The sequence below is a fragment of the Podarcis melisellensis genome (genome assembly GCF_964234715.1).
Source record: "Podarcis melisellensis genome assembly, chromosome: 13".
NCBI lineage: Eukaryota > Metazoa > Chordata > Lepidosauria > Squamata > Lacertidae > Podarcis > Podarcis melisellensis.
The window spans coordinates 29388665-29661946 of record NC_138545.1 but is presented as its reverse complement, the minus strand read 5'-3'; the positions used below and the strand labels follow the sequence as shown (position 1 = coordinate 29661946).

Below are 273282 nucleotides of genomic sequence, written 5' to 3'. Positions count from 1 at the left end.
GATAAACCACAACCTCTAAGTGCTAAACTGCCCCAGGTCAAGGCTGGAAAGCCTCTGTATGTCATCAGAGTAAGGTAAGTCATTGGCAGCCATAAGAATTGTGAAAAACACCTTGGCTGGGATCTCTGACATTAGAATCAATTAGCCAATAAGAGAAAGGTAAAGAGTGCATCAAGAGGCAGAGATCAGAATGGTTTAGTGAGTGCATGTTTATCAACACTCAGTACCTGTTGTATTGATAGCCCATTAGTAAATCAATAAATCACATAATGTGTTGTTGGGTGAGCATGAGGTAATGCTGTCTGAGGTTCCTGCAAGTCAAAGCTACGTGGTACCTAAGACTGGTGAAATTATTTTGGCATCTGAGGCAGAAAACCTCACAAACACCTTTCCCTCTCCCCAACAGTAAAAATACAACAATATTGTGAACAACTCACACTTTACGTGTTTGTTTTTAAAAATATATATACTCAGCTCTGCCTAATGGTAGAGCTGGGGCCTTTTGGCTTTGAAGATATGCTTACAAGTGTGTGTACACTGGACAATGCCTGTTGAAACCTCAAGATCCAGATTGAATGGTTAAATGCCATTTCCAAAGATTGGAGCTGGGCCTTCAGCGTCCTGAAAAGCTCCTACCACTAGCAAGACCAGAATCAAATATGCAAAAAGAAGAGAAATTATGCAAATCTGCATATATTTTTTACAAGGTCCCATATTTCAGCTGAATTTTAATCTTTCAACACAAAGTTCAAACAGACCACTTGGAGGCAGGTAACCAGCACAAGCTGCTACTGTTTAAATAAAGCCTTAAAAACAAACTTGAAACTACCCTAATCAATACTACCAGAAAGAGTAAAAACAATGTTTTAAGCAAAATCAAGTACAGAAAGTTGGAAGCCAACATCATTTTATACTCACCTAATTACTGCACAGCTATTTTTGGTGCTCCTCTCTTTTTTGCCACCTCAAGATCTGTAGAAGTATCTTTTGTAAAACTGTTGAAAAAAGACAAAAGTGAAGTTTTAAAAAATAATTAAAGTTTTGGGAGAAATTGTTTTGACACTTTTCATCACTTGTGTTTCTGCAATTGTTTCGACGACATGCGGCTGGCCAACCACATCCCCCCCCCCCATGTGCTGCAGCCATGGAAACTAAACGTCTGTTTCAGTTTTTAGCCAAAAGTGTTCCATACAAGCTGAACTAAATCAAAAGCCCTTGAACGGCAGAGCACACTCTGCAATGTTTTGTCAGATAAAAATACACTTTGAACAATGTATACTGCTAATGCTGCACAGACTGTACATATGTGCTTGATATTGTGTTCACATGAACAAAAGCAAACTCTTCTTAGGCATTCTGATTATGGGTAGGGTTGCCATATTTCAAAAAGTAAAAACCAGAACTGAAACACCAAGATCCAGGACAAAGCACCGCCTTCGGCAAATTCTCCCCTGGAAGTCAATTCCACCCTTGAAATCCCAATAATGACCAGGAAAATCCAGACACATGGTAGCCCTAATTATGGGTTATATGCAAGAAGGTATCTATTTTCTCACAAATGGTGGATGAGGTGGCACTTCAGGTGGGGGCCTACATTACTGTTTCTCCATATCCAACTGAGAGAGAGAGTATCTTTTTCATATATAAATGCCAAGGATAATTGTTCTATCCTAGTGTGAGGACTGGAGTCAGACACAGGTCAGCAATAAAAGCAGCAGACCTCTGTTGTTGGTGAAGTTAACGCTTTATTCAAGGAAACATACAACTCAGCCTAGTGGTATCAGCAAGCCTTCCCAGTAAGCCTTGCCCCTATGGAGCAGTTGCCAGGACTAATCCCTGACTTCCACCCTCTCTAAGGCTCCTTCTCTCCTGGATGTTTCCCAAGCAGTTTAAAACCGTGTCTGTGCACCTCTGGTCTCTGTTACACTAGTCTCATTACTCAGCAAGTTATTGGAGACCAGGCAGGAGGAGAGCCTGTTGCAGCAGGAGACTCCCTGGGTTATTCAACAGCATATTGACCCACCTCGTCTGCTTCAGCCTCAGAGTCTGAACTGCTCCCTGTCACCAGCTCTTCTTGCTCACTAAACCCTGCTGCCCCTTCAGCATCCAACTCCTTCTCCCAATCTTCTCACTCTGACCTCTCCTCAGTGTCCCACCACCAATCCCCGGGCTCTGAGCCTTCCTCCTCTGGGTTTTCCCTTGTGGGTTACTCAGCTTGTGCCTCCCACCACTCCTCTTCAGTCAGCCAGCCCCTGACACCTAGGTTTATCCCTGTTATTCCCAATTTCCATCTACAGCAGGGGTAGTAAAGATGATATCCTCCAGATATTGTTGGGCTACAACTTTCTTCTTTGGAGGAAGGGTTGGATAGCAATTTAAAAATTAATAATTCATTCCTGACCTTTGGCTATGCTGGCTGCGTCTGATGGGAGTTGGAGTTCAACAATATCTGGAGGGCGCCATCTTGGTTACTGAAGAATGGAATTTTGCTGAAGAATGCAATATTTTTATTATATACTGGTGCAATAAGGTACATGAAACTATAAATACATATGCATTGATGAGAATACTTGGAGACTATATTTTTTACTTAATTTTTTACAAATTAAGAATTAAATAAGTTAGAATTTAGTGAAAAGAATCAGATGTTGTAAATATCTTTCCACTTGTCACTACATCTGTTTGTTAATGCAACATGTATTTTTATTCTCTTTCTCTCTCTTCACTTGTTTGCTGTGACTTAGAACACTAATTTGTAGTATTATGACTGCAAAATACTGTACGTACATGCTTAATAAATAATAATAATAATACTTATTATTATTATTTCTCTAAACACTCAACGTGCTGGAAATAAATAAACAAAGCTCGTTTTAAACTCTAGTAAATGTATGCTAATCTACTTGAATTGCTGCACCCACCTCATCAGATCACCCAAAGTAGCTATTCTTATGAAAAGCTTTGTTCAGATGGATTGTTCTATTTTTATTTATCTATTTTGGGGGTGGGTGGGTAGGTTGGTGGGTGCAGAAATGTCCTGCCTTCTGATCCCAGATGAGTCAGGGGCCAACTATTGTACCCAAAGGAAACGCACCATTTACAGTACCTACTACAAGGGTAGACAACATAGCACCCACCAGACACTGAACGGCAACTCCATCATCCCTGCCCATTGGCCACACTGGTTGGGGCTGATGGGAACTAAATTCCAGAAATATCTGGAGGGCACATACAGTGGCTCTTCCTGCTCTAGTGTTTCCCAGACTGAGCTTTGACACTGGAAAAAGGTTTTGAGGCTGAGCCTCTCTCTATGCCATGATAACAAAACGAGTGCAGCCCTTTTTGTGGTCAGATACTATTAAGACACAGGGATGGGACGGTGCTTGAGGAATCTGCAGTCTCAGTTGCTGTCTATCAAGAGGCAGTGTTTAGGCAGGAGTGATTTCTCATGGGCGTGAGGAGCAACAGGGTTTACATCAGTTAATTTAAGACTGTCCATAGCCCAAGCATTGGCTGCCGGCCTCTTAAAATCTCCCTCTGCATGGCTGAGCAGGAGAAAGCATCCATGCAGATGAAAAGAGCTGCCAGTGGAGGGAGGGAAGGAGGGAGAGAGAGAGAGAGGGAGAGGCAGGAATGGTGTCACACACACACACAAAAACATAGGTGACAGACAAGCAAATGGCCTTGAATTACCAGTGTGTGTGTGTGCGCACGCACGCACGCACGCACGCGCACACACACACACACAGAAGACGGCTGGAAGACGTCAGAACAGGACTCCCAGGTAAGATTCTCTAGGAGAGGAGATAGTTCAATTGTTATAAACTGAATGACAAAGCTACCACTAGCTGAGCAGAAATTTGAACCAAGCACCAATATTCCATCTTGGGCAATGTATCTGCTACATGTCTTAGCAGCCTCCAGCACAGTCCTGTGTGAGACACTAAGGGTCTTAAGTGCGGCTGCCAGATTATTCAGTCCCGAGTAGCCCAAAATCAAGTGCACAGGGCAATTGTGATATCACAGCTAGCAGTGTTGAAGTAGATAGGTCAGGAAAGGATCTAGCCTCCAATGCTTCAAGAAGATGTTGAACTTTATTGCACTTCACATCCTTTCACTTCTAAACTCCCTATAACTCATCTCCTGACCCTCTTTTTTAAAATTATTATTTGCTTCCACAAGCTGGCCAGAGAGAGACAAGTACCTCTGAACATGGGCAGAGTGACATACTATACCTAAGAACACAACTCCCCAGTGTGGCAGGCCTCAAATCTGCCTAGGGTCAAAAGGACAGGGAATTTCAAACCTACCACCATCACCACCACCACCACCACTCCTCTGTGTTTTAAAAATTAAATATTGAGCAAAGAAGAAGCCTGCCTTTTTCCTCAGCTCTGGGAGGCAGAGAGTTAAAAGCCCCCACCACTCCAGATCCGCCTCATGGGTGTCTGACAGCAGGTGACCTTCCCTTGAACAGCTGAGCTTCAGTCTGCAGCTCCAGAATCCTACAAGCCAGCAAATTAGGGACAAAGCAAAAGGCGAGATTCATAAATAACATCTCGCTTCTCTTTTAAGACATTGGTTTTAGTCCCCTTTTATTGTTTTTTTGCATGCCTGCTGTACATTAAACCCTATTGTTTTTAAGCATCATTTTTTGGACATAGAAAATGAGCTTTCCTTGAGGCTTTCGTTTAATGAATAGCTAGAAATGCTTCTGCCATGGCCATTAATAGCAAGATGATGTTTGATCAATAACTTCTGAGGGTTTGTGGCCACTTGTCCCATCCCACCTGTTCTGCTGGCTGGTGGAAGGATGCTTAGAGAAGCGGTGTGGCAGAATTTAGTCACCGAAAGGGAGGTTTGCTGAGGATTGTAGGCAATCCTGGATTATTATTGGGGCGGGGGGAGGCTCCAAGCATATACTGTTCGCTTTTGAGCAGCTGGTGCTGTTTCAGTTGTGTAGGTGCTAACACACTTAGCTGCTCTCTCATACTCAGTTTGAAAATGTGTAAACTGATATTACTGTATTCTCCTCACAGGGAAACTGAACATGTAGAACAGTAGCAACAACCCTGCCCTTCTCCCCAATAAAAGGAAACCTGCCAGATGGGCGGGGTATAAATAATAAATTATTATTAAATTATTATAAAAGCTTTATAATATATGGGTACTGATAAACAACACAAAAATTCATTTAATGTATTTACTGAATAATTTCAGACCATAGAAATCTACCTTTTGCTAAATTATACCAGTGCTGGATTAAATCCTGTGGAGGCCCCTAGGCAGTTGAAATCTCGCAAATTATCTCTGAATACGGTTTTTTATTTGATCTTTCATATATAAGGCTTGGGATCTGCATGCAAAGTAGATGCTCTGTCATTGAACCTGGGCCCTTCCCTGGGGTATTTCAAGGTACTGCTGCTTTGACTTTGTGTTGAAACTACTCCCCTTCTGCTTCACTGAAAGCAGTATAAAAATATGAGGTGAGGAAACCTCTTTTGTCCTTTTTTCTTGGAGGGGGAGGGAAGAGGAATATAACAAGAATGTAAACTTGATAAAACTCTTCACGGATTTAAGAGTGTTGTGAAAACGCAGATAGGAACTGCCTCTTCTGGCTTTTTGCTCAGTTATGTCCGCTGGAGCTTCGTTTCGAACAAGTGGAAGGGCTGAGGGGTGGAGAGGAATCCTCTCTGAGGTGGGAACAGAATGTGTGTTGACATGTAGAGATGGAGGATGGGGCCGACATCAGCTCCTGCCGCCTTTATGTGTGTTGCCATGTTAAAGCCGGTTGCCTGGCAACCGGTTCTCAGGGTAAAATTTGGGAAGTGACTGCGGGAAGAAAACAAGATCTTGCCATTGCTCTTGCTTCACTCAATTGTGTTTAAAAAGAAAAAGGAAAAGAAAAACTCCCATCTTGCATTCACACCGCAACTGGCGTGGGTCGCCACTGCTGCAAATGAAAATTTAGACTTCGGGAAGCATATAGTTTTTAATGTTGTCCCCTGGGGCTGTAGAGAATCAGCTCGAGACGCTGTCGCCCACACCACCCTGCTTCACCCAGTTATTGGAAGTGTATGTGGGGGAAAAGGGGAGAGAGTGGGGTCCCAGGAGTCAGTCACGACACCCATTTTGGTGGCCTCCTCCATCTCTGCCATTCACTACCTCCCCCGTCTCTCAGATGCCCTGTTTCAAACCAACTCCAAATAAACGCACAGCCGAACCTGCTTTTGGTCTCTGGCACAGCAGAATACTGTATGTTTTCACGGTGGTGCAACAGGAGTTCCAGTTCCCAAAGAGCAACGTTGCCATCATCAAGCTAGAACAGGGGAAAACACTACAAGAGCGCAACCAGGCCCAAAATCACCAGCTTAACCTATTAGCACAAACAGCAAGGCCCCTACCCTTTTGGAGCCAGATTCCACTTCCAGACTTTTTTGGGGGACTGGGCTCTCTATGGAGGTGTAGGGAGTTGCTAGGCAACACATATAGGCCTCAGCTCACCCACCCAGAATCCCCTTCAAGTTCTAAGATGGAGGCTGAGAACTCTTGTCTGTACCTGCATAGAGGTTCTCTCAATGCAAATCCAAAAAAAGGGGGCCCAGAGCTCTTAGTAAGCTCTGACTCAGATTATGCCCTTACAGCAGGGACAGTTATGGATGTACTGCAACAGGTCTGCAAAGAATGTCATGGACTGCAGTTACAGGGGGCTGTTACCAAGACTCACCCTTAGTAGGGCAGAAACTAGATGTCACAAGGAAAACACCCAGTTCCCTATCACATGCTTCTCTCCCAATGCTAATGGTGGAACAAGACACTTAACAAGGGAGAAATGGTGTCAAATGACCAGAATAAAGCAAACATGGCTGTGTGTTTAGGTGGGTGGGTGTTTTTTTAGGGGGGTGGGGGGAGATCTTCAGGTCAGGTGTATGCACAAGACAAAATATACAACAGCATCCTGTTCTCACTGAGGCCAGTCAGATACTGCTCTGGTCAGACCTCACCTGGAGTACTGTGTCCAGTTCTGGGCACCACAGTTCAAGAAGGACACTGACAAACTGGAACGTCTCCAGAGGAGGGCAACCAAAATGGTCAAAGGCCTGGAAACGATGCCTTATGAGGAACGTCTAAGGCAGTGTTTCCCAACCTTGGGCCTCCAGCTGTTTTTGAACTACAATTCCCATCATCCCTGACCACTGGTCTTGCTAGCTAGGGATGATGGGAGTTGTAGGCCAAAAACATCTGGAGGTCCAAGGTTGGGAAACACTGGTCTAAGGGAGCTGGGCATGTTTAGCCTGGAGAAGAGGAGGTTAAGGGGTGATATGATAGCCATGTTCAAATATATAAAAGGATGTCACATAGAGGAGGGAGAAAGGTTGTTTTCTGCTGCTCCAGAGAAGCGGACACGGAGCAATGGATCCAAACTACAAGAAAGAAGATTCCACCTAAACATTAGGAAGAACTTCCTGACAGTAAGAGCTGTTTGACAGTGGAATTTGCTGCCAAGGAGTGTGGTGGAGTCTCCTCCTTTGGAGGTCTTTAAGCAGAGGCTTGACAACCATATGTCAGGAGTGCTCTGATGGTGTTTCCTGCTTGGCAGGGGGTTGGACTCGATGGCCCTTGTGGTCTCTTCCAACTCTATGATTCTATGATTCTATACCTATTGGAAGCCCACAAGCAACTGGAATTCAGAAGCATTCCTCCTCTGACAGTGAAATTAAATATTTTGCAGACAGAGTAATATTTTAATAATACTTTCAGTCATCAACCCCACACAGATGTGGAAAACGTTTTGAATCTCTAAGTACCCTCTCTGCAAGGCCTGGTTTTGTTTACACACTGGAGAGGGTTAAAGTTATTTCCCAGTACTCAAAAATATATTCTTCATAATAGCACTTATATCATCACATCGAGCATTTCACAATGCTTCCAATATATTATCTTTGTAAACCTAACAATGACCCTATAAAGAAGGGTAGTATTATCCTCTCAGTATTGACAATTTGGTAGCAGGCGTTGAGGATGAGAGATAATGGCTTGCCTCACGAGTTCATGGCTAATGTGGGATTTGAATCAGAAATCTCCTGGTTCACAGCTCACACACTCTTTAGCTAAGTTGCACGCTTCAGGACTGACCATGGGCACTGGGAAAAACAGTTCTCGGGGCTAAATGCAGGCTCAGATTAAGCCACACCTAACTGGCCTCCAAGATCTGCCTATCTATTAGGACTATATGAGCCATACACAATTACAGCAGGCCATCCCATGGGCGCCACCCTATAATCTCTTGTCCAGATGGCTTGGCACAAAAAGAGATGAAACCACATGGCTGGGCAGCAGCAAAAAGTGCTTTGGAGTGGGGAGGACGCCTGGGGGAGCCAGCATCTTGCAGAGCCCTGCTTGCGACAATCTACCTTTTGTTCTCATTGCGCCTCCGCAGCCAAATTCCCTTGGCCTTTCGAGAGCCAGATGGGGCAGCGCTGGGAAGATTGGCTGGGCAGGTCTGTGTTTACTTATTAACAATAATTAACATCATTGCAATAGGCTGGATTTGCCTGGATTCGGAATTTGGCCCCATCCGGACCCTTCACTTCCAATAACCAAATAGGCAGGACCTGTGGGTTCAGGAGGCAAAGGAAAACAAGCACATATTAAGGGCAACTCACTTCGTATTTCTCATGCAGCTTCCTCAATAAGCTTCACAGTCTTGCAGAACAGAAGGGAAGATGACAAAGAAACCCATGCAATTTTCCTAATGGGAAGATTTCAAAGAGATGACCGCTTATTGGGATCTCTCAGGAAGGAGCAGAAGCAGTCAATAGTCGTGATATTAACATATTGTGGACCACAGTATCACATGCTACCAAAGGATCTGATTGACAGAGTAGACTGTCCAGTCAACTTTTTGTGTGTACAGGATCAACCAAAGCAATAACCATTCTAGAAAGTGGAGGAGCGTGGGCTCAGAAACACCCCCATTTTGCCCAGGAAGATCCAAATCTGAAAAGCAATAATGTGTTCTAATACCTTTTTAAGGTTGTTGGGTATATGTACAATTATTATTATTAGTAGTAGTAGTACTACCCCACCCATCTGGTTTGCCCCAGCCACTCTGGGCAGCTTCCAGTATATATAAAAACACAGTAAAACATTAAACCTTAAAAAGCTTCCCTCTACAGAGCTACCTTCAGATGGCTCCTAAAATATATATAATTACTCTTCTGCTTGACATCTGATGGGAGGGCATTCCACAGGGTGGGTGCCACTACTGAGAAGGCCCTCTGCCTGGTTCCCTGTATCTTCACTTATTGCAGTGTGTGAACCATCAGAAGGCCCTTGGTGCTGGATCTGTGTCCCGGCTGAACAATGTGGGTGGAGAATGCTGGCAGAAGGATAACAAAAGATAGAGCCAATCTTACCTCTCTTCGGAGCGAATTTCACAAAATGGGAGCAGCCACAGAAAAGGCTCTCTGCTGCATCACCACCAACCATGCTTCTCATATTGCTGGGACCCAGACAGGTTTGTATAGAGAGAAGAGCTTTTTCAGGTAACCACACACACACAGGTCATAAACAGGACTTTGAATTGTGCCCAAAAATCAGATAAGTACCCAGTGAAGTTGTTTCAGCAAGGGAGTTTCCTGTAACCAACCCCAGTCAGTCATCTGACTGCAGCACCCTAGACCAACTGAAGCTTCTGAATACTTTTCAAAGGCAGCCCTGTGTAGAGCATGGAGCTAAGGTGTGCATCCCTGTGGCCAGATCAGATATTAGAAGGAACAGACACAAGCTAGTTCCGGAGCCATAATTGTGCAAGTGAACTCCAGGCCATCACCAAAACCTGGGCATCCAGGTTCAGGGCAGAATTCAGGAGCACACCCAAACTGAGTCATTAAGGGTAATGTAATCCCATCCAACAGTGGCTGAAGTCCTATTTTCTCATCCACCTTCCAACTGACCAGAAGCACCTTTGTCTTGTCCTACTTGTTCACCCTCATCCAGCCCATTACTGCAATCAATTACTGATTTAGAACAGTGGTAGCTTTTTAAGGGTTTTGATGGAAAGGAAAGACAGAGTTGTGTATCATCAGCATACTGATGGCATTGTATACCAAAACTCCAGACGACCTCTCTCAGAAGTTCCATGTATGTTTTAAATAGCAAGGGGGACAAGATGGAACCCTAAAGGACCCCATTGGCCCCAGGAGTATCCCACAGCACCACCTTCTGAACTTGCTCTTCCAGGGAGGATTGGAGCTGCTGTAAAACTGTGTCTCCAAGTCCCAACCTAGACAGGTGGTGCAGAAGGATACCATGGTATGAAAAGTCACTAAGTGGTTCAGCAGAACGAACTGGGACACAAACGCTCTGTCCATTTTGCAACGTAGATCATCCATGAAGGCAACCAAAGCAGTCTCCATTACACACAATATTCTTTGAATGTAATACTGAAGGAACTTTTACAAGGTACAGTTCCATTCTACTCAATGCTCTGTCTCCGACACTCCAGAAGAAGGAAAGGGGAAGTATATAGGCAAGGGTTGTGGGGCAAGAGACTACTAAGATGTAGGAATCTGGTAGGTTTGACATATTTCCTCCCCTGGCAGGACATGTCATGTGCTGGTTGACAGCACACAAGCAGAAACTTAGCAATTTCTTCCTTCCCCATCACATTTTCTGCATTAACCAAGGCTGGTCTTGTTGAATTTCTGCCTACCACCCAGTCTTTTAAGACGAGGAGTTCTGTCTGGAAAATTGTGGCAAATCTACATACAGGAGGAGATGAGAAGATACACTTCTCGAAATAGGTGTTGCAAGAAATGCATAATACATTTTCCAACTCTGTCTTGACCCCAGTTAGCAACATTAAGGAAAATGGCAAAATTTCTCCCCTCTCTGGATTTGGGGGACAGATGGAAGGGAGGGTCTAGGGAGATACTATCCTGTCCTTGACTGTGGTGGTAAGAAAAGGACCAAGTCTTCAAGAAATAAATAACTCTTGTATTCATGCCTGCAGATTGTAAGCAGTTGGGACCTAAGTGACAGCTTGGCAGGCAGATGGTACAAAGGAGGATGGGAAGGGTTCCCAGTCCCGCTCTAGTCTAGTGGGAACCAGATTTGTAAGAACCTCCCTCTCTGTCTTGTACCCAAGAGAAGAGAAATATTACACTTACACATAGCTATCGATCTCACTCTGTGTGTGGCAGGGAAAAGGAGTCAAGCCTCGGGTGCTTGGGCAGAAGACGAAACTGGCCTGGCTGACCCTATAAATGCCCCTCAACCCCAATATAAAAACAACAACATGCATTTTGAAGTGCAATCACACTCTTCATTTAGTGACAATAGTATCCAGTGATAATAAAAACCCCAGTACAGAAATAACCTCTAAAAACCAACAACTATATATGAAAAACCACACAATCTACATAATTTTTAAATATTAACTCTTTCTGTTGTCATGACATTTAATTTGTGCAGATCTTTCCAATTCTTTAAAAATTGATTTTACCCTTACAACATTATGGTGATGCATTCAAGGTCACTTATTCCCGCTTTGTAAATGAAGAGGGTGACTTGACCAAAGCCACACAATGACCCGTGCCTAAGCTTGAGAATGTGGGCTTCCAGAGAGATTGCGACTGCTGCCCTCCTCCTGCTGCTGTGCCACAATCAGCTAAACCACGAGTCATCTGAACCTGGGTTCATGGTTTATCTTGCTTTTGACAAACCACAAGCTGTAACCATGGTTTCTTGGGTTTACATAATGTCACTTTCTACTCAGTATCAGAAACTAAAGGAAGGATGTTCCCATGGATCAAAGTTGGAATTTATCCTCCCCTAAATTGTTAGTTGAAGATAGAAGTGCCTGGCGTGCTCTGGTCCATGGGGTCACGAAGAGTCGGACACGACTAAATGACTAAACAACAACAACAAAATTGTTAGTTAGTAGGCCGACTTCTTGGGGTGCCCCAGATCAAATACTTCTGGAAATTGACAAATACTTGACAGTGTTTAATTGTCCCTTGTGTGATTCTAAGGATCAGGTCCTTCTGGAAGTCACTACCTCCAAGGTTGAATCATTGCATCCTATCCAGCGTTAAGAGTTGTTTAGTGGTGACGGAAGAACAGCTTTAACTGCACATGCTCAGACACATTGTGCTATTGTTTCACAAGTTGTTGGCTCAGACCTTAAGCCTTTTAGATATTTTGACTTCAGAGGGCGCCAGGTAACAGAAAATTAATATAAACCCATTGTCCTTTCCCATGAGAGAGGAGGCAATTCCAAAACCCCACTTATTCGTAAATATCTATCAAACCCTAAGATTGCAGCAACATTTTTTTAGCTCTTGTCAATTATCTACCTTGCAAGACAGATTCAGGCCCACTGGATACATAATACTTGACCATATTTAAATGTAATGTCTAAAAACTCTAAACCATGGTTAAGGATTTATTGCATACTAGGAGGAGAGCTCATGGTTTGTGTGTGTGCAATTACAGCTTGCATCAACCACACTTAAATATTACTTTTGTATGAAGCAAACCCTGCTGGTGAAAGCAATTGCCTAGACCCCCCCCCCCAGCCTATCAGCTTGTACAATGACAAGCAGGGGAGAGGAGGAAGAATTAAAAGGACCCTTTTCAGACCTAGTGCATATTGAATAGACTTACTGAACAAGTACCCCGAGAGTTCTCTTTCCTCTCCCATTTCATTTTATTTCTATTTTATTAGAAAGGCATTTTCAGCTCTTCTTCTGCCAGCTTCGGCAGCCGGGTGCCACGTGTGAAACCTTGGCGACGTCGTTGCCAAACAGACCATGCGTGGGAGTGACAAATTACATGGCATTTGGAGAAGAGCAATTCTTCTCCCGACCCTCCCCCCACCACAAACACTCAAACACACAGAGTGCCTGTGTGTCTCTGCTTGTGAATGAATATTAACCCATGTCCATACCAGAACCTCATATGCTCCGATTCCCATTTGCCAGGGATCGCCCTGACTTCGTGCTAGAATAGCGTTAGTTTGAATTACTGGAGACGTTATTAGGTTTGTCAAATACCGTATTTTTCGCTCTATAAGACACACCAGACCACAAGACGCACCTAATTTTTGGAGGAGGAAAACAAGAAAAAAAATATTCTGAATCTCAGAAGCCAGAACAGCAAGAGGGATCGCTGCGCAGTGAAAGCAGCAATCCCTCTTGCTGTTCTGGCTTCTGGGATAGCTGCGCAGCCTGCATTCACTCCATAAGATGCACACACATTTCCCCATACTTTTTAGGAGGGGAAAAGTGAGTCTTATAGAGCAAAAAATACGGTATATAAATGTTAAATCTTTCAGCTGCCATGTTGCTTTTGGATGGGGGGGTAGAGACAGTGGATGGCAGATCTCTGGGTAATTTCCAGTAGACTAGGAAGGATTTCTGGCTCCTAATTATTTAACTAATGGAAACAACAAAATGACTACCCACAGGCCACTCCTGAAATTATGCTGCTCAAGTCAAGAAAGCAGTGTGTGTGTGTGTGTGTGTGTGTGTGTGTGTGTGTGTGTTTTGACGGACTGTGAGCTTTGCACCGTTCTGGTTCTCAAACACACATTTATGGGCTTAGCATTGTCTTGGTGTGTGGCTTTTGCACCAGGCTTCAATTGGTGGTTCTCAGGATTTGAAGCCAAAGTAGATGCTGCAAGCCTGAAGACTGGCCAATTCTGTTTTAGGGCACCTACATGCAAACGCTCATGCACAAATACTATGATATATTACAGTTTGCTATTTTACATACACCATGACGTTCATGGCGGTAACAAATTATAGGGGTAATTAGGCAACCCTAGTAGATCTTTTAAGTAAACAGAAGTGTCTCTGTGCTTTTAAATCACATATTATTGCAGAATAAATGAATATAGCGCACGCAGGTGGAGAAGAGCCCGCAGCAGTGTTTAATGGTGAGGGTGAGAGCGCACACACATGTGCTCAAACAGCAATCCTTAGGTGTGAGAATATGGGTGTTAAAAGTACATATTTGCATCTGTGAAATGCTGGAAGGTACGATAAAATGGGGAGGGGGCTGAGGGAGAAAAGAAAATTATGGGCCTTCTAGGTAGGTGCTAGACTTAAGGAATAAAAGAAGAGGTACTGAGATTCAAACCTGCGTAAGATGCCAAACGCTATGACAGGGCAACCCTGCCTCCACATCTGGACAAGTGGAGGGTTACATCAGTTTTCCAGTGTTAGAGGAATGCTACCCTGCATATGCTCAGGGACACTATTACACAGTGACATAGATTGGCTGGCTGCAGAGGAGTGGTGGGAGGCACTAGCTGGAGAACCCCCCCCCCCCAAGTGAACCACCAGGGGAGAAGTGAGAAGACTGCGGCAAGGTGGTGTCAGAAGCTGGAGGGGCAACAGGGTTTAGTGAGCAGGAAGAGTCGGTGGCAGAGTGCAGTTCAGACTCCAGGGCTGGAGAGGAAGGGGTCAAGAGGTGGCTGAAGAATCCAGGGAGCCTTCCCCTCCTGCTGCAGCCAGGTCCCTTCCCCTCTAGTCTCCAAGAGCACGCAGAGAAATGAAAAGAGCAGAATAGAGATTAGTTGTGCAAATACAGTTTGAGACTGTGTGGGGAAAACACTGGAGAGGAAGGGTGGGAAGGCAGGGACACTCAGTCCTTGCAAATGTGTCATGGGCAAGACCTACCAGGAAGGGTTGCTGAGACCACTAGACCTGAGCTGTGTTTTGGTTTACTTGAAAAAGTTGTTAACTTCACTGGCACCAGTGACTTATTACTTTAGAGCTGAACCGCATCTGACTCCAAGCCTGACAATGTACTGTAGCTCAAGTTCAGCCCTGATCAGCATAGCCCTCCTATTGTTGATGGACTCCTATTCCCCACTACTGGCCATTGCTGGCTGGGGCTGATGTGTAATGGAACCCACCAACATGTGGGTAGCTACAAGCTTCTAGCTCCTGCACTAGATGAATCTCCTATGAGCTTCCATAAGACTCAAAAGTGAATAGGAAGGGGACCCTAGAGTCGAGGAGAAGTTTGGCAAAGCCCCTGGTGAGTTTCATTCCCTGTTTTTTGGAGTGGCCAAGGCAGAATAAACTTGGAAGCTGTGCCTTATAGCCAGGCTGAAGGGCCCTACAAAAATCTCACAAGGGTAGGCTTCATGTGTGGGCAGGGCTGGGTATATATAAGATGGAATTCCTGTATGAAAGCTATGTCTTGGGGCAAGGAACCAACCCAGCCCTGGTGGCTGGGTCTAAGCCACTTGCCAGGCTAGGAGGAAATGCCAGCGTGGTAACTGGGCTGCTGTTCTGAGGTCCGTTTGGTGCACAGCTGCCAAGAGTTAAAAGGCGGGGGAGGCATTTAAGCATAGAGATCTGGGCAAGCATCACAAGGCAGCGAGGGAAGAGGCAACACCCACGTCTCTCCCTCCGAATCCATTGCATGTGGTGCAGGGACACTTCGAATGCTTCATGCAGATTGAGGCTCCACCAAAAAAACAAAACAAAACAAAACAAAAAAACCTGGAGCAGCCTCAGAAACTCCCAAAGGTGTGATTGTTTCTTAGCCAAATAGCATATTTCCCTATGAGCAGCAAGAGGTGCTTGGGCAGGGTAAACTTCTTATGTGTATCTAACTAGGTCAATTAGGATTCCTAGTGCCCCTGCCCAGTCATTGCTACAGACTTCAGTAACTGCATTTATTCCTTGCCCTCATGGTGGGGCCAGGTTGTATAGGGATACCCCCATTTTGTAGGGTGCAGACTGCAGCATTAATATTGCCCATATATTATGAGATAAAGATCTAAACAGATGGATTCATGAACTCCACCCTAAATGAAAAGGGGACATTTGTGCCACGTGTAATTTACAGGGTGTCTTTTAAAAGAGGCCCTGTGAAACATATGTACTCTGTATCCATGGGGCCTCTTTTAAAGGACTCACCCTGTATATACTACTCTTCAAAGGCAATATTAGATCTGCTCGACAAATTGGCAACTGAGGCAGAAGGATGGGCTTTCTGCAGGTATGGCCCTAGTCTAGATAGTGCTGGCCTGCATCTCCCACCATCTCTCGACATTGTAAGGCTGGGGCTGATGAGGGTTGTGTGTCCCACAACATCTGGAGAATTCCCCATCCTGGCATTAGAAAACTTGTATAGGAGGGGAGGTTAACCTTGTATACCAGAGACCTAATCATGATTTGTGCACCTGGCTCTCAGGTTTTGAAGGACCACATGCTAACAAGCCCATAAACACAAAAGGATTTTGTGTGAATTATACTGCTCCCTGCTGGCTTGGTGACTTAGTGCAAAATGCCTTGGTGGCTTTATAGTGTGCATATTCACTACATCTCTTAGCACGTGGATGGGCCACGTCAATAGACTGTAATGTGCCAATTCGACTGTTTTATTTATTTTGGGAGGTGGATGAGCAGAGGTTTTTGAGAGCACAGAGTAGAGCACTGGACTTACTGTGAAGTTCCTTTTCTCCAGTGAATGGAGGGTGTCTTCCTCCAATGGGGCGCTGCTCCCACTTGCTCCAATAGGCAGGGCTGTGCAAATTCGACTTGACTTCAACCATCCTGTGGGGCACAGAGGCATCCCCAGTTTTGGGATGTAACACAGAAACAAGCAATGACCTTGGAAATCCTCAAACTCTCCCCACTAGCAACCTTGAACAGCAGAAGTAACAGGCAAGAGAAAAGACAGAGAACAGGTTCCCAGATCCAAATAGCATAGGTCTGAAACTCTGAGAGCTGGAGACACCCCCTTGCCTCAAGTCTTCCTGGTAGCAATAAATGAAACCTTCAGGTTAAGCAGGGTATCTATCTGCTGTAAAAAAGGAACTTAGAATGTTGAACTTACATTTCCCTACAGTGGAGGAGGATATCCTCATATGGTATGTTTTAAACCTGTATCCATCCTTCTTTGAAACTATCTCCCAAGGTGAGCTACATGACTGAAGCACTAAAGGCAGCTTTAGAAGAAGCAAAGGCACAGCTCATCGCAATGCATAACACCAGTGCTGATGGCTTCCCTGCAAATGTCTAGTAGTGGATTATTGCTACTGAACGCAGCTGAGGTAGCAGCGCTCCTGGTGAACTTCCCTGTCCCCCCAACACAGCAGAAGCAGGTGCTTCTTAAAACAGATAAATGCAGATTCTGATCCACCTCAGCAATGTATATCTAGAAACTTTCTTCCCCACAAAGAGTGTCCTTCTAAAGAGTTGAAAGCACATCCATCTTAGTGGCCTGGCTCAGAGGTTGTCAATTTATTTGGACTAGTGGGCATTTTGATTTTCGAAAAGGCTCGGTGGGTGCCAGTCACACCCCACCGTGGAGTGGTGCCTTGGCATAATAATACAGTCATAGCTGTTTCCTTCCACACCCATTCCAGACACCCTAATGTGTGCTGTGGAAGCCACTTCTGTCCTGCTGGTCCTGATTGTGGAGATCACATAATATTGTTTATTAAGGAAATATGGACTCTCAAGGGAGGAAATGGTCTGTAATTTTACTAGCATCATAATAAAACCTTAACTGGTGAATTGTATCCCATAATTATGAATTTGGGCAAGAAACAAGGCACATCAGTGAGAAAATGAACAAGGGTTGACCATGTTACAGATACTAAAAATTAAAAGACATTTCAACAATAATTTCAATATATCTATTTTTAATGGTTGACATCTGTTTCATGCCTGTCAGAAGGTCATGTCACTGCCTCAGTTTTGCAAGATCCTATAAATGTGCTAGGTGTTTTTTGGATGAAGTTTTCAGCTGGAGGCAGAAGCTAGACTACCTTTCTGGAGATCATGCTGTCAAGGAGGACAGTGTGAGGGACCCTTCTTATTATTTTGAACTATTCCAGAAGTAAACCTATGGTTGTCCATCCCCATTCCCACATCCTTCCTCCTAATCCTCAGCCCCCCTCTTATCCCTATCACTCCGAATCCTGGATCTCCCTTCGCTTTCATGATGCTCCCTTCGCTTTCATGATGTGCATATATTGATAAATCATGTAAGGCATGTGTATGCTTAAGAAAAATATCAACTACGTAGTCGAGTTGTGCATGTTGTAGCAAATGCATGTGAGTTGAAGGTTGCTTTATTAAACAGTGGAATTCCACATACATTTACCCAAAAGTAAGTCTATCTTCAGTGGGGCTTACGCTCAAGAAACAGATTGCATCCTTGGACATCTTACAGTATATAATGGCTTCTATTTAGCTCTGAGTTAAATATGTACTTTTCTAAGTATCATATATGCAATCTGAGGTGGGGAAGAGGCAGCATGAACTTCACAGGCCATAACCTGGTTTCCATAATTAAGAGATAATTAGCACAGTATGGAAATTAGATTGCCTTGATCCCTACCTGACAGGGGAGAAGGGGATGGTAGTGGGGCTGCACCTAAGGGTCTGACGCTACTTGACCTCCACTTACCTCTTCCTTGCCTGGATGCTCCATAATCCCCCAGACAGGGTGGCTGTGTGTCTGTCTGCTTGTGATGACAGCCCTGTTTTGCTGAGGCACACCATCCTTCAGGCATCTCTCCCTGGGCTTGGCCTTGAGACAGCTGCACTGCTGAAAAACTTTGTTCCCTGGGCTCTAGTTTCCATATAGGTTCCTGCTTGCCCCTTTTGGAGGGTTCCGGTAAAACGTCTACTGAGAATGCCAGGATGGAAAACGTAATAGCGGCAGTAGTTTGTGGTCTGTTTAAATGGACTCAGCAACTTTTTAAAACCACCTTTCTTTCCACCCTACCTCTCCAAATGGGAAATGAAGGAGGAAGAGAACAGAAATAGAAAATTTTAAAACTTCAGAGGGGCTCTCCCTTGGAGCTAGGCTGGGCTAGAACTAGAGAAGGCTCTCACGTGCTAGCAGCTGTTAAGTCTGATTTCCATGGGGTGAGTGGAAGCAGCAACCCTTTCAAAGATATCCCATCCCCTCCACTGTAATGACTGTGTTCCTAAATGCTGAACACTCCATTTTTTTTATACAAGACAGCAAGGATCTCTCCTTGAGCTTTAGAGAATAGTGTGCAGATAGGCAAGTAGCCCAAGGAGCAGAAGGCTCAGAAAGCAGTTAGGTGGGTCTTTCAAATAGTAAGAGAAAAGCTTCCAAGTCCAGCACATCACAAAGCTATACACAACTCTTCCCCAAAGTAATCTTCACTTAACCATACCTAAAATCTCTATTTCCTCTTTGCCAACCCTGGCTGTTGCCGGATTCTTAGAAGAGCTGAACTTTGGAAGCTGAATTACAACAAACAGAGTACGTGAATATATATTTTCATTTATTCAGTTTCAGGTCATACGGTGGTGTATGGAAATCTGGTTTTAAAATACACAAAGTAAAAGACAACAACCAAGTTAAGTTGCCACCACAGGATCATAGGAAGTTGTTTTATGCAGAATCAAGACCACTGATCCACCTAACTCAGCACTGTCTATACTGATTGGCAGGGTCTGAGGCTGTGTACGTTCCCAGGCCCCTACCTAGAGATGTCGGGGATTGAATCTGAAATCTCCTAAATGCAAAGCAGATGCTCTGCCACTGAGCTGTGGCCTCTCCCCCCCCCCCAATGTGTTGTTACTGCCATCCAATAGCTACAAAACAATTTGCAAAAAACAAAAACAAAACAAAAAACAAAAACAAAAAAAAGAATGCCGGGAACAGGAACAGAACAAATTTATTAACAAAAAATAGCTATCACAGTGTCATTAGGTCTAATATTTCAAAACCGATATGTTAAACGGATACATTTCAAACCTTAAGGCAGAGGAAAAGCAAATACACTTAGAACATACAGGGATTTTCCTTCAAATGCCAGCTGTACTTGTTGAAAATTAAATTAGAAGGGTTATCAAATTAAAAGGAAACACAGACCCTGATATTTCAAGTAGGAAGCTACACATGCATGAAAAAGCAGACCGGCTGGGGATGGCTCATTGTGCCAGGGTCCAGCTAGTGCTGGGCATCTTGCTCCAGCACAAGTGGCTACGGGCTGACCACTTAAGCTTTGTCCTCCTAGTGCAGTTTTGCAAGTGAATTAGAAATATGTAGGAAGTGCAGGGCGTTTGGTGAAAGCCATGCAGCCCAGCAGGCAAAATCTAAGCTGCAAAGTGCGGGCAAACAGGGTGAAAGCCTGCAGGCCGTCACTTCAAGAGCTCCAAAGGAGGTTCATTGTTGTTTCAGGAGGCATATGAAGGCCTCTTGCAGCTTCTGAAGGACATATGAGGTTGGGTCAAATAATGGTGTTTACAGGCTACCAACCACACATATAGACCTGGTTACCCTTGCCCACCTGGGGGTGAATTGTTATCCTGGCACTGTGGGGGTCAGAACAGCTCACGATTAAATGATCGGCAGACAAATGCTCACTAGGGCTCATTCTAAATTAAAGTCTTTCTCCTAAAAAAATAATAAAAGTGGCAACAGAAAAGACAACTTCTGCTTTCAGACAAGGCAACCCTTTTCCAGATTCCTCTATAATTTTAATCCAAGAAAATAACAAGAGTTTGCACAACTATTATGACTTATTTTTAAAATCATATTATTGGAAAAAGTCAGCCAAGGAGAAGATAAGCCACACAACTCAAGTAACGTTAACAAGACCAATTAAACAGAGTAGAAACAAAGTAAGCCAGGTTCTTCAAATTAACGTTAAGAAAGAGTTGGGTTGTTTTAGTTTTGACACCTAAAAACATTCAAACGAAGAAGGGAAAAGAATGTGGAGAACGGTTTTGCTCTCAGTGAGCAGAGAAATCTTACATCCAACAATGTTTGTACAGTCTCTTTGTCCCAAGATGAGAGAGAGAGAGACTGTAAAGATATGTGGTTTCGCTGATGCCCTCCTGGTGGGCAATCTGGCCCCTGATCAAGATACTGGCATGGTATGGCACAGCAGAAGGGTCTGCATCCATGTACATCACCTATTACCAATGGAAAGGAGAGGAGAAGCTCACACAAAGGAGCCATCTTCTGCCTGCCACAGGTGCCAGCTCTGGTACTCTACTGAAACCAGCAAAGTGCACCATCCTTAAGTGTTGTTCCTTTCTTTGGATTTCTCATTTCTGCTGTCCTAGACAGAAACAAGAGGGGAAAAGAAAGCAGAGACCTGGCATTAACATGGCTTAGGAACTGGCATTGCCATGCCTGAACAATTCTACCCCAGGCCGAGAAAGAGCATTAACCCCACCCTTATGCCCGTTCCATCTGTCTCTAGTTTGCCCTTTTATACCATGAGATTGCTTCTTTCATACAGAAGCTAAAACCATTGATTGGGTTCTAAACTATGGTTAGTGCAGGCCATGGTTTACTGTGGTATCAATGTCCTGATCACTCCCCAGAACATCTCCTTCTGCCCAGAACAGTTCCATTTCCAATGGCCACCCACAAGTCTTCTCACTATTTACACAAACTTGTGGTTTGTTGTACCTTATAATGACATGACTTTTTACCGACATACTAGGAGATTAAAATCACTTGGGAGTGGCTAGAAGGTCAGTCAGGATCAACTGTCAGATTTCTGGTTGATTCTATGATTCTTTGGCTTTTTTACTCCCAATTGTTTCACAATACCAATTATATTGCAGAAATGAAGAAAGCAGAGAGGGATACCAAGAGTGCATTATTGTGTCGAGGGACTGTAAACTCTGTTAAGTTTTGGTATTCAGAACAAATTCCTGAGTTCAGAATTATTCTAAGTGTATGTCTTGTGCATCAGGCTCCAATTTGCGGGTCTCATGTTCTACTAAAGAACTAAGTAAACTGGGCAAGCCTGAAATCTGCCCAGTCCTGAACTAGATAGCCAAGGGGATTCTCTTTAGAATAGTTATTTAAAGGAAAACACTCACTGTCAAAAGTTCCCCTTCGGGGGTCATTCATTCAGGAAGATTATCCTGAGAATAAGCAGCTTTAGGATGTGTATGATTTGAATTAGCCATATTCCCTTGCTGACACTCTTTTCACTGTTCTCACTGTGCCTGACCTGAGCAGATTGCGGGTGGTGCAGCTGACAAGGTGGAATGCTCTTCAATATGAAAAAAAAAATATTCCTCCCAAACTAGAATGATCAGGGGAAAGGGGGTGCTGCTCATGCTTTCCCTTGGCATACTAGTTGTTTATATGAAGAATGGTTTTGTATAAAAACGCATTGCACCATGTGAACCCCATCCACAGTCTGAAGGGGTCCCACCCAGTCACAGGCTTATTTTGCTCAAGGGAGAGTGAGGCCTGTACAGTTAACTTCACCAGCCAGAAGTTAACTGGCTACTGTTAACACACACATTTTCCTCAACATTTTCAAAAGTGGGAGGTCCATCACTTGGCTTTTGATAAACACGGGGTCTGTGGTACTTAGCTAATTGGGAACCATTACTCTAGATCAGCATTTCCTAAAAGAGCAAGGGACACAATGTTCTCCCGCTTGGTACTTTTTTTGATGTACAGTACTAGACACTTGCACTTTTTTCCAGCATAGTTTTTGTGGTGGAGGAGTGATAAACAGCCTTTTCACGGACCCAGAAACAAAGAGGCAACCAAAAGGGGTCATTTTAAATCAATTAAATAATGGTGCATTTTCCCCCCACCCCTTATCACACAAAAAATGCAACCAGCTTTATTGTGAAGTAATTTCTCATACAGTAAAGCTGCCATTAAAAAGGTGGAATTTTTAGCTTGGGTTTATCAGCGGGAATGTTCATTTTTGTTAAACAGGGTCCCAATGACACCTTGATCTTAACATCTAAGCTCACCTTCAATAGCGTTTAGAAATGTTAACTGGAGCCCTGTTTACAACCTGCAACGAGAATCTAGAGTTTGCAACATATCAGAATAACACAGAAGCAGAGATCCCCCACTTTCACAAACCACTCTTGTGGATCAAGGAGGGACTTATGAATGGTGAACTCCCTCTCTAGGGATCACAAATGATCACACAGAGTGAATCAGGGGAGGGTAAGTGATACCTCAGGAGGTGGCGGCTTGATAGTGACAGGCTGCGAAGTTCTTCGGGGTGGTGAAGGTTTGGGCTGCACTTGCTGCTGGACTGTGTTATAATAGGTGACCCCTCCATACACCTGAGACTGGGCCTACAAACCAAGATAAAAGGAAACCATTGGGTTGGTCTAAAGCAGACTTCCTCAACCTCGGCCCTCCAGATGTTTTTGGCCTACAACTCCCATGATCCCTAGCTAGCAGGACCAGTGGTCAGGGATGGTGGGAACTGCAGTCTCAAAACATCTGGAGGGCCGAGGTTGAGGAAGCCTGGTCTAAAGTGTTTGATAATATTACATATTATATTGTTATAACATCCACAGTATTGTTTATACATCATAGCTGCACACACTCACACTAATTTAAATACAAAGTACGCACACATCAATCAATCAATCAATCAATCAATCAATCACAGAAACACATCTGAAAGTGTTAAAAAGAAACACTGTTTGTCCAATTATAGGAAGCCAATATTTAAGGGAAAAAGGAACAGAAAAAGAAGCCACCCCTTTCATCCAAACTTAATCTCTGGGCAGGGTACAGTAAATAAACAAAAACCACAGTATCAACCAACTATAAAACAAGTTGCCTAGTGAGCTTCACGACTGAGATGGGATCTGAACCCTGATCTCCCAGGTCCTAGTCCGACACTTAACCACCACACCATGCTGGCTTCCTAGAGTACTTCTGCTATGGGGCAGCTCTACAAATTAAGCAGGTAAATAAATATGGAGAAAGCCAATCGTCACTTAGAGAAGGATCTTCTCCTTGAAGCTTGAATTCGTTTTATTCTGGATTGTTTTATTTGATGTGTTGTAAACCACTTTTGAGATTTTTTTTCTTTAAAATATAAAGCAGTATAGAAATGAAACAAACAAACAAACAATCAAATAAATAACATACTCACTGCAAAGAAAGTTGCCTAGACATTTCTGCTATGGCGACTGTAATCTAGGTTTAAGGTGCCATTTGACGATTAGCTTATATATCTGAGTTTCTAACACTGGGTGGGGGTTATTCGGCTTTTTTTTGGGGGGGAGGGTTGTTCTTGTTATTATGTATTATGTATCTTGTATGCCTGTGTTGTGAACCACGCTCAGATCTACTGATGAAGAGCAGTATATAAATTTAATAGATAAATAGGTAAGTTATAAATGCCCAGACTTTTAGGCCAATGCCAAAGGAAACACGGAATGGCAACGTCATGTTCCGTGGCTTGTAAGACCTGTTTGGTCTTGCCTCCACAGCATGAAATCTGTTCTATCAAAGATACTTTCGCATTTGCTCAGCTTGGATTAGCTGCCTCTGACAATGCAATTACTAGCAAGAGGAATACCCAGAAGTACCCAGTGTGCATCTGCTACAACAGTGAGCAGCAGTCAGTGTACCACATGCTGCATACACTTCTCGCTTTGCCTGAGCCCTAATGACAGGACAAAAGCCTGCTCAGATAGGAGGGGAGCCTGTGCCCAGTGATGCTTTGTTTCTCTGCCACCTGCCGCTTTGGATCTCGGTGTTTAAAGACTTAAAGCCCAGACGAGAACAAACTTACTTGAGCATTGGAATACAGATGGGGAGGTGGTGGCGGCGGAAGTGGTCCTGGAGGGTAGGGGTAACTGGGATTGCCAAAATTCATCACTCCAGGGGGAGGGGAGAAGTAGGTCGGTGCTAGCAGTTGTTGCGGTGGGGGAGGCGGCGGCTGCTGTCCCGGCGACATGGAGACAGGAGGAGGATATAAACCAGGGTTGGCCAAAGGTGCTGGTGTCTGGTGTGGATGTAACCCTGGAAGAGAAAGAAGAGAAGAAGAGTCAGACAGTTGCTTCTGAAATCAAAAACGCAACAGGGAAAGGGTGCTGAAGCGGATTACAATCTGCTCCATTAAGTGAAACGTTTTGCTGGAAGGATTCATGTGCCCATCCGATGGAACGAGCAAGTCCTCTGCAGCATCTCTGTGCAATGCCCCTGCGCTGTGCTTGTGAGGATTGATCCTGGAGGGTAAAATCCCTGTGATTTGCAGATGGTCAGAAAATCCCTCCTTTTAAATCCAATTAAGCTCAAATGTTCTCTCCTTCATTTTGTTTTTCCTACCCAGAAGGAAATGGCAGCCGTGGGAAGAGAAAAAGGAAGGATTCAAATAATTATGCCAGCCGTGAGAAGAGGCTTGCTGAAGAAACCTTCTCTCTTGCCTAAGACAGGATATGAAGTGGGCAAGGCTTCCCCCACAGCAGCAAGAAATAAAAAAAAGGCATCGTCTCCAGAATCTGATGGGAACAAGTACCTGATTCAGAATGCCCTCCTCTTCCAAAAAATGAATTAGTAATCTTCTAATATAACTTCTTAGCTCTTTTGAGTATAGATATGGCTGTAACAAATCTGTGGCAAATCTGTATGCTATTAAAACACGAAGAGGCAGGTCTGTTTTTTGGACCCCTGATAATGGCAGGAGGGGAGGTGCCAGACCATCCCTGGAGGATCCATCCCCCACTCCCAATACGCAGCAGCTCATTATGACCCAAGAGTTCTGGGTGGGGTGTGACTTAAAAAAATTACTGGGCTGACATGAATGATTTTGGGGCTATGGAGGGGGAGTGGCTGGCATGGAACTTTTCTTTTATCTGTTGGTTAGTGGGTAGGAGCATTGTTTTGTTCGTTGTCAAGTGTGCTGCCAATATTTTCTATCACAGGGGACTTTCTGTTTCTTTTCACAGGGGTTTTCTGTTTCTTTCCCCAATACAGTATGTTGTATGGAAAAAAATAATATTATACATTCCTCCCCCCCTCCCCCCCCACCATGGCATAATGTGTTTATGTATTTCTTTCCCAATGTAAATCACTTGAAGACGCTTTGACGCTTTGGGTGACAACTAATAAGTTTATGACATCTGCCCACCTGCCCCCCATCGTATCTGCACAGAAGGATCAGCAAAACAATCTCTCCATCCCATCACTGCATTAGTTAAACCTAATTTAGATTTTTGTCTTCTGACACACATCTGCAATAGGGTTTCAAATGCAGCAGAATGGCACAGATGGAATCCAAAGCTTCAGCGTGGTGCCAATTTTTTTCACAGAACAGAGAAGGCTTTGTACCAAGGATACCATTTGGTACTATAAAGCAACGAGCGAGGGCAAGAGAAGGGGGAAACAGTTTTGATCCAATATTCTAGGTTTTAGGCTTAAGGTAACAATCAGCCCTATATGATTGCCCCATTATCTTTTCTCTCTATTTCTGTCTCACAGAGCTCACACAGGCTTGCGTTGGGAGAGAAATGCCTGGACAGGAGGAGATGCGAGAAGCAATTCCCTACCTGGATGGGAGAGATGCATTTCTGGCTGAACAATCACCCCTTGGGGAGGCAGCGGGGCAGGATTCTCGCTGTGAGTGTAGATCGGTCCCTGGAACTGTACTGTAATGATAAACCATCAAATATGACCTTTATTCCATGCACACTGGTAGCTTAACAGTAAACACACTGGGATCCCAGTAAAAAGAAGCCAGTTTCCATGAGGGCTGGGAGAAGAACATGTGAAATCATGCAAAGAACTGTTTAGCCACATCAGCTTTTAGAGATGGTTCAGGGGTGAATAAGGAGGTGCTCCTTATTAATGGAAGTGGTGTCTGCACAAAAGTAAAATGGAAATTTCCTCTTTGTTTGGACTGGGGAGACTCAGCTTCACATTCCCCTCATCCAGGAATTTAAAAAGTGCTTTGTTATTTTCATGCTGTTTAATTAGTAATTCATATTTCCGTGTTATTCTGGTACAAATTAATCCACTTTTACTTGAGGGAGCACTTACAACACTGTAGATGGAAGGCTGAATAAATCATCTGTAGCCCACTCGAGTTTCATAGTAGTACAAAACACAGGCAACCCAGAGATTTCTAAGCAGCATCATGCACTCACGTGTGTCATAGTAGTGCCCTTCCATTATGCTTATGTGCACAGGCGGAGCAGGCTCTGGGACAGGCCTCTGACGCTGCGATGAGTAACGCTTTGCACGGCCTGCCTGAACACCCTGAAAAAGCACAAGAGTAGTCACAGTTCATATAAGAATGTCACAATGAAACACCCTGCTCCTGCCCATGCAAATTGGGACGCTCCCATTTTTAAGGCCTGTTCAGAACTTATCTCTCCTTAAAGAGTAACTTCTTCAGAATCCTGAGAATCAAAGCTCACTTTAGGCTTCTAGTCCTCAGAGTTAAATGAAAAGCAGCAGCTAAGCGGGTACTTTACCACTTACATCTTACTCTGCCAATTCCTAGAGGTACTGGGTGGTGCTCAACACCTTTCCTGCTTTTGGCCCTTTCCCTTTATGGCAACAGCCTATCCCCCATTTCTCTGTAAAAAATATCCAATCAGTTCAAATTCAACCCACTACAAGGGCTCAGCCAGAGTCAAGTTATGTAACTTCCCCCAGATGCTGCAGAGATAGATGCAGATCTCTACAGGGAATTCTAGGGCCTCAGCCTATCCTCTGGTAGCCAGTCAGACCCACCACTTGAAAAGCAGGAAAAAGACACAGGACTTTACCATCTCCTCCATCCTGTTGAACTGAGGGGGTGGGGCTGCTCCAATGTGCATCTGGTTAGGAATACCTATTGGGAAGGAAGTAAAAGGAAAAACAGCAACAAGGCTGATTACTACTTTACACTTAACATTAGAAAGAAACCAGGAAGAGGCAGCAGGTTAAGGAGGATCCTGAGGAAAGGTGAAAATGAGAACAGATACTACTTGCTAAGATTCAGAGAGAGCAGGAATATGCGCATGCAACTTTTTGTCTCTAATACTGTAGGTCAGGAAGCAACATCAGCTGGGTATATTCCATGTACCTAAAGATTTCACTCACAACACCGGTACTGTCACATCCTGCAAACCTCAGCTTCTTTTATAACAGAGAATAAGCCTTCATGACAGAAAACAAGTTTTAAAAATATGTAACAGTACCTGCAGATAGTCTTCCTGTCTTGCAATCTATTCCCCTAGCTTATTCTCCCACACCTCACTCTGAAGTCAAGGAGGGCCCTTTCGCTCCTCCAAGCAGAATTCACAGGAGATGTGTTAAGACTTGAGATAAGTCTGTTCATAATCACTGCAGATAATTACAAAACTTGTATGTTTCTGTAAACCAACACTGCACTTTATTGGTTCCAGTCTGATATTATTTGCTGCAAGTGTTTTGATAGCATTTGTGGTTATCTACAGTTTATTGCACTGTTTAGAATCCTTATAATACAAGTGCGATAGGAATGAACATTAAAGAGAGATTCAGCTGCCATGCCTGAGTAGAGTAAGATCATGCCTGTGCTAGTCAGTTTTGAGGAAGTGTGCATGGAGCAGCTGTGGCTGCTCTTGTGTATAGGCAACCTGCTCAGGTAATCTGTTTTACTCTGAGCATTCCAAGGTACATTAAATAAGAAAAAGGAGTGCTGGAAGGCACTCAAATGAAATCTGGCATGATAATATTTGGATAGACAGAAGCATGTCTAGACCTATTCAAAATCTGCCCTACAGAAACCCACGAATCCCCACAAAGAATGACCAAATTCTGCAGATAAAGTAAATATTTCTATTTCCAAGGACAAGCTCTTGTGCATGCTCTCTCATCTCCTGACTCTTTGATGAATTCATGAACTAAATATTACATCTGAAGTGGCATTAAGTGACATGAAAATTATATTTGTGTAAGTTGGTATACAAGTCAGAAAGTGGCAAGTACCCACGTGTGAGCAGGGCTGGTTGCCATGTTTTCCAATGGGTGCAGGAAGGAGAGGAGAGGGAAGAGGGAGAGAGAAAAACGTGGTAAAGGGAAAGTCCAAAGAGCACAAAATTTCAGCATGTGTAAGGTCACCTATGACTCAGTAGGGCCGCAGATCTAGAAGACTTCATGGCTTGACTGCATTGCAAAGCGGAATAACCAATGCAGTCAGCTCCTAAGACTCTAACCTTTTGTACTAATAATGAAAAATATTTATTTGATACCAAATAATGCCAGAGGAAATGTTCAGATGTGCAATAAGGTCCAGAAGGAAATGGAAGTTCAGGTGCCGTTTTTTATAAAAGAAGGGATGGCCAAGTGGCAGGCCTATATGTCTCTTCAAATGAACTGTATCTGGTCCCTCGTAACCATACTACAAATCTTTGAATGAAGTAGATTTGGGGCTATGTTACAGAACACAAGGGCTCATAACAGGATGTCCACATTGGTAGATGGCACCAACTGCTGCAGAACCTACCACCTCTGCCTCAACGAGAAGTTTATTTTCTTACACTTATATCCCACTTTTCTTCTGCCATGGAACCCAAGGTGGTGTACATGCATTTCCCAGCTGGTCACCCCTTTGAGCACTGGTCAGAGACCTACTTAGTTCCAACCAACCTCATATGCTATCACAGCGGACCCTGGGTTGAGTTGGCTGAGCCTACAGTGGGTACTTTCCTACTTAGGCCAACATCCTGTGAACCCCAGCTTTTCTTCTTTTCTATTCAACAGTGCATTAAAGAGCACTTCACATACAACGTAGCTGTACAGAGTCCCTATGGCTGCTCATATACTTCTCTCCTCATCAAGACAATGCAGAGTCTGATGGAAAACTATCTCTGTGTGTTTAAAAGCAAACTTTGCAGCCTTCATAGTTAAAAAAAGTTGAATTTTGAAAGCGTAGGCAGTGTTCAGCAACTGCAAGCAGTGTTCAGCAACTGGAGGAGGTTTGACATACGAAGTCCTCACCAGGCCGAACCCTACAGAACTGTGAAACTGCTTTTTCTTCTTTATCTTAATGTGATTTCTCAGAATAACTGAAGGATATTATTTCCAGGACAAATCAGCACAGAAAGAGGAGCTTTCGCAGAACAGTCATGGAACTCCTGCATCCTCTCGGACCTTCAGTTTAGGCAAATATTTAGTGGCTAAAAATGAACAATTGGGATTTAAGTTATGTTTGAAATTTTTTAATGATGTTGGGACTTCTGCCAGTGAGTGGGTATGTCCCAATGTCACAGAGATGCAATAAGAGCTCTTGGTTATTGCTGATCTCTGATCCTAAAAGACTCTGCTTACCATAGATTGAGCTGCTCAGATCCTAAAGAAAAGCATCTAGACAAATAGGGGTGGACAGAAACAACTTGGACTTAGGAAAACAAGAGCCAGGGCCTTAGAAAGGCAGCAAACTAAGGGAAGCAAGGAAGGTGAACATAAGTAGAAAGTGAAGACTGGGGCTTAAGAAGGCGAGGTTTAGGAGGAGGACAAAGGAAAATGTCGAGGCAGGACAGGGAAGAAAACAAAATTCTAGGAAATAAAGAGAACAGCAAAGGAACCACATAGCAGTTTGAAATAACCACATACATATTTGGCTAGAGTGATGTTTTAACTGTTTTATGATGACTCAGAACTTAGATTTACTGTTCTTTCTAAACTGCTCTGTGGGGGTGGATTATAAACATATCAAGTAAATAAAGCTAGTCCCCCTCTGCTTCAGTTCATCAGCCAGCCACTTACCCTGAGGTTGTATGAACTGGGGCTGCCCTGGGCTCCAGTTCTGTTCTGTTATATTTAACTGGGTTATGTCTTGCTCGAGCCCATCTAGGCTGGCTTCAACAGGCACCTCCCAGTTACCAGTCTTTGCTGGCGAAGGGGATGGTATAACCTCAGTAGTTTTCAGCGGTGCAGGAGTCAACCCCAATGGAAGCGGGACTTCCTCGGCCAACTTCCCCGTCTCGCCTGCTTTGGTCCGAGTCCTCCTTGCCCGGGAGTAGGACTTCTTCTCCACTGGCCTATCTGGTGGTGGCTGCAGAACATCTGCAGGAGCTGCTGGGCTTTCCGAAACCACTTCTTCCTTTTTAACAGGGCTGTTGCGAATGTGTGGAATCTCTACTTCAGGAGAAGGCTCTCGTGGTGGGAGGGGCTCCAAACGTCTGGAACGGTAATTGCTCTCATGCTTTGACTGCTCACTGAAGCGAGGCGCGTGCTGGCTGTTCACATCCACAGCCCGGTAGCATGGACGGGTCTCTTTGTAGCCACCGGGTCTTGGGAAAGTCCTCGGTGGGGGCATCCGTCCTGTCCCTGCCGGGTTCCTATTGATGAATGTCCTGGGCGGCACAGGAGTACTTTCTAGGCTCTGGTGCCGTGGTGGCTTACTAGGCCGTTCATTGGCCCAATCTGGCTCTCTCTGTGGTGGACTCCCAAATCTGAATGGAGATAAGATGCTACAGGTCAGAAGCACATTCCTCAAGCTATTCAGGGCACAGAACTGAGTTCCACATCATTAATGTTCCTGCACCACCACACCATCCCCCCCCCCCGGTCCGGTACTATAATACAACAAGTACATACACTTGTCTTTGTTACCTCACCTTGGTTTGCGCACTCTCCTGGGCTTGATGTCATCAGGGTTGTGTGTTGAGCGGATATCATACCCATAAAGAGCAATCAGCTCCTGCCTTGTTTTCGGTGCCTGCTCGTCTTCCCGGAACTTGTCATGCTCCCACCGTCCCTCATCTTTCCACAGCTTGCGCTGGCGGCCCTTAGGCCTTGCGTGACAAGAGGGAAAGAATCAGTGAGGCTTTAATGTTTATATTTATAGAAAGCGGCTCTATCCCTTCTTTCTAGCAACGCAGGACCTCAGAAGGGGTCCAAAACCATAGATTTTAAAATGTACTGCAACAGATGTTGAGATCTAATTTATGTTCCTATTCCTACTTTTGTTGCCAGGTTTGAAATTGAATTATCTTTGTATTATTGTATTGGCTTGTTGGAGAATGCATTTGTTATGGTCTTTGGTAGGAACAAGAAAATGTACTGATCTTAATACAGTGGAATACAAATAAAAACTAAAACCAGAATTGTATAAACACACCAAGTTTAGGGAGAAAACTCAAATCAAGCAAAAATCTGACAAAATAGAACGGTCTTCATTTAGCTAAAATGCCACTAAAATAAAATAGTCAACTGGGCATCAAGGGAGGGAATATCAAAACCAGGGTACCCCAACCAATAAAGTCTGTCCCAGGAGAAACATGGGACTCAGAAGAAACAGTCAAATGACTATGTAAAGCAAATAATGCTTCCTGAGGGTCTATGCACCAGTAGATGGCTGCTCAAAGCCATTCAAGGTTCTTTTAACCGCAACATTAAGAAAAGGTCCCACATTGGCGATAGCACATAGTTTTTTTAAAAAAAAGTTTTCTGTATTAGCTTGTATTATTTTCTCTGTGAGCAGTCATTCTTTCAACTTTCTAACCCTTCCTGACCAAGAGCACCCCTTGCTCTGCAAACCCACCTCGCTTCACTCGCTGCCCACATCACCTACCGGACTTCCTCTTCCTGAGTTTGCCCACGAAGGTCATGCTCAAAGAAAAGACCTTTGCGAGGTATGTATGCAGGGTTCTTCCGGTCCTCGTCATCATCCAGGTGCTTAGGAAGCTTTTTGCCAACCTTGTTCTCAATTGGTTCAGTGCTTTCCTACAAGAAAAAGGAAAGCAAGCGCCTCTTGGTCTTCTGCCTACACAGAAACCCAACAAAGTGTTCCAGAACCCATCCTCTTCATCCAATGTTTTGGTCAAATGTTATCACAGAAGATAAAACTGATAACATATATAGAACAGCTGTCTGAGAATAAAGATAGTATTCTCCATAAGACAACTCTCCAAAAACCATGCAAGTACTCCGGAATAAAGGAAAAGAAACCTATATTACCTAACTGATAAAGCAAAACCAGTAAATAAGAAAATGTTCTTCAAAGTGCTGAGTGGGATTCAACTAACAAGCCCTGCTGGCCGAAGCCTGTGGTTTCCACTAGCACAGCATGACTTCCTCCCCTCCCTGTGCTGCAGATTAGGCAAGCAGAAGGGCCTGCATGGACAGCAATCCGCTTAGCATGATGCTGAGAAGTGTGGACAAGTGCATTTATGGTGAAGGAGACTCAACATCTGGAGTATACACCTATACACTTAGAGAGAGACTTTTCAACAGCACTTTTTCTTTGTGTATGAATATTAAGAGAGAATTGTTGCAAGATACTGTTCCCTTAATGGCAAGAAAAGTAAGAATTGTAAGTTGAGCTGCTGAAAATGTGAGAGAAGATTTCTATCATTTGCAATGAAATTGTTTGCCAGCTGAAAAATGTTGGGAAAAGATATATATATATAAAATGGAGAAATTTTCAGGATATAAAGTACAACTAGATCCGCTGCTATTTCTCCTAAGTGATGTCACTATTGGAATACTGAAAAAAGAAAGAAAAAAGAAAAAGGACAATGTCCAATGTTAGCTATATTCAGAACAGACCTAATGAAGACTTTAGTTAAGTCATTTGTTTCAATGGGTCTACTCCAGGTATGATTCAGTCAGGTATCATTATGTATGTACTGATTTGTTATACGTTAGAAATATCAGCTGTACAGAACACTGGATGATTATGACAACACCAATGGCTAGAGACTGTGTAGAAAGAATGTAGGAACGTGTTCTAGTGGTGAAAATAACTAACTGCATTTGTGTAAGTGGGAAAAAGCAGTTTAAAATTTGATGCCTTTATTGATTTCCCTAACACTAGCCTATTACACAAAAATGCAGGAAGCTTCTTTTAGAACGTTATGAAACTAAGTATTTATTTCTTGAAAAGTAAATACAAAGGCACCTTTCCGTTTAAATGGTTAGTACCTATACTCAGCATTTAGTAAGACTTACCTGGCCATCCCCACTCTGCCTCTCGCCTGCCACAGTGCCTTTCGATTCTGGTTTTTCATCCCCTTTGTCTGATTTTCTTGTCAGCTCATTAGTTTCATTACTCTCCCGCTTCAGGTCCACTTTGGATGTCTCCTCCTCACTGTATTCCCCCTCCTCAGCCTGAAACAAACATCCAATGTGATTCAATTGGTGCAGGTGCCTAGCAATTTAAAGAATTTTTCTTTTTTACAAAAAATATTTTCCTCCAGGACACTGTTTAGTCTGAAGAGGCTTATAGGCTTATACAAACTGTTTTGCTCTGCAAGTCAATCTATTAGTAAACACAATCTATGGTTTAATTTGAAGAGTTCTCACAGCACTCCTTCTCTGCTCCTGCTAAAGTGGCAGGAAACAAGCCAAATTCCATCTTGTTGTGATGTCTGAACCTGGGCTTGTGGCTTGTTTAAAAAGAAATGAACCACGAGCAAGAACAAATGTTGGCTTACTGCTCGTAGTTTGGGAGAAACAAACCACAAACCCAAGTTCAGTTGCCATGACAAAGCCAGACTTTGGCTTGTTTCCAGCAGTTCAGGAATAAGGGAGGAGCACAATAAGAACTTTTCAGTTCTGTGTTCCTCACGCTCACACAAAACCAGTTTGTTTATAACTATGGTTTTATGTAAGTGAACCACCATTTGGAACCTGATGGCTTCCCCAACACCAGCAGAAGATAAACAGGCATCCAAAGCACGTGCTTCTAGGTCTAATACCCCCAAGGTAAGCTTTGAATACAGAGGATAGATAACATGTAATAAATTTCAAAATGTAGAAGTTGGACTGCTTTTCCATGGCAAAGGAGATAAAAATTACACATTCCAATTCATCCAAGGGTCCAGATTCCTGAAGGTTCCTTTTCTAAATAAAAGTTCATTGGCATGTTAATACTGTACACCAGAAAAATGGCAACAGACATATTTGAAATTGCCAGTAAAAATGTAACTCACCTCTGAGTCGTCAGCACTTTCATAGTCAGAAAGAACAGCTAAATATAAAGAAGAGTTGTTTGCGGTTAGACAAACCCTTTAAAATTTGTTATGTGGACGACCAAATTTCTCATCTTCCCATACCTTTCTCTTCTTATATACTCTCTCAATCCATTGACAAAGTCATCATCCACACAACTTAACAGACACAACACTTGTTTAATCTTTGATGCACACACTCATTTTTTCTTTTCTTTTCACATTCCATTCACCAACAAGACATAGTGCTTCTCAATCTAAAACACTATAAATACACTGGTCATGCTTCTCTGCCCTCTTGGTAAAAAGCTCTGGTTCACATTCAAGCCATTTCTCATAACTACTGCAACCATCTCCTCTGTAGCATTCCAATGTCACTTCATCCCTCTTGCCTAAATTCAGAATTCTGCACCAAAATTATTCAACACTTACATGACATGTAAGCCTTTCTTTAATCCCTACAATGTTGTCTCAACTGTTCTTGCTGTTACCTTGAAAGTCCACTATGGCCTTGCCCCACCTCATCCCTCTGCCGCCACCACCACATCCTCCTACCTATGTTCTTAGCTCCTCAAAATCCACCACCCTCAATCATCTGTTGGCCTTATGCTTCCGTAAAATATTCACTTTTTTGCTTTGCTGCTTCTTATGTTTCCAGCTTCTTCTGAACACTTACATAACGCTGAAATTCCCCATCTTCAAATCCCTCCTCAAAACTCACCTTTCCGTTGAAGCTTCTAGGACAGTGCATTAAGTCCTCACATCCTAATGAAGTGCATATATATATATGGCTCCTTCACACTGCCACAGAGCCTGTGTCCAGTGAACCAGGGGAAGTTTCACTGTCCACTCATGTTCACAAAGTGATGGTGGATATGGGAACCCTTGAGCTGTTCTTTAATAAGGCAGCTCTGGCCACATTCTATAAGCTTGGTGTGTAGAGGAAATGGAATGCCCTCCTCAGTCAATAACAAATGTCATAGATTACAAATACAGAAAACCATTTTATCAAGTGGTAAATGTGGGGAAGTCTTACCACTTGATAAGATATCCAAGCCATTAGAATGTATGGCAGAGAAAACATCACACTGTGTTTTCATTAATACAAACAGCCAAACAAAACTCTGGTAGAAAACCTTACCACCCATTCATCTATGATGAGGTCCATTTCTAACAAAAGATGTCTGAATTTACCTATAGGCCAAAGTACCATAAGCATAAGGGCTTGTGTCTGGAACATCTTCCTTGTAGAATTACAACTTGATTTTTTTTTTTTTAGAAAAGAAAATGTATATGCTGCTTGGTTGTTTTAAAAAATGCTATTACAATAAGCATTAATTCTAAGAATATTCCCTGACCAAATCTGCACTACGCCTCACCATTCACAATCACTCAAACTAAAAGGAAGAGCATCGCTTACCATCTCCTTCTATGCCGTCTTCACTTTCCTGTTTTAAGAGAAAGAAATATTACCAGAGTAATGAGTGTAGATTCAGAAGAAAAACAGCATAACCCTCAATAAGAACACAAATGAAAATGCTTATTGCAATACACATATGTTAAGAAATCTAGGTGATGAGGGAACACAAAACTGAATAGTTTAATGAAACTGCAACATTCTCTATCATATAAGCAAACAGCAGCAACAATAATGTTCAGTTATTTTACGTGGGTCTTGCCAGGTGGGGGGATGTAGCTAGTAGCCAAGATCCAGTACACTTAAATAAATTACATTTATGCAGCCTCAGAAAATTTTGTTTCTCTTAGCCCAATTCTATTTTTCTTTTTGCTTTAATCCACCTCTTTTCCTTTTATTGCTTGTGTTAACAAAAACAGCTACATAGGGTTCTTTAGGATGTATTTTCTTCAGATGTTGTCTGGAAAAAAATAGTGCTTTACACACCAAATCTCTAAAGGAGTCACTTATTTGGTGAGATTTGGCTATGGGAATGTGATTTTCTCATTTAAAGGGGGACTCGCTTCTTATGGATGTACTGCACGGTCTCAAAACACACTGACTGAAGGAGGGCTCAGTTTAGCAACAAGCCGGAACCCTGCCTACCAACTGATCTCATAAATAAAAAATTGGGTTTGTGTCTCAACTGGACAGGCAAGAGAAATAGCTCTTCCGCTGCAGCTTATGCATGCAGATGATGCACCTGCTGAGAAGAAGAGCAGGGCATTTTCCAGAGGCAGAAAGGTGCCCTTTCCCTACTCTGCTGGGAAAAGAATTGCCTGCTGTGAGTACACCTTTAGAAAGCAAGGACAAGCCTACAGTGGTACCTTGGTTCTCAAACCTAATCCGTTCCGGTAGTCCATTTCGACTCCTGAAACTGTTCGAAAACCAAGGCGCGGCTTCTGATTGGTTGCAGGACCTTCCTGCGCTCAAGTGGAAGTCGCTTCAGATGTTCGGCTTCTGAAAACATTTGCAAACTGGAACACTTACTTCCGGGTTTGCGGCATTTGGGAGCTGATTTGTTTGACAACTAAGCCGTTCAAGAACCAAGGTACCACTGTATTACAGACAACTGACTGTCAACAACTTCCTTTGCAAAGAGAAAGAGCCCCAAGGAAGGGCTGTTAATGTGGGGAACATGTTGGGACCTACAATTTCTGCTTACTAAGCCTACTTCCTTTACTCATTCATGTTTTCAAGCTTGATCATGTTACATGATGCTACCCTCTTTCGATTGTTTTTTATTTCTTGTGTCTCCCCGCACAACCATTTAGGCCTTCTTACAGAGGTGGTCTGCTTCAAACTTTGAAAGCCATACCTTCAAAAGAACAAGGGAGTCAGGAAAGCAAACGAAAAACATGGCAGCTGCTAAATGCTACCCAGAAGGATGTGCAATTCCCACCCAACCACAGTAGATGTGTCCCAACTGGCAATCTAAACCAGGTATTCCAAGCTTGGAATTACTGTACAACATTTTAGCACACTGGATACATACTATTTCATTGCACTATGACAACAAGACTGCAGCTGCTAGTTGTTGATTCCACCTTAATTCAGGGGAAAACAGAATCAGAACTGAGAACCAATCTGGTATTTCAGTACGAACAAAATAAATTAGTCCAAGACCTGGTGGATCAAACAAGCAGCCAATGCAATAAAACCAAGTGCATGCCATCTGTAAATCCTAATCTGGCCATCCAGCAAAGGGTGTGTCTTAATTCCTAAAAGCTCTCTTTCAAATGCTGTCTGCTTCAAACTCTTCAGTTTTATCTCCACTTGGACACCATCACTAACCCCACAATTACTTTGCAAACGGACCAATAACCTTAGCAGCTTCAATCACCATATTGCTGTTTCTATAGCTTTCAAAACATCACAGCAAAGTTTGCTTATCAAAACTATTGGAGCTTGTTAGCTAAAAACCTCAAATGTCACACTTAACATTAATGTTACTCCAAGAAACAAAAGTGGTTGATGACACCCTGGTCTTTGAAAAGGCTAGCGGGGGAGAAGAGGTTCTAAAAATACTCAGGTTCTAAAAATATGACTACAGACCGAGGGAATACAGTGTACATTTTCATCTCATAGACACAACTAACAGTTTTAAGTTCCCAGATGGAAAACCACAAAGATAACCGGGACTGAGGCTTGACTGATAAGCACATCCTTTGGCCTCCAAATTCTTGAATCCTGGCCAAAGATACCCAAGAACTAGCTTGCTGAGGAAAAATCCGAAAATATGTGCTCGAAAAGACTTTTGTAACTAAGGGTGGCATTAAAAAAAATCTTTACATAACAATTTAAAAAAACAACCCCGAAACGGAGAACGAGATCCTAAGGCTTTCCCCAAAACCCCATCGTTTGAGCGTATGATAACCGGATACAAGCTACGGCTACTCAACGGCAAGCGTTGAGATTTTTTAAAAAACCAACCACCAAGGACCGCTCTGTGCATTCGCAGGTACACTGCCGTTTCTGCTTTAATGTCGCCGGTAGTTCCGGGGTGGAGGCCCGCGGTGAAAGCGGGCCCCGACAAGAGCCGGGTGCAGCCAGAGGAGAAAGTCCAAGCAGCTTCTACCGCCCCCGCCCTCTTTTTCCTCTTCCCCAGCAGGCTCCCTTCCACACTCACACACTCCGAGTCGGCCGGACTGCCTCCCACCGTCACCGGCGCCTCCGCGCTCACGGCGTCTACAGCAGCGCCGCCGCCGCCGCCGCCCCCTCCCGCCACAGCCAAGCCAGAGCGGTGGGCGCCCCGCGGGGAAGGGGCCGCGCTGCCGGGCGGCGAGTCGGACTCCTCGTCCTCGCTGCTGTCCTGCGAGGCGCGCTGCCTCCGACGGTCCGCCATCTTAACAGTAGCCGAGAAAGAAATAAGAAGCGAAACGTTTATGAGGGGGAAGTAGGCGGCGGCAGCAGCGGCGCAAAGGGAATGACGGGAAAGCGAGGAGGGGAGGCGCGAGGCCGCGGAAGGACTGCGGCTCCCGACATGCAGAGCGACATGCTCGCGCTGCTCTGCGCTTCCCCCCCTCCCACCCGAGCTACCCAGGCTCCTTTGCGGTCGAAGCGGCGGCGGGAAAGGAACCAAAAAAAAAAAAAAAAAAAAGAGAGGAAGGGGTTTTAAGAGGGGAAGAAAATTCGCGCCCAATCAAGGGGCCGCGGTAGGCGACGTCACCAGCAGGCGGCTCTCCAGTGGCGGGCGGAGAGGACAGCCCAGCAATAGCATCACGTGCTCCATGCCCTCGCGGGCTGCTGCATTAAAAAAAAAAGAGGGGGGTCGTAATCCGCCAGAAACGGCGCTTCTTCTGCCATTACGTTTTCCCATTGCGACGGTGACGTCATCCCTTTCTCCCTGCAGTGGTAAAGCGGTTGTGGCAAGGCGTTGTACAGGGGACCTAGGGGAATAAAGCGACGAGTCTATAGCAGGGTGGGGTGGGGAGGGGAATGATGCAAGACCAGTTAAGGCAAGGATAGGGTGGGCTCGGAAAGAAGGTGCAAGACCTAGAAACAAGCTTCGAAACAATCCGCAGTGTTTTGCTTTTTTTTTTTGTACTTCAGAAAAAATAAAATCTTCACCACCTGGCACATTGTGTAGCAACTGCCCTGATGAAAGGTTCTGGAGAACGCGAAAGCCTGTCACACTTACTTGCCCTAATAAAATATAACCGCCAACTACGGATTCTGGCGTTCTGCCCCCCCCCCCCATTACAAGGCTAACTAAACTAGCCATAACAGCAATGGAAGCTCAGCCCCCTCCATATCCTCCACCAATACTAGCACTGCCCTAGGTAAACAGCAAAAGGGGCAAACAGGTCAGTATTTGCACAAGTAGGGGGAGACAATTCTGACATTTGACAATGACAACATACGAAAATCGACCTAAGAATATTGAAGCTATGCATCCATTAATGTCATCCATTTTGAGGGTAGACAAAGTACTGTATCTACAAGAGGTTTTGCTTTTAAAATGATTTCCTCAGAGAGGCTAGCTTAAAGCCAACTGGTGTTTTCTGGCACCAGATTTGTTGTTGGGTTTTTTTACAGGCCTTTTAATCTTTGTTTTCACTTTTGTTATGTTTGATTTGATTTTAATTGTTTCCATGCTTTGTTAGCCACCTTGGGAGCAGTTGTGCTGATGGGTGGGGTAGCAATTGCCCAAATAAAAACAAACATTACATTCTCCAAGGAACTGCATCTGATCTCAAAAAATAATACTTCCAACGAATACTTCAGAAAAGAGCACACCCATCATATAAAGCAGTTTAGGGCATTCCCATTGACATATACCAAAAAAAAGCTGCACTTTTCCCATTTTGGGAAATTACTGTCCTCATAAGTGTTAAAATGTGCTGGACATATTATATTATATTATTGTTATTAAAATGTGTCAGTTGCTTTATAATGCCCAGGGCAACCCAAAGCTACTTAAAACAGTATAGTAAGAATACATCACCACCCCCAGGAGCTACTTTTGTATATACTTTGACACTATATGAGAGTGTGACAGGCCTACTGCTATGCCTTGCATTTGATGCCCTTTCACCCCACTGTTGAACCATCTTTCTACCCAATACCTGCCAGGTTAGGATACAGTCTGCATACACCTAACAGCGAACTGTACGTCTGAAGTTGGTTTACAGCAAATCAAATTGCTCCAACTAGCTCATGGACGTGCAAGTTCTTTTTCTATCAAGGGTCACCTAGTCAAGCATCCTGTTTTCACAGCGGCCAACCCAAGGGAAAGCTGAGCATACAGCACTCTTCCCAACTGTCCTTCCTAAACAACTGACATTCAGTTTCTCCTACGGTGGAGGCAGAACATAGCCTTATCATCCATTAAGTTGTCTAATCCTCGTTAAAAGCCATCACTGCATCTTCTGGTCACAAATTCCACAGTACTCTCTTTTCTTTTCTGAATCATCCACCATTCAACTTCACTGGATGGCTCTAGTATTATGAGGAAGAAAAATTTCCTTGACACCACACATCATGTTATACATCTCTCTCATATATTCCCTTACTCACCTTTTTTTTCCTATACTAAAAGCCCAAAATGCTGTAACTTTTTCCTCACAGGGGAGTTGCTCCATCTCCTTGATCATTTGGGTCATCATTTTCTGAATATTCTCCAGCTCTACAATATCCATTTTGAGGCGAGGCAACCAGAACTGTACCCAGTTATTCCAAGTGAGATCTTACAAGAGATTTGTATAACAGCATTACAGCATTGGCATGTTTTATCTCTAATCCCTTTCTCAATAATACAGAATTCACCTTTTTCACAGCAGCTGCACACTGGACTGAGCTGGCACTGACCAAGAAAGGGCTGAAGTCTCATACACACTCACTTGGGAGTATGTCTTACTGCAGTCAGTGAGATGTATTTCCAAGTAAATGTGCATAAGACTGGGCTATAAGGCATGTATTTCCCTTTCTGCTTCTAGTATATAACAGAATATGACCATAAAGGCAGATTCTGACGCTCAAAAGTTTTACCCAATCCATTAAACAATGCATAATGCATGACAAAAGCATCAATATTCTTTCCATTTTATTGTAAAAAAAAATGATTTGTTTCAATTTTGTTTAAACATACAAGCAGAATTTCTCTTAATACTCCCTGTTAACACTGTTAAACCTAAATGAACTGAAGCAAAAAGTTTTTAAAAAACAAAAACCCCAAACATTAACAGCCACAAATTTGGTATTTACAAACTTTTTTTCCTTTATAAGATATTTACAAGACAACTGATTTTACATATTTAAAATGGTATCAAAAAGGATGCATTTGCAGACAACCACATGTCAAAGGGCAGAAAACAAAGGAAGGGATTACAGACACTTTTTTTTTTGAACTACCATAAGCTTGGTTAAAAGTAATGTTTTGTCCTAAACCAAGTATCAGATCTAATTTGCAAGGGCAAATACAAATTTCACAGTGCTGTATCCCCTATAGGGAAGGCTATTCCCTCCACTCCCAACTAACATCCACTGCAAATGCTTTGTACAACCCCTACCTACTTCCACACACCTACCCATCCTCTTAGATCTAAATTGCATGTGTTATTATATAAGTGGGATTCTTCTTGTAAACCAGCACACTATTGACTAGGGAACATTTTGCTGCTGTATTTCAGAAACACACACTGTGGCACTTCTGATAATAGATGTTTTATGGGCTAAGCAAAAGCAGTTATCCCCTCCCCCAATGGGATATAGACCTAAGACACAATCTTGCAAACTGCTTGTGCTTACTTGAGAGCAGAAAGTAGGCCCAAGTGTTGGCAGGATCAAGTCTGAAATCAGTGCCTTCAAGAAGCCTATACTTGAGGCTTTGTTTTTTGTTTTTTTTACATCCAGGCTTGTAACTGCAGGGGGCAAAAAAGAAATAAAAATAAGGATGCATGCTGGCATGCTAAAAGAGAGCAAAAGATTCAAATACAGCCTTATTTAAAATAAAATTAGGCAAGCATTGTGCGCTACCTCAACTACACAGATTACTTGGCAAAAGACAGGATCTGTTTTTCTCATTTTGAAGTTTAAGCCACACTCATTACCTCTTTAACTATGTTCACATTGAGCGTGCTACTCTGGGGGGGGTATCCTTCTGAATTCCCAGGGAACGTAACCTAGAAGTGGAACAGCAACTACTAGAAGTATTTGAAAGATGTGATAGAAAAACAAATGTGTTAGATAAGCATTTACCCTTCAATGATGTCCTTAGTGTGCAAAAGCATTGGACATCATCCTGCACTGGGATCTGCAACAAGCAATGAAACTGAGACCCAGAGCTTTATTTCTATTTATACAGAAGTTTCATTCAATGTAAAGAAGTAAAAGGTAGCTTCACTCCTCGTCTAAGCATGTGCGCATATGCACACACACCCAGGCAACTTCCTGCAATTGCATGGATCAGGCAGATGAGAATGTGGAATTATAAAGGAATTCCCTGTTCTCTGGAGAGGATGAATGTTTCATCTTCACGAGCTGGAATCTTACTTAAAAGATGCTAAACAAGCTTCAAAGAGACACAAGGGTTCAGCTGTTACTTTGATTTAACTCAATGTAAACAAATGGGAGTTGCTGTAGTGAAGAATACAGGCACAACCACTTCTCTAGCAGACTTTATAACCTTCCCTAAGATACATATAAACTTATGTTGCAATGAACTTCAGGCAGGGGGAGGAAGCCATCGTTTTCAAGAGGTATTGGGGGGGGATTAATCACTTTATGTATGGCAAGAGGATAAAATCCTTTTGCCTCTCTCATTGCTGCCCTTCCCTCCAGTAGCAGTTGCTTTGCCGGATCTGGGGATGGAAGTACATGGTGGTTGCTAAGCAACAAAGTCCTTCCATCATATACCAGGTATGAGGCAAAGTCTGGGATTTTTGGTGAAGCTGGGGTGGACTATTTTTGAGATGCCATTTGTGCCGCTTGGCAGTGCCATGGGTCAGTATCTACTCAATTCTCCATGCCTCATTTATTAGCAAATCTGGCAGCACTGCCACTGAGAATTTCCAATAAGAAACTAGAATTGTGCAAAATTTTGTTTCTTTTATATATAAAAATAGCCTACAATTTAGCCACACTGTATATAACAGAAGAAAACTAAGAAATAAAGAGCCTGCTGGTAAAACAAACCAGGAAAAGTCTGGAGACAATCTGACATTGCACTGTCAACCCTGGTTTATACCTAACTGTTCCAACAGAACTAACAGTGTGACATAGTTGTCAAGGTATGGAGCCCTTTACTATCAGTAATAAAATGTCAAGTTTTAATAACCTGCTGTCCTGTAATCAGAAGCAGAAGGCATGAACAAGGGTTGTTTATACCCATTGAAAATATATTAACTAGCCATATCATAACAGTAGAACATGAAAAACCAAACGAGGTGGGAGGAAATATGTAGAACCATATGCGGAGCCTTTTTAGAACAGCAATTACAAGCACCAGGACAAGAAGAAACATCAATGTTTGTCCAATATATCTTAATGGGTAACGTGTCTCCCACCCACACAAATGTTCAAGGTCGTTAACCAGCAGGCTAAATATTTCAAAAGGCTTTATTAGTTTGTAAAAGCAGGGGTGGGCTTTGCATGCGCGAGAACTTACAAATGAGAAGAGTTTCATTGCATTTTTTTAATGCTTGTCCACCTTTCAGTTTTTAAATGGCTGTTAATTATCCAATAGAGATAAACTGAAGTGCATTGTAAGCTGCCAACCTTGCTGTCCCAACACAAGCCTCCAGTAATTTCTGCCAGACAAAGGAAAAAATGGAAAACCAGTGAAGAAGTTCAGGGGGTGGGGGAAGAAAATAAAACTATATGTGAGCATAAAAATTATTTATAGTAAACAAGAATATACATCACGGGGAAAGAGTGACATGAAAGAACATATAGGTTCTCTGCCATTTGCTGCAAATAGTACAAGCCTACCATCAAGGCAGAGTTTTCTCCTAGTTGGACATGCCTATTTTCTGCATGTCCGGTGAGGAGTCTGTTTCTTCTGCATCTCCAGCCGGCAACGGCTTCGCTCATCCAGCCACGGCAGTTCAAAATTCCTGTTGAACAAAGTGGCCCATGGAAAACAGTTAATTATGGTGAACGGAAAGATCTGGCAGCTCAAGTTTCTAGTCCTATGTGAGGAGCTGGCAATAAGCACGTCAGTCATTTATAGACACACTGGAAATAAGTGTAAGCCACGGAGTAGCCAATCTGCACATATTTTGCATAGTATTTTAAATAATATAGAAGACTGAACAACAGTTCCTGAAATCTGTTCTTCATGTGTAGCATTCTTTTAAAATTATTACTACTAAAAGTGTCAAGAAGTGAAAAAGCCTTGAGTTGAACTTGCGAATGGAATTAGAAAAGCAGGACAAATGAAAAAATACCATGAAAATGAGTTTCTATCAGCCATCCGGTGAAATAACTGTCACATTTTATCAACGTATTTTCAGTACCTGACTTCTGCAGTCTTAAGGGATAGAATATTACAAAGCCATGGTTCTAAAGATTACAGCAAGAGTGCACAGAACAAAGAAGTATGACCAGTAAAATCATTTTTAGCCTAAAGGCTGGTAAGACCCAGCAAAAAAATTAAGAGTAGAAGTGCTAAAGAGGCATACCCACACCATTTTGTGCTCTTCCCCCTTTTAGATGTAGCAGCCATTTTGTGTGATGCCACGCCCTGGCAGCCATTTTGTGACTGGCACCCTGGATGAGTTTCTGGGTCTGAAAATAGGTAACCCTGCTGGAGTGTGTTTAACATGTTTCATGAATACCATAAACCTCATAATATGCAGATTGCAAATCATAGTCTTTTTAGTGCTCACTCTGTTGCAAAACTGTAAAATCACTGTTGTAATCACTGTGAAATCAGTTTGTCTATAAATAGCGAAACACTCTATCACGTAAGGCAGAAACAAGATCACCCCCTCAAACAAGAAGCCCACAATTTAAGTCCACCCATTTCCATAAAATATTTTCTCATTTAATGTAAGCATATGGGTATACTTACTGTGGGTTTAATTTTGGTAACGGTCGGCCAAATGCTACAACAGGCAAGTAAGGGGTGATCAGCAAGCTTTCAACTAGGATGAAAAGAGAAGAGAAGGTAATAGCCTATTGAATTGCAATAGCCACTCACATTTTGGATTTCTACTTTTACAACAGGGTTCTGCCAATCCTTCTCAATCAAGCTTTTGCAGGTGGGAGAAAAGGACACCTGCAATACCATATTTAAAGCCACTCACCATCATCTGACTCTGGGAAAAATGAGGTAACTTCAGGCTCAGATTCCTGAATTCCTTTCTTTTTATACATTCTGAGTTGTAGTCGCTGCAAAATTCTTTGCTCCCGGATACGCTGAATATCCCACCTAGGAAAGGGAGAAGAGAAAGGAGAAAAACAAGGTGTTTTAAACTTGTACTTGAAGACATTTTGATTATGGATAGCAGCAAACTATCTTCCACTATTCTAATCTTTTTTTCTTTTTCTTTTTTAAAGCAAACTGGCAGAATATCCTATGGCCTGGAGTTCCATAGGCTAACTACAACTAGTGTGGAAAGGTGCTGTGTGCTCAAACTGACTGCCTACACATTTCAATGACTTATGTCAATTCCTTGTATTTAGAACATTTTATTCTGCTCTTTGGCCAAAAAAAGGGGGCTTCCAGAGCAGTTTACATACTATCAAAAACAAGACAGTCCCTACCCATAGGCTGACAGTCTAAAAAACACAACACACAAGAGAAAAGGAACAGGGAGGGGAGAGGAAAATCAAAATCAACAATCAGGCACCAATTTCTAAGCAGCTGTTCCTGTATTAGCCAGCTGGCACAGTTCAAGGGCAGGTGTCTGATGCAGCTAGGCCTCCAGCAAGCTGATGAAAAGAACACTGCTTCCTATCTCTCCCACTAAGGCAGTCGGATGGAATAGCCGCCCCCAGATGACAGCTGAGGGGGGAGAAGGCCAAACAGCGCTATTACAACAAGAGAACCAACAAATCTCTTATTGCACACCCCTTCCACGACATAACTGTTATCTCCCACCCCAAAGCCCTCAAAATGCAGTGTAAAGACTACAAGTGAAACCAGGCGATTCAGATACTGTAATGGGCTGATTTTATTGTACATTTTAACTATGCATGTTTATTTAATTGTGGATGCTCTGAGGAAATTGTTTTGTTGTGTTTATATCTTTTGTAATTGGTTTTATACTTGCAAACTACTTAGAAATTAACCTTGGAAATTAAGCACTAAATAAACTAGTTAATGATATTCTCTCTCACCTTTTCCTCCTCTTCTCATCCAATTCCAACTTTGCATGCCGTTTGGAGAAGACGTTGTCATCCAAATTCTGTGAAGGGTTTAATAAATGGAAAAATTAACACACACACAAAGAGAGAAAGCGCACACATTAACATTATCTGCTGTGCCTTTTCAGGGAAACTGATTCTCAATCAGCTGTTGAAGGTCCTCTTTCTTTTCATTTCCTGGATGAAAGCATTTAAACCAGCCGTGATACTGGTTGCTTCACCATGGTGAAAAGACCTATTTGCCAGTTTTTCTTCCCCAGCATACAAGCTAAATGCAATACCCATGCTGCCTTGTGGCAAAACCCCTGCAAATTACAAAAAGTTGGATATGTCAGCTAATTTCAAAAATGCCTTTTCTCCTAGTTGTAGGGTTGGGAGACAAGGGGATAGTGTCTGGTGAGAGCTGAAACAGCTGGTCAGCTTCAGGAGATGCTCATGGGTGGCTGGTAACACTATTTATTCACCAACATACCTCTAAAAGTTCTGAAGTATTCAGGTCTCTCAGAGGCTCTACCATGTGGTCCCTCCAGGATGGAACTAGAAAGGGAGGAGAAATGTGAAAACAGCTGATTTTAAAGAAATGTTTCTGTGGAGAGATGAACATCTGTAACAACATGAACCTCACTGCTACGAAGTTAAACAGAGTTTAGCATCAGCTAGCTTTCGTTTAGCCTCACCAATTAATTCCACAGAAGTTACTAACCCATACAATATCACACATTGCTATGTTAGTCATCGTGTTAGTATATCTGTGGCCTGAAAGAACAGAATTAGCTCTCCTCAAGTCTACAAAAGCTTCCTAGAGCTGGTTATTTGCCACAAGTGACAGGACAAGCAACTATTTCAAGAGCTTGCTTTCATCTGCTCTCTTAAACCAACACCATATCTTCCACCAAACTTGCAAAGTTGAATGGCAGCTCTCAGGAAGTCTTTCAGACTAGCATCCTGAAGGAAGCCTACTTTCAAGGCTGCACTTCTGACCGTTCATCAAAGCCACTTGAGCCTATGGCTGAGTAAAAACACAGGTCTCCCATGCCTAGTTTACTGAAACAAGCTCTTTAATTGGAGTTTAAAACAACCCTAGCTCTACTTGGAGGATCGCTGAGAAGCTTTTAAGCGCTGCTGAAGGATGTTGTGCAGGAGAGATGGCTTTAAAAATAATTTAGATTCATGAAGGACACTGATAACCAAGAATGAAGCCTATATTATACTTGAGGTTACTGGAGGCATGTAATACGGGCACTATTTTCATAATACCTGGCTGGTAAGTTTCTCAGTAGCAACAGGCTGGCGGCAGTTGGAGACAAGTTGCTGGACTAGGTGGACTTTTGAACCAAACTAGCAGAACAATTCTTATGATTTTAGGAACTTATCTTAATAAAGGTTGGTCCTATAAGAAGCATTCTCCAAATCCCTCTCTACTGCAAGACAGCAATAACAGGTCAAACATGCAACTCTGAGGCATAAGGAGGTGTGGAAAGCTAGTTAGACCTTGAGGCTCTTCTTATTTATTTTATTCTGCAGAAGCCACTTGGATTTTAGTAAGCAGCAGCTGAGAAGAAGAATGTGTTTCTGCAATCTGCTGTGAGGGGAAAAAATATATTTCAACCTTCTGAAGGAAATGGCTTCACAGCTTCTCTGAGAAATGTACCTTGTTTGATGTAACATAAAAATACAAGAAAAGCAGAACAGCAAGATAGCTCGGTTCAGCCCAGGCTCAAGCTGGTAAAACAGGGGGAACTGGCATCAGAAAACTGACCTCAGACCAGGAGGTCTTGCAAGTCTTTGGTTTTATTCTGTAAGCTGCCCAAGGCTGGGGAAACCCAGCCAGATGGTAGGATATAAGTAATAAAAAAATATTATTTATTGTCATTCTTATTGTTGTTGTGAGGAACTGGGAATCTTTATAGCTAGGGTTCAGGAGCTTCAAGAAGAGTCATACTCCATCACCCCAGACAAGAATCATGGTGAATAGGAAGTAAGGTGCAGGAAAGTTTGTTTTCCCTGTTTGAAAGTGCACTGCCTGGTACAAGAGTTTATAAAAAAGCTGGCCGCTTGCTGAGAAAAATGAAGAAAACAAAGCCTCAGGTGTGAGACCTTGCCTTTTGTAATATCTGCAAAATACATGTTGACCAGGACCCCACTCAAAAGAGTTTGATAAAAATGGGCAATTTTCCTGGGCAAAGAAAGTCCGACAACAAATGAATTCCAGAATGTGATCTGAAAGCACATAAAGCCTCCATTTTGCTAAACCTAAGCAGCATGTGGGCCTGGTCAGCGTCTGGATGACCACATGGACACCACCTTGGGTTCTACAATTGAAGGTGGGATGTGAATCTAAGAAGAAATTAAATATTGCGCAACCGTCGGAGATGGAGGAGACTGCTTGGGGTAGCCTATTCTTTTCTGTTAAGAGTTATCTTGCTCAGAGAAACTCATCCACCAAAGAAAATGCTAGAGCAAAATGGCTACTCTGGAAGAAAGTGAGTAGAGAAACACAGCCTGTGCATTTATCCTTTTGCCACAGACGTTCTTCACAATCACTTCATGTCACGTGAGGAAGAAGAGTTGTATGTTTAAGAAGTGACTGAATAAAGACTATCATCAAGCATATTTGCCTTTTTTCTTTCCTCCATCTAAATATCAGAAGTAGCAAACCATATGGAGAGCTGATTATGGAAAAAATCTGCAATTTGCTGAGGAGAATGTAACACATCAGGAAATTATCTAACAATTACTGCATGCACACCCAACATACATACACCAGCCCAAGGTCAAAAGATTCTTGCCATCTGCTACTCTGGTGGTAGGGAAGTGCAGGGGCGAAGGATTAAGTCCCTTCTCTTGAAATGGGGACGTGCCCAGTAAGATACTATTCTGGAGTCATTTCACCCACTGTTCCAGGCTAACTAGTGAGAGCCTGTTATAGCCCTCATGGTTAGACAGCAGCAAGTTTAAAGCCTCAGACACCAAATAAGGTTTTTCAGTTGGCTGCACTATAAAGGTAAACCAACTTAACTGCCATGGCTTCCCTCTAGGAAACCTGGGAACTGCAACTGTCTTAGGAGTTTAGAGGCTTCTAACTACAGAAATTCCAGCACTTTCACAAATATGGACTCTCCAAAGCACTCCCTTTTCTTTTGATCCTCTACTGCCCTGCTCCCCTGCAAGGTTTTTCTGGCCCATGACCTTGTCAACCACATGCCTCTCCTTGCCAGATAGGGTGAAAGAAACCAGTTACGCAACTTACACAAACAAATATATAAAAGCCTATAAATAAACAGATGCAAGTCAACATTCACTGCACATTGGATTCCAAGTGCCAAACTCAGGATAGAGATGGAGGTCTTATTTTATTGATGCAGCGTCTACACACAGGGTTGGGTAGCTTGCTGTCCTTCTGTACTTGCAGGATTTTGACGGGAACAAGGAAGAATCTGAAAACTAGGAAAGGTGTTGAGATGGTAGAGCTTGTGCACCTGGGTCTTGGCAGATCACTTATGACTAAATACCTGTTCTTTATGGCCTCCCGTCACATAGGCAACGCTCATTACTTACCTATTCCTCTTCCACCACCAGCACTGCTCTTCATAAAAAGTGTACAAACCTCTAATTTATATTGAAGCTTATAAGTAATGATATTTCAAGGAAATACAAGAACATTTGCATAACTGATTCAGAGCGCAGAACTTAAGTTCTCTGTTTCAATGCAAAAATAAAGACACTTGGCTGACTCCTGCCCTCTACTAGACATATAGCATTTACTTTAGAATGTGACTTTTTAGTAAAAATGGCATTAAACAGACATTGTGTGGCTTCTTAGCATACCATTAGTGCATAAACATGGCAATTCATCTTCTAAATTCATTAAACATTTTGATTGCAATCCAGAAGACTAGCAAATACCCCCATAAGAAAACTATAAATGCAAGTCTATTTGCCTTTGCCCATTTGATGATGTAACTTTACAGGCCCAATCTTTAGATCCAACCTGTAAAGTGATGCCATTTTTTTGCATTTCAGTCATATGCATAACTGTCCTTTCTTTCATCGTTCTCTCATTTCTACTCCCCCACCCTTTTTTATGGTGATTACTGCTAGTTGTAGACTAGGCAAGCAGATTTAAAAACTGAACAGCAGTTTTCATCATAGACTCTGGCTGCGGCAGCAGCAAGAACTACCACAAAATCAGCAGGTTTATATGTGGACCTTTAACTGTGTATAAAAGGGCTCCTTTGAAACATAGCCCAAAATGTATATAAGCCATGCAATAGAAACAAAGACAGAATGAGGTCCAAATTATTATTTTGGAGCACTCCAGCCATACCAGATATCTTGGGTCACTCCAGCAACTGCATATCTCCTGGCCCAGAACCATCTTGTGTCAGTTTATCTAGTCTTCATCAGACAACAAGTTGACTGATACACTTCCTATCATTTCTACACAGACCGCTCCCCATTACAGAAGACATGAAACGGAGCAGCTTGCTGGCAAAATCAGGTGGTTACAGCATTCACTATGAGCACAGGTAAGCCACAAATTTCATGGTTTTCCAGAAATGTCACCACAGGTCATTAGACAGGGTGGTTGATCTTCTTCACACATTGCCCACACCTGTTCTAGATCGATGTGGGCTTCAAAAGCTTCTGTACTCCAACCAGAGGTTCAGAACCTAAAACAGCATCACTCAGAAATGGAGTGCCACAACCTGGCTATCTTCGAGGGTTCAAAAGACTCTTAAACAAAACCCCAAATGAATGAGTTCCACGCCCCCTCCAACCCACATCAGGCCAACCACCACAAAGGCACAAGCAAGCCTCTTACTTGCTACAATCTCCTCCTTCTTGGGAGAAGTCTCTCGCAATGGTGAAGGAGGTGGCTGGTGCCACCGGCATAAGTACATTTCAGTGGTGGAAAGGTACGGCAAGTCTTCTGTTTCACTGGAGGAACCCTTGTCTTTTGAATGGCACCCGGATCCTCTCAAAGGGGCCAATGATTTCAGTGGAGTGTCCGCTAATGACCGGGTTTTCTCAGGAGTCTCCTGACTTCGCAGCTCACGTCTGCTAATTGATTCAGTTAATGAACTGCTGGGTTCCTCTTTCAATGGGGAAGCCTTTGGCGTTTTACACTTGACTTTTGAGAATTCGGCCACCAGCTTCTTCACTGGAGTTTTCCTCTCGGCACTTCCAAATGCAGACTTCCTGCAAAAATAAGAGGGGACAGGTTTAGCAAAGAAAATACTGAAAATGTTGCAGAGGAACCACCAGCTCCTATTGACAACCAGTTTAGCATACAGAAATCATTTCAAATATGTTTATACTGTTTAATTTATAAACCCACTCTTCATCATACCGATTTCGGGGGGGGGGGGTTGCAACAAAATACCAACATAAATACAAAGTATGTCAGGCATGGAGTATCAATGATTCCCAATGTCTCTGCTTTATTTTTATTTTATTTTATTTTATTTAAAAAAAAGATTGAGAAATGGACTCAAGACAAGCTTCCAAGCTGTATCACAGAGCAAATTATGCATGTCCATCAAGGCACCACCGCTTGGGATCATGACAAATGGGGTGAGTGCTATTCTATGATTTCTGCCAGGCTGCAGATATGATGGCATCACACTAAAGAATTGCATAAACAAGAAACAGAGATTGCAAGCCAACAGCCAGTACTATTCTGCCTATATGGAAAACCACTAAGAAAAATGCTACTTAAGAGATAGTGGTAACTGAGAGCATTATGTGTTACAAATGTTAATAGGTTTGAAACCTGGTTTAATTATTGAAGCTTCCCCCAGCTAACACTGGAAATTGTACTTTTGCAGGATGTTGAAACTTCTGTTAAACATCCTTAGCCTCTTCACAGAATTACAGTGCCTAAAATTCTGTGAGTGAGAACCACTTGAACAGGATTGAAGCTAGTCTAAAATCTAGGCTCAATTGGCACAAGTGGAAATACAGATGTATATAAGTACAGAAGCAGTGAATGCAATTATGTCAGTGATGGCCTTTTATTATCTCAGTGGTGGCATTTTAGGTGAAGCGGGCTACGGTGTGCGCACACTGGTAATCTAGGAAAACATACAGCAACAGCAACTCTGATTTACCGTTTGTGACCCTTCCCATTCCTCCCATATGGAAAATGTTTCAAAGGCAGTGGTTGTGACGTCTCCAGAAGTTCTGGTGGTTGGCATTCTATGGGCAACTTCTCTGGTACTTCAGACTCAACCTTCTCCTCTGTCTCGTACCCTTGAAGTATCTTGTGTTTCTCGCGCTCATTGTCCTTCTTCACCAGCTGCATCCTCCTTTCCATACGCTCAATTCGAGCAAAGAGCTGAGAATGCAACAGTGCAATATGGATGTTAAAGGTAGCAGTCCATCAGCTGAACATATTTCCGATCACTAAACCTCCCCCTTACTTTAGCATATGATGGGAACAAACTGATCGGGACAGTTCTATGCAAGTTCCAGTATTTGTTTAATCTTGCAATGCTTACCATTGAGTGCTGATCTTTAATTCCTAACACAACAGTCTTGGAACCTATTTGGACATGTTTATTGCCCATGATACTGTTTTCTAAAGTGGGGGTTGCCAAACACATCCATCCCTTTTTCAATTAAAGACAACTGAGGGTACTCTGTTTTACTGACAGATATGCAGAACTGTTGCATGGCAATTCTATACCTCTTTGTTAGGCTGCATCTGTTGACCACAGGGAAAATAGCTACTTCCTCATTATGACAGAACTCTATGGTAGCTGCTTCCACTACACGGACAAAGAGGATTTACACTGGGAACACAGAACACCAGAAAATTTTGAGGTACCCACTCCAGATCACTTAAAGGACGAGTTGGAGGTGAAATGAGTGCTCCTGTAAAGGTGAGGGTGACAGTAGAGTCTTTTTTAAAATCTCCACTTGCTGGTATGTATTGTTGTTTTACTACAGTCTTTGAGTTTTCTAATGTATTTTATTTTATCAAGTTTGTTTTTATGTATGTATGCCACCCTGGATTCTCTTTAAGAGGAAAGGTGGGGCAATAATGAAATAAATCTGAATTGTCCTTGCAAGTACAGTTTACGTTATTTCCCTTTGTTAACATGAACACAACCTGCACACACATTCTACCTTGAGAAATATGCACATGTTGGGATATTAATAGTTTCAGAGCTGTGGAGCAGCAGTCTCTCCAAGTATATTTTAGACTCCCATAGGTATAGTGTGCCACTTGCCTATGCTATACAGTATGCATATCCTTGAGAACCACACTTCCTTGCTAAAAATACAAAATAATGTTTACTACTTCTTCCTAGCTCACATTCATTAAACTGGGAGCAGATCATGTCCTCATGGTTCTCAAGCCACTTACTATGAACAAATCTCAAAGGGTTGCAATTAACATATATCTCAAGCTCTGAAGCCAACAAGGATTGGATAATTCCTAAAGCAGTTGCACAAAAATATGGCAGAATGCTGTTATTCATGATAGGAGCATTGCTTCAAGCAGCATTGCTGCTTGAAGACTTTGATACAAACTCAGCTCAGCCATGGATTCAGCATTAAGCTTTTGGTAAGTCACCCTCCTTAGCCTCAGCTCCCTATCTGAGGAGGGCTACAAAGTACATCCTCTTCAGCTCTTTCTATCATAGCCCCACTTCTCAGTTTTCCTTTGTACCCTTTCCGGTACACAGACATCCACATCATTTAATTCTCTGTACAGTACCACTTAGCTCAGCGTCAACACTATGTACAACTTTTGTAGTAAGAGTTATGTGAGGGTAGCTTTGTACTAGGATTTTGTTTTTTGTTTAAATGTAAATGGAAAGAACACATCAAAAACCCACAATGAATTCTTAACAGGAGCACCGAGTGATTCAGAGTCTCTCAATTTTAAAGTAAGACTTATAAAAGCCTCCATGTTAGATATTAATGCTGCACATAGCATATAAGAAACTAAAATCACTCTGGATGGTAAAAAGCAAAGAGCATTCATAAAGTTTGTACATGTGAAACCAAAATACTGAACTGACACTCTTAGGGGTTCTGGCATTACTCCTGAAGAGGGAAGGGGGGGCTGGTAGGGGTGAGGGAGAGAACCACTGCAGGTACTTTGTAAATCTGCAGTCAGCAGATACAACAACCGACCCAAGCAGTTTTGGTATCAGCTTGACTCACAAGCTTTGCATTTATCTGTTTTGTGTGTGTTCTAGCTCTTCAGAGTGTTTGTTATGTGAGGGCTTGATTTCTTTTTTTAAGCCTTTGCAGGAGCATGCAAAGTACTCTGTCTGCCATCATCACATTCTTTGACGGCAAGAAGGCAGCCAGCACCTCCATATTGGTTAACTTAGCACAGGCCTGATGGGAGATGGGGTGTTTTTTTAACGCTATCTGTGTTGGATCACATCTTTCTGTTACAGACAGTAAAACTGCCGCCACTTCCTGCAACCAGAAACGCTACACACATACATTTTATACGCAGACTCTGACGATCATGCCTAAAAAGTGGGGGGGGGGTACTTTCCTTCACAATAATGGTTGCAGCAGCAGCTGCAGGAACCAGGAAGAGGGGGCTATTTTTAGGCTGCAGACGTGCCATGCATACAGGCCAGGATTACAAGACCTTTGTGGCAATGTGAGGATGGGGAAAGAAAACACACTAAACAGCTTCTGGGACTACAGTTTAGAAATGAACATTATGCCCTAAACTGCTTTTGCTACAGATAGCTGACATAAAAAAGCCACTCAACTAACCTTCATTTGCAGCTGATCCAGAGGGTCTCCCCCAATCTTCAAACTATGTCTCATTCAGCTCTTATGGCATAGACAGATAAGGGGGCTATACAGCATCGCCTCCCCTCATGCTCGCATTGAATATCCCCTCCCTTACAGATGTGATCTCTACATGAGCAACACTCTCCGTAAGAGCAGCTCTTGTTGCAAGGGTCAAGGACTCTCAACGGTAGGGTTTGGCACAACCTTGCCAGATATGGGATACCCTGGCTAGGGGGGCACAATGGCAGGGCAAGGGTGGAAAGAAGCACCTTGCAGGAGCACAACACAATAAACATTTTGCAGTAATCATAATAAAAAAGTGGGTTGGTGCTTCTGTGAAAGAAGACGGGGTTGACAACATTTTTAGATGAACCGAGATGGGATGCTAAACCCAAACCTGAAATATTCCTTTAAAAACACACCAGTTAGAGACCTCCCCCCACCTTACTGTCCACATGGTACACACTGCAGCTGATTGTTTTGCTTAAGCTGCTTTCCTCTTCCCCCAAATATGGCAGCCACAGCGCCAAGCTAGGGCCCCTTTAAATTAACCCCATTTGTAGCACACAGCACATGTCTGATGCTTTGAGTTAACCCTGCTGTTGCCACAGCACTCTTCCAGTCTTGGGGCCCCATGAGCCACACACTCTCTAGTCTAACCTGATTAACTCATTGAAAACTGCAACATTCCCAAATCTACTCCCACCTTGTGCCAGTGCTCTTAACTCCACCTGTAAGCTAACCAAGCTACCAAGCAGACCTTACAGCTTAACCCCTAGGTTGTCAACCCCTTCCTGGTTCTTGACTCTCATGGTGCCAAGACCTTAGTACTTTGGCTGCTGCACACTACTTTTTAGTACCATTGAAGGGCCTTCAACTGTCCTTGAATATTAACTCTAAAGAGTTAATCACACCTTCTATTGGCCTTCCAGTACAATAGTTCTACTATTGGCCTATAGACATTTACACCCCACACTTTAAGTGTGTACTAAACCTTTGTTTGGTTTCCACCTTTAACCCCTACCATTTTAGACCCGGTTCCAATAGCATTGGAAAATCATTTGATTTCTTGCACCCATTAACCCTCAACATGCAAGCACCCAGTCACTTCAGGATCATTCCTTTCCACATTAACCCTTACATGGGCCACGTTTCACTAGGCCCACTTCTGGAGAGAAATGATCAGTGAGGAGTGTTGCTGCACAGGGACTGGACTGCAGGGCCTTTTGATCACCTCCAGGTAATTAAGCCTAACTCCTCGTTGTTATTTTTCTTGATTCATCTCCTACTGAACGTATCTACTGTACTGCACACATCTACATGAAATCCTTCTCAGATCAGGTTTCAAAGTCATACACACACCGATTTCTCCTGAAACTGCTAGCGACAGTTAAGCCTACCCCATCACAATCACTCCCACTGAACACCTGCATCCCTTCGATTAGCCCCCATATGCCTCTGCGAAATTTGCATTGACCCCTCCCACAGTTAACAACACTCTTAACCATGCATGCGCTCCCCATTAACCCTTAGAAAACCAGCGAACACCCAACCCATCGCTTACCTATTAACCCCTGCAGCGCCACATCGTTCGTCAGGTCCCTGCTGCCTCCCGCGCTCCCTCCAACCTGATGAACGTTAACCCCTTCTGTCCCGGCCCCCAACTCACTGTGTCCTTCTCGGCCTTGAGTTCCTCGATCTCCTTTTCCTTGGCCTGCAACTGTTGCTGCTGCTGCTCGATAAGGTCCAGTTGGAGAAGCAGGATCTGCTTGAGGCAGGCCGTCTGGCAGGAGGCACCCCCGCCGGCCCCCATGGGGCTCTTCCAAAGGCTGCTTCCCCCACCGCCGCTCCCGGTGCTGCTGCAGCCGCTGCTTTTCCACTTGCCGCCGGGCTCGGAAGAGGCCGGAGATCCTCCCGCCGCCGCCGCCGCCGGCACCGCTGTTGGGGCTGGAGGAGGCTGTCCAGGCTCGGCCGTGGCGGAAACCGGCGGCGGCGGTGGTAGCGGCGGCGGCGTAGGAGAGGGAGAAAGTGACGCCGGAGCCCCTCCAGGCCCGGCGTGAGGGCCGCCGCCGCCTCGCTTGCAGTCCTTGGCGGCGGCGCTGGTGGCGGCGGCAGCAGCAGCGGTGTGTCCGGGCAGCACCGCCTGGTACTTGGAGGGGCGGGAGCTGCCGGCGGCATCGCCCACGCCCGCCTGCCGAGTGCTGCCGACCGGGCACGGCGAGGGGACCAGGCCACCCCAGCAGCAGCCCCCGCCGCCTTCCTGCTGCTGTTGCCCCGGGGCCGCGGCCGCCGCAGCCGCCGGAACGATGGCCCGGCCCTTGGGGCCCGCCGCTGCTGCCGCCGCTGGGGCCGGCACGGGGATCTGGTTCTGCGGGGGAGGCGGAGGCTGGCGGAGATGAGGCGGCGGCGGCTCCTCCTCTTCCTCCGGGCCAGGCTCCAGCAAGCCCGGCCCCGTCGTCGTCGTTGCTGCCGCCGCGGTGGCTTTGTACACGGTGGATCTCATAGCGACGAGGGGCGCCTTCAGGCTCCGGGTTCTGCCGCGGCGGCGGCGGCGGCGCCTCCTCCCTCCTCTTCTTCCTCCCCTCTCCGGCCCGGATCCCCCACCTGGACCCCTCGGGGGGCGCCGCCGTCGCCCGCCCCACCGAGACCCATCGCCCCCTTTTCTTGCTGCACCACTTTCCCCCGGCCGGTCTCACTGACTCACCGACCCTTCTCCTCTCGCTGCCGAAGCTGCTGCAAGGATCATCTCGGTTCTTCTCTTCTCCTCCCCAAGTCCCAAAACTCTGGGGTGGGGGGAGCGGGAAACTGGGCGCCACTCCCTGCTGCACAGGGAAAGGGAGAAACGGGGCCCTCTCTCCTCCACCTTGCTAACAGGTTCAGTTACTGAATCCCCCGCCGCCGGTGTCGTGGGGGTGCGGAAAAGCCACCCCCCCAACAAAGGGCCCTTGGGTGCAAAGCCACCGATGAGTTAATCTGCAAGTGACAGGGGTGCTTCGGGGGTCCCCGGCAATGATTTTGTGGAGTAACAGCTCCTCGCTCTCCCTGGATAAAACAAGGGACACGTGGACGGGCTCTGCTTCAGATCCTTCCGATGGACTCTATTAGGATTATTGGACAGACTGGCAACCTTTGGCCGGCGGGGGGAGGGGGGTTCCCCTCAAACAAGACATTCATGGGGGGATTCTATCCCCCACACGCGAAGTCTCCCAGCAATAATTATAAAACCAAGGGGGTGGCTTCTCTATGGCCTGTCTAACCCAGCTCTCAACTATGCAGCCCCCAAAGAGGACTAGCCCCCCCCCTATGCGCGCTCTCTATCCACTAGCTCACTCCCGAAAAGGCTTCCTAATCCTCTGTGACAAGAGTTGAGGGGAGCCCCAAAACAAGCCGGTGAGTGCTGCGTCTCCGCCAGCGCTCAGTACATCCTGGGGCTTTTCCTATACAGAAGCTGGGAGCCAACTGGGTTTCCTCCGAAACCTCTCTGCTTGTGTTTTCCTCAGTACCCTCTGGGGCAAGAGAGAGGAGGGTCCCCTCTTTAGCGGATATGGGGAGGGAGAGCTCTGGGCTCCCTCCACCCCAAACCCTGGCTGCAGGGGGCTAAAATCAATGGGGACGGATAGGATTATGGGGACGGCGCCCCCCTCTGACTTGATTGGAACTTCCCTCGGCGCTAAATCAGAGAAGAGGGATAGCATACAGTGGCGGGTGGAAGGTTCCTTTCAGAAGGCGGGTGGGGGTGGCGGGCGCGTGCTTTGGCTCCCCCGCGCTTCTATCTAGGGAGTCTTTCCTCGCGTCCCTCCAAATTATGGTGGCGGCGGCGGTGGGAGGGGGGAATGTGGGGCCTCGGAGCTCACAAGGGGAGGCGGCGGGAATTCTAGGCCTTCCCCCCGCCCTTCCGCCTCCTCCCGTCAGGCCTGAATCTTGAGTCTCGTCACACTTTGGTATGGCGACGGGGCTCGGTAGAGGGAGGGAGAGGGACCTCTCGGCGCAAAAACCCGCCGCTCCGGTTCTGGCTCAATCGGTTACCTTTAAACGGCCGCCATGGCCTGGGCCGCCTCCCGTCAAGTGCGCATGCGCCAACCGCCATCGGGAGAGGATGGAAGGCGAGGGAGAGGCGCCTCGGGAGGGGGAGGGGCGAGTTGCCCGCCTGCGAGGAAGGGCGCGTGAAGTGGAGGAGGCGGGCGGGGGGGGGGCACGGAGTTTAAAAAAAAGGGACATTTTCAGCATAAAAAAATAAAAATAAAACACCCGTACACCAATTCATCTGTAGGCGCTCTTAGAAAATAGTATATGTTGATTGGTGAGAAGGCAAGCAGGGAACACTGGGTAATTCGCGCTCAAAACACACTGAAACCTCAGTTAACCTTATGTAAAGTGTTTGCAGTAAAGGCTATGTTATGAATTATTACTAAATATGCAATATCACGAAACGTAAACAAGAGTCTTGAGACACCTTTAGACTAGCAAATTCAATATTGGTCTCCATTCGTTGGCTTAGACTGGCACATCCAACACATTAAAAGCACCTATTACTTTCCCCAACAAATCATGGGCACTGCACTTTGTTAAGTGTGCTGGGAGTTGTAGCACTGTGAGGAAGAAACTATAATACCCAGGATTCTTTGGAGGAAGCCATGGGTTAATGCATGACTGTGTGGATTTTGTTTGGTTTTGTTTTCACTTGAAAAAATGTGCCAGGGAGAGAGGAGCTGGCAAGAGCAAGGGGGCAATTGCAGTAGTTCAGAGCAGGGGGAGGTATGGTATGGGAGGTGGGGCAAGCTGGGTAAGGGGCACATGGCACAGGCAATTGGTGGTGTGCCAGCCCTTCCTCCTTCAACCTGGGGAATGGTGGTTGTCCTGTCAGCCAGCCCTTGGGTCTGCACATGGCTGTTGCTGAATGCCAGGTCAGCTTGGAATACAATCTCCCTCATCCATGACTGGATTGTGGGTGAGGAAGCCAATGTGGTCTGTATCACTGAGGCGTGTGGGTGAGCAGGGTGAAGTTTCTCTCAGCCAGCTGTGACCACATGGGTACTCAGGGCAGCAACAGGGCAGACTTGAGGGGCAAGGAGGGTTCTCTGTGTGCCTAGTATTGGACAATCGGGATAGATTAGGGATTCTGCTGGTTTCCCACCCACCTTGCTGCCCAGCAGTCTCCCCGCCTGGACCTTGTTTTCTTGACTGGGCAGTTAGAGGGTAATCTGAAATTGGGGGATATTGACACCAGTCCACTGTCATGGTCAAATCACTTCCTGTTGAGATTTAGGCTTTCAGCACTTTCCCCTCTCTGCAGAGGCAGGGAACCTACTAGGATGGTCCGCCCTCGGAGGCTGATGGATCTACTGAGTTTCCAGACAGCTCAGAGGGATTTCTTGGCACTCCTGTCAAAGCCCAGGCTGACCTCTGGAACAACCGTTGCTCTTGAGCGCCATCTCCTGCTTTGTGGAGTTCATTTGGCTCCCTGGTATACTCCAGAGCTTGTTCTTTTGCAACGAGTCTGGTCTGTTTATTTTACGTAGAGTGAAGAAGGGCATTTCTGGCAGCTGATTGCATTGAACAGGTGAACTGACCCCCTGATGTTTGTGGATGACATAATTAGGTCCTGTAATAAGTGTAGCCAGAGTAGGAACAGGGACAAAAAGAATATTAACAGTTTATCATTCTGTTAAGTAACGAAGTCGTAAATGAATCCCCTAAAATTATTCAAATTATATCCTCAGTTATAAATCCAGGCCCCAGTGTTTAACTGGCTGCTAGATTGGATGCACGATGTAACTCAACATTAAAGCTGTCCAAAGACTCTGAATGAGCTGTAGGTGTTCCATTTTCTACATGGGGGCTGGTCAACTAATACCAGTTTCCAAATAATTCTTCCATTATGAGGTTTAAATATCATCATTACCGTATATCAGTATTGAGATAGCTGGAAGCAATAGAAAACTACAAAAGGGTTATATCAGCTGTCTCAGCTTAGGCCACAGGGCATCACAATGGTTACTCCTCTCTCCCCTCTAAAAAACACACCCTTACCAAGTGACGACACAAATCTACACCATAAACTTAAAAGGTAAAGGGACCCCTGACCATTAGGTCCAGTCGTGACCGACTCTGGGGTTGCGGCGCTCATCTTGCTTTATTGGCCAAGGGAGCCAGCGTACAGCTTCTAGGTCATGTGTCCAGCATGACAAAGCCGCTTCTGGCAAATCAGAGCAGCGCATGGAAACACCGTAAGGTCACCCTGTCGCGGGGATTCGAACTGCCGACCTTCTGATTGGCAAGTCCTAGGCTCTGTGGTTTAACCCACAGCGCCACCGCGTCCCACACCATAAACTTACAACCCTCTTAAACCACTTTGATAGTCATGGCTTCTCCTGGAAAATTCTAGGAACTGTTGTTTGTTAGGGTTGCTGGAAATTGTAGCTCTGTGGGGAGTCTCCTAACAACTCTCAGCATCCAGTTCCCAGAATTCTTTGGGGGAAGCCATGACTATTAAAAATGATATAAGAGTGCTTTAAATATATGGTGTGACCCTTTTTAAGAGCTAAGTGCTAGCTGAGACTCCAGCCTGCCTTACACTATCCAACTTTCCCACAAATGCCTCTCAGCTATCACTTAGCTCTGCAGTACACCTAGCCAACCTGTTTTTTAAAATAAATTAAATTAAAGCCACCTCATCTCTGCAAGGTGGAAAGACAAAGAGGTGGGGACACAGGTGGATTTAGGGGAGCATGACCGGTTCAATTGCGCTGGGCGTGGAGCCTCAGGGGCACAACAGGGGACATCACAACTATGATTTAGAATGGAGTGCGAGAGGCAGGAGGCACTGAATTTTGGTGTAGCATATGACACCACTGAAATTTGAGACCCCAAGGTCTGCCACTGGTGGGGCACAGAGAGCTTTTTGGTGCCACAGAGCAATTTTCTAATGGATTTTTTGTTTTGTTTTGTTTTGTTTTGTTATCCAACACAGTGGTTAATCAAAGATCCAGCTCCCCAAAAGTCTGGTAGTAATACTCCTGTAGCAGAAAGGTCAGGTTTTCTTTTTAATACAGCTGTTTTGTGTAAGAGCAGTTGTGAACAAAAAGTTGTTTTTAAAATTAAAATACAGTGCCGTTATTATTATTATACCTCACCTTTTTCCTTGAAGGAGACTCAAGGGGGCTTACAGATAAAATAAGAACAGCTAGAAAGGAGGGGAACAAAAATTTTATTAAAATTAAACACACACATATATGCGACCCCCCATTTACGTGGGGGTTACATTCCAAGGCACCACATGAATCAGTGAAATCACATATATTTGAAGCGCTATTGAAAAAGCCTGCAAACACTCTGTTCCACCTCTGCCCCATTTTTGGGTCACTTCTGGGTTCAGCATGATGCACATGCGCAGAGTCACATGCATATTGAAATTGTGCAAATGGGGGGGAGGGTTGCCTGTATAGTCAAGAACCAGCAACAAAAACCAGGCTTTATCTTTTCCTTTGTGCTGGTGGGAACAAAATGGAAGCAGGTGGTCTGGTGACAGACAGAACCCAGTGAAATGTCCTCACAAAATTAAAGAAACGACCACCACCCACACATTGGACGTCTGTACGTGCACAGCAACATGCAATTTTATATTGGAGTTTCTTCCCATATCAGATTATGCACTGATTGGTAAAATCTGAATTTAGGCTGGGGAAAATGTAGGCTGCCACTTAGATGAGGAGGATGTCATGTGAACTAAACAGAGAGAGAGAGAAAGAGAGAAATACAATCAGTTTCAAACCCAGCTTTAACTCCACTGTGACCTAGGAGCATGGTGATGTGATAGTTTTGCTTCCATTTTCAGGGTACATACAGAAGGTAGCTTTGGGGAACTCTTGCTCGGACCCATGGCACTTGTGTTATCAGGTCCTACTGAGGCATTCACTGACCACTGTCCTCACCCACCCAGACTGTTTCTGACTACAATGCACTTGACACATGATACTCTGACTACTTAATAAGCCAGGAAGGGCAAGGGTCAAGCGTACAGCTGGTTGACCTCACACTTCCAAGAATCCTGTCCTCTTTCACACACTATTTAGGGTTTAGGAGCAGGTGACAACAATAAGTGTAAAATTTTGCTATGTTTGAGGGTGGCAGAACTGCCTCTGCCCACCTGTTCTGAAGATTCCGTTAATGTTAAAAGATTCCAAACCATTGTCAGATTCGTCTTCCCTTCTATCTCAAGGCATGAAGGCCCACAAACCACCCTGAAGTGTAGCTACAATTCCAGTTTAACTGTAATGGCTTCCCCTCCAAAGAAATGTTGGGAACTGACATCTTGTGGTACCAAGGGTGTTTGCCAGGAGAGCTACTAGTGCAAGCAGGAAGATTTTACAACTTGTAGAACACAAGATATGAGACAAAACGCGCAGGCACATTTGCCGATTTGTTTTGTGAGAAACTTACCTCTTTCTGTCTTTCAGGGTTTTCAACCAACAAATGAAGGCATAGCAATGACTGATGTTTAGGAAAGCAGATCTAGCCAATCAGATGAAGAGACAACTAGAATGAAAAACCCACTGTCTTTAGAAGGAACTTACGGGTTCTTTTTTTTTTAGTCCTTTTTTTCCTTTCTTGTCTTCCTTGGTGGAGTAATAATAGCTGCCCAGCAGAAAACAATTCAGGTAGCCAGGATTTAGTGTAGCTGTGTACTGGACAAAAGGTACCCAAAAACAAAAGGTAGCAATAAAGATGGAAATACATAATATTTCTAACACAGGTCTTATTTCTTAACCACCCCCCCCCCCAAAAAAGTCCCACTGCCTCCCAGCTGGTAAACATTTTTTAAAAATATATTCATTGCCCATGCAGATAACTCTTACACCCATATTGCAAAGAACAGGACTGGATGATGGTGATGTATTGAATTTATATACAGTACCGCCCTATACCTGGGGGTCTCAGGGCACTTCACAGAATAAAAGCAAGATATAAAACCACAAAATACCTAATAAAAAGAAAAACAGCAACTCAATACCCCCCACACAAAAAACACACACATTTTAAAAGGCCTAGGATGTAAATTGGATTAACCAAATTCCAGGTTAAAAAGGAACGTTTTTGCCTGGTACCTAAAGGTATATAATGAGGGTGCCAGGCGAACTTCCCTGGGGAGAGCATTCCACAGACGGAGCCACTGCAGAAAAAAAAGACCCCGTTCTCATGTTGCCACCCTCCAAACCTCTCGAGAAAAGGGGCACACAAAGGAGGGCCTCAGAAGATGATCTCAGGGTCCGGGTAGGTTCACATGGAAAGAGCTGAGAGAGAATAGGTTATGCCCACCCTACAGAGTAACCTAGAACAAACCCAAGACTGTATTGCAGTGTTGTCTATGCCTCGTGTACATATTGAAATGGTAAGGGAGCTGTGAAGTTGATGGCAGCAGCAGTGCAATTCATTAAAACCTAGAGACAGCCAAGAAAAGAATGGAGGGCTTCATTTGTGGGTGGAAGGCCAGCATCTAGTGCCAGCTCCATGCACAAATTGAGCCTTACCAGCTGAGAAACAATGGAGCAGGTAGCTTCTGAAAGGTCAGGTCCATCAAGGTCTTACCACGGCTCAGTCACCAAATCTACCAGAAACGGTTGACCAGTTATCCAGTGCGGTTTATACTCCTTTGTCCAGTTATTTGGAAAACTAACTTTGCCCACTGCCCCAGGGGGGAAATTCCTGTGTTCACCCATGTATGAAGGCTGAAAAGTCTATGTGAAACCCCCAGCTCTCTCCTACAGCTCCAGCTCCCAGCATTCCTTGGGTTAAATCTATAACAAAGAAGCCTTTTTAAATCTTAACCTTTTCTAACCTCAAACCTGGTTGGGTCCTCTGCCTTCCCTCACCCATTTACTTCAACCTAGGTTTGTCAAAGTGCAAGTAGATGAATAGGTACCGTTCCAGCGGGAAAGTAAATGGTGTTTCCTTGTGCTGCTCTGGTTTCGCCAGAAGCAGCTTAGTCATGCTGGCCACGTGACCCGGAAAAACTGTCTGCAGACAAACGCCGGCTCTCTCGCCAAGTAAAGCAAGATGAGCGCTGCAATACCAGAGTCGTTGGCGACTGGACTTAATTGTCAGAGGTCCTTTACCTTTTTTTTGGGGGGGGGGGTTGTTGTAGTATATTAGGTGACACTATTGAAGTCCCATCCCAGCCTTCTCCCTACCTCCCTAGCGTTGTCAAGTACACAACCCTGGAGACAAAAAGGAATCTTGGAGCACCTTAAAGTCAAACCTTATCTTTTTGTGGCATAAGGCGGGACAGCACAGTTGGTAGAGCGTAAGACTCTTAATCTCAGGGTCATGGGTTCGAGTCCTGCATTGTGCAAAAGATTCCTGTATTGAAAGGGGTTGGATTAGATGTCCCTCGTGGTCCCTTCGAGCTCTACTATTCTGTGAGCCTAAGGTCCCATGGAATGCTCAGCCCAGAAAAGCTTACGCCACAATGAATCTGTTGGGCTTTAGGATGCCTTTTGTGCTTTGCTGTGAAAGTCCTTTGGAATTTGCACAATGAGACGACAAGGAACTCTGTTCTACAGTAATTATTTGTTCACAGGACATTCACAATTTTCAAAACACTTTTATGGCTTTTACATTTTCAGTGGTACCTTGGGTTACAGACGCTTCAGGTTACAGACTCCGCTAACCCAGAAATAAGAGTTATTTCTCGGGTTAAGATCTTTGCTTTAGGATGAGAACAGAAAGCGCACAGCGGCAGGCCCCATTAGCTAAAGTGGTACCTCAGGTTAAGAACGGTTTCAGGATAAGAACGGACCTCCAAAACAAATTAAGTTCTTAACCCAAGATACCACTGTATTTGCCAGTTTACAGCATCATCACAGCATGCCTCACAGACATTACAACCTCTGGCCACTAGGTGGCTCCTGGAGTCAGCTTGGTGCAGCTGCGGTCGCTCTCCCCTTGCATGCCTGTATGCACCTATGTCACCTCCATTTTTGTCCCAAGGTGAGCTGTGCATCAGACACTGCTGCAACCCTGCTGCGCTGTTGTCCATGCAATGTGTTTGACTTGGTACCCTCACCACCATTTTTATTTGTTAGGAAATAATGGTTCATCAATTCAATGGAGGGACGCGGGTGGCCCTGCGGTCTAAACCACAGAGCCTAGGGCTTGCAGATCAGAAGGTTGGCAGTTCGAATCCCTGCGATGGGAGGAGCTCCCGTTGCTCGGTCCCTGCTCCTGCCAACCTAGCAGTTCGAAAGCACGTCAAAGTGCAAGTAGATAAATAGGTACCGCTCCGGCGGGAAGGTAAATGGCGTTTCTGTGCGCTGCTCTGGTTCGCCAGAAGCGGCTTAGTCATGCTGGCCACATGACCCGGAAGCGGTCTGAGGACAAACGCTGGCTCCCTTGGCCTATAGAGCAAGATGAGCATGCAACCCCAGAGTCATCCGCGACTGGACCAACGGTCAGGGGTACCTTTACCTTTACCTAATTCAATGGAAAAAGACTCAGTAGCAGAAGCAGAACTCTTCTCTAATAATAGCAATACTTAAGGTAGCCCTGCACTGCATCAATGCTACCAGGTGTCACTTCAGATGCTGTTAGACCACAACTCCTATCATCCTTGGTCATTGGCCATGTTGGTTTGGGGCATATGGGGCTTGGAATCTAGCAGCATCTTCTGGCCACAGGTCAGCTGCTGCCCCGGACTTACTTTACAGGTTCTGTTTTATAATTTGTTATTACCCTCAACTCCACTGCATGCAACAGAGCCGAAATCTTAAATGAATCAGTTTCTGTACTGACCACCAATTAAATGCTAAGTAATTGCGTGAGGGTTAAACCACAGAGCCTAGGACTTGCCAATCAGAAGGTTGGCGGTTCGAATCCCCGTTGTTCAGTCCCTGCTCCTGCCAACCTAGCAGTTCGAAAGCACATCAAAGTGCAAGTAGATTAATAGGTACTGCTCCAGCGGGAAGGTAAACAGCGTTTCCGTACGCTGCTCTGGTTCACCAGAAGCAGCTTAGTCATGCTGGCCACATGACCCGGAAGCTGTACGCCGGCTCCCTCGGCCAATAAAGCGAGATGAGCGCCGCAACCCCAGAGTCGGCCACGACTGGACCTAATGGTCAGGGGTCCCTTTACCTTTTAATTGCGTGAGTAGCGGTAGTGCAACATAATGTAAATGGCAATGGTAGAAAAATGACCAGAAACCAAATATTAATTTGATTTCTCAGCCATCAATGGAAGCAACTTTATATATATTCCTTCCATCCAGTGAATTAATTTCAGATTGGACTAAATCCACCTAAAAACATTGGTTCACTTGACAAATTTAAGCCCCTTCCCCTAAATTGCAGGTAATGCATGAGCTGGTTAAGGTATGCAGGAACTTATGATTGTTCTTCACTCCCTCTTTCAAACAGTTATACCCAATTCTGCTCCAGCCCTATGGAAACTACTCTGCTTCTTATTTGTCCGCACACCGATATTATTCCCCCTTTGGCACAATTAAGAGACTTTATATTTGGATCTGTTACACCTGACCCATATCATATAGCATACAGCATAAGCCCTTCTGATGCCTGGGGCATTTCCAAGCAGAATTCCAGAAATAAATGCTTATGCAAACACAAAATGACCTTCACTTAAAGTACACTTTTGCTCATAAAGCTGAATATTTTAGATTAATGAGCAATGATGACATCTGAGTTCTGGTGGCTATTAGCTGTTGGACATTTCATCTACAGTGGTACCTCGGGTTAAGAACTTAATTCGTTCTGGAGGTCCGTTCTTAACCTGAAACTGTTCTTAACCTGAGGTACCACTTTAGCTAATGGGGCTTCCCGCTGCCACTGCACGATTTCTCATCCTGAAGCAAAGTTCTTAACCCGAGGTACTATTTCTGGGTTAGAGGAGTCTGTAACCTGAAGCGTCTGTAACCTGAGGTACCACTGTACTTGGAAGAGGGCTGAAGGGAACAGCTTGGTGGTTTTGATTGTAGCCAATGAGAAAAGGGGATCTGATTTTCCCCCCCAGTAGTTTGCAAGAGGATATGCTTTGCTTTGGGGAAATCGATGCTGCTTTAAAGACTTGCCCTTTCTGTCTGGGTGTCTGCCCACTCCCCTCTGCTCAACATGTGCATTTGTAGATGAGCATAAACATATCTCACAGAGAATGAGCCCTGTAAAGGGCTGCCTGTGGAGTTTCCTATCTCTTGGGGAAAGGGAAAGCACGAGAAAATAATTTTAGTTTTCGAAGGCTTCTCCAGGTCAAAGGAATTAACCTTCATCAGAATAGGCTGCCTTCTGCATTCCGAGCATAGAGTTCCACTGGAATGCCGGAACTGACATGTGGGAATTCTCTGACATATATTAGCCCCAGAGGGCATTTTTCCCTCTATCGCTTGTGTGAATGAACACTGAAGTGGTTTTTATTAATCTTGTTATTTCCTGTGTGGTTTTCCTGTGTGCAGTGATTCTGTAACAACTTGTCTGCTCCAACTTCGTACAGCATGCACAGTTGTCTTCTTGGGTCCAGAAAATAAGACAAGACAGATAAAGGTTACATAGCAATAGGACAGGCTTCTGCTAAGCCTGGGGACATGTAGCCTTTTCAGATGCACTTGGTTGGGCTTGTGGATGTCAAAAGCTGACAGCGGCCCAATCGGACTCTGCAAAAGATAATGGTATTGCCAGCCACTTGTGCACTTCTATACTGCTGATTGCCAAGAATAAAAGTTTGCAAATTTGCTTGCCAGAAGCCACTGGTTGCAAAATCAACGACATAAAAAGCCATCCCGGCTAAATCAGAACCGGGGTTGGAATGATGTGACTCAGGCCCCTATATTTGACACAGGCTAAAACAGTCCACAGATGACCTTGGAAATCTGGTGATGGGCTGAACATTGATTCTTGGTATAACAGAGTATGGTCAATAGCATTGGCTGAGAAACTAACATGCCAGGTAGGAGTGGCAAAGGGCAAACACAATCCATACTCCTTTTATAACATATGGCAGATGTTTATTTGAATACATAAATGGTTCAGATTGTGGCTGGAATCCACCCAGCACTCAAGGGAAAATGTGACGTGATCTCTCAGAGTAATCAAATTAAACTTTAACACATGGCATGATAAAAGTCTGTACAGTAATTTTATCGGGACAAGTTACTTGTTGTTTACTGTTGTAACAATTGTTTTCTTAAAGAATTATCTTCTGAACCATGAAAATAAATAACTGTATTATTATTATTAAAAACAGTTCACAGATATAGGGTTAAAATACTATGCTCAGAAACGGAAACCTCCCCCTCCAAAAAAACTGACTGAATCTGCAAAGCCCTGCTCTGTGACTTGAAAGCTTACACCTTGCCTTTTTATCTCTTTGCTCCAAATGAACATTTCACTTTACATGTTCTGTGTACGGCAAGGAACAACGCCCGCCTTCTTCTCCCCCCCCGTGCATTTTGTTGCTTCTTTCACGGAGAAAGGGCGTTGAAATCCGCTGCAGATGTAAATACACCCCACACTTGGCTTTGCTGCAGTTTCCTCTGCATTGAGGACTCCCCCTCCCCAAACTCCCACCTCCCCTTCCCCTTTAATATCTGCTAAGGGATTAGTGACATATTCGCAAAACCCAAACAAGCAGATCTCTTGGTCTAGGGTGGCTGTTTTTGTCCCTCCTCCTCCTCCTCACACTATGGTTCATTGAGCCTGCCCTTCTTCTGTTTTAAAAAAAGAAATCCCTCCTCGCTCTCTCAGCCTGCAAAATAAAACATGCCTTGCTTTGTAACAGGAATTTCCTGTAGCCAGAAAACTACACACACACACACACCCCGCACGGCTCAGATCCTGCTCATACACGTGTCGTGTCTCCTCCCTCCCGGGCTCTGCACATGTCACTGCAGCAGAGCTGTCTAGTGAAGAAGTTGTTGTGGCTAAAAATGGAATGCGCCTCACATGGGCGGCACACGTGACCGAGAGAGGCAAGGCTTTCTAAACAAACAGCCCTTCTCAGATGGATATGGCTTTTGAAAACACAAGGAGCAGAAGAGAGTAACTCACATGGGATGGTGGGAGAAAGGCAGGCCTCCCGCTGGCTGGAGACAACACCCTGGAAAGGCACATGGCAGGTGGCTTTGCCAGGCAGGGTGGACCCTGTTTGACTTTGCCCTGATCCAATAAAGCAGACTCTGAAAATAAAAACAACACAGATATTGAAAACAATGGCCCGATCTGCCTCCTTAAAGGGAAAGCTAAACTAAAAGGGATCAAAACAACTGGTCTCGAGTGAACCAACCGGCCTGTAATTTTCAAGCTTTGAAGATTTCATGGGAACACCCCTCAAATGAGGGGTGTTCCATGTCCCACTGGGTGTACCCCTCCTCCTATGCGCTCTGGGGTCTTGCTGTAGCCAATTGGGGCACTCAAAAGTGCTTTGCCCAAAGCTCTCTGTTTTGTACCGTTCGAAAGAACTGGAGAAGCTTAAGACTTGAACTCAGTAGCTCCTGAGCAGAGGAGGGTTCAGCCAGGCTTTGTGCTGTGTTGCCAGCATGTTCCCTATCAGAAATTGTGTGATGGTGAAGGAGATTCCCTTCCCCGCGGACCCCTCAAGTCAACTTTTGACAGGGTGCGGTGGGATTGCACACCTAGCAGTCACCACCATGACACCAGGTAATTGACGAGTGGGGCTCCCAGACCCACCCGTAAAAGTGGACCCATGATGGGGTGTAAGGCAAAGATCTGGACTGCCAGGCCAAAAATATTCCCCACCCCTGCACTAGGGAGATGCTCACAAAGTGAGAGAACGTGTATATGGACATGCTATTCATGGTGTGGCTGAACGGGCCAGTGCCACCCGCAACTCGTCTATTCCTAGCTGGCTCTGTCTGGCTTTATTTTCCCACGGCTTCTGTCAACTCCACCTCCCTTGACTCCTTGGCTTCTGCTTATTGCTTCATCTACCACCTTTCCTAAGGCTTCTGTGGCCACTGTCTCTTTCCTTGGCCCCTGCATCATCACCTTTTCCTATGCTCCCAACCCGGTCTTGAAACAGCTCCCATAACCATCGGTTCCCTTCTTCTGGCTGGTACACTTCCTTTCCTAAGTCTCCTGCCTTTCGTAATACAGTCGCATTTCACTTTCTGGGCGAACCGGGGCACCGTCCCAAGGTGTATTTTGGGTGTTTTTTTAAAATGGAGCTTGTAAAACTCTTCTCCTAATGTTAAGTGTTGCTGGGCAGGTGTCTCTCTTACAACCACAGACTGGCCGTTTGCTCTTGGGTGGTTACACTGAAGTCCAGTCATTCGTTTGCCATTTAGTGTTAAATCTAGGAACTTGATCCGGCCATTAGGCTGCATCCCTGTCTTTCCCACTGCACCCTGTGGGAGCCAGTGTAACAGGTGGGTGGCGCTACCTTGCCTGTCAGTCATTTGACATCACTATGATACCAGGTCATAGTTTTGGCTGTGTGGGTGTTCAGGTGCTATGCAATTAAATTAAGTCATGGCATGATGATTCTGGTTTTTGTTGAACTGTGGACAATGCCGGTCATATTATGTGACAGCAGCCTCAGGCAGCAAGCGGGCTTTTGGTGCCATTAAGGGAGATGGATGTGAGTGACAGTCTAGACCCACAAAGCACAATCTGGCAGGGAGTCCAACTGAAATGAATGGGAATTGCACAACAGCATAATGTTGTTGGATTTTGCACCTCTGGCCCCAAGATGTCTTGGGGTGGCCTTAGCGTCAGACAGCCCCTTCTAGCATGAGACGTGAGGAGGCAGAAATAAGGTGATGGAAGTGTAGTAGTTACCACTGGAGTTTGACCATAAGGATGTACAATGAGTCCTCCTGGATGAGTCCCATCTACAGCAGTTTAACATCCTGTTCTCATGGTGCCTGGTATGTTTGGAACTGCCTTCCAGGAACCCAGCATGTTATCACCTCTGTTCCTTCCTTTAAACCTCTCATTTAAGCCCAGCTTTTTCAGGAAACATTTGGCTAGTTTTCATCCCTTGCTGTTAACTCAAGATTGTACTGAAGACTATTGAAGCACGTGCAACCAAAACAACTGCATATTGCTTTCCTCTTTACTCCTGCCTCTTCTGTTTCCCTTGTGTGCTGAAATTTTAGAATGTAAGCTCCTTGGAGCAGGGACCTGCCCTCTTGTACTGAGAGTTATTTATAAATTAAATGAATAGAGAGTTGCCAACTGACCAGGGGAAAATGCCTGAGCTGCTCTTGTGCACTTAGCAATAGTTTGGTGTGCAGCAAAAATCATGGCAAACTCATTAATGGCATGGGGATAAACACCACTGCCAGCTAACATCTGTGTACCAAGCCGCTGTTGAAGACGCAGCTATGGCAGCTGGTTGAGAAGCTGGCATCCTAGAGATGTTGAACTAAACATAGCCTTCCCAAACCTGGTGCCTTCCTGACGTTTTGGACTACAAATATTGGCCACGCTGCCTACGGCCAACAGGAGTTGTAGTCCAAAACAAGTGCAGGGCACTGGGTTGGGGAAGGCTGAACTAAAATATACTGGTGAATCATCTACTCAACCCAGTTCCATTGCCAATTACTCATAGGTTATTAATCAACTGCCAAGCAAGTTCCTTCAAGCCAGCATGCCTGTGGGCAAGGAAACCACGAGCCGCAGTGCACCCTGATAACTGTGTCCAAACATTTTGCTACACGTGCAGGTTATCTTAATTACCCAAGTGAGAGCAGCAGGCTGTGGCACGAATCGGTCAGGGTCAAAAAGACAAATTGCCCTAATGCAGCTGCTGGCACGTGAGATGACCTTGGTTTTGGTATAAACTTCCTTGGGGATTACGTATTTTTTTAAAAAAAACAAAAACCAAAACCCCAAACAACATCAAAGGACTTCACTGTAAAATAGCTGAAATGTGGAATGCTGCCCAAGTTAGGTGAATTCTAGGTTAGGAGGAACAGCTAGCAAAACTCACGCCGACCTACAAAGCTCGCCTCTCTCAAAAACTTCTGCAGTGCCTCTGTGCCAAAAAAAGAAAAAGAAAACCAGGCAAAGGGGGTGAGCGAACGCCTAGACACCTTGATTGGTGTTTTGTATTCTGCAGCTGTTCTGTGCCTACGTGTGACTGTATTTGCAAACCAATCTGACTGCACCAAAAAATAGCATGGGGGTGGACGGTGGGGGGAGCAAATCCCTTGGCTTTCTCCGGAAAGAAGGGTAATAAATCTCTCTGCAGGGAAAACTGCAGTGCTGTGCATAGGCCATATATATATATATATATATATATATATATATATATATATGCATGCTGTTGGAATATAACCTTGTTGTTTTATTTAAGGAGACTGCCCTACATTCCAGGCTACCTCAGTTTCACAAACACCTACAATAATACCACACCACACCACACCCCATACAGTTCTACCTTCCAACCAAGTGCCGGAAAACTTGTGTACAAGCATGCACAACCACCCACCACTACCTTGGCCCTGAAGAACCTCACAGAAGGGTCACAACGGCCTCCACATAAACCCCGCTTTCTCCCGAACTCCCATTTAAGAGGAACAAATATTCCTGAACTCCACAGTCTCCAAAACCTCTCCAGTACCCTATGGGAGGCTCCTTTTTCTCTAGCTCCCAATTTCAGTGTGCTCTTTAATGCACCACCGCCACACTTCCTCTCAGCTGCATTCAGCCAACTCACCAGTATGGAGTAATGACACCTCTCTCTCTTTTTTGCTGCCCACGGCAGCCATTTTGTGCTGGCACCCACCACAATATAAGAGTACCGGCACTTCCATTTTTTACTATAAAATGACCACCTGACCCCCCCTCCCCAGTCTAGTTTAACTCTCCCCCCCAAAAAAAAACACACCACAAAGCAGTTTACAAAGTTCACAGAACTCAGCAAACGAAGCATTTCAAATTAATTTCAGGAGATTCCCTGACTTAAACATTGGCACACACAAATATCCCTCTCCTTTTAGAACAGGGTTGGGAAGTTTCCTGGCAGTGTAAGGACTCCCATTATCCATGACCATTGGCTATGGAATACAGGAAATTGCCTTATACAGAGGCCACAGTCACACCATAAAATTTAATGCACTATGACGCCGCTTTAAACGGTCATGTCTTATCCAAAGGATTCTGGGAGCTGTGGTTTGTTAAAGCTGCTGAGAGATGCTAGAGTACCTCTACTCCTCTCAGCAAGGAACAATTTCCAGAGTGGTTTAACAATCGATCCCTCTTCAAAGCAAACTATTGACAAATGTAGTAGCAATCATCATCTGAGGCCCTTCTTGGGACATTTTTCCATATGTGGTGGGATTGTAAAATTGTAAAGAAATATTGGGAAATGATTTGTAATGAAATGAAGAAGATGTTTAAAACAACTTTTGTTTAAAAAAAACTAGAAGCTTTCCTACTAGGTATTACCGGAGTGGATTTACTAAGATCACCAAAGAACTTATTTATGTATGCAACTACAGCCGCACAAATATTATTAGAACAACATTGGAAAGAAGAAGGTGTCCCAGCTAAAGAAGACTGGCAAGTTAAATTAATGGAATATGCTGAAATGGCAAAATTGACAATGAAACCAAGAGGAAGAGATGATTACGAATTTAAGGAAGACTGAAAGGAGTTTATTGAAGGGTTTTAATACTACTTGTAATTTAATTTTGAATGGGTAAGTAATACAATGGTTTATAACTTTACAACGGACATGCAGTACGTTGATAAACAATGGAACCAAGGAAGGGGCTAGGGGGAAGTCAATTTATTTTGATTTGATATTGTTACTGGTTTTTGGTTTTTGTTTTGGAAAATTAATAAAATGTTATTTAAAAAAATCAGAGGCCTTCTCCGTAAGAGGCCCGGAGGGTGGCAACATGAGAATGGGCCTTTTCAATGGTGGCACCCCACTTGTGGAATGTTCTCCCCAGGAAGAACATCCCCTGGCACCACCAATCTTTAGGCATCAAGCGAAAATGTTCCTCTTTCTCAGGCCTTTGGCTAACTGAAAAATCTATGGCCTTTTAAACTGTGTGTTCTTGTTTGGTTGCTATGTTATGTCTTTTTGTGGTTTTGTATTGTAAACTGCCCTATGATCCTCAGATGAAGGGCGGTATAGAAATTAAATGACTAGATAAGATGTTTTTCTATTCTACAATGACTGGCAGTGATTCTCCAGGGTTTCAAAGCAAGGGTCTCCCCAAGCCCTACCTGCACATGCCATTGATTGAACTTGGGATCGTCTGCATTCTTTACCACTGAACTGCAGCCATTCCCCACACTGGCTAGAACGGATGTCCGGAAATATCTGGAAGGCCCCAGTTTCCCAATTCCAGCTTTAGCACAGAAGTGTATCTCCTGCTCTGAAAGTCCATAAAAAGAGATCATTTCCCCTTTGCTCCATATTGCACCGTGGGAGAATCACCCCTAGAGAAAGTTCCACAGATCTGAGCTCTTGCAGAATCTCTCCTCCCCCAGGTTATTCCTGGCTCAATGTGCAAACAGTGGCACGGGAAGTAGATGTGTGTTGCAAACCAGTGGGAAAGTGACTGTGCAAAACTCAGCGGCTAAATGACGCAACGACGTCAGTCTGTCCCACTTAAGTCGGTGAGATTTCAGAGTGGTTCACTTTGGCCGGATCATTACCTAATTTAATCCTATGGCCAAACCAGGAACTGAAGTTTGGCCCATGGCTTGGACTTTAGAGGCTGACTTTTCAAATTCATAATTGATGGCCACATTCACACCATACATTTGGAACACAATTATACCACTTTAAATAAGTCATGGCTTCCTCCAAGGAATCCTGGGAACTGCAAGTTTGTTTAGGGTGGTGCTGCAACTCCTAGAGTTCCCTATGAATAGTGATTGACTGTTAACACTAATCATTGTTAATTGTAGCTCTGTGTAGTTAATCGGGAACACCTAACACCCTTAACAAACTACAGCTCCCAGAATTATTTGGGGGAAGCTATGGACATAGCAAGGATTTTTGTGGGGGGGGGCAGGAATTTTGTTAGGAGGGCAGAACCCACGTGATTGGTTAGTTATTTCTATTGTTTTACTTGATCTGGGGGGCAGCTGGCCCCCTGCCCCCCCTTACACCCATGGAGGAAGCCATGACCATTTAAAGCAGTATAATGCTTTAAATGTGTGGTGTGAATGTTACCTTAGATTTGATCATACAATTTAAACTTATGCTTGGCTTCCAAAATAATCATTAAACTGAAACTGAATTTAAAACTATGAAAATATATTAACATCCTACACAGGTTCTTCAGAACCATCTGAACATTTTTTTACAAAGGTAAAGGTAAGGTAAAGGTACCCCTGCCCGTACGGGCCCGTCTTGCCAGACTCTGGGGTTGTGCGCCCATCTCACTCAAGAGGCCAGGGGCCAGCGCTGTCCGGAGACACTTCCGGGTCACGTGGCCAGCGTGACATCGCTGCTCTGGCGAGCCAGAGCTGCACACGGAAACGCCGTTTACCTTCCCGCTAGAAAGCGGTCCCTATTTATCTACTTGCACCCGAGGGTGCTTTCGAACTGCTAGGTTGGCAGGCGCTGGGACCGAGCAGCGGGAGCGCACCCCGCCGCAGGGATTCGAACCGCTGACCTTTCGATCGGCAAGTCCTAGGCGCTGAGGCTTTAACCCACAGCGCCACCTGCGTCCCTTTTTTTTTTTTTACAAAACCAACATGCAAAAAACCGTAAAACACTGAAGAAAGCCTTACAATAAACACACAAAAAAGCAAGGCACCCCATGTTTGCAAATGATTAAAATCACATTCAAGAATCTGATGATAATCTTCTGATTCAAAGGAAACAGGTTCTATTTTATCATTCCAAAATGTCTTAAAGGGCTTCTATTCCTATTCTAATTTACTCACCTTTCCTTGCATTGTAAATAGCAGGTCCCATTTCTGATCAGTCCCTTCTGTGGGTCAGTTAATAACATCCCCCAATCAACTACCGGTATTTGGGTTTTTTAAAAAACACACACACACACAATCCAACAAGGCCAAGCCACTTGACAAACCATCTAGTTGGGCCCCTATCTCCCTTCCCTTTGCAGGGGTAGCCCTACAAAGCAGTTCTAACACTTACTGTAGGCCATGGCTCATATGATTGCTCCTCCGTTCAAAACAAAGGAAAATCTTTGCATACAGTATAGGGAACTTGCATATCAGGGTACGGGGCGCCCAATATTCAAGCGTGAGAACCACACACAGAGAAACGCCACCAGAAGCGCCACTGCTAGCAACATGGGTTACTTGCATACACACTGTACCTCCAAAGCACCTGCTTCCCCCACAAGAATTCTGGGTGTCAATAGTTTTGTTAAGGGTAACTGGGAATTGCAGCTCTGTGAGGGGAAAACTAGGATTGTTTTGCGGTAAAAAAAGAAAAAGGTGCTCTGAATGTCCCTTTGAGGTATAGTGCAGACCAGGTGTGCATTGAATAAAGATGGGGGGGGGGACAAACAAGCCCGCTTAATCGATCACAAGGCATGGGGTGTACACACCATTTGAACTGCAATGCCTGTTAATTGGGGTGTATGTTTTATTGTATGGGAGCAGGCTTTATAGGGGGGGGGCAGAACTGTGACACAATTGGTCAGTGAGTTAAGCATTTTTATTATTTACTTGATTTAGGCAGGGGCAGCTGCACACCCCCCCCCCCGGCCGGATTTAAGTTTGATGAGGCCCTAAGCTACTGAAGGTAATGGGGCCCTTTATGTGTCCAGCTGTCCTATGTCAACAACGAATTGTCACTGTTTTTTGTGTTGAATATATGCTATATAGTAATTTATGGACCTAATAGGTATCTAAAGCCATTCACATCTAACAAATAGGAGCCTACACAACACTGTTGCTGCATGGAGGTTTTATTTTATTTGCTTTTTATCTTATATTTTGCAAATGTACATCTATGGTGTTTTTTCCTTTAAATTTTTGGGGGCCCCCAAGAGCCCTAAGCTACAGCTTGTTTAGTTTATAGGTAAATCCGGTACTGCCCTCCAGCCCCCCCCCCGGCTATGCCCACAGCTGGACCCCATCAAATATTTTGTTCTGAGGGGGAGCGAAAAGACCATGGCCCCTAGGAGTTGGTTTATGCACCAACTACTGGTGCTGAAGAAACTGAAATTGACCAATTCTATGAAGACTTACAACACCTTATAGAAGTGACACCAAAGAAGGATGTTCTTCTCATCATAGGGGATTGGAATGCTAAAGTAGGGAGTCAAGAGATAAAAGGAACAACTGGCAAGTTTGGCCTTGGAGATCAAAACGAAGCAGGGCAAAGGCTAATAGAGTTCTGTCAAGAGAACAAGCTGGTCATCACAAACACGCTTTTCCAACAACACAAGAGACGACTCTACACATGGACATCACCAGATGGGCAGCATCGAAATCAGATTGATTATATTCTCTGCAGCCAAAGATGGAGAAGCTCTATACAGTCAGCAAAAACAAGACCTGGAGCTGACTGTGGCTCAGATCATCAGCTTCTTATAGCAAAATTCAAGCTTAAACTGAAGAAAGTAGGAAAAATCACTGGGCCGGTAAGATACAATCTAAGTCAAATCCCTTATGAATACACAGTGGAAGTGAGGAACAGGTTTAAGGATTTAGATTTGGTGGACAGAGTGCCTGAAGAACTATGGATGGAGGCTCGTAACATTATACAGGAGGCAGCAACGAAAACCATCCCAATGAAAAGGAAATGCAAGAAAGCAAAGTGGCTGTCCAATGAGGCCTTACAAATAGCGGGGGAGAGAAGGCAAGCAAAATGTGAGGGAGATGGTGAAAGATACAGGAAATTGAATGCAGATTTCCAAAGAATAGCAAGGAGAGACAAGAAGACCTTCTTAAACGAGCAATGCAAAGAAATAGAGGAAAGCAATAGAATGGGAAGAACCAGAGATCTGTTCAAGAAAATTGGAGATATGAAAGGAACATTTCGTACAAAGATTTCCATAATAAAGGACAAAAGTGGAAAGGACCTAACAGAAGCAGAAGACATCAAGAAGAGGTGGCAAGAATACACAGAGGAATTATACCAGAAAGAAATGGATGTCCCGTATACCCCAGGTAGTGTGGTTGCTGACCTTGAGCCAGACATCCTGGGGAGTGAAGTCAAATGGGCCTTAGAAAGCACTGCAAATAACAAGGCCAGTGGAAGTGACGGTATTCCAGCTGAACTATTTAAAATTTTAAAAGATGATGCTGTTAAGGTGCTACACTCAATATGCCAGCAAGTTTGGAAAACTCAGCAGTGGCCAGAAGATTGGAGAAGATCAGTCTACATCCCAATCCCAAAGAAGGGCAGTGCCAAAGAATGCTCCAACTACCGTACAATTGCACTCATTTCACACGCTGGCAAGGTTATGCTTAAAATTCTACAAGGAAGGCTCAAGCAGTATGTGGACCGAGAACTCCCAGAAGTGCAAGCTGGATTTAGAAGAGGCAGAGGAACCAGAGACCAAATTGCAAACATGCGCTGGATTATGGAGAAAGCTAGAGAGTTCCAGAAAGACATCTACTTCTGCTTCATTGACTATGCAAAAGCCTTTGACTGTGTCGACCACGGCAAACTATGGCAAGTTCTTAAAGAAATGGGAGTGCCAGATCACCTCATCTGTCTCCTGAGAAATCTCTATGTGGGACAAGAAGCTACAGTTAGAACTGGATATGGAACAACTGATTGGTTCAAAATTGGGAAAGGAGTACGACAAGGCTGTATTTTGTCTCCCTGCTTATTTAACTTATATGCAGAATTCATCATGCGAAAGGCTGGGCTGGATGAATCCCTAGCCGGAATTAAGATTGCCGGAAGAAATATCAACAACCTCAGATATGCAGATGACACAACCTTGATGGCAGAAAGTGAGGAGGAATTAAAGAACCTTTTAATGAGGGTGAAAGAGGAGAGCGCAAAATATGGTCTGAAGCTCAACATCAAAAAAACGAAGATCATGGCCACTGGTCCCATCACCTCCTGGCAAATAGAAGGGGAAGAAATGGAGGTAGTGAGAGATTTTACTTTCTTGGGCTCAATGATCACTGCAGATGGTGACAGCAGCCACGAAATTAAAAGACGCCTGCTTCTTGGGAGAAGGGCAATGACAGGCCTAGACAGCATCTTGAGAAGTAGAGACATCACCTTGCCAACAAAGGTTCGTATAGTTAAAGCTATGGTTTTCCCAGTAGTGATGTATGGAAGTGAGAGCTGGACCATAAAGAAGGCTGATCGCCGAAGAATTGATGCTTTTGAATTATGGTGCTGGAGGAGACTCTTGAGAGTCCCATGGACTGCAAGAAGATCAAACCTCTCCATACTGAAGGAAATCAACCCTGAGTGCTCACTGGAAGGACAGATTGTGAAGCTGAGGCTCCAGTACTTTGGCCACCTCATGAGAAGAGAAGACTCCCTGGAGAAGACCCTGATGTTGGGAAAGATGGAGGGCACAAGGAGAAGGGGGCGACAGAGGACGAGATGGTTGGATAGTGTTTTCGAGGCTACCAGCATGAGTTTGACCAAACTGCGGGAGGCAGTAGAGGACAGAGGTGCCTGGCGTTCTCTGGTCCATGGGGTCACGAAGAGTCGGACACGACTAAACGACTAAACAACAACAACATGGTGCATACACACAGCCCAAGCCAACCAGAAAACAACAGCTAGCCCTCTGGAAGAGGGGTAGAGGCGGGTTTACTCGGGGATGCGTTTGTTTGCTTTGCTTTCGTTCCACTGATATAGCCCACATTTTCCCCCAATAGCTCCAGGCGGAGGAGCGCGCAAGCTTCCCCCTCGCCTCCCTTCTACCCTCCCCAGCAACCCTGGGGAGCAAGTCAGGCGCAGAGGCTGTGACTTGTGGCCAAGGTCACCCAGGCAGCGTCCCCGCCTGCCTGTTGCCCTCGAGTTCAGGTCAGGCCACCCTCTGGTCTCTCTCTCTCTCGGTGCTGCCCTGGCCTTCATTGCCTTCCCTCCCTCCTTCCCAGGCGAGCGCGGCGGAGCTCTTCTGGCATCCCGCCCGCCTTGTTTATGCAAGCAGCGGCCGCAGGCGGGAAAGCAGCGCGGCTTCTTCGCACGCGGCTGAGCCGGCTCCTCGGCCCGCTCCTGCTGCGGTTGGAGCGCCGGGCTTGGCCGGGTTTCACGCGGGGCAGCTGTGAGCTGCAGACGCCGCCTGCCTGGAGCCCAGCCCCGGGGAAGGAGGGCGAGCGAGGGAGGAGCGCCGTGTCTCCCTCCTTTACTCTCTCCTTCCCCGCCGCCTCCCTCCGCGCTCTGCAATCGGGAAGCAGAACTGACTCCGGGAGGGACCGGCGGCGCCCAGGTTCCCCGGTTCCCCCCGCCACGTATGCGGCGGCGGTGATCGTGGGGATCGGGGCTTCCCCCGGGCAAAAGGAGCTCACTTTGGCAGCGACCGTCCCTCGATTCCCCGGCGAGGCTTCCCAAACCACCCGCAACTTTTTTTGTGTGCTGCATTGGCACGCGCAAGAGGCTCCTTTCACACGAGTAGCCAAGCCCACTAGATCGCATGGGGGGTGGAGAGAAAGCGTTGGGGGGCAGAGACAACCCGTGTCCAGAAAACTTCGTATACATCAGCCTCCCAAAATACCCGGTGGAAGGTTAAATTATTTGAAGGGGCAGCCTTAAAATTATTTGAAGGGGCAGCTTTAGGAGCGGACCGTGTGCGAGATGCAATAGTTACTCGCAGTAGACGCGGACACTGCGGTTGGGGGTGGGATCTTGCTCCGGATTTTGACTACTGCATTGCAGAGGGCGGGGGGAGTTGGTAAGGATTTTGGCACTGCACTGCGAGAAGCACGTTATTGCTTTAATTTCGGAGCAGTACTTGATCATGAAAAAAATAAATTAAAAAAGCTTTGCTCTAGTTTGGGGCAGTATATCATAGAAACACGTCGATTACTATTTCTTCCTCTAACAGTCACTGCATTGCAGAAATTTCTGCAAGAGGTATGCGTATGATTTCTGCGCTTTGCTAGGAAGCATTGTGGAAAGCAAAGGTTCAGCTTTAACTTCGTAATGTAGAGTAACTGGGTTTTGGTTTTAGATTAGGGGATTTAAAAAAAATGCTGCAGGATGTTGCATTCTTTAAATTGAGGTAATGGTATATACTTCGTCAGCATGTTACATTTGTGGATGGGGCATCACGTTGTAAAAGCTAGTGCTGCAGTTCAGATACTATCTTGCTAGAAACATTAGCTTCTTTGGGGGCACTATATTGCAGAAAAAAATAAAACAAGTGTTTGCTGTTGACTTGTGACTGAGTCACTGTGCTTTGAATTTAACTATGTTCAAAATTGTTTTATGTTTTACTAAGTGAAAGTGCAAGTCATACTTCGATCCACTGCATAAAATAAAATTCTAGCATTCCAGTAAATAAATGTGGTGGTAAAAAATAGAAAAAGTTGTTAGTAGCCTTTCCTCCACAATGCCTGCTATTCTGTAGTTCTAAAGAAAAACATTTTAGTAATATTTTGGTTATTTTTCAATTGAATATGCCAAGCTATAACACCTACTTATGTGCTCGCAAGTCCAAGGAATATGCAGTTTGGGCCTCACATGGTCTTGCAAGTGGCGTCCAACATCCTTCACTCACAGAAAGAATTCTTACTTCAGACAGGGAATTTATTCTTGCAAGCTACTTTCCATGATAATAGCCACTCAGGGTGAAATATGGACACCACTATAAAGCCATGAACGTGAAGAGTACACTGATTTTTATTTGGTAAAGAAAACAAAGTATCACTGGATTAAGGATATGGGTCATACTTTTCTACCCTTCCAAAAGATGTACGTACTCTGCCAGGATATCATCAGAAAGAGGAAAATAAGGTAGAAAATAACTTGTCAATTTGCAGTGCTCAATTAACCTTGCACCTTTTCCCTTGAAGTAAAAAAATTATAATCTACACATTTTAAGCATTTCCCTGAACGAAGGAACCCCGCCAACGACAAACAACGTTATGTATTTTCCAAGACAGTATTTTCTCTGTATATTATTTCCAAAAGTCTGCTTTAAATCCTACCCCACTACCCCTTCCACTGCTGAGGAACCTTATTGTCCCAGGACTTGCTTAACCAGCGGTGAAATTAGATACTTCCTCCTGTTACTGCAACCCTGTGGTTAGTCCATGCATCCATAGAAACTTGCTGGCTTCGCCCTTCTCTCCTCCCAGACCCATTTGTCTTAGTTAAGAGGGTGAGACTTGGCCCTAAGTGACCTGGTCCCAAGTCAATGACTCACTGTGTGGCCTTCACCAAGGTGCACTTCTGAACTGCAACAATCTATTCTGTGAAATGCAAAAGCCTCACAGAGTGACTACAAAATAAAGATTAAATAATAATAATAATGACTCCAAATTTGTTGAAAAGTTTGCTGTGGAGGTTTTGTTTTGTTTTTGCTCGCTTATATTTCTGACTGCTTCACCCAAATAATTTTGACTAATGTTACTTTTAAATTTACAGTACATCAGTAAAACCAGGAGAGGAAAAAGCTGAAAACTCAAATTATCCTGGACCAATTCCAACACCTGGTACCCAAAACTAGGCCAAACAGGAAGGTCTGAGGGTGCTGAGGGTCAAACTTTGGTCAGCCTCCACTGGGAAGTTTTCTGTAGATGTGCTACTGAGAACCCCTCTGTCTATTGCCAGGAGGCCTTGGTCAGCAGTACATTTTGCCAAAGAGCCAATGGAGAGAGGGAATGGGAAGCGAAACCCATCCACAGACTCCAAATTGGTCTGTTGACATTTCTACGGCTTCTGCTACATCTGTTACTTTACAGCACCTCTTGCCTCGTGGCAAGGGGCGGTTCAGATGGCAATAGTTTGACCCATCATTTGTTTCGTTTATGACATACCCTTCCTATAAGTGTCTCATGGAGGATCATTTTCCCCATTGTATCTGCATAACCTTGCAGGTGGGTTATTAGACTGAGAGTGACTGACCCAAGGTTACCTGCTTAGCTTTGTTGCCGAGCTGACATGTGAACACAAGTTATCACCAGGCCACACCCCACGCTATTGTGTTGTGCTTGGAATATGACTGCTGGTGCTCGTGTCAAGTGTTCCTGATGACAACTCCCAATTTTTGGGTTCCTAAATGCTGCAACAGCCTGTAACCGATCCGCTAGTTGCTGTTTTTGTTTTATTTGCAATCAAAGAGGTGTTAAAATGTTTTGTCGCTATATAGGAAGTCACGCAAGTGTTTGTACAAAGTCCTTTATGGCCAAGATTGAAGCACTCTGGTCTGCCCAATTCATAGCTCAAAATAGTCCTGGAAAACATTTATGTACTGGGGGGGGGGATCCATGAACCTTTGATCTTAATATCCCTTTGGAGCCTCAGACTCTAAGAAAGCATTGCACATTCCTGTGTATGAATTCTGGACTAAGAGATGCAACACATCATTCCACCAACTGGATTCACAGCATTCCATCCATTCCTACAAAAGCAGAGTAAAGTGGGGAGTCCCCCTACACACACTAGTTTCTTCAGGATCCTAGATGCAATGCAAAATTAGATATGGAGTTTTGCCTTCCTGACGATGCTTCAGAGCCTATTTAAATCCTCTCTGTTAACTAGGTGCTACATGAAGGGCTCAGGGTGACAGCAGGAGGAAAGCAGGTTGTTCCAGATTAGGCAGTTTCCTCCCCCCACTGAGGCCATCCCAGTGCACTAGGGTTGGCTTCACTTGCTAGACTTGTCATGTGCTTGAGCCCAGGCCATGTGCCACTGAAGCCACAGATATGTGTATTTTTCCGTGTCTGGGAACTGCTTGGCTCCCCCGCCCCCCAGAATGCCATTTGTAACATCCAGCCTCATAAAGGGGTTTGGGAGAATTCAAAAGCTTGCTTTCTATTTTGTGACATTTTGGTTGGGCCTAATAAAGGTTTGCCTCACCATAGCTTTTGGAGGTTGCTTTTTTTTTACTGGTCAACCAATTCAGGTGGTCCATTGCTGGAGGGCTTATAGAATCATAGAAGTGTAGAGTTGGAAGTGTCCACAAGGGTCATCTAGTCCAACCCCCTGCAATGCAGGAATCTTCTGCCCAATGTGGGGCTCGAACCCTGAGATTAAGAGTCTTGTGCTCTACCCACTGAGTTATCCCTCTAAAGACAGCTATCCCTCTTCTGCACATCCAAGTACAGCAGTCTACCTGCAAGGTGTTTGCTGGATTAAGACACAAAACACTCAGATCTGAGTGCATTCTTCCATTAAATGGATGCACTAAATTCTAGCCAGCTGCAGAAGATCTCTCCCTTATTCATCACTGCATTCAATCTAATTAATCTAATCCACTTTCCTAATCCCACTGCTCATGTAAACCAAAGGGTTGCACACTCTTTTAGTGCTGTAATATAGTCCAAGATACGCACCTCATGAAAACAATCACAGAAACCATCTTGGGGGGAAAGCACTTTTTGAAGCTGGTGGGCAAGGAATTCTTTACATTTTCCTTGTCTACCACCTTTCTGCTGTAATTACTTCACAAACCTCTCTCCTACCCACATCTAGAGATGGGATTGCATTTACAGAGGCATGTGGAAATAAACTGGGGGGCAACTATATTTTCCTTTTCATAATTAGAAAGGAAACCAATGGAATTTTAAGACGCTTTCACAACATCACTGACTATGGAACTCACTACAACAATATGTACTGATAGCCAATAGTTTTGCTTGGGGTTTTTTTAATAGCATTAGAAAATGTACAGAATGCACACAGCATCAGCAGCTATTTTAATCACGGCAAGCACATCCCTCATTTTGCCAAGAGGGTGTCCCCAGAGTATAACCAACTGGAAGCTAATGGCTCAACCCATTATTGCCCTTGTTTCCTGTGCTCTACATGGCAAATTGCTCTGACTCAGCAAGATTGTGTTCACATGACTAAGGATTTTCAATGATTCAGCAAATGCCGGTTTACAACCATTCCGGTCTGGTGTGAACTGACAAATCAGCACCCACACCTTAATTGTTTATTTGTTCAGCATTGCTTGTTTATTTAGCAATTCCTATACCACATTTTTTGCTGCCAGAGCTGTCCTTCAAGATCCGTAAGCTTGATAATGTTTATGGGATTCCTCAACAGTTTGGGGGCTTTAGAAACAGACCAGCTGTGATCTTATGGAACACGGAAAGAAAGATAAAGAATAGTTGAAGCAACTTACTATATTGAGTCAACCCATTTAAAAGTGAAGCAGTATGTCAAACTATGTATACGATATTTCTCCTTCTGGCCTTAGTCTGTATCTGGAGGTCTGAAATCTTGCAGCTTCTATAGCTAGTCAGAGCCAGTTCAGACATGCAGAATCTGAGCTGGTTCAGCTGTCTATGTGAAACCAAGGTCAATTTACAGGAAGAACTTTAACATATGTCCCAAGCTGTGTATGCAGGCACAACCTCCCACTGACTACTTGCACAATTGTGGAAACATACGGTATTTTTCAGCTGCTGCAGTTACGGGAATCATCTGCATGAAGCACACCTACCTGCATTTATTTATAAATACACCTAAAAGCCTTAATTTCAATGTGTGACTCCATTGAGAAAGAAAGTATTGGATTATATCCAACATAACTTATCTATACTTGGCACTGGGATCCAATTCAGTCTGGATTCAATGCATTCTTATTTTTTGTATGAGAGTTCTCTGTTATGGTCCATTCACACATACGAGCCATTGCATGACAAACATGAATGTGTGTATCTTTCAGGCACCAAAGTCACTCACTGAGGAGATATTGGCATAGCCATAGAATAATAGCCTCTGACTAGCAGACTATTTTGAACATCTGAATCAGTCCAAAGTAGTTGTTTAATATGGATGATTTTGTATACTCAAAAAAGGTGATTGGATTATGCGTTATTTCCGCTGGCCCAGTTTCCAAAACTAGAACAACCATGATGTTGGTCCTATAGCTTTATTAATACTTTTGACAATCAAATTGCAGATCTCTATTTTCCAGGGCGTCCCTGATTTAGAGAAGCCGTCCCGGTTTCTGATTTGACCCCAGAATGTCCCATTTTTCCTTAGGATGTCGCTATTTTCACTGGAGAAATGTTGGAGGGTATGGAGCTATCCGACCCCCGAGCCATCTGAGGGCAATCCTGTATAGGGAAGTTTTTTAATGTTTAATGTTTTATTATGTTTTTATATACAGTGGTACCTCGGGTTACATATGCTTCAGGTTACATATGCTTCAAGTTACAGACTCCGCTAACCCAGAAATATTACCTCGGGTTAAGAACTTTACCTCAGGATGAGAAATCGCGCATCGGCAGCGGGAGGCCCCATTAGCTAAAGTGGTGCTTCAGGTTAAGAACAGTTTCAGGTTAAGAACGGACCTTCGGAACGAATTAAGTACTTCACCCGAGGTACCACTGTATGTTGGAAGCTGCCCAGAGCAGCTGGGGCAACCTAGTAAGATATGTGAGGTATAAACAGTAAAATTATCGTTATGGAATGGGACGTCCTATTTTCATCGGATAAATGTTGGAGGGTATGGAGTCCCACATAAAAAGGAACATTTTGCCTCTCTGTTCCACTGAAGCTACATTTGGCAAACTCTTTAATCCTGAGTATTTGGATTTGTGCTGGTATAACCCCGTTTGATTCAACTTAGGCTGGCTCCCCCCACCAAAAATATTCATACCAGCATATGTATTTACATTACTGAGCTTCTGCAACATCCCAGCCCAGCAATTTAAGGCAGGTAGCATATTGGTAGAAATACTACACGCCACAAAGGAGCAAAATAAAAAAATTAAAAAATGCACATACACAAACACTACAAGGCCTTTAACAATCCTCCAAGACCACAGCAAATAGTTTAACAAGGTGGGGGGGGGGAGACTTTTGCCTATGCCCCCAATCCAATTCTGAAACAAAAAAAACCCCTGTCAGTCTCTCCTTCCAGATTCTTCTGTCAGCTCTCCAAACTGAGCAAATAACAATTTCCTGTTCAACCTCACCCACATACTCCCGAGTAGGCCTCAACTCATGCCCAGAGAGAAGGATGTTTCAGGTCACAAAACATATCCACAGCTATCCCCTTAAAGTGTATTTATATCACTTCAACAGTTGTGGCTTCCCTCCTCACAGAGGTACAATTCCCAGCACCCTAAACAGATACTGTTGTTGTAAGCAGTGTTCAGGCGGAAACCGGCAAATTAAAATAAATTTTAAAATGTTGAGGGAAATCCAGACATATGGCAAGCTATATTGACAGTGTTGTTCTTGCCGAGTTTCCTAAAAAATAGTTCAAAATAGCTTAAAACCCCCCTGCTTTTTTGCAGTTGGTTTTTTTTTTTGGGGGGGGGCTCAACAACTTCTTTATCACTTTTTGAAATATGCCACCCATAGGAAATAGGTCACTGGCTGAGGCAGCATCAAGTTTGGGCTTCAGCCTAGACCTGTGGGAATTCTCCATGGGAAGGGGTTTCCCTAAGTGCATGAGAAGTTTAAGTAACAATCACTTGATTAATTTGTGCCTGTCATATTGCCAGAATGTTCTTGCAATTATATAGTTATGACACCATAATCAATGCTAATAGTGTGTCACCTGTGTCTTGATATGTATAAACGTGCTAATAATTGTGCTGAGCTTAGTAAGTGTGAGATCTCTGGTCTTAATTTATAGGTTCTGTTGTAAACAAAATCTGTCCTTCTGCCCTTATGGGGTATGCAAGAGCCTGTATAGAGTCCTTAAGTAGGTTGCCTATCGTAGGAGAAAATAACAGAGGCCAACCAGAGAATATTGAGAAGCAAAGCAGCTAGTAAGCCTGATCTTTATTAAAGCTGTTGCAACAGGGTGCTCCCCTCAAACACAGGAGGACAGAGGAGGACCCAGAACAAATATGTGCCCACCCTTATACAGTGGTACCTCGGGTTACATACACTTCAGGTTACAGGTTACTCCGCTAACCCGGAAGTAGTACCTTGGGTGAAGAACTTTTACCTCAGGATGAGAACAGAAATCATGCCCTGGCGGCACAGTGGCAGCAGGAGGCCCCATTAACTAAAGTGGTGCTTTAGGTTAAGAACAGTTTCAGGTTAAGAACGGACCTCTGGAACGAATTAACTACTTAACCCGAGGTACCACTGTATCTTGTACAGGCAACTCCCCATGTACGTGCATGCAGTCACGCATCACTGCGAACCCAGAAGTGGCACAAAAAGAGGCAAAAACAGCGCTAAAAGAGCACAGGAATGGCAAAAATGGGGAATCGCCTGTATTTTTATGCTGTGACATCTACAAATGTAATAACTAAATAAATATATGCAAACAATATTCGAACTGCGCTATATAAATCTCACGAGGATGTGAATTGTGTTGCCTTCCGCAAGTCACACTTTTCCTGGCAGGTGGCATTTGAAACACCCCTTAGGATATGGATATCTAGTTTAACTGGTTTGTGTCTAAAGGAATCCGGAGCATGAAGAAATCAGAAAGCCGCCAGCTTCCTCAGCCTGAGATGTCATGCCATGGCCTTAGCTGTATCCACAGCAGGCGGAGCTTAGCATGCTAACCACAATCAGTTACTTGTTCTCCAGCCGCTGGCTTCTCTTACTCAGCAACTGCCCCAGACTGTCCCACCGAGGTGAGCAACATCTCTCCAGGAAGAGCCGTCCACACTACGTGACCTAAATATGAGTCGCAGCAGCCCAGCCTACTGTGTGTTGCTACAGACGGCACATGGAAAATAATGCAACTATTGGAAAAGACATGTGCAACTTCATGATCACAGGCCAGAGGTTACAAAAAGCCGTACTGTCTCCCTCAGAGTGACAAAAAAAAAAGAAAGAAAAAAGGTTAAGGGCAGGGAATAGAAATAATAGATATAAAAGCCTTTGCTGAAATATCACATTTGATCTAAATTTCAAGCTTTTTTAAATTTGTTGTGGACAAATTTAACGATATTTGGAATTCATTTTTATAAATGCCCTGTTAGGTCAAGGTCTGGTTAGCTACAATAACAATTCCACCCCCCTTTTTGTAATGTACTGTACACAGTATCTTGTTTTCTGTCTTGTTATATACATGGTACTATTTATAGATTTTTTCTTATTTGTGTGTGTGTCTTATCTTACTCTGTGCACTTGTAATTTTGTACTTTTCATTTTTCAATAAAGAATATAAATCAAGAAAGCTTCTGATCTCTCTTAAGTCCTGGCACATTCAGACAATGTCATTTATTTTCTATGATTATTATTATTTTAGATTTATTACTCGTTCTTCACCATGAGGTCCCAGGGCAGGCTAACAACAATTTCTGAAGTACAAGGTCCAGATGTTGTTGTTGTGCAATTCCCCTCACCTTTGGCTATGCTGGCTGGAGCTGATGAGAGGTGGAGTCTGACAACATCTGGAGGGCCACAGGTTCCCCATCTCTGCTGTGAACAAACAACCCCCTGATACTGAGTGAATCTTGCCTTCAGGCAAGGGAAGGCAGTCGCTTCAAGCAGTCAATAAGGGAGAAAAAACAGTTCTCCTGCACAAGCTCATGCCCAGTAACAGCAGTGCCAACTTGGTGGGCCCTTCCTCAGGGAAGGAGGCGTGAGTGAAGATCTACACCAGGAACAAAGGGAGCAGGAGACCATCAGCACCTCCTATTTGCTAAGAGGCTGCTGTAGAAGTGGCATTGTGGGCGGTAGGGAGCTGCCATCAGCATGGTGCTGATAACATCAAGGTTGCGGGTTCGATTCCCATAAGGGACAGGTGCATATTCCTGCATTGTAAGGAGTTGTACTAACTGTAGATGATCCTCAGGGTCCCATCCAACTCTGTGATTCAAGATCTGGCCTCCAAGGAGTCTGTGGCGGCGGCAGCAGCAGCGAGCAATGGATTCCTTGGAGGTTGAATCTGCTGCCCCTATGGATTCTGCCACCTGAGGCAGTTGCCTCACCGTGCCTCATGGGTGGGAAGGGGGAGATACCCTTGAGCCCTGTGGGTGCCACCACATCTAGGAATGTCTAATCATGGTGGCATGCAAAATGAGATTCTTCCGGATGTAGTCTCAGCCAAACTCAATTGAATTAAAAGCAGCAACAGGTAGCCTGGGAACTGCTGAAGAGGAAACAGCTGGACGAATCCCAAGTACATGTGATGCAGCCTGTCTGCCTTGATATTAATACCCATGAAAAGCTGCCTTTTTTGTTTGCTTTAAGAAAAGGCGAGTTTATCTGGTACAACTCATAATCACTTGGCTTGGGACTCACAACCCATTACCTTATTTTCTATTCTTTATGTACCTGAACTGTCAGTACAATATAGCGGTTAAAGCGCCTTATTAACCCTAGCTAAGAGCATTACCAAACATTTATCACAGATTCTATACAATGGCTGGTTGGTTTGTTTTTTTAAAAACCTACCAGCTTGAAAACTTAGATACGTTCTCTATATTGGAGAGAATAATGAGTTCCAAAGTGGGGGGGGACGGGGGGGGAGAGAGAGTTTGGAAGGAATTGAGGGATAATTATTGGCTTCCCTTGAAGGGAATCCACTCTTATTTTGAAAAACACTGAATCTTTCTTTTCCCCACCCCCGCCTCTTTCCCGTTCCTGCACGACCCTTTGCCAAGCTCTAAATTGGCAGCCAGCTGTGGCTCAAAAGGAACTAGGTTCTTTCCAAACATCACGTTAAAGCATCACGTTTTTCAGGGATATTCCCCCACCCCTTCCTCTGTGTGTGTTTTAAGCCTCAACCTCTTTTGATCTCTCAGGGAAAGCTGAGAGACAGAGAGAGAAGTCACTCCTTAGGAATGCAGCAGACACAGAGAGATACCCGCACGCACGCGCATAAAGCGGGGGGAGGGGGGAGGCACGACTCTGTCCATGCGAACTACAACTCCCGGCAACCCTTGCGCTCTACTAGCGAAGAAGCCGAGCGCAATGTGCCTGCTGTGGCGGCTGCTGCAGCAGCAAAAAGTGTGTCACTGGGGCACGAGGCTCTCCCTAGGAGTCACATGGTGGATGCTCCAGTGCCGCGTGCTGGCATCTGCGCAGCCGCAGGCAGAGAGGGAGACCAGGGAGTGAGTGAACCCTGGCAGAGTAGAATTTTGCAGGCAAAGGGAGAGGCAGCAGCAGAGTGGAGCTCCCGGGCTGCTGCGAGGTATCCCACAGACTCAGCCGCTCTCGCGCTCTTTCGACTTTTGCACTGCGGCTCTCAGTGCAAATATAATCTTTTAAAGGCAATTTTTAAAAGGGCACATTCCCACCAGCGTTCAGTGCAAGCTGACTGGGTTCCCAGCCGCTTTTGCAGCATAACTTTGGGGGGACCAGAAGAAGTCCGAGGAGGGGAAAGGGGCAGCCTCTCGCTCCCCCTCGCTCCTTCCTCGCCTACGGAATCTCGGCTCGCTTCTTCGCTCGACATGAATGACGGCTGTCAACTGAACAGGATGGCCACTTTGGATACGAACAACAACGCCCCAGGTAAGCCTCTCGCGGCTGGCTTCTTGAGGCTGACCCTGTCTTGAGGGAACGGGTCATGCAATGCTATTCTCCCTCCTAAAACTTGCCCCATAGCCTCCCCTTCGCGGTGACCTCCCGTCGCAGAGGTCTGGCGCTTCAGCCTCTTTCGCGTGCACCTGCAGTGAAGGGAGCAGTCCTCCTGCTACCCAGCGCTCCTGCAGCTATTCGTGGGGCGTCTGCTGGAGTTGGGGTGGTGGCGGCGGCGGCATTGAGTTCCCAAGCAGCGTATCTCCCCACCCTAAATACCGCAATTGCTGATACAGAGATACGAAGTGTGCAAACAACCTTCGAGTCTCATACTGTATGTAGCATTCAGGATCCTACCTGAATGCACCCCCCAAATCACAAGGAAGAGAGGTGCTGGGTTTTGGAATTGGGAGGAACAAGAGTGCCCCTATTACCTGCCCCCGTTCTTTTAGCCCATCAGACTTCTCTATTTCACCCCCCCAACCCAATTAGGAAAGTTTGATTTCTCATCATTCTGCTGTAGTTTCCTCCTGGGGGAGGGTGGATCGGTGACAAGGGGAGCAAGGGAAAGGAGTTATAGGTGTCAGTTTCAGGGAAAGAGGTCAACCTTCCTTCTCCTTGTGGGGGGAGGGAGCAGAGTCAAATGTCTTGCCTGGGCTACCAGTAGCGGCAGGCGACGCCCTACCTTGTCCTTTGGGGGGGGTGGGATTAGAGCAGTTGTAGGAGAGAGGATCGGGGCTGCCTTGCTTCCACTGTGAGCATCACATACCTTGTGTTTTCTTGGGAGGAAGCCTCGGAAGGGGAAGGGATGCCCGGAGATCTCCTTCTGATATTGCCCCCCCTCCAAATTGATGATCCCTTATTGGTTATAGGGATTTCTCTTCCCCCCCCCCCACCCCCACTGTTTTGGAATCACACTACTAGCACCCGCACCCCGCTTCGGAATCCCACCCTTCCTGGGATTCCCCCTTCAAGCTTTCCCATTCATCCTCTCACGTGTCCCCTTACCCGGCTCAGCCACGTGCAACGTTTGTTTTCCCTATCGGCCCCGCCCCCGGTCGCCTCCCATTGGCTGAGCTCGCCCCATTAGCTCATTAGATACGCCTCCCCTGGAGCTACGTCACCATCCGGGAAGCTCGAACGTTCCGAGTTCGCCGTAGAGGGCGCGGCTGAAGGATGGACCATCCCTTGCCAGGGAGGGGAAATGGGAACCAATGGGCGGGCAGGGGGCAGGGCAAAGCGTGATGGGTGAATCCGGGATAGAAGCGGGCAACGTGCAAGTGGGACACGTGGAGGTGAACTGGCCGACTTGCCAGTCTTCCGATCTCGCCTCCTAGTTATTCAGCCCTCGGGAGGTAACCCTCATGGGTCTTTTGGGAGTGCGAAAGTCTTGGACGGGCAACTTAAGGGAGCATGAGAACCGAGTGGGCGAATCACTCACGTTCACCAGTCTTTGCGTCCTGGCGTGTCTTCTTTGGCTGGAAAAATCAGGCTTCTCTTACTGTTTTGACGCCCATCTGCCAGATCACTTTGCTACTGCTTGCTCAGTGGCAGCAAAGCTTGCAGCCTTGCACCCGGCCAATTAAAGCGTAAAGTTTTCTCAGGAAAAAGAAAAAGGAAATCGTGTAAGGTCACGTGTTCCTTAGTGCATGTGCAGATTGCCTTCCATTTGTGCCCCAAACAGTTTGCCTCAGTGCATATACAGAGTGCCTTTCTTTTGTGGTGGAAAGTAGGCAATATTTATTGGTGCACATGTGTTTTCACAGCATTGGATAGAAAATAGGGAAGTAACAAAAATACCAAAACCCCACCTTTATGTTCTCTGACTAGTGTTTAAATGCTGGAAATGAATGTTCTAGTTACAGAGGAGTCATTCCAGCCTGAAGAGGAATAGTGGGGGACCCAAAAGCTTCCAGTATTTTAAAGTCTGGGTGGCACAAATATTTTTTCCCCTGTGGTCTTTGCTTTGGTGTATACTACATTTGTATTTCTGTTAGATGTAGATACTGATTAAGTATTAACAATGGAACTATATTATAAAATGCACCTTGGGCGGTTTAAGTGAATGGTATTTGTCTAATCCAATAATAAGGTCTTAAGGTTCCCTTAAAGGAGAAAGTGTTTAGGAATGAGAAAAGGCTTTCCGCATTTGCTGTGGGTTAGCAGTGGGATAATTCCTTTTTAAAGATCTGGTGGTTGGGGTTTCAACACTTTCAAGTGGGGTAGGATTTGTGGGGTCGGGAGTTGCCTATGTTAGAAGATGGGAAAGTCTCCCAGAGCCATGTGGCTTGATTGCCATTCTGCCCAGTTCTAAGCATATTTACTCAGAAATAAGTCCCAGTGAGTTCAGTGTGTCATTCCCCCCAAATAAGACCTCATAGAATAGCAACCCCCATTGCGTGGGTTTTAAGGGTATTTTTTTTTTTAAGATCTAGGGGCTTGGTTTTTTCCATCTCTTGTATGTACACCTACCATGTTAGTTGTGATTCCATTGCTGGGTTAGTAAGTTAGTGGGCCCAAGGTGGTTCAGGGATCTGGGTGATGGAAATCCCTTTCCCTTTGATTGACCTTGTTGGTTTTGAGCTCAGCCGCCCTAAATTTTATTTTTGGTGGTGCTTGCATATGGACCTTCAGTGATACTTTTGCTGCAGGTTTCCCCCTGCCTCCCTTTTGCATCAGGTGTCCTCCCCTTTGGGGTGAGCAAACAGGTAGCATGTGGCCTTGTGTCAAGGACCACGTGTGCTTACTTAGTGATGCCACATGTGTCTCCAGCCACTCCTGGCTCCTTGCCTCGAGAAGACTGACAAGACACATTGCAAACGGACGAGATACGCCTTTCCCTTTTTTTCACGCCCATCTGGAAGATTGCCAACTTGGTCCGCACATAACTTCCACCCCCACTGTGCCTTCTAGCAAGTTCTATTTATCCTCCCTGACCCACTTGGGGCAGTCATCTCCCTGACGCAACCTGCATTTAATAGCCGCACGGAAGCTAGGGACTCCAAGCCGGGAGGGAAGAAGGCGGCAAGATTTGCATACCTTCCTCCTTCGCAGGATTCCCTGCGCCACCCTTCCCATCCTGAATTGCTCGATTTGGAAACTCTGCTTCTCGCCTTTTAAATAAGGAAAGTGAAGTAATCTAGGAGAGGCTACTAGTAAGGAAGAAAAACAACCACCATCATCAGCATTGAGGAAGAGATTACTAACAAGGTCATGCTCAAAACCCAGACAGGATGATCACTGCTTCTCTAGCAAGCCAGATGTTGGGCTGGCTCTTGGGCCTCTGCACCCCAAGTTCAAATCAAGGTGCCTGCTTGAAATATCCCTACCCTTATTTGCCCTTGATGATTCTCCTGGTTAAGTGTTTGTTCTGCAGAGGAAAGGACAGCCTGCTTTTAATAAGCTGCCAAACTGTTGCACAGTATTTGAGATATATTGGGAGATGTATGAACGGCACGTGATTAGAATAGGCACCAAAGTGAGTGGAGTTGCTTCTGGCACATCTGTTGGCGCTTTGTCACTGAGCTCCAGCTTTGCCCTAATTTTGGCAGGATTGCAAAGTTCTCCTGTGTGCAGAAGAGCAAGGCGGTCATCACAAGTGTTTGACCTGAGCAGCTTGCCCTGGACCCTTAGCGAAAAGTGGTAGAAGGGGATCTGTGGTCCCACAGGACAAGAGCTCCATCCAAAGCATGGCTGCTAAATTTTAATTTTAATCAATTGCTTATCCTTTGTTCACTTCTTGTGTGTGTGTGTGTGTACTGTTTGGATTGCTGGCAGAAATTGACTTGGATCATTATCCAGCTCTATTTCCTATCCCTGACAAGGGGGAAAGGGAGAAACTCCATTTACAGCTTTATTTGTCCTGATTCCTTTTAATGTCTGCTAAGCAACCAGTCCCAGGTGTTTGGGCCACACGCAAGGAAGGTCATTAGCTGATGGTAACCAGTCAACAAGATAAAGGCTCCCTGCTTGTTGTTAAAGGCCTGCCTGGGCACTGAACGTGTCTTCCACACGTGACCTTGTTTATAATCCCTCTGGCACGGATGGCTTTGTTTTTACTTTGCTTGAGGCTTTTCCTACAGCACTTTGGCCACTGGCATGTAGCCCAGCTACAAAGCCTGGAGCAGTGGTAGTTCTTCTGTAGAAAAAAACAAAAACCCAAGCCATCTCCAGGCTGGAGTATTCGGCCCTTCCCAGCTTACCCACCTCCCCCCAGCTTCCAGGGTGGGGTGTATGATGGCTTTTTTGGCTTCCACCCAATTTTCAACAATTTCTTGGCCGCACGCCTTCTCCCTCCCTCTCCACTCGCTGCATCACTCACTTGGTGTTTTTTCCTTTTGCAGCTCTGAGATTTAGGTCAACAACTGAAAGCTGGGAGAGAGAGAGAGAGAGAGCTGGATTGCAAGGGAAGAATTTTGGCAAGACCAGCTCAGAGCTTGAAACTGGCCAGTAATGTGGGGTTGGACTTTGCAAACCTTTTATCAGGTGTGTGCTGGGAAGAGTCAGCTCCCACATACCGGGGCAGCTTTGTTCTCGCTCTCTGTCGTGTTTTGCTCACAAGTAGGTTTACTTTCACCCCTAACCTATCACTCCTCTAGTGTTCCAGGGTTTCCCCTCTCCCATCTTGTGCCTTTGAGAACTCACATGTTCACAGTAAATTACCACTTCCTTCTTGTCCATGGTTGGAGACAGCACCCCTTTGCATATAAGGGCACAATGTGGAGAGCAAATGGGGTCTCTCTCGGGAGTACTTGCTAGGAAATAGAGCGCAGGACTAGAAACACCTTCGTTTGATCCAGCAATGCAGTTAGGAGGTTTTCTTATGGAATATCACCTAGTACATTTGACTCGGGGAAGGGTAGTTGTGGTACTGTTCCTGCAAAAAAAAAGTTTTTTAAAAAAAGAAATCCTATATTTGGAACAGGAAATGAATTTTAGCTCAAATGTGCTGGATATGTATGTTTGTTGTGCTATCTCTGCTTCATGGAGCTTGGCTCACTAGCCTGAGTAGTTGCTCTCTGAAGCAATACTTACATCACATTTGCTCTCTGTTAGCATTATGGGAGAAAACTTTTCTCCTCTCTACCCTCCTTCTAATTTTATAACCCTCTGCCATCTCCCACTTTAGTAGTCCTTTTTACAAAGCTTAAAATAAAAGGCCCCCAAATGCCCAAACCTTTCTTCAGCTGCTCTGGGCCCCATTTCTTTGCGCTCTCCCCAGCCTTCTGATTCCTGCCTCTTCTCTCCCTGCTTCCCTTCTGCCTTTGCAATGGTCTTGTTTTTCTCTTAGAGCGCAAGCCTGCAGGTGGGCTCTGTTCTTTTTAATGCAGTTACAACTTCTAGTGCTTTGCAGCCCTTAAAAAAACAATACTTTCCTAGCTTTGCCATAGTCTTCTTTCTTTTCGGAGACAACCAGAACTGTAGAAAGCATCCAACTACTCCAGACTACCTTTTTTCCAACGCTGTCCGGCTCTAGGGATTCACAGTTTCAAAACACAACAGACCTAACTTGGTTACAACATAGGAAGGTTCTCAGAGGCTCTCTCTCTCTCTCGTTCTACTTTGCCCCGGTTGAAACCTGCTGCCTTTCTTGGCTACCGAAACATCTGCTTGCCTTTGCAAATGCCTCTTTAGGGTGCAGCTGTGTGGTCGGGATATCATCCGCCACAGTGAGGTCCAGATACTTGCTCTTCTTTGAAGGAAACTCGAGGTTTCCAACATGATGTCTTCAAGTTGCGCAACACAATCAATCAGTTGGGGCAGCTGGACACCGATGGCTGTAGTGAGGTGGGATTCTCAACCCTCTTCCTTTTTTTAACCCTCTACAGGTGGCGTCATCAGCTACATTGGCTCCAACGGGTCTTCTCCAAGCCGCACCAGCCCCGTCTCTCTGTGTGGCAGCGACAGCTCCAACGGCAGCTGCCAGCTGTCCTCGCAACCCAACTTTCCCAGCTACTTCCCACCTTCGCCCACCGGGTCTCTGGTGCAAGACTCGGGGCGCCTGTATGGGACCAGCTCCACTGGGCTCCGGGATGATGCTTCCCCTTCCTCCTCCTCCTCCTCTTCGTCGTCATCATCCTCTTCCTACAGCTCTGGAGGCTCCCCTGTGGGGCTGCAAGTGGCCATGGATGACGGGAGGCGCATCTCCCCTGCCAAAAGCACCAGCAGCAGCATCACAAGTGAGTGCGGATGCGAAGTTGGGCACGGGTGGGAAGCCCTGGGGTGTTTGCGGGTCCAGCCAACTATGCCAGCAGATTTAGTCCAAGCCCAAACTCCAGGCCCACCTTCCCCGGGTCAGTTTGGCCCTTTCTGCCAGCCACAATTCCTCCTGGGTTCTTCAAAGGCTGCACTGTAGGCCTCTAGGGTTCCCCCCCCCAAAGAGTTGGTTGGGGAGTAGCAACCAAGCAGCCAAAAAAATCCAGCCTTTGTGTATGGAGTCTCACAGCCCCTCTTCCTCTTTTCTCCTTCCAGAGCTGAATGGGATGGTCCTCTTGTGTAAAGTCTGCGGAGATGTGGCGTCTGGGTTCCATTACGGTGTCCATGCTTGCGAAGGCTGCAAGGTGAGCATCTCTCTCTGGCCTTTTTATTTGGCTGACGAAAGCTGGAAGGGGTTGGATCGAGGCCCACCGCCGAGATATTTTGCAGCTCCACACAGGAAAAACCCTCATTTTCCCATGCTGGTACGGGGCAGTGGAGCTTAAGCGAGATGTGGGAGACGGGGATTTAAGCCCTGCAACACAGCCTTGTGCTGGGAGAGCAAGCCAGCTCAGGTGGTTGCACCACCGCCTTGACCAGTAGGGACTACAGCAGCATGCAGCCACTGGCCTGCAAAGACTGTGCCTCCGCTGCTTGAGCTAGCACCCCTTAGGACTATGTCTGTTCAGGCCTCAGAACGCTCCTCAGGTTCAGAAGGGAATGGAAGTGGGTTGCATTGGCCTCTGGGAACATAGGAAGCTGCCTTATACAGAGTCACAGTGATTGGTCCATCTATCCAGTATTGTCTACACAGACTGGCAGCAGCTCTCCAGGGTTAGCCTTACCTGGAGATGCCAGGGCTTGAGATTGGGGCTTTCTGCATGCTGGGGCCCTTCCTCTGTGGTTGGCAGGTGTTTACCATGCCTCTGGGCTGGCCAGGTGGGCCTAATATAACTAAAACTGGGAGCCCGGCCTTCTCTGCCCTTGCCTGCTCAGTGGATGAGCAGTCGCCTTCTGCTGGTTCTGCTTCCAGTTCAAGTCTTCAGCCTCCAGCTCACAGCCTCAAGGGAACTGGGCTGAAAAGCAGCCGCTCTCGGTTTGGGTTTGGGTACAGCTGCTCGCTCGTTAGGCCTAAGTGCTAATTTGCTCTCCCTCCCTCTTTGTCAGGGTTTCTTCCGGCGCAGCATTCAGCAAAACATCCAATACAAAAAGTGCCTAAAGAACGAAACCTGCAACATTGTCCGCATCAACCGGAATCGTTGCCAGCAGTGCCGCTTCAAGAAGTGTCTGGGAGTTGGCATGTCTCGCGATGGTGAGTTCCCTGCCATGCCAGGGTTGGAGATTTGACTTTTTATTTACCCCTTGCAGGCTTTGTTTCTTTAGGATTCTGCTTTGTGGAATAATAACAATAATAATTTATTATATTTATATGATGCCCATCTGATTGGGTTTCTCCGGCCACTCTGGGTGGCTCCCAACACACAATTAAACATCAACTGTTAAAAATTTCCCTGTACAGGGCCGCCTTCGGATGTCTTCTAAAAGTCAGATAGTTGTATATTTCCTTGACATCTGGTGGGAGGGCGTTCCACACGGCGGGCGCCACTACCAAGAAGGCCCTCTGCCTGGTTCCCTTTAGTTTCACTTCTTGCAGGGAGGGAACCACCAGAAGGCCCTTGGCGCTGGACCTCAGTGTCCGGGTCGAACGATGGGGGTGGAAAAACTCCTTCAAGTATACTGGGCTGAGGCCATATAGGGGTTTTTAAAGGTCAGCACCAACACTTTGAATTGTGCTCGGAAACGTGATATCCTCAGGTGCCGTACTGACCCTTGACACACACCCCGTTTTTCTTCCCCTACAGCTGTCCGTTTCGGCCGCATCCCCAAGCGCGAGAAACAACGCATGCTGGCGGAGATGCAGAGCGCTATGAACAACATGGCTAATAACCAGCTCAGTGCACAGTGCCAGCCCGAGGGCTTGTCGACGGGGCACCAGCAGCCCGCCAGCCCCCTTCTGTGCCACCAGCCGCAGCTGGCGCCACGATCCCCACAGCAGCACGCGGCCTCGCCTCCCCAGCCGTCTCCTTGCTTCGCCCAGTTCTCCCAGCAGCTGACGCCGCCCCGCTCCCCGAGCCCCGGTGAAGTCATGGAAGACGTCATCTCGCAGGTGTCCAAGGCCCACAAGGAGATTTTTGTTTATGCCCACGACAAACTGGCCGCAGGGCCCCTGGCTCCCGCGGGGAGCGAGAACTCTCTGAGTTGGGAGAGCAACTGGCTGTCCAGTGGCTACCACGGCAACGGGCCCTGCCACCAAAACGACAACTGGAACTCTGGCTCTGCCCCAAGCAACACATGCCACCAGAACAACATCAACGGCCATCGGTTTTGCCCCTCCGGCTACCCCTCTGGGGAGACAGATCCCTCAGTCGGCCAAGGCTGCCCCCAGCAAGGCGAGCCCAGAGATATCCTCTTGGTGAGTGTCACATCCTCCTCACGGCACCCAAGGTGCTCTCTCATTTGCCAGCCAAGGCTTATCCAGTTCAGCTTCCAGCTGCCTTTTCTCTAGCTATTATATAGCCAGCTTGTTTTAATATCCGAGAAGGAAAACCCCTGGCTTTTGCCTGAGGTAAATCAGATGAGATTTGAACCGGGAGCTTCACTAGTCGTAGCCACTGTATTGCTACGATTTTGGATATTCACCACCACCATCTCAGCCATTTGGATATATTTTAACCAGTGCTATTTTTCTAGGAAAAGGGGTGCTGGAACTTGCCACGAACACCTTCCTTATAAGGACCATGGCTCCCACCTGAAAGGTGCCGGAACCAAGTTCTGGAGAGTTCCGGCTGATGAAAGCCCTGATTTTAACCTGCCACCTGAGTCACAGTTGGGTTGGGCCTGTGCTACTTGCGTTATTCAGGGATAGGTGGCTCCTTGTACATATTTTGTATCTCTTACATTCTTTGGCTCACAAAATGAGCTTTTTCTCAGCCACGTTCCATCATGTATATATTGGAGCTTTCAGTGAAAAGCAATCAATATTTCTTAATAATATGTTCAACATTTCACTGTAGCTTCATTTATGGTTATGCATGTGAAAATTCAGTCTATTAACGAAGGAATATCAGTTAGGAAGTATTCAGCAGCCAGGCGTAGGGAACCTGTGGCACCTCCAGATGTTGTTGAACTCCAACTCCCATCAGCTCCAGCTAGCATGGCCAATAGCCCAGGATTGTGGGGGTTGTAGTCCCAACAGGATCTGGAGGGCCACAGGTCTTCTGTTCCTGCCTTAAAGCAAAGACTTAGCCTACAAGATTTGCTTAGCTCAGGTAGTGTTGAATTCAATCCTGACTTGAAAAGTCAATCTGGTGGCGTTCTCTTTTAGTCTGTTTTCAATGGGTGGGATGTTAACTACTGCAGTTAGATTATGGAGTTTCATGTATGAAACTTAACTCCTACGTATTGTCAGGCTAGAAGTCAGTATTAGCTCAGTCTGTCTGGTTATTCTGCAAAGGAACACCTCATTCCTTATGGCTGGGGGTAGTGGCATCAAATGCACAAGAGCAGCAAAAGAAGGAAGTTTAGAAGCTTCTATTCCACCTGTTAACCTGGACTAAAACTCCCTGGGGCTAATGGGACTTATATTACAAAGCATTGGAAGGCAACAGATTGGCAAAGGGTCCTCAATTCTCAGTGATTATGTGGGCTTGCAACTGGTTCCATTGATTCTGATTCCAGCCCTCTACTCTTCATCTAACATGTCTCATTTTTTCCGCATCCCAACAGGCGTGTCCTATGAATTGTCATCCACATGGTCGCAGTGGCCGTACAGGCCAGGAGATTTGGGAAGATTTCTCCATGAGCTTCACACCTGCTGTACGAGAGGTTGTGGAATTTGCAAAGCACATCCCTGGTTTCCGGGAGCTCACGCAGCATGACCAGGTCTCCTTACTCAAAGCTGGCACATTTGAGGTAGGATTATCTCTATCCACTACTTCAGACCCTTGCTAGTTAACAGTTACCGATTTTATGTATGTAGCAAAGGCTGATAAAAGTGGGAGAATAATATTTATCCATTAAATATTGGTTAATTCTGCAGACTGGTGAAAATAATGGGGAGACATGATTGTTTTAAAATCCTGCAACTCAAATCTACACCCTTATTTATCCATATATAATAATGAGAATGCATGAAGTACATTATTTGCTGGCGTCATTTTGAAACATAAAGACATTAGGAGTAATTAAAGGGGTGTAATCTGCTTTTGGGAGGCTGGATCCCAGACATACTCAAAAACCCCAAAGGGAAGAAGTGAAAATCTTTCTGAGAACTTGTCAGTTTGTTTTGGTTCTTAAGAAGAAAAATAACAACCTTGCAGTTGAACCTAACTAAGTTCTCTCAGAGGAAGTCCCACTTCTTTCAAAGCTAGTGTGCATTGTTACTCGGAAGAATACAGATGGCATTTGACTGTGTTGCGTGGGCACAGATGTGTTCTAACAGGTCTCTCCTACCATTTCCTCAGGTGCTGATGGTTCGGTTTGCATCCCTCTTCAACGTTAAGGAACAGACAGTGACATTCATGAGTCGCACCAAGTACAGCCTTGAGGAGCTGTGGGGGATGGGGATGGGCGACCTGCTGACATCCATGTTCGAGTTCAGCGAGAAGCTTGGAGCCTTGGGACTCTCTGAAGAAGAGCTTGGCCTCTTCACGGCTGTGGTGCTGATCTCTGCAGGTGGGTGTCCTTGAGCATGAGCAGGCGGGAATCGCAGTCATGGATCACAAGCTTCCTTGTCCTTACCTTTCCTTGAAGCTCTCCAGTCACACCCATCCATTGTGTTTTTCTGTCCTTGTTTCACCTGTGTCCTAAGGTCTTCAAGCCTCCTACTCTACCATCCTTGGCTACCCAGGCACACACCTACACAATTCAACACCTTTCCCCCTTTCTGCTCCTTATGCCTGGCACCTTCTCCCAGAATATCCACAGTAGTCTCCCTTGCTCTCCCTGCTTCCTCCTTTGGAAATCTTCCTTTCCTTGAAGCCTTCATCTTACTGCTTTAGTCTGAACCTCCACCCTTGAAACACCAACACCCTGCAACCACAGCAAACCCCTAAATTAACTACATATCTTCATATTTCTCCTCTGACACCTTTGCCTCAGCTCCTCGTTTCCCCATTGTTCAAACTTGGGAGTATAAACTCCTTGAAGTGGGGATCTGTCTCTTTTTCCTCATGTTACCTTGCAAAATGCTATGAACAGTGGTGGTGCTTTAAGAGAGAACGATTCTTAATAAAAATAATTCAGAGCTCCAAGGAGATTGGGATCTTTTACATGTCAGGTTTTGGCACCACTGCTCCTTGGGCTCCAGGCAATCTGTGACCTTGTGGGAGGCTGAAAACGTAGTTTGATAGATCAGAGACCTGAAAACCAGGCAGGTGTGTCTGTTGTGCTGGGCACGCTGCTCTTTACATGTTACTGACTGCCTGTTCCTCTCTTGTGCAGATCGTTCAGGCATTGAGAACCCAGGATCAGTGGAGCAGCTGCAGGAGATGCTTATCCGTGCCCTGAGAGCCCTCGTCCTCAAAAACCACCCCCAGGAAACGTCACGTTTCACCAAGCTGCTGCTGAAGCTTCCCGACCTGCGCACCCTCAACAACATGCACTCTGAGAAGCTGCTCTCCTTCCGCATTGATGCTCAGTAGAAGACAGGGAGGACCTTGCACATAACTACTGGACCACCCTCTTGTCTTGACCTCCCTGCGTTGTTGCACTAACCAGACTGCTCTCTCTGGGCCTGGACCCAGCAAACTATATTTATACCGGCATAGGAGCTGCTGTCCCCACCTGCTCAGAAGCAAGCGGCTCAAGCCGCCTTTTGTAAATATCTCTCTGTATATTGGAGTTGTGTGAATAGAACCGGCATTCTTCCCTGCTGTGGCACTGGCCACACGGGAATAATATATTGAAAACCAAAATGGCCTGGATCCACGTTCTTCCCGAGTTCGCCTTGTGTGTCTGCCCCCGCTCTTCTCCTGAATCGGGAGGGAAGGTTTGGTGGAGGTTTGGGGTTAACCAGTTGCCGCGGCTAGAGAGAGGCGACGATTGGAGCTCTATACACAAGGGAGACATTGGCTGGCCACCGCAAGCCAGAAGTGAATTGTGGTGCTTAAAATGGTGGCTGTCCTGTCTCACTTATTTTGCCAGGGGTTAAGTATGGCAAGATGGCGGTTTAAGGGAAAACCATATGTTTCCATTGGTGTGGCACCCACATATTTTGTCCTACTCCTACCTCTGGTCAAACCAGTTTTTGAAACACTACAGCCTCCCAGCTGAAAGGCCTTGTTACCAGGTGAAAAAGAGGAAGACCATCTACATTACATGCAACTTTCACACCCTCTTTCAAATCTTTTTGTTTTAAATCCCCTGAAACCTGCCAATCTACCTTCAGCCTGGTTTTTCAATAATGTGAAGCACTTACACATGTCATCAGTATGGAACCCATCTTCCCACCCCCCACCCCTAAAATGTGTTGATGCTATTTTGCTTTGGTGAGGGTGGTGGTTTTTTGTTTAGCAAAAAAGGGGTTTCTACTGACCTTTTAGGTGTGGGGGCTTTAATGACTAAAATGGTGAATTGGGAGGGGAGGGGGGAAAGCCTTGAGAACAAAGGCTCCCACGATTTTTACCTGCAAAACAGAAATATCAAGCAAGCTCCACATTCTTCTGTGTTTTGATAGTTAAAGAATAATTATTTTGCCCATCGCTACTCACCATAAATGAGACACCAAAAACCAGTTGGGGCTGTGAGGGTTGGTTTTTTTTGTCTTTTTTTTTAAGGGTAGGTTTGTTTGTTTTTTTAATCATATATTTATTACATAAATATATAGTAAAATAGACCAGCGACAATTACCATAAAAATATCTTTCTTTAAAATCCTGACCAAAAACACAAAAAAGGGTTTGTTTGTTTTCCCCGCCCCAGACTTTTCAGGGTTTTTTTTTCTTTTTTCCAAAATCGCACGTCACAGACAAATCGTGATTGTCGTATTTTTTTTTTTTTTTACATCAGCAGCTTCCTGCTACCCAGACACAAAAAAAAGAAGAAAGGGGAAGGGAGAGGGAATAAAGATGAGGTGGAGGGAGACACAATTTTCCCCACCAGGTTTTCCCCTCCCTCGGACTCCCCCAACCCAACACCCCTTCTGAAACACACTGAAAACCCCATGTCCCAAACGTACATTCACTAATAACTCCCTGCTCACAGTTTCTTTCCCTGCTCTGGACTGTGAGGGGGAAAAACCACAATGCATAGTATATGAGGGGGTGCCCCCTTTAATGGAAACTCACTTCCTCTCCTCCCTAAACCTTCTTGTCTGAATCTGTCATTGCAACTCCTGGAGTTAATATCCTTGCAGAACCAATGAGAATCCGGTGGGGCAGGGGGAGGCGCAGAAAAGATCTGTAGGGTACCATCGGCAGGAACTATATGAGGTATGTACTTGACAAAAGGAATACTGAGAAGTGGTACAGGAAAAGTCTTGTCTCTCCTCCTCCCCCCTTGAATAGGCCTCTGGTGTGGGGGAAACTGGCTCCTAACCCCACAAATTGTCACAGTCGTCAAGTGCCTGGGAGGCAGAGGACATGATGGTGGGGTGTTACTCCCCTGGAGGAGCAAAACCTCCTGCTACAAAGGCCTTGAGCTTCTCAAGACAGGTTGGACATCCATCAGCAGAGATGCAGCCTGGCAGCCGCGCTGTTTGCTGCTTTCCCCCTGGCAAGATAGGAAAGGACTGGCGTGATGGTATATGAGTGGCACCTGAGGGGGACTGGGTGTTATGAGATGGGATGAACCCTGAGTTCTCTTCCTCCAAGAGTTGGGTTGAGGCACAAGCGCCATCTTGCCCCGGCAGCCATTACGAGATGTTTCGTGATGCCCTCTGTAGGGAGTTTTGGTGCACCGCAGAAACTTCAGAGAACTCCCATTTTGATGGGGGTGCCTTGCATATATCCCTGGTACAAACTCAAAATGTGCAGATTCCACCCATCCCCTTTTAAACCTAAGTATGCAAAAGCTATCTACTTCCCTTTCAGAGGCATTTTTTGAGGGGGAAGGGAGGGGGGTCACCGATGTCAGCGACACTGGTTGTTCTTATGGAGGGACGTTTGCCTCGCCCAGAGATTGGCCTCAATAGCTAGAGCCAAGGAGATGCCCAGGGTGGAAAGATTTTCTTTGGCTACCATGCCACTGCCTCAAGACCTGAGTAACCCCCCTGAAGGAGTCTTGGTGTACCTGCCCCCTTTTTTCTCTTTTCTGGGGAACGGCTGGATGAGTTGGCTGGCTTAACTGTGTGTGTGGATAGAGTCCGCAGACAAAGTTTGAACTGGGGTCAAGTGACCGTGAGAGTTGTAGCTCTAGGGATAATCTGAGTTTGATCATTCGCATGCAGATCTCCCCCTCTCTTGCCACTGGCAAACAAATGATGAGCTTATATATATATATATATAAACTAGGTCTTAGGTCAGCATTTCCCAAACTTTGGTCTCCAGCTGTTTTTGGACTACAACTCCCATCACCCCTTAGCTAGCAAGACGAGTGGTTGGGGATGATGGGAATTGTAGTCCCCAAACAGTAGGAGACCCAGGTTTGGGAAACCTGTCTTTCATCTCTCTCTGCCACAAAACATGGTGTTAAATCACTCACTCTTCTTTAAATGTTCAAGGGATTGAGACAGGGCATTCTTAAAGGAAAAGACCGATGGGACAGGGCAAGTTTGCCAAGTTACTCAAAGCGATGAAGGTAGTCAAACAGGTCACCCAAATGAGTTCAAGCTGCCGAGCAGGTAAAACCCAACTACAGTAGGGTTACGGCACCAGGGGCTATGCAGAAGTCACAAACGTCTGCTTCCACCAGGAGCAGTGCCTCTCAGAGCCTCAAAGGGGTAGAGATCCCCATCAGCAGAAGAGGAGAATGAATGAAGGAGAGTCCACTGGGCTAAAAGATGGATGGCTGTTATCTCTTCCCCCTACCCAAACCAAAATTATTATTTTTTGGGGGGGGGGTTTACGGGCAGCAGTTTGTGCATGTGTGTTGCGTGGCACGAGATCGTGCAAAGTGCACAGGGGGGGGGTTAACGCTTTGTATGCATAGGGAATCTGCGCATGTTTAGTAACACACGATTAATAGAACTATATTTATATATATATATATGTATATGTGTATATATATATATATACATACACACACACACACATTATAGGTGCAATCGAGCACATGTGCACACACACCCCCAACATAGACATTTGCACCAGGATTCTGCTCCAAGACAGAACGGATGTCGACCATTATTTTCTCAGGGCTCTAAAATCCACACACACCCCGCCCCCGGTGTGGAGTTTCCCAGTTCCTGCAGCTGGATATGCGCAGTGAGTGTTGGAGAGATCAAAATATTACTTTGCAAGGAAACTTCATTATTTGGTATAAGGCAATGAAGAATTAATACCCTGCCCCCTTCTCCCTTCCTGATAATCAGGGGTGTCTTTAGCTGCTTTTGCAGGCTTGTTGACACGAGAGCAAACAGGCTCCCCGTCACGCCTCCATAGACATAGAGATCTTTGCCTAGACGGGCTATATATATAAAATATTTACAAGATTTACAGGATACAGACCAGACTATACACAGCTTGATGTATGAAAGTGCGCCCCTGCTGGCTGGTAAAGGAATAGCATTAAGGCCTCCAGAAAGAAGGGGGATGAGGGGCAGGAGGGGCTGACGGGGTCAAGATGGGATAGAGCTGGAATGGTGAATAGCAAGTGCTTCAGCCCCTCTGACAAGGTGGTAAACAAGTGAGATCAGATGGGAGAGGTGAGGGGGAAACGACAGGAGTGTTTTAAGAAGAAGTACAGAGGTTGTTTTGGTGCTCACACAGGATAGGAAGCAAGCCTTAGGCAAAAAACATACAAACCAGACAACCAGGGACTTGAACACAGAAGCAACTCGCAGTCACCTTTTGAGCACCCTGGAAAACAGATCTCGCTGCCTGTCACAATTGTTCCAAACATACCATCGGAAAAGACACTCACAAACCCCTGAATGCACACACACACTTGGCTGCAGTCAACCCACATGGCAGGAATATGGGATCCAAGGGATGAGGGCACACAGTCCAGGGGCAGAAATCACAGATGGGCAACAGAAAGGAGAAATGTGCAAGAGGTATACTTGAATGTGTGCAAACACACACACACACACACACACACACAAGTTGCATACACACACCACTCCCAAGCTTGGGCATTTATTTACATGCACACACCTCTCAAGTACATGTTCAGATATCTGGCCCACTGCATACAAATGAACACATCTGGGCTCACACAACACACACAGCCATATCCTGCCCTCATGTACTTGGGACACACGTACACACAGGCATGCCACACAAGAGTCAGGGTAATAAAGCTCCCACATGAATAAACAATGCGGATTTGTGCCAATGGATGGCCCTCATATGGCATTCAAAGCTTGCTCAAGACTCAAGGCGATCTCTGCAGAGCCCCTTGGCACCTGAATGCCCATTCTGCTGCCCTGCCTGGTGAAGTGCTGGTGGCAGCAGGGAAGGAAGCCTTTGGTCTCCTCTGGAGCACTTCCAGAGGGTGCACAACAGATACGAACTTGCACGGAAGCCATCTTTGTTGATCGCAGCCCCCCGCCCCATAGAAGGGGGTCACGGGCTGCCTCCTACCAGACCCTAAGGGGAAGCTTACACACACACACACACACACACACACAGAGGAAGTGGTGGGTAGAGGGACTTTTCTTCCAAATGGAGGAGGTAGATTGGTGAGTAAATTGATGAAAGAGCATCTACTTGTCACTTGCTTTTCTGTATACTTGGGTGATTTAGGTTTGACCACACAGGATGAACCAGGGATCCAAAAAATGTTGATTTGTTACCCTTTCAAGATTGATAACGGAGCAGCAAAACAGCAGAGAGTGCCAAGTCTTCCAATGCATGATTTTGGCTGGAATTTCCGCCTGCGTGCAAAAGGTAAAGCAGAAGGGACGTTAACCTCCAGAGTCACAAAACTGAAGGCTGGAGCTGGGAGCATGGCTAGCAAAATGGCAGTTCTGATGCCCAAAACAAGTTCTGAGCGCACTGTGCATGTGTGTGTGTGTGTCCTCACATGGAAACAGTAGTGTTGCTGCTGCATGTAGGGTGGAACAGATGCAATGGACGAGAGGGCATCTGTTACGTTTAATAGCTGCACTGAAGAGTTCTGCTTTGTTTTGGTGGGGTGGGAAAAGCTGTGGCTAAAATTTCCTTTCCTACCCCAGGTCTTTTTGCATGTGGTCACTGTAGCTGCATACTGAAGAGAAACCTAAGAGCACTTGTGACTCTCAAAATACTGCAGATCATTTTTGCAAACAACAGCAACAACACTCCTAGCAGAAGCCCTGTGTTTGTCTGTTCGTTTTTGTGTGTGTGCTTTAAGCAAACACAACGGCAGCAGTAAAGCTCCCATTTCCAATATGATGAATTGTGGGGAAATGTTTGCAAATGTTACACACTCCTGTTTCCTCTCTAGATGCTGCAAGAGTTATGGCTGGTGGCAAATTTATCAGAGAGTTTAAGGTGGCTTTAGAAGAGGGATCATTGTTTGGAGTGTCTGCTGGCTTGGGATTGTGGGAGTTACGGTGCAAACCATTTTTGAGGGCATTTGGTTGGGCCACTTGGAAAAGAACAGTCTGAAACATACATGGGGCTACAACCCGAGAAACTGAATTCATTCACTTGCACTTCAGTTGATTAGTCTACCCATTGCACTGATTTTTTTGGGGGGGGGGGCTGGAAATGTGGAAAAATAAGAGGAATAGGCTGAAGAGAAATAACTGAGGGAAGGAACTGTTCTCTCTGTCCTCAGGTCAGTGGTAGCATAAGGGGTTTCCCTGCTTTTGAGTGCAAGGGCTAGAACACTACATGAAGCTCTTTAAATTTCCAAAATGTTGCTCTACACAGGTGCAGATGATCCCATATGTGTGATTGCACAAAGACCATGGGAGCAATTATTTCTGGAGCAAGAGGTTTTTAGGGATACGGCATAAATGTCAACAGCAGACCCCATATTGGAATATATATTCCTACCCAAGTGAGAGAGAAAAAGGGAATGCCTACTAACAGCTTCCTATTTGCAAATTTTATCAGTACTTGTATTGATCATGTTTTAACAATAATAGTAATTCTGCTGCCCAATTAACCAGGCATATCTTTATAGTTGTTTAAAAATTACACACACTTCTGTCTCAGGTTAAATGTTAAAAAGTTTTCCACTACAGCCAACATTGGAACAAAGTTTTTGTGTGTGTGTGTGTGTGCGCACACACACACACAAAATCTCCCATGAACCATGTTCATTTCTCGTTAATCCCCAGCCCAAGGAGCGTTTCACACATGCACGATGTTGACTTGATGCCGAGTGTGTCAGCTCACTCAGGAAAAAGCATCATTCACAAGGGGACATGAATATTCTACTAGGTGGTAACCAATTCACAAAAACAAGCCATCGCTTGATGTCATAGTCATCAGCTGATGAGGATGCATGAGGCCCAAGAAAAGACATATTTTTTCAACAGACTGGGAGACACGGCTTCTGGCCATGGTGCTAGAATGGTTTTGAAATGGGACAGGAGTGGGTGGGAGTACTAACCCACCTTTATCAGAATATGTTACAGATAACTTCATGAAAGCTGCAGCTTTCTTAGCATGTTCTGTCCTTTATCAGGAATGTAAGATCAGGGCCTGGGCTGCCAGCCAATCATCGGAATCTCTGAAGATACTGAAAAATACCTCCCGGTTGGGGGCTCCATCTGCTACCTTCCCCCATTTCAAAGGAGATGGAAATCCATTCAATATTCCATTCGAAGGCCATTCAATGGGCTAGGGAGATGAGGTTCCAAACCAAACATTTTGAGACATGTGCGAAAATAATCTGTTGCGCTCCTTAGGCTCTGGGTTTGAAATACTGACCATTACAGTAATACAGACTTCTTTTAATTTTTGAAGGAAAAGAAAATCAAGTTTGAGTTGGGGAAGGGCTGCAGATCAGTGGCAGATCTCCATGTCAAACATATGAAGGTTCATCTCCCCATGTTTCCAACAGAAGGATCTCTGGTAGCGAAGACTCCTGCCTGAAGCTTTGAAGAGCCGCTAGTTGCCAGAGTAGATGTGACTAAGCAAGAGGAAACGTCGTGTTTTGTTTTTTTCTGGAGGATGCGTAGTAAAACGGAAGGAGGAGGCAGGAGGGTGCGAGTGAGGAAGCATCACCAGTGGAGCACTGGGTGCAATTGATGGAATGATGGGCCCCCGGTTTACGAAGCGAGATCCAGTTCAATGGAAACGGCTGTTGCAGTTCATTCATGACCAGGCAGCAGAGCTTTTCTTGCCATCCCATTCATCCTTTTCTGCTGGTAGAGAATTCTGACGGAGCGAGAAAAAGAGTACAGCTCCATGCAGAACTGTGTCGTCATGGGCTGGGGGATCAGAAGATGCACAGGGAGGAAGGATGCAAAAAGAGCGGGGAGCGGAGAGTCCAGAGTGTTCTAATTCTGCCCCTCTGAAGGATTTCTTGCATAGCAGGAAAACAGCAGATTAGGGAGTAACCATTCATGGAATTCTTGAAAGGATGCAATATCAAGGGGGAGAGGAAGCTGGGTATAGAGATTCGTGGGTGTGCATGGTTGCATGCGTGTTTTGCGCAGTCTTTAAAAACCTGCCAAAGACGCACGCTGGTGGCTTCTGGTTGGAACTCAGCCAAATGTTCTCTTATGGAGGAAGGCTGATTGCTCAGGAGCAGAGCTTATGCCTTGCAGGAAGGAGGTCCAACCCCTGTCGCCTCCAGCAATAGGACCATGGGTCTTCCCCTCCCCCTTCTTTGGCAAGGAAATGGAGTGGGAATTTGATGGCCATCTGGCCCACGCCCTTGCTGTTGCTGCTCCAGTCATAGTCTGATGCGTGGGGGGGGGGGACCAAACTGCTAGGAGACTCTTCACAGATCTGCATTGCGTTTCACTAGATACAAAATCTGGGTAAGACCTCTCTTGATGCCTTGGGAAGGCTGCCGTTAGTAAGGGTAGGCAAGCCTGGATTAGATGGAGCAATGGGCTGACTTTGTATAAGGCAGATTCCTATGTTCATATGATGGATTCTTGGTTCCTTGTTCAGGAGCTCCAGAAATACTGTGACTTCCTGTGAAGCCTTTGAGAGAGGATCAGAGCCCAGTAGATCAATCCTATGTGTGTTTACTAAGCAGAAAGTCCAGGCGGTTTCAGTGGGACTTAATCCTGGGTAAATTGCATAGGACTGCAGCTTTAATTGCATAAAGGTTTTGGGACAGACAGACAGACAGACAGACAGACAGACAGGCGCGCACACACATACCTACAAACACACGCAGAGCGTTCTTAAGCTCATTGCAAGGTACAGATATCAATGCAAGAAGGGAAGTGTTTTAAGTGCGAAAAGACCTCTGTAATGCTTGCTTATAATAGGCTTGCAGGATTGGTTGTCTGGGGGGTCACAACAGGTTTTAAAAATTAGTGGAGCGGAAATCGGGGAGGAGCAGAATTACTGGGTCTGCAGCAAGAAGGGGCAGAGTTAAGTTATTCATGTGCGCTGGCTGCTTCTCAGTGTCTTTTGTGGACAGGCAAGACTGAGCATGAAGGAATCTAAGCTTCTATTTATAGGGCTGTTCTGTGTATGTGCACACACGGGGGACAGGAAGTTTTATGTCGCAATTTAAGTACAAGGAGAAAACGGCTGGCTAAAAAGTCGACTAACCAGGTTGTGGAGTCCCTCGTCTTTGGATACTTTTCTAATTATTATTGCATGGGCATTAGGCTTTGTGGGTGGTTCAGGCAAGACTGTCCTAGTCTCTGTGAGGGACTAGGAGATGTTTTGACTCCCAAGAAGCCGACCACCAGAGGGCCCCCACCCCGCATTTCCACAGATTAACTCACATCTTCCGGCAACTGCACGCCCCCAAGATAAACAATTTCAATAGACACAGCTGCAATTCCCCTGGGGAGAGAGTTGATGGGAATACAACTAGGACTGTGTTTACTCTGCGCTTTAAAAACAAATGGACGTCTAAATCCCACATCGAGAATAGCTGGGTGCTGTGCTAAGAAAAGCCGAATAATTGAGCAAAACTGCATTATGTGTGCTTATTTTGCATAATGTATTCTGCTTCTGCAATGGAGCCCCTCCTCACGAGAAATTCCACTTAGCCCCACTCTGAGATATTTCGCCAGGTTTTCCAAGCTTATCTTTGCAGCCGTCATCGGCTAGGAATTGGCTTTCTTTCTGAGAACTGGGACTCCTGATGACCTGTGTCCTATGCCAAGTCCCTATGTCTGTATGGACCAGTCGCAGCCCTCTAAGATCACCAGCCATGCTGTGGCGGCAACCTGGAACTCTAAGCTCTATTCAATACCATCGGCTCAGCAGCAACGCGCCCCCCCCCCGTCCCCCAAACATATCCCACATCTTTATAGGTGATTAAAACAAAACAAAACAAAACAAAAGGACTACTTTTTTTTCTTCCAACCCCAATTTCGTTTGCGTGATTTTTTCTTTTCTTTTTTTCTTTTATGTGAACAGACCCGTACAAAGATTTTATCTTCTTAATTAAAAAAAAAATTATACATACTTATATATATATTTTTTTCTGTATATTAGCTTAAACTGGAGCTGTGTTTCTCCATGCGCCGGCCCCTGAACCTTCAAAATGGTACATCTGACATGCACCCAACCCATCGCGTTAAAAAACGTTCCCCACGGCGTCTTGAATGAGGTAAGAGGTAAGGGTTTTGTTTTTTTCCAACGGAAACCAAGTGACAGAGGAGAGAAAGAAAAGGAAGGGGAGAGTGGGGGGGGGGGAAACAAAGAAAAAGATTATCACTCCCCCGCTCCCCTAATATTACAGTTGCAAAAAAAAAAGGGGGGGGGAGAAAGAGAGAGGGAGGATTGGCTGACAGATTACAAAGAGATGGATGTATCACAGAATATGTGGCTCAGGCAAGAGTTCTGACCCATTAACAGCATTAAGTGCCAAAATAAGGGGATCACAGTCTGGTTTGCATTAAGGGCAGAAAACAAACAGGAAGAAGAAAGCGGGAAGCTGGTAGTATATTTTTTCCCTCCTTTTAAAAAACAACAACACTTCTCCCAATCTGTAGAGCAACTGGGATCAGCAACTGGAAGTTCCAGGGCTGAATCCGGCCCCCGAAGCTCCAACTGCTGCCCCCTTGCCCCCTGCCAACCCAGAGGCAGGAGAGCTGTGTGAAAGGCCCCGGGGGTGGGGGGTGGGGTGGCTATGGCAATGGGAACTGACTGGCAAGTCTGCTTTGAGGAGTGGGAGGGAAGCCTGGCCCTATTACTGCCACGCTCCATCCTCCCTCCTCAAAGTGATGCTCCTTTAGGACTACCTGCTGCCCAGGTCTTCAGAGAACCTGCCCGTTTGCCGAACAACCAGAAATAAACAGAGCAGTAGAAAGCTAAAATGAAGAAGGAGGAGGAGGAGGAAGAAAGAAGGGTCAAAATGGCAGACGGAGGCAAGACCCAGACCGGAAACCTGAGGCGTTCCTTTTTTGCGTTCCTCACGCCAGCTTGGCCAATTTGTTTTTTCCAAAATGCACCCAGGTTTCCAGCTGGGCTTCCTCCCACCTGGTTGTTGCCTCCTGAGGTGAAGGGGGCCTGGTTCTGCCCATGGCATGAAGGGTCAGCTGGCACGACCACCCTGGGTGGTTACGAGGTATAAGCGCACCAGAAGATGGGGTGACCCAACGCCCTCTGAAAGGGGGGGAAAAACTAGATTGGATCAGGCAGTGCTATCCCCATGTCCCTGCCCCGGAGAAGCCAGTTCGAAAGGCCTTTCCCCACAGCCCTGCCACCCTTCCCTGGGCATGAATTCACCTGTGCTACAACAGCCCTGAAGGTTGAAGAGTGTATGGGGCGTAGAACGCTATGGGGCGGGGGAAATCTTTAAGTGGCGGGCCAAAAAACCCAAACACTTGGCACCTTCCCCCGTTCGGTTAGGAACCCTCCAGATCTGTTAATGCTAGCAGAGTGGCCTGTAGGTGTCTGGGTGGCGGAAGGAACGCTGCTACCTCTGCAGGGATACCGTCCTTTCTCCTGTATTGATAAGTGCCATTTGCAAAACAAAACAAAACAAAACACCCCCCAAAAAACGAAGACGAATAAAGAGAAAGGGGGGGAAAGGACTCAACCCTTACTTGGCTCTCTCGGAGGGCTGAGGAGCCGGGCTCCCGGGCTCGCCGCTTCCCCAGAGAGCAGAGCGCATAAGGGAGGGCAGCAAGGTTATTATAGTGCAGCAAGAAGTGTACCGCCATGCGGCGCGGGAAAGCGTGTGCAAAAGAAGGAGCAAGGGCCCTTCCGAAGCCCGGTGGGAACGTTGCATGCGGACTTTCAGCTTGGGGAGGGGCAGTGTAAGACTGGGCGGGGCCACGTTAGACCAGCCCACCTTGCCCAACATGGAGGTAGATTGGCTGAAGCCTAGGGCGGGGGGGGGGGGGGTGAGTTTCAGGGGCAGGGAGGAAGGCAGAGGTGTGTCCTGGACCCCCCCTCAGCACTGGAACGCAAAGCAGGCACCTCTTCGGTTCAGCCCTGCAGTGCGATTCGAAGCAAAATATAATAGATCTCTTATTCAATCACCTGTTTTTCCCACTAGGGGGAGGAGTGGAGAGGGGGATCCTTTGCCTATTTCCAAAGTGCATTTGTCCTTCCCGTGCGGACCTTAAGCCTCAATTTGGGGTTCCTTTCTTGTCTTTCCTTAATCGCCTGTGTTTTGCCAAACCACCTGCAGCAATGTCCCCTCCCCACCCGACCTCCAATAATTTAATAGGATTTCTCTCTGTCTCTCTCTCTCTCTCTCTCTCTCGGCTCCTTTTCTTAACTTTTTTTTAAAAAAAATCTTTTATTTCTTTTACCAAAAAAGTGCATTTTATATTTTAGCCTCCTGGGGAGGGTAACTAAATGCTAAGAGTTCTAAAAGAAAAAAAAGAAGAAGAAAAAGAATATAACAACCAAACACACTCTGACGTTTCCTGGGACTGTTATGTGCAAAAGAAACATATATATATTTATATATATTGGTAATCAAGTCCGTTTAAACGAGAGAGGTTTGATCAGGGCAAAAGAAGAGGTGTTGACTCGTTCCAGTGCTGTCAGGGGTGGGGGAACGGCTACTGAATAAGGAGAGGGCAAAGAGGTGGGGGGGGGGCTTGGGGGGAGTAAAATATGGATTAATTTCCTTAACATTGTGTCAAAAATTTTAAGACAGATGTCTCACCCTGGAAAGACAGCTTTGGGAGAAAAGGGTATTGGAGGAAGAAAGATAAATGGGGGGGTGAGTGAGAAACATATTGCCCACTTATTTTTTTGTGTTTGTCTGCCTAGACAAAAAAAAAAAAAGTATTGGCTGCTGCACAAGTCTACCATATAACGAAGGTTCTTTTGTTGTTGTATAGTTTCGACCTTTTTTTGGTGGCCCGACCCCCATCCACGATGCCTTGCCTCCCCTTCCATGTGATTCACTGACGCTGACGTGCAATATTTAGAAAAAACAAAACAAAACAAAAAAGAAAAATGAAAACAACAAAACAGAACCAAAAAAACAAAGAAAATCTGTTGTGTCCGAGGTGATGAGGTTGGGGGTGGGGGCCCCGCGGCCCAGAAGTCCAGACATCGCCCCAGTCCCAAACTGCCCCATCTCCCCAATTCTCCCACGCCACCCTGTCTGCCCCCCTTCCGCCCCTTAGACTTCCTGATCCTCGAAGACCTCGAGGAAGAGCGGGGGAAAGAGCTCCGTGGGGCATTCCACCTTCATGTGCAGGAAGCGGCTTGCGTGGCAAGCTCCAATCATGCGCAGGTCGGTCACCTTCATGAGGAGCTTGGGCCAGAAGTGGGGAATGTTGTGTTTGCGATAGTTGATGTAGTGTTCAAATGCCAGCAGGTATGTCTCTTGGCATTTCTCAATCTTGTCGACGCAGATCAGCCCGCTGCGGTCTGCAAAGGGGGGAACAGAGGGGGCGTGAGAAGGGTGCCCGCGGCGCCAGGCCTAGGCCCTGCCTAGCCCAACCTCCCACTTCCCTGCAGTGGCTCCCGAGATGTTGATGGCAAGCAGCACACAAGCAGAGCATGAGCCCAGCAGCCTCCTCCCACTTGGGATCCCCAGTGCCTGGGATTCAGAGTGCATACATGCCTCTGACAGCTATGTCGGCTTGTCCTCCATGAATGTCACCCCCTGGCTAAAGATGTTTGAGCTGCTGGCTGTCATGCCACCTTAGGGTCAATGAGCTCCAGAATTTTACTGCGCACTGTGTGCTTGCTTTTGTTGGGCCCGAATCTTCCAGCATTCGGCTTGATGGCCCTGAGCTGGAAATTTCCATCCTGGCTCTGGATTCCAGTGTGGCTGCTTACAGGCAACTCAACAGCCAGTTCCTCCAGCCAAATCTCAGGTTAGGAATGCAAGTCCAAGGAAGCCAACCGGGTGCCTTTGTTTCTCAGTTTGATCCTTTTACTTGGTTTTGTACGCCTTGTGGTATTTTAGGCACTGTGACTTGCAGTTACCGTATTTTTCCCTCTATAAGATGCACCAGACCACAAAACACACCTAGTTTTTGAAGGAGGAAAACAAGAAAAAAAATATTCTGAATCTCAGAAGCCAGAACAGCAAGAGGGATTGCTGCACAGTGAAAGCAGCAATCCCTCTTGCTGTTCTGGCTTCTGTGATAGCTGCGCAGCCTGCATTCGCTCCATAAGATGCACACACATTTTCCCTTACTTTTTAGGAGGGAAAAAGTGAGTCTTATAGAGCAAAAAATATGGTATTCTTATTGATCATAGTTTGTAGTTACAAACTGCAATGGTCAAGAGTGAATTTCTGTTTAATTATTATTTGCCGATGTTTCGAGAGTTAATTTTACTGTTCTAATAGATCACTGAGTATTACTTTATGATTCGATATAAGTTGTTCCATTTTAAAGTTATGTTTTATTATGATTTTGTGGTATTGGATCAGATCATTATAAGGTATGCGTTCTCTGTTGTATATTTTGTTGCTGCAAACCGCCTTGTATATAATAATATAAAAGGCAGTATACAAATTACCATACTTTTCCATGTACAGTGGTACTTCGGGTTACATTTGCATCAGGTTACAGACTCCGCTAACCCAGAAATAGTGCTTCAGGTTAAGAACTTTGCTTCAGGATGAGAAGAGAAATCGTGCTCTGGCGGCACGGTGGCAGCAGGAGGCCCCATTAGCTAAAGTGGTGCTTCAGGTTAAGAACAGTTTCAGGTTAAGAACGGACCTCCGGAACAAATTAAGTACTTAACCCGAGGTACCACTGTATAAGACTAGGGTTTTTTTTTACTTTAAAATAAGGTTAAAAATCTGATGGCATTGTATACACGGGTAGTGCATATGCCCATTTTCTAAATGTGGGGTCCCCAAAAGTAGGGGGCATCTTATACAAGGGGGCGTCTTATACATGGAAAAATACAGTAAAAGTGAAAGGAGACTGTCCGACCAACTGCAACCCTACATTCAAGCTGGCCGCTCAGTGCACCCCACCTGCAGTGATCCTGAACCCACCTTCTTAACACCCACTGGCTCCAAGACCAGTTTAATTGACCTCAGAGGTGGCTGAATTATGCTCCTCCTGGCACACCCGTTGAGTGGTTATCATATTCTCTACTATATCACCCCTTTTCTTGTCCCTCCATGCCTGCGCTGACCTGCCCAATACCCAAATATACCCCACTCAAAATGCATATGCCCTGCAGTAGCGGCTCAGGCATCTATGTCCATAAAGGTAAAGGTAAAGGGACCCCTGAGCATTAGGTTCAGTTTCGGACGACTCTGGGGTTGCGGTGCTCATCTCGCTTTATTGGCCGAGGGAGCCGGCGTACAGCTTCTGGGTCATGTGGCCAGCATGACTAAGCTGCTTCTGGCGAACCAGAGCAGCGCATGGAAACACAGTTTACCTTCCCGCCAGAGCGGTACCTATTTATCTACTTGCACTTTGACGTGCTTTCGAACTGCTAGGTTGGCAGGAGCTGGGACCGAGCAACAGGAGCTCACCCCGTCGCGGGGATTCAAACCGCCAACCTTCTGATCGGCAAGTCCTAGGCTCTGTGGTTTAACCCACAGCGCCACCTGCGTCCCTTTTATCTCTGTTCATAGGTGGGCCCAATTCTATGCCTTTTAAGGGAAGGGCTCAGACTGTGGCAGAGGATGTGTTCTGCATGCAAAAAGGCCTTGGGGTTTCACCCCCAGCATTTCTAGGCAGTCGCCTGTCCAAAACCCTGCCTAGCTGCTGCGAGTCAACACAGACAAGAAGTGGGGAACCCTCCTGGGGCAGAAACCCAGATTCCTACTGGACCAACCTTCTAGTCAAGCAGCAGATCAAGGCAAAAAGGAGGTTTTGGCAAAGCAGGCATGCTCACCACTTCATATCCATACATGCAACATACACAGGCGCCTGCAGATTTTCACTCTCCCCCCTCCCACAGCCAGCAGTTAGTCTTGGGGTGGGGGTGGGGGAAGCATTTCGACTTTTTCCCAAGCCTCATTGCCAGATCTTCATGGAGACAGCCGCTGCAGAAGGGAAGATTAACCCTTCCTCCCCCTTCTGCTCTCACACAAACAGCACCACATGCTGTAATTAGGCTTGGAGGAAACCTACTATTGGAGCAGACAGTAAGGGTTTCCCCCAAGTTTAACAGCAGCAGGGGGCGGGTTCAGTGGGTCACATGGCACAAGGAAGGCGTTAACCCTTCTCCCTCCAGCTGCAACCAGCTCCAATCCTCCCAAGCCCAGTGTAGCAATTCGGCTAAAAAACCCCCAAACTCTTCAATTGGAGTGGTTGAATGGGCTTCTTAAAAAGCCAAAATTCTATATTTTTGGCAGTGCTGCAGCATACGTGGAGGATTCATTCTTCTCACCCCAGCTGTGATCCTATCCAACAAACCTGCCAAAATTAGGCTTGAGAAAAGCCTCTGATTGGCTCCAAGAAAAGGCTCCCACCCCAGCCTGATGGCTGAGAGTGAGCAGATTGGGGGTGCTATGGGCCAGATGGGGTGGCCGCGTATATCCCGAATCCTGTACCTGAGGACATGAGCAGCACAGCCTGGAGCAGCGCCACTTCGGTGTCGTCCAGGTTGAAGGCAGAGAGGGACTTGCCCAGATCAAAGATGGCGTCCGACACCACGCCCAGGCCGCCGTTCTTCAGCTGCTCCCGCTTGACAGCCATCTCGCCGCTTAGCGTCAGCGTCTCGCTCTCGGGGTCATAGCGTACAGCCGCCCGCAGCGACATGATCTCCATGCAGCAGCCCTTCAGAAGGATGATCTGGTCCTCACAAGGCAGCTGTGGGCAGGGAGAGGCATGGCGGTCAGTGGCAGCCGGCTTACTAGGGCTGTGCTTCACAGAGAAGAGGGCCCTTTGCACTCCTTGCTCCAGACTCCATGGAGTTAGTATGTTTCCACTGCCCCCAACAAAGGAGCAAAGCGAGGAGGGTTTATGAGGAGACAAGGAAAGGTGCACTAAGGAGAGATCATAGAAGGAGAAAGGCCAGAGTCTGGGCATGAATCAAAGCAGGGTGAGGAGCAGCGGGAAATCAGGAATCACTTGGGAGAGGGTAAGAACTTGGCAGTTCTCTTCAAAAGCCATTTGTTTGAAGGAAGAAGAGTCTTGTGACACCTTAGTACACTTCCTGTGTGTCAGGGAACTGCCATCGCAACTAGCGGAGGAGGCGAGGCTCCATAGCGATGCTGGAGAGGGGCCAAGCAAGGAGAGAGGCAGGTCTCCGGCTGGGGAAGATAATCAGCGCTACACCAGGGATAGAGGGGGGCCGATGGGGGAAGCAGAGAGGAGGCTCCAGGACTCTTCGCAGGAGACCAGCAAGGAGAGCACAGATCCTCCGCTGCCCAAACCCACCCTGCGCAGAAGACTTCCGCGCAGGGAAAGTAGGCAGCGACTTGGCATCAAAGAGCTTCTTTGCTGGAAGAGGTTCAAGAAACGCCCACTGACGGATTCTGCTAGCAACTGAACAGCCATGAAGTGAAGGGCTGTCCAGCCAGGAAAGGTTTAACCAGGCCACTTAGCCAGGAGTGGCGGCAACTTACGCACGAGCAACCCCATATAACCATTACACTGTGGCACAAGTTTTTGTGGACTACGGTCCATATCATCAGCTGCACAAAGAAGTATTCCAAGTTACAGGTTTATTATATGCATGGTTTGGGTGGGTGGGAATTGGAATGTACACAGCTATCCTGAAATGTTTCTTGAAACGAACTCCTACCTCTGAGAATCATTTTGCAGCCATTAGTCGCCCAATACATTACAGCTTCACAGCCATTTTTCCCTTTTAGGGTTTTTACCTTCGTTAAGTGATCCCAGCTAACCAGGAATCACATAGTGGCCACAATGGCATCATGATGCTACACAACCAATCTGGTTTTTCTAGATGCCCGGCTTACATTACAGAGACCAAATCAAGCTATTTTAGAGTACCTAGACTGGTCACTTAGGAGATCCTAGCTAATCAGGAAGCCCATTCCAAGTCAATGCATTCCGAACCAACGCTCTTCCTTTTCATTTTGATTCATGAAAGGTTGCTGAAAGAACAGAGCACCTTCTGACACTGACAGAGGTGGTCATGAAAATTGTCTGTCACTTTTGGTTTGGGCCTACCCGTCATCAGCACCTCAGCCTGACTGGACAAATCAGTAACAAGCTTGCTTGCACCCCATCATACCTCTCTATCTGCCCCTTAATATTTCCTTCTGGTGGCAAACCATGGAGATTATTATGGTGGGAGGAAGCAAGAAGCTAGCTCCACACCTGTGGCTTTCCCCTTACTAATCAGTGTAATGGGAAGACCTGTGATCTCTGCATGTTCAAGAGATTATCACCAAACTCCTTTCTCCCCAACCCTCTGATGGAATCTACCCACCCACCTCGCTTACCTCTGAAAACATGGGCAGTTTTTTGGCAAAATCCACCACACGGGTGATGGCGGGGGTGATGATCTTCGTAAACTCGCTGAACGCCTCCAAGTCCACTTTGTCCCCATCGGGCATGGAGGCCATAGGTGACTGACCGATATCTTCGGGCTGTGAGTGGGGCGAGAAGAGAGGCAGAATCATGACTCTGCAGAACAAAAGTTTGGGGCGAATCCACCTTCCAGTCTCAAAAACCACCAGAATCCAATTCTACTTTTGCAACAGGAAGAACTACGCGTTCTGAATCTTCTGTTGATGAGTGCTGCACGTGCAGCTTGCCGGGAACTAATGGGAAAAACACATTGAAACACGGCCTTCTTTTTAAGGCACATGGTACCATTAGGCAATTCCCTCTTGTTGAACTGTCTGTTCTGGTTCTGAAGGACGCACAACCCTGGCAACATAAAACTTTGCACGGTAGACTTGAGCATATCAACAACATGGCACCCACAGGGTCCCCTGCCCTGCTGAAATTAGATTTGAAAGAAGCATTCTATTGCATCCTCTAGAACAGGCTGTAGTAGCGTGTGCTAGATTAAGCTAGTGCCCAGATCTGTCAGTCAACACGAAAAAGCTCACTGCTGTATCTCACACCAAAACCCACAGTTTCCCACCAAGTTGCTGCTTCATTTTCCAAGTGAATAACCTTGAGGTCTCTCACTGAGTCAGTGCACATTTCATGTTGGGGCTCTGTCAACAGTGCTGACAAGATCTGGAGCAAGCCACAGCCTCATGTGTTCAAGGTAGGGAAGCTCCAGGATTTCATCCAGCTCTCATTTTTAAGTGATTCACACTTCCAGGATGAGGAGGAGGATCAGAATGAAGCGATTTTTAAGGTTTCCGTGCTTCCCTAGATTTTGCAATGCAGTTATTGGCTCAAAAGAAGTACCAAAACGCACCCAGAAATGATTATTTTGCAGCGAAACGCATACAAGCTGTGTGTTTTGTGAAATGTGCATTCAAAAGTGAATTATAATATGGCTTTGTTTTCATTAATTTTTACGGGAAAGGAAGTTGCAAAAGGTTCAACAATTTCTAGTTTAAGCCAATCTCAAACTACTTTCCGGCATTGTTAAAGTTCAGTTTGGCTTCTCCTGCTTTGCAATCTGTTGTCTCTCTGCTGGGGGATGGGGGGACAGAGAAGAACTCCTCAAGTGGAAAATGGGGGTCTACGCTGGACAAAGACAAATTGTGTTCTGTCCCCATGAATATTTTCCTGATTTACCCTAGTCCATGCAAGTACAGTCATACCCATACCCATACTTTTGGGTTTCGGCGGTCACACATGCGCAGAAGACCAAACCGCAACCTGTGCGTGTGCAGATGCGCCGCTGCGGGTTGTGAACATGCATCCTGCACGGATCACGTTCGCAACCCGAGCGTTCACTGTAAACGAAAAACACGCTCCACTTACTTGTATGGAGCGAGGGGGTAAAGAATGCAGTTGGGGAGGAGACAGAATTGCTCCTGAACCTTAAGCACCCGTTGTCACAAGGGCCTGCAAGCGTCTTCCCCTTGAAGGATTCCTCCAATTATCCTCTAGGTCCTGGGACACCTGAAGTTCTGCTGCCCCTGCTGAGTGCCCTGTGCGCACCCCCTTTCTGGAGCAAGGCACCCCTTCTGTTTTTAATGCAGGACATTAATCCTCCTTAAGGACATGCTAGAGCCTGTGACCCAGCCGTGTGGGAGATGGGGAAACCTTTATGGTGTGTGGGTTTTTTTTAACCAGTAAAAATGGTGCAATAGAACCCACCACACTTCTCTCCTGTTCTTCCTTTGCAAAACTTAAACGAGGTTTGCAGTTTGTTTCCCCTATTCCTTAGGAGAATACCCAAAACTGCACCTGTGTTGCTTTCAGACCATTGCCCAGCCTGAATTTCAAAACTGTAGCTTAATTTAGAAATGTGTTTGTCTGTCATTGCAAAGCTTAGGAGTGTGTGTGTTTGTGTGTGTGTGTGTGTGTGTTAATATTTTTATTGGTTTTCATTATAACAAGCATCTTATAACAATAAACGTTAAGAAATAAAAAATAAAAATTTGAACAACTGTACCGTTTTGCATAATGTTTCTACATTCAATTCAGTATCAAAATACTGTATGGGATTTTTCCAATTCCCTGACTTCCCTCTACCCTTGTGTGCGTTTGGTGGTGGGGAGAAGAAGGACTACGAGAGAGAAATGTTTCTCCAAGAGCCACCCTGCCTGCTGGCCTCTGATTTCCTTTCTCCCCCTCCCCTCAAGCCCCACTTCCCTTGACCTCTATGTCCTGACCTGCCCTGGCACTAGCTGACTGTGGCCAGAAGAGGGCACCCCACACCAGCAATCTCTACTCGTGTGAGGCAAGGGGGAAGGGAGGGGGCTGGGTTGGGGGGTTTCCGGCCCATCTGCCCTTGGAGGGAGCTGAGAGGTCACAGCTGTGTCCCTTTGCTCAATCACTTTAACCCTTCAAAGGTCCCTCTGTAGGGCCTGAATCATTTGCTAAAGCTGTGGGAGGAGGAGAAACCTTTATTTAATTAAAACTATTGAGATCTTGGATTTTATCGCCATATGTTTTGACTTCCGAGCTTACTACCAGTGCTAAGTCTAAGCATGGGTTACAATCTCACCACATAAAAAAAGGTCAAATTTAATGCATACGGCAGTCTGGAAAAGGAAACCAATACGTTTCGTTCAGAGTGGGCACCACCAATGTTAAGCAGTTTTAAATCCAATCAATTTCAATTAGAGGGTTTAGCACATGCCTACATATATCCTCCTGAAATAGAAGGGGCTTCAAAACTGTTTATTGGAAATTTGGCTGGAGTGTGCACCACTGTGTATGGTTTTATACTACAGATATACAGTCGTACCTCGGAAGTCGAACAGAATCAGTTCCGGAAGTCCGTCCAACTTCTGAAACATGCGACTTCCAAAGTGCGGCTTCTGATTGGCTGCAGGAAGCTTCTGCAGCCAAGTGGAAGCTGCAGAAGCCCTATTGGTCATTTGGCTTCCTAGAGAACGTTTGAAAACCAGAACACTCACTTCCGGTTTTCGATCATTCGAGAGCCGAAATGTTAGACTCCCAAGGCGTTTGGGAGCCGAGGTATGACTGTATATCTGCACACATATTTGTGTGTGTGTGTGTGTGTGTGTGTGTGTGTGTGTGCGCATTTGTTTCCACAGGATTAGGAAGACATGCAGGAGAAGTGGCCCGTATGCATGGCTAGCTCCCTAGGTAGTAACCATGCTACTTCCTGTTCTCTACAGAACCTAGCTTACGCATGGTAGAATAAGAACAAAACCCAAAATAAAGGAAAGTGTTAAGCAAAGCTACGTGGACTTTGCATGCACACACAGACACGTAACCCAGCCCTGATGCAAAACAAGATATACCTGTTGTTATCTGCTCATTTGGCACCCTCTATTCTGCCAGATTTTCACAATGTCTGTGAGCTAGCACGCAAAGGTTGGGGGAAAGATATGGACGCTCAGAAACCGGGGAAGAAGAGCCAGGAAATGTTAATCCAAAAAGAAAGCAAGGAATAAGAAGAAGAGATTGTGTGGGATCCTGCACCAGATCAATTCTGACAAATACATGCAACCCCTGGTTAAGGCTCTGCCTGTCGCACCCGCCTCCGCCATTTACCAGGAATTTCCGCTTCTGCTTCCAGTGGCTGCCTTGGGCGTTGGTGCTGCGGTGCGCCTCCGTGGCGATGTGGATCAGCTCCCACTCCTCCGTGGTTGGCTCCGGCCTGTGCTGAAGGGATTTCATCATCTCTTCCTTGCGCCGCCTCTCCCGGTTCTCTTCAATCAGCTTCCGCTTGGCTACCCTCTTGGAGTCATCCAGCACCACTAGGGGGCGCGAAGAATGGAGAGGCATGAGTGGGCAGTGGGGCCTCACACACAGCCAATCAGAACTCTGTGTGGCGCCCGTCGCATCCAGCAGCCCACTAACCAATGCGCTGAATGGCCTCACAAGAAGCCATTTGATTGGCCGGCTCCTGTGACAGCCTACGGAATTCTGAGGCCGCTTACTCCGGCCCGTGGGGTTCTCATGCCGCAACAATGGCCCCAATTACATTGGGATTAATAGATGGTCCCACACAACTCTATGTTGGAACAAGCAGCATGCCCCCTCCCTGCCCCCACATCCTTGGCTACATTTATTTCCGTGATGGGATCCCCGGTTGCAACCGCTCCCTCCCTCGTCTTCCCCAACCCTCGCATCCCTCCATAGCGGGCGCAACGCCCTTACAGTCCATGGCCATGCCAACGGCAATGCACTTCTTGAATCGGCAAAGCTGGCACTGGTTGCGGGTGATCTTGTCGATGACGCAGGAGGCATCGTACTTGCAGGAGTATGTCGGGTGCAGATTCTTCTGGATGGTCCGCCGGAAAAAGCCCTGCAGAGGGGAAGAGCGGAATCAGAACCAGGCAGTCCTGAGAAGGAAGGAGCGTCTTCCGTTTTCCAAGCCACCCACTCGGGTCTTGTTTTCTAACCAACGGGGTACAGCCCTATTGGCACTTCCAACGGGACTCCTGCCCATTATAACCACCAACGCCAAGCGTATTAGGGCTTGCATCTTAGAAATACAAGTCCATCAGGCAAATGGGTGATTTTCTATTGCGGAAGTTGAGGTGGTGCGCTCCCATGTTCTAATCTAATCTGTGGTTCTAATCTACAAGTCCTGGGGCTGCCCCAAAGGCCTCCCATTCATCAACATGGGGCACAACTGACAAGGATGTTCTCCACCCCCTATTGTGCTCTCATACTGCTCCCATTCATTTCTGTCTAGGTGTATGTTGGAGAACGTCTCAGCAGGTTGTGCCTCATAGGTTGGATCTGCTAGCTCTCTCTCTATACAGTGGTACCTCCGGTTAAGTACTTAATTTGTTCTCGAGGTCCGTTCTTAACCTGAAACTGTTCTTAACCTGAGGTACCACTTTAGCTAATGGGGCCTCCTGCTGCCGCCGGAACACAATTTCTGTTCTCATCCTGAAGCAAAGTTCTTAACCTGAGGTACTATTTCTGGGTTAGCGGAGTCTGTAACCTGAAGCGTATGTAACCTGAAGCGTATGTAACCTGAGGTACCACTGTACAACCTTTAACGGCGACTCAAAGCTGCCACTAGTTTTTCAACTTCCTTCAAAGCCAGGAGCACCCCATCTTGCACTCCGCCCTGCACCCAGGGCTGGCAATCTGCAGTAGTCAGTAGATTCTGGGGTAAGAATCAGGGGCAGCTCAAATCTCTGTCGTTTGAATGTTCCGCTTTAGGAACAGAGAGGTCTTGAGTTATCTCTGCCTGCTTTTACTGCACATGCCTGCCTTTCCTTTTCTCTTTTTGTTAAGTTTTGTTGTCCTCTCTTTCTTTCCTCTCTCTCAAAGAAGAATGTGTGTGCGGGAGGGGGCAGGGGAACTGCTTCTGGCAAGAGACCCACTTTAGGTCAGGGCACAGCAGTTTGTTGGTCACGTTCCATCAATTGGAAACTATTGCACTCAACTGTTTCCAAGCTATTTCCTGTCTGCCTGAGTTCAATAGTGGAAGTGAGCTGGGGAGAAAGGATTTAAAGCAGCCGAGTTGAGGGGGAGGTTTTAACCCCGCCCTCCAATGAACACTCATTTGCACACTGGGAAACCCAGACAGACGGGTGGGGTATAAATAATAGAATTTATTATTATTATTATTATTATTATTATTATTATTATTATTATTACAACATATAGGCATGTGGGAGTGATTTATTCATTTGCTAAACACACACTTACCGTACTCAAGTTTGGTCCTAAAATGTGTCCTCCCTCATTAGGGGCCCAGCATGACTGGTTATATTAATGCCAGACTCTTCTACCCTGCCACTAGGGCCCTTTTAAGACCCCCCCTCCCAGTGCCCAGTGACCTTAGATCACCCAGGAAGGCTCACCATGTGCCGAGAACATGAGAGGAGGGGGGCACTGGAATGAGGGGTGCCTCTTTGCAAACAGTACCCAGTGCCTAACTAAGTCATAATCAGCACCACAAAACTGACGTTAATACAGTGCAATAAAACAAATCTCTTGCCTGGGAAAACCACATGTTGCGCTGGGAAATCTCAAGATCAGCACTCATAAGTAATGCCTGGAAGTCAATACTACAGAAGAAACAGTACTCTCCCCGCTCTCTCTCTCTCTCTTTTTGGCACAACCTCCTTCAATTTCTCAGCGTGGATTCTATTTTCCCGTTCTCTTTGCTGTTTCCCTTCCTCCATATGTTGCTCCTTTTCTCACAAGTTCTTTTGCCAACTGGAGTTGACACTCCCACAAGGTACATACAGCAAAGCGGACACCTCAGTTCATAGGTTTTAGACACCATTAAGGGCAGCTGAGCGAGACGTGCACGTATTTCATTAAATTAAGCTACACTCGTAACCTGGATTTCTTCCAACGAGCTCAAGCTAGCAAGCATGACTCTCCCCTACATAGACACATATGTTGTCTTCTCACCAACCAATGGTGAGGTGGGTCAGGCTGAGAGGGTATGACTGATCCAACGTCACCCATTGGGCACTGTGGATTGGGAAGAGGGGGAGACATTGAGCCGGTGTCTTCACAGACCTAGCACAGCACGCTAACCACTACACCACACTGGCTTTACACAGGATCTGACCCTTGAGGCACACAATCCACTAGAAAGTTCTGCTGTACAAAAAACAAAATAAATGGCAGCATTCTTGCCCACCGCAATGAGGCTTGCACAAAAGGATGCCATGGTGAGTTGCATTTATGGAATGTGGGGTGCCATTTGAATTTTCCCAAAACTGCTGGGTTGTTCTTAACCAGGCCCCTTAGGCTCATTCTCCCATCTCCCTGCCTTTGATTAATCTGAGCACTCTGCCTGCAGCAACAACCCTCTCTGTTCTGTCAAGGTCCTCTCCTCCAGGAAAGTCCTTCCTGATCCACTCCTCAGGCACATCTCACCTGTCCCTCAAGGGCCTTTTAATTCTACTCTACCCCATCCCCACTTATTTTGTGAATCCATGCTCTCTACTTCCAAATCTTCTGGTTTTGTCCACCTAATACAGTGGTACCTCAGAAGTCGAACGGAATCTGTTCCGGAAGTCTGTTCGACTTCCAAAACATTCAGAAACCAAGGCACAGCTTCTGATTGGCTGCAGAAAGCTCCTGCAGCCAATCGGAAGTCGCATCAGACATTCGCGTTCCAAAGAACGTTTGCAAACCAGAACACTCACTTCCGGGTTTGCGGCATTCGGGAGCCAAAACATTTGATTCGCAAAGCGTTCAGGATCCAAGGTACGACTGTACTGACTTGCAGACACTTTGGGCAGAAAAGTTTATCACGACTGTGTCCTATGCAGCCCCAAGCATGCTAGTGACATACGGTCATTACTGTGGTGTGGTGGCAGCTAGGTAGTTGGCCCTAGACCAAGGAGATGTGGGTTCAAACACCTACACATCTATAAAATGCACAGGGCCAAAATCATTACCTGCCAGCCTAACCTGGTGAAGAGAAAGCTGGGAAACCCCACACAGGCCCCACTCCAAGTCCCTTGGAGAAAGAGCACAACAGAGGCGGTGAAAAGAATCCTGGGGGAGGGTGATGGCAGTGGGGGAGGCTGACAGATCAGTAAGGTAAATGTGGAACAGAAGAAGAGTCAACAAATTAAGAAATGCAACCAGAGACCACGGAAAATATTAATTTGTCTAGCTCCCATCACTGTAAAAATCTGGCTTTATCCATTCCACACTGCAGTTTGCCAAGACATATCAATTCCTATCCTTCTATATATCTCAGTGAAGCTTGGCCCAGAAATTCTGAGCGACTGCTGCTCACACATTTGGCTCAAACCTTCCACACCCTTCCCCTGCCTCACTTAGCACCAGGCTCACCCACAGCCTTCCTCTGGCCCCTGCTGCGAAAAGGACCAAAATGCTTCCCAAAAAACCCAAGTCCTGGGCAGTGCCATCCTTGGCAGCTGCCTGGGGTCATGCAGAGGCACCAAGTCAAAGGAGAGAATTCACCCTCTAGTCTAGTGAGCCGCTCGGGCCAGATGGCCTTCCCATGTTTCCATTACCTTGCAGCCTTCACAGGTAATACATCGGTAGTGGTACCCCGTGGCTTTGTCTCCACATACAACGCACTGCTCATCTTTGTCCAAGTAGCTAGGGATGTACCCTGGAGGAGAAAACAAGAATGGAGAGATCAGAGCTGGAAGGGGGAATACAGAACTGGGACACACCAGACTTCAATGGGCCTGCCCACCCTTACTCTCTTTCACTGGTCATCATTACCTGCTGGCTAGACCCATATCACCTCTGAAACACAAAGGGGCCGTATCACAATTTTATATCTTTAAAAGCAACACACTTTACTAGCCACTCGCAGCTCTCAAAGTCGCCTCCTTTTTAGAAACACAAGCAACACAACCAAGCTGCACAAAACCACAAGGTTAAGACACTACAAGCCCTTCCAGATGGGTGTTGTGTTGCCGGTGCAACGTGGTTTTGGCACAGTAACACTGCTTTAGTGGCAAATTTAATCTGCTTTATTAATGGTCCTGTGATGCTTCCCCCATGCTACCACATTACAGTAGTACTTTGGTTCTCAAATGCCTTGGTACTCAAAACAACTTGGAACCCAAGCACTGCAAACCCAGAAGTAAGTGTTCCGGTTTGCGAACTTTTTTCAGAAGTAGAACATGCTCCGTTTTGAGTGCCACACTTCTGTTTTGAGTGTTATGCTGAGGTCTGTCTGTTTTTGCTATCTATTTTGCATTTTTTGTGGCTCTTTCGTTTTTGTGAATGTGTGGAACCCAGTTCAGCTACTGATTGATTGATTGATTGATTGTGTGACTGCTTTCATTGCTTCCATTTTATGGATCAATAGTCTCATTAGATAGTAAATTCATGTCAAATTGCTGTTTTAGGGGTAGTTTTTAAAAGTCTGGAATGGATTAATCCATTTTGCATGACTTTCTATGGGAAAGCATGCCTCGGTTTTGGAACGCTTTGGTTTTGGAACCGACTTCCGGAACGGATTAAATATGAGAACCAAGGTACCACTGTATTGCTGTCTGGGGGTCTCTCTCTCCATTCCATCTGTGAAGTGTGAAGGTGCTGGACTGGTGTCTGGAAATGGTGAAGGGCTGGGTGGGGGCTAATAAAGATGGAGATGCTGTGAGCGGATGGCTTCTATATCCGGGAATTAGGTGCATGACCTATCCTGGGAGGCATGGCTTTCCCCCTGAAGGAACAGGTTCATAGTCTGGGATCACTCCTGGATTCCAACTTGTCATTGGAGCCACTTAGGCAAGGGGAGCTTATGCCCAGCTTAGGCTGGTTGACCAGCTGCAGCCATTCCTGGGCCTGGGTCAGCCTGGCTTTCAGTGATCCATGCTGTAGTGACCTCCCAGTTAGACCACTGTGAAGAGGGAGGGAAGCACAGGCGGAGTGAATGAGGATCAGAGAGCAGGGACAGAGCTGGAGAGTGAGAAAGCTGGTGTCTGTATATGTGGAGCATATATGAAGCAAGGAAGGCCAGAGAGAGGCTTTGCTGGTGAGCCCCATTTCATGTTTCAGTAGTCAGGGATCATTCCTGAAGCCCTTACAACTTCCTCTCAAACCCTTTCTGACTAGGTCTTCTGGAAAGGGCATTCTGGAAATCTGAGCATATGCTCAGAGCTACTCTTCTCTTTATGAATGCTAACTTGTACCAGGTCAACCTGGTTTCAAATCTACCGGCAGCCACATCAAGCTCACTGGGCGAAACTTGGGCCGTTTGCTTTGACTTTCCTACAATGAAGGGTTGTTATGAACATAAAGTGGGACAGCACCACATATGACTTTCATGGAGGGGGGGGGGTAGCAGGATACAAGTATTTGCCCCAACTTTAATTTCTAAGCTGCCTCATATCTGACTTGGCTTTGCTTCGCTGGCAAAACATGAAGACTGCAGTCCTCCTTTGCGGCCCACCCCTCACAGCACAGGCACCCCAAGGCCTGAATGGCTCTCAAGATCCCCTCTGACCCCACATTCCAGGAGGGAGGGGGCAATGGCAAGGCCTGTCCTTGTCTGTTCCCCCCCACTTCCAGGCTTCGTTAGTCTTTCTGAAAGGCTATTTAAAGTACCGCTAACGAGGGCGTCTTTCATGCAGAAAACACAACAGCCATGTACGTCCACAAAAAGGCTCTTTATCTCTGGGCTTGTGGGGGGTTGTTGAAGGGGAAGGAAGCAGCCTGCGACCCCCCCTTCCAATTATCTCCTGCCACCCCCACCCCCAACTCACGTAACCTTGCTTACCCTCCAGGGCCTCATCAGCCCTGATAATGAAGGTGCCCCCTCTGCCCCCTTCCAGGAAAAGGAGCTGTGTTCTCTCGTTCACCCCCTGCCCTCACAATGTCCTATTGTCTAGGGTTGTGGCAAGGGTCACCTCCATGTGACCCTAGGATGACCCAGCCATGACGGAAAAGGGGACGTGCCCCCCTTGCGGCACTGGTATGCCCGTGTGGAGGGGGATAAAGCCTAGGTCTCAGCTGCCTTAAAGCAGTGGCATGTTGCTTAGATATTTGCAGCATCCGAGACTGGATGGAAGGAGCGAGAGATCCAAATAAATAAATAAACGAAACATGCAAAATTCAGGCCACCTTCTCGGCCTGCTTGGCCCACAATCCCTTACCCCTCCCCAAAGCCTCTTTTGCCTGCACATTCCCATTTCCTGCCAACAAATGCTCACGTTCAACTTGGCCCTTCTGTTTCGTTGGCCTTTTCCGATTTATAGAATTGATGGCCGATTTATAGAATTTATAAAGAATTATATGATGTGTGTGTGTGAGAGTGAGTGCCAAGAGCATCTGGGAGCAAACATGAAAGATGTGATTTTCTTTAAAATCTCCCATTGCACATGCTTGGGGGTTCTGATGTATGTATATCAGTATATAAACGACACATGCATGTTACGGATGTGCCACATGTTCACTGTGAGAAACACCAGTGATTGTGTTGGGTGAGTGGAGTTTGGAGCTTTCTCTCAAAAGATAAACAGGATAAGAGTTGGCCGAGGGCCAATTCTGACGCGACGTTTTCCATACAGCCACATATACTTGTGCACTTTTGTGCACACACGACAAATTTACACATGGTTTCCCTACGCCAGTATAAATCCCTACTGGGGAAAGTATCATGCCGCAAATTGGCCCTTGTAGTTTAGGAGCTAGAAGGTCCCTCAAACCCTGTGTGATTTTCCAGATGGAGGCAATGGGATGAGGATGTGAGAGAAGAAAGACAAGGTCTTAAACTCATCTGGAATACAGCTGTTAGCAACATGAAAGCATGATGGCTTTTGGTGCCGGGAGGTTGGGGGCAGGAGGGAAGACGAGAAGCCCTCCCCTCTCCTTTGCCAGCAAGACAGCTAGCATCTGGGTAGGAAGAGAAAGCTCCGAGTTCTGCTGTGACGCTTTCCCCCCTCCCCAAGAGACCACACAATTTGCAGCCATGTTAGACTGATTCCCATTTCCACGTTTGAGACTGAAAAATCAGCTTCCATGAGACGAAAAACGGACTGTGAAAAGGTATCCCATTTACACAGCCACCGAACGGGGAATCCTCTTTAGCGTGGCATATTAATGGACTTCCCACAGGCATGTTACGATCTAATGTGTGCCATAGAAGATAAACTAGTATGCATGGCCCATGCAAATGGCACACTGCATGCCATATGTGACTGCCACCCACAACACACATTACATTGTGTATTTGATTTGAGGAGGAGGATTTTTATTTTACCATGAGTTCCTGTGTCCTTCATGGGTCACAAAGGTATCGTCTTCCCTTGGAACAGAAGGCATGGACCCAGCCCTTTGCAATGACTCTTCTAAGGAAAGGGATGTCTTTGCCCTTTAGACCAGGCTGGGAGGACCAGCACAAAACCAACCTCCCAACCCACAAACAGCAAAAGGAAAATAGTAATGCCGGACGTACTGCAAACAGTGAAGGTTCCATTGGAAGAGACCTATTCAAGACGGGAGAGGACAGAATAGGGAAATGGGGAAGCTGAACATAGGATCCAAACCACAGGGTCCACCCTGACTGGCAGTAGCTTTTCAGGGGTTCAGGCAGGAGTCAATCCCAGCCTTCCTTGGAGATCACAGAAGCTGAACCCGGTGAATCTTTGGCAGCCAGTGGGTGTGCTCTGGCACTGAACTAGGACACTTCCACAATGATAGCAGCGAACCAGCAGGGAATCACACACAGCAAGCGGTTAGAAAAGCTGGATCTGCACAGGATGTGTCAGGCCTAACGAGCACAATGACTCTTCTTTGGTAGGTCTTGCCCCTATGAAGCATTTGTGGAGACTGAAGGCCCCTGACTTTCCACAGCTGCCCAAGTCCCCTCCTCTCCAGGGTTTCCCCCCTTGGACCTGCTACGTAAAATCTCAAACCTAGTATCTCTCTCCCTCCCTCCCTCGAAGCATCTTGCTCCTTTCGTTGTAAAATGAGCTACTGCATGTCTTCTAAATGGAGATCTTTATCCTAGTTGGTATCTGCATGGGATGTGAACTGAATTTACACATGTGCTATTGTTGCTGTGTGTGTGTGCACGTGCATGCATGTGCGCGCTCTACATATAAAATTGTTATTGCTCTTATTAAATTTATATACCGCCCTTCATCAAGGGACTACAGGGCAGTCTACAACATAAAAAACAAAATATGAGAAAAGGTTTTTATTTATTTAAAATGGTTGTTATATGTGCAATTGTTTTTATTCATGTAACCACTTAATAAACCTCTTAAATTATATTGTACGCAGCTTCGGAATGCCTCATGGGAAGCGATTCATAAATGTGGCAGTAATAATATTAATAATTAGAATAGCAACAGTAGCAATAATAATAGCAATACGACCACTACTACTGTATTTTGGGGGAGAAACCTCAGGTATTATTAAAGTGAGAGCTTTGAAGAACTGATGGTTTTAATGGGAGATGGGAATCAAAATGATTTGATTTGGAACGTGTTTCTGTGTGGGGAGAGGGTGGCTGACTTGAGCGGGTGGCAGACCAATGGGGAGTGTTTTATCCTAAGAAGCAAATATCCGGCTGAGTACTCTCATTCACAAACCCGCACATCACTGCGCCTTTGCCCCATGACCCATTGTGGCCTCACCTCTTGCACCCCCCAGCCCTTTAGTGGTTTATCTTCCGGCTGCAGACTCTGCCGTTTGAGAACCGATATCCTGAGCTGCCCCGTGACCTCCTTCTCTGGGCCAGTGGAAAACATCAAAAGGACTTCAATGGGTTCAAGGACAGAGTTGGATAAATTTCGGGAGGATATCCTGTTATTTATATTCTGGAGTCTGGGGGCATCGCTTGTTTGCATCAATGAAGTCTCCCCACCCCTCCTGCCTGCATTTCTCCTTTCCCCTTTAATATGTATTTTTTTTCTGGGGCATCAAGAGAAGGTTTTGCTACAACTTTCTAGAGAGAAACCATCGTGTGGCACTAAAAGTCACATACCACTAAAAATATTTCTGAGGAATCTTGAGGGACAGATTGCTGTAGCATGAAGGCTTAAATAGTAGTTTGATTGGAGGCAGGGGTGCCGGAAAGAGACTAATCTTGTCAGCTCAAACTGCCTCAGATACATATCTACGTATTCCCTGGCTCTGAAGTATGTGGCTTGGCTCACTTGCTCGAGTCATTTGGGAGGCATTTGGCTTCGCAAGACTGTGGCTGTGGAAGGCCTGGTCTCCGCTTGCTGCAGCCCACTTTGTTCTTGATTATTCTTGATTAAGCAGAGCGATCAGGGATGCAAGTGAGCTGCTGGTGGGAGCTGGACAAATAGCTACGATTCTGCAGATTTAAACAGCCTGAAAAGGGTGGCTTACCTGACATACTGCTTTTCACCGAACATTGGCTGCTTTTTCTTTTACGTTTCCCATCCGGCCACCTGCGGAGAAGAAAGAAGGGGAGAGGACATTTAAAACAAAACAGAACTGTGGATTCATCAGGGGAAGGGCAACCTGCACCTGCCACAGCCTTATTGCTTTTTATCCGAATCTGCAGCCCTTAAAAAGCTTTCCCAAGGGCCACACACAAGCTTTACCCTCTCGCTTCATACAGCTCCAGTTCCATCATCCCACACCTCTTAAAGAACCCAGGAGGCGTGGAGAGCAGTACAAGTGGTCTCACTTTATGTTATCTGAGAGCAGCAGAAGTGATAAGCGGGTTGGGAAGAAGGTTCACCATGCACACAAACACATACGCACACACATATGCAGATGTGGAGACATAGCTAGCCCCTTCTTGACCTGAGATTCCCATGCTCTCCTTTGCCTCGGCCTTTAGAGCACGCTCACCCCAGAGCCGGCATGACTTTGCAGCAGGAGGTCAAAAGAGAGAAGCCAAACCACCACCAGCAACTCAGCCCACCAGTGTTTGGAACTCCCATTGTTCTAGGCACATGTTGCAATAGAGAATTTCATTAGCGCAAGCAGTTTCTGAGCTCTGGGCGCACTACTGCGCCTAAGATTTCAGGTCAAAACTGCAGAGTTGAAGGAAAAGAGGACCTTTTTCCGCCTCCCCACTTCCAGCTACAGTCGTACCTTGGTTGTCAAACTTAATCTGTTCCAGGAGTCCGTTCGACAACTAAGGCCGCAGGAGCCGTGTTGGATGATCGGCTTCCGAAAGATGTTCGCAACCCGGAACACTCACTTCCGGGTTTGCGGCGTTTGGGAGCCAAACATCCGAGTACCAAGGCGTTTGAGAACCAAGGTACGACTGTACTCTGTGAAGACTGGAGTAGAAACCCTCTTAAGAATATTAGGGGGGTGGGAAGGACTAGACCATGTGAAAAATGAATATAGTATTTTAGCTGCAGTTCATTCATTTTCAGCTTTGTATTCTCGCTATTAAAAAGCGTGCTTAGACATTCCATTGTTGCGCCCATAACCCAGGTTTAAGGTGCCATTTAGCTCCATGCTCTCATATCTCAGTTTCTAACACTGCAGCCCATGCCAACCCATGTTTGTTATGCTCAGTAAAACAAAAAAAACCTAACCCACCTAGTGAGCTTCACAGCAAAACAGGGAACTGAACTCTCTAGTGTTAAGTCCAGCAATACTATGGCTGAGCACACACCATACATTTAAAGCACATTCTCTCCCCCCTCAAAAATCCTGGGAATTTTGTTAAGGGAATTTTGTTGGGAGTTGTAGCTTCGAGGGGTAAACTACAATTCCTGGGATTTTGGGGTGGGAATGCATCCTTGCCTTTGACCTCCAGAAAGGAAAGTAAGAGTGAAAAGATGTGAAGGCAATTCAGTTTGCAGCTGAATTGTAGATGCTATGTGGAAACAGGGAGAAGAAGAAAGAGCTCAGTAATACAGTGGGACCTCAGGTTAAGTACTTAATTCGTTCCAGAGGTCCGTACTTAACCTGAAACTGTTCTTAACCTGAAGCACCACTTTAGCTAATGGGGCCTCCTGCTGCTGCCACACCGCCGGAGCCTATTTCTGTTCTCATCCTGAAGCAAAGTTCTTCACCTGAAGAACTATTTCTGGGTTAGCGGAGTCTGTAACCTGAAGCGTATGTAACCTGAGGTACCACTGTACAGGGAATGCCTGCTGTCACAAGCTCCCAATTCAGCCACCATTAGAAGCTGCAGATTTGAGGAAGGAGTAATGAGGTACATTATGCATCTTCAATTTGCTTTTGTTCACACATTAAAATCTAGATGATTGTTATCACAGAATGCTCATTTTTAATGAAAAGCTGACTTAACTCATAAGTGGTCCCAACCCCAAAACTCCTTGTTACCCATAATGCAATATAAGGCAATCCAAACTTTTCAAAAACATCTCCTATCCAAATGTAATAAACTAACAGAGTTCTAAAGTTGAGCAAGTGCTTTGTGAACAGAAGCCAACCTTCTGAGAATCTAATTTCTCTCCCCCCCCCTTCTTAAACTATGCAAGAAAAATACTCCAGACTCTTGCTGAAAAATTAAATCTTGCAGAAAAGATTATTTGAAGTAAGTTAAGTATTGGAAATCACTGATGATCGTTCCAGTTTCCAAATAGTTGAGGTAAGTATTGGGCATAGCCAAGGTGGAAAAATTGACCTTCTATCTCTATCTATATACATAGTTGACTGCCTTCTTACAACCCATTAAAGATTCTGGTAAAAGTGGAAAGAGTTTATAAATAACTGGAACATGTATTCTTAAAACATTCCTTTGGAATGACACATTTATTTAATTATTTTGCTCCAGTTATTTATTAGTCGCTTTTCACGGCCAAGTCTATACATTTGCAATTTTTATAATTGAAAGCAACAACACCGCACTGATTTTGGGAACAAGAGACTGGTGGCAATCAGGAAGCTGGTGTGGTTTGTTCTTTCAACAGGATTTCTGAGCTTGAAAAGGCTTAGTTGATGCTACAGGGTGGCTATATTTGTATCTGATGTCATTTCCCTTCCATTTCTCCTCCCTGCCCCTGACTGAACACTGCAGCAGATGTTGCAAGGCTGGTTTCATTTTATGCATATTTCCCGGTGCAAAAGCCAGTGAGCGAAATTGCCAAGTAAGCTACTAGCCAACCACCCAAGGGTGGATGACTAAATCTACACAATTCTATGATTCTGTTGTTGACGTTTAGTCGTTTAGTCGTGTCCGACTCTTCGTGACCCCATGGACCAGAGCACGCCAGACACTCCTGTCTTCCACTGCCTCCCGCAGTTTGGTCAAACTCATGCTGGTAGCTTTGAGAACACTGTCCAACCATCTCGTCCTCTGTCGTCCCCTTCTCTTTGTGCCCTCCATCTTTCCCAGCATCAGGGTCTTTTCCAGGGAGTCTTCTCTTCTCATGAGGTGGCCAAAGTATTGGAGCCTCAGCTTCAGGATCTGTCCTTCCAGTGAGCACTCACTCCTTAAGAATGGAGAGGTTTGATCTTCTTGCAGTCCATGGGACTTTCAAGAGTCTCCTCCAGCACCATAATTCTATGATTCTACGCCCATCTAATTCAGTAAGATCTACACTGACTGGCAGCAGCAGTGGCTCTCCAGGGTACCTGCCAGCCCTTCCTGTAGATGCGGAGGATTGAATCTAGAACCTTATGCATGCAAATCAGCCGCGCAACCAATAAGCTATAGCTCTTCTCAATTTCCCAAAGAGGTGTACGGAGGCACACAGTGGTGATCGGTTTTCTGGTTTTTTTCCAACCAGCTTAACCCCAAAAACAGCGTTAGGATTAACTGCAAACTGAATAATCTCGCTCTTCCCCACCCCCCAGTTTCAAGAGGATTGGGAAAGGGAGGAAACTGCAATTCAAGAGGAAAAGGCTACACAGATTAGGCAGTGAAGGCAAGTGAATGCTATCGGGAGATCACAACTCAAATGTGGGAGGGCTGATTAACAGGAAGGAGTTCAAGATTCATGCATTATTTTTTTAAAAAATGAAACACACAACAATGTCATCCTGTGAACAGAATTTGCTCTAATTCACATGTAGAGCATCTAGCATTGAGGCACTTTAAAAAATAGTAAATAAACAGCAATAATGTGTGTGGGGTGTGTGTGTGTGTTTTTTAAAACTTGTATGGTATTCCATCAGCTCTCACCCACTGCCCCAGTTTTGTCGGGACTGACCTCTCAACAGCTTATATCATTTATATATAGATAGATTTTAAAGAGGAGGTTTTTAAAAATCTTTGCAATGTGTTTAAAGGACACCCTTTGTTTTAAATAATCGTATTATTACCTGCTCCCAAACCAAGGAAGAAGGGGAAATCTGTGTGCATGAAAGTGTCTCCCCGCCCCCCCCCCCTGCCCCCAGCTTTTCCTTCCAAATTAAATTCAAAAGACAAAATGTCCTTTTTGGCCTAGATTAAAAAACAACAACAAAGGATGACCTCAGTGGCAGCTCACCCAATCGGCCGCCAGTCACTGCAGCCTTATTTGCATGCCGATACCCCATTGGCAGCAGCGGCACGAGTGGAATGCAGAAGGGGGAGCCAAGAAGACACACATTTTTGCAAATGTATAGTACTGAAATAGAGAAACTATTTGCGCCACCCTATTTGCGAGAGACTTTTGGAAGATTGCTTAGGAAAGGAAATGTCTGAATGGATTTTTAAAAGGTTGCAATGTTTGGCTTACATGGGCCTCCTTGGGCAAAAGGTCCCAGGGCTGTGGGGTCTCTTACCCACAGGTTAAGGTTAAGAACGGACCTGAGCCCAATCTTGCAGCCTTCTTAAAATCAGTAAAATAATTCCTTTCCTAAGCAAGTGTGATGATGTCACCCCTTTAAGCCTGGTTTATGGGAATAGGTTAGAACCTCAGAAATAATGAGCTTGACGGCTTCTTGTCCCTTTGCTCAACCTACTCAGATTTAAGTGTAAGCGTTTATGTTAATTAGCTGGATAAGTTAGTGTTGGTTGTTTTCTTACCTGCTGAGCTATTTTAATCTGTGTAATTCTTTGGTGTTTTCCTGTAATTTGGTCTAGTTTGAGTTCCCAAACCTTTTAATTTTGAACACGCTTTTCAGAGCAAGGGTCACCCAACACAGCAAGTTTCAAAATGACTTTTGCAAATAGGTTGGTTTCAAAGCAGGGGGGTGGGAAGAATCAGGGAAACTATTACAGTGGTACCTCGGGTTACATACGCTTCAAGTTACATATGTTTCAGGTTACAGAGTCCGCTAACCCAGAAATATTACCTCGGGTTAAGAACTTTGCTTCAGGATGAGAACAGAAACTGTGCTCCGGCGGTGCGGCGGCAGCAGGAGGCCCCATTAGCTAAAGTGGTGCTTCAGGTTAAGAACACTTTCAGGTTAAGAACGGACCTCCAGAATGAATTAAGTACTTAACCTGAGGTACCACTGTATATGCAGACTGCAACAAAATGTTGCGGCATGGAGTGTTCCTGTTAGCTATTCCAGTCAGCCATTGATGCTCACCTCTGTGATGAAACTCCACTCCATCCCCTTTGTACCCAGTTGTCCATCTCCCCTCAATAGACAATCAATGTTCCATGATCAATGAGTGCTGCACAGTCCTCACTAGGCTGTTTTGGGTTTCCCCCCTCCCCCCAGCTTTTTTACCTAAGGATATTATTATTATTATTATTATTATTATTATTATTATTATTATTAATTTTGGCAGCTTCCATGTCCCCCTAGGTGTGCTGACACCCCCCCCCCCTTTGTGCATGGGTGCTGCTGTTTTGCTACAAACAGCACTCATACCCTGATCATCAGAAATAGAGGGAAAGATGCAGTGGCAGCCAGAAGGCCCTTCACGGTGAGGCAGGAATGCCATCATTTTGTTCTGCTAGGCTTTCTATGCCTTTGGTTTAGTCTTGCACCTGTGCTTGGGTGCTTCAGGCAGCAGATTGAGACTGACAGGACTCAGTTCCTACCCATACAAAAGCCATTCCCTCAGAGAACTAGATTTCAGGGAGAAGGGCTTTAATCTACCCTCCCCTCCAAACACACACACTAGTTTGTTTGGGTGAGAGCTTCACAATATGAGCCCTCACCTACAGTCCAAAGCGACAGATGCTCTTGCCGTTGCAGAGAGAACTAGTCCTTTTGAACAGCTGCTCTGATACAAATTTCCGTTTGGAGGCTTCCCCCCCCCCCCAGCCAACAGAGGGCTTAAACGCTTGAATCACACCAACAGGAAACACGAAGGGGGGGGGGGGAGAGAGAGAAATGATTTAAGTGTCGTTTGGGGAAAGGACCCAACAATAACACAAGCCGGGGCGGTGCGTACGTGCAGCCTTTGAACAAACACAACACGTCAGCATGTACACAATGCAGGCTTCTAAAAAAAGACCGTCAACAGTGACTACAGAAGGGGGGGGGGAGTGAGAGGGGTGGGTAGGCAAGGCTGGTACTACCAGTTTGTCTTGTCCACCTCCTCCTCTCTCTCTCTCCCCCCCCCCCCGCACCCCACAGGCGACTGCAAAAGCTCCCCAACAGGATGTCCTCTTGTCCACGTAAGGCCTGTAGGCACGGCTTGTACCAGGAGTTCCTGGGACCAGCGCCAGACTGTGCTCTGCTGTTCCTCCGCAGGGGCTGTGCATGAGGAGCCTTGGCTCCTGGCCAGCAAGGCCGGCTCGGCACCTGAGGACAGCGTGTGCCCGGCAGCGAGACACGGGAGGCACGGAGGTGCCCCCTCTCGGCACCTGGGATTCCCTGGGCGGGCAAGAAGGTGGGGAGAAGGTGGAGCAGGGGACAGAATCAAAATGTTCTCGCTCTGGGCTCCAGGTACTTGGCAGGGCAAGGAGTCCATAGGTGACGCCTCTTCTGCAGACCCCGAAGGAGGCGGCCACGCGGCTGCACCACACATTTCAAAGTGCTCCAATGACATTTTAACATTAATGGCTTTGCCCGCTCCAAGGTTTCTGGAATCTGTACTTTAAGGACCTCCTCTCTGCCCTGTATATTTTGGGGAGCCCACCTGAAGTTGCTTCAGACTGTTTTTTATATTGCGTTGTCATGCTTTCAAACCTTTTATTGACATATGGTCAAAATTTCGAAAGGTTCAATACAATAAAAACCAGCAAAATCTGCCTCGAACAATTAAAACACTGTTGTGTAACGTTCACGAGTCCTCGTTGCGTGTTGGAGAAACTTGGCAGCTATCTCCAGCTTACCCCCCCCCCCATCCAGGGTAAACATTAGGAAGGCTATTCGTTTGGCCATTGTAATGTTGCGTTTTAATGCTGTTATCTGCCCTGGGGCCTTAGGGGGAAGGGTAATAAATTTAATACAATGATGGTAATGATAATAACAGCAGTTCTCAGCACCCTTGACAGACTACAGTTCCCAGGACTCTTTAGGGGAAGCCTTAAAGGAAATTTAAATACACTAAGTAAGTAAATAAATTCATGCAGCAAAAAAGTATGCATGTGCAGATAGATAGCAAAAAGTTAACCAATGAACCCACATTAATTTTGAGCAAAATACGGCAAATTAAATAGCCAATACACCCGTGCTATGGACCCGAGGAGAATGTGCCTCGCAAGTATGTGTGTTGGGAAGTGACTTCTTTTCTACGTGGCCAAGCCTCCTCCCCTGTTCAGAAGGTATAACCAGTGAATCAGATGTCCCTCCTGTTTTCTACGGAGCTAGATAGAGAACCCAAGAGTCCTGGCCCTCGCTCCTCCAACCGCTGTAGCTGACAATCACTCTCTCACAGCAAACAGGGCATGAACAGGCAAGTGCAGAGTACTTTCAAAACATTTTGGAATTTCTGGTAAACACATGCTACCCCAGCCCTTGCAAAAGTAAGGTTCTATCCCTCAATATATCTTCTACTGGCAGACCTTCCCATTGTTAATCATTTGTGGCACAGAACAGAAAAGGAGGAGCCACCCTGCAGAGTGCAATTCCCTCATCACCTGGAACAACCAGAGCCGTTCCAGCCTGCACAGGATCATTTTAGAAGCCAGGAATGCCAGGGAGGTTTCAGCTCCTGTAACCCTTGTTTAAGCATAGGCCAGCGCCTTGGTGTGAACAGGGATCAGGCGGATTTCCTGGTGAAGCATTAGTACCCTTCATCTTTAAACAGACACACAAAGAGAGAACAAATCCAATCCCCGATTTCCGAAACTCTCAGAGCCATACAGATTTTTTTTGGGGGGGGGTGAGAAATTTGCTGATTACACTAGGATGCAGCACTAACTCTTTGCAGCAGGTGGCAGTGTGGTTGACGTCCTTTGGCTCCACCCACAAGGAGGAGGGGGAGAGAAATGACCCTGTCAGCGCGATGGCTAGCAATCTTACACCATACCCCTTCAGACCCACACCCTAGACTTCACAATCTTGAGGGCCAGGAACTTGATTCGCAACGAGGTCGGGGATTTTCAAGAAGTTGATTCCTGCAGCCAGCGACACATTTTTGCAGTCGTCTCGGCTCCCAAAGAATCGCAGCAGCACGCACAGCTAATCCAAAGACCAACCACATAAGCAACACGAGAAAAAGGCAGCAGAGGTCAGCCACACATACCTGGGCTCTGGTGAGCACACACTTTCTAAATGAGGTGTACGTGCACGTGAGCGAGCGAGTGGGAAAAGTGGTTGCTCAAGGAGCGGGGTGACAAAACCATACCTTATCCGTCACAATTGTTCCTACCTCCCACATGAGACTAGGGAACAGAGGTCCTGCCCCATCACATTCTCCTTCCCATCCCAGGTGGAGGAGCTTCGCTATTTGCTTACGACAGGAGCGGCATGCAAAGCCATGAGAACAAACTTGCCTGCCCTGGGGCCCCATGGCAAGAACAGAAGATTGTGCCGGGGGCATTTCTGTGGCAAGGGCTGTGCCCCAAGGCACACCCAGCTCCCAATCCGGGACCAGGAGAGATCGGAGTCCGGGGATCCTTATGGGGCCCAATGAGGCTCTTCCTATGTGAACAAAGCACACCCCGAATAATGCACACACGGTTTATCAAGACACATGGAGATGAGATGCAAGAAAAACGCACTCCACCCCGCTTCACAAGATACCTTGAAAGCACATTCGAAGTGCCTTTCTTCCCTCAGAGAATTCTGGGCACTGTAGTCCACAGGGTTACAATTCCCAAAAACGCTGAGCAAACTACATTGCCAATCCTTTGAGGGTGACAGAATGTGCTCAACTCCACACCCTTGTTCAGGTCTTTTCCCTGTCTCTGACATGCAATAATGCCTCTTGCTGGACTGGATGCAGAGGTGTCAATGTTGAAACCTCTGGTTTTTGTGTGGCCTACTGTCCAGAGATAATTCAAAGCACATTCCCTCCCCTCAAAGAATTCTGGGTGCTGTAGTTTTACCCTGCACAGCGTTACAATTCCCAGGAGCACTTAAGAACTACACTGCCCAGAATCCTTTGGAGTTGGGCATTGTGCTTTAAAGCTACGCATCCAGAGGCAGATTACTGGCTTCAGTCGAAACCCTGCTTGGCCATTTACAACTTTGATGGCACGTGTCCATACACCGTTGGCCTGCCAACCCCTTCCTTGCTGGGCTGGTGATTACATATCAATCTCAAACTCTCCTCTTAATCGCTGGTTGCTCTGTGCTGCAGCTGCAACCACATCTGTCCCAAGTCCTGCCTACCATCCCACCTCCAATGCCCTTTACCCTTTGCTCCCTGAACGGCTTTGCCTAGGGTACATTATGGAGCAAGTCTGCCACCATGTGGCCAGGTGTGATCATCACACCTGAACAACAGCATTTATCTTAATTTTTTTGCCAAAGGGGTGTATGTACAGCAGGGAAAAGATAAGGGAGCTTCTACAGCCCGGACCCTAGCAGGATGACACTTCTCTCCTTGCAAAGGGAAGGCTGCCAAGCCTGTACTGCATAGTCACTAACATGCAGTTTCCCCAGAACCGCATCGTGTCTGCCGAATCTAGACTTCCACACACAAAAGTGCCCCTCCCGTAAAACGGCCATAAGAGTGTGCATGAGGGCAGGTAAAAAAACCAACAACCCCCAAAAACCCCACCAGCACCTTTCCACACATCACCACCGCTGCTTGTGCAATGATACAAGTGCATGTACAGGTGCGAGCGTGTTGCGGCAGATGATCTTGCAACACAAAATCAGGATTACTGCCGGCAAAAAGGCAGAAGCATCTCAAAGGACTAGAAGTGATGTTTTCCCCCCTGGCGCTTGGCGGGAGCCAAATTTCCCAACCCTGGGGTGGGAAGGGAATGAAGAAGCTGTTTGCAAGCACTGTTTGAACTGCAGATGCCTTTCGTGAGGTTTGCATTTCCTGGCATACACCTGTTAAGGAATCCTCTCTGCAGCTACCTACAAGGCCCTTTACCTGCAGCAAAATGATGATGCTAATGGCTAATAATAGTAACAAGCAAAATGCTTCGTATTTATTCAGCACTTACCCAGGCATTTGGCTCGGTGACCTTACAACGAGCCTGTAAGGTAGGCCAGTGCTGTTATCGTGCTGCTGCAGATGGGAAGCTGAGGTTGATAAGGCCAGTGGCTTCCCATTGATGGGGCTGGCTAATTTATGGCAGAGTTAAAAACTGGAGACTTCGCAACTTACCCTCTTAGCTACTCTACAATGCCCTTTGCTTCAGGGTGGGGTGGGGGGAGGGAAGCAGGGGAAGAGGAATCTATAATACTGTGGTCTGGGAATGATTCCACTACCTTCCCTAAAAATAAAATTGCCTTGTGGAGGATTCCATAAACAGGGTTTTACTTGAATTTGAGGCATTATGAAAGTTGGCATCAGGAAGGGATTTCCCTCCAGAACAAACTGACTTGTGACCCAGGGTGGTTTTCATATTTCTCCTCAGTTGCGGCTTGGCTTGCTTCCTTGAGAAATCTAAAGCTCTTTTTTATACTTCAGCCATCTTTTCTGCGGTGTGTAACTTCCCTTGGCTGATGGCTCACTGTGGCTTTTAGGGGAACTGTGTGTGTGTGTGTACATATGCTTGGGGTGGGAGGTGGGAGTTTGCCCTCACCAGCATGTCTTCCCAGCACCAGGGCTTGAACTGCATTGATGTGGTCTCCTTGCCAGAAGGATCCTGCACATTCCTTGCTAGCCCCTAATTCCATACCTATGTAAATGCTACAACTGGAAAACTCAACATCTGCAAGGAAGTGCCCCTGTGTGGTATGACTTTTGAGTTTTTCCAAAACAGGACCAGATTCGCTTTTTCTCCACCCTTTATTTGCAGGGGTGGGGAGGGCAGAAGTGGGCCATTTGTTTTGCTCAAAGATGTTCACTGGGTGCCTTCATTACGTAGGTTTCGACACATACTGAAAGCATCTCAAATTACCCTAGCGTTCAACACCCAATATATTCTAGTGCCCACCCTATTCTCTTGGCTGTCATTTATTTTAATGTTGTGTTTTTTAAATGATTACATCTCACCCTGGGAGTGCATGGTGAAGGGCAGGGTAAGAAATCTGAATAATAATAATAATAATAATAATAATAATAATGATGATGATGATGGTTTCAATGAAGTCCTTTTCAGCCTCCTATTTTCCTGCCTTGGCTTAGTTTACCCGCTGAGCCACTGCAGTGTGTTGGATATACCCTTCTCCCCTTGCAGTTCTGGCAGGCCTAGTGTCAGCCTCCAGCAGGGCAAGCAGCAAATATTTGAAGTCTGGGATTGGTAGCAAGCGGCTAGCAGGCTGCGTTCCCATCAAAAAGTGGGACGAAGGAGACGGGAACTGCCTAGCTAGTCCATTAGAGGGTGATGTTTGGAGGGCATCACAAAGTCCAGATGTGGGGCTGATTTGGGGTGCAGACACACACACCCCGCTTGCTCCTCCCACCCACACCCACCTCAACATCACTTGTTTTTCTCCAGACTCACTGTAAAAGCTGCTGGGGAGAATGCCGGTATTAAAGACGGACTCCACTCTGCCACTGACTCCCTATTTGGCCTGTGGCACAGCCATCATTTCCCCTGCCCATTTGTACAACAGGGAATGGTGGAAACCTTGTGGGGAGGGGCAAAGGCAATAAAAACACTTTGCACTCATGCAAAAGGATATTGCAGCTGCATGGACAAAAAGGCAGCCGCTTCCCAATGCTTGGGGGCAGGTGGAAGGTGGTGGTGGAGGGGAGATTATTTCCTACGTAATTTGGTTTCCCACCCCCACCCTGCACGGCTCTTCTGGCTGCCAGCGCTACGTGCCAGGAAAGTCTGGGCAAACAGAGGCAGCAGCACAGCTGGCTGACGGGCGGGCAGACAGTCTTGCTGGCAAAAAAAGGCACCTGCTGAGTTGTGGGGCCCATTAGGGCCCAGCCGGTGCCAGTGTCGGAGAATGGGCCCATTATCCTGACCCCCATCCTCTCTCCTTGGCCCTTCCGTATGCCACAGATGGAAGGGGTAAACAGGATGGGCTTGCGGCCTGGCACACATAGAGACGAGCCCTTGCTAGGACTGCGACTCTCGCAGCAGCACCAGCAGCAGCACTGTGGAAAGAGATAAAAATCACAGCTGTTCTGGCAGGAGACTGAGTAGGACATCAAGCTCCCAAGCGTATTCTCTCTCTCTGTTCTATATCAAGGAATGCCTCTGCATCTTAAATTATGCAGCTTAATTATATTTGCATCTATGAGAGCTACTCTAGCACAGTGGCTCACAGACTGAGCTGAACATAGGAAGAAGATGCCTTATACCAGGCAAGTGTGTTTATCTATCCAGCCCAGTAGTGTCTACTCTGGCAGGCAGTGGGCCATCAGTGTTTCATGTACAGCCCCTTCCTCATCTACCTGCTCCTTGAAACTCTTTACTGGAGTCTGCGAGAGATGGAACCTGGGGTTGTCTGCAGGCAAAGCACCTCCGCCCTCTCCCCAGGAACTGTCTGATTCGAGCTTCGCCTCTGCTCTGAAATCACCAGGTGGCCTTAGGAAAAGCCATTCTCTCTTCTTCAGCCCTCTCCCCTAATCTGTATTAAAACAGAGATAAGTAATACTGGCCTACCTTGCAGGGTCTTTGCAAGGATTACCAAAAAAATGAAACAATTCTTTGAAACCCTACGAAGTGCAAAATGCAAATGCTAAGGATTAAAATCGGTCTACCCACTTGCAAGATAATCATCAGCAAAGTCCACAAAGAGCTGCATTACTTCATTTTGTAGATCACAGACTCGTAGGGTTGTAAGGGATCACGAGGGTCATCTAGCCCAACCCCTTTGCAATGCAGGGATCTTTTGCCCAACGTGGGACTCGAACCCACAACCCTGAGATTAAGAGTCTCATGCTCTACCAACTGAGCTATTGACAAATAGAGTGCAGAGAGGAAGGGAAGATGAGATCTAGGACACCTGGGTTCTGTACCCCACTGTGGGTGCTTGCTTGTTTTGTTTTTGTTAAAAGTACTACAGGGTGAATATGTACTCTTGTTACATCATCTCATTTATACCCTTCCATTGTCACCACAACAACCCTGCAAGGTAGATGAGGCAGAGACGGGCTGAAAGATACGCAAGGAGCCTCACAGTGGCTGAACTTGGGTCTTCCGAGTCCAAATGCAACCCTCTGATTTACTGCATCCTGAGAGAAGTTACGGGGGTCTGAAGGCACCTAGCACCTCTCCAAATTGCGACACTTTTCATCACACAAAAGCTCAAAGCAATAACCCTGCACAGTAGCCTCAACGGGGAGAGTGAGCTGACTGAGGCAACAACACCGTGAGTTTCATGGGCTATTAGCCACAGTAGCCAAATGGAACCTGTGCATACAGCAGTAATACACCTCTGAGTGCAAGAAGATGGGGAGAAACCACAGCAGAAGGCCGAGCCCCGCTGTGCCCTGTTTGCAAGCACCCAAAGGCACTTGACTGGTAGCTTCTAGGATAGATTGCTGCAATGCTTTATGCATGGAGATGCCTTTGAAGACGGTTTAGAAACAGGAGCTTATGCAGAATTCAGCAACCAGGCTGCTCACTGGGGCAAGGCAGTCTGCACCCATTAATACCAATCCTGGCCTGATGGCGGTGGCTACTAATTAGTTTCTGGGCCCAATTCAAAGTGCTGGTTTGGGCTTATAAAGCCTTATGTGGCTCAGGATGCCAAGACCTCAAGGACTGCCTCTCCCCATGTGAAACCACCAAGACCCTGCATTCAGCATCTGAGGCACTTCTCTGCATGCCCTCCTCAAGGGAGGCACGGAGGGCAGCAACCTGAGAATGGGCCTTCTCAGTGGTGGCTCCCCGTTTACGGAGTGCTCTATCTGATGGCACTCCTGGAGCCATCATTATCTGTTTTTTATTCACCTGGGCTTTCGGATCTTCATTTCCTTATCTTTTATTTAGTGGGACAGATCCATTTCACACATACATATTACTTGTGGTTTTGAACCCCATGTTGGGCAGAGAGATTCCTGCATTGCAGGGGGTTGGACTAGATGACCCTCGTGACCCCGTCTACGATTCTATGAAAACCGACTCCCCTTGCCAACACCATAAATGCACAATGCAAATATTATTCTGGAGCCCGCTGCCCATTTTTGCACCCTCATTCACACCTGTGTCTGGGATCTCAGGCAGCCCCAACCAGCAGCTGGCACCCACCCAGAGCATAGCACACCCCTAGCCCCATAGCTATGGAGCCCTGGGATTCGACATATAGGTTATTTGGCTCATGCATCAAAGGAGAAGGCAGGTTCAAAAGCTGCTCCGCCTCGACCCTAATAAGCCTTCGTGGAAATGCTTCTCCTGATTTACTTACCAGATTAAATGCAAAACACCAAACTACTTCTCAGAAAAGCAGATTTATATTAACAGTAAAAAAAAAAGGACTTGAAAGAACATGCAACTGCAGCGATAAACTTCTGATACCTCAACCATACTTGAAATTCAGGAAAGAAGATGGCTTTCACTTAGGTTGCTTCTGATTTGTTGCCTTACACTTTCCAGCGCAATTTCCCCTCTTTTTCCTTATCCCCAAACGTCCGGTCTTTTGGAGGAACAGGTTTCCTGAAAGAGCGCCCCAATCAGCTTTAACTGCACAAACAATGTTTGCTGGGATGTGGCAGAATCCCACCCAAGGAGAGTGACAGTCTGGGATCACCTTTACATTTTTTAAAAAATGAACTTCACTTTAGGACCATGTAAGAGTTACGAATTCTCCACTCGCCCCATTTCTGTGCGGGTCACTCTTTTGAAGAGTGCTTCTTGACTGGAAGGAGGCAAGCCCAGTACACAGACCAGAGATAGAAATTAGCCAGGTGCGATTTGTGCCTGGCGCAGGTCCAATTGCGACCATGTGGAGATTTCTGGATGCCAGGTTGGCAAGTGAAATCTCCATCTGGCTGGGCCTTCCAGTTCTCTTAAGCAAGTAAGCAGAAGAGCTTATTCAGTGCATTTATATCCCACCTTTTTCTCCAAGGAGCACATGGTTCATTCCCCGCCTCAGTTAATCCCTACAACGACCCTGTGAGGTAGGTTAAGAAGCTAAGAGGCAGTGACTGGCCCAAGCTTACCCAGTGAGCTTCATGACTGAGTGGGGATTTGAACCCTGATCTCCCAGGTCTGAGTCCAACACACTAACCCAGGGGTCAGCAAACTTTTTCAGCTGGGGGCCGGTCCACTGTCCCTCAGACCTTGTGGGGGGGGGCAGACTATATTGGGGTGGGCGGGTGGGGGGGGGACGACAAACGAATTCCTATGCCCCACAAATAACCCAGAGATGCATTTTAAATAAAACCACACATTCTACTCATGTAAAAACACCAGGCAAACCCCACAAATAACCCAGAGATGCATTTGAAATAAAAGGACACATTCTACTCATGTAACATGGGGCCAGATCTGGCCCCCAGGCCTTACTTTGCCTACCCATGCTCTAACCACTACACTGCACTGGCTTCCTAGAGTACTTCTGCTATGGGGCAGCTCTATAAATTATGTACCGTATTTATGCAAATCTAATGCGCACCTCAATTTTCAAAACCTCGAAACCGAAAAAGTATTTGGTGGCGAGTGTAAATGCGGCATCAAATCTAATGCAACGTAATTTGGCCAAAAAAGGTGCACATTGCATTCAAATAAATATGGTAGTTAGATTAATATGGGGAAAGCAAAATGTCACTTAGAGGAGGATCTGAAATACTGTATTGCCCTTGAAGCTTGAATTTGTTTTATTCTGGATTGTTTTATTTACTGTTTTAAACAAATTGTAAACCACTTTGAGACTTTTTCTTTAAAATATAAAGCGACATAGAAATGAAAATAACAATAAATACAACAGCAGCAGCAATAAATTCCTTTGGGGGGGGGGAGAAGAAGCCCAGACCTTTCGCTGTGGCAACTATAACCTAGGTTTAAGGTGCCATTGGCAATTAGCTTATATATATCTGAATTTCTAACACTGACTCACGCAGAGATGCAATGGGCAGCTTCCTGGTAAGCAATATAATTCTTCTGCGTTTCCACAGTCGAAGAAGTTGAATGATCCAACCATACACCATAGAGCTATAGGGCAGAATTACTCACCCCTAATGGAGGCTGGTTGAAAGGAGGCAAGAACAGAGGAGCAAAATGCCCAGAGGAGACAAGAAGCAGACTCCTTGGCAGGTAGCGGTTTTTGGTTCAGCAGTCTTTAATTTATGGCTTCCTAGTGATGTGCTAGAAGCTACCTGATCAGTGTGCCCTGCAGTGCTTGGAAATTAACATGGAATGCAGCATGGCACCCAAAGATGCAAACAATAGGTAAGCCTGAGATTTATGGTCAAATCTGCCCTGCTTGATCCAGTGTATCAGGCTGCCACTCCTTAAAAATATGAGAATGCATTCAGTCCACCAAGATGGAGGACCAAGACATAGTTTAATGCTACTCATGCTCTGAGCAGACCCACTGAGATGAATTTACCATACTTTTCCGTGTATAAGACTATGTTTTTTTCTTTAAAAATCATGCTAAAAAGTGGGTGTTGTCTTATACATGGGTACTGCATAGGATGGACGTTTGATTAGTTGCTGCTGTGTCTGTCAGCGGCTATTGTGCGTGTTGATTGGCTGACGCTCTGGCAGTTGGGCATGTGATTTGCAGCTTCTTCCGGCGATGGGACAGAAAGGAGGCGGATTTTGTGATGAGTGCAGGTGAGCAAATATTGGCACAACTCTGCACAATGCTCTGCAAAAAAGCTCAACTCTGAGCCATCTCCCCCCATTTTCTTAAAACTGAGTCCCCAAAAATAGGGGTAGTTTTATAAACGGCGGCGTCTTATAGACGGAAAAGTACGGTAACTAAAGAGCCAGTGTGACATGGTGGCTAGAGTGTCGCTCTAGGACCAGAAAAACAAGGATTCAAATCCCCACTCAGTCATGAAGCTGACTTGGGCCAGTCACCGCCTCTCAACCTAATCAACCTCACAGGGTTGTTGCAGGGTTTAAAAGAGGAGTGAGAGAATCATGTATGCCACCTTGGGCAGCTTGTAGGAAAAGGTGGCATACAAATCAACCAAATAAATAAATAAATGCCGTAAATAAAACAAGCGACCCAAGTCGGTCATTGTCCACTAATTTCAATGGGTCTACTCTGACTATCATTGGTTACAACCCAGAGTAAGAGATGAAAAATGGCGGACAGGGTGGGGGAAAGTTGTTCCTCCAATTCAAGCTTTTTCTTTTCTTTTTTTAAAAGGCAAGGCTGACAGGAAACACATGATCCTGAATTCAACATTCAGACACTCAGTTCCACATTTGCCGCTTGCATGGTATGGATTCAGAAATGAAAGATTCAGATACTGGACACCACCAAAAATCACTTTGAGCTGCACACTCTCTATTGCTTCTTCAAGGCCTAGGACCCTCATATCTACGGGACCACCTCTCCCGGTATGCCCCATGGAGAGCCTCAAGGTCCATAAATAGCAACACCCTAGTGGTCCAAGGCCCTAAGGAAGTTAGATTAGCTTCAACCAGAGCCAGGGCCTTTTCAACACTGGCTCTGGCCTGGTGGAACGCTCTGCCTCATGAGATCAGGGTCCTGCAGGATCTGATTTCTTTCTGCAGGGCCTGTAAGATAGAGTTGTTCTGCCTGGCCTTTGGCTTGGAGCCAAATTGATTCCCTCCCCCTCTCTCTTTTTCCTTTTTCCTTTCTCCTCCTGTGATGAGGCTGCATTTTAATATTTTATGTTTCAGTATTTTAATGTTGCATTTTAATCTTGTTTTTAAGTTGTATTCATTCAATTTGTTTTTATTATTGCTTGTTAACCGCCCTGAGCCTGGCGTTGGCTGGGGAGGGTGGGGTATAATTACTATTATTATTATTATTATTAATTATTGCGAACTCGCTGTTACTGTGTTGATGGAAATGGAGAGAATGAAGGTTTTTTTTAATGGCGTCCTCTTAAACAAGCACCTGCGGTTAGGGTATACGCAAGCAGAACTCCCCAAAATCTGCAGTGCACGGTGCGCTAGGATCCCTACTGGGTGGGTGTGCCCTTACCGGGTGTCCTCTGGCTCCGACAGGCACTCCACCGTGCTGGGCTTCTGTTCCATTCACCGCAATTCCATCCAGAACCAATAAGGAGAGACCAAGGTGGGCTCCGCCCCCAGAGGCGACGCTCCGCGGTCGCCACGACAGATGCGGGTTTGGGATTTGGGATTTGGGAGGGGGCCGTGAACCGGAGTTAGGAGGCAGGCCCCATCTGCGACTCCTTCAGTGTCGGTGAGCAGCAAGCATTCTGGGGCGAAACGTGGCGGTGAAAGGCTGAGAAGACAAAAAACAACAACACATGGGAGAAACTGCTTTTTTAAAAAATTCACTTTTTTTAATGTGCAGGCTCTTCCTATCTCTTTCGACTTCGGAACACAATGCAGTAATAACAATAATAAAAAGATCCCGACCACGATCCTACTTTAGTGTATGGGTTGTGCAAATTCTAACCCACCAGCCACCCAAAGTTCCTGATTATTTCGCTCCAAGCCATGCAGGATTAATTGGGGGTTGTTGTTTTTTCTGCACCTCCACTGCAGAATAATCTGGTAAAGACTCAAGTACAGTGGTACCTCGGGTTACATACACTTCAGGTTACATGCGCTTCAGGTTACACACTCCACTAACCCAGAAATAGTGGTTCAGGTTAAGAACTTTACCTCAGGATGAGAACAGAAATCGTGCTCCAGCGGCGCGGCAGCAGCAGGAGGCCCCATTAGCTAAAGTGGTACTTCAGGTTAAGAACAGTTTCAGGTTAAGAACGGACCTCTGGAACAAATTAAGTTCTAAACCCGAGGTACCACTGTACTGGGAAGGACAAATGGAAGAAGGAAAAGGTTTGAGCACTGCTACATTATACTGCTTGAAGTAGCAGCCATGGGGAAGAAACAGGCACCAAAGCTTTTCAGACACTACCTTTGAGCATATGCAGAGTGCCTTTTTCCTCATTAACATTTGACCACTAATGGATTCCCCACCCCCAATAAAAAGTAATAATAGAGATCAGCTGTCCTCCATGTCACCTCTGCATCATTGGAACCGGAGCTGGGTGCTGCCCCACAAGTTTTCCATGAGGGCTAGAAATACAATCCTTTTTGAAGACTGAAGACAGAGAATTGCTGGATGTGGTACTTGAGTCTGTGCATCACATTTCTTGTATGCTACTCTTTAGAGTTAATTGTAAAGTAGCTGCTGGGGGTATCAGAAAATTGCAACAAAAATGGAAAAGAAAGCGGAACTTTCGTGTGTTTGCCTGTGGTCAGGAATGGAAATCAGTCAAGCGAGCGCTATCACAAGTTGTTCACATTGTTGTTTGTTTTTAAGTCTGCAAATGATACGTAATCAATGGCACTTTTTTATACATTGTTTTGATGTGTCCTTTACACTGAAATAAATATAAGCGCTGGTTGTTACCAATTCCTGCCTTCTTCCATCCCTTGTGGCTGATAAAGAGTGCAAGCTGTGAACCAGGAAGTCTCCGATTCAAATTTTGCCTCTGCTATGAACTCAGATGTTGTCACAAAGCAAGCCACTATTTCTCACCATCAGACAATGTTCTGCAGTTTAGGAGCAACCACAACCACCACAGCAGCAGCAGTAACCCACCTTACGGTGTTGATGTAAGTGTTACTGAGATAACGTACACAGATGCCCTAAAGCTCAATATAAATGCTATGGGTTGTTGTTATTATTATTATTATTATTATTATTATTATTATTATTATTCGAAGTTAGGGAAGGAAACAGTGGGAGAAAGCGGGGAATTTTCCCCACTGGAAGACTTGTCAGATTTCTTTTGCTAAAAGACAGGATGTAACGGATCGTCCTCGTATGTTGCCCTACAAATATTCACCAAGCTGAAATGGCGAGTTGCTTCCTTAGCCCTAGTATGCAGCTTGGCTCACTTGCTTGAGCCCAGAGCTGCTTCCCCATTGACTAACTTTCTAAGTATACCTGCTCTCCATTTGTGACATATACCGTAAGCCCAGAGGGAGTGGTAAGTGGCAAACCAGGGCAGCCTTTTACCATGGAGGCTGGTGGCTTAACAGGAAGGTTTCTCTAATTCTTGTAACATTATTATTGGTGGTTGTGGGGTTGGAGGAGGAAATCACACCAGCTTATTCTTCTCTGGTGCTGAGAAGCAAAGATCTGCTCAAGGCTGCCATGGCAAGGACTCTAGGACCGAGCCGGAATCTGAATACAGGCCTTCCAGCTCAGACATGTGAACTGATTGGAACGTCAATCTGGGACTGCGCCCACACAGCTCTTGCGAAGCTCATGATGGACATAGCAGAAGTCCCCTGTTTTCTGTCCTCAGCGTCTGGTATTCAGAGGTAACCTGCCTTGAAGCACAGAGGGTCAAATGAACAACCACCAGTGCGATGTAGCGATGACAGCAAGGATGGAGAACCTGCAGCCTTCAATATGCTGGCGGACTCCAACTCCCACCAGGCCCAGCCAGCATGGTCAATGGGTGAGGAAAGATGGGAGCTGTAGTCCAGTAACATCTGGAGAGCCATGAGTTCCCTGTCCCTGGGCTAGACAGCGTGGGGTTGGCCTGGGGAGATCCAGGTTCAGATCTCCACATAGCCGTGAAGCCTTCTGAGTGACGTTGTTGGGCCAGCCACGGTTTCTCAGCATACTCTACCTCACAGGGTTGTTGTGAAGATAAAACAGAAGAACAGTGTATGACACATTGAAGGAAGGTGGGAGAGAAGAGGGGGGAAAGCCTACAGTAAGAGTCACTGCCTCATCTAGCAACCAATTCCAGAAGTAGTTCGTCTACTTGCATGCTACAGGGGAGGAAAATATTTAGGCCTGCGTCTACCAACAGCGGCAGAACCTCCAACACCAGGCTGTGCTGCAGCTCCTGTTCTGCATTTATAGATTGGCAGTTTGAAAACACACACACACACACACACACACACACACACACACACACACACACCCTCTAAGGCTAGAGGGAACTGGGCTGGGAGGACTGGGGTGGGGGGTGGGAAGGAGAGCTGCCAAACTGGTTTCAAGTGGCCCCAACCGGTTTGCATCTCCAGACATTTTCTCCTTTTCTTTTCTCCCCTTTTCAAAAAAGCACAGGGTGACGAACACCACCATATATTTAAACAAAAGTCAGGCAAACATGGACATTTTCTCTGCCTTCCCCACCCACTCTGGGAAGGTACCTTGGTTCAAGGGAGTGGCGGTGGGGAGCGGATTGGGGGGGGGTGTCTGGTGCTCCAAGCAGAACAACCTCGCCCTTCTCGGAGCTAATCTTCTCGGCTCAAGACCCGGTGGCTCCAATGTTTGGCTCTGGAGCCTGCTTTCAGCACCAGGAGTGAAATAACGCCTCTGAGCGTGTGCAGAGCGAATCTTAAGCAACATGGGGCACTTGGAACCAGCCGCCAGCCCCAGCCACGGGCACCTGGGGTTCCAAGGCAGCCAGGAATGGCGAGCCCTCAAACGCCTCAATATAGCGATTACAGTGGAACCTCGGTTGTTGAACGCTTCAAAAGCTGAACAATTTGTAACACGAACCATTTTCGAATGGTTTTTGGAAGCTCCAAGGCGCATTTCTCCATTTTTTCAATGGATTTTGCCGACCGGCAATTGCGCCTCGGTTGTCTTAACGTTTTCGGACATCGAACTGTCTTCCAAAACAGTTTACGTTCGGCAAGCGAGGTTCCACTGTAGCACGCTGAGTTCCTTCCTCGAGAGGGACAGAAACGTGATAAAAGGAGGTAAGGGTGGACACTGGAGGGATGGCAGAAACTGTGTCACAAAAGGGGAGATGGACAGAGAGGTGATCGAAGCAAGGAAGTGGCGAAAACATAAATGGGGGTGGGGTGGGGGCAGAAATGCTGCCTCGGTTTTCCCAAGCCACACATGTGTTATCTTCCACTGCCTGGAATCTTGCCTCCTTTACTCCACGCAGAGGTTAAAAAGAGGTTAAGAAGCGGTGATGCCCCTCCTATTCCCTGCATATGGCTCACTTCTTCCTCACACATATTTCTTTTCCCCTTCTCTCTGGCCACCGCTGCTGCTGCTGCCACCGCAGCCTCTAGCCAGGCCACCCCCCTCTCCCACAAACCCCCGCCAGTCTGCATGCACAGCACTCTTGTAAGGAAACCTGCAGCTTCTCTCTGGCAAGTTGCCAGCGCTGTAACATCAAAGGCGGCATGGAAACAACAGCAGCCGAGAGGTCCCTGCCGGCCTCCCCAGAAGGGGGAAAGAATGGGGAAGAAGAAAGGAGAAAGGAAAGGCAGGGAGGCCCCGGCTGTGTCCTCAAGTGACCTCCCCCCATTGGGGGATTAGACCCTCCTGCAATGGGCTGCTAAGAGCAAGGCTGGGACCCAAGGTTACCCGAGGACATGGGGCAGGATGCTCATAGATGGGGAAGCACCAGGGGGTGGGAAGCAGCCAAGTTCCAGGGGAGAGAAACTACGCTGCTGGCCTTAAACCCCTGAAGGCAGCGAATCTGCTGGGTGAGCAGGGAGCCTGCAGGGGGAATGGTACTTTGAACCCCTACCCCACCCCCAGCACGGCAGAATCCTGGGGTGCAAGAAGCAGAACTGTTATGTAATGGCCCTCGGGACTGTTTTCACTCATTCGCAGAGCCAGAAAGTGTGCATTGCTGTTGGCCTTTATCAACAAAAAGATAAATTCACTTCCATCGTTTATCGCTCAGTAGTGAAATGCTTCACTATTCCCGCCTTAAAAGTAATAGCAATAATAAAAATAGTAGCAATAACGAATAATCTCTAAGCCTGTCTGATTACTAGTATTTTAAAGTTGCGGTGGCTTGCAATGAAAAGGGAAAAAACCAAAAACAAATTATTTCTGTGTAAGAGCTAGTTTTGAACGTTCTAGGGCAGCCGAACCTCAGGGCCAGAAGGAGCGTATTCTGAACCTCAGGCCTCTTCCCAGGCCAACTTCACAGCCTTCTCAAGAGTGTTTGCTTCTCTGGAATGTGTCCTTGAGAACCAATCTCTGTTGCTTGCCTGGACAGAGGAAGGAGGTGTCTGCATGTTGGAGTGGATAGAAACCTCTTATTGTTTTTTGCAGGGCTGGAATGTAGCCTCCTGAAGGAGAGACCTCAGGCTTGTCAGATCTACATGGTCCGTTTTATTTACTCTAACCATGGCATCCACCAAACAGAGCTAAATAAAAAATGATGGAATGGGGAGGGGCTTCTATACACTTAGATTTACAGGGGGCAGGGTGCCTCTCAGGTAGGGATAGAGGAATCTGCCATTTTTGGTCTCCTTCAGATTCTCATTTTCCCCAATATTCAACACATTTGCACATCAATGCACAAATTTGTTTTCTAAATGCCTCCCCTGCCCGCAAAGTGTCACCATTTCAGTGCACATTCCTCGGAATAGATAGAGTTTCGCATGCTGTTTCCTTTATGTTTTGTTTTAATTTTGAATAAACAAATTTAAAAAGGGGGGAAAAGAAAAAGCGAAATTTGCAAAGGAGAGCTATGCCTCTGTCCATTTATCATTCCCACAACTGCAAAGTAGAATGGAACCAAGTTTCCCCCCATCTCCCAACACTGAGCACATGCATGTTCATTCCAATAATTTATTTTAGAATTAATCTTGCAGGCCTTCCGCACAGACAAATGCACTTCTGATTTTGTTTTGCTTTGTTTCAGCCATTGAATTTAGAGGCAAGGGTAGGGCCTTTCTCTATTGGTGTTGCTAAACCACTGCGAGGGTTAGGTGCCTTTTCCACAATCTACTTCACGTCACCCCAAGATCTACCAGTAGATCCCAATCGACCATGCTGGACAAAAAGATTCCTGCATTGCAGGGGGTTGGACTAGATGACCCTTGTGGTCCTTTCCAACTCTCCAATTCTATGATTCCATTCTCTGACCACTGGTCCTGTTAGCTAGGGATGGGGGGAATTATAGTCCCAAACATCTGGAGGGCCGCAGTTTGCCTATCCTAATTAATGAGGAAGGTTGGGCCCTCAGTGACAAAAATCGTGCAAGGAACATCTGCACGCAGACACATATTGCAACCTCTTCTCAGGGGTCCTTGTGAAAACATTCCGATATACACCAGCATATCATCAAATGAGGCCGACAATTAATGTTACCAGTTTTGTAAACTACAACTTGAAAGCTCAGATACACAGGTAAGCTTGGGAATGTATTCTGATTGCCTGCAGGGTTAAACTCAGGGCCGGCAGAGAGACTTTCCTGTGATCTAAGCTAGTGTTGTTCCTGTAACCCTAAAAAAGCTGGGAGAGTCCACAGCGTTCCCTTCTAGTAACTGTGGGGAGGTGGATGACAACTACCTTTGAGAAGGATACTCAGCCGCTGTTTCCTCCTTTTCCAAATACTGAAGGACTAAGATACTGTGCTCCAGAACTACCCACCACTGATTCTAACAATTGCCAACATTTGCTGCTCTCACGACATTTTTTGATGCCAATCAAGCTGATGTGGTTTTATTTATTTTGGTTTGATTCTAAGTCCAAATTCTCCCTATGCTCCCCACAGGCTGGGTCAAGGCAATGACCATTTGGAAACAAATATACTATTGTTGCTTTCGAAAGCAGGTTGCAAAAGTAACTGACAAACTGACTCAAGTTTGCAAACGGCGACAGTTTTCCAGGCCGATCCCAAACGGCTGCTAGATTTTGGGGTTTTTGTCTTTGCAGATTAACGTTTGGGAAGCAAAGAGCTTTTGGGAGGCAACGGGACATTTGCGACCAAGGAGGAGAAAGGAGCCGAAGACACTCCTGCTTCCTTCCTCCTCCCAGCCTCTTTCCAAATCTCACTGTGGCTGCTGAACATGAAATAAACATGGTTTCTAGACTTCTTGCAACACTTGCGGCAGAGCATAAAGCCTAGGAAGTGAAGGCAGTGATGGGCCAAGCTAGGAATAAGATGTCTAGGATTCTGCCAGGGACAGCTGAAACATCAGGAGACGGGGTTTTCTGGCTCAGCTACAGGGCGACTGAGCCTCTTGCCAAGTTGCGGGTAGGGAGGAAGAAAGTGTGGTGGTGTGCAGCAGACCAGCCGTCCCCAACCTGGAGATCCCCAGATGTTTCAGACTACAACTCCCATCAGCTGCAGCCAGTGCTGCTGATGGGAGCTGTTGTTGTTGTTGTTTAGTCGTTTAGTCATGTCCAACTCTTCGTGACCCCATGGACCAGAGCACATCAGGCACTCCAGTCTTCCACTGCCTCCCGCAGTTTAGTCAAACTCGTGCTGGTAGCTTCGGGAACACTGTCCAACCATCTCGTCCTCTGTCGTCCCCTTCTCCTTGTGCCCTCCATCTTTCCCAACATCAGGGTCTTCTCTTCTTATGAGGTGGGCCAAAGTACTGGAGCCTCAGCTTCACGATCTTCCAGTGAGCACTCAGGGCTGACTTCCTTAAGAATGGATAGGTTTGATTTTCTTGCAGTCCATGGGACTCTCAAGAGTCTCCTCCAGCACCATAATTCAAAAGCATCAATTCTTTGGCAATCAACCTTCTTTATGGTCCAACTCTCATTTCCATACATCACTACTGGGAAAACAATATCTTTAACTATACGGACCTTTGTCGGCAATGTGATGTCTCTGCTTTTTAATATGCTGCCTAGGTTTTTAAAGATGCTGTCTAGATGGGAGCTGTAGCCCCCCAAAAAAACAACAACTGGAAGGCATCAGATTGGGGGTAGCTGCAACAGATTGTGTGGGCACCTACAGTGAAACTCTCCCCACCACCACCACCACAATGGCAGCTGATCTCAGGGGTTTAAGCCATGGTCTGCCACAATCACACAGATGTGGACACTGTGGAACTGTTCTGATTTAAGACCCATGACTTACATTCTCCCCCCCCCCAAGTGTTTTTTCTCTCAGTTAAGCCCACTTCCAGAACCTATTCCCAAGCTGGGAGGAAACTGCTTGGGGAGAGGGTCTGCACTTCTGCCCCTTAAGCCAAATATCTCCTGTCTCCTATTTTCTACGTGATTTCAAGATCTGCTCATCTAGGATTGTCATATTTCAAAAAGTAAAAACCCCAAAATTGTCCAAACCCCCCCCCCCCGTGATTTTTCAACTGACTTGCCTAAGATCCAGGACGAAGTACTGCCTTTCCAAAACTGCCCCCAGATGTCAATTCCGCCTTTGAAATCCCAGTAATGTCTGATAAAATCTGGACGTATGGCAGCCCTATAGCTCATCTCAGGCCTAGTTTGGCATTCATAAACTAAGAGGGGGAGAAGGGTGTAATTGGGCCTCTTGCGGTTGGGTCATATGACTGTCAATCTACTACACGCAATTTCCATTTAGCACAGGGGTAAATGCAGCAGTTTTGGCTTTGCAATGAGCCCATACTCTCGATACACTGCAGGGCATTTGTGCTTTTTAAAGAGTATGTTTCTTGTCCTCGTGGTTGTAGCAAAATATATATATAAAAATAAATCAACAATGCTTTTGGAAACCGGCAGTTCTTCCAACAAGTTTTGCAGCACTCTTCTTAAAAACAACAACAAAACAATATTTGCTCCAGTGCAATTAGGGATGTCATTCTCCCTTTCAAATAATAAGCAGAGAAAATGTAATCGACTAGCAGCACATATGTCTGCCATGTAAAGTGAACACTGTCCCATAAAAATCAAAGCCGCTTAGCCAAACCTGCTTATCTAACATGAAATGTGACAACTAACTAATTGAAATGGCATTGCATTCCTTTTGCCGGGTTGCATAAACGTTACCTCAGTGAGCCCAGTGGTAGCCTACTACTACTACTACTATTATTATTATTATTATTATTATTATTATTATTATTATTTTGCCAGACAGCAAGAATAATGTCATTTTGTACTGCGGATTCCCAGTTCCTTGGTGTGAGCTTTGACTCTGGTCTACGGATCTCAAGAGGCAGACAGGAAGACAATAGCTAGGGACCAGTTTACCTGCGAGATTGCCTTACCCATACAGGCCCAACTGACTGCTTCGATCTGCAGAATTAGCACTGTTACAAGTGTCACGTAATACTCGTTCCACATTTGTAAGAAACTGATCTTTCAGAACTTTGGAACTCCCTGCCTATGGGCATCAGGCAGGTGCCTTCACTATTCTCTTTTTGGCACTTGCTAAAACAAATGTTTATTTAGGCAAACCTATCCAAACATGTAGAATGTTGACATGAGTTTTTAATCTGTTTTTTTTAAAAAAGCTTATTGTTGATGCTAATTATGTGTTGAATGTTTTAAATTATTATTTTTAACAGGCTTTAAACTGATCATCTTTTTGTTTTATTCTCTTTGTAAACCACTTTGAGGTTTTATTCCAATCAAGTGGTACATAAATCTAGTAAAAATAACAAAGACAAACAACCCTCAGCCAGGCTCATGGGCCTTCTGACTCCTATCTATTAATTGCTGCCTCTTGCGCCATCGATGTGTAACTATTAAAACAGCCCTAAAAGTTAGAGCACTCCTTTTTCTTTTTCTTTTGTTAGAGCATTTATTAATTTTCCAATAAAAAACATCCAATTAACATATCAAATCACAATCCAATAAAAATAAAAAACTAAAATATAAAAAAAATCAAATTGTCTTCCAAATTATAATATTAATTTTGCGACTTCCCACGGTCTGAATTCCGAAGCATTTCCAAATCTCAGTCCTGCCTCTCATCTCTCATCAAGGTTTTCGTAATTCCTTATCACAATTTTATCAAAAGTTAGAGCACTCCTTATCGCCACTGGGCAGATGGCCATGGCTGCTGGGAGTTAAGGCTGAGAGAACAGCAGCCTGCCCAAAGGCCAACCAGTGATTCCATGGTTAGGGCTTATTTGAACTAGACACTCCTGAGTCTCACAACATAGGCTGAAAGACACGTTGCTCCACTTGCTGTCCAGCCAAAGATAAGCTCACCTAAACCAGGCCATAGTGTACTAGAAGCTTAGAGCACTCACACCCTGCAGGAAAGAGACCTGCAGAAAAAAATAGTTCCAGGTGTCTCAAGCAAGCGAGTCAAGTCACATCCTGCTTAGGTAATAACTATCCCTGGGTTTTATCCCTAACATACAAACTGCCACTCTATCCCCTCGGGGGATGAAGATGCTTTCAGGCCCAACAAGGAACCTTTCCAGCACCACAAAAGGAACGTACGGTACATTTTTTTGTGTGGTTTCTACACACACGAGCAACTGGAAAAGCAGCAACACCAAAGGGCTCATTTGCTCCATTAGCTAATGAGTTCTTGGAAATTCACACAGAGAGAAAACAAACTTTCTGGAGCCGATGCCAGAGAAGGACACATCTGGGTCACCAACATTTTATCAGAACATCAGAGGGTGTGAATGCCAGGGTGGAGACCTATACAGACCTCCATACGATGTTGGGCTCCAGCTGACGTCAGCCCCACTCAAAATGGCCAATTGCCAGGGTAAATGGTAAGGTAAAGGATCCCTGGATGGTTAAATCCAGTCAAAGGCGATTATGGGGTGCAGCACTCATCTTGCTTTTCAGACCGTGGGAGCCAGCGTTTGTCCACAGACAGCTTTCTGGGTCATGTGGCCAGCATGACTAAACCGCTTCTGGCGCAATGGAACACCTTGATGGAAACCAGAGCACACGGAAATGCTGTTTACATTCCCACCACAGGGGTACCTATTTATCTTCTTGCACTGGCGTGCTTTTGAACGGCTAGGTAGGCAGGACCTGGGATGGAGCAACAGGAGCTCACCCTGTCGCGGGGATTCGAACCATCAATGTTCTGATCGGCAAGCCCAAGAGGCTCAGTGGTTTAGACCACAGCGCCACCCGCATCCCCTCAATTGCCAGAGATGGTGGGCATTAGAGTCCCATCAATATCTGGAAGGCTGCAGGTTCCCCATTCCTGGGCGAAGGGGGAGGTCTCTGGGCCTACCTGGGCATGCAGAACTCCAGCCGCACTCTCGTGGAGGAAGGTGGCACAGTGCCCATCTAATTTCCTCTGCAGAGTCAGGAGGATTGCCCTTGAAGAAACCCGAGTTACCTCGTGATAACTTCCTTCCTCAGGAATATAAAACATGCAACCGCGGATTCCTTTCAACATCCACCCCCTTCAACAGCTTCCCTGCTCCACACGAACCAACAAAAAGAGGCTGTTGCAGTTTCCACATCCCTCTGCAACAACAGAAAGGAGGAAGTCGAGTCTCCCACAGGTCGCTTCAAGCCTACAACTGGGCACAGGGAACTAGAGGCTGGCTGTACACAGCGCCTCTGCAAAGTCAGGCATTTACCACGAGTTTTCAGTGTCAGGACTCAGTCTAGGAACCTGTAACAGAACTGTTATAGCAAGCGACAACTCCTCTGAGCAAGAACTTCAGGCCTAGCCACCAAATAATCCAGTCTACCTCCATGCATCTGAGAGGAGAGAGAATGTCTTCCAGATCAGATACTGCCTCTTCTCCTCATTCTCTGAAACTTGAGTCTAAGCTCCTTGAGGCCAGGGATTCTTTTGGGGCTTATGTTGCAGAGCAATACACATATTAGCAGTATAAGATAATCTAAATATAATATACCGTAATCCAGCATCTGTATGCCGCCATGAATTCACTGGATGGCTTTATCTATATATATATAAATACACACACACACACACACACACACACAGAGAGAGAGAGAGAGAGAGAGAGAGAGAGAGAGAGAGAGAGAGAGAATGAATGCTAAATCACTCACCACATCCCCAAAATTAATACACTAATTACTAGTAGTAGAAATAATACTGTAGTAGTGATAGTCATCAGGTATAGTACCCCAACAAGTTTGAGGCCCAGTATTTAATCATTAAAAATTCAATCCTGGTTCTGTCTCTTCACTTAGCTGTAGTTTAGTGGATCAGAGCTTAACTTGACTCCCTGCACCCCAGAGACTGCTTTCCACAACAGGATTCATCCCTGATACACATGAAGAGAAAAAAAGCAACAGTGCCTCTCTGTTAGGGCTGCCATATGACTGGATTTTTGGGGGTCTTCCTAACACAATTATCAGGGTGTTTTGGCTTTTACTTTTTGCAATATGGCAACCCTACTCTCAATATACTGTGGAGCACCTTTGGTTCACACCAGCAGGAATCCACAGCCAAGCACATACACAACCCAGGAATTAGCAGGCTGCAGGTCAGGCAGGGCGAAGGATGAGATTTTCTGGCAAACTCCCCCACCAAAAAAAACCCACGAAACCCCTCACCCCTCAATCTCCTTTCTCTCTCCCCCTCACTCTTTATAAAGAAATCAAACACTGCTTCTCAACATTTGCACTCTATATTAATTGACCTGGAAAATGACCCTGCCCTGTTTTCTGTGCTCATACATGGTACTGTGGATTGGAAAAAGCCACCCTCAGCATACAATCCTTTACCCACTTGCACAGGAGTAAGTCCCACAAGATTCAACGGTACTTTCTTTGGAAGAGACATGCTTAGGATTATTTTGCGAAGCACTGAAAGGGGCACCTGTCCTATCAGTTTTTAACCACCCTGTCTCTGGAAACCAAGAAGGTTTTTGCAAATGGCTTACAACATTTTTACTAACCCACTTGCCACAAAATCCTACTCATAAACAAAAATTTGCAAAAAAAGAACAAGTGTATAGTGTCCCAGCCTGGAAGCGGTTCTTATTTGTCACAGGTGGCAAACTGAGAGGCTGTCTACAAGTCTGAGAGTTTAAAGTGGTAAGTCATATATGGGTTTGGGGGGGAAGGCAGATTAATGGGCAAGTCATTTATCTATACTCAGTCCTCATGGGCAAGCACCATGAGGCAACTTGGGCTCAAATCCCTCACAAGCCATTAATTCCTCAGGTAGCCCCATGAAAGCCAGTTCCCCATCAGCCTCAGTTGGTCTCATCTGTAAAATGGCTCCCTTAAAGACCTGTGCCACAATGACATTGTGCAGATAGAGAGATTTAAAATGGAAAGGAAGCAGCAATGACAGAAGAGTACATTAAAAAAAAATAAAAATAACAGTGAATCACAATGTGGGATTCACAATTTTCTGTCTCAAAAGACATGTGTCCTATTATCCAGGTGCCAGAATGATCTCTGAGGGCTCGCCCCTACTTCTGCTTGTCCTGTGTCCAGAAAGAGGTTTTCCACTTGCCCCGTGTTTTCTAGGCATGGCTCCATGAGGTATTAAATGTGCCGCACAACTTTCCCGAGTGCTGCTTGCTCCGCAGGTTTCCCCAGAGAAAAGCAGCAGGGCAAATGGGAGCCTTGAAATGCACAGGGTGAGATTTTGCCCTTGGGACAAACAGGGGAAAGTGTTCCTATATGTCAGGGTGGAGTTGGACTACAACTCCCATCATCCATGACCCCTGACCATGCTGGCTGCGGCTGATGAGAGCTGAGAGTCCAGCAACATCGGGAGAGCCAAATGTTGACCCACCCCTGCTGTAGGTACCTGTAAACTGCCCCACTATTCCCACTGCAGTCCACTCTCCTTCCTTTTTATTAGGGGGTGGGGGAGAATTCCTTGCAAAAAGAAAACAGCACAAAAACCTTCACAGTGTGGTGCAATCTGATGCCAGCTTTGGCAATATCCAACAGCCACAACGCTCTTCCTCAGAGAAACAAGGCAGCGGGGCTCTAAAAGGACACCCCAGGACAGCAAATACACGCTTGAGAGCGAAGGTTGAGGGGCAGGAATGACTCCCCACCACGGAGGCTTTCCTGCCCATGCTGTTTGCCTGCGCCTTTGACGGAGACTAGAGAGGCGGAAAGTAGGTCACATTTTTCTTGGCTGAGGGGGGAAATTCCTTTGATGGATTTATAAAGAAGCAAGTACAGCATAGAGCCGCTAAAAAAGAGAGAAGGGGGGGTCGCAGGGATAAGTGGGGAGTGGGCGAGACAAGCTGAAGCTTTAGCTGTTTGTCAGGAATAGAGGGGGGAGGAGAGTTTCAATCCAAGAATAGGTTCTCCTTAAATAGGACTCTCACTACACATGATCTTATGCTGACCTTAAAGGGGCGTGTGTGTGTCTGTGTGTGTAAAAGAGAGAGGGAGGGAGGGAGGGGGGGAGGTCTCTCCAGAAGGGAACATATTTGTATGTGTGTAAATGCGCAAGCATTTTTGTAAAACCAGTTTCGGATTTCAAAAACCGCATTTTGGCAGCAAAATCTGCGGTAAGGGCTCGTGTGAATATGAAGGTGGAATCTGGAGTGGTGGAAAAGGCCAAATTCCAGAGGAAATGCACACATTTTGAAACCCAGGTGCAATATCATCATGAAACGAAGGGGGTTGGGTTGGGTTGGGTTGGGTAAGGAGGAGGCTTTCCTCACAAATTAGGTTTCAAATCACTGAAGGGCACTTCAGCTTCAACCCAGATGCTTAGAAAGTTGAGGTAATTTTAATGTTTTGTTATTTTTAACTTTTGCATGTTTTGAAGTAGGGTTGTGAATTTTTCTTGATTTTATTGTTTTATCTTTTTGTAAACCACTTTAGCTTTATTATTTATTGCTGTTGTTGCTAATTCAATTTACATGCCACCCTTTATCAAAAGATCCCAGGCAGTGCACAGCACTTAAGAACACATTTTACAGAGCATCAATAGAAATGTAATATAATATCGGGCATTGTATAATTGTTATGAAATAATAATAAACAGCCTTGCCTCCTTGGTCCAAAACCCCTTTTTCCTTTCTCTAAGTATTTTAGTAGTGTAACATAACATACTCTACAGTTTGCATTTCCACAAAGCAATTTTGAAAAGTTCGACCTAAGATGTCAATTAAAAAAAAAATTGGACAAGACATAGCACAAAAACTGTCAAGTTACTCCATAAATCAGAAATTCTTTTTTGCAAGAGCAGAACTGTATAATGACGACAACAAGATGCATACAGCACATTTAAACTGTTCCAAGCGGTCCACATACATTAGCCTGCTTCAGACCATAAAGCTAAACCATGATTTAGGACAGGAATGGGGAACAGATGTAACTGGATTACAACTCCTATCATCCATGATCAATCACTGGCCATGCTGGCTGAGGTTAATGGGAACTGGAATCCAGCAACATCTGGAGGGCCACAGATTCCCCATCTTTGGTTTAGCAGAATGGGATTGGAATGATCAGGCATGCACACACCCTCCTTGCAGCCATGTGATGAATGGAAGAAATTGCTTTCCATTTTTAAATCAACCATAGTTTGTTTTTATCTGCAACAATGGAAAAAACGTTAGCTTCAACTATGGTTTATTGAAACAAGCAAGGATTGAAACATGGTTTGTAATCCTGGCTTGTTCGGCAACTATGGTGTAAACTAAACAATTTTTCCTTGTTGGATGTAATCAAAATGGTGACTTCCAACTTCTTCCTTGAAGCCACACAGCGGAGGGGTGTGCAAACCCATAGCTTGTTTTGGTCTGATCTTGTAATAGTGCTAAACTAAACCACAGAGCCTAGGGCTTGCCAATCAAAAGGTCGGCGGTTCAAATCCCCATGACAGGGTGCGCTCCCGTTGCTCGGTCCCAGCTCCTGCCCACCTAGCAATTTGAAAGCACGTCAAGTGCAAGTAGATAAATAGGTACTGCTCCGGCAGGAAGGTAAACGGCGTTTCCGTGCACTGCTCTGGTTCACCAGAAACGGCTTAGTCATGCTGGCCACATGACCTGGAAGCTGTCTGCAGACAAACGCCGGCTTCCTTGGCCAATAGAGCGAGATGAGCACTCAACCCCAGAGTCGTCCGTGACTGGACCTAACGGTCAGGGGTACCTTTACCTTTAAGGTTTAGAACCACATCAGAACTGAGGCAATAACTTGTTGTAAGCCTTACAACAACCCGGAAAGGTAGGCCTGTATTGTTATCTACGTGTTGCCGATAGAGAACTGAGGCCGACAGAGAGAGAAAGCAGCTTACCTAAAGTCACCTAGTGGGCTGAGATTTAAACCAAGGACTCTGCACATCACACACTTAAACACAACAGTACATCTGCTCTCGTTCACAGCTATCACACACGACGACAGTACATATCATTTTGCTGCTTATACATACAGCAATCACATACCAGGAAGGAAGTTATTGCTTATAGGCATTGCCTATGCAGCAAAATAGTTGTGAGCACAAAACATCACATGACTGCCAGTGTGCCATTTGCACACTTCTTCCTACAAAGAGATGTTATTCCCAGAATCGTCACATCTGAGGTTGCCCTCTTCATCTCTCAAATGCCTTCACAGGCAGCATGTGACAATTGTATTAATTGGCTGAGGAACCCCAGTGCATATACCTCTGAATCCGTGTTGGCAGGTGGGAAGAAATTCTTTCACCTGTACAAAAATCAAGAGCCTCTGCAAGAGGTACAAAATCCTCTGCACTCTCATTTGCAAATAAGACACACATTCTGGCTTCTCCAGTGCAGCTGTAGGCTGGCCAGCAAATCTTAAGATTATGGGCAATGTCCTGTAGATGCTGTTGCACTCCAATTCCTATCATTCCTGACTGCTGGCCCTGCTGGCTGGGTCTGATGGGTACTGTCATCTAAGAATCTCAGAAGGTCAGCACTTTAACCACCTCAGGCTTAAGAGTGTTGGACTAGGACGAAGAAATCCAGATTCAAATTTTCTGGGTGATCCCAACCTAGCCTACCTCCCAGGGCTGTTGTAAAATGGGAGATGGGTAAGAGATTCATCTATTCTGCCTTGAGCTCCTTGAAGGACAAGGCAGGGTAGGAATGTGCTATAATAAAATTAAAAAGAGCATTAGTGAGACGTTGTACACATTTCCCCATCCCATAAACCGCATCAAATTGAAGGAGTAACTTCCTTCCCTCATTTTTACATCTCAGCCCATGTTCGCACCACACATTTAAAACACGAAGTTACCTCTTTAAAGCCGTTATGGTTTCCCCCAGAGAATTCTGGGATCTGGAGTTCATTAGGGATGCAGAGGGTTGTTAGGCGAAGACCCCTATTCCCCTCAGACAACTACAATTCCCAGAGTTCTTTGGGAAAAGGGACTGATGGTTAAACCACTCTGCAAACTGTAGCTCTTGAGTGGAGAACAGGGGCCTCCTAACAATTATCAGCACTCATACCAAACTACAGACCCCTGAGTTGTTTTTTGGGGGGGAAGCCATGATTGTTTAAAATGGCATCATAGTGCCTTAGCTATGTGTTGTGAATGTGGTCATAGTCTGTCGGGGCTGATGGAGAATCTACTTCTGGCAAGCTAAAGTGGAAAAGGCTCAGCTGAGATGGGAGGGGGAATTTTGTCTCTCTCTTTGCAAGAAAGCAAACTAGGTGTGAGGAATAGTGGATGCGCTTGGGGATTACTTTTCTAAGGTGATGTGACTTATAGCAAGGTTCAAGGTTGCTCTCTTTCTCTTTTCCCCACAACAAACCCTCTCTACACAAGAGTGCTGGACAAAAACCAAGAATCCCAAAGATTGATTGATTTATAATTTTCAGGTTTATACATTTTGATAGTGTAATTTTATAGTCATTCTAACATTTCAAAACTTGACTTCCTTCCTATACTCCCCCCCCCAAAAAAAAATCAAGGTTTGGAGCTACACTGTGAATCTTGCCTTCCACCCCAGCTGGAATATTTTCTCCCTACCTTCCGAAAACCTGAAACGATGACCCCACCCACAGCTATGGCACTTGGGCTGTGTGATGACATCACTTTGCACATACTGAGAGTGATCCTTAGAACACCACCCCCAACAGCTGCACATTGCTGGGGGTCAATCAGCAAAAGGGTTGACAAGAAGTCTTCTGGGCAGCTGAGCTACTGTCAACTGATCTCCTCAGCAAGGAACCCTTGATAAACTCCGGAGGAACCCTACCGTTCCTAGGAATCCAAGACGAAAGGCACTGCCTCCTCAGGAAAAAGAAGGAGTTCCCAGATCTTTCTCTGTGAGGTCTGAATCTCAGATATAAAATGCCATACCAAGTGAAATCATTGGTTCCCATAGCCCAATACTGTCTACTCTGACAGGCAGCTGCTTTCCAGAGTGCACAGTAGAGACCCTTCACTGTTCAGCTGCCTCTTAACTGGGGGATAAAGGAACACAGGAAGCTTCCTTACACTGAGTAGACCCATTAGTTCACCTAGTGCAGTATTGTCTACACAGACTGGCAGTGGCTTTCCAGGGTTTCAGACTGGGGATATTCCCAGCCTTACCTAGAGATAACAGGGATTGAACCTGGAGCTCTTCTGTATGCAAAGCAGAAGGTTTTCCTACAAAATCCGCATGGTTTGTGAACAGAGTGCTAAATTAGCAGCCCTCTTTAAAAAAAACACCAAAAAACCCCCAGCTTGATTGTTCCTAAATGGAGGAAGGGAAGAAGATATTTATACTGTTGCTTCCTAAAATAAACAGTTCGGTAAATCTGAAGATAATGTTTTCGCACACGTAAAAGAAAAGTTAGGAGTAGAGTAGAGTAAACTGATAAAATGAAGCACTGAAACATGTCTTCCGGGGGAGAAGCAACACAGGAAGCTATGAGTCAGGCCACTTGAGTCTTCTAAGCTCAACACTGTCTATACCAGGGATGGGGAACCTATGGCCCTCCAGCCCCGGCTGACACACCCAATGGTCTGGGATGATGGGGAACTGTGGCCCAAACAAACATATGAAGAGCAACAGCTTCTTCCCCATCCTTGGGCTGGTGGCGGAAGCAGCAGCTCTCCAGGGTATCGGACAAAGAGTCTTTCCAAACCCAAGCTGGAGGTCTCACTGATGGACCCCAAGGCCCTCTGCATGCTCTGACTCTGAGCTATGCCCCTTTCCCTTGGTGAGAATGCTCACTCTTTCTAGTGAGTACCTTCTCAGTGCCATCAACATTAGAGGAACAGTTAATGATGGCATGAGAGAGAGCCTTTTCTGTGACTGCTCCCAGATCGTGTGATTCCCTCCCAAGAGAGGTTTGACTTGGCTCCCTCCTTGTTATCTTCCCGCTGGCAGGCTAAGACCTTCCTGTTTGAGAGTGGTTGCACTTGCATGCGATGCAGACAACTGAGCTGCTGCCAGGTAAATCAGTAATTTGATGCTGGTTCTGTCTTTAACTTGTTTGTTATTACTTTGCATTCTAAAAAGGTGCTTTTTAAAATGCTATAATCGGCCTCGAGTCCCAAATTTGGGGAGGAAAGGGGAATAGAAATACAATAAATCAATACAGTAAATAAATTTAGAACTAGAATCCACCCCATCACCAAACAGCTCGTTTTCAGATACATTTCTTCACACAAGAAGCTGATGAAGGCCATGGACACTGCTGGGATTTTAAAGGTACGCCAAAAATCACACTGCACCTGCCTGGTTGCCCGAAAGCACCGGTGGGGCACTGTGCCTGTGGAAAGCTGAATTTCCTCCAGAAAACTAGCTTCCTTGCCCCCCAGTAAGCATTGCAAGGTTCACCCTCTTTTTACAGACTAAAAAAAAAGGCAGGCTTCACCCAAGACCAGCCCTAGTGCAATTGCTCTTAGGGCGTCTACGGGTGTTCTTTGCCAGCACCCCCTCGCCCCAGCTATTGTGCAAACACCCTGGTTGTGCAAGCTTTTCACTGTGCAAAGAAACAAAAGATTTTCAGGTCACCAGTTAAGTTTCCATGGTCTCAGCTGCTTAGATATTCTCTCAGGAAAACACCGATCCACCATTGACGGCCAATTCTGCCTGGCTGCCTCGCCAATACCGCCCTTGCACCTGAATGTCTGCTTAGGAAAAGAACTTGTGCGGATCAATGCCCAAGGAGTTTGGGGTTCAGATCGTCCCATTAATCTCTAATTCAGTGTTTCCCTAATTTTTAATGCTCAGGGCTGCAGTAGTTCTTGCTTCTAGATTAAAACATGGTAGCAAACTTCAGTTTTACACACTGAATGCTGCACCTTTAATTCTCCCCCCTCCCCCTCCCCCAGTTCCTGTGAAAAAAAGCAGAGATTGCTGGATAGCCCAGTCAATAATTATAATGCGTTGCACCCCACCTTCCTCTTCACCTAGTCAGTGCTCTGGGGACAGGGATGTGACTTCAGGGTGATGAAGGTGCTTCTACAATTTCCCCATGCTCATCACATTGCAAAGGACAGAGTTCCACCTGGGAACTCTGGTGCATTCTCTTCTGGAGATGACATCACATATTGGCAGGGAAAGTACCGAGGGGGGGAGGGGGGGAGAGGGAAATCAATGCTGCATAGGGCGGTGGATGCAATCCAACATGGTGGCTAAACTTATTTATACATTTCTGTCTCTCCTGCGGCATGCAGTTTGGAAATGCCGTAGCGTAATCTATCCAACAGGGTTGCCATAAGGATAAAATTTAAACAAATGCAAACAAACAAAAACCACACTCAAAAGTGTTCGCGCACGCACAGATTGCATGCCCTCATAGTTCTTCTCATATGCAATCACTACCGAAAGGCACACATTGAAATGAAGTCCCCTCTTAACCACTTCAGATTTGGCTACCTTGAACTTATGCTTCGCGCAAATACACCCAGCAAGTAAGACCCCAGCACATTTACTTATTCTTCAGGGTGTCACAGAATTCTTTGTTGTTCAGCCTGACTGCAAGGATAGACAGGACAGCTGAAGAGCGTGCAGATCTGAGCCTTCAGCTAAAAACCGCCCTTCTTTTGCCTACACCTCCCTATGACTCCCCTAGGGTGGTTACTTATGCACTGGAAAAGACAGGCTACATCGCCCACAAAAGGTGGGCAGAGGCTTGAATAGTATATGCGTTTGCTGAATTATAAGTACAGATTTAAATTGGGTTGAGGAAAAACATTGCACTATAATGGGCAAGATTATGAACAGGCGACCTTTGTGCCTGCTCAGTCTGCTGTCTGGGACCCCCTCCAAACGTCTTTTTTGTTGTGCATTGATGGCCGTTTGTGCTCATGATGCTATCGGGGCAGTCATATGGGATTCCACTTTCGATTCTCTTTGCACTTGCAAAAATTCCGGGGTGGTCATGCTGGTTCACTTCCAATCAGTGCATACATATCCTGTAACTTCTTGCTGAAATCCTGAAACTTTTTGTATCACAAATGTTCTGGGTGGTTGTTGTTCCGCCTCGCTTTTGATGCACAAAATCTCAGCAAGACAGCAATTGTGTGGTAACACTGAGAAAGCGCCACAAAACAACTGATAAAGCAGAATAAATCCACCATGAATGCACTACATCATTGTGTCACACAACGTGTTGCAGAATACACCTGCAATAAAACGCCAGTCTGGGGGCGCCCCACATGTTAACTAACTCTTGATTCCCCCACCTGCTCTTGCTTCTTAGGGTTCTTCATCTTCAAATCAGACAATCCTTCGAACAGAGGACTGTATAGCAGGACACAAGGTAGACCTGCCTCTTGCAAACCAACTGCTCATCCCCAGGAATCTGTGTATACTGAGGTTTTGCAGTGCAAACACAACTTTCTTTCTCTTCTTAAAGTTTCTAACCCTTATGGGGTTGTGACGATCTAGGTCTGAAATTATGTAGGTAAATGCCTGCCGAAATCCCAGTAGCCAAATGTGCTGCTGAATAAAGCTACAGTACACATGGTTAAAGGGGTGGGATTAACAGAACACCAATGCCAAACAGCAAACTGTGCAGAATATAAAAATATGCATGGTGAGATAATTCGCGTGCATCCTATATATTTTATAGAAGTGGCAGAATCCAGCTTTTTCTACAGTGAAAATATGGATTTCCTCGGGGGAAGAGCGCTAGTTTCCTTCTGTGTTCATTTCCCGGCTGATGGCCTTGTCTGTATCTAGAGTCCACTGCGAGTTCCTTGGGGCAGAGGCCACCTCACTTGCTCTGCAATGCCAACCAACGCCAAATTAAAAGGAAGTGTTAGGCTTCCAAGTTATCTCGGGTCTGCTTTCTCCCAGGGCTGGGAGCGACAGCTCTCCCACAGCCTTGTTTTCACCCACTAGCCACCCTCCCATTCCCTTCCCAGAATTGCAGAGAGAGAGAGAGAGAGAGAAGAAACTCAGGCTTGATCAATTCCACTCCCTTTTCTCCACACTCCATTTCTCCCACCCATCCGGAGCAAACACTGAAGGCTGGGTAAATAGGGGGGGAAGGCCCCCCCTTCTTTGTTCTCCCCCTTGGCCACCTGGCTGCCCCACCCTGGGCACACCTCTCCCCTTTGCAAGGCCCCCACCCCACCACTCAGCCCCCAGCCCCTAAGCAGTTTGCCTGCTGCTGCAGCAGCATCAGACAGCCCCAGGCAGCTGGGGGTGGGGGAGAAAAATTGTTGCACAATCCGGCTTAGTCAGTTTCTGGCATGACCCAGCCCTAGACAGATATGGGGGAGAAGGGGTGGGGGAAAGAGAGAGAGAGAGAGATCAAGTTAACTCTCACAGCGCTGCGTCCTTGGGCCCCTGCAGAACAGCAGACAAGCCACAACTCTAAAGATCTGCTTCCAACTTTCATGGAATCAAGAGTTGTAGAGATGGAAGGGACCACAAGGGCCATTCTAGTCCAACCCCCTGCAATGCTGGGCTCTTTTGCCCAACATGGGACTCGAACCCACAACCCTGAGATTAAGAATCTCATGCTCTACAGACAGAGATATTTCCCAGGTGCTTTGACAAATGGGGTGCAGGTAGCAGGAAGGATGTGATCTAGTACCCCCATGCAGGTGGGGATGCAGGAGAAGAAACATATGGGTCCCTGCTTTCTAGTTATGGTAATGCAGAGCTATATAGAGGGGAAGAGGGGATACCTCTAGAATCCTGGATTTTGGGGGCTCTGCCCCTCCTAGCCAACCTAGCTGAGAAGTCCCTGGTTCAAATCTCTCCTTAGTCAGGAACTCACCTTGGTAGCCTTAGGCAACCTCCCATTATTCTCCCAGCCTCAGTACCCCATCTGCAGCATGGAGATAATGTAAACATGGACCTACCTTAAAGGGTCGGTGTAACGATTACTGATGTAATGTACAGGACGTGTTTTCAGCGCTATAAAAGGACTAAAGTATTACAGCGCTTGGAAAGAAGTGGAAGCAACTGGTTATAACAGGGAAGGGAAGGGAGTGTGTGGTCTCAGTCACAGAATGGCTAGACTCTAGTTCCAGGAATAGAGAAAAAAAATTTTGGTGGGGGGAGGGCATGTGTGCAGGACAACAACCAAGACCACTAAGACTCCTGGGTTTGCTCCGCAGCTCTTACAAGGGAGCGGAGACTATTGGTCAGGATAGGGCCAAGGGGAGACTTAATAGCGAAGGACATTTCCCTTTCTTAGGGATGGTTAGGCCAAGAGACAGGCACTGTCCCTGGGACACCCAGGGAGCTCTGTTGCTGAGTGGAGATTTGAACACAGGTCCTATTTATTTATTTAATTTACCTTCCCTCCCGAAGATGTCCTGGTCCTAGTCCAACACTTTAACCACAAAAACCACGCAGATGCCATGGGCTCCCCCGGGAGGAGAACCGGGCATGTTGAAAGGCGAACTTCTTCTTTTCTCTTCCCACAGGTTTTTTGAAAGTATGCAAGTTAGAGCAAGGACTCCTCGATCCCAGTGCGGGAAATGGGTATGAGTTAGGAAGGCACAGGGAATGCTTGGCTAGTGTTTTCTGTTTCTGGGGCGTAGCTGCGGGAGCAACAGGTTAAAGCAATGCAAGGATGGAGTCTGGGGAAGCAGTGCAACAGACGTATTCCCAGCTCCGAGAAGGATCAAGCTAGATGGACAGTATACCAGGGCCACCTTCAAAACATACATTTAAAGCACTCCGATACCATTTTTAAAGTAGTGTTGTTTGGAGACAGAGCTACAGTTTTCAGTGTGGTTTAGCTATCTATCCTGCGAGGGGAATTGGAGGCTCCTAACGACTCTCAGCACCCTTAAGGAACTACAACTCCCAGAATTCTTGGGAGGGGGGGAAGCCATGGTTGTTTTGAGGTAGTAGGTATATCACAGCTCTTTAAATGTGTGTTGTGAATGTGGCCTAGGATTCAGGAGGCTCAAAAGGTCATCCCTTGCCCGTTAAATCAGGTAATAAGAGAAAGAGGCTCGGAATATCAAATCCCCGACCAAATAAGCAAGAAGGTTCCCAAAAAGAGGAAAGTGGCAAAGTTCAGCATCTGCACAGCACTTTTATAAAGAGTGTTCAAAGCACTCCACATACATTATTTGGCTGTAATATAGGCCATTATTACCACGTACACACTGCAAATGAAGGGTGAGGCAGGGAGAGAGGTGGCTTCCCTAAGGCCTTCTGGATGAAATCATAGCAAGTGAGACTTTTGAACCTGGAATTTCCTGTTCTTTAAGGATTGCCAGACGTCCAAGTTCATCCTCACACCAACCCTGCGAGGAAGGTCAAGCTAAGAGATGGTGACTGGCCCAAGGTCATCCAATGAGCTTCACAGCTGAGTGGGGATTCGAACCCTGGTCTCCGAGGTCACAGTCCAACACTCTAACCATTATACGCCCTACCAGCTCTCAAGCGTCTCTCCCCAGTTACCAGCTCCCAAGATCTTGCCTGCTAGCTGGATTTTCCTTTGCTCTCGCCCTCCCTAGCCATTCCTGTGCAGTGTCCCAACCCTCTCCCCTCCCGCCCCCCTCCAAGCTGTGGAACCTATACCATGAAGTGTAAATATGTGGGAGAGCAGAGACGAGCGTTTATTCCATATGGGATTGGCGCACACCAGCCACTGCCAAGTATAGAGACTGGCAGCGTGCCAAGGACGTACACAGAATCCATGTCCTTCACAGGGGCACAAGGGGGGGTGGGAGGGTGGAGAGAGATTCTTTGCAGCATATGGCTTGGACACAGGGTCCTCTATTCCTTCCTCCACTCCCTTCTCTGAGACACGAGAGGCACGGAGCACTCAGGGTCGTAACCTCCCTGTTTTGGGCTCAGGTCAGGCCCACGAACCAGGGCCCCTCTTGACAGCTTTTGGGCTGAGCCGTAATCCCACAAACTGGAACTCTTGCTCGATGTGATATAGAGGAAATGAATGGGTCAAATGAAGGGGAAATGGGAAAGGGGTGGGTTAAGAAAAGAGAGCCCCTTTTCTTAACCGGCACTCCGGCACTCTTGTTGCAGCTGTGTGGGTGGAAGAACTTAAGAAGAGCCTGCTGGATCAGAGGCCAATGGCCCATCTAGTCCAGAACCCTGTTCTCGCAACGGCCAACCAGATGGCTGTGGGAAACCAGCAAGCAGGATTCAAGCACAAAGAGACCTGTTCCCTCCAGCAGTTTCCTGCAACTGATATTTCAGAAGCAATGTTGCCTCCAAATGTGGACTTCTAGGGCTGCAAACACATTACAGTGGTACCTCGGGTTACGAACTTAATTCGTTCTGGAGGTCTGTTCTTAACCTGAAACTGTTCTTAACCTGAAGCACCACTTTAGCTAATGGGGCCTCCTGCTGCTGCTGCCGCGCCGCTGGAGCATGAATTCTGTTCTCATCCTGAAGCAAAGTTCTTAACCCGAGGTAATATTTCTGGGTTAGCGGAGTCTGTAACCTGAAGCGTATGTAACCCGAGGTACCACTGTATATCTTTAAAGCCATATTCCACGCCCCCTCCAAGGAATGCTGGGAGCTGCAATTCCCAGCACCCTTAACAAACTACAGTTCCCAGGGTTCTTTGGCAGCCTACTTTAAAAGGTACGGTGTGTACGCAGCCCTAGTTATCAAACTGAAAGCCACCATTTGCAAAGAGGGCAGTGGGAGCCACAATAACTCTCATGCTATCAGCATGGGGCTCTTTCTCCTATTTGCCTAAGGCGCAGGTTTCTCTGTTCATTTTGTGGCCAAGCCTACAAGCTCTAGCACCCATTAATGAGAGAGACCCTCGCTTTCCTTACACGCAACAAATGCTTCAAGTGAGCCACAGGAATTTTTGCATCACGCTGGTGTGAATCCTCACTGCTTGCCGTTTGCAGGTTGTGTAGCAGCGGAGAGCCCAGAAGAATGCGTCTAAACCAGCTCTGCACAGATCTGCTTGCCACACAAGAGCAGCTTCCGCATGGTTGTGGTCGCATTTCAAGAAGACGCACGTACATGGCTAAGACTGACAAGCGTGGCGGATCAAGCAGGGCAGGCAGGGGCAATTTTGCATCTGTCCAGCATCAAGCAAGCCATTTCCCCCCAAAGAATGCAGCATTGTGGGAACTGCAGCAAGCAGCCAGGCCCCATTTGCTTCCAGCATTTGAAGCTGGGAAGGGAACCCCAGAGTCTTGGCTCCCGGCCTGTTCCAAAATGACACACAAGACGCACCTTATGCAGATGTGCAGGCGGAATCCAAATGTCCTGACACCAAGCCTCCCCACAGTCCGCAAACCCACAAGACCTTATTCGTCTCTGTAAAGCTGAACACTGAAGTCCCAGGTCTTTAACTACAAAAAAACAACAAACAACAACCCAACAACCCTCTTCTCCTCTAATCCAGCCTTGCAAACAAATCTGGAAAAAATTACAAGCCCAGGGAACTTTTTTACTAGCCTGACAGCAATGTACCTAAGTTAGACCTTAAGTAAGAGGAATGTAGGCAGTCTGAAGTGAGGAAGTTGTTTCAACCCAAGGGCCACATTCCTTCACTGACAACTTTCCAGGGGCCACTGCCCACAGGCAAACATGGGCAGTGGATTTAGTCTTCCATGTGTACCAGGGATGGGAGCTCACTGACCTCCAGATGTTGCTGAACTACAGCTCCCATCATCCCAATCCACTGGCTTTGCTGGCTCAGGGCTGATGAGAGTTGTAGTCCAATAGCATCTGGAGGTCCACAAGTTCCACATTCTTGCTTTTCACAGAATTGTAGAGTTGGAAGGGGGATCATCTAGTTCCCCACCCCCCCGCAATGCATGAATATGCAGCTGCCTCATACAGGGATCGAACCTGCAACCTTGGCATTATCAGCACCATGCTCTAACCAATCGAGCTATCCAATCTGGTGGCGGTGTTTTTTGTAAAGTAGGTTATAACCATGCAAAAGCCGGAGCTTTCTACACACACATACAACATTAAGGCAAGCAAGAGTTTTTATCCCAGCTCAATTATACATTCCCGCCAAGCGAAAGCACGTGCCGAGGGTGTGACACAGAACTTAGAAAACAAAACAAAAGCTTTCCCATTCTTAGTCAGGGCAGCACCTAAACATTTTGATTTGGGTGCCTAGGACAACATTTTTCAGGCATGTTAACAGCAACAAATTTAACAGGATTTTTTGGGATGTCTCTACATTAAAATCTTAAACTAGTTGCAATCCTTTTAAAAGGTGAATCTAGGCAGGCAGTACAGCGGATGGCAAATCTGTACAGTACCTTGACCATGTCATCAAAGACAGCAGGGGGTTTGCATATTTATCTGCTTCCCACCGAAAAACATTTTAACTCTACACATCAGTCTCATCATACAACTCATGCTAGACTGTGCCACTTCAGACCACAGCTTGGAGAATCTCCTGCCCCCAGTAAAATAAATCCCTGCACACAAAAATCTAGTATGTCAGAGGGATGGCTAAAAGTTTGCCTCAGTGTCGACACATTCAAATACACAGAGGTGGCTATTTCCCCATCTCCCATCCACTGTTTGTTTGAATTAGGTCTGTCACAATTATCAGAACCTTGGAAATGGCAGCTCCAAGAGCAAAAGGAACATGCAACGCCTTCCCCAAACTGCTGTTCCCAGGGATCTCTGAAGCAGTCTGAGAGAGTAGCACCAGTTTCAAATTGGTTTACATGTGTTTTATAGACAAAAGGTGTTAGCAAACTAAGGTGCTTCCACAAGAGAACTTTAAATTGCTTTCTGACCTTCCTTGCCTCTGCAATGATGACACACGTCACCCAGCAGCTCACAAGTCACAGAACTTTTATTGTGCCCTCAGTGACACCAGCTCAACAGTCAAGGCTGGCAGTTCCACTGATGGCAACATGGTATTTTATATATGCACATTATATATATGTACATAAGCGAAACAGCACAATTACAGCCTAAGTCATACGACTGACAAATCAATAAGGCATTTTTATAATTTATAAAGCAATATTTAAAAAATAAGCGAAGCACTATACCAGGCTTCCTCAAACTCTGCCCTCCAGATGTTTTGAGACTACAATTCCCATCATCCCTGACCACTGGTCCTGCTAGCTAGGGATCATGGGAGTTGTAGGCCAAAACCATCTGGAGGGCTGAGTTTGAGGAAGCCTGCGCTATACAGTCGTACCTTGGATCTCAAACGCCTTGGTTCCCAAACAAACTGGCTCCTGATCGAAGTGAGTGTTCTGGTTTTCGAATCTTTTTTTTTTGGAAGCCGAACGTCCAATGGGGCTTCCGCAGCTTCCGATTGGCTGCAGGAGTTTCCTGCAGCCAATCGGAAGTCGTGCTTTGGTTTCTGAACATTCTGGAAGTTGAACGGACTTCCAGAACAGATTCTGTTCGACTTCCAAGGTACGACTGTATTAAGTCTACACACTCTCTTCTCTCTGCCCAATGACTCATAATCTTCCACTCTGTTCAGTTCATTAAAGTACACAAACACATCCATCATAGAGAAGGACCCTGATCTAACAGAAATACCTACAATGGAGCTATACCTTAACTCATTAGTTACTAAATTAAACCTGTGACCCATCCTTCCGTCAAGTGATGTTCAAGACGGTCACCAATAACAGCATAAGAGCAGCATTTTTAGTTCATTCAAAGGGTGTTTTTTTTTAAAAAAAAAACTTTAACTGAATGAAAGCAGTTCCAGGATGGAAGGAATCAAATGGTGTTAGCTTCACGGACACAACAACACTTGTTGTTCCATCTTTCCCTCTGCTGTGGCTATGTCAAATGGACAGTTTGGGTAGGGGAGGAGTCAAATGGCACTTGGCCTTAGCTAGTCTCATCTTTCCTTCTGAGAGAACATACACTTGGGGTGCTATATTCACGTAACCACTGCCCATGGGTGTAGTCAGGATTTATGTTGAGGGGGAAGGCCAGAACCTCAGTCAGGTATTTTTATTGATTTACTTGATTTGGGGGGTTACCCCCTGCCCCCCAGCTACTGCCTATTCCAATTTGGGGGGGGGACTGGAGGAAAGACAGTCACATAGCCAACAATGGGCACCCCCAAAAGTCAGAAGATGTGCCCAAACACATCTTAAAACTGAACAGCTCCACCAATGAAGGGGCACTAATTTAAAATTTAAGATAGTCATTCTCCACCCCACGGATTCTCCACATTCACGGATTTAAGGCAAGGGAATGAAAAACACACACACACTGGGGGACAAACCTGATATGGTCTATTCAGCTGCATGCATGCATTCTCAGAATGTCCCCTTGCAAAATAGGCAAAGCTTCTTATTTCTACTTTACAGAGTTGCCCCAAGGCCACCTGGAAAGCTCCTGGCTGAAGTCTGGATTTGAATCCAGGCCTCATCTAATATTTATCCTAAGGAGGCAGGGATATGGCTAAAGAGATTTGAATGAGAACAGGTAGAGTTGCAAGCCTGGATAGCAGGGGTTCCATGGGCTGCTCTTTAGAGGATGGGGGGAGAATTGGCAAGTGGAGTTGTTTTGAAGGAGGGGGGTGCTGAGTCACCAGGTTTTTAGATTCTGTCCTCTAATGCTACTTGCCTAGAGTGCTCTGCTCCTGAGAGAACAACCCCCACCCCACTCAACAAATAAAGCAGAATGCATAGGTGGAGGAAACTGCTGCGGGGGGGGGGGGGGAGGCAGCAGCAAAAAAGCCCAACCCACCCACACCAGGGCATAGACAGATGGAGACTCTCTGCCCATCTCATTACCACCTGCACCACCTGATCAACAAGGACAAATTAGAAGGAATTAGCAGGGTTTAGCTAAGCCCATGCTAACAATAAGGGGTAATTAACCACCAATTGGCCAGCCTGCGAGGAGCTGGTGGGGGCAGGGCGTCTTGTACACACAGAGACCCGAAACAGGCGAACGCACACGTCTCAAGCCCCATCCCCAGGTCGTACACATCCCAACATTTCCCGAAGTTCCACTCCTGTACAGCCACTTCGTGCAAGGTTTCCACCTGGGCAAAAAGAAGCGTAGAGAAGTTCTCTACTGCTGGTGCAAAAGAATAAGGTCCTATGTGCATGCACCAGGAAGTGAGACCAAACAAATGCAGTGGGCGCACATGATCTCACCATTAAGGAGACTGAAGTTGAAGTTAGTTTGTGGGGGAAATGTATTTAATACAGGGTATCACAAAGCCTCTTTTTTGGTGTGTGTATTTTGGGAAGGGGAGAGACTTCAGGTCCTCATCCAGCTTATTTATGCACTTGTTTTGCCCAACATGGGGCTCGACCCTGAGATTAGTGGATGGGAGTTAGGAACCACCTTCATTTACACAGTGAAGAGCAGCGCACAGGACAGACCTCCACATTCCACGCTTCATCTATTTTCACTCTGAGTGCATTAAAAACTGGAAACATGGTAGTGTTCAACCACCCTGAGTATATGAACAGTCTTTTTGGGGGGCGGTGGGGAGACGGTGGTGGAACGCCAGCAGGTGAAGCACCTCTTTCAGGTTATCAAGTTTGCTTCCTTCAGGTAAACAAAATTATGGGATGCAGCTTTTGCTGGAGTACACCATCTCAGGCTGGGAAATCGGACATTTAAAAGCCTCCAACATTAAACAGAGAGAGAGAGAGAGAGAGAGAGAGAGAGAGAGAGAGCAGTTCTGACAGGCTATTTTCTATGCAAAGGGAATCTCTCTGTCTTTTAAATGGGAGGTTATTCAAACATGCAACACTACCCCCTCACTGCCCTTTGCAGCTGGAAATGGTACAGCATCGTACCAGTTGCATCACCCAATGCTGCTGAATGCATACATTTTAGTTCTGCATCCCGCACTGACTCCTCCTTCCGTCTAACGAAGATGGAGCCATTGCAGGCTGGACGTTCCCCACAAACGAAGGTTCAGTGTCATCAATCTGAGTGTGTCCTTTCCTTTTTTTTATAAGACTTTCCCCGATTTAACAGGAATGGTGTAGTGCTTCTTCCACCTTATCAGGGAGCCAAAAGGTGCTTAGGAGAGGAGGAGGAGAAGGAAGAGGAGAACTGGCCAGCAAGCAGTGAGAAACTCAACTGGGGTCAGAAAAATATATTTCTAGTTGCCGGTTTTAACAGAGCCAACCCGTTTAAACAACCAGAGCTGAGCAGAATGCACGGTGGTTGGGGAGATGTCCTTAGATTCTAGGCATTAACACCTATAGCGATTTCTTGCCTGGACTATCTTGGTTGAGGCTGAATGCGTATTAGGAGAGAATTGGGGGAAGTGCATGAGTAGGTAGAGATTAAAGAGCTTCTATGTCTAAAAGAAACCCAAAGGAGAAGGCGGAGGGGGGGAAAACCTTTCCACTGAAGATGGGGAGGGGGTGCTGTTGCTTGACTGTGACAAATCCAAGCCCTTTGCCAGTGTCCCCATCTAAAGCCTCTCCACCCTGCAAGGGGTGGCATGCAGCCAGGCCTAGGCAGTTCCTTGTCCAGCCAATTCGGAAGATGTTTAATTAAGCCTAAGTGCTTGGAAAAGCGGGGAGGGGGGTGGAGAGGAGAAAAGGGCAGTCAATGCAGCACAATCCACCACAGAGCATCTGTTGCGGGAGGCCACCATGGCTCCCACGTAAACTTGAGCCAGGGCCCACACACCCTCTTCTGTGCACAGTGCAGGCACGCAGTTGCGCAAACACACACACACACACACACACAGAGAAAGCTTGCAAGAGAGCTCAGCTGCAGGAAGGAAGGAGTTAAACTGTACCTGACTTGTTCCCCCCCCCCCCTTCCATGTTCCTTTGCACACTAGGGCTCTTCCCAACACCCCTGCTTCCACACAAATGGGATTCCCCCCCCAAAAAAAAACTATGCCAAAACAATGCTTGAAATATTTGCTTATCCAGATGAGTAGGGACAGGCAAAGATCCTCTGAAATTTAGGTGTGTAAACTGAAAGTCACTTTTTTAAAACAAACAAGCCCCCCCCACGCTCCTCCAAACACCCTTGTGATGATTCAAATTCTCATGGAATGCAAAGCTTCTGTGAAATTTGGAAGTTGCATTTTCTGAAAATAAACAACTTGACAATAGAAACCCTCATTGAGGCAGTGGGGGTTGGGGAAGTGTAACTACAGTATGCAATTTGGTTTGGAGGTGGGAAATCCAAATGCTGAACATACCAAATCAACACCGGGGAAAATCCACTTGCAGGTTTCTCTTGTGGGAGCCTCCCTGAAAGGGGAGGCAGAGCTGGGCAAGAGCTCACCGCAGCTGAGCTTGCACAGCAGACCGTTCTGTTTCTGCCCCACAGGACACCATCTGTCCTGGCTCCCATCCCATCACCCTTAATGTCACCCCAAACCCACTGCAGCCGTCTCGCTTCACAGACAGCAGCCACGACGTGGAGCAATGTGGGTTGAACTCTATGTGGCAGTAGAAAGAAGAAGCTTGGCCTTCAAATTAGGGATGGGGTCTCATTCTGCCCCAAATACAATCCAAGGTCTGAACTCTGTGTATGATGGAAGGGGAGCCATTTTAGGAGTAGACTTGGAATATTCTGGAAACTGGATGAGGCGGTCGTTGTGCGGCCTGACAGATACCCCTGGGCCAGCTGCCTACCATCCTCCCCAACAAGGCAAATAGCCCATGGCCGTTCAGTGAGGGTGTCAAAGCCTTCCTCTTCGCCTTGGAGCTAGGAAGCAGGCATCCATTATCTCCACAGGTGCCCTGTGCTTAGGAGCATGTCAGTTATGGGGGAAATCTCTGCCTCTGGGTCTGGCCGCTTTGGGGCTGGGAGGCAGTGGCCCTCAGTGCGTTGGACCATTCAGCATCAAAACAAACCTCTGGTTTTCCCTCCAGTTTTGGGAATTAAAGCCAGAGTTGGCCGTTTTGGCACCACGTGACACTGTTCGGGCTGCCATCATGTTTTTTCTTTTACCCACAAGCTCCCTCAGAGCCATGTTACATCATGGCATTGAGCATTTCTGAGGGAATTTTTGCTGGAAATACACGGCAGCTCTCTGTTGTCAAGAGGAAAACTGCCATCGCTGGTGGGAGGAGCGTCAGCACTGTGAATATGGAAGTGAAAAAAGCTGGTTCTGTGCCAAAATCCATCCTCCAATGTCTCAAAAGTTGCCTTCCCTTTGGAAAGAGGTTTCTGTTTTTCTGCCTCATTCGGAGGGCATTTAAGAACTGCGTTGGCTGAAGGGTTTTGAACTCAGAGGTGGCCAAGTGTGATGCATGAGGGGTTTTCTTTCTTTCTTTCCGATAAACATTTATCCAGCACATTGCAGATTCCCTGGCTGCCCACACTTCCAGCTCACGGGAAGAATTAACTCATGGTGTCTTGCCCCTGGGCTGCAGGGTCCAAGCCACTGGAGAGATGATTTGCAGAATGAAATAAAAGGGCATCTTCAATGGTAAATTAAGAACACCAAAAGCCCTTTGGTGAAGTGGAACTTCACCAAAACATTTCTCCCTTCCTTTTGATAATTTTCAAATGCAATTTCTTCTCTCGCTAACTGATGGGAGAGTGGTTGGCGGGGGGAGGGAAATGAAGGAGAAAATTTCAGCACAGCTCTAGGAAAGAAACAAAATACACCACTGGTGTATACCTTTCACCTTCACAAAAAACCTTTTCAAGCCAAATGTTTGCTATCGCTAATTTTCAGCTCAACAACTGTGTGGACCTGTGGCACAGCCATTCCCAGAATTCCCTGGGAAAAGGTACTGGTTGTAAAACCACTTTGGGAACTGTAGTTCCATGAGGGGAAGAGGGGCTTCCTAACAACTGCCAGCACCTTTAACGAACTACAGCTCCCAGAATGCTTTGGGGGAAGGTGGTGACATAGTGGTGTAAAGCGGTTTAGCGGAGAAGCTAAGAGACTGAGCAACAAGTCCTTGGGTTCAAATCTCACCACACGCTCTCTCTCTTTCAGACTCAGTCCACTGCCACCCGCAATATAGGAGACAATGCTACTAACCTACCTTATAGGTAAAGATTACAACTGCATAATGTAGGCAAAGAAGCACTTTGCACACTTGAAAGTGCTAATCAGAAATGGTGCGTTATTTATTAGCAACACTGATAAAATAGTTGCATGGTAAGGGCTGTGATTGCTTTTAATTTTTTGGTTTCCCATTCACTCCAACTAAAATCTCCAATGTAAATATTGGGCATGGACGCCCCAGTCCAAATTATGACTGCAGTGGGGACAAAGGTTTTTTTTAAAAAAAAAAACACGACAACATGGCCCCCATGTCACGGTACCAATTTACACCTACGATTTACTTTTAGACAGTTGCCACTCATACAATTAGCAATTGTGCGAATGGCTTTCTTTATAAATGGATTCTTTATGCCCTTTGTGAAAGTCTGCCTCCCAGACAGCTAGGCCCAATCATCCGCATCAATTGCTACTTCCCTACTTACTTGTGAGTAAGTGCTGTCTAGGACTGTCATTTCAGTTTTCATTGTTGTTGGTTTTTTAAAAAAGAGATTTAATACAGCAACTAATTCCAATAACATCAAAAGCGGGCCACTTCCCAAAACACAAGAGATGCAAATCATTTCCTATAAAAGCACACAGAATTCCTACTGTGCCAAATAACCAGAGGGTTTCAAACTGGAGAAAAAAGACAAACAGATAAAACACACACACACACAAACTATATAAATATATGTACAAACACTCGTATATAATCCAGTTCACAGAGCATGTCACATAACCGACGCCTGCAGATTTAGTGTCTGGAATGATGGCCAACGCTCTTGCAGATCTGAAGGTCAGCGTGACTTCCAAGATTCTCCAGCACAGCACACAAACACCGGCTATCGCTAGAATCGAAGCCATTAAAATGCTGTGTGGTCAAAATACATAATTTCAGAGATTACATACACACACAGTCCGATTCTATACTTCATCCGCACAGCAGCATGCAAGTTACAGGGTATTGAGTAGGGAACATCAACTGGGGTACTCCAGGGTCAAATACTGCAACCTTAAAAGCATGGGAACAGAGGAAGCTGTTTTATACTGAGTCAGACTACTGGGTCTATCTAGCTCAGTAGTGTCTGCTCTGACTAACAGTGGCTCTCTAACACTGTAGGCAGGGAATTTTCCCCAGCCCTACTTAGGGGTGCTGGGGGGAAATGAAACAGGGACCTTCTGCATGCAAAGCAAATGGTTTACCACTGAGCCACCTCCTGCACACACACCCCAAGCAATTGCCAAATATGTTAAAAATTCTAATATACAGGATAATCAAGGCGCCTTAAACCTAGGTTACAGTCGCCACAATGGAATGTCTAGGTGCATTTCTTTTCCAATGAAGTTTGCTATTAGTATTATTTTTATTCACTTCATTCCTATACTGCTTTATATTTTAAAGAACAAATCTCAAAGCAGTTTGCAACACATTAAAACTTCAAATGAAAGAATCCAGAATAAAAAGAATTTCAAGTTCCAAGGAAAATATTTCAGATCCTTCTCTAAGTGACATTCTGCTTTCCCTAGTTGCCAACCAGGCATCCAGAGATCTCCCATGTGGTCACATTTGTATCCGCGCCCAGTCGCAAAAAACGCACCTGGCGCCTGGCTAATTTCTAACACTGACTGTGAACCTGGAGGCAAAAGGAAGCATGCTGGAAGACTGGTGCACGTGGCAACAGGCCTTTCTGGTGGTTTGTTTTGCATGATAGTGGGGCAGGAGGCTCATAGTGTCTCTTCTGTAAAAATTAGGTGATGACCAAGACCACTTACTGAACACCTCTAGCATTTGCAAGATAACCTTTTGTGGATCTGTTCGGGACAAGTAGAAACCTGGATGAGCCCTAAATTAGGTTCTTTAATTTCAATGGTTTAATTTCAAGAGTAAAACCAAATAGCTGATTCCTTCAGGGTCAGTGCAACCCTATTGAAAACTGGTTGCAAACCTTGGTTTGCATTAGTGTTCTTCCCATCCAATGGCACTTCCATCTTATCTGGATTAAGTTTCAAGATATTTGCCCTACCATCCCACCCCAACCCTACCTCCTTGGGATTAGCAAATGGAAAGGAGTTGAGTGTTCTCTGCACGCTGGTGGTGACAGCTAATCTCAAACCTCTGGATGACTTCTTCTAAAGATTTCACATAGATGTTTCAGAACGCATGAGGGGAAGGCTGGAACCCTGAGGCAGCCACCCCAACAGCCATGGGGTGCAACATCACCTTTCAGATCCAGCCCTCCAGAAAGGTCAGGTGCACTGTAGCACCATGCCTTCTAGGAGCATCAGAAGCTACCTTGCACTGAGTCAGGTCACTGGTCCGTCTAGCTCAGCATCGCCCACACTGACCAATAGCAGCTCATGAAGGTTTTAGACAATGGACATTCCTAGATCAAGGAGCAGGAGGAGCAGATCCTCTGCAACAGAGCTATGGTCCTCCCTCAAACATAGAGGGATACTACAGCTCCTCCTCATGTTACTCCATGAGCACAGTCTAGATACCATGATTGATAGCATCAGAAGAGGGGCGTGCCAGGGCAGGGAAGAGAACCCTAATATAATTAAATATTGCACCTGCGTGGAAAATTACTGGATAGCACATCCTCATCAGGCTGCTAAAGGGTTATGGGGCTAGGCCACCGTCACTGGAGCACAGGAAGGAAGAATCAGCGAGAGCGGTTCTGTCAGGAGCCGTTCTGGCACGTAGACAAAACTGTGCTTCGGTTCTCAGGCTCCAGATTCTCTAGGTCTCAGTTCTGCCTGCACATCATCCTCGCCTCTGCCAAGAAAGCTGGCCTTCTTCTTAACCCAAGATTCATGAGAGGTTATTCTGGCTCCTTGGCAGAGAAGGGAAAGTGCTCTGCCCATGTTCAGAGACTCCCTTTTTCCTTCTTCTTAGGGAGAAGGGAAGCACATGTCGGCAACTCCCTTTGCAAGTAGGTTCCAGGGCTTTTAGCCTTGGCCAGGCTCCAAGTTCAAATTAAGCCCCGAACGAAACAGAAAATTTGTCACTGCAGGAGATAAACTGGCTCCCCTTTTCCAGCCGTTTAAACAACCCTCTTAACATGCAACCGCCTGGCTGGCTCCCAGTTCCCACCATTCCTGCACCCAGCAAGGATTTTTCCTGCTGACTCAGGACTTCTGCAGCTGCAAAACAAGCCACGGCCGAAGTCCAGGGCTGAGAGGGAGCCAAGCTGCACCTGGAAACAAAGTGGTGGCCGAAGGAGGGTGTGTGTGTGTGTGTAGCAAGGGAACCCTGCTGCGATATTGTAGTGTGGCATAACACACACAGTGAGACACACACAAGGGAGCAAAGAAGCAACTTGGGATAGATGCGTGGGGGTGTTTGCATGCTGCAATAAGAAGAATCCATGTGCCTATAATAAATCTCGGAGATTATAAACAGCAGTGCAAGGGAGGAGGTTGGGGTTGGTTATAAGGTTGCAGCTGAAATTTACTGGCAGCAATGAGATAAGTGGGGAGGACCGAGACTAACGGGATAATAAGCAAATGGGTTCCTTCCCCTTGCCACAGCATGTGGGGGAAGGCAAGGGAAATGATTTCTATGCACCACCAGTTAGTATCTCCTCTTCTGGTTTGCAGAGAATCTCCGGCTCCTCTCTGAGAAAGTAAATTTCTAGACCTCAAGGTTGGGCAAGCAAACTTTTAAGTGTGCATCGTCAATGCTCGGTAGAATATTTGAAACCAGATGAGGTGCAAAAGCAGGATTTATTTATTTTAAGCGGGCAAGTCACTCATTCCCTAAAATGAATAGGATTTGTTAATGCTTACACCTCAACTCCCACATCATGTTGTAAGGCATTGCACAGCCTGTCATTATGTTTAAGGCTGTCAACGATGGGATACGCCATCAGTTCTTTCTGGGATCTGGCTTGAAGATTACTATTACTGTTATTATTGATTAAATTTCTATCTGAAGATCACATATAAAAAACACAAAAACACATATTATAATAACAAACAAAAACGACACACGCACATATACCTCTCACACACGCAGTTTAAAAGGCCAAAGATGGTTTAATTAGCCAAAGGCCTGGAAGAAGAGGAATGCTTTTGCCTGGTGCCTAAAGACATGTAACGAAGGCACCAGGCGAGCCTCCCTGGGGAAAGCATTCTTCAAGTGGGGAGCCACCACAGAACAGGCCTGCTTTTGTGTTGCCGCTCTCCAGACCTCTCCTGCAGGAGACACACAAAGAAGGGCCTCAGATGGTGATTGCAGGATCCAGGTCAGTTCATATGGAGAGAGGCGGTCCTTGATCTTCTGCTCTAGTCAATTTATCTCTCTCTCTCTCTCTCTCTCTCACACACACACACACACAAAATCCCTGTGCACAACCTGCTGTTCACAATCAAATTCCTTCCATCTCAAAACCAGATTATTTTAATTTTAAAAAAAGTCAACTCCACTTCACAAAATGCACATTTAAAATAATGGCTCTTGCATATCAGCATGAATATCCACCCAAATAAATAAATAAATCATAAGCCAATTAAGTCTCAAATCCTATTGACATATTACCGAGGACTAAGCTCCACTAAATACGGTGGGTCTTACTTCCAAGTAAACATGCATAAGATTTCTCTGGAAGTCCAGAAGAATACGAGCGATTTCCAAAAGCCTTGGTCAGGATACCGTTTATCTAATCCCATGCTTAAAAAACAATCAAACCCAGGCTTTCATTCAAAGGTTTTGTTTCACCACGAGGGCTAGAAGCTTTCAGTCTTTTTTTAAAAAAAAAAAAGTCAAAAGATGTGCAATGAACACACAGGAAACTCTTAAGCTTCACATTCTGCGGCCCAAATGGAGAAGAGACATGAAACCATCACAAACCACCATGCCAAAGGCCGCGTTATGAAGCTTAACGCAATGGCCACTTCCTGCACCAGCCATTTCCACAACCTGTCAGCTTAGTGGCCTAAAGTGGATCAGGCAGGTAAGATGCTTTAGAGGAAGCTCGCTCACTTCAGTAATTAGCACTAAGCAGACCAAACGGAGAGCCAAAGGAACAGGTACAAGGTACAGGATGACTAGTCGGCCAGAAGCACTCCCTGGGAAGATATAGGGCAGCCTTCTCCTACGTGGTGCCTTCCAGATGTTTTTGCACTACAACAGCTGTGCTGTCTGGGGCTAATGGGAGCTAATAGTCCCAGACATCTGGAGGGCTCCAGGTTGAAGAAGGCTGATTTAAGAGTTTTCCAAGCAGGTAAGAAACCAAACACAACTCATCACTACAATACTGTGATTGTTGACAGGAGGCTTCCAAGACTCAGAAGCTAGCTATCACCAGCCTGCAGTTCACAGAATCAAGCTTCTCAAGAAACTGAATTTTCAGTAGTTCACCTTCCAATGGGATACATGCTATCATCAGCCAGAAATGCCCTTCTGCATTTGTTTTGACATCTTTCTGCAGGGCCTGCAAGACGGAGCTGTTCCGACTGGCCTTCAGCTTAGACTCACTCTGACCCCTTATATGGGGTTTGGTATATAAATTTTCCCTTGGCTTTTTTGCTGGCCCATGTAGAACCAGCATGGATAGCTGGCTCAGGTGAATATCTGGTGTTTCCTCCCTTTATGGTCTTGATTTATGGGCTACTACTAAAATGAGGCTGCATTTTAAGCCGTATTTTAATTAATTAATTGTTTGTTTGTTTACTGTTGGCTTTTTTCTATTATGTTTTATTGTAATTAATATTTGGTGTTAGCTGCCCTGAGCCCAACCCTGGCCGGGGAGGGTGGGGTATAAATAAGATATTATTATTATTATTATTATTATTATTATTATTATTTGCCAGAACAAATAGGCCAGTCCTTGTGAAAATGGACACAAACCTGAAAACAGAAATGGCAATACTATAAACCACTGGTTTTCAACCAGTGTGCCATGGCACCCTGGGGTGCCTTGAATGATGGTCAGGGGTGGCATGGGTAACACTGGTCTCTGTCCCTCTTTCCTGCCCTCCCTCCTCTGATGCCCTCTTGCGTCTCTGCCTCCCAAAGGTTTGCACAGCTGTTTGTTGCAGCAGCCCCAGCTACAAGCTCCCCAGGTGAATGGTGTCTCTGGGGCCGGCCAAGGGTTGTTTCCCAGGCTCCTGTGGGGCAGTGTGAGGAGGTACCTCTCTTTGGGGTGGGGATGGGGCGGCTCAGAGACCAGGGGTGGTAGCAGTGGCTGCCCAGAGGAGAGGAGAGGAGGCTGAGGGGACACTCCACAAGGAAGGGTGTTCAAAAAGGGTTGAGAGGCTACCAGCTCTGCAGGCAAGGGGTGACATATCTGGGCTCCTAAGCCCCACAGAGGTGCCGCAGAAAGAATATACAGTAGTTGGTCAATGGAGCCATGGATCCAAAAAGATTGAAAACCTCTGCTATAAAGAGAAATTTGGCAGGAGACATTTCAAGCTACCAGGCCACCCTCTTACTAATCTTAAAGATGGTCGTCCTTGAACAATGGAACTTGAAAGCAAAGTCCCAATGCTTACAGTTAATCAAGGAATTAAATTCCATTCATTTGGTTCTGAATAGAGACAAAAGATATTAATTTCTAAGTTGTTATTACCTAGCATTGCTGTTCTGAAGGGTCACTGTGCTTTCTTTTTCATGCATTCAAGTTCTAATTGCGTGTGCTTTTTGCGTTTCATTTCCCTCTGACCTAACTACTTACAAACCCTCCCACTCATATGGAAATATAGCTTGCAACTGAGAAGGACACTTTGTGTATCTGATGAAGCGGGCTTTATTTCACAAAAGCTTGTGCCGTAATAATTGTGTTATAGTCTTTAAGATGCTTTGGCTGCAACACAGGCCAACATGGCTAACACTCAGAATATTTCAACCGTGTGTATCCCCCTTTTTGCAAATATACCGTATTTTTTGCACCATAACACTCACTTTTTTCCTCCTAAAAAGTAAGGGGAAATGTCTGTGCGTGTTATGGAGGGAATGCCTATGGGTGGCATGCCTACGGATTTTCCTCCTCTAAAAACTACGTGCGTGTTATGGTCGGGTGCGTGTTATAGAGCGAAAAATACGGTAGGTTTTTAAAACACATCAGGTTTGCATCCAACCTTAGTCATGCTTAGAGTGCATCTTCTGAAATCAGGACATGACTAATTTAAGTTCAGTTAAATTCAATGGGTCTATTCTGAGAACTTAGGCCTTGTCCACACTTCCAGGAGCTGTGTCTATACATGCAGCACAAAAGGATTTCCAGGTCCAGGTCTGAGTGGGTTGTTTAAAAATTATGATTCCATCACTTTTCCCAGGAAAACCAGCATTTTATCACTGGATCCCGGAGCAAACTGCAACCAGGTTTTTCGTGGATTGCGGTTGGTTCCGATTCAGTGGTAAAGTGCAGATTTTCCCTGGGACAGTGGCAGAAGGAAAAAAGAATCGCTTGTACATGGACTTGGAAATCCCACGCCTGTGCCTAGGAAGCTCAGCACAAAAGGAAGTGTGGATGGATACAGTTCCTGTGGACAATAGTGATACCTTGGTTCTCGAAAGGCTTAGTTGTTGAACAAATCGGCTCCCAAACGCCTCAAACCCAGAAGTAAGTGTTCCAGTCTGTGAACGTTTTTCAGAAGCCAAACGTCCGATGCGGCTTCTGCTTCAGTGCAGGAAGCTCCTGCAGCCAATCAGAAGCCGTGCCTTAGTTTTCGAACCGTTTCAGGAGTCAAACAGACTCCAGATACAGATTAAGTTCGAGAACCAAGGTACCACTGTACCTACATAAATGGAATGATGCCAGAGAGGTATAGTGTTTAATAAGATTTCCAGGTCATAGTTTCAGTGCCCTTCCCAGGACTCACAAAAACAAAACACTGATATGCAAAAACGAGAAATTTATCCAATCTGCATGACATATATGTAGTATATACATTTAAAGATGTGTCGTGCCACTTTAAACAATCATGGCTCCCTTCAAAAATAGCCGGGGGCTGCAGTTTCTTAAGGGTGCTCCCATTCCTCTCATAAAGCTAGAGTTCCCAGAGTTTCCATGGAAGAGGAATTGACTGTGAAACGACTCTGGGAATTGTAGCTCTGTGAGGAGAATGGAAGCACCCTTGACAAACTGAAGTTCCCGGGATGCTTTGGGGGAAGCCACCATTGCTTAAAGTAGTATGACACTGCTTTAAATGTATAGTGCAGAAGGGGCCTTAATTCCCCAGGGGGCTTTTTAGACTGCCCCCTCAGTTCCAAAAACAAAGCTGACAAACTAAGGGGCATTGGGAGGGGAGACTCAGAAGAGAGAAGACTAACTCTAGAAAAGCAGCTGCAACTCGCGTGGCATCCTCAAGACTAATGCCATTTGCACACAAGATGGCAACAAACAAAACAGAAAAAATGACAGATGTTGCAAAAGGAATCAAATTGTCCACTCCCGCTGCACCGCAACGTAAGCCCAAACCAATTTAAACCTTGTGTGCAAAAACCCCACTCACTGACTGCAGCACAAGCCTTAATAGGGAAAAGTCCACACCACTGTATATTAATATGGAAAAGGGTCTCAGTTGCCAAACCCACCAGGGCAGGCTAAAGGAACCAGATATATTCATGGCATAAAGGGCCAAGGAGAGGGGGATACAGATGATGGCATTCAAATATTTTAAAAGCACACCAGGGGAAAAAAGACTAGTTGCAGTTTTCGGTAAGAAGACAAGTGTTTAATTTTTAAAAAACCACTCAGGTGGGGGGGAAACGTTCTTCCCTGGCCTGCTAATGTCTCACCTGGAGTAACTGCTGCAATCTCCTCTCCTTCTACTGTATCACTTTGGACCAGGCACCTCTCTCGATCCATCACTCTGATGCCCAAATCATTCATCTCTCTCGTTGCTCTGATAACATGATGCCCCTCCTCACATTCCTACACAGACTTCCTGTCTGCTCCCATGGGAACACAGGAAGCTGATTTACAGGATATCAGAGTGTCCGTCCAACCCAGTACAGTGGTACCTCGGGTTACAAACACTTTGGGTTACAGACTCCGCTAACCCAGAAGTAGTACCTCAGGTTAAGAACTTCACCTCAGGATGAGAACAGAAATCGCATGCCAGTGGCACAGCGGCAGCAGGAGGCCCCATTAGCTAAAGTGGTACCTCAGGTTAAGAACGGTTTCAGGTTAAGAACGCACCTCCGGAACGAATTAAGTTTGTAACCAGAGGTACCACTGTACAATTTATGCTCATTGGCAGCAGCTTTCCAGGTGTGTTTCATGAATCAACTGCTGCAAAAAAATTAAAATAAATTGACCGGGTGCCAGTGACACAATGTCACTGAATTATGATCCCTCGCCCGGATCCAGCACAAGATTCTTGGCCCCAACTTCAAAGTCTTCAACGGCCTCCTCCGCACCAATATCTCCCCATTCTTATACCCTGATGGGTCTCTGTCCATGACCATTGCACCTCCAGCTCCATCACCCTTAGTCATCTGAAGGTCTCCTTATGCTTATCGTTGTCTCCTTGCTCAAGCATAGAACTGCCTCCTTTGGCTTCTCTATGGCATCTCCTTCTTACCTTGAACAGACCTCTCTGTGGGCAAGGGACAATTCCCAGAACTACCTGGAGATGCCAGGGATCAAATCTGGGAGCTCCTGCATGCAAAGCAGATGCTCAGCCGCGAAGCAATGGCCCTCAAAACCCACTTCTCTTGTGAAGGCCTTGGCAGAACCCCAAAGCTTCTATATCCTTCTGCAACTAGTCCTATGTATAGGTACCTGCAGTTCTCACACATCCACCCCCTCTTTCATTTCTCCTGTGTCATATTTTAAATTGTAAGCTCCTTGGGGGCAAGGTTCAGTTGACTTGCACTCTCTGAAAAGCACTGTGTGCACTGATGTTGCTGTAGGATTATAATAAATTACAGGGAGGTAGATATGGGTTGGGCATTAGGGAAGAACATTCCACCTTTCAGAGAAGTCCAGCCCTAGGACAAGCAATCTTGAGGAGGAAGGTCAGAGGTGGGGAACAAGTGGCTCTCCAGATGTTGCAGGACCACAACATCACCAGCCACTGACCATGCTGTCTGGAGTGATGGGAGTTCCGCAACATCTGGAGGGCCACAGATTACACAACCCTACAAATAGCAAGAAGCACCTCTTTCCATAGGTGGTTTTCCAAGCCAGGGCTGCTATCTGCTGGAGATGGTTCAGGGTGTGTGGGGGGCTTAGGGGAAAGGGATCTGATGAGTTCCCTTCCGACTGGAGTGGTTCTGTAAGCTTCTTTACTCAACTGGGGAACCACCACTTCTCTTCCCAATCCCACCCCCAGACTGCAGCATGATCAAGGCTGCCAACTAGCACCCATCTGGCAAGCAGACAGACAGAAGAATGGGGGGATGGAGCTACAGGGAATGGCGTTAAGTGACCTGCGTGAGGATTCAGCCCTGCTTAGGTTTAATCCAGAGAACACTTTGCAGAGGGTAGGGACAACGCAAGCTGATTAACCAAAAAAAAATCAAAAAATCAGCAACATCTGGCAAGAGGGAGGATGAGTGACAGGATTGGGGGGGAAGGCTAGGCGTAAGTGTTTGCATGATCTTGCAGATGTGTCGGTGGGAGGGAACATTTGCACGCATGGGTGCGGTTGCAATGCTAGAGACTCTCATTTGCTCTCTCTTTTTTAAAAAAAGTTTTCACCCTACCTTGCAGTCCAAAAACAGGCCCTCAAGATGGCAAAAGCTAACACACAGTATTGACTATAAATACAACAATGCACAGGAAAATAGAGAAGATTAAACCGCAAGAGCATCCACCTTCTAAAACAAAAATAAAAATCAGATAAGGGCTATGAAGACCACAGGGTGTTTCCCACCACCCTTTTAAATATCACCCTCTCCTTGGGAAGCAAATTCCACAAGGATAAGCCCCCGCACTAAGGTGACCCAACTCCCTGGGGCCCCTCATATAAAGGCAGGACCTTTAGACTTTCAAGCAGGATTTCAAACTACTTCCCATCAGGCAGATCGACTTTTAAACCCTTTTAGAATCTCTCTAACACTCTCCTGCATCTGCGGGTTGCAGGGAAGATGATAATAAAAATACAGTATGTCTTTCCAGGAAGCTCGTCTGCCATGACAAGAGAGCAAGTGTGGGACTGTGGTCAGAGTGTTGGACTAGGACCTGGGAGACAAGGGTTCAAACCCAACTCAGTCATGAAGCTCACTGGGTGATCTTCAGCCAGTCTCAGCGTAACCCACCTCACAGGGCTGTTGTGAGGACACCAGGGCAAAAAGGCATTTGTTGCCTTGAGCAACTTGAAGGACAGGTGGGATTTAAAATGCAGTTAACAAAATGTGAACACAAATGACTGATTTTTCCAAATCAGAGTTCCTGATAAGGTTCTGAGGAACCATGGCTTCCACAACACAGTCCACTTTTTAACACCATTGCCTTAGGATTCCACACAAACAAGGCATTCCTGAATGTACCCCGGCTGCCCGACAGCTGAGGGCTTTAAAGGTTAAAACCAGCAGGCTGAATTTGCGCCTGGAACCTCACTTCACTGCAAGCTAAGCGTACCACTTTAAGCACATGCAATATACGCTCTCTGCAGCCAACTCCAGTTAGCAATCCAGCCGTCATCTACTGGACCAGCTGAAGTTTCCAAAAAAAATTCTTCAAAGGCACCTCACGCAAAGCGATGTTACGGTAATCTGATCTAGACGTTATCAAGGAATTTGCCACAGTGGCCAAGTCTTAGCGCATGCCAAAAGCGCATGGCAACAACACGTTTGCTAACACGGGCAGTTATGTGCTGGCAACACGTGTGGCTCCTTCTACAAGTGGAGCCACGATAGCAGGCATGTTTCCGCCCCAGCCAGCATGTCCACATGTTGTTGTTGTTTAGTCATTTAGTCGTGTCCGACTCTTCGTGAACAACCTATTTTGTTCCTGGTGTACTCGAGCAGGGAATGAAAAAGCAAAATATTAGAAGGCAACTTTTCCTTCTAATTAATGCGTAGTAGCGTTTATCACATTTTATCCCCCAGATTTCTAAGGAAACCAGAGCAGATGTACTCAATGTCACTTGGAGAGCGTTGTATCTGAGCAAGGATTTCAGCCTGGGAAGTCCAAAACACTCTTTAACAACTGGACACCCACTTCCTTCAATATGCTCAAAAGGGACACTGAAGTCTTCATTAATGTGCAAATGTGCCTATAATCAACTAAATCATACGAGTGGCGGGCAGCCCTGTTCAGTGGTAGCACATCTGGAGTGCATGAGTAAGGTTCCAAGCTCAATCTCCAACTAGGGCTGGAAAAAAGACCTAACTCTACTCACTTCCAGGTATTTTTCTGCAAGAGTTGTTTCCTAAAATTCTGTGAGTTGATGTCCACTCTACTCAGACATCTGAAAAAGGTTTGCTTTTAAACAGTGGTGTGTGGTAGCAATCTCTTCCCCAGGAAAAAACCCAGTACTAAATTTTTCCACGAATTCCCACTCTCTTTTTTAGAAATGTATTTTCCTCATAGATAGAATTAATTAGTAACATAATGAACTAACACAATAAAAGTAAAATTGAAAGTGGAAAGGACATAATACTGTACTACTCAATTTTTTAAAATCTGCAATTAACGTTTTTCCCCAGTGAGTCTTCCAAGGACACATATTCATGCACACAGCTATTCAACATATGTTGAAACAGTTTTCAGCGCCTTCCTTATTTTTCTTAAACTCTAAATAACATTAGGGAAGTGTATGCTACTGAACTAACATGTCTTAAAATATTTACAAATATCCCAATGAAAATAATTTCTAGGTTAAAGCTTTGCACTTGTTTTGAGTATAAAACTTAATGTGCAATAAATGCCATTTATAGATCCTGGCCCCTTCCCCCTTAAATCAAATTATTTTAGATAAACTACTTTTGGCTACCAGAACAAATTTTCAGATATCTTATATGGCACATGAAATTAGCATGACATATTTCTAATTATGCACATGAAATACGAGGCTGCAATCACAAACACAATTAGTGAGCAAGAGCCACTGAACAAACAAAGGACTTATTTCAAAGTAGTCATGCATAGGATTACATTGTGCATCAAACAAACATGCTATATCTGATCTCTGGGCATCAGAATATTTTGCAAGAAATTTCCCAATTCAAACACTTCTGGAAATCCTATATTATTGCTTTTAAAGTATGGAAAGAGTAAGCATTACTTACCCCCATAGGAGACCACATCGTGTGTTTCTGGCACTGACATGGACATGGCTTCTACATGGAAGGAGGTAAACCCAGCATAGATACTCATTCAGAGAAACAACGGGTAGCCTCCTCAGAGGCTGCTGCATTTGCTTTTGGAGCATCTGGATAATTCAAGCTCCCTCAGTGTACAGGTGTGGCAGAAATATCCACCCACAGCAGAGACTGATGGTAAGGAATCAAGGCCAGAGCAATCAATCACACAGAGAGACAAGAGGCAGCCTAATCTGCGAGCAGGTGGGAGCTTTCAGTTCTCTTATGGTGCAACGGTGTGTCTCATCGCACTGTTTGGGACTCATTCCGCTATTACTACCAAGACTAGAAAACCAGCTTAAAAATATTTACAATGAAATATGAAAAGAACTCTGGGTCTGATAGTTCCACAAAGCTGCCAGGGACCTCCAGCAGACAGTTATCAACACCTTTGATTGAACTACAGTTCCAAGGGTTCCTTAGGCCACAGCAGTCATAGCAAAACAATTTTGAATTTCTAGTTTCCATGTTGCGAGGATAAAATGGGGAAGGGGGAAATCATGCACACCACCTTGAGCTCCTTGGAAGAGGGGTGGGATATAAATATAACAATAAACAAATAAACAATATGTGTGTGTGTGCATGCATGCATACATCTATATGTACACACACATTATACAGACAAATGTGTATGCCTAATAGCAGCTGGACATGTCAACGGTGATATACCTTGCTGCAAGGCCCAACAGGTTTGCATGGATGGCAAGCAATATAACAAAAGTCAAATGTGCACCTGCTCTGTGCAGGTTTAATCTGGGCATTTTAAAATGTGTGCAGAGAGACAAGGGGAAAATAAATTCAGCCTCCTTTTCTAGTAGAGCCTGTGCCATCACTCTCTGCCCACCTAAGTGCCTTTCTAGCTGAAGACACAAACAGATGTCTGCCTGGGTTTGAGTAAATGTTCCAGCGAATGCATAGATCTATGGTTTGTGGGTGAACAGAAGGCTCACCACCTCTGAGGACAGAATGCTCTCTTCTATGAACCCCCCAGGTAAAATGAATCAGGCAGCCATAGCTATCTGGATTCTGGACCAGCCTTTCTCAACCTTGGGTGCCTAGATGTTGTTGGACTACAACTCCCATCATTCCCAGCCGGCATGGGCAGTGGTCAGGAATGATGGGAGTTGTGGTTCAAGAGCATCTGGGGAGCCAAGACGGAGATCTGGACCATCCCATCTATGCAGATTGTAAACATTTGGGCAATTTATTACAGCAACTGCAACTTGCGACTATTTTTGTGGGGGGGGGGGGGAGGTTGGCTGAAAACATTGATTTTGGACATTTTGTATGCTTAATCCCCAACCTTTCATTTCTCACCATCGTATCTTCCAATATCTCTCCAAAACTATTCAAACTACAGGTTTTACCCGACACAAAATGAACACCCAAATTTTAGGTTCCAGAGTCCAGCAAGCAAGAGCGAGCTAGCAAAAAGGCTGGGGGTTGCCTGCACGCATGTGTACGGGAATCTTGACTGCCTCTGAGCGAATGTCACGACCAGGGCAAACCCTGCATGCCGCCAGCAGGTTCAAGGGATCCAAAACCAAGGATAAGGCAAAGGGACATACAGAATAAATACCTGTGTGCAAACGGGTGTGCAAACGAACGTGCAAATAAATACGTACTTGTTCCCTGGGCACATGCTCCCCCAAAGAGGATCTATCTTGAGCCCCTCCATTAGCAAACCCAACTGGAATCCAAAGCATTTAGGGACAGCAGCTGCTGAGACTGCCAGCAGCTCTGGTTCGGACGGAGGATGCCACAAGGATGACATAAGCAAAGGAAACGGAGTGTGGTCCCTGGAGTGGGAGAGACACTGAGTCACTCGCAGTGCCTGTCCCCACAACAAATCCACGGCCCGGGGTTACCCAACAGTATCACGTCAGGTCTCTCAAAGCAGAGCCCAAGAACACCGAGGCGCCAGGGGAGGTCACGCCAGATGTATGTCCAAGAATGCCTCGCCCTGCAACGCACACTCCCATCGGCATGGCGACAGGACAAGCTATTGTGAAACAGACACGTCTCCTTGTAAGAGGTGAAGAGAGAGACCGCAATATAAAGCAAAAAAACACAAAAGGGCCAGGTCACGTGGCTTGCCAGCGCGTCCCTCCGATTCCAAGAACATCAAGCAAAAAGAGGAACTCCCTCTGCTTGGGCCTGTGACAGGCGGACCCGACGATTGATCCGGAAAACAGCTGACCTATATCTGGAGGTCATGAACTGACGGCATAGGGCTCTCTCTCTCTCTCTCTGGGCTAGCACGAGTCAAGGCAGGCTGGGAGAAGGAATCGATCCTTTGGGTTTGGAGAGTGAGCTTTCGGTCTCTTCATGTAGAAGGCAGTTTTCACAACAAGGTGGAGATTTCCAAAATGCCCACAAACTATGCTGGATTAGGTGAAATGTGGAATTTATCCAGGCTGTGTTGCTTGTTAGGTGGATGCCCAAAAAAAGAATGCTTTCGTTACATTTAAAAAAAACCACAAAAAAACCTTTCCTTTTTTCCAGGCACATTCTCTTTGCATGTAACCAAGGTTCTGCTCCTTTTCAAATCTGGCTGCTGCTTACTTTTGCGGAATTCCAAAGTCCACACACAAGAGCATGTGGCTCGGTCGGTAGGTTATCAGACTCGTAATCTCAGGGTTGTGGGTTCGAGTCCCACGTTGGGCAAAATATTGGGTTGGACTAGATGTGCCTTCCAAAGCTATGATTCCAATAACAAACTCACTCAGTCCAACAAAAGTTATTTTGTCGCCTCTGCCCAATGGAACCAAGATGCACAACCCACACACCTGTTCTCTCTCTCTCTGACACACACACACACACTGTGCCACAAATATTTTTGGGTAGCTGTGCAACTGGTGCAAGCGACCTTGTTGTCACACTGCTGCTGCCTGTATGCAGGGCTGGCCTGGGAACATCCTGGGCAAAGTGATATCTGGAGGGACTCCCTTCTCTGTTGGTGTGTCCCAGTAAGCCCGTGTGGCAGCAGCGGTATTCCAAACAGAAACCATTTAAAATTTGCAGAATACCCACAGCCACACTACATTTGGGGCAATCTTGGAAAATTAAAATAGCACCTGGGCTCACCTCCCTGATGGCGGATTCAAATGTGGGCGCAAGTAGGATTTGGTGATCAGCCCCACAGCTGCCAAAGGAACAGCTGCTGGCACCAACCTTGCCCACAACATGCGATGTGTGAACGATATACCTGCACATATACGCCTCTTTAAACCCCTGCGTACTTGCCTGGACCAGGGTTTCCAATCATATGTTTACATGGGCGTTGAATCACACACTTCACTTGTTGGCTGCAGGAACACGGGTGTAACACCCTTGCGTCCTTGCAGCAATTGCAAAGTGTAGCACTGCAGCAAGTTCAGCAGAGAAAAATCTACATTTCTCACTTTTTCTGTCTCTGCATGCAAAGTCCCAACCCACCCAGAAAAACAGGAAAAATAGCTTTTCTGCGAAAGTAGCAGCCAGACGTTTCTCCCCCAACCTCACCCTTTTTCTCCCCCTTTCGTACTTTTGATTCTGTGACAGCTCTCTGTTGTTGAGTGGGAAGCGGAGGCAAAAGGGAGCTCCCTTGAGCAATCTCAAGGTTGATTTTCTTGTTTAAAAACGCCATGGGAAAGGCTCGGATTTTGAAGCAAACAATCAATGTCATTGGGCAATGCAAGTTACATGCGCAGCGAAAACTTGGGCGGGGGTGGGGGCAACAACCTATGGCAACCATCCTGGGAGCGGGTCAAAGGTCCCCTGGAATCAGCCTTAACATAATTAGTCAAGGTTTAAATGACTCTGGGATTTAAAAAATATTTTAGAAAGACGGTGTGGGGGGGGGACTAAAGAAGAACCTTTGAAAGAAAGGAAAAAGATTAGGCAAGCAAATTGTTATGGAAGCTAAGTCAATGGCTACTGTTAGGGATTGTGAAAATGGAGCCTCCATGTGCAGGGGCAGTGTATCTCTAAATGCCACACGATTCTAAAGGGAGAGAAAAATTGGAGAAGATATCCAGCAGCTTCACGCCCTACTTATAACAAGAGACACACAGGTGGACTAGCCACTTCTGAAACTAGATAAACTTGGCTCAAATCAAGCCCTAGGTAAAGCTTAATTTCTTTCTGGCCTGCTGCTGCTGCGAGAAACAGCTCATGGCTTTGGTTTAGCTGCTGCCTTATAGTTTCCTACAGTTCCTACAATGTAGGGTCGCTCTGGACATTGTGGTAAATTTCAACAGAGCGCACACAAACACCAGCACTGTCCAGGAAGGCTTATCAGGGCCCACTAACAGGGGAGGGGGGTCACCAGAGAGCCCTCTGCTCAGGGTGCCCTCAAAGTGGCCCAGGTTAGAGACCTTCCAGCCTGGAACTAGAACGTCTTATGCAGCCAGGGACTAGAGAGGATGCGATTCTGGAGAGTGGGAAAGGTGTCCTTTTTCTTCTTCGACTTCTGAAACAGACCTGCATAGCAAAGGTGGGGTACCTTTTTCAGCTCGGGGGCCAAATGCAGCCCCAGTGGAGGAGTTTGGGCTTTCAAAAATTTCAGAGGTGCCTTGTGAGATGCCAAAATTCAGCGCCCCCTGCCCCACCTTCCGTTCTAAGTCATTGTTGCGAGCCTCCTGCGGTACCCTCTAGGCTCAGCACCCAGTGAGGGCAAATTTAATTTTAATTTTTAAAAAAGGCTGCTGAAATCTCCCCAGTGTTTTTTATACTCACAGGCAGGGAGACTAGAATCTGGGAGCAGGGCTCTTCCTTACTAAACAGTTTGGTAGAATAGCATATGTACATTTCTCCTGAAATCTACAAAACTGAAAATGTATTTATTTATTTAAAAGGGAAACCTGGAAACGTAAGGAAAGAGCCTAGAATGCCACTGAATAGACCAGGCCCCATTCCCATTGCCATGTAGCCTGTTTAGTGTTTTTGTTCTAAAAATGCACCCATCATCGCAACATGGCAATGCTAGAGCATGCAGGAATCCAAAGGGTAACGGAGCAGTGGGGCTGGAAACAGGCCTTGTTGGGTTCCTCGTCCCTGTTGTGGGAGAGAAATGGGGGCTTCAGTTTCTCCACCCTACAGGGATGTTGCAAAGTCCTTCTCAACAGGAAGCACCGGCAGTCGATGCCGCTAGATAGGGAACTTCCGCCCAACGACTTGGGGGGCCTCCTGGCCTTCCGAGAAGCACTGTGACAGATGCACACGGTCAGCGTGTGGTGCGAAAGGGCCTCTTGGCATTACACAATGGCAAAGGAGGCCTTCTTCCTCTTATCTCTTGTCCACAACGTCATCTCCATTCCCACTCGGGCGGGTGAAGGGGGTTTGTAACGGGTTCTGGAGGGGCACGTTTATCGCTCTGCCCCCAACCGCAGTTTGAAGCGGAACAGGCAATGGGGGTGGTGAAAAGGTTTGCCACTTCACCGTCTTGCTCTTTGAGAAAGCTAGGCCCAAGCCTAGGAAACCAGCTTCCCACCTTATAAGCCCCTCTTAATGCAAAACCCAGACCCGCCCCACCACCACCACATACGGACTATAATTAACATTATTACTGATAAAAAGCAATATATGAATGTCACGCGAGTGTTTCAAAGCACTTCACACGCATTATCTCAGCAATCCTCAACGCTCCTTAAGAAAGGCAGCATTATACACATATATGCAAATAGTGGAATGAGGCTGAAAGACCAGGGCTTAATTAAGGCCACCAACCTAGTAACTAAGTGGTTAAGATGGGATTTGAACAGGAAAGCCTGTCTTGCAGCTCAGACCCCTTTTTGCATGTGCTAATTTAGCACTTTTTTTTAGTGCTCATTTACCTTCCAAGTAATAATCCCGTTTTAGAAGGGGAAAACTGAGGCGTGATTTGTCAAGGGCTACCCAGAAGCCTTCACAGCTTTAATATGGATCTCTCAGTCCTAGTCTCTAGTCTTGGACTGAGGAACCCATGACTTTCCCAGATGTTGCTGGGCTCTTAAAAAAACACCACCATCCCTGACCATTGGCTATGCTGGCTGGAGTTGAAAAGGGGTTAAAGAGTCTGACAACATCTGGAAGCCACCAGGTTTGGGGAGGCTGTGCTATAACTTTTGCTTTGAAATGGTGACTGCTTGCGGCCCAGCAAGAAACCACAACTATGATGTTTTGGTGGGTTGGGTTTTTTTTAAAGAAGAAGTAGAGGGGAGGAGAAATCAGGTCTGATAAGAGAACTATAGCAAAAGCTAAACACAATATATGTGATTAAAATATCAAAAGTAAGCTGCTATATGTTGCTCACTTTATAAACACCACTGAAAAGGATGCAGGCCAGTTCTGTTACATCTCCTCAACTTGTTCCTAAGCTTTCACTGCTGTCCATATTCCACGGCCGGAAGAGCCTTGTTTTAAACATGTGAAGTCCTGTTAGATCATTGATCCATCTAGGAGAATAAAGTTGATTCTGACTGGCAGCCGCTTTCCAGAGTCCTCAGGCACAATTTCCTCTCCCTCCCCCCCCACCCCCCCACCCCCCCCCGGTTACTTGGACCTTTCAGCTAGCAGGCATGGCCAAACTTGGCCCTCCAGCTGTTTTGTGACTACAATTCTCATCATCCCTGACCACTGGTCCTGTTAGCTAGGGATGGTGGGAGTTGTAGTCCCAAAACAGCTGGAGGGCCAAGTTTGGCCATGCCTGACTAGAGGTTCTGAGAATCGCTCTTCTACTGTGGAGCTGTCCATTAAAACCGGCGGCTTGCTTTGATCTTGCTGGGCCACCCTTTGTGACTTATGGATCCACTCTTAGCCATACAAGAGTGTAAACTCAGTTCTCCCCAGTCCAAGAGGCTGTGAGGCATGGGGTGAGAGGCAGGGACCTTTAAGCCTTTGGCCCTGCCATAGCCTCAATTGGGAAAGCCCCTATTCCAGTTAGGACCCCAATTCCAACTGGAACAGCAGAAGGGGCAAAGGGATAACTACCACCACCCCTTTCCCCCCATGCCACAGTCCTGAACGGCCTCATCCCCCTGCAAATTATTTTTTTAAAAAAATTGCACAAGAGCTAACAACATGAGTAACGTAACGTCTAATTTTGGCCTGACTACCTCAACCATTACACTATCTGTCCTGTTTTTAAACGCCTTCTCAGTGTTTTTTTTTATTTTTGAAAGACCCAAATTTTCAAAGGAGGGGTGAACCTAGTTTCAGCTTCTCATTAGCCATTATTTTTACTGTTGCTTCAGGTTTGGGTGATTTTATTGTAACGCCACAGCATGTCGCCTTGAGAACCCAGAAAAGGCGACTGATAAAATCCAGTAAAAATCGCCACGTTGCTTAAGTTACAAAATAGAGAAAATGTAGGAAAGGAGATTGCCAGGGCCTTCCAGGGAAGTCTGGCCCCTCCTCATTTCAGATATTCAGCATTGCCCTCTCATTCCCAAACCTGCTGCCCATAAAGGAATAAAACTATCAACCCCCCTTGTGTCACAGAGAGAAGGTCATTCAGCTCACAGTGATTTCTCAGCGACACAGCTAGCTACTGTTTCCTGATACACACACACACATACACACACACACAGGCTTCCAAAGAGGAGAAGAGTGGGGAGGGGAAGACATCTAAGAAAAAGGGTCAGCTCTTCTCCTCCCACCCACCCATTCACTCCCTCCCCCTTTCTCTGCCACCCCGGCAGGCAGGCAGCTACGAAAGAAGGATTCAGTTTTCATTTGCCACAGAGGCAGTGGCAGCCCATTGCTTAATGCTTTCCGACAACTGGCAAGGGAAATTCAAATGGGGGGGGGGGGAGAGGAGGAGAGGGAATTAGATCCTACATCAGAGAGAGAGAGAGAGAAATATATGGAGGCAAGGATCCCATAGGCAACACTCTTATTAATTAGGCCCTTTGGGGGATATCAGAACCATGTTGAAATCTATTAAAATATATATACTAACTGAATTCCAGGAGCCACTACTTAGGTCTCAGATTTTGTCAGCAGGGAATCCCCCGTGACTCTGCAATTAGGATTATCAGTGAAGGTGGGGGGAACAGATAACTGCAGGCGCCTTTAACAGCCGCTTGATCTGCATAATTCAGCAAGTGAACCTTTTCATGTCATTGAGATAATGCCCTTCTTGCCTACTGAGGGCCACTGACATCACAGCAGGGGTTGGTAAAGGAGTCTGGAGTCCTCTCTGCAAAAGCTGAGGTTCAGAAGGGCCTCTACCATTAGCCAGAGTAAACGAGAGGCTTGGAAGGATAGAAGAGCCAATAAGGCACCAAGAGATCTCATCTGCCCTCAGATCAGAGCTGTACCATACCTCCTTATTGGATGGAGTGAAACAGCACAGGAAGTTCTGCAAGCCATTCCAGAATCTACAGACCACCACAGCAGCAGAACTAACCCTGGGTTTGGCTCAGATCTTGACCCAAGCTCATACACCTGTGACAAGGTTGGGCTGAGCAGATTGGGGCCTACAGAATAAACAATAAGGTGGAGCCTTGAAGAGAGACCACCAGCCTCCAGCACCATGCCATCTGCACCACCTCATCCAGGTCCCTCTGCCTCTGTGGGTCAAGGGTGTCATCTAAGCTGCAGTACAGTGGTACCTTGGTTCTTGAACTTAATCCGTTCCAGAAGTCCGTTTCACTTCCAAAATGTTTGAAAACCAAGGCACGGCTTCTGATTGGTGCGGGCGCCCCGGAAACAATAGCCAACAACCGCATTGGATGTTCGGCTTCCGAAAAAGGTTAAAAAAGCAGAACACTTACTTCCGGGTTTTTGGTGTTTGAGAACCAAGGTACCATTGTACTACACTCAGCATTGCCATATGATTCCACGAGCCAATGGAGACAAACCTGGCCTTATAAATTATTTCCATCCAGGCTGGTTACTCAGTCTAAGTGACTCCTTGTAGTGAGAAGTAGTGCAGACTCTTGCCTCCGGTCCACAGCTGGAAAAGGTTGCTGACCCCTGGCCCCTGCCTTAGACTTATAGAACGGTAGAATTTGAAGGGACCCCCTGGTCCAACCCCCTGCAATCGGGAAGTTCTTCCTGATGTTTAGTAGGAATCTCCTTTTCTGGTTCATAATAATAGCAATCAGATCTATTTTTCTAGAAAAAGAGGTGCAGGATCTCACCATGAACACCACCCTCTTACTCTTAGAATGGTAATGGTGCCCACCTGAGAGGTGTCAGAATTCTGGCAAGTTCCAGCTGAAAAAGTCCTGATAGTAGTAGTAGTAATTGATTATATACTGCCCATCTTGCTAAAAACCAGCAGAGAGGGAACAGCTGGCTGGGCCAGGGAGGTGATCAATGCCTCTTTACGAGATGGGGTGGTCCCTGCCTGTTTGAAAGAGGCAGTGGTAAAACCACTCCTTAAGAAACCTTCCCTGGATTTGGAAAGCCTAACTAACCACAGGCCAGTTGCTAATCTCCCTTTCCTGAACAAGGTTCTGGAGTGAATGGCCGTAGACCAGATCCAGGCACTTTTGGAAGAAACTGGTTTTCTGGATCCATTTCGATCAGGGTTTAGGCCCAGAAACTGCTTGGGTTGCCCTGTATGATAACCTCTGTTGAGAGAGAGACAACGGGAACACGTCCCTGTTAATTCTTCTCAACCTCGCAGCAGCTTTCCATACCATCGACCATGGTATCCTTTTGGAGCGACTGTCCAAGCTAGCACTGCTTTGTGGTGGTTGCAGCCCTACTTAGATGGTTGTTCCCAGAGGGTGTTGATTGGGGAATGCTTTTCAGCCCCGTGGAACCTTCAATATGGGGTTCCACAGGGCTCAATCCTATCTCCTGTGTTGTTTAACATCTACATGAAACTGCTGGGTGGGGTTATCTGGAGGTTTGGAGTACGTTGTCAGCAGTATGCTGATGAAACTCAGCTCTATTTATCCTTTATATCTGCAGGTAAGGCAGTGGAACTGCTGGGCTAGTGTCTTGGACTGGATAGTGGACTGGATGAGAAGCAACAAACTGAAACTCAATCCAGATAGGACCAAGGCACTGTTAGTAGGTAGATTGCTAGACTGGATGGATGGGAGATTGCCTGCTCTTGATGGAGTTACACTTCCTCTGAAGGAGCAGGTTCATAGTTTGGGGCTACTCCTGGATCCTTTGCTGTCACTCAAGGCTCAGGTGGCCTCAGTGGCCCAGAGTGCCTTCCATCAGCTTCGGCTGGTGGCCCAGCTACGCCCCTATCTGGACAGGGATAGCCTAAATACTGTTGTCCATGCTCTGGTAACCTCAAGGTTGGATTATTGCAATGTGTTATACGTAGGGCAACCTTTGAAGATGGTTCAGAAATGTCAGTACAGAATTCAGCGGCCAGGTTGCTCACTGGAGCAAGATGGTTTGAGCATATTATACCAATCCTGGCCCGACCACACTGGCTACCAATTAGTTTGCGGGCCCAATTCAAAGTGCGGGTTTTGACCTAGAAAGCCTTAAACAGTTCAGGACCGCAATACCTCACAGACTGCCTCTTTCCATATGAACCTACCCAGACCCTGAGATCATCTTCTGAGGCCCTCCTCCTCAAGAGGTCTGGAGGGTGGCAACACGAGAACGGGGCCTTCTCTGCAGTGGCTCCCCATCTGTGGAATGCTCTCCCCAGGGAAGTTTGCCTGACACCTTCATTATACACCTTTAGGCACCAAGCAAAAACGTTCCTTTTTAACCAGCCTATTGATTTGGTCCTGAACCGTTTAAGGCTTTCTAGGTCAAATCAATCAATATTTGATTGATTCTATGCCTTTTTAAAATGTGGGGTTTTGGGGGGGGAGTTATTGGGTTTTTGTTTTTGATTATGTATTTCGTAGTTTTAGATTTAGATTTTATTCTGTGAGCCGCCCTGAGACCTCCGGGTATAGGGCAATATATAAATTCAATTAATAATAATAATCTGACTGGGTTGCCCCAGCCACTCTGAGTGACTCCCAACCAAAAATAAAAGAGTAAAAGCACAACATAACATCACACACTAAAAACTTCTTTCCAGATGTCTTTTAAAAATCACATAGTTGTTTATCTGTTTGACATCTGCTCGGAGGATGTTCCACAGGGTGGGTGCGAATACCGAAAAGGCCCTCTGCCTGGTTCCCTGTAACCTCACCTCTCGCAATGAGGGAACCACCAGAAACCATCGGAGCTGGATCTCAGTGTCCGGGCTGGATGATGGGGGTGGAGACACTCCTTCAGATCCTCCCCTCCGGAGCAGGAAAAAACAAACATACTCCGTCTTTCATGTGAGACCAATCGGTCCATCTAGTTCAGTACTGTCTATCTAGAGTTTCCAACAGGAGACATTCTAAGTCCGAACTTTAGATGTCAGGGATTGAACGTGGGGCATTCTGCTTTACGGCTGAGCTATGGCCTTTTCCTGTCATGAAGCTTGATCCCAGTCCTGACATGAAAGCACAGAAGAGCGGATATGCAAGACCGTCAGAAGACAGAGGACTGTGGTCCACTCAGGAAACCCCTCCAACTCTCACTAACAGATGAGCATATGGAAACAAAGCTACGCCATCCTTCAAATGCAGCTTTAAATCTAGCCGCTGGATCCAACTGCCAACACAGCCTGCCTAGTTAGCAGAGTAAGGAGGGGGAACAGGTCACAGAGGAATGAGAGAGTCAGAAGCTGATTGGACAGCTGTGAGAACAGCAAAGGATTTAAAGATTGTACTGACTGAGACTCCTGATACCTAGCATTTCCTAGGGAGGCTAGATTTGTTGCCGAGACGTGGAAACTGCAGGCAGGCTTTCTGGTTTTTTTCAAGGGGCCTAGAAGCGTGACTTTTGAAAGATAAACACAGGAATGTGTTTCAGTACATGGCTACCTGTGTTTGTAGCCTATTGCATAATACCACAGGCAAAACAAAAGACACACAGGCAGGTCCCTGCCATGAGGAGCCTACAATATAACCTTGCCACATTCATGACAAGCCAGCAGATTTTCTGTCAGCAGCTGTACATTCTACTTTCATGACACAATCGCAGACAAGCTCCTCCTGTCTTCACCCTTAATCTGTCTCTTACAGGCTGATCCAACCTCCCTTTCCCACTTAGGGGTTATTCCACTTAGGGAATTGAGAGCAGAAAAGCAGAGGGAGGGGGGCACTTAATCCTTTCCCCACCGGCTGTTTTCCCACTCAAAATCACCTTCAGTTGTGCAGGGTGGAGCAGGGAGAGCTGATAGGGAGCACCGCCTCTGCTTCCTCATTGCTCAAAACTGCAGCCTCTCAAAGCTGTTTTTCTTTTCTTTCTTAAAAGCCGTATATTATTATTATTATTATTATTATTATTATTATTATTATTATTTCTACTATAACAACATACTTTTTTTATAACCTGCCTTTTCCCCCTGACAGGGACCCTTGGCGGCTTACGGATAAAATAAGAACAGTTAAAAGCATAGGGAGGGGGGGGGAATATTGTGGAAAAACAATTGAACATTAATATAAATATATAGGTGAGAAATATTAAAAACATACAAATAAAAACAGCATGGCACCAGCCCTTTCATTAAAAGCAGTCAGTTCTCAAAAGCCTGTTGGAATAAGGCACCCTTCAATAAATGTACTTACATGCAACCTGTCTTTATTGCTAATTTATTAATTAAATTTATATACCGCCCTTCATCCACAGATCTCAGGGCAGTTCACAAGTTAAAATATAGGATAAAAGCCCAAAATAAATAGTTTCAACAAAACAAAACAAAACAACCTCTCCCCCACAAACACATTGAAAAGGCTGTGGGATATTAATCAGCCTTGGTTGAAGAGGAATGTTTTCGCCTGGCACCTAAATATATATAATGAAGATACCAGTCCTCCCTGGGGAGAGCATTCCACAAATGGAAGCTGCTGCAGAAAAGGCCTGTTCTCATGTTGCCACTTTCCTGACCTCTCCTGGATGAGGCACACGAAGAAGGGCCTCAGGTGATGATCACAGAGACCCGGTCAGTTTATATGGGGAGAGGTGGTCCTTTGAGGTATTGCAGTCCTGAGCCATTTAAGGCTTTATAGGTCAAAACAACAGCAGCAGCACTTTGAATTGGGCCCAGAAACCGGTTGACAGCCAGTGCAGTTGGGCCTGGATCCATGTAATATGCTCAAACCGCCAAGTCGCTCTGCTCTGTTATACTGACTCCCTGAATAACCTCACAGCCCCAAGTTTTAGTCTTCATTTAAAAATGCCCAGAAATCTGTGTTTTTAATGTACCAAACGGAACAATAAATATTTCAAAAAGCCTTAGCCTTGTTGTATCCAATACAGTACTAGCCCTACTCAGAGTAGACCCGCTGAAGTTCATTAACATGACTAACTTAGGTTCATTAATTCTGACGGATCTACTCATCAAATACAACTTAAGTTGGATACAACTCATTTGCACCCCGCAGCATATTTATTGGTGCACAAGAGCCAGGCATCCACAATTTTTTGCTTCCCAGCCCAATAGATGTGGAAAGCCAAACTGGGTTTAACAGGTTAATAAGCTTTGGGAAAGGATCTGGGAGCCCACATTCTGGTGTTTTTCTAAATGCCCACAAGGTTAGAACAAGAATGGCTTAGAGCCCAGTTATTGGGAGTTGCAAACCTGTAGCATTGCAGTTTGGGAAAAGATTAAAGGCCACCTCGTATTATTTACTTGTTTGTTTGTTTAAGAGATTTGTAGGCAGCATACCAGGGCTATGCCCTTGTGAAGTAACATACCACTTCTGCACAGTTCCTCTCTTGCGCTCAGTCGTTCGTGGAGATATAAATAGGAAGTGCAACTCTGCCCCAGGCTGAATTCGCCTGGAAATGCGGTTCATGTGAATTGGGGTCTCTAAACAGTCATACCTTGGTTGTCAAATGCCCTGGAACTCAGACGTTTTGGCTCCCAAACACCGCAAACCCGGAAGACATTGTTCCGGTTTGCAAACATTCTTTGGGAACACAAACATCTGGCGGGGCTTCCACGGCTTCTGATTGCCTGCAGGAGCTTTCTACAGCTAATCAGAAGTCGCGATTCAGTTTTCAAACGTTTTGGAAGTCAAACAGACTTCCGGAACGGATTCTGTCCTACTTCCAAGGTATGACTTTATGGGGAGATGCACCAGAGGCATGCTGCGATTAACACGGATTGTGGCGGCACCTTTTTTGAGATACCTCACGTTGTGGCAGCTGCATATACAGCCTCCACAAGAAAGCACAGAGAGCTGGTGTTCAGGCAGAGACCACTGACAAATGTGAACCACTTTAACTGACCCTCAAATCCATATAACTGAACAGAGAACTGGATTCATATCTGAAAGGCCTTGTATAAAAGTCTAGGGCCTTCTTTAGCAATGCCTTCATAGTGCTGTAGCCTAGGACAGCTCACTGTCTCCAAGCCCCTTCTCTGTAAAATGGGAATAAAAGAGTGCTAGGAATCTACTGTGGGACAGCTATCCTTTGTCCACTCACTTTTTACAGGGCACCGGCATGATATAATAACAGTTTGCTTTCCCCAACCCTGTAAGGTTCTTCTGTCTTATTTGCAACTTCAAAAAATCTGTCCTCCCCCTGCTGCAACCCTAAAAAATAATAATGTTGCAATAGTAGTGCAGTCCCAGCTTGGTGCTGCTCTTTCAACTGTGGCTTTGACCCGTGAAGCAACCTATCCAGTGGGTGCATCTATTGACACACCTTTAGAATTTGGCACAACTTCGTTTGCCCGCCAGTGCCAGTTCAGTTCCCCCTTTCAAAATCAATCTTTTAATTTGCACCTTTTCTATATTTATTTAAAATTATTAAAATATATTCAGAATAGCACCTGCTCTGACAAGCATTTTAGCACAAATCTGAACACTGATTTTAACTCTGTGTGTGTGTGTTTCCTTTTGCATTAGCACTATTATAGCACTATTTCGTTTTTTCTTATATATTTATCACTTTTCTTCCATCACAGACCTCAAGGGTTCCTAGGCAGCATCTTCTACTTTAAGAAACTGTGCAGAAACATTGGAATTTCAAAGGTGTCTTAGCACAGTCTCTTCCCGCCTCCCCCCCCCCCCCAAGTTATTTAAAAAGTGTTTGGAAAAAATCAAAACGAGGTGCTCAGGTAAATTGTCCTAGGTGGGGACCCATAAGGCTTTATTGTACCAACTAGAGACTAGGCTAGAGACCAGTGCAGATGCAAAATATTAGGATGGGCAAGAGAGAGAAACCATGCAACGTGCTATACCCCTTCCCCAACACGCTTTTAGCATAGAAAGTCAACTATGGCTCCTTTTGCAGCTTACAATAAATGTGCCTCGATGGAAACCACGAGACGAGGGAAGTGTAAATAGAAACAAGAAATAAATGTTCAGGTTTCGTTGGCCTTGAAGTCCCCTTCTCCGTTAGCCACCTCTTGACAGTCCCGCCTCATTCATTAAAAGACAAAGATAACAAAACAATGTTCTGTTCTAAATGTAATCTTCAGCAAAGCATTGCAGTGTGGAGTGCTCCTCTTCAGGGTCACAACCACTTTCAGGATATAGTACTCCCATTGCACATCTCAGGATACAGTACTCCATTTCATTCTACTGCACATCTCTCTGCCACAGATCATGGCTTCCACTCCTCACCATCAGCAAAAGGACTGTATTCCACAGCCACGGAGCATGCTCAGTTCACACTGGGCTGTTTATAGAGTTCCTTCTCCTTATGGGCTCTTTCTAAGGATTTTGTTTTAATCCTTCAGCTGGACTCCAGTGACATCTGAAGGACCACAGGATAATGCACCTCTGAGCATGCACAGACTAATTTCCCCTCTTTATTGAGCAAATTCCATCGCATCTGGAATTAAGGAAGCAGTCTTAAATCTAAGGTAGCCGGCAGGCTCCCAATGCAGGTCCAAGCCTGGTCACCTCTGTTTCCAACAATTAAGTACTGCCCCTTTATCCTTTCGACAGCATTCTGATAACTGCGTCTGAATATTTTTCAAACTCCTAGCAGTATCCCCATACTAACACTGAAGCATATGTTAGCTTTCCATACCTTACCATCTTCATTTCATTTTAAACACAGCGCCATTACTGGAAAGATGAGAAGTGTTTGTTGTTGCTGTTCTAAAAAATTGCAATGTACTCTAATCATGATAATTTTTCGCCGCCACCACTGCATCTGCTCATTAATCCACAAGGCTGAAATCCCCATATGCAAAAAAGAGAGCAGAGGCACTACAGAAGAGGCATTTGTGGCAGTGGCCTGGGAGGAACCTCCAGGCAGATTCAAACAAGTCAACCGAACGACCAAGGACAGAAAGAAGGCACCTGTCCCCTCTCTAAATTCCAGGTAACCTGACTTGGACGAAGCCGTATCTTCAAGGCCAAAGGCTGAGAATTAACATAAATGCCAGTGCAAGGGGAGATGTTTAGTGTGCAGTTTTCCTCTTTTCAATATGCAATTCAAAGAACAATTTTTAAATGGCAATAATAAATCTCAACAAAAATAAAATTCCAATGCAACAACTACTCACCTATCAAATCTCCCACCCGCCCACATTTCCTAGTACATTTAGAAACAGCTACAACACCAGGGCCCAGGTCAAAGCCCCTCCAGACCAATTTGTATGTCCGCAAAACTATCCCTGGCTATAGTCTAAAAATGGAGAAACAGACAGGAGCCTGAGAGAACTCCCATAGCTGATGGGAGGCAAAGTCCTCAAAGGTGAACAAATGATCATTATTGTTAATTAATTAAATTTGTGGGTGGCACTGTGGTCTAAACCACTGAGCCTCTTGGGCTTGCCGATCGAAAGCTCGACGGTTCGAATCCCTGCGACGGAGTGAGCTCCCATTGCTCTGTCCCAGCTGCTGCCAACCTAGCAGTTTGAAAGCACGCCAGTGCAAATAGATAAACAGGTACTGCTGCAGCGGGAAGGTAAATGGTGTTTCCATGCGCTCTGGCATCCGTCACGGTGTTCCGTTGTGCCAGAAGCGGTTTAGTCATGCTGGCCACATGACCTGGAAAGCTGTCTGTGGACAAATGCTGGCTCCCTCGGCCTGAAAGCGAGATGAGTGCCGCAACCCCATAGTAGCCTTTGACTGCACTTAACCGTCCAGGGGTCCTTTACCTTTTTGCCTGCTTTATCTTGCCCAAGGCATCCAATAGCAGCTTGGAACCAAACAAGCAGACAACAAAACCCCACGGAGATACATTAAAACCAAGAGGAAGGATAAATGATGGAATGTGGTTAACAGTGACAATATTCAGCCAAAACTTCCCTACCCACCACACCCCGGCTCCTTTTCCACTTTTTTCCAGGCTATGCCATTTTTGCCCCTTTGCTAGGGAGATGTTTGAGGGAATCTTTAAGGCCTCAATCAGAGGAGGCCTCTGTAGTGGCCTCAGAAACAGCATTTCTGCCCAGTGGAGCTGGGCCTGTTTTCTCCCCATCTTCGCCACCCCGCCCCTTTGAATCAACCATTTATATCAAAGCTGTCAGGGGAAGAGACTCTCCACGTGGGTTTCACAGCTGACATACCCTCCGCCCACCGCCACCCTCACACAGCAACTCCACCTGCTTCTGCCAGGCGTGGTGAACTCTGCTCCACTTCCACATCTCCCTTCGGGAAGCAAGAGGGAATTTGGAAAGAGAAAAAGCAGCGGCAGACCTGCGTGCCTCAGAAGACCCGGCCGGGGTGGCCTATACTGTACTGTAACTTGACGGCGAACTGCCTGAAGACGTGCTAGGCCACAGCAACAGGGGAGGGGCGAGTCTGCTTGGCTCGCGTCTGATCAACAAGTTCTCCCCAGACCAGCTTCTCGGGTGGCTTCCTTCCAGCAGGGTTTGCCCTTCCCTGACGCCTTGCAGGGACTGAGAGCTGCTTTTCACCAAAGGGGTGGCTTATGGGCGTGCAGCATTCAGCTGCTGCTACCTGCCCTAAGCAGAGCAAAAGCAAGGGTGCAAATACAGGCCAAAAGGAGAAATTGCAGCATCTAACCAGGGAGTTCTGATACCCCACGCGAAAACTTTGGCAGAGAAGGCATTAATAAGCTGTTGTCACGTTATCCGAGGATCTCGCTTCTGTCACAAACTGCTCGCTAGATTGTCCTATGCATGCCACTGCGTCTCAGCCTAATACCACCACCGGTCTTCTTGACAAGTTTGTTGTAAGGATTACCGAGATAAATACGCACAGCGCACTTACAATTTAGACAGAGCATTATATCTTTCAGCGTATTATTATAACAACGCACTCCACCACCAACACCAGTGGCAGTGAGGAAGAAACAAACCCTCAGATCTCTCTGCTGTAACACAAAACCTCTAGGTTTGAATACCAACATTTGCCTGGAACATAGTAAGGGAAAGAATGCCTATGGGCATGTGCAGAGTGTTTCCCTCATTACTGAATCGCCACAACTTCTGGGATTAAGTAGATGGTTCCCACCTAGGTCTGAGCTCCAGCACCTCTTATTTTATAACCTTCTTGGCATCAACCTCCCCTAACCAAACAAAGCCGCTACACACCGTGGTTACGAAAATACACAACTCACAGTTTCTGCACTCTGGGGTTTTCTGAATGCTCTTGGAAATGTCAGCTTTTTAGTCCATGGCTCGGAAAACCAATGTGCATATGGACTTTTTTTTTAAGGCACAGCTTTTCCAGCTCCCAATAACATGTATCTAGGCACAACAAAACACTGTTGGAAATTGTTTTATTAGTGGGCATTTAACTTTGTTGAAAGTTTGCAAAGAGTGGCTATTTCTCTGGCAGTGTTCTGCCCATTCCTGGGTCCCAAGATCTCTAATCTTTGAGCAAAGTCTGCCATGCCTGGGTTTCCTGCTAAGAGACCATGTGTCCTTGGTTTCTGGCACCAGAGGATAGTGCCACTAATGCTGGCTGAGCGCTTCCAGGGCCTCCTCCACTGCAGGAGTGAAACTCAGACAGCCATACTGTGTAAAAGGTCAGCCTCTGTTGCTGTTGCTACACAAGAACCAGTGTGGTGCAATGGAAAGACTACTGTGTCAAATGCACCAGGGACAGATGCAACACCCTTACCCGACCATGAAGCTCACCAAATGGCTCCAAGCAAGGTATTATCTATTGGCCAAGCCTCGTAATAGGTATATCCCCCACAACTGCTTGGGTGGTCATGCAAGCTGAGTGCTAACTGTATGTATAAGTGCACACTTGTGAGCAAATGTATATAGGTACTGTATTCCTACAAGGCACGTGCAAATATTATACTTCCTGCATATACAGCAAGCAAGAAACTTGGGCACACACCGCAACTGAGTGCATACACACCCTTGCGCAGCAAACCCGTACAATGTGCAGACCAGACACCAGTGCACACCTCTAAAAGGAAGATACACATAAGCACCCCCAATATACACAAGTGTTGGGTTTAGAGGGGGTGCATGCAATCACGTTAACGTAAAGAAATGTTTACAATGAAAAATAATCCAGTAATCTGTGACGGCAAACAGACCGGCCTGGGACGTCTCTGAGCAAGAAGGGAAATGAACGATGTAAGATTAACCCTAGAAGCAAATGTTCGAGTGGGTAAGCAAACCCAGCATATCACCCTGCAGTCTGCTCTGTTCTCTGCAATGGCAGCAGCAACTTGTCAATACGGAATGGAGACTCAGCAATGGTCCCAGGGGAAGGGTATCCCCCAGAGTCATCGCAACCAAAGGTCAAACCAGCATTGTAGCATTCACCAGCCGAAAGCCACGGCACACAGCATTGGCTAACGGTGCTGCCACCAAGTCCGAGGTGTACCACGCGAGTGTGGGCACACGTCTGCTAATAATTATTTACATAGCTAATAATGTTTACAGGTAGGGAAACCTGTTTGGTTGTTGTCGGGAAGCTTCCAGCAAAAGCACAATCACCCACATATCGTACAGGCAGTTCAGGCTTGCAACCAGAATGCTGCCCTTCAGCTGCCCACTGCAGATTATTCCCCACAGTGGCACCTCTGGGCTCCTACGAAACATTGCCTGGGCACAGCCGTAGCAAAGAAGAGCACCCATTCGCCCTATCAGATATATTTTCTCTCTCTCTCTCTCTCTCTCTCTCTCTCTCTCTCTCACACACACACACACACACACACACACACACAGCCCCACCTTCAGGACAAGCACCCCTTACTTACATTCCAGTGCCAACCAAAAATGTTCCATCTACAAATACAAGTCATCAGAGCCAGGAACCTGTTTTTTGATGCAAAGGACAGCATATCTGAGCACACACAAAGTGTATTTCCTACCAATGTAGAGTAATCACAGTTTGCTTCTTCCACGCCTCTGGAACTGGGACGGAAGGGCTTCCAAAGCTGGACAGCACAACACCTCTCTCTCTCTCTCTTGAGAAACTGAAAGGATACTTGAAAAGCAGTGTCCTCTCTCTCCTTTCCTTAGCCAACAGCAGGGACAATACATTCTGATGCTTTTGCCAAGCCCCAGTTGCCTGGGAATAAGGGAATTTACAGGTCCTCCGTGTGTGTGTGTGTGTGTGTGTGTGTGTGTGTGTGTGGAGGGGGGCATGTGTAACACACACACACACACACTTCAAATCCAGCAGGGGTGTTTTCACATGTGTTACCAAAAGACCCTTACAACTTCCTTTTGAGTCTTTTAAATGCACAAATGGTGCCATTGTGATATACAAAGGCAAAGAGGGACATTTCAAATTTTAAAATATTTACTGTAACGTTTTATAAGGGTAGGGAATGCGGGAAGGGGGGAGACACAGGACGGGACAACGACAGTGAAGGACTTTCAGTGTACCGACAGAGGAAAACGCCCCAAGTCTGCCCTAAGCTCTTTGCGATGTTGACAAAACTCTGCTCTCGCAGGAAAATAAAGGATTTATGGGTTGGATTCCCAGCTTTGACCTCCGACTTTGGACAAGTCACATTGCCTGGCCTGCGCTCACCCCTCCATTGCTTACAGGCCGCATAAGCTCCTTTAGGATGGGCAAGGCTGAAGTTGCTCTCCAGGTCACGACCTTTGCCCTTTTACCCACTACCAACATGCAACCAACACTTGTAACTTCCTTCAAAGCCTACTAGCTATAGAATTTCTTTCTTTAAAGAAAGAAAAGGCACATTTGTGCCTCCCCACCCCCCCACCCCGCAGTAAAAGGTGACTTTGATACCACCCTCCCCGCTCCCCATACACAGAGCAAAAGTCATCTCGCTCTCCGAAGGGAGGTAATGTGACAATTAATATTGCATGGTGATATGGCAGGGCAAGACAGCTAAAGGAGGACATAGGGAGATCCCTACATGGGGGTCAGAGTGGGAGCTAAAGGCTAGTGAAAGAAGAGAGAGGGACACAGGTCCAGAGGGAGTGGAGGGGGTCGCACAGGCACACATCCAGACAGAGAGCGCTGGACACACGCAGAAAGAAACAAGGTCCGACCTGAGAGGCGAACTGAATTCTCCACCTAACCAAGCCACCTTTCCCCTCCAGCACACCTGCCCCCTCCTCTCCCCCACCCAAAAAAAACCCCCTGCGTCCCACATTTTCAGGGGAAAGGGGCTGAAAGGTGCCTGGCTTGACCCTGTCACCTCTTGCTGACCCACAGTAAGGGACAGTCCTCTAGGGACAGCCTTGTGTCAAAGGGCAGGCCCTCTTCCTCCCCCTTCCTTTGCGTCCTGCACCCCACCTTAACGGGCACCAGCAAGCAAAATGTGTGGAAGTGGGGAGCTTTTGCTGCAATTAAATATATATACATATACAAACAGCAAGTCCAAGTCTGACGAGAAGAGGGAGGGGCAGAGCACAGCAGCACCTCCTTGCACAGCAGCAGTGGCGGAGGCAGCAGCGTTTGCAGTTCCCCCCTCGGGCCAGATGCGTGCAAAAACTTGCATGCTGTCTGGGCTGCCATGGACATAAAAACAGGGGCACAATTCCAGGCCACAGCAGCATATCGGAGCTATCCTGCACCCAGCACACACTGCCACCACCGCTGTCTCCATTTTCACATTTAAATAAAATATGTCACAGGGAGCTGGGGGTGAGAAGCTTTTGCAGACACACATCTCAAGGCTTTTGATTTTTAAGAACCAGGATGCATTAGCAGCAAGGATTAAACCAGCCCCCCCCCCATCATGTCCCATCATGGACAGCTGTCACCACGACCACAGAACTGAGGATCAGCGTCGACCCTCAGGACCCCCCTTACTTCAAGGACAGGCTCCCTGCTGCATGGGTCCCTTTCAACCCAAAGTAACCCCCTTCCCCCCCTCTTTCTGATCAAGCCAAGAGGGGGAACTCATCACTCACCCCTCCGACCCTTCCCCTCCCATATTTGGGGGGGGGGCAGAAGGACTGCAACATGCAAAGTTAAATCTAGCTCAACCAGAAAATGGGCCCTGCTGCCAATGTGAAACAAACACTACGCAGTCCCCCCTACAGCCCCCCCAGACTTGTGATCGGCCAGCCACATGCCAAACGTCCTTATTTTTTAAGAAAATATTTACCCATATTTGCCCCCCTTTAAACACCAATAGAAAATAAAACGCCATCCCCTCTCCAAACTCCTCCACCCCAAAGTGAATGTCAAAACTAGTTTCCTAGCTGTGGCCTTTGCAAACCATTTTTTTAAAAAAGAGTTAAATATAACAAGTAAAATGAAATAAGAAAAACATAAACCCACTCGGGATTAGAATCCGAGGCACCACTAGTGCCAAGTACTGGATTCACACAAGGGAAAAAAGATATATATCAATCCAACCCAAATAGCTGCTTTATCTCCTAGTTAAGTTGCAGAACACATAATCTTGATTACTGTGGTACATTATAGAGAATTTTGCTTTTGCGGGGAATCACTCCAATTCCAACCTCTTATTTCTGCATGGGAAAAATTACTGCAAGCCCCAAGTTGGCACAAACCTCCTGATGAGGGTAGTAAACAAACCAGCAAAAAAAATGTTAAAGGAAGTGTGTGTGTGTCCCTTTTTCTTCCCTCTCTCCTTAAAAGCACTCTCCTCTCCACTGCTGGGGAAAAGACAGTATATATGTGTGTGTGTCTGTATGTGCGTGCCACACATACACACACATATATGGCACGCATATATATATATATATAGTGCCAAACCCGATGGGGGAGGAGAGAAGATGCGGGGTGGAGAAGAGTAAGTGATGAGATTAAACGAGAAGGGGGGGGGGGGGAGAGAGACGAGAAAACATTGCGCTCCACAAGATTCCAGAGACCAAAAAAAAATCCCTATATGGAAAGTGGGGGGGGGCTGTTCCACCTTTTTTCCCACCACCCCTGCCCGATCTCCTTTAGATTTGCAACGTTGGCAGTGACAGGAACAGCTGCGATGGGACGGGGAGCGCAGGGTGGAGACAGCTGGGAGAGGGTGGGGGGCCGGGAACGGAAGACATATTGGGGTTCAGGAACGCGAAGGAAGGAAGGAAACCACCACCACCCCTCCCCAAAGAGGATCCTCGGAAACGCGCCATCCCCTTCGCCTCCTCTCGGCCCCCTGCAACCTACCTCGGGTTGCTGCTGCTGCTGCTGCTGCTGCCGCCGCCGCCGCCGCTTCTCCTCGTCTTCTTCTTCGTCTTCTTCTTCTCTCTCTCCCCCCGCCCCCCTTCTTTGCAAGCAGGAAGCTGGCGTCGTGCCCCCCTCCCCTTCCCCTCGCCTTGCTTGCAAGCTGGAGTTTCCCCGCGCGCTTCTTTCGGTGCAGCCCCCGGGGAGGGGATCGGCTCGGGTGCTCGGCGCGCCTGCGAGAAGACGGGCCCGGAGCGGCGAAGGCGAAGGCAGGGACGGCGGCGGCGGCGGCGGAGAGGGGTTTGTAAGATCCTGGCTTGGGCAGCGGCGGCGCTCGCCTGGTGTGTTTGTGTCACTCGAGCTGGGGAAATGGACTCGAGAGCCGAAGGGAAGGAGGCCGGCCTGGCTCCTCCTCCTCCTCCTCCCCACAGCCGCCGCCGCCGCCGCCGCCTTGGCTAACGCCTGCACCCTGCAGGCCGAGGGCGAGTGCGCCAGGGCGCGCGGCGGCGGCGGCGGTCCCTGCGCGGCGGATCTTTCGCGGCCGGAGGTGGGTTCTTGGAGCAAGAGCGCCCAACTCCTCCCGGCGCCAAGTTCTCGCCAGCCCGCGCGCACCGACAGCGTTGCCCCGCGCTGCGCGGAAAGACACGCCGGCCCTTGCCAAGCGGACAAGCCGCCGGCTTCTCGCAGCATCTCTGCTCCAGCTTTTTCCATAGGCTTGTAAAGCCGGGTCCTGCGTGGGCTTGATGGGAAAGCGATTCCCTCTTGAGTTCCGCGGGGCAGAACTCCAAAGGGAATGCCCGGAGAGTTGCTGCCGCGGTTATAGATAAATAAACAAAGGTGCCAAGGCGTTGAAGCTTTCAGTGTTTTCCCTCGAAAGTTTTACGGTCTGTGCAACAGACTGGAACCCAACCGATGAAGCGTTCCCATCAATCATTGCTCGGGCTGCACGCTGATTTTGGCATACCTGTTGGAGGGTGGGGAAAGTTGGTACTTCCGTTCTTGGGAAAGAGCCCCAGGGTGTGGTCTGAAAGGCACATTTTGGTTTTTTGGGTCATCTTGCTGAAGCTAAACCACGTGGCTGTCCTCTATACTGCCTTGAATGTCATGGAAGAAATTCAGGATAGACACAATAAATAAGGAAAGACTGGGACCTTATTATTATTATTATTATTTCATGCCACTCCACAACTAACAGCTATCCTACTCTTTAATTGAGAAACCATGTCTCTGCAATAGAACACATCTCTGGTAGGGTGGGAGATAGGGAGGTCCAAGACCAATGACGGGGAGTGGAGCCAACTTGTTTTGTCCCTATCATCCTCCCTGCTGAGTTCAGTGGACCCATCCAGGTCCAAGGCCCTGCCCATTCCTTGGCTTAATGCAGAATGTCAACCCCCTTGGTACCTCCTTCAGTTCTCTCTCATCCATGAGGCTACATTGGTTGCAAAGGGAGTCTTCATATTTAAGAAGGAGAAAGTGTGGCTTCACAATCCACATTAAGCAAAGTATGGAGGCTCCCTAAGGGTGTTGACAGCTAGGGCCACCCAATTGTAAGTAATAAGGTATGGGAGGTGTGGCTGGTTAAGAGTCTACTGAGGTTGGTGAGAATGGCCCTGCCCCATTGACCTAAAACAGTGATGGCCAAACTTGGCCCCCCAGCTGTTTTTGGACTACAACTCCCATCATCCCTAGCTAATGGGACCAGTGGTCAGGGATGATGGGAATTGTAGTCCCAAAACAGCTGGAGGGCTAAGTTTGGCCATCACTGACCTAAAAGGGGATATCCACTGGAGCACAGGTGCAAGTTTTAATCCCTTGCATCCCCCATCAAAATAATCAAATTGCAGGTAACAGGGGGGGGGGGAGAGATTTATCTTTGCCTGAGAGCCACTACCAGTCAAGAGTGGAGGAGACAAGACATTACGGGGCTAGAGGAACCAACAGTCTGATCAGTCAGATATGTTCACACGCAGCAAGGTCATTTCCCCACCCACCCACACTGTGTTTCAAGCTACATTTGCACCATGTTGCTCACTTCAGAAAGGAGGCAAGGATGTCTGTACCCGAGGCACATGACTGCCCCTGCAGCATCCCCTTCCCCTGGAACTCCTATTCAGGAAGCTGTCAGTCTGCGCATGTGCACTCTCACCTGTTAATGCACAGCAGCGATCTCAAATGTTCATATTACCACTTGCTCCACATCCAGCCTTCAAATTGGATTGAAGCTGGTTTGAAAAAGGAAAGTCAAAGCAACAGCAGTATTTGTCCAGAAACTACAGGATCAATATGGATTGTGGCTAACGTCATGGCGAAAGAGATGAAAGATTTACTTTCCCCCGTTTTATTTGTTTTGTAGCATGATAAAACCTTTAATAAAAATGTTGTTTTTTAAAAAAACAACAACAACAACCCGACAGCAGTGACAACACCCTGGCTGCAGAGTAAGCGGTAATGTAAACATATGCCCAGTTAGTAGAAGGCAGCTCTATATGTTTCCTCTTCCGTCAAAGTTTAGGACCAGTGCTAGTTATTCAGTGGGGAAGTCAAGGAAACACAGTTTGGTTGCTTTTAGTCTTTTTTCATTTGTTCTAAGATTGAACCATAGCATTCATAATGGGTTCTGGAACAGAATAAAGCCCTTTTAGACACCATTATTCTGGAAGCAGAATTCAAGAAGATTAAGAAGGTGGATGGATTTATTATTACAGGTAGGTAGCCATGTTGGTCTGCCATAGTCGAACCAAAATAAAAAAATTCCTTCCAGTAGCACCTTAGAGACCAACTCAGTTTGTTATTGGTATGAGCTTTCGTACCAATAACAAACTTAGTTGGTCTCTAATGTACTACAGGAAGGGATTTTTTATTATTATTATTACTATTATTATTATTATTGCCCATGTCATTCATTTTGTTGCCTACCAGGTAGCAACCCTCACTGAGATCAATGGGAGTTATGCCCAAGTGTCAGGCTTTGGGGAATCCGACCCCCCTCCCTCATGACTGCCAGCCAGAAATGGGAAACCAAGAAGTTCTTACCATGGTATTTTATTCAATATTCACACAGAGAGAGAGAGACGGATGATGCTGCCTCTCCAATAATGGCATTGCTCCAAGTAAAGTCCCACCCCCTCTGTCTCTCCTGTTCTGCGTCATCCCTGCGCCTGCTGATCTGTGCTTTCTGCCTCTGAGCTTTCTGTTCTACTACTCTCGATGCACGCTGGGTCCTGGGAGGGGGGGGGTCAGGAATGCTTTCTAGAGACACTGAGTTTGTCAGCTGTCTTTCCCCTGCTGCTGCTGCTGCTGCTGCCTGCTGCTCTCCCAATATTTCCCAGCTTCTCCCCTCTGAACTATGACCTTCTGCAAACCACTGTTCTAAATCTATACCGTCCTCCTCTTCTCGGGAAGGTTCAGGGTGAGTGGGGCAGTTCCCACCATTCCTCCTCAGTCCAGTCCCTGAAACCAAGTAAATGCTGAAAAAAGTCCAACCCTCCTCAATGTAGGGATTTCAACTAGATCATACATGACAAATGGCCATCCAACTTCTGTTTAAAAACCTTCAAGGAAAGAGAGTCCACCACCTTTGATGGTAGTCTGTTCCACTGTCAAACAGCTCCTATTGTCAGAAAGTTCTTCCTGATGTTTAGTCTGAATCTCCTTTCTTGTAACTTGAAGCCATTGGTTTGGGTCCTGCCCTCCACAGTAGAAGAAAACAAGCTTGCTCCATCTTCCATGTGAGAGCCCTTTAGATATTTGAAGGTGGCTATCAGATCTCCTCTCAGTCTTCTTTTTACCAGGGTAAGCATACCCAATTCCTTCCACTATTCCTCATAGGACTTGGTTTCCATACACTTGATCATCTTGGTCGCCCTCCTCTGCACACCTTCCAGCTTGTCAATATCCATCTTAAATTGTGGTGCCCAGAATTGGACACAATACTCCCAAGTGCAGTCTGACCAAGATAGAATAGAGCAAGACAATTACTTCCCTCGATCAGAACGCTATGCTTCTGTTGATGCAACCTAGAAGAGCATTAGCATAATAATCTGAAGCATGGGGATATCCCAAATTCATTAGTGGAAACAATGCTTTTTTTTAAATGCATCGTTATTGACTGTGTTGCATAATTGGAACATTATGGGTTTCTGACTGTGGGCTGCTTCTGACGTCCTTTGTATTGTGGATTCTTTGTGCTCACAATGGTATTGAGGCAGTTCTGTGTCATCCCTCTTTCAATACCGTTTGTGCTTGCAAAGGTTTCAGGGCGGCCAAAATGCTCCCTTTCCCATCAGTGCATGTCCGGTGCCGTAACAACCTGTTGAAATCCTGCAACTTTTTATACCCCATATGTTCAAGGCTAGGGTATGTTGGTCCCACTTGTTTGTTTGTTTCATTAAAAAATATACAATTGATTTTTAAAAACCTCAAACCTCCAAAGGGCAAGAATGCCCCTCCAGACAACAATAAAGTAATAACACTGGGGTAGGAACATAAAACTAACAAAGAGGAATGTGTGTGGACAGTCCAGTATAAATCCAGCATTAATGCACTTTTGTTGCATCAATGACATGCTGTGAGACCTGAAACACACACCCCCCCCCCAAATCTGGAGGGACTTCCATAATAGTTGGCTTATTCAACCCCTTCCTGCGTAGAGACCCAGCCAAGTTATTCATCTTTCGAGCTGGCTTTATGTTGCATTTCTGGGCTGGACTTATTCTAGTTACAAGGCACACACGGAACAAAGACTCGTGCTGCAACCATCAGGAGTGGGCACCTCTGAGGGGTTAATTCTAAGGCTGCAAAGTTTGGTCAGTTAGTTGCTGAAAAGCCCTTGGATCAGTTAAAACAGTACAAGTGGCAGGTATTGCCTTAAAAGGACTGTTCATTCAGAAAAGCTCTCTGTAGCTCCTGTTAGTCATGATGGCTACATGCTACTTCCAGGTTCGGATGACTTTTGCTACTGACTGCCAGCTGCTAGGGTAGAGCAGCAGGAGAGGTGTTGTGTCCTATGTCCTGCTTGTAGGTTTCTCAGAGGCATTTGGTTGGTCATGGCGGGAAACAGGGATGCTGAACTAGATGGAACCTCTGGTCTGATCTAGCAGAGCTCTTCTGACATCCCCTCACACCGAAGAGAAAATGACGCTTCTTCTTTCTTTTTGGATGATATAAACATTTTTTAGTTGAACTTTAACAGGATAATAAAAGAGCAGGAAACAACAGTGACCAACAACACAGAGTCCTTTTGCACTGCGGAACTTAGAGTGCTTCCAGCTGGGAGCTTTGTGTGTCGCAAACAAGCCAGTCAGATGTGTGTGACCATTGACACCATCGCTTCCACACAGGCCACATGGATATTCACTGCTGTTCAGTTTGTTTGCTGCCCAAACCTGTGGGCAAAGCTTGGGGAATATTTCTGCTCTGTGTTGTTTTGTCTCTTCCCCTCAGCCACTCCACTACCCTTCCCCCCCCTCTCCATTTTGGGCATGGGTGTGCACACCTTTAAATGAACAGACAAGAAAATCACTGGAAGAAGAGGAAATGTTACCAGACCGAAGTTAGTGTGTTTCTCAGTAGGCAAGATGGAGGGCTGAGCTTTTGAGGTGGGAACAGCAATATACATTTAATTTTGTTTTTGTAATTATACCGAGGTCTTGCACAGGAGAAATATTTACCTATACGCTGTTTCATTTGGGCTGGATGGCTATACATACAGAATATATACAGGGCTTTCCCCCCCTGCCGGAGCTCAGTTCCAGCACCTCTCAGATGAATGCCATTACCATTCTAAGAGAAAGAGGGAGGCGTTCATGTTGAGTTCCAGCACCTCTTTTTCTTGAAAAATAGCGCTGTATATATAAAATACCCAGTAAGCCCTGTTAACAGCACAACCAACCACACATTCCCCCCCCCACCCAAAAACATGCAGCCACATTGGAATACAGTGGTACCTTGGTTTTTGAAACGTTCAAAAACCGAAAACCCAATACAGAAGCCTCAATACAGAAAACTCAATACAGAAGCCATGTGGCATGTTTGACATCCATGGCGTGTTTGAAAACCTAAGCATTTACTTCTGGGTTTATGGCATTCAAAAAACAAAACTTTTGTCAGTGGAGACATTCAAAAACAGAGGTACCACTGTACTGAATTCTGATACAGAGGTCTTGTGCACAACCTTCATATAATAAATTTTCTTTTAAAGGCCATGCATATGTACTGCAATTACAGTCTTTGAGGTAATCCCTCACTTGTGGTGTGTGGAGTTCTTGAGAAAATAGCTCTTCCAAACTGGTTTGTTGAAATTCGGACATGCCTTCAAGCATGCGACATTTGCTGGAAATGGCAAAGAATCTTTGGTCTAGGCTGACAGAAGCAAAATGACAAGGTTGTGCTTAGGCAAGGAGCAAATGGAAGTAGGGAAGAAGAAGAAGAAGAAGAAGAAGAAGAAGAAGAAGAAGAAGAAGAAGAAGAAGAAGAAGAAGAAGAAGAAGAAGAGTAGTAGTAGTAGTTTGGATTTGATATCCCGCTTTATCACTACCCGAAGGAGTCTCAAAGCTGGGGCTGAGAGGCTTCAGAGAAGTGTGACTGGCCCAAGGTCACCCAGCAGCTGCATGTGGAGGAGCGGAGACTCGAACCCGGTTCCCCAGATTATGAATCTACCGCTCTTAACCACTACACCACACTGGCTAGGGGTATGGTGATAGAGGCTGCACACTGAAGCACCACTATGTGACAAACAACCCACTCTCAAAATAATGATATCCCATCAAACTTTCCACACCACGGGATGTATAATGGCATAACTTCTACATAGCAGGTAAATCTAGATTAAATGAAGGAAAAATATGGGCCAGTAACAACACTGTGCCAATGCCTGTTACGCTTTGACCCATTACAGAGCCTTTTCAGTGTCAGTTCCTTGTTTGTGGAATACCCTCCCTAATGAGGGGCATCTGACTCCCTCATTGTTGACTTTCAGGATTTTGAAACATTCCCATTGACCCAGGCATTTGATGGCTGAAAGACACTGTTCCTGACAGCCAAGATATTCCTGGATGAGAGAAAGGTTTTAACTGTGTTTAGAGTAGTAGTAGTAGTAGTAGTAATAATAATAATAATAATAATAATAATAATAATAATACTACAGTGGTACCTCAGGTTACATACGCTTCAGGTTACAGACTCTGCTAACCCAGAAATAATGCTTCAGGTTAAGTATTTTGCTTCAGGATGAGAACAGAAATTGTGGTCTGGCAGCGCGGCAGCAGCAGAAGGCCCCATTAGCTTAAGTGGTGCTTCAGGTTAAGTACAGTTTCAGGTTAAGTACGGACCTCCGGAACAAATTAAGTACTTAACCTGAGGTACCACTGTAATAATAATAGTGGTGGTTTATTGTTGATGTGTTGGTCTGTCTGTCAGGAGAAAGGGCAGGATAGAAATTAATTAATTAAATAATGATGATAATAATAATAATAATAATAATAATAATAATAATAATAATAATAATAAATGATGATTAAAAAAAAAAACCCCTGCAGAACATGAGCAGCACCACAACTCCACAATAACTTCCTGCCTAGAAGCAACCTAACAATTTACATACAAAACACTTTTTTCTGATAAGGAGCTGTTCAGATGTCGCTACCCTGCTTGCTAGATGCAAGAAACAGCAGACTACAAAAGAGAGATAAATTCTGTAAGCTCTGGAACAGATTTTTGAAACTGTTTGTTCAGTAACACCTGATGCTTCATAACGTGGCAGACACACCAAGCTGAGTGAAAGATGGAACTCTTTTTTCCTTCCTCTTCCCCATTGTGTACCCTTTAATATCAGTAATATCATCAACTTACGGTAAGTACTTGTGCTATCTTTGGCTGTATAGATTATTCTATTCTAACTTGACCTTTTGATCATACAAAAACGTGTCTGCTGGGTTATGCATGAAGGTGGGGAGTGTAAATGCTAATAGATGGAGAGGAGGGGACAAATTGAACTGTTGTAAGAAAAACAAAATTAGAAAAAGGGGGGAAAAACCACTGGCAATTTTGTGGTTTTAAATCACCACCCCCTTAACATATGACAAACATGGTTGAGAGATGCTCCACAAACCTACACCCCTGCTACATGTGTATAATCAGTTGGCTGAACATGAGACTTTTAATCTCAAGGTTGTGGGTTCGAGCCCCACATCAGGCAAAAGATTCTGACATTGTAGAGGGTTTGACTAAATGACCCTTGTGGTCCCTTCCAAATCAACACTTCTAAGATTCTAAGTTCTGCAACCCCTCCAAGAAAATGCCACTTCTAAAATTAATTAAAAATGGCAATTGGGCAGCAGATTTGATTTATTTAAAGCATTTTGAATTCAAGTACTTATAAAAAGTGTAGCTGAGCGGTTTGGTGTGTATTTGGAAGGAGAAAATTTAATTGTGAAAATTATAGTTTGGCTGAATCCCCTCCACCATCGTAATGAGAGATTGGGGAGGGGAAAGAAGTTCTAGGCTCCTAGTTAGAAAATGACTCATCTAACTTGATTTGAAACTTGGCTGTGTAGGATAGGTAAGTTTGATGATGGTCCGTGCCAAGTTTGAGGTAGAAAGGAAAAGAAATAAGAAATGGCTTATATTGAACAAGTTAAACATTTGACAAGTGACTTCACGAAGCTGACAGGTGACGTGCATTTTTCTGCCATATACTTCGCTGGGGTGGGTTTTGGCAAAACATTTATCCATCTGTTTTGTTCCTTTTGGGAAACAAGTTGTTTTAAGTCAAGGTCAGCATCCAGTTATGTAATGTATTTGTAGTTCTAATTAAAAAGGCATTTTTTGTGGCCAATATTTATCAACGGAGATTTGTAAAGGTATCCCCCTATGCATGTTTTCTACAAACCTATTTTAAGAGAAGGTGAAGTAGAGTCGGGGAAGGGGTTGAATAGAACCACTTTGATGTGTTGTAGCCTTTTGACTGGATCTGAATTCAGCACCAGTAACTTCCTGCATGGTGAGTTGAGACTCAGGGAGGGCCAGAAGAGGTAGAACAGTACCTGAGGATACACTGAAGGAAATTGCATACCCTCCAACATTTTGCTGATGAAAATAGGGATGTCCAGTGTTATTTTTCTAGAAAAAGCGGTGCTGGAACTCATCAGGAACACCTCCCTCATTCTTCTAGAGCAGGGGTAGGCAACCTAAGGCCCGTGGGCCGGATGCGGCCCAATCGCCTTCTCAAACCTGCCCGCGGACAGTCCGGGAATCAGCGTGTTTTACGTGAGCAGAATGTGTCCCTTTATTTAAAATGCATCTCTGGGTTATTTGTGGGGCCTGCCTGGTGTTTTTACATGAGTAGAATGTGTTTTTTTATTTAAAGTGTATCTCTGGGTTATTTGTGGGGCATAGGAATTTGTTCATTTTTTTCTTCAAAATACAGTCCGGCCCACCACATGGTCTGAGGGATGGTGGACCAGCCCACGGCTGAAAAAGGTTGCTGACCCCTGTCCTAGAAGTGACAATGGCACTCACCTGAGAGGTGCCGGAACTGAGTTGCGGTGAGTTCCAACTGAATAAAAAAGCTTCAGAGACATCCTATTCCACTCTCCAACATTTCTCTGATGAAAATAGGGACGTCCTAAGAAAAAGTGGGACATTCCGGGATCAAATAAAAAACCGAAACTGCTTCTGTAAACCCAGGACTGTCCCTGGAAAATCAGGGCACTTGGAGGGTCTGAAACTGGAGAGATAAAGGGGGTGCCACTAGGAGCGCATTGGAAGATGGCCGACAATAACATCTCTCTGACCCACACGAGGTAATTAAGAGGCTGTGATGGGAGTAAGCAGCCTCCTGGCCCCCCCCAAGCGAGTGGGGGGGGGACTGCCCTTGCCTGCTGTGCCCTATACCACCCCCGAACTCGAGGGGGTGGGGGCACTAGGCAGAAAGCCCTTGTGTGGACCTCGGCTCTCCTGGACGCTGTCTCTGATTCGCGCCTCTAGCTGCAGCAACTTCAAAAGAAACAATTAGGAGGAAGCTAATGCACATATTTCAAGGAAGAATGGGGAGTAAAGAGTGCTAATTGAAGAGATCTCTGAGGGTTGGATAAACAGGAATATATCATGAGAAGACACACCAAGGCTCGATATGTCGCCAACGGGACTGGATGGGGTGGGGGGGGACTTTCTTTTCTCTATGTGATTAACCAAGAATTCCCCCCCACACACACAAGTCAGAAATGCCACTTAAATGACCAAAGCTGATGATTTAAGACTGTGTGGAGATAATTTTCTAACCAAAAGCATGTTTTAAGGAGATCGCCATTTTGGCAAGTTCTGTCGAAAGACTTATGTCTGGGAGGAGGAATGGATCTGCTTTCATATTGCGGGCGAGCCTCTTCAGAGGACTAAAAGAAGGCGACAGATTTGTGAAGATTAATGATGGAAAGAGTGCTTTTATTTATGGAAGTGATGATATATGGAAACCATCTCGATATGGTGATTGGATGAACGGAAAAATTCACACAGGATTATAACTGGTGTTTACTTGCTTAAGGTGACTATCAGAAAAGATCACAAAGAAAAAATAAAAATATATGAATAAGATGAGACGTGGGAACAGCAAGATAGGAATGGATAGAAATATGAACATTATTTGGACAGATTTGTGGATATTAACGCAGCAGTAAGAAGATGATTGGAATCCCCTTCGGAACTTGAAATATGGGTACCCCCAACAAAAATTTAAAATTCGGCTTTGTAATTCGGAATTTATGTGATGTGATTTGATTTGATTGGTCGGTTAATAAATATTATTTTTTTAAAAAAAGAAACTGGAGAGATAAAAGGCATTTTTTAAAAAAGTAAACTGGAGTAAAAGTAGCAGTTTGTGGAGCGGGGATGCAATACAAGTTCATTATGAAAACAAAGGAAAGCGGGTACAGGAATTGTGGGGGAAAAGGTTGAGAGAGATGAGTGGAGGATGGAAAATATAAATTAAATGACCTTGTCTACCCGGAACCTCTGGATCAGCAGATTGTTCCTGAAATGGAGAGCTAAGTCTGAATACCTCCACTGCTAATGTCTTTATTTAGGAGGAAATCTTTAATTCTACAGGTGCTTATTTCTGAAACACTTGCTTTGCATTCTGCCGTAAAATATATTGTGTTCTTCACCATAGCAACATGTGGTGAATGCTCAGGTGAGGTACGGCATCCCAAAACTTGTGACAAATGCATCAGGCGAATTTCTGTCTCGACACGCACCAAGGTACACATACCAAACCCATCATTGTAACTAAAAGTTCGAGACACAGTGAGAGGAAGTTGCCTGAATTATATCCCGTCTCAATTAGATTCTTCGTGCCAAATCTCATACCGACATGACAAATCGTTTTTAATCGGATAAAGGACAGAATTTATAACACACCATTCACAAAACCCCCCACGCACCAGTCTTCCTCCCTTCCTTCCCAGTCTGCTGCCAAGGCCTCCCTTTCTTCCTCTGAGGGAAAAAAGCTAGTGGGGCATTGAAATAAATCAGAAAGAGAGATAAAAGGTTAATATTTTTTTTAAAAAGTAATAGTAATAAACTAGGAATAGAGAGGAAGGAGATAAGGAAGGGAAGCTGTTATAAAAGGAAAAAGAGAAATTCTAAGGAGCTGGGAGGAGGGATGAAAGAAAAAGGGAGTTTCGATGAGGGGGGTAAAGTACAAGCTAAGTGTGGAAAGTTAAGAAGAAATGACAGACAAGAACTCTGAGAGGCATTTGTGGGTGGGCACAGATCCAGTTTCCCATGTGCTCTTTTGTGCATGTTCGTCCACACAAAAACTTTCAGTTGAACTCTTATCTCAGTGTTTCCCAATCTACACTAATGGGCGATGCTTGTATTGTTGCCCTCTTCCCTCACAGATAGTATATGCCACCCTCCCAGAAACCTGAGGTCTATTGTGGAATGCACACAGGTAGTTGTTGATCTGTATGTGTAGCCTTTTTCAAAAATTATTTTTGAGATACAAGTTTTTCCATATACCAGACTTTCATAAAACTGTTGGTGGCCTGAAGAGACATTTCGGCACATACAAATCAATGCAAGATGAGCTGTCTTTATAGCTGTAACTCAGATATATATATAAAGGGCAGAACTAACAAAACAAGAGGACTTTAACGGTAGGGAACAGTCAAGGACTACCTTTCCCCATATGAACCAATGCGGACCATGTGATCATCCTCTGAGGTCCTTCTTTGCGTGCCTACTCCAGGAGAGGTCTGGAGGGTAGCAACATGAGAATGGGCCTTTTCTGCAGTGGCTCCCTGTTTGTGGAATGCTCTCGCCAGAGAGGTTTGTCTGGTGCCTTCATTATACAGTGGTACCTTGGGTTACATACACTTCAGGTTACATATGCTTCAGGTTACAGACTCCGCTAACCCAGAAATAATACCTCGGGTTAAGAACTTTGCTTCAGGATGAGAACAGAAATTGTGCGGCGGCAGCAGGAGGCCCCATTAGCTAAAGTGGTACCTCAGGTTAAGAACAGTTTCAGGTTAAGAGCAAACCTCCGGAACGAATTAAGTTCTTAACCCGACGTACCACTGTACATCTTTAGTCACTAGGTGAAAATGTTCTTCTTCAACCAAGACTTGGGCTGATTAACATTCTACGGCCTTTTATATGTGTTTGTGGGTGGATTGTTACTGGGTTGTTTTTGTTATGTATTTTGTGTTCTCATTTTGTACTTTTAGGTTGTGAACCACCCTGTGGTCTTCAGATGAAGGGTGGTATACAAATTAAATTGATGGTGGTAACAACAACAACAACAACAAAGTGGGTTAGAAAAACAAAAAATAATCTTTGCACTGTACCCTACCCCACCAGCAGCCTATGGAGGAGCACCTCACCAAGGGAAATAAGGCGTGTGGCACAGTGACAGACAGCTCCCAGGGAAACATCACAACACACATTTTTTTAAAGAAAAAACACCTGCCCACACAACACCCGTCAGTATGTCCAAAGTTGGGTAATGTGTGATTTTATGCTGGATTCCCCCCTCCCCTTTACTACATTATCCATAGATCGAGAAAATCCAAACAAAATGAAGAGGAAGTACAGGTTGCTACTTGGAGGAGGAGGACGACGTAATGTTGACAAAGTGAAAAGCACGTGACCAGAGATTCTCCGAGGACTGGAAGAAATTTACAGAGTATATCAAAAATTTCTGTGATGAGCAAATAACGTTCGTTGGCTTTCAAGAAGCTCTGTGAAATTACTGTTAGATATATTGTTTTAAAAATATGATGTGATTAAGAGTATCTGAGTGCAATATAATATTGGGAAATGTGAGACGAGGATAAAAAAATAAACGGAAAATTATCAGACAAGCTGAGGGAAGTTCTGGAAAAAAGGGTTTAAGTTAAAAATGGATGTATAATTTTGTAAAAATGTTTTTTTTAATGGAAAATCTAATAAAAAATATTTATTAAAAAAAAGGACAAAGTGAAAAGCACACAATCAGCTGGTGTGTTGAATCCACTTTAAACTGCCACTGAGTACACAGCCTTAGGCTCAGCAAATTCTTCTTAAAATGTGGCATCTGAGTCACAATACTCCCAGCGCCAGTATCTGGTTATTAGCTTGAGGAAAGTTGAACAATTGCTCGCTGCCACAAGGAATTCACTGTGGTGAAGACTGTCGCCATTTTCACGGAGGAATCAGATATCAACCAAACATGATATTAGTAGCTGCCTATCTGTGCCTCTATCTGCTGAGGCTTTGTAACTGGTGGCACCCCTGCACCCCAAATTTGTGACTAGTAGCCTTAAAATTGTTCTTCCTTTATCTTGTGAATCACGCTTTCATTGGGTCCCACCCTGATAATAAAATTGTAAGGCTTGAAGGAACCAAATGGATTGTCTAGTCCAGAAGTAAAGGAACTGTAGCCTTCCAAATATTGATGAATGACAACGCCCATCCTCCCTGACTGCTGGCAATGCTGGCTGGAGCTAACGAGAGTCAGAGTCTAACAACATCCACAGAGCGACGGGTTCTTCATCGCTGTTAAAGGTCCCATTTATTAAGTTATTTTGAAAGATGCATTTCCCACAACAACCCCAAACCCACTTCCCAGAGTGGCATTACACAAAACTATTTTAAAAAATACAGCAATTCAAGCTGTAGTGATAAAAATACATTTAAAAAAAAAAAAAAGAACATAGAACAGCATATGGCGGAACAGCACAAAGCCAACGATGACGATAAACTCACATTTAAAATGCTTGCGAAAATCCAAAAAGGCCCCACACAGAAATGATAACAAAAGTTGGCAGCAGGCAAGCCTCTCAGTAGATTTCAAACTCTTGGAGAGCCATTTCTATCTGCATCCTTCCACCTGAGGAATAGCATGAGATGGAAGAGGAAGGAGACCACCAAGGAGCATTGAGAACAACATACTGAGGTTCAAGACATCTTGAGTTGCAATAAGGCCCTTCTTGAGAGACAATTGACTTGGTCTCTTCAGGGGATAGTAAAGGGTAAAGGGACCCCTGACCATTAGGTCCAGTCATGGATGACTCTAGGGTTGCAGCGCTCATCTCGCTTTATTGGCCGAGGGACCTGGCGTACAGCTTCCGGGTCATGTGGCCAGCATGACTAACCGCTTCTGGCGAACCAGAGCAGCGCACGGAAACGCCGTTTACCTTCCCGCCAGAGTAGTACCTACTTGCACTTTGACGTGTTTTTGAACTGCTAGGTTGGCAGGAGCAGGGACCGAGCAATGGGAGCTCACCCGGTCACGGGGATTCGAACCACCGACCTTCTGATCGGCAAGTCCTAGGCTCTGTGGTTTAACCCACAGCGCCACCCGCGTCCCCTTCAGGGGATAGCCTTCACCAAAAAAACTTTGCATGCTGTCTGATAGTCCAGCTATGGACCATTCAACTTCCCTTGGTGAAGAACCCCAAAGAATACAGTGGGACTGCACAGCAGGGTTGAGGGTGCCATGCAAATGGAAGCCACGTACTCAATGAGGCAGTATACTTAAAAACAAAGTGAGAGCCTTCCTGGATCAACGCAGCATTGATCAGATGTTTCCAGGAATCCCACAAGCAGGGCATGAGTGTTATAGCCATCTCCCATAGTTGGTTACCCAGAAACTGGTATTCAGAAATTTGAAGTGTGTGATACTGGAGATAGTAAATAGCCGCCATGATTGGTAGTCATTGATTGCCTTATCCTCCATTAATTTGTCAAATCCACTTCTAAAGCCATCCATGTTGACGGCCGCCACTACATCAAATTCCATGCGCTGTGTGAAGCAGCATTTCCTTTTTGTCTTGTTATGTACTGGGTTGAATAGGATCCAAAATGCAGCAGTCTGATTGGTCCTAGAACAATAGGATCCAAAATGCAGCAGTCTGATTGGTCCTAGAACAATGTAGCAGTATGATTGGTCTGCAGGAGCCACCCAATCCAGCTCCAGATGGAAGTGAATCCACAACCTGATTGGCCTACAGGAGAATTCTGTAATTAGCCAATCACGTGCAGCCCATTGTGTAAATAATGTATATAAAGCAGATACTTTGAGGGGACTTTCATTCCTCCTCAGCACTATGAGCTGAATAAAGAGCATGAAAACCACTCTCGACTCTGAGTATATTTCATGTCTCCAGAGCAACTTGCAACTGGTTGCATTGCTCATGGAGGCTTATATGAGCTAATGGTTCTCCATGCAAAAAAACAATGACCACTGCACAGGAAATTAAAATGCAAGGAGGACGGTTTTCGCCTAGGCCTTTATGTGCAGGGAACTTTTTTGTGCCAAGGAACATTCAGCCACCTGCAAAGACACAGGTTTACCTCCAACGTATCTTGGGTCAGCCAAGCCCTATTCCTGAGTCCACCACTCTTCCCTAGTAACAGGCAGTGCAGAGGATCCCTTCCACAAAAGCCGTGGACTCAGTAAACTTCTTTGGGCGTTAAATGTGACTACGAACTGCAGATGCAAGTGAAAAATACGCGGCAAACATTGTAATTATTAACTTATGCTTATGGACCAATAAAAACCTTATTGGTTTGTTCATTTCATTGTTCAAATAACAAGTAGCTCATGGCGACTTCTCTGCGCACTCTGGCCTCCTTTGGCAGTAGGCGTGGCTATGCTCAGGGAGGTGTGGTCTTTAATTTCAAGGGTGGAGTTTCCACAGGTGAGAGAGCTAGACTGTTGCAGATCAGTGGAGTGGAATCTAGCTGGTTCCCACCTTCCTTGAATGTTAAAAGTTATTTGTGGCTTAGCATTGGAGCACATTAATGCCCTCTCCAGACAACCAGTTCTGTCAAGCATTTGTCCTGATTTGCTTGCACAAAGCTTAGGTGGACATTAGACTGTTTCTGGTCTTCATTGAGCATTTGTCCCAGTTTGTTTGTGGGGTGGTTGTACAACTAATGAACATCCATTCTGCATTTAAACTGATTTGTTGTGGGCTACGTAGACTTTTTTCTGCTAGTTGTTCGTTCCTCCTAAGGTTGAGACGCTGCACTGGGGGGCAGAACCCTTTAATCCACTATATCTGAGAAAACCAAAAGCTACGGTATATGCTTGGATCCTTCCCACAAAACAGTGACTTTTCTGGAGGCACCTTAACTAGTAATATTAAGGTGGTGGTGGGGAAGCAGTGCCTTTCAGTATGTGCAGAGGGGATAATATCATCTGCTCTCTTTACAAAAGCAGGTGCAGTTGATTAGAGGAAGTGAAGAGGCCTGTCCTACTTGCATATCAATTTGGGGTAGTAAGGTGGAGGTGAGGCGGATTCTGCACTGACTCATCTCTCGCACACAAGTAAAATAATTACTATGGCTCCTCCATTTGATTGGCATATGAAGAACCATGGAGTATGTGAGGGCTGGAACTTTCATTGTTGGTGCTTAAAAAAAAGGGAAAGAAAGTAAGTCTATTAATTCTTAGTATCTGAACAAGAACCCAGAGGTCACTGAAAAGGCCCAGGAGGAATGAAGCTAGTGATGGATAATTTAGTTAGATTCCCCACCCTATCTAAAGAGCTCAAGGTAGATTACAATTGGTGGTATTCAATGCTAGTCTTACTCAGAGCAGCCCCCTTTAACTTAATGGACATAACTAACAGGTTTATTACTTTCAATGGGTCTACCCCTTGGATGGCATTAAACTAACACGTACTCAGAGTAGACCCACTGAAATTACTGTACATGACTGTTCACCTACACTTCCACTTGTCCAGTGCTGAGTCCGAGAGGTTTTCCCTTGTCCTGTGCTTTCTCGGCACCAGTCTGAGTGGTTTTTGTTTGTTTGTTCCATTGCTTTCCCCTGGAAAACCTACTGTTTACCAGTAGGGGAAAATGCCAATCTGCTGAAAACCCAATTGCCGTTTCTTTCGATTCAGTGGTAAACAGTGAGTTTTGCTGGAGGAAAACAACGAGACAAGTGGAAATGTAATGAGCCAACAGTCAGGTCTTCTATTCATTTAAATGGGTCTACTCAGAGCAGAACTTTGTTGAATATGATCCTTTATGTCTATATTTCAACCAACCCTCGCAATAAAACAACCGTACTGCCCAATGATCTGATTTCAATATGCAAACATTTCAAATGCACTGTGCCAGTGTGAAGAGAGAGAAAACAGGTTAAGCTTGGAGACCATGCTTACTTGTTTGTTGCGTTTGTTATCCCTCCTCTTCTCCAAGTTGCTCAAGGTGGCAAAAATGGCACTCCCCTCCACCTTTTATCAGCTGAAGAGAAATACAGATGAACAGAACAGGCAGACCAGTGTGTGAATGCATATCGGCCTGTGCAAAGTTATTTGTGTACAGAACAGCAGCAGAAAGTATGACCACACACATGCACAAAAGCAGGGAACGCACACAAACGCCCTTGAATTCTACAAGCAGGTGTACAAGCAGGATTCATTGATCCATGCACACGGATCGCATGCAAACTTGCTGGAGCTCCCTGAGACGTCTCTGCTCATGCAGTCAAGTGGACGGTTGCACATAAATCAGTGACATATAAAAAAACATGAGCTGGCAGCAAAGCTGGGATTAAGAACCAGCCACATATTTTTTTAAGGCTGCTCTGGGGGAGATGGTGATCTCACACAGGAGCCATGGCAGTATCCTTGTTTGGTGGAAACAGAGATGTTGCAAAACTCTCCAAGCTTTTCTGGTCAAACCCCCCCCCCCCCGGCCAGGGATTCACATGGAAATACAGAGGTGGTGGCCCTCCAGAGAGTCAGTCTCCCTCCTGTCCCAGTAAGGCATGCTTTTACAATGCTACAGGGCAGGAGATCACCAAAGCCAGCTTTGTGAATTCCTGCTGCCTTCCCCCCAGAATGTTGGGAACTTCGGAGCATCCTTTTGAGAACTCATTTCTTTTGGAGCGATACCTAATTTCTCCATCAAAGGTCTGATCATAAGCCTTTGCATCTGGAATTCATGCCCCTTTGTTACCAGTGTCAGATTTGTGGGATGGGACTATATTTACTTAGTGGTGAATTATTATTATTATTATTAGTAGTAGTAGTAGTATTACTATTACTACTTCCATTTATACACCACCCTTTATCAAAAGATCCCAGGGTGGTGTACAACATTAAAAACTTATTACATAACATGAGTGGTAAAATCATAATAAAAAGCATACTGAAAGACAGCCTAATAACAAAATAGACATAACAATAGCAGCCTTCTCCTCCACACTTTCTCAGGCTATAGAGTATTTAATAGTCGTAGGCCTGGGTAAAGAAGAATGTTTTTGCCTGGCGCCTAAATACATGTTAATAATAATAATAATTTATAATAATAGTATATTGCCCTTCATCTGTAGATCTCAGAGCAGTTCACAACATAAAATCACAATATAAAAAACCACAAAATACATAATTAAAATAAGAGCAAAACAAATAATCCTTGGGGGGAGACTCCGGTAATTCAATTTAAATTTAGGGGTGTACTATTGTTGGGTACGGAATTATAAATAGCCAATTATAGTCCCTTTTTTCTCAACACACAGATAACCTTCAAGCCCAGCGAGGCCACGCCTCTTCCTCATCCTTCATCTTCCTGTTCCCATTGCCACCTCACCTGTGCCTTTTGCTGTGGCTCCTAGTGGATGCTGCTACCCAGGTCAAAATGTCTCTGTTGTAATGAATATGCCCAGTATTGTCATGAGGAAATGTGGTAGCTATGACAACCCTCCTCCCCAGAAATGATGACTTAGAAGTGGGCTGGCTAGGCCCACCAAGTGGTAGTCAATGGGCTGTAAAGCCCAGGAATGTGTGGAACCCAGTTTTCTCAGCAGTAAGTGATGTGGAATGGGGCCATCCATGGGGATGCTTACAGGAGAAAAAAAGCCCAGGGCAGAAGTTTAATTTGCATTGTGCACTTTGCAATCAGGAAGGTGCCAACAAGCAGAAGCAGAGTGCCAGGAATCCGCCCCCCCCCCCCCCCGGCCTTTAACTCACCTTGTGTGAGTTGGCTACTCTCATCCATTTGGGAAGGAAAAGTTGCTTGTGTCTACAGTCCTTCCCTTTATTTCCCCTTTTGGAACTGTAATGGGTACTTCTCTGAGACAAGAACAAATCTAAAATTGAATAGCTGCTGCCCAGCCACAATGTTATCCTCTAGGGCAAGGGTCAGCAAACTTTTTCAGCAGAGAGCCGGTCCACTGTCCTCAGACCTTGTGGGGGGCCAGACAATATTTTGAAGGGGGAAAATGAACGAATTCCTATGCCCCACAAATAACCCAGAGATGCATTTTAAATAAAAGCACACATTCTACTCGTGTAAAAGTACTAGGCAGGCCCCACAAATAACTCAGAGATGCATTTTAAATAAAAGGACACATTCTACCCATATAAAAACACACTGATTCCCGGACCGTACGCAAGCTGGATTTAGAAGGCGATTGGGCCGGATTTGGCCACCCATGCTCTAGGGTGGCCAGAAAGAGAGACACGGATTTTCACAAAATTTCATGTGTCAATTTATAGGTATAGATGCAGATTTAGAAATAATTGCTATACTTTAAATAGAAATATATCTCACCATAGTGAGGAAAACTGCCCAGGTGACGTGTTGAGTGCCTGCTCAGGCTGCCTTCCAGGTGTCACCTGCTGATGGGCAATTTCAAGGCCCCTGTTCTTCCCCTTCCTTAAGGCCCATTATCTTTAAACTAGATAAACAACCCTTTGAACAGAGGACTGCTTTATACAGAGGACTGTCCTCTTTAAAGTAGGACACATAGGCATCAATTATCCTCCTAGGCAGACAAAATGATGTTAAAAGTGTTTTTATATATAGTTATTTTCCTGTATTCTGTAAGTAATATGCATGTCTTTAAAAATGGCAATTTCCAACAGTACAGCGCCCATGTCCTGGGGCACTATTACATAGTTTTATGATAAAAGATGCTTTTCTCCGACTGCATATGCTCCTAAGCACTATGCTTAAGTTATTAAAACAAAACACTTTGCTCCCAGTGGGAGAGGACAGATACTTTGCATATACTCAGAGGCACTCAGCTTAAGATTTTATTTTATTTTTTGCCTTGCAATAAGCTGGCGATTCCAGTGTTCTAGGCTTAGAGAAGCTTCCTAGAAAAGAATTGTGACACTTTGTCCTTACATACATGCCTGGAAAGGACCTTGATCCACCCTTCAGCTTACAGGGAAGTTCCCCTTCAGGCTGCCCCCACCCCACCCTCCCCATAGATAGAACTTCTGCCAGGAGTCTTTCCAGCCACAGAATAGCTGAGGGAGGGCTGGTTATTCCTAGGGGGGTTAGAGTTCAAGCAAGCTCTGCTGTCTGGGGATGGGGGTGGAATGGAAGGAAGCCAGCGTGGCATGGATGCTGCAAAAGAGACGGGGCGGGGGGGGGGAGGCGGAGGGGAAAGGGGAGGGGAAGGAGAAGGTTCTTCATGTCTGTGACGTTCCCCCTGTACAGTACACTTTATCCTCTGCAAATAAGCAGTGTCTGGGCGGCCCCTTCCCCAAGTGCAAGCTCCGTCTGGCCCTGATAAGCCCCCAGTCAGGCTGAGATCATCGCACATATGCACACAACACAATAACTTATACACACAACAGCACAACCATCCCTCTGGGATAACTCAGGGGTAAGCCGGCAAGTGTCACCTGCAACTTACGAAAAGGCCTGCTATCTTAAGGGAGGTGTTGCTGGATGGGTAATTGGAGGAACATAGCAGAAAGAAAGAAAGAAAGAAAGAAAGAAAGAAAGAAAGAAAGAAAGAAAGAAAGAAAGAAAGAAAGAAAGAATTGCAACAGCCTTTGGAGGAAAGGGGGTTCTTGATTTATATTTTTTTGTCCCCCTGCCCTCCACCTCCAAACGCTCCCATTAAGTAAGTCAAGAAACAGCTTCACAAAGCTAAGAATGTGTGTCTCCCAACACCTGATTCACCGGCCCTGGTTCTCTCAGTGAATCCCCACTCTTCTCCAAGATGAAGAGTGGGAAGCCAGAAATTCTGGACCCTAGGAAACTCCCATCCATTTTCTAATTCATAAATCCCCTTGCAAAGCTGGGGGGTAGAACCCCCAAATCCTGGTTTGTAAAAACCGCCTTGTATAATCCAGAGGAGTTCATCTCCTCCCAAGAGAAGCCAGGAATCCTGGCTCTCTGCCAACAACCCCACCCCAATTGGCCTCCCTCTGCTTCTGAAGTTCAAAACGGAATCCATCCATCCTGCCTGGGTTGTAGCTCTGGCTGCATTGCACATCCAGAAAGAATCTAGGCAGGCTGATTCCCAGGCCTGTCCCCTGCACACCAGGCTCCATGAACAGGAGTGGTACAAGCACTCAGAACAGACCTCTCCTCCTTTAGGCCTCACTCTGGTTCCTTTCAATCTGGGCACTATCAAATTTAAGGATATCACTTTAAAAAAAAATATTTCCTGAAAAGACTCTTCAAGCTGTAAGAACTGTGTAGTATAGGCAGAAGTTCAACAGGTGCAACTGTCTCCTCATAAATCACATCTCCGTTCTCCAGACTGGAGGGTGGAAACTTCATCCACTAAATTTCTGCCTGCTATGCAACTGCACAGGAGACCTTGCAACCCCCACCCCACCCCACAAATAGGTGAGTTCCTGCGAATAACCCAGGAGTCATGGATCAAAGCACCACAGCTCTCCCCCTCCCCCCATCACCATTCTCATGTTTCCTTCCTTTAGATTAAATTCTGTCTCCCAACCACCCTTTGCCTTCTCCAAGCCTCCCCTCCTCTTCCCTCAACCCCCCCCCCTTCTGTGGTCTATGGAATCCAGGATGTTGCACAATTTGTTAAGAAACAGCCACTGGGGATATGAGTTTGGAACACAGTTTGGGGAAGGGGGGCAAGGGGGGATTGTTTATGCTTGAGCTTCAGCAACTTTGCAACAGAGAAACAGAGCAAAGAGACTAGTATGTTCGTTCAGGGGCTGCATACCCCTCAAACGTCTCCAAACGGACCCTCAACCATACCACCCCCCCACCCCTGTTCTTTGGGGTTTGCCCAACCCTGAGCCAATGTACCAGTACTACCATAAGGCAACATGAGAAGGGCAATTTGGACAGCAGATTTCGGATGTACCTCAAGGCAGCATGGGTGAGATGCGGAGAGATCTAACCCACATAGCACTGTCCGCTAGGACATTCTCCTGCATGAGTCCCCTTAGAATTCAAGGGTGGGATGTGCAACAAAATATTGCAGTGTAGAATGCTCCTGTTGCGGGTTCCAGACAACCATGCGATCTGTTAGGATGCTCCATTCCATTCCATTCCTTCTCCTCTCCCCCCCAACCCGTTTTCAACTGCTACCACCCTCCAGTCAGTCAACATTTAATTGCCAGTGAGCACTCTCAGTCCACCTTTTCTTAGTTTTCCCCCACTTTTTTTTTTTGTACTTCTGTCAACCTCGAGTTCCCTCTGAGCCTGTCAATACTTCTTTCTGATGCATGGATAGTGCCAATATGATCATCTAGGGATGTGCATTTGGTTTAATAAGACACAGTGCTTTGGTATGGTTCCATTTACAGTGGTACCTCAGGTTAAGAACTTAATTTGTTCTGGAGGTCCGTCCTTAACCTGAAACTGTTCTTAACCTGAGGTACCACTTTAGCTAATGGAGCCTCTTGCTGCCGCTGCACTGCCAGAGCACGATTTCTGGTCTCATCCTGAAGCAAAGTTCTTAACCTGAGGCACTATTTCTGGGTTAGCGGAGTCTGTAACCTGAAGCTTTTGTAACCTGAAGTGTCTGTAACCCAAGGTATCACTGTATTTCATCGGCGCTTACATATGAGAACGTCCCAGTAGGTGGTATTATTATTATTATTATTATTATTATTATTATTATTATGTTTTTATCCAACATTTTCTCCAAGGTGGTGTACCTGTTTCTTACCCTCCTCATGCAATCCCCACAACCCTGTGAGGTTAGGTTAGGCTGAGAGGCAATGAGTGGCTCAAGGTCACTCAGTTACCTTCATGGCTGAGTGGGGATTTGAACCCTGGTCTCCCAGCTCCTTGTCTGACACATTAACCAGCGGGTCTCATTGTGGCTCAGTCCTATCCTTCCTATCCTTAAAGGCATTCAAAGTCAGCCACTACTTAATGCGACTGTGTCATTAGGTTTGCCAACTTGTGACAGTAAAAAAACCCAGTCATTGGGCAGTGTATGGAGTGGGTGTTGACTAGTCACATGGAGTGTCACTCAGGATTTTTTTTGGTGAGGACCCAAGTTGAGCCAGGTGGCAGAAACTTGTGGATCAGAAATAGTGGGGGCGGGGAGTTTCATTCCCCCACTCTTCCTTCCCTATACAGTCATATCTTGGATCCCAAACGCCCTGGAACTCGGAAGTTTTGTCTTCCAAACGCCGCAAACCCAGAAGTGATTGTTCCGGTTTGTGAACGTTCTTTTGGAACCCAAACATCCAATGGGGTTTCTGCGGCTTCTGATTGGCTGCAGGAGCCTCCTGCAGCCAATCAGAAGCCATGCTTTGGTTTCTGAACAATTTGGAAGTCAAATGGACTTCTGGCATGGCACAGATTCCGTTTGACTTCCGAGGTACAACTGTACACTTAAAATAAAAATTAAAAACAACAGAGGCAGACATACCCAGCCCATGAATAAAAATACTTGAAGGTTGGCAACCCTATGCCTGACTTTACTTCATGATTAGCCTGCCCTGTTTTTCCCAAGCTGCTCCTGCTCTGCCCACCGAAAACACAACAACCTCCTCTCTTGTAAGCAGAGAACAAGCAAAGGCCTTACACTGATATCACTGTGGATGAAATGGGGGAAATGTACTCCCGTACATAGTGAGTGTATGGCACAACCTTCTGAATAGCCACTCAACGGCATTCTCAATTTGTGCCTGTGAATAGGGCCTAGCAAACACTAGAATAATCACAACCACCATTTATATTTTATTTGAGAAAAGTTTTTTTTAAGGGGGGGAGGAAGCTTGCTCACCTGACTTCACATAAACACCCCCCACCCCCAGGACATTGTGTGAACAAAAGAAAAGGGGTTAAATTGTTTTTAAAAGGATGAGCAGTCAGGTTTAAATGCACATGTGAATGCTCCCCTCCTCCTATTGAGAGGCCAAAACAGCATCCCATTATTTCCCCTGGAAAGGGCAGCGAGACCTGGGTGTCTTATTTCAGCTGTCATTAATAAAAATTCCCGTCTATTAAGATCAACAGTGCACTCCCCCCCCCCCACCCAACTACTTTCCACATCTCCCAAATCCCCAGGAGATCCACAGCCTAGTGAATAGCTAATAATGAGAATTAGCTGGCTTTTGTTAAAACCGACTTTCATGCAATTACCACCCCCTCTTGCTCCCCCCCAAACAAACACCCAGCTAGTATTTACCATTTCTTCTGCAAATACACCAGTCTTTAATTTCAAGCCTGCCTGGCAGTAGCAACTGCTGTAACTCAATGCTGGGAGGTGGGGTGTGATATGGTGGGAAGGGGGAGGGGGTACCTAGTAATTCAGGAATAATGGGAAATTTGCAGCCAACTGCCAAGGGGCCTGTTTACAATAGCTTGCTGCCCCACCTAACTACCAGAGGCCTTCTATGTGATTTGTAGCCATTCTGAACCCACCCTGGTTAACATATAGCTATATATTTAATAGCAGCTTGGTCTGCTGACTTTAGCACACAGGCTTGTTTTATCTCCACGTTGCAGAAAGCTTCACCTGCTGATTTCTGCTGTTAAAGGCATAAGAGCAGAGCAGGCGTCTTTTTCCTTGTCAGTTGGCAACCCTATTCCTGACGTGTGTTTTTTAGATCAGTAATGGCAATGCGTGTGGAAGGTGCAAGGTGACTTTTCTCTGAGCAGTCTAATTTGAGCCACATCTCTCTATGAGGTATGCTATTTCCTGGTCGGATCCCTTTGCTTCAAATACCTGCCTGATATGTAGAAATTCAACAGGTGAAGCATTAAAATCCTCACAACAGGTTCCCGTTGGACAAAACCATGCCTGGTGAACTTCTGCCTGTGTTAAAAGCACACAATCCCTGCAAACGGTGGCAATAAGGTAATAAAAGTCAGAAATACGGGGTGACTCCTGCTCATTTAAAAAAGACTTCTGATATTAATGTGTCATCCATCCCACCACAATGGAGACTATCTTAGAACATTATGGCGTAGAGGGTTGCCATATTTGTATCAGATCCACAACCACCCAATAGCTTCAGTAGCAGCTTTATCCTCCAAAACAGTGTTTCCCAACCTTGGGTCTCCAGCTGCTTTTGGACTACAGTTCACAGTTCCCTGACCACTGGTCCTGCCAGCTAGGGATGATGGGAGTTGTAGTCCAAAAACAGCTGGAGACCCAAGTTTGGGAAACCCTGCTCAAAAATTGGATCGTGCGAAAGGCACATTCTCGGCGCATCTTTCCTTCCTCAGCCAGTTGACAAGCCAATCATTGTCCCTGGGCCTCACAGAACCATAGCTTCTTGCTAGCTAAGTTCTCGGAAGCAGAAGTGGCTTCTGGTATCGCAGTTTAAGAGCAGCTTCCCATGTGATGAAGAGATGGTGACAGAGGAAGTGATTCCCTGAGGGAGATGCATAAGTTCCTGCTTTGCAGGAAATGCCAAACGAAGAAGCACGAGTCACTTTCACTTCCCTCATCTCTGCCTGTTATATGATGAGGAAACTTGGCTAAGTTTGCCAACCTTCCCCCCGCCCCTCCTGGCTTTGCCACTGTGCCTTCAACATCCAACTGATAAACATAAGCCAACTAGGTTAAGGTTTTCCCATCAATTATGCAAGGAAAAGTTGCATGTCCTACATTACTGCACAGAAATTTGCTGTGAAACGCGCAGGAGCAGAGCTAGAGGAAGACAAAATAGAATAAAGCAATTGATTGTAGCACTTTGCAGAAAAACACAGAATCACAGAATTTAGAGTTGGAAGGGACCACGTGGGTCATCTAGTCCAACCCTCTGGAACAGGAATCTTTTGTCCAAGATGGGGCTTTAACTCATTACCCTGTGATTGAGAGTCTTAAGAGCCTGAGTGGCATAGTTGTTGGAGTGTTGGACTAGTGTTATAAGAATTTCAGGTCTCAAATATATAAATTAAATGTACAAAGCAAACATGTACATAAATACATGAGCCACATGTCTGAAACAGTACAGGAAGACAGTCCTGAAACCATTTTGACTCTCCCAAACTGACCAAATGTTTCTCTGCAAGGAGGGAAGAACTGAAAAAACCTCCCCATCATCTCTGTGCTCACCAATCCTGCCTTAAGGGCACATTTAAGGTGTGAATAGGGCAAGCCTGTGACCCATAACCTGGATTCAGGAATTAAGTAATTATAATAACAAAAGAGTGGCCAAAACCCAGATAATGCAAGCAGGTAACCTGCCAGATGGGACACGGGTGGCGCTGTGGGTTAAACCACAGAGCCTAGGACTTGCTGATCAGAAGGTTGGCGGTTCAAATCCCCGCTACGGGGTGAGCTCCTGTTGCTTGGTCCCTGCTCCTGCCAACCTAGCAGTTCGAAAGCACCTCAAAGTGCAAGTAGATAAATAGGTACCGCTCCAGCGGAAAGGTAAACAGCATTTCCTTGTGCTGCTATGGTTTGCCAGAAGCGGCTTAGTCATGCTGGCCACATGACCCGGAAGCTGTACGCTGGCTCCCTCGGCCAATAAAGCGAGATGAGCGCCGCAACCCCAGAGTCGGTCACGACTGGACCTAATGGTCAGGGGTCCCTTTACCTTTACCTAAGCTGCCAGACAGGAGATAAACAACACACTCAGGATTCTGTTTTAGACAGCCCCCTAAGGTGTATGTCTGATGTATTGCGGGAGGTGGTCCTGGGCTACACCCCTTCTGTGATGTATGTATGATGTTTCTGGGGGTGGTCTGGAGTTTGAGGGTGGGCAATTCCAAAAGTCTATATAAGGGCGAGCACACCTTTGTTCTGGGTCCTCCTCCTCGCTCCTGCATGTGTGGGTAGCACTCTGTTGCAACAGCTTTAATAAAGATCAGGCTTACTAGCTGCTTTCCTTCTCAATGTTCTCTGGTTGGCCTCTGTTATTTTCTCCTACCGATGGAGAACCTACAAAGGACTCTATGAGGGCTCTTGTGTACACTATAAGGGAAGAAGGCCAGATTTTGATTACAACACTAGGACCTGGGAAAGCAGAGTTTGAACTCCCACTCAGCTTTGAAGCTCACTGAGTGACCTTGGGCCAGTCACCATCTGTTCAAGCGACAGAGATTGAAATGAAGGTATAATAGTCAGAAATATAACGGGAAATGAGGAGAGAGTGGTAAGGGGGTCCAAAAAGTCACTTTAAAGGTATAGACAAGAGTGCACCAGATGCATTGTGGGAAGCCATGATTGGAATCGAGAAAGGAGACACCTGAATACTGAGAGTGGTAAACCTGGCATCAGTTTTGGATAAAGTTGAGAAGGAAGAGGTCTGACAGCGGAAGGTGTAACACGAACCAGGGTTTTATCCCAGGGAAAACAACACAAAAGTGGTTTTTTTAAAAACCGAGGTGTGCTGCTGATAATTTGTAACGTACTACTTGCTAACCACGACTGGCCACCAGTATTGGGAGAAAGTCCGACAGTAGTTCAGATAATGTGGCTCCTAGATCAATCCCATTGCTTTTTTAATTTAAAAAAATGCCGGCTGTTTTCAGTTATTCAGCTCATTTTGTATACAAGTTGGGCTGGGGTTTTTACAATCCACTCGAGCCTATAGGACAGAAACTTAACTGAAGAAGCATTTGGGCTGCTTCAAGTTGCTGGCCCTGGATAAACTATATTTGGAAGAGATGCTTTTCCACATTAGGAAAAAGATTTGTCTCGGAGGCGGTCCATTGCTCACCTAAGCAATTATGCATGTGTGTATCCTTGGGAAGAAATCCTCTCCATGGCCAGTCCCCAAGGGCACGGTGACCTCAATAGCCAATCCCAGGCCAAACCACAGGCATTTTGGATGGCTGAATGGACAGGACTTAGCTGGAGGAAGCTGCCTTTGAAGGGCAGAGGTGTAAAAGCCAATGTTTGCAGCAAGAAGGGAACCTGGTGCCTGAGAATAAACATCAACAGCAGGAGCCCCTTGTCCTCAAGGTCTCAGGCTCCAAGTTTTGCTGCTGGAATAAGGTGGGATGGTGGATTGCTTCTATGTTTTTCTATATTGTAATTTTATGTTGTGGACTGCCCTGGTTTGCAAATTATTATTATTATTATTAATGTACTTATTTCCATTATCTAAATAAATAAATAAAATTTTAAAATTGTCCAGTAGCACCTTAGAGACCATCTTAAGTTTGTTCTGGGTATCTAAAGGCAGCCCCGTTTAGAGAAGCTTTGAAAGTTTGATGCATTACTGTATTTTAATATTTTGTTGGAAGCCGCCCAGAGTGGCTGGGGAAGCCCAGTCAGATGGGCGGGGTATAAATAAACCATTATTATTATTATTATTATTATTATTATTATTTATTATTATTATTATTATTATCATCATCATCATCATCATTATTAGCTTTCATGTGCATGCACACTTTTTCTGATGCCATGCACATGAAAACTTATACCCAGAACAAACTTAGTTGGTCTCTAAGGTGCTACTGGACAATTTTAAAATTTTTATTTATTTATTTCAACTGCATCAGACCAACACGGCTACCTACCTGAATTTCCATTATCTATAAGCCACCTTTTAGGACAAACCCTCCCAAGGAAGCATACAATAAAAACTTTTAAACAATATAATAAAGCCATTTCACACATGACTTTAAAAAGCAACAAAAACAAGCAATGGATAAGTCAACGGCTTGGCAAAACATAAGCATTTTCAGGGCTCACTTTAAAAGTCTGAAGCTGGCGAGGGAGTTTTCATGATTGAAAAGGCCGTTGACCAGAGAGACCTGCCAGATTGGTCATTCTTAAGGGCAGGCCAGAGAGCAAAGTCTCTGAGTCTGAACTTAGGGCCCAAGAATATCAAATATGTATAGGCCATGGGTAGGCAATCTAAGGCCCGGGGGCTGGATCTGGCGCAATCGCCTTCTAAATCCGGCCCGTGTATGGTCCAGGAATCAGCGTGTTTTTACATGAGTAGAATGTGTGCTTTTATTTAAAATGCATCTCTGCGTTATTTGTGGGGCATAGGAATTTGTTCATTATTTTTTTCTGCTCCCCACAAGGTCTGAGGGACAGTGGACCGGCCCCCTGCTGAAAAAGTTTGCTGACCCCTGGTATAGGCAGTCCTTCAAATAAACCAGTCCCAAATTGTTAAGGCTGATAAAAGGCATATCTGGTTACCAACCAGCTACACAGTTGTTGTTGTTATTTATAAGATTTATAGACGATCTCAGGACAGTACACAGAATAAAACACAGGATAAAAACAAGTAAATAAATAAAACAAAACAGTAAAACAATAGCCACCCACTTCCCACAGACACAGTTAAAAGGCAGTAGAATATTAATCATCCAAAGGCCTGGCTGAAGAACATTTTTGCCTGGCTTCTAAAAATATATAATGAAGACGCCAGACAAACTTCCCTGGGGAGAGCATTCCAGAAACGGGGAGCCACTACAGAGAAGGCCTGGTCTTGTGTTGCCACCCTCCGGACCTAACAAAGAAAGGCCTCAGATGATGAACACCGAGTCTGGGGCGGTTTATATGGGGAGAGGTGGTCCTTCAGGTATTGCAGACTTGAGCAGTTTAAGGCTTGGTAGGTGAAAACCAGCACTTTGAATTGGGCCCAAATACTAACTAGCAGCCAGTGCAGTTGGGCCAGGAACAGTGTAATACGCTCAAACCGTTTTGTCCCAATGAGCAAGCTGGCTGCCGAAATTCTGCACCAGCTGAAGCTTCTGGGCCGTCTTCAGAGACAGCCCCATATTGTGAGCCTGGCCCTTTTGGGGGAATGAAACCTCATCCACAACTGGCTGCAAACCTCCATCCAGATTAGCAGTCTGCCCAACCAACACCAGTCCTGTCTTGTTTGGGGCTGCTTCCAGACGGGGCCTTAATTCTCAAATGGGTTGTTTCAGCTTGTTTCAGCCCTCATTTATTCTAAAATTGCCTCCAGCAACCTCTTGAGGGTTTCATTTCTTACTGTTAGTGTACGTATATGTCAGAGCATATGCTTGTGCCTGACACATCATCAGTCACACGAGAGCGGTGGCTGCACTCACAGCCCATTATTGCTAATGGGTGTCTTCTGAAAGCTATACGGGCAACTCCCCATTCATGCTTCGCCGCGAACCCAGAAGTGGCACAAAAAGGGGCAAAAACGGCTCTAAAAGAGCAAACATTGCAAGTAAACAGCATCTAGCAATCCCACAAGCCCTTATAAATGCAATCCCAGGAGCCCTTGCACTGACCTTTGACACCTGTGGAGGATTGAAGTTTGAGCAAGAACATTTGGAGGGAGCGGTTGTGGTGGAGTTTGGTGGATCAGGTAAGTGCTGGTAAGTGCTGGGTGACCTTGGGCCAGTTACCATCTCTTAGCCTAACCTGGCATGCCTGGCGTGCTCTGGTCCATGGGGTCACGAAGAGTCGGACACGACTAAACGACTAAACAACAACAAAGCCTAACCTACCTCACAGGGCTGTTGTGAGGATGAAATGGGAAGGAGGAGAAACATGTGGCCAGCTTAAGAGCTCCTTGGAAGAAAAGGTGGTTTGTAAATGTAATAAATAAATAAACCCAGGCTCAGGACTTCAAATATGGCCCAGTCTAAGCACCGTTGGGGCTCTCCCTACATCACATGCCCTCTGCTCAGGGCACACCCCACAGCAGCCCTGCTTCTAGGGATGGGGAAGAAATTCAGTTCAACACATGTTGAAAGCCAAATCTATCAAATTTGTACTTTCCCAAATATGGAAATAGAAACACAGCATTTCTTTTCTTTTTTTTTAATCACACTTATCTGAACGTTGCAATGTAGTTCTCCGACCGAACAATGCTTACAAAGTTGCATTCATGGGGGGAAACATGCATAAAACTGAAGGTGTTGGTGAAAGTAATGATCAGAATTGCATTATATTAGGGAGATGGCTTGCAAAAATGTGTACACTCGTCAAAAGTACAGTATTTACTGTATTAGGAGAAATATGTACTAAGATGCTGGTGAATTTTCGTGAGGATTTTTTTTTTTTTAATGCTGTCAAATAGGGGGGACTGAATTTAAGACTGGAGAAATGAGAAACGAAGGGAGCTGAAAATGACAGATTCTTACATCCCTACCTGCTTCACACCCTCCTTTTTTGCCTGTCTGGAATGTGTCCTTGAATTCTTAAAATGAATCTTCCTTGGCTCAATGGAGGATAGTGTGTGTGTGTGTGTGTGTGTGTGTGTGTGTGTGTGTGTGTGTGTGAACTCCCAACCTTACGAGCAATATGTGCATTGCCAAGGTTGTGTATGTTCCTTGTCTGCAGCACACAACTGCAAAATGTGGTGACATGCAGAATTCAGCACCCTTGTTTTTAAAAATTAACTTATTCTACCCCTGCTTACAGGCTTTGAAGATAAGCTTGAAAATGTTCAGGCAATATCTGATGGAGTCTCAGAAACCGAGGATGAGCAGGATTTCCAATTGTCAGAGGACTGGAGGATTTCCAATCATTTTGTGGGAAGGGCTTATGTGCCCCATCTAGTTATGTGCATCTATCCAGAAAAATCAGAATAAAATTATACAAACTAACACTTGCACAATATTCCCAAAGGTGGGTAACTAAAGCAAAATAAATCAATAAATGGCAAGCCGGAGTAACATCTACTAACAGACAATTCCGTGAGATTGTCCCTCTTTGCTTGGCGATCCCAAGGGGCTATTGAAAACATGCAGCTCTTGCAATGCTTTCAAAAGTTAGTTTGGCTTGGACTTGTGAATCTGCACTGGAAGTGAGTTCCAGACATGCCTCTCTGTAGGCCATTGCCAGTTGATGCATAGTGTATATTAAAAGGGAGGGGCCCCCATGGTTCCCTAAGATTGCAATTGGATAAAAAAGGAGGCAGCAGATGGTAACTAAAACCACGGTTACCTGGGAGTAAGTCCTGCACAGTGAAGTAACCATGCATAGGACTGGTTGCCATATAGACCAGGACACCCCGTAAGTTGCTGAGCTTTTCCCCCCAGTAATGTCCCAAGGTACAAAGGTTCAGATGGTTTAGCTCTCCCATGGCAAATACTCACATAAAGCTGAGGGACCATGTGTTTAGCCCTACTCCTATTATTTATTCAATTTGTAGACCGCCCTTCATAAAACACAAAATACTTAATAAAAATAAGAACAAACTAACTCAAAAACAGAAGTTGCACAAATTCTTCTACCCATGCTTCCAGGGTACTCAGCTATAATATCTGAACTGGGGAGTCCAGATCTCCAAGTCTTTAAATCAAGGGTTTTAAAGCAAGCACAGAAGACCAGCCCCAACACAGCAGCAGCAGCAGAAGTGGGAGGAGCTACACCATTATGAGTCTAGGGCTCAACCTGTTATGCAGCATTGCCATATTCTGAAGAGCAAAAAAAGAGGACACATTTGTCAACTTCTGCTTTTATGACAACTCTCATTTTATGTACCTATGAAAAAGAGGATATGTCCTGGGGAAAGAGGACCTACGGCAACCTAGGGCCCCTTAGAACACAAAGCCTCATAACTCCTGTGACAGACAGATAACAAGACACTGTGAACATCACAGTAGTCATGTTTTAGGAAAAGAGAAAACAAAAGCAAATTAAAAGGAAAAATAGCTGCTGAGAGTCTATCTTGCGCATGTATGTGTTGTGAGTTGGTGGGGCTGGGCCCACGCACTGAAGCATTTCCTACATGTAGCTAGAAATTTAAATGTTTTGCTGTGTTTCTGTTCAGGTTTGGCCTCTAAATATCAGATGTTCTTACTCGTGGAATTTGAGAGATTTCTCCTCCCGCTCTGTGGATTAGGTCTGACAAGACATGACGTCCCCCTCCCCAGTTTCCCGCAGTTTCATGGAAGAGCTGCCCGCCGACAAGCTTTCCCCCATCCCCCCACCTCAGTTGCTGGAGCAATAATAATAATAAAAAACTGGAGCAGCATCGGGGTCTCCACAGGGTCAGAGCCTCCCCGGAAGACAAAATTGGCGAGGCGGTTGCTGAACGACCTCATTGCAGGGGGCATAGCATTGTTCTTGATATGGAACTAAATCGCAGTCACCCTGACGGGTGGAACCATAACCCACTTCCACACCGTCAGGGGCTCAGCCAAGCTGGCGCTTCCAATGAATGAATGAATGAATGAAGTCCTATTGGATTCTTCCTAATGACATTGCCACATTGCCCTGTAAATTCTCTCTCCACCCCCCACCCCCCCGGAACCTTATTGATGCTACCCATCAAATCCTGACAGAAATAAAATGATCAAATATTACCAACATGCAAAAATACGTACATGTTTATCGTTAACAGTGTTTAAGGAAAAGAGCGAGAAATATGAACAATTGCTCACAGGGAAGCACCACTGTTGTTTTCCACCTAGGGCTATTGAGATTGTCCTTTCTGCAATTGTTCCTGGCCCAGGGTTGGCCCTACCATTAAGCAGAGTGAGGTAGCCACTTCAGGCAACAGGTGCTGGGGTGAAATGACCAGTGGAGAGTCAGTGGAGGACAGCTATCTGTGTCCTATGTTTCCTAACTTAGCTTTTTTGCCATCAGGTGTGGTGGAAGAAGCCTTCCTTTGACAAGAGTTAAGATTAAACGGCTGGTACATGGAATGGGAGGGAGCGACACCTTGCATGCTGCTTCAGGCAGCAAAATAGCTTGGACTGCCTGAGTTCAGGCCAAACGAAGGGTCCACATTGCCCCAGCTGTGCCACAATTTCAAAAACAGATGTGAATGGTGGATCTGTGCTTGCTTCATCCCGCATCTCCCTTGTTCATGTACAAAGTGAGGTGTGTCTAATTTTAACTTCAAAAAGGGTTCTCAAAAAGGTAAGGACACCTTTCCTCTTCTCAGCGCCCCATAGTTGTTGTTCTTTTTTTGTGCCAGACATTTTTCTCACAGTTAAGCTCATTTTCCAGTGAGAATAATTCCTGGAGCAACAGACTGTGAGGAGCTATGAGAGGGGTTCAGCAGCCTTTACCCACACTTCCCTTTTGATGTAAAATCAAACGCTCAACCTCTCCGCTTTCTAAACAGATGAGGCAGACCCAAGATTACACAAATGTCACATCTGCTGCTATTACATCTAATTTGGCCCACAGGTATAATTATAATTCTTGCTTTCTGTGCCCCACCTCTCCCAAATTAAGTGAGCCCACACCTCCATATGCAATAGAAGAGCCTTTTCCAACCTGGTGCCCTCCTGATCCTTTGGACTGCAAGTCCCATCATCTCCAGCCAGCATTGTTACTATCATTATATATTTATCTATACCCCATATTTTTCCCTAACGGGACCCAAGGTGGCTTACAGATAAAAAGAAGGACTGCTTCCAGAGGCAAGGTCGCCCTTCCATATGACGGCACACCTTTCACCTGTAAGATGATTGAACTCTTTCGAGTCTTCTCAGTGAACGTGAGAGTGTTTTCCCTTTTAATTTTGAGCATTTAATTAAGGTCTTATCAGGGCCATCTCCAGGTGCTTTTTTTTTTGTAAATAAATAAATTTATTACACTTATACCTTGGTGTTCTTCCAAATAGCTCGGAGTAGCTTACATATAGTTCCCAAGTATCTTTATAGCCAGGCAATTAATGTGGCCAAGTCTGATTAGTTTTTTTCAACATGAGAACTGTACCATGTGCCCTCAGAATATTTGCTGGGGCCCCAGGCAATAATCTTAGAATCACAGAGGGTACCTTGTAGGCAGGGACTCTGGATAATTCCATCGGAAATGGGAGAAGAAATTGCTGCAATCTGCATGTTTACTTGAGATCAGGAGCGGAGAATCACCAAGCGAATACAAGCAATATTCACTTTCTTCTTCTTCTTCTTCTTCTTCTTCTTCTTCTTCTTCTTCTTCTTCTTCTTCTTCTTCTTCTTCAAGTCTGTGAAGGTTACATAAGTAATTTCGTTATTTTTTGCATTACTGTCACTGTTTGCCTTCCACTGAAATGCATTGGAGTTAATTACATAATTAATTATGTCTGTTTCGGCCATACTTTATAGCAAGATAAATATCATAGGCTTTAGCAGCAGCCAAGCTGAAATGGAAAGGAGACAGTGCTGACTGCAATGAACACAGGAAACATGGAAATAGCAGCCTCTTTACATCCCTGCTTGTATGTCACAGAGTCCAACTTCCTGATTGAGGCAAAAATATATATATCCAAAAGTAGCCCGTCTGCAAAGTAGCCCAGCTTCACAAGGAAGTCGGTTCCACTGTCCAACTGCTGTTACCAGCCAGAGGCTTCTCTTAATTTTCAGCCAAAATGTGCCTTTCTGTAACTTAGGCCTGCACCACACAATAAGAGGCCTGCTCTTCCCTCAAGAGAAATCAGTTCTGCCCGTTGGTCTCCTGAGCATCAGCAATGGAGCGAGACAGGGAGGGATCATGCCAGGATGGCAGTAAAAACTTGAGTGGTGGTACACACTTAACAGCAGAAGGGATCTCCTGCTTGGATATTATGAAGTGTGGGACCCTCACATACAGCTTGTCCTCCAGGGAGAACTCAAACCCACTTATGCCAGTGGTCCACAACCTTTTAGGACCAGTGGGTGCATTTTGAATTCTGAGAAAGTGCTGCGGGCACCAGTCACAAAATGGCTGCTGTGGGAGAATGGCATGACACAGAATTAGAGTACAGTCATTGCTGCTCCATGCAACCTGGACAACCTCAGGCTTCCTGAGGGAAGTCAGCCATGTGCCGCTGGTCCTGTTTCTGGAGATACAATACTGATCTCTCTCTCTCTCTCTCTCTCTCTCTCTCTCTCTCTCTCTCTCTCTCACACACACACACACACACACACACACACGTGCTGTTGCTAATAACAATAGGGAGCATTTCCCAGTACAAGAAACAATGAACTGGCTACACCATCATCCCTCTCTCGTGAACACTGTACACAAACAGACCACAAATGCGCCTACATCACTCACTCTCACTCACCTTGAATGAGAGAAATAAAGACAAGCAGGCCTGAGAAATACTCAGATGCCTATTTGTCCAGATTATTAAAACATTTGGTGTTGCCATCCAAAGAATGCATGTATGAAATCTCTGTGCAGAGCTGCCCAGGAATTTGAAAATATTATTCCAGCACTTTTGCCCAAAGTGACTTGTATTCTGCACCAAAAGGACCCAGATTTCCACACCAGGAAATCCTGATTCGACCATTAGAATATATAATATCGTATTCTTGCCATCTGCACAGTTAAATCCCATATATATATATATACACACACACACACACACACACACACACACACACAAATGAAGGAGATGAGGGGAAGGGATTTATGTCTAATAACAAAGGCCTCTTGTAAACCTCGCCCTACCATTCTCCTTTTGCTTGGAATCACAGAGGCTAAACTTTTACCGTGTGTGTTAGGCTCTCGGTGCTGCAACACACCCATCTCCTGTGTCAAAACCCTTCATTGTTTCCCCTTTAGCTGGCACAGCAGGCACTGCTTGGCTGCTGCCTGAGAGGGGAGGAAGGAAGGACGTGGTGTCCTTCACTACCAGCTGTGCATCCAGAGCCAGGGGCAGGCAGCCCGATTCGCAGTCCAAACAATAACCAACAGCCTTCAGGGGACCAAACCATCACTAGGTTGGTTACTTGCGGCTAAGGGAGCAAGATGAACATCAGCTAAGGGCTGAGGGGATTGCTAGTGAGTGGCACCTCATACAAGGCCTCTAGTTTAGGAATGAGGCAGCACACACATAGGGACATTATCCCTCTGGTCAATTTCTTTGGTATTATTGCACATGGTTGTGTAGCAGAGCAGGCCAGCAGGCAGCCCAAGGCAGGACTGACCTGTCCATGAGGCACATTGAGACAGCCACCTCAGCCTCTGTGGGCACCAGAGAAGTGAGGAGAGGCAGCTCTGGTGGCTTCCACATTTTGGCAAGATCTTGCGAGGTTGCCTAGAGGCCTGATACAACCTTCCTGAAACCCCGATAAGCGATGCGCCGGGGGTCTCAGGAAGGTCATGTGAGGCCTCTGTGCAATCTCACAGACCTCTTGTGAAATCTCAACAGAGCCCAGAAGACACAACCATGCAGCCCCAGAAAGTGAGGCATTGGTGAGGGCAGGAAGGGGGCATGAGGCACATGCACAAGGCAGCACCTTCCCATTTTGTCTCAGGCCTCAAAACAGGACAGGCCACCCCCTCGTCTAGGGGCTGGCCACAGCCCTTGAAACGCTTTGAATCTGGTCCTTAAGGGGGGGGCGGATTTACAAAAACGGACCAAAAACTTGCTCACCGTTCCCGAGAGTGGGTGACTAGGTCCTCAAAGACAAGTAACCACCCACCAGACAGCCTTGCAAGGCATGAACCCTCCCTGCAAACATGCACACGCACGAACACACACAGAGAGAGTTTGCCATAATTATGGGCATTCTGTTAGTTATTAATAATGATAGTTCAAAGAAACAGAGAGCGACTTGAGGCATAGCAGAAGGGGTGGGGGAATCGCACTGCAACATTATGACTCCCAGCCTCAGATGCTGCTGCCAGGACTGATTTCAGAAGTGTGCAGAGCTATCTGGAGCACAGCTTTTATAATTGCTAGAAAGCCCTTTGCACCCTGCCCCATATCTTTCTCGCTGCCATCAACCTCCCACCCTGTCCAGTCCAAGTTCTCTGGCTCCTTTCCAATAAAATGAAGGATATCAGGCCTCAAGGCATGTGGGTGGGGTCCCTTTGGCTCACATTCCTGTTGATGAGGTCCCCCCCCATACCTGTTCAGGTAAGGCCTCAAGCAATTCCTGGCCTGGATTCAACAGCTCACCTGGAGCAAAGCTTGTGTTTTCCCCACACTTTTTTGTGAATGGGTGTGGAATGTCATTGTCGGTTTCGCTCCTGGCAAGCTTGGTGTGCCTTTTAACAACGGCACAGCAGCCAGAAATTCAGCAGTTATGGAAATGTGGGGAAAAGCTTGTCCTGCTGAATTTCTTCCTGGCAAAGTTTTGCCTTCAGATGTCTTCTAAAGGTTGTATACTTACCCCCTTGGCTAACGGGTTGCATAACTCCATACCCTGCAATATTTATCTGATGAAAATAGGGACGACCTAAGGAAAAGCAGGACATTCCAAGATCAAATCAGAAACCGGGATGGCTTCTGTAAATCCGGGACTGGAAAACAGGGGCACTTGGAGGGTCTGCTATTTAGTCCAGTATTGCCTATTGAGTGGTAGATGCTTCCCAAGGCCTCGGGTAAAAGTAGTTCCCAGTTCTTCCAGCTGTTAACTTTTCAGAATGTAGATACCAGGGATCAAACCCACAACTTTGATGCATGCAGAGTATACACCAGGGGTCAGAAAACTTTTTTTGGGAGGGGGCCGGTTCACCGTCCCCCAGATCTAGTGGCGGGCCGGACTACGCGCACGCAGCGGAGGGGGCTTCTTTCCCCCCCAGCCTACCTCCTCCGCCGCTCTGCCTGCAGTTGGGAGCCGGCAACGGTGGCGGCACCTCTCCTTTTCGGGACAGCTTTCCCAGGCGCCAGGCACAGGGCCAGCAGGCGCACCAAGCTCCAGCCCACAGCATGGCCGTGGGGAGAGGCCGGTGGGCAGGCAGCAAGGATTCCTATCAAAGCCCAGCCCCCTTCCTCCGCAGGGTGGGGAGAAGCCAGGAAGAGGGAAGGAGGGAGAAGGGAGGAGGCGCCGCCACGGTGAGGGGGGTGAATTGCAAATGGCGCCCGAAGAAAAATGGAAAAAAATGGCGACCACGCCAATCCAAGTGGTGATTGCAGAACCGTTTGCGGGCCGGATCCAGAGGGCAATTGGGCCAGATCCAGCCCGCGGACCGTAGTTTGCCTACCCCTGGTATACGCTGTACTGCTAAGCTCTGCCCCCTCCTTTGTGTGCCTTATTAATGTTTCACATGTCCCACTGCTGAAAACATGTCACAGAAAAACAGATTCTGGGGCCCATTCCCAGACTCAGATGTAGCTTTGCCGTGGAAAAATTCTGCAGTGATAATAAATAAAGTCTTTTGTTTAATGTGCATTATGATGCCATGATGCAAGCCCCTCCTTGTTATTCATATCATCCAGTTATTCTCCCCACACCCCACAACCCAATTATCCTTGGCAGAACTTTTTCATTCATAGGACAATATCTGTTCCATCCTTGTTCTATTAAGAACAGAAGACCTCCTACAGCTTTACTGGAGACCTAGCAAGGCCTCCCCCTTTCTTCCATTTTTTAGTATTATTTTTATTCCCAACATGATGTTGCAACTGAGTAAACATTTTACACATTTTCCCTGCAGCTTCATCTGAAAAAAGGAAAGGAGGGGGGGTATATCAGATTTTGTTTTCTCCCTCTAATTTGTGCTCCAAATCGGCAGAATGCGCTTTAGAACTGCCCAGCTGTTTAGAATATAGATTGTAATTTGGGGCTGTGGGAATGGGGGGGGGCGGCGGAATATGTTGGAGGGAAATCATCGGAAGCGAGCCTGAGCAAATGGGATAATTGGATCTCAGCCCACGTTCTAGACGTGGGTAAAGATCCATTATCTAGGGCTGTCAACTTATTAACAAAATTAGTGGATTAAATTCACTGTTTTAAAATGTAATCAATTAATTGATTTGCATACTGACACAATTTACGCAACAGTGCCTTTCGGAGAGATTGACGCAAGCAAAACATGACTTAACAATTTGGCCAGTTAAACTTGCCAGAATATACCATTCGTCTGACAATAAATGTTGGAAATGTAAAGAAAATGAAGGAACATTCTTCCACCTCTGGTGGACTTGCCCTAAAGTGAAGGCCTTCTGGGAAATGATATATAATGAGCTGAAAAAGGTATTTAAGTATACCTTCACTAAGAAACCAGAGGCCTTTCTTCTGGGCATTGTCGACCAGAAGGTGTTAAAGAAAGATAGAACATTTTTCATGTACGCAACAACAGCAGCAAGGATACTACTCGCTAAGAACTGGAAAACTCAAGATCTACCCACACTGGAAGAATGGCAGACGCAACTGATGGACTATATGCAACTGGCGGAGATGACTGGCAGAATCCGAGACCTGGGAGAAGAAAGGATTGAAGAAGATTGGAAGAAATTCAAGATTTACCTGTAGAAATATTGTGATTTAGTGGAATGTTAAGAAGGATGCTTGGTTATAAATAATTGGCCATCACCAAAATAGATTAAGAATTGATGATAAGAGAGATTAAGAGAAACAATTAGTAGGAGAATTATTTTATTGTATTTAAGTAAGTGGTTATAGATTTGGAAATAAGATGATAATTTGCCTGACAAAAATTTATTAAAGATGTAAATGGGAGCGGGAGACGTGAGGAAGTTCAAGGATATCATGAAACTTTGTTAAAACAAAGCTATAATGTTTATTATTATTGTATTCTTTTTTCTAAAAATTCTAATAAATATTTATATATATATATAAAAAACAATTTAATAAACAAGGGCTACCACTCAAAGAACATTTTAATTTTATGTTACAGTACTATATCTGAGCCAGCATAAGAAAACGAAGCTTGGCCATTACCTGCCAATTAAAGTTTACCATCTTCAGTTAAAATATATATACAAAATTGTCCAGTAGCATCTTAGAGACCAACTAAGTTTGTTCTTAGTACACTGTAGTGTATCTCAAGAAGTGTGATTGCACACGAAAGCTTATACCAAGAACAAACTTAGTTGGTTTTTAAGGTGCTACTGGACAATTATATATATATATATCTATATATGCAGGTTTTGGTGTCCTCGGGTGTCTTCCCGTGTAAAAGTTGGGGTGTCTAGGCGACGTTTCGACGAGGTCTCACTCGTCATCTTCAGGCTGGTGCTTTCGGCTTCTTGTTACTGGAACAGAGCAGGATCTCAGTGTTTGAGTTCCTATAAATACTGTTGAGGGGGTGTGGTGTATAGCCTCCAATGTTCTGGGCAGAGAGGAAGTTCCCAGGCTAGTGTGCCTTTTCTTCTTTTGTTCCTTAATTACTTGAGGGATATCTTGAGTGATTTCTTGAGTGATATCCTGAGTACCACTTAGGTGGGTCATTAGGTGTGGATTAGTTGCTAAAGTCTTTGTGTCTTGACCTCTTGAACTTTGTGAAGAGTTTTTCTGAGAAGATGGCTGTACTGCACTTAGTTGTGCTCTGGCTTGGCTTCGTGTATAGGGGCGAGCTGTGGTTTTGTGGCCTGTGTCAGCCAGATCTGTGTAGGGATTGCAGGGGGGTGCAGCATCCGGAGGTGCCACCATGGTTTGGCTACTGGATGGTGTCTGTAATTTATCTGTGGAGAGGGTCTGGGTTTGGGTCTGGTGTGGTTGATTGGTGATAGCGTTCTGTGTGCCTCTGGATCTGGTGTCAGTTTTTGTGGGGAGGGCTAATTTCCAGATGTCTGGCAAGCGGGATGTGTCGTCACGCTTGTTCATGTTGTGAGGGTGTTTCTCTATCTCGATGGCTTCCATGATTATTCTCTTGTGGTGATGTTCCATGTTAAAGAGCAATTTGGAATCTGCAAAATTAATTTCGTGTCCTGTTTCTTTCATGTGTTGGAAAAGAGAGGAAGTTTTTTCTTCTTTTTTGACGGCATTCTTGTGTTCTGCGATACGTGCATTTATTCGTCTGTTTGTTTGTCCAATGTACGTGGCTGGGCAGACTTTGCAGGGTATTTCATAGACCCCTTGGTTTTCCAACTGGATTTTATCCTTGGGGTTTCTGAGGATATTGGCTGTTTTTTGGTTGGTGCAAAAGGCTGTTTTGATATTGTGTTTATGGAGGATTTTGCTAATTTTATCTGTAGTGCCCTTGATATAAGGAAGGAGGGCCATGCCATTGTTTTCTTCTGTGTCTTGGTTTTTGGGGGGTGTTTCTTTTTGGATTAGCTTCGTAACCCTGTTTTGCTGGTATCCATTGGCAATTAACACATTTGAGAGATTCTGTAACTCAGTTGTCAAGTGGTCTTTGTCAGCCAGGCGTTTGGTTCTGGAGATGAGAGTCTTGGCTACGGAGTTTATTTGTGCAGGGTGGTGGTGTGATTGTGCATGTAAGTAGCGGTTGGTGTGTGTTTTTTTCCGGTAGATAGTGTGTCCTAGGGAGCCATCAGGTTTTTTGTAGATTAGGACGTCAAGGAAGGGAAGTTGGTTGTTGGCTTCTATTTCCATAGTGAATTGTATTTTGGGGTGTAGGCTGTTGAGATGTGTGAGGAAGCTATCCAGTTTTTCCTTCCCGTGTGGCCAAATTACAAAGGTGTCGTCAACATATCTGAGCCAAAGTTTGGGTTTGTGTTCTGACTTGTCTAAAGCATTGGTTTCAAAGTGTTCCATGTACAGGTTTGCGATGACCGGTGAGGGGTGATCCCATAGGTGCTCCTTCTATCTGTTTGTATCTTTGTCCATTGTGGATGAAGTACGTGTTGGTTAGGCAGTGGTTGGTCAGGTCCAAGATGTATTCGGGGGGATTGTATTTGTTTTGAATGGCTGTCAAGGCTTCATTAATGGGCACTTGTGTGAAGAGAGATACAACATCGAAGCTCACAAGTAGGTCATTAGGATGTAGGTTTTGCTTCTTTATTGTTTCTATGAACTGGAAGGAGTTTGGAACGTGTGAAGAGATGGATTCTGCATAGGGCTGAAGTTGCTTGGCGAGAAATTTAGCGAGATTTTGTAGAGGTGAGCCTATGGAGCTGACTATTGGTCTGAGTGGTGTTCCTTCTTTGTGTATCTTGGGGAGGCCGTAGAGTTTGGGGCATCTGGATGATTTTTCTCTGGGGATGATTCTTAGCTGGATTTCTTCACTGATAGGAGAGGCTTTTATTTTGGATTTGGTGTTTTTTTCCAGATAGGTGGTGGGATCTGTTTTTATAGGTTGGTAGGTAGGATCTTGGAGTAGGTTTGATAGTTTTGCTTGGTAGTCCGATGTGATCACCCCTCTCACCGGTCATCGCAAACCTGTACATGGAACACTTTGAAACCAATGCTTTAGACAAGTCAGAACACAAACCCAAACTTTGGCTCAGATATGTTGACGACACCTTTGTAATTTGGCCACACGGGAAGGAAAAACTGGATAGCTTCCTCACACATCTCAACAGCCTACACCCCAAAATACAATTCACTATGGAAATAGAAGCCAACAACCAACTTCCCTTCCTTGACGTCCTAATCTACAAAAAACCTGATGGCTCCCTAGGACACACTATCTACCGGAAAAAAACACACACCAACCGCTACTTACATGCACAATCACACCACCACCCTGCACAAATAAACTCCGTAGCCAAGACTCTCATCTCCAGAACCAAACGCCTGGCTGACAAAGACCACTTGACAACTGAGTTACAGAATCTCTCAAATGTGTTAATTGCCAATGGATACCAGCAAAACAGGGTTACGAAGCTAATCCAAAAAGAAACACCCCCCAAAAACCAAGACACAGAAGAAAACAATGGCATGGCCCTCCTTCCTTATATCAAGGGCACTACAGATAAAATTAGCAAAATCCTCCATAAACACAATATCAAAACAGCCTTTTGCACCAACCAAAAAATAGCCAATATCCTCAGAAACCCCAAGGATAAAATCCAGTTGGAAAACCAAGGGGTCTATGAAATACCCTGCAAAGTCTGCCCAGCCACGTACATTGGACAAACAAACAGACGAATAAATGCACGTATCGCAGAACACAAGAATGCCGTCAAAAAAGAAGAAAAAACTTCCTCTCTTTTCCAACACATGAAAGAAACAGGACACGAAATTAATTTTGCAGATTCCAAATTGCTCTTTAACATGGAACATCACCACAAGAGAATAATCATGGAAGCCATCGAGATAGAGAAACACCCTCACAACATGAACAAGCGTGACGACACATCCCGCTTGCCAGACATCTGGAAATTAGCCCTCCCCACAAAAACTGACACCAGATCCAGAGGCACACAGAACGCTATCACCAATCAACCACACCAGACCCAAACCCAGACCCTCTCCACAGATAAATTACAGACACCATCCAGTAGCCAAACCATGGTGGCACCTCCGGATGCTGCACCCCCCTGCAATCCCTACACAGATCTGGCTGACACAGGCCACAAAACCACAGCTCGCCCCTATACACGAAGCCAAGCCAGAGCACAACTAAGTGCAGTACAGCCATCTTCTCAGAAAAACTCTTCACAAAGTTCAAGAGGTCAAGACACAAAGACTTTAGCAACTAATCCACACCTAATGACCCACCTAAGTGGTACTCAGGATATCACTCAAGAAATCACTCAAGATATCCCTCAAGTAATTAAGGAACAAAAGAAGAAAAGGCACACTAGCCTGGGAACTTCCTCTCTGCCCAGAACATTGGAGGCTATACACCACACCCCCTCAACAGTATTTATAGGAACTCAAACACTGAGATCCTGCTCTGTTCCAGTAACAAGAAGCCGAAAGCACCACCCTGAAGATGACGAGTGAGACCTCGTCGAAACGTCGCCTAGACACCCCAACTTTTACACGGGAAGACACCCGAGGACACCAAAACCTGCATTCCTGTACCCGTGAAAATCTACGAAAGCAAATATCTATATATATATCTATATATATATATCTATTTCAACTGCGTCAGACCAGCATGGCTACCTACCTGAATCTTCAGTTAAAGCTATCCATCACCAAATCAGCCAGCTGTATTGGGTCCTAGCAAAGCTAGCAACACTTATGGGATAGGTTTCCAGTAAGTTGTTTTGGTACCTGAGGGAGAAAATCCCCCAAGCAGCTCTCCCTAGGAGTAAAAATAAAAATACAGTGGTACCTCAGGTTATAGACGCTTCAGGTTACAGATGGTTCAGGTTACAGGCTCCACTAATCCAGAAATAGCACCTCAGGTTAAGAACTTTGCTTCAGGATGAGATCATAAATCACATGGCGGTGGCGCAGCGGAAGCGGGAGGCCCCATTAGCTAAAGTGGTACCTCAGGTTAATAACAGTTTCAGGTTAAGAACAGACCTCCAGAACAAATTAAGTTCCTAACCTGAGGTACCACTGTAAACTGAATTGTAGAGTGGCAACTCTGAGGATCATCTAGTGACCAGGCATGGCCAAACTTGGCCCTCCAGATGTTTTGGAACTACAACTCCCATCATTCCTAGCTAACAGGACCCGTGATTCTAGTCCAACCCCCTGCAATGCACAGATCTCAACTATAGCATCTGTGCCAGACAGCCATCCAGTCTCTGCTGAAAAACCTCCAAGGAAGGAGAGTCCTCTACCTCCCGAGGGAGTCCATTCCACTGTCAAGCAGCTATTCCCTTCAGAAAGTTCTTCCTGATGTTTAGTCGGAATCTCCTTTCTTATAACTTGAATGCATTGGTATGGGTCTACCCTCCAGAGCAGAAGAAAACAAGCTTGCTCCATCTTCCATATGACAGCCCTTTAGATATTGGAAGATGGCTATCATATATCCTCTCAGTCTCCTCTTCCCTAAGCAAAACATTACAACTCCCTCAACCGTTCCTCATAAGGCTTGGTTTCCAGGCCCGTGATCATCTTGGTTGCCCTCCTCTGCACACGTTCCAGCTTGTCAATATCATATTATTAATATTAGTATTATTTGTATGCTGCCCATCTGACTGGCTTGCCCCAGCCACTCTGGGTGGGTCCCAACAGAATATTAAAAACACGATAAAACATCACATCCTTCTCAAATTGCTGCCCTTTAATGACAAGCAAAGTCAGCTGTCTGTGACAAACACTTCACTCTGTCTCTTGGGAGAGGTTGCAGTTAGAACATCCAACCAAAATGGTGAAATGTACTGAGGTTATTTAGGTATCTCATGACAAAGCTACCGTAAATCTAAAATCACCTCCCAAACTACTAACCTGATCCTTCAGAGGCCGTGCAACCCCATCTAATACTGGATGAAGACCTAATTTCAAACATGTAACCCATCCAACCTCAGAACTTCCATCTTGTTGGGGCCAAGTTTGTTTTTGGCCAACATCCAGCCTGTTACCATCTACCTGGGTGACAAATGCAGTTTCAGTTCTAAAGCTAGGCCCAAACCCACAATGGATGTGAGTTACCTGTTTCATTGACAGCGTTGGGTTCTTCTGATGGGTGTTTATTGTGGAACTGGTGCTCCTCATGCATGTACTGGTAATTATTATTTTTTGCAGAATCCACATGACTTCTCCCAAATAATCCTAGGAACTGTAGTTTGTTAAGAATGCTAGGAATTGTAGCTCTGGGAGGGTAAACTACAGTTCCCAGTATTCTTTGCGGGGAGTCATCCCATTTAATCTGGATTCATCCCTTAAGGTGAAGGTTAAACAAAAGCCTGTCCCCAGGGCTTTTTTCAGCTGGAACTTGCTGGAACTCAGTTCTGGCATCTCTCAGGAGGGCACCATTGCCATTCTAAGAGAACAAGGGAGGTGTTCATAGTCATAATAATAATAATAATAATAATAATAATAATAATAATAATTTATTATTTGTACCCTGCCCATCTGGCTGGGTTTCCCCAGCCACTCTGGGCGGCTTCCATAGAAACCAAAAATACACTAAAATATCACAGATTAAAAACTTCCCTGAACAGGGCTGCCTTAAGATGTCTTCTGAATGTCAGGTAGTTATTTATCGCTTTGACATCTGATGGGAGGGCGTTCCACAGGGCAGGCGCCACTATCGAGAAGGCCCTCTGCCTGGTTCCCTGTAGCTTTGCTTCTCGCAAT

The 273282-nt window shown here is 45.8% G+C and overlaps 4 protein-coding genes and 1 long non-coding RNA gene across 9 annotated transcripts; 2 read left to right on the top strand and 3 right to left on the bottom strand.

Annotated features, from left to right (window-relative positions):
- Positions 1 to 19678: 19678 nt before the first annotated feature.
- CASC3 (CASC3 exon junction complex subunit) lies at positions 19679 to 39158 on the bottom strand. Of its 3 annotated transcripts, none has more exons than XM_081886271.1 (14): positions 38780 to 39158; positions 36115 to 36142; positions 34677 to 34714; positions 33694 to 33852; positions 32315 to 32466; positions 31359 to 31535; positions 30505 to 31193; positions 27540 to 27604; positions 26913 to 27024; positions 26316 to 26414; positions 24560 to 24789; positions 22977 to 23099; positions 22764 to 22820; positions 19679 to 21088 (listed from the first exon to the last, which is right to left on the bottom strand). In XM_081886271.1, the coding sequence occupies exons 1-13, from the start codon at positions 38993 to 38995 to the stop codon at positions 22785 to 22787; spliced, it is 2124 nt and encodes a 707-aa protein (XP_081742397.1). In that variant the 5' UTR covers positions 38996 to 39158; the 3' UTR covers positions 19679 to 21088; positions 22764 to 22784. The 3 variants fall into 3 exon arrangements, with proteins under 3 accessions (XP_081742397.1, XP_081742395.1, XP_081742396.1); XM_081886269.1 differs by having other exon boundaries at positions 22764 to 22807; positions 38780 to 39157; XM_081886270.1 differs by lacking the exon at positions 22764 to 22820.
- MSL1 (MSL complex subunit 1) lies at positions 33704 to 59823 on the bottom strand. 3 transcript variants are annotated; one of them, XR_014162539.1, is made up of 11 exons: positions 57410 to 59823; positions 53076 to 53302; positions 51788 to 52164; positions 47435 to 47499; positions 46936 to 47003; positions 45900 to 46024; positions 45665 to 45737; positions 44581 to 44705; positions 36115 to 36142; positions 34677 to 34714; positions 33704 to 33852 (listed from the first exon to the last, which is right to left on the bottom strand). XR_014162539.1 is itself a non-coding variant. In XM_081886298.1 (9 exons), exons 1-8 carry the CDS (start codon positions 58241 to 58243, stop codon positions 44615 to 44617), a joined length of 1860 nt encoding a protein of 619 aa, XP_081742424.1. In that variant the 5' UTR covers positions 58244 to 59823; the 3' UTR covers positions 41681 to 44399; positions 44581 to 44614. The 3 variants fall into 3 exon arrangements, 2 of the variants coding, with proteins under 2 accessions (XP_081742424.1, XP_081742423.1); XM_081886298.1 differs by lacking the exons at positions 33704 to 33852; positions 34677 to 34714; positions 36115 to 36142 and adding an exon at positions 41681 to 44399; XM_081886297.1 differs by lacking the exons at positions 33704 to 33852; positions 34677 to 34714; positions 36115 to 36142 and having other exon boundaries at positions 44473 to 44705; positions 57410 to 59822.
- A 32671-nt stretch (positions 59824 to 92494) lies between these two features.
- Positions 92495 to 105365, top strand: NR1D1 (nuclear receptor subfamily 1 group D member 1). The gene is made up of 8 exons (XM_081886251.1): positions 92495 to 93189; positions 99024 to 99374; positions 99667 to 99755; positions 100558 to 100702; positions 101253 to 101863; positions 103177 to 103362; positions 103914 to 104124; positions 104893 to 105365. Exons 1-8 carry the CDS (start codon positions 92520 to 92522, stop codon positions 105090 to 105092), a joined length of 2463 nt encoding a protein of 820 aa, XP_081742377.1. The 5' UTR covers positions 92495 to 92519; the 3' UTR covers positions 105093 to 105365.
- Positions 105366 to 106184: 819 nt separating this feature from the next.
- Positions 106185 to 226338, bottom strand: THRA (thyroid hormone receptor alpha). The gene is made up of 9 exons (XM_081886401.1): positions 225970 to 226338; positions 155377 to 155640; positions 137335 to 137396; positions 131526 to 131626; positions 127711 to 127858; positions 127102 to 127307; positions 123441 to 123587; positions 121578 to 121836; positions 106185 to 118471 (listed from the first exon to the last, which is right to left on the bottom strand). The coding sequence occupies exons 2-9, from the start codon at positions 155427 to 155429 to the stop codon at positions 118221 to 118223; spliced, it is 1227 nt and encodes a 408-aa protein (XP_081742527.1). The 5' UTR covers positions 155430 to 155640; positions 225970 to 226338; the 3' UTR covers positions 106185 to 118220.
- A 7191-nt stretch (positions 226339 to 233529) lies between these two features.
- LOC309355620 lies at positions 233530 to 240521 on the top strand. The gene is made up of 3 exons (XR_014162569.1): positions 233530 to 235511; positions 238692 to 239089; positions 239437 to 240521. It is a non-coding gene; the product is annotated as an uncharacterized lncRNA (long non-coding RNA).
- Positions 240522 to 273282: the final 32761 nt, after the last annotated feature.

Excerpts from the sequence above, each read along its gene's own strand:
- THRA (XM_081886401.1), bottom strand. The coding sequence starts at position 155,429 with ATGGAACAGAAGCCCAGCACGGTGGAGTGCCTGTCGGAGCCAGAGGAC. Across the intron at positions 123,588-127,101 it reads AGCAGAAGCGGAAATTCCTG|CCCGAAGATATCGGTCAGTC; the intron begins GTAAATGGCGGA and ends CCCCACTCACAG. Across the intron at positions 118,472-121,577 it reads TGTGCTGCTCATGTCCTCAG|ACCGCAGCGGGCTGATCTGC; the intron begins GTACAGGATTCG and ends CCCCCTTTGCAG.
- NR1D1 (XM_081886251.1), top strand. The coding sequence starts at position 92,520 with ATGCAGCAGACACAGAGAGATACCCGCACGCACGCGCATAAAGCGGGG. Across the intron at positions 99,375-99,666 it reads CACCAGCAGCAGCATCACAA|AGCTGAATGGGATGGTCCTC; the intron begins GTGAGTGCGGAT and ends TTCTCCTTCCAG. Across the intron at positions 103,363-103,913 it reads TCAAAGCTGGCACATTTGAG|GTGCTGATGGTTCGGTTTGC; the intron begins GTAGGATTATCT and ends CCATTTCCTCAG.
- CASC3 (XM_081886270.1), bottom strand. The coding sequence starts at position 38,995 with ATGGCGGACCGTCGGAGGCAGCGCGCCTCGCAGGACAGCAGCGAGGAC. Across the intron at positions 31,194-31,358 it reads AGGAGAGTGCGCAAACCAAG|ATTTGGGAGTCCACCACAGA; the intron begins GTGAGGTAACAA and ends ATCTCCATTCAG. Across the intron at positions 27,025-27,539 it reads TCAACAGGATGGAGGAGATG|GGTGTTCAGGCAGGCCGTGC; the intron begins GTAAAGTCCTGT and ends GTGCTTTTTCAG.
- MSL1 (XM_081886298.1), bottom strand. The coding sequence starts at position 58,243 with ATGAGATCCACCGTGTACAAAGCCACCGCGGCGGCAGCAACGACGACG. Across the intron at positions 47,500-51,787 it reads GAAGGAGGAGATTGTAGCAA|TTCCATCCTGGAGGGACCAC; the intron begins GTAAGAGGCTTG and ends CTCCCTTTCTAG. Across the intron at positions 44,706-45,664 it reads TTACCAAAATTAAACCCACA|GAATTTTGAACTGCCGTGGC; the intron begins GTAAGTATACCC and ends TTTGTTCAACAG.